General features: G+C 35.6%; 17 protein-coding genes and 2 long non-coding RNA genes across 35 annotated transcripts; 13 read left to right on the top strand and 6 right to left on the bottom strand.

Moving 5' to 3' along the window:
- The first annotated feature begins 1,921 nt into the window (after positions 1–1,921).
- On the top strand, positions 1,922–8,325 carry LOC128208920 (calmodulin-alpha-like). 2 transcript variants are annotated; one of them, XM_052912638.1, is made up of 6 exons: positions 1,922–2,261; positions 2,605–2,635; positions 4,144–4,284; positions 5,058–5,231; positions 5,843–5,953; positions 6,460–8,325. In XM_052912638.1, exons 1-6 carry the CDS (start codon positions 2,259–2,261, stop codon positions 6,585–6,587), a joined length of 588 nt encoding a protein of 195 aa, XP_052768598.1. In that variant the 5' UTR covers positions 1,922–2,258; the 3' UTR covers positions 6,588–8,325. The 2 variants fall into 2 exon arrangements, with proteins under 2 accessions (XP_052768598.1, XP_052768597.1); XM_052912637.1 differs by lacking the exon at positions 1,922–2,261 and adding an exon at positions 2,298–2,457.
- Positions 8,326–9,299: 974 nt separating this feature from the next.
- Positions 9,300–13,992, top strand: LOC128208921 (calmodulin-beta-like). Its single transcript, XM_052912639.1, has 6 exons — positions 9,300–9,526; positions 10,420–10,453; positions 11,579–11,722; positions 12,034–12,127; positions 12,374–12,522; positions 13,526–13,992. The coding sequence occupies exons 1-6, from the start codon at positions 9,524–9,526 to the stop codon at positions 13,555–13,557; spliced, it is 456 nt and encodes a 151-aa protein (XP_052768599.1). The 5' UTR covers positions 9,300–9,523; the 3' UTR covers positions 13,558–13,992.
- Positions 13,993–16,470: 2,478 nt separating this feature from the next.
- LOC128208490 (protein FAM98A-like) lies at positions 16,471–28,087 on the bottom strand. The gene is made up of 11 exons (XM_052912053.1): positions 27,989–28,087; positions 25,152–25,357; positions 24,708–24,785; positions 24,102–24,202; positions 23,207–23,317; positions 22,441–22,635; positions 22,001–22,100; positions 21,017–21,099; positions 18,586–18,688; positions 17,884–18,054; positions 16,471–16,682 (listed from the first exon to the last, which is right to left on the bottom strand). Exons 1-11 carry the CDS (start codon positions 28,030–28,032, stop codon positions 16,471–16,473), a joined length of 1,404 nt encoding a protein of 467 aa, XP_052768013.1. The 5' UTR covers positions 28,033–28,087.
- An 80-nt stretch (positions 28,088–28,167) lies between these two features.
- Positions 28,168–41,651, top strand: LOC128209155 (cytoplasmic dynein 2 light intermediate chain 1-like). Its single transcript, XM_052913055.1, has 15 exons — positions 28,168–28,227; positions 29,493–29,569; positions 30,104–30,159; positions 30,872–30,906; positions 31,502–31,571; positions 32,056–32,144; positions 32,779–33,034; positions 33,462–33,539; positions 35,927–36,006; positions 36,995–37,065; positions 37,757–37,802; positions 38,992–39,043; positions 39,628–39,720; positions 40,105–40,191; positions 40,812–41,651. The coding sequence occupies exons 2-14, from the start codon at positions 29,521–29,523 to the stop codon at positions 40,174–40,176; spliced, it is 1,047 nt and encodes a 348-aa protein (XP_052769015.1). The 5' UTR covers positions 28,168–28,227; positions 29,493–29,520; the 3' UTR covers positions 40,177–40,191; positions 40,812–41,651.
- Positions 41,652–42,008: 357 nt separating this feature from the next.
- Positions 42,009–45,159, top strand: LOC128209803 (ADP-ribosylation factor K-like). Its single transcript, XM_052914020.1, has 4 exons — positions 42,009–42,270; positions 42,694–42,864; positions 43,258–43,392; positions 44,433–45,159. Exons 1-4 carry the CDS (start codon positions 42,204–42,206, stop codon positions 44,582–44,584), a joined length of 525 nt encoding a protein of 174 aa, XP_052769980.1. The 5' UTR covers positions 42,009–42,203; the 3' UTR covers positions 44,585–45,159.
- A 2,638-nt stretch (positions 45,160–47,797) lies between these two features.
- On the bottom strand, positions 47,798–76,198 carry LOC128207191 (centrosomal protein kizuna-like). 8 transcript variants are annotated; one of them, XM_052909983.1, is made up of 19 exons: positions 76,096–76,156; positions 75,003–75,065; positions 74,379–74,462; positions 73,621–73,783; positions 72,551–72,715; positions 71,770–71,922; positions 71,175–71,351; positions 70,265–70,484; positions 69,663–69,828; positions 65,608–65,757; positions 65,195–65,353; positions 64,365–64,515; positions 63,769–63,910; positions 62,929–62,955; positions 61,263–61,376; positions 60,063–60,201; positions 55,557–55,730; positions 54,436–54,491; positions 47,798–48,438 (listed from the first exon to the last, which is right to left on the bottom strand). In XM_052909983.1, exons 3-19 carry the CDS (start codon positions 74,447–74,449, stop codon positions 48,332–48,334), a joined length of 2,334 nt encoding a protein of 777 aa, XP_052765943.1. In that variant the 5' UTR covers positions 74,450–74,462; positions 75,003–75,065; positions 76,096–76,156; the 3' UTR covers positions 47,798–48,331. The 8 variants fall into 8 exon arrangements, 7 of the variants coding, with proteins under 7 accessions (XP_052765943.1, XP_052765940.1, XP_052765941.1 ...); XM_052909980.1 differs by lacking the exon at positions 74,379–74,462 and having other exon boundaries at positions 76,096–76,198; XM_052909981.1 differs by lacking the exon at positions 74,379–74,462 and having other exon boundaries at positions 71,175–71,345; positions 76,096–76,198.
- Positions 76,199–79,043: 2,845 nt separating this feature from the next.
- LOC128208489 (uncharacterized) lies at positions 79,044–80,216 on the top strand. Its single transcript, XM_052912052.1, has one exon. It carries the CDS (start codon positions 79,044–79,046, stop codon positions 80,214–80,216), a length of 1,173 nt encoding a protein of 390 aa, XP_052768012.1.
- A 12,150-nt stretch (positions 80,217–92,366) lies between these two features.
- Positions 92,367–100,260, top strand: LOC128208488 (pinin-like). The gene is made up of 9 exons (XM_052912051.1): positions 92,367–92,523; positions 93,385–93,495; positions 94,321–94,380; positions 94,669–94,738; positions 95,283–95,383; positions 96,068–96,143; positions 96,490–96,645; positions 96,882–97,020; positions 97,450–100,260. The coding sequence occupies exons 1-9, from the start codon at positions 92,405–92,407 to the stop codon at positions 98,517–98,519; spliced, it is 1,902 nt and encodes a 633-aa protein (XP_052768011.1). The 5' UTR covers positions 92,367–92,404; the 3' UTR covers positions 98,520–100,260.
- Positions 100,261–102,254: 1,994 nt separating this feature from the next.
- LOC128209810 (UPF0692 protein C19orf54 homolog) lies at positions 102,255–112,489 on the bottom strand. Of its 3 annotated transcripts, none has more exons than XM_052914031.1 (6): positions 112,421–112,489; positions 111,291–111,522; positions 110,896–110,967; positions 110,458–110,576; positions 107,048–107,266; positions 102,255–106,408 (listed from the first exon to the last, which is right to left on the bottom strand). In XM_052914031.1, exons 2-6 carry the CDS (start codon positions 111,509–111,511, stop codon positions 105,834–105,836), a joined length of 1,206 nt encoding a protein of 401 aa, XP_052769991.1. In that variant the 5' UTR covers positions 111,512–111,522; positions 112,421–112,489; the 3' UTR covers positions 102,255–105,833. The 3 variants fall into 3 exon arrangements, with proteins under 3 accessions (XP_052769991.1, XP_052769990.1, XP_052769992.1); XM_052914030.1 differs by having other exon boundaries at positions 112,363–112,465; XM_052914032.1 differs by having other exon boundaries at positions 107,048–107,245; positions 112,363–112,465.
- Positions 112,490–112,779: 290 nt separating this feature from the next.
- Positions 112,780–133,903, top strand: LOC128207577 (isoleucine--tRNA ligase, mitochondrial-like). The gene is made up of 23 exons (XM_052910605.1): positions 112,780–113,046; positions 115,123–115,245; positions 116,400–116,553; positions 117,873–118,021; positions 118,346–118,395; positions 118,966–119,069; positions 119,649–119,733; positions 119,966–120,081; positions 120,267–120,433; positions 120,959–121,052; positions 121,634–121,779; positions 122,301–122,461; positions 124,031–124,133; positions 125,751–125,841; positions 127,614–127,722; positions 127,872–127,974; positions 128,432–128,557; positions 128,737–128,865; positions 130,236–130,342; positions 130,834–130,988; positions 131,342–131,529; positions 131,950–132,094; positions 132,704–133,903. The coding sequence occupies exons 1-23, from the start codon at positions 112,801–112,803 to the stop codon at positions 132,847–132,849; spliced, it is 2,997 nt and encodes a 998-aa protein (XP_052766565.1). The 5' UTR covers positions 112,780–112,800; the 3' UTR covers positions 132,850–133,903.
- Positions 133,904–135,419: 1,516 nt separating this feature from the next.
- On the bottom strand, positions 135,420–145,818 carry LOC128209766 (DNA repair protein XRCC3-like). Of its 2 annotated transcripts, XM_052913966.1 has the most exons (7): positions 145,719–145,818; positions 145,101–145,226; positions 144,482–144,559; positions 143,659–143,781; positions 142,986–143,131; positions 138,238–138,450; positions 135,420–137,584 (listed from the first exon to the last, which is right to left on the bottom strand). In XM_052913966.1, the coding sequence occupies exons 1-7, from the start codon at positions 145,774–145,776 to the stop codon at positions 137,339–137,341; spliced, it is 990 nt and encodes a 329-aa protein (XP_052769926.1). In that variant the 5' UTR covers positions 145,777–145,818; the 3' UTR covers positions 135,420–137,338. The 2 variants fall into 2 exon arrangements, with proteins under 2 accessions (XP_052769926.1, XP_052769927.1); XM_052913967.1 differs by lacking the exon at positions 144,482–144,559.
- Positions 145,819–145,884: 66 nt separating this feature from the next.
- Positions 145,885–175,569, top strand: LOC128209509 (rab3 GTPase-activating protein non-catalytic subunit-like). Of its 2 annotated transcripts, none has more exons than XM_052913560.1 (33): positions 145,885–145,905; positions 146,303–146,453; positions 147,432–147,635; positions 147,994–148,078; positions 148,479–148,602; positions 149,386–149,487; positions 150,029–150,128; positions 151,947–152,045; positions 152,601–152,746; positions 153,333–153,412; positions 154,423–154,512; positions 154,663–154,802; positions 155,248–155,372; positions 155,863–156,062; positions 156,791–156,873; positions 157,549–157,613; positions 159,025–159,115; positions 159,923–160,053; positions 160,315–160,561; positions 164,505–164,602; positions 165,204–165,300; positions 165,860–166,300; positions 167,289–167,426; positions 167,631–167,737; positions 168,102–168,168; positions 168,938–169,008; positions 169,261–169,296; positions 169,547–169,685; positions 170,055–170,203; positions 171,388–171,477; positions 171,829–172,074; positions 172,648–172,806; positions 173,501–175,569. In XM_052913560.1, the coding sequence occupies exons 2-33, from the start codon at positions 146,324–146,326 to the stop codon at positions 173,639–173,641; spliced, it is 4,221 nt and encodes a 1,406-aa protein (XP_052769520.1). In that variant the 5' UTR covers positions 145,885–145,905; positions 146,303–146,323; the 3' UTR covers positions 173,642–175,569. The 2 variants fall into 2 exon arrangements, with proteins under 2 accessions (XP_052769520.1, XP_052769519.1); XM_052913559.1 differs by lacking the exon at positions 145,885–145,905 and adding an exon at positions 145,928–146,059.
- A 3,146-nt stretch (positions 175,570–178,715) lies between these two features.
- LOC128207267 (carboxypeptidase M-like) lies at positions 178,716–219,204 on the bottom strand. Of its 3 annotated transcripts, none has more exons than XM_052910096.1 (9): positions 218,392–219,204; positions 196,427–196,786; positions 193,199–193,293; positions 186,257–186,429; positions 185,650–185,840; positions 185,311–185,487; positions 183,811–183,963; positions 183,428–183,573; positions 178,716–181,726 (listed from the first exon to the last, which is right to left on the bottom strand). In XM_052910096.1, the coding sequence occupies exons 2-9, from the start codon at positions 196,584–196,586 to the stop codon at positions 181,553–181,555; spliced, it is 1,269 nt and encodes a 422-aa protein (XP_052766056.1). In that variant the 5' UTR covers positions 196,587–196,786; positions 218,392–219,204; the 3' UTR covers positions 178,716–181,552. The 3 variants fall into 3 exon arrangements, with proteins under 3 accessions (XP_052766056.1, XP_052766055.1, XP_052766057.1); XM_052910095.1 differs by lacking the exon at positions 218,392–219,204 and adding an exon at positions 210,921–211,660; XM_052910097.1 differs by lacking the exon at positions 218,392–219,204 and adding an exon at positions 201,750–201,790.
- Positions 219,205–223,758: 4,554 nt separating this feature from the next.
- Positions 223,759–224,883, top strand: LOC128208487 (uncharacterized). The gene has a single exon (XM_052912050.1). The coding sequence runs from the start codon at positions 223,759–223,761 to the stop codon at positions 224,881–224,883; it is 1,125 nt and encodes a 374-aa protein (XP_052768010.1).
- An 882-nt stretch (positions 224,884–225,765) lies between these two features.
- LOC128208486 (uncharacterized protein F54H12.2-like) lies at positions 225,766–227,215 on the top strand. The gene is made up of 2 exons (XM_052912049.1): positions 225,766–226,228; positions 226,359–227,215. The coding sequence occupies exons 1-2, from the start codon at positions 225,766–225,768 to the stop codon at positions 227,213–227,215; spliced, it is 1,320 nt and encodes a 439-aa protein (XP_052768009.1).
- A 627-nt stretch (positions 227,216–227,842) lies between these two features.
- On the bottom strand, positions 227,843–232,683 carry LOC128207526 (uncharacterized). Of its 2 annotated transcripts, none has more exons than XR_008256723.1 (4): positions 229,225–232,683; positions 228,925–229,111; positions 228,693–228,785; positions 227,843–228,532 (listed from the first exon to the last, which is right to left on the bottom strand). XR_008256723.1 is itself a non-coding variant. In XM_052910481.1 (4 exons), exons 1-4 carry the CDS (start codon positions 229,375–229,377, stop codon positions 227,922–227,924), a joined length of 1,044 nt encoding a protein of 347 aa, XP_052766441.1. In that variant the 5' UTR covers positions 229,378–229,487; the 3' UTR covers positions 227,843–227,921. The 2 variants fall into 2 exon arrangements, 1 of the variants encoding a protein (XP_052766441.1); XM_052910481.1 differs by having other exon boundaries at positions 229,225–229,487.
- Positions 232,684–239,576: 6,893 nt separating this feature from the next.
- Positions 239,577–241,983, top strand: LOC128207147 (uncharacterized). The gene is made up of 3 exons (XR_008256658.1): positions 239,577–239,959; positions 240,252–240,369; positions 240,933–241,983. It is a non-coding gene; the product is annotated as an uncharacterized LOC128207147 (long non-coding RNA).
- Positions 241,984–264,779: 22,796 nt separating this feature from the next.
- Positions 264,780–271,919, top strand: LOC128207294 (uncharacterized). Of its 2 annotated transcripts, none has more exons than XM_052910135.1 (3): positions 264,780–264,894; positions 266,124–267,202; positions 267,801–271,919. In XM_052910135.1, the coding sequence occupies exons 2-3, from the start codon at positions 266,132–266,134 to the stop codon at positions 268,845–268,847; spliced, it is 2,118 nt and encodes a 705-aa protein (XP_052766095.1). In that variant the 5' UTR covers positions 264,780–264,894; positions 266,124–266,131; the 3' UTR covers positions 268,848–271,919. The 2 variants fall into 2 exon arrangements, with proteins under 2 accessions (XP_052766095.1, XP_052766094.1); XM_052910134.1 differs by having other exon boundaries at positions 264,833–265,284.
- Positions 271,920–272,219: 300 nt separating this feature from the next.
- On the top strand, positions 272,220–279,419 carry LOC128207295 (uncharacterized). The gene is made up of 3 exons (XR_008256674.1): positions 272,220–273,064; positions 273,578–273,742; positions 274,482–279,419. It is a non-coding gene; the product is annotated as an uncharacterized LOC128207295 (long non-coding RNA).
- Positions 279,420–279,651: the final 232 nt, after the last annotated feature.

Genomic DNA, 279,651 nt, shown 5'->3' with positions numbered 1-279,651 from the left:
CATGTGTTTGCGATTCCCCGTCTGACAGTTGAATGTCATCTTGTGACAATCCAGTGTTTGCGATTCCCCGACTGACAGTTGAATGTCATCTTGTGACAATCCAGTGTTTGCGATTCCCCGACTGACAGTTGAGTGTCGTCTTGTAACAGTCCTGTTATTTCTATCTTCCGACTGACAGTTGAATGTCGCCCTTTGACAGTCATGTGTTTGCGATTCCCCGTCTGACAGTTGAATGTCATCTTGTGACAATCCAGTGTTTGCGATTCCCCGTCTGACAGTTGAATGTCATCTTGTGACAATCCAGTGTTTGCAATTCCCCGACTGACAGTTTAATGTCATCTTGTGACAATCCAGTGTTTGCGATTCCCCGACTGACAGTTGAGTGTCGTCTTGTAACGGTCCTATTATTGCTATCTTCCGACTGACAGTTGAATGTCGCCTTTTGACAGTCATGTTTTTGCGATTCCCCGTCTGACAGTTGAATGTCATCTTGTGACAATCCAGTATTTGCGATTCCCCGACTGACAGTTGAATGTCATCTTGTGACAATCCAGTGTTTGCGATTCCCCGACTGACAGTTGAATGTCGTCTTGTAACAGTCCTGTTATTGCTATCTTCCGACTGACAGTTGATACTGTCGTCTTGTAACAGTCCTGTTATTGCTATCCCTCGACTGACAGTTGAGTGTCGTCTTGTAACAGTCCTGTTATTGCTATTCTCCGATTGACAGTTGAGTGTCGTCGTGTAACAGTCCTGATATTGCTTTCTTCCGACTGACAGTTGAATGTCGCCTTTTGACAGTCATGTGTTTGCGATTCCCCGTCTGACAGTTGAATGTCATCTTGTGACAATCCAGTGTTTGCGATTCTCCGACTGACAGTTGAATGTCATCTTGTGACAATCCAGTGTTTGCGATTCCCCGATTGACAGTTGAATGTCGTCTTGTGACAGTCCTGTTATTGCTATCTTCCGACTGACAGTTGAGTGTCGTCTTGTAACAGTCCTGTTATTGCTATATTCCGACTGACAGACGAGTGTCCTCTTGTGACAGTCCTGTTATTGCTATCTTCCGATTGACAGTTGAGTGTCGTCTTGTAACAGTCCTGTTATTGCTATCTTCCGACTGACAGTTGAGTGTCGTCTTGTAACAGTCCTGTTATTGCTATTCGCCGACTGACAGTTGCATATCTCCTTGTAACAATCCTTTATTTCGATCCCCCGACTGACAGTTGAATGTCGTCTTGTGACAGCCCCGTGTATGCGATTTCCCGACTGACAGTTGAATGTCATCTTGTGACAATCCTGCCACTGCGACCCCCCGACTGACAGTTGAATGTCGCCTTGAGACAGTCCTGTTATTGCGATTTCCAGACTGACAGTTGAATGTCGCCTTGAGACAGTCCTGTTATTGCGATTTCCCGACTGACAGTTGAATGTCGTCTTTTGACAGTCGTGTTACTGCGATTCCCCGGCTCACATTTGAATGTCGTCTTGTGACAGTCCTGTGTTTGCGATCCTCCGACTTACAGTTGAATTACGACTTATAGCAGTGCGCATTGTAAATGTGATCCCCCACTAGTTTGATTGCTATGATTCACTTTAACTTGTTTGTACGAGGTCGTTGACCGATATGGTTGAAGTGGTCTGGTCAAAGAGTAGCGGTGCTGCAGCGGGATAAGGTTCCGAAAATGAAAATCATCCATTGTTAAATAGTACATACTTGGAAATAATGGGTTTATTGCGAGTAATCTCAATGATATTTATTAAAATATCTCATCATTATCAAGCCATGAATGTCCATCATTTACCATTCAATCAACGTAAAACCTTTGAGTTTAACAAAATCATTTTCACAAACGATAAACTTTAAAATTTGGATGCTAATCACGGCTTCCATGGGATACAGATTACAGCATCAAAATATGCTCTACTTTATCACATTTTAATATATCGAGAGTAATGCGTTTACGTCGTATCAGGCATTCTATCTTTGTACTCACATGCTTTAAGCTATTAAACAGTCACATATCATCGTGCATGGCTGGCTGTGAGTTTTCTGAATCAGATATTAGGGAGAACAAAGTGTATAAATAGCAAACAAATGAAAAGCAGGTCATGATGAACTTTATTATGCCACAATAGGTCAAGGTTTGCTTTTGAAAAGTTAAAAGTGAAACAAAATGTGAGGTGGTATTGTTGTTCTGGGACTTACTTTAGATGCGCCACACAAGGATAGCTATAACAGCAGCTTGGTAAACATGGTAAGAGAGTTTTTATCTTCGTAAAGGTAACACGCTGCTTTAGTGTAATTTTATGTTAAAGTGACATGTGTTTTATCCAATGCCCACGTCATTGACGAAATTCCGATGTAATTCAATTGGAGAAAAGGGATGGTTACTTCTTCAGGTGTAAAGTGTAGACATGTCTACATCGCGTAAAACTCGTAGGAAAAATGGAGTACGTGCATTTTAATCGTTGGAATAACAGGATTTTAGTTTACTTTTCATAATTCGTTTTAAGCACTAGGATTTTCACATATTGATTTGATTGTTTAATACATGTAAAGCTTGAAAATATATAAAATATTTTATTTGTTTCGTGAAGGTCGACAGACTGACGGATAAAGATGTCAAAGGTAAGTAACTGAACCTCTAATTCTATTGATATTAGAAAAAAAATGGCATTTTCAAAGCATATTTCTGTACCGTCATTAATTTATGAATATGTATCAATACGCTTGTATGCCTAGTATATAAATAGGAATAAATACAAGGGAACATATGTTGAGGCCGAACAAACCAATAAGCTACTATTCACATACACGTCATGATGCAGGCCTTAAGGCAACATATGTATACATATATATACGCATGGTAACACGATAAAGCGACCCATTAGGTACAAAGTCAATGCGAATCTTTGCTACGTACGCACAAGATTACATTAAGTCTGGTTTTACAGCTTATACTTGAGCTGAAATGATTAATAGTATCAAATTAACCAGATCGGAGGTCGTTACATTTCCTTTTAACTAGAGTCATGGTTTTTAACGCCCAATGTTTTCCCCTAGCTTTTTAATATTGATCTCCGAATTACAAATACAATCATGCTATAACTCTTAGGGGATTGTCGGTGTATGTTACATAATTATGGCAAATCGATAAAAAAAATTTTGCAGGAACATTGTTTAAATGCGCTGTTATCGGAGAAAATATCAAACACCTACGTTTCGCATACATGGTTAGGTGTTTATTATCAAACCACATTTCAAGTTGAATTAACTCCAATAGAACTAGATTTAGTTGCTGTTTTAAAATTTATGTTGTGATAATTGCAAAACTAGTATTGGAATTTGACTGGAGTCAACGCAAACCTATGTCCCTTTGCCATTAAAATGCAGTAGCAGATCGAGAGGGCGCATTTGGCACCCCACCCCCCCTAAAATCATCCGAGTTTATTTTTTATTTCAATAATCTATAAGAAAAAAGTTAGAAAATACGCCCAAATTGCACCATTCCGGACTACATCCTGTAAAAATTGTCGTGGAGGATGACCCCCCGCCCCCCACCAACACTTAAAACCAAAACAATCGGTTCTGATGGAGAGCGCAAGTCAAAAGGTTACGCCCCCTAGTTACGCGCCGTCTAACTTTAAATCCTGGATCCGCCCCTGAAAAGGTGATGGGACACCTGGTGGGATCTCGCCGTAATTCGGCCAATGGTCGCGGACAGACTCTAAAACATTAGCACCACTGAACGGGTGCAACATTAGCTCACACAGGAAAACTGACTTAAGAATCATAGTCCTCCAGACTATTTGACACATAAATACAAACTTTCGGCCTTGATGCAAAATTAATAATCTCACCCAGAAATCATAAATTTTAAATCAACAATTATGTTGTTAACTGAGGATGCATCTGACTATTTGTATATACTTATATGCATGCTGATTTTGTTGATGATTACTCAAAATGTTTTATAAAAAAGGTTATATCCATCTATATAGTATCCCAATGTATTATTCATGTTCGTATATTTCATATCATCGGAGAGGGTATATATCCTTTGTACTCATCTGTATATATGTTCATCTCTTACCTTATGGAGGAATAAAAAGTATATCTATCTATCTATCTCTCAGAGTACAGGCGAGTGTTTGACGAGTACAAGGGCCGGACTGGGGAGGTGGAGTACAGGCACCTGGAGAAGATGCTGAACAAGCTGAGCCAACAGCCGGACGAGTTGGAGATGGAGTCCATCTACGAACACCTCGACATTTACTGTGAGTATATATAGTATGTTCATGGGGGCCAATTATATCAACACACATGACCGTACGATTGCTTTTTCGAGTAGCTATACCATCTATTAATAAAATACTAATGTCTTTTTGGTCTGTTAAGGCAGAGTGTAAAATTATGCTTTTGAAAGTTAAACTTTCAACTTAAATTGTGAAACTCAAAACGTAAATCTTTTTTTGCTTAATAAAAATGGTTGATCGTGATTATCATACAGACAATATTCCTTATAAAGTCCAAAAATTACATTAAACAGTGCACAAATTATACCGAAACAAAATTACTGAGCTTAGCCTAATCCTGCTATAACGGAATAAAGGTCTTTCGAGAAAAGAGAGCCAGGTTTCAGAGCCGAAGATACGTGGAAATCGTTCTAGAAGACAAGGCAAGGGCAGGGCTGAAACTTATGTTACTATAATTTGTATACAAACCCTTTTTTCATCTTTTCTCTTGTGGTTTCTTTGTGAATGTACTGTATGTATGATTTGAACGTTTTGATGTTTTCTAAAAAGAACACTATAATAATATTAATCATACACAAGCCTCGATTCCAAGCATTTGAACCATTACGGATCTCATTGCGGAAATTGTGCACGAGAACATATTAGGCTGTCCCTCGTCGGAAATCGAACAAATAACAAATCGGAATCCTCACGCGAGTCTTTGAACTTTTACACAAATAGATCTATGTACATGCATGTGTGTTTATCCACTGAAATTATTCAGATTTATTTATTAAGATTGCTTTTCTATGCAGGTAATGGTTCTATAAGTTTTCCGCACTTCCTTACGCTAATGGCGAACCGGTTTAGCGTTGAGGTACTGGACACTAAAGCGCGCAAGAAGCGGCAAGAAGCAGACGACTTGCTCAGCGAGATGAAAGAGGCTTTCAAGGTCTTTGACGGGGACGGCAACGGTTATATTAGCCAAGGTAGGCTGCGATTTGTTAAATACATGGCGTCCAACTATTATTTCGATTTTGAAGTATTTAGTATGGTCAACTTGTTCCTGATGTTCAGGAAACACGATCCACATTTAAAGATTTATTTTAAAAAAACACACACTTGCATAAGTGTTGGATGGACTTGCGGTTATCTGGTCTAGCTACGTAACATCTTTGGTTACTTGCCTTTTTCCTGACGTCGGTACATTTCATGTTTCATTTAAACGTGTAAGCATTTCATGTTTCGTTTAAACTTGTAAGCATTTTAGCTATTCAACATATGTCACTAGCGGATTTAGACGGGGCGTACCCGGCGCGCACCTCCTCTAAGTTTATCAATTTTTTTATGTCAATATCAGAGAATTGATATGAAAGGTATGCACTGCAATGCACGAAATTTTCTTTAGGAAGGGGCGTAATTTTAAGTTGGCATCCAAAAGTGCTTCCCCTTTAACGCCAAATCCTGAAACCGCCAATGCATGTGTAACACTTGTCCGCGCTATATTCACAATAGTATCATAATCAAATGCCATGGGCTATATTCGCCAATAAAGACATTCAAAAATGAAGTCCTTTTTGAACAACTTGGGCTCTTGCAGCGGAGCTAAAACACACGCTGTACAAGATGGGGGAGCGACTGATGGAGGAGGAGATCGAGGAGATGATGATGGAGGCGGACACGGACGGCGACGGGCAGATCAGCTTCCCAGGTACTGCAGTACTGGTCCCTATACCACACACATACTCAAGCCATGTTCGCACATCATGATTCAAAATAAGTTATCATCAAAATACTCCATGATAGAATGCGCTTCAAAAACGAATTAATTATTTAAAAAAATGTAATGGTGCTATGCGGTTATTTGGTAAAAAATGAGTTTTGCTTGAGAATTTACTTCAGTACTAGTATGATATTGGGGCCTGGGCTATTTTGAGTAGTTAACAAAGCATGTGTGTAACTTATAACTGTATACATGAACCTATTTGAAAAAGAAAGTATTTGGTATAAATTGGCATAAAATAGGTGGAATAAACTACGCCGTTGCTTGGCTTAGAAAATACCGTACAATATATACATACATCATGTTACAATTATTTTCTCCAAACGAAAGTACGCCAATCCTGTGTTGTATACCAAAATGGTGTTCAAACCATCATTAAGATGCTACCCCATTATTTTAATCGCATTACTGTACATTAAAGTACCTTGTTGCAGAGTTCTGCCGGCTGGTACGAATACAGGAAATGGAGGACAATCCCGGAAGTCAGATGAGTCAAAACATAAACGCCACCCCCAGCCAGATCGCCTCAGCCCTCTCAGGAATACAGGAAGTGGATGACTAGCACACATGCACGCGTGAGAGAACATATTTGGTATAAAAAAAAACATGTTTTAATGAAAAGTGGAATTTCACATGCGTGAATCTGCCGTTTTGGGTCAAAACGTGCGTTCATGCTGATTCAAATTTATGCTAAATCATTTCGTGCACGATATCTGTATAATACATCCATACATATGGAGTCGTTGGAATAAGGGTAAAGCCCGACATCATTCAATTTGGAGTATTGGGGCAACGATTAGTCATTTAGTTGCCCACAATGACCGGATGGGTTATGGGCTGCGGGTAAAGGGCGGTGGAATGTACGAAGCTCGGGCTTCAGGCCCCAACGCTTACCCGCACCCATGTAGGATGTTCATTTTAATGTACCATACTTTAGCTTTGAAGTATTATTGTGTTTTGAACTTGCTGTATTGAGGCTGACCCCTCCCGCCATTATTGGCACGATGTCGAATTTTTAATGAGTACTCAGGTTTCAAGATGGTGGAACTCAAACTCAGAAACTCAGAATTTGTCATTATCTGGCCCCGTTGGGGACCTCAATATAGATATATATGTTGTTTGTCAGGCATGATTCAGGTAGAAATTAAAGAGAGTATTTGGGAGAGCTATTTGTATTTCTAAAGGGGCCCCATCCACAATTTATAAAATTTACAATACTAATTTATGCCACCAACTGTGCAATCACGTTCTCATTCATCAGAGGTTTGATAATGATAAATCTAAATTATGTTTGCATAGCATCATCACTCGAGTGTATGCAGTGTATGTCGAGAATGCGCAATCAGTGTTTTAAATATTTTGATTCAGTTGTACTCCGACAACCATTCCACAGTAGTATGATACTAATAAGAGTGACACCTTGTTAACAAATAGTTGTGCTAGATCTGATTTCGTCAATATATTGATCAAGTCTTCGATATTGTTCAATGGTTGTCGGGTTAGCGCGTGGTTAGCGCACTCGCTTCTCACCAAGGCGACCCGGGTTCGATTACCGGCCGTGGCGCATGTGAGTTTGATGTGTGGTCACCCAAGCCGGACAAGTGGCTTTCCTCCGGGTATTCCGGTTTCCCCCCACAACACAAGACCCCACTTTCATGCAACATCGTCCAACGAGAGAGAGTGATTAATATAATATTGTAGTAACTTGTTTCACAATTGTCGTAAAATAAATAAGTTTAAACTTTAAGTCATGTTTAATAATATTGTCCTATATTGAACGCTTCAAGAACAAAATTATTTTAAAATGATCATAATTGCACCTTGTCGGGGAATGTCATTGTTATCATTACTCACTTGTGAAATATGATAAGAATATCGTTACTGAAGGATTATGATTCTGGTAAGATTACTTTTAAATAGTTCAAGCTAAGTTTATATGTATATAAGCTTTTATATTGTTTTCTTATTATGTTTGAAATACGGGATTATTTGTTGCGGCAATAAATCTACATATTTGTCTCATATGATTGTGTATTGTTCAAATGCCAGATATTTTAGCTGCCATTCGTTGATATTTATTATATTGTTACACCATTTAAGTGCGTACTGAAATGTTTATATGTGTCAAAATAATCGTTTTTTAAATTAATTGTTCTTTTTATGATGTAAGTATGTTACACTATAATTGTGTTTTCTGACTTTACATACAAACAGTTTATGTTCTGGTACCGGTGTTATTTTTCGACTTCTTTTGTTATGAGAAAAAAAAAATGGAAAAATAAAAAATGTCAATAGCCTGATACTGTGTTGTGTATGTTACTGAGGTGACCATATTTCCCTATATAGGTATAGACGGGTGATAATTGTCTATTCTCATGTTTCTTTCAAAGGTGCCTTACTACCTAAGTACCGTCAACGTATATTGATGTGCAGTTAAGGAATCAGATACATAATATTGTAAACTGTGGACGCCAGGTGACCGTGTATCATTTGAAGGATTTTGCGTAAAGAATAAAGAAAAAGAAAATCTTAAGGATGCACTCATTTTCCCAATTGTGATGCACCACACTTATAATAATTGTTTTAATTTATCGAAAATGATGAATAAATATCGAAAAAGCAATGGTTCTTATAAAGGATACCGTGTTTGATTTGAAAGAAATGTGCAGAAAACGCGGTATTTCTACCTTATGACACGATAGTTGATCACTGTAAATATTTGAGGATCAACCAGTCATTTAACATTTGTGCGTTTATAGCTATTAAATACACGTTTTCAATCTTGTTATCAGTAAGATTTTTTTCCATAAATACATAATTTGGTAAGTTCTTAAAGTTTATCACTCAAAATTTATGTTTGTTTAAAATACATGTGTATGTATTGATTTTAAATATGTGTATTACTTTAACCCTTTTTCAAAAAAGTTGTAAAAAACCCTTAGAAGATTGCGAAATTTCAATTTCGGCTGAAATGAAGAGCAAGCTACAAGCTGTATTAACTTTATCTATAACGAATATATTTCAAATTTAAGTTAATATCAGCAAGAAAATACCATTGAAAGGGATGCCAAAATAATATATGGTCACCATGCAGACATCAAAATTTACCGCACAGGTGAAAGGGGTTATCAGAGATCTAGGTTATTTATGGATCTAATACCTTAAAGGGATAAATAAAAATGCGTTTGTTTGCCTTTATCTTAAAGCAAAATGTTATTGCGTTTAAAGATTGGCTGTATATGTTGGGATATTAATAGACGAACGGCAGATTCAAGGTTAAGCCAATCAATGCAATAATCGCAGAGCGTTTCTTCAGGACTAGTCGTCTATTACTGAAATTAACGGCAATTTGGATAATGTAGCAAAAATTAGCCTCAACTTGACAAACCTTTCTTTATTTGTACCCGGCTCAGGTATATCGGTCGATACTAGGACGATTAGGCGGACATTTTCAAAGTTCTTCATCTGTGTGTTGCAACTAGGGGACTTATCACGACCATGGTAAGTTATTAAATGTTGTTTTAGTTTTACATCATATTGACATTGAGTCACAATAATGCCAGAACATAATGCATTACATTTTCAAGTTCTCTGCATCTTTAAATATAAAATGAATGTTACATAAACACTCGTACATGCGTGTAATTTTGGGGAAAAGGGTAAAATGACAACTGATTCGGTTTATTACAGTAACTGTACACCTTTTTGTGTTTAACTGTTTTCTTACTAAAATTTCTACAGCATCACGGTCGATTATAAGTATTTTACATCATGTCACGTAATACTCGTATAATAACAGTATAATACATCGTATATTTACGGTATTTAAGATATGCCAAAGCTATACTAGTCATCTTTCTTCTGTCAATTCTATTCGGTGTCAAATTATGAATTTTTTGAACGGGCGGATGTTTCCATGACATAGTCATTTCAGTCAAACATTACAATGCATTGAAATTAAAAAAAAAATGTTTGCATTAGCCCATTTAATATAGATCTGAATGTTAAAGTTTCATTTTTTATTATCATTTTATACGGTGTAAAATTATAAGTTTATAAGGGGGAAGAAAATATGTCCATGCCAAGCAAACATCATAGCATGTATGTAAATATTCCTGTAAAAGTTTCAGTCACTTTCAATTTCACTTTATTACGTGGTAAAACTATGAATTTTCAAATTGGAGGAAAATATTTCCATGACATGCATTCATCATTAGCAGGTACATGTAGATCTGCCTGTAGATATGTAGAGTCATTTTGTTTCAGACAATTTCAGTGTGATAAAATTCGGGGTTTTTTCCATAACATACATATATACATCTAAAACTGCCTATGTTTAATAGAGCACTATAAACTCGTCGATTTTCCCCAGTGTCTAGTTTTTCTTCTTGCAGGCTAAAGTTGAGATTACAGACGAGTTAAGGGACGGTAAGCAATTGTTTTACTTAAACATCCAAAAGTACAACTAAAAATAAAAATACTTAGCGAAGAATGCATAAATGGCAATAATAATTTTCAGACGACAATGGACACCATGGTCGTCGGTGTAAATTGATACACTTAGCTATGATGAGTTTGATTGTTTAAGGCTACCCAGATGATTTGATTAATATCAAGTGACGCAACCAAAATAAATAATTTACTTCCAATTCAAAAACGCAAATGTAAACAATACATTGGTATTCATCTCTGAGTTATTTATGGTCGAACATGAGTAGTTAAGATAGATATATGGAATAGCTATTAAATTGTGTCTGAAATTTCAGAACTGTTTATGGTCATGAGTATTTACATGCGTCATCAAAGTTTGTTTGTTTGAAGAGCACAGCCATGTATCCCTTTTGATTGCCAAAATATTTGCATGCCACGTTTGATCGGGACAATAGCTACAGGAGTTTTTTTTTATTCTGACAGACCTGTTTATTTTTGCCCAAATAAAGCGTATGAAAAATGATAATGATCAATATTCAAAGAGACATATATATATAGGACAAAGACAAAAAGAAATATTTTCGCATTATTTAGATGTCGGTGGGGATTCAGGACTAACGCAGTCTAACCCTAACCCTTTATTATTCCAAAATCGAATCCCCTAAATACTCGATTTCGTTTCCTATATAACACTTAACCACAGGGTGTTGGTGATATGGTTAATATATCGACTAAAATATAGCCGATACGTTTTTAATGTATAAAAGATATATGTTATTTTGTATGTGCTTTCTATGGAATATGTCACGCCATTCGGAATGTTTGTCACGCATCACTTCTAGACGCACGCACCAACAGCAAAACACAAGCAGGCACACACACAAACACACGCGCGCGCGCACGCACGCACACACGCGCACGCACGCACACGCACACGCACGCACGCACGCACGCACGCACGCACACACACACACACACACTAAAGCATCGATGGTGTTGGAGATGTGCGTCTGGCAGGAATGTCAATGAACACAAACAAGAGTTGGACTGGCTTGAGATACCTGGGTCACTCAGAACCCTTCCCTGACTAGATGTATAACTATTTCGTTCTATATTTCGCAGAGTATCGGTCGGCGTTCGACATGTTTGATAAGGACGGGGATGGGACAATCACGACCAAGGAGCTGGGCACCGTAATGAGGTCACTAGGACAGGACCCTAGCGAACAGGAACTCGTTGACATGATTAACGAGGTCGACATGGACGGTAAGCACGCCTGGGAATCGATAGCTTCATTTCAGTTTACTGAACTTAAAATGGAGAATAGTTAATAAAGTTTTCCGGTGTTTAAGTTGTTCAGGAGTGCTAAGGAGAAACTAGCCTACATATTTTATCCAAAATGATTTTAACAAAAACAGCTGCATCAGTAAGTTTACCAAACTATTGTAATTCTGCCGGCTGTCAAATCTTTTCTAAACTCCAACATAACACTTGTGTGGCAAAACACGAATATCATTCAGGCAAATGAAGAAAATTGTGTATACACGAGTACGTCAAATAAATGCAATCTTTTGCAGGCAACAAGACCATTGACTTTGACGAGTTCTGTTTGATGATGAAGAAGCGGTCGTCAGAACAAAATGCTGACGATGATCTCAGGGACGCCTTTAAGTAGGATACATAATAAAAAATGCTTTCTCTCGGATATAAGCAATGCACATTAAAGAAATGAATGTCATATAAATTTTAGAATTTTCACGGTTAATTGTCATGAGGTCTACTTTCTTGATGGTAGTGCATATTTTTAGGATTTGGGATTATTAAGTCCATCTGCCCGGCCGCCTTATAGAACATATAGGTTGTAGACAGCTGTCAGTACTTTAAAATGCATCCACCGCCCTTATTCTCTCCATACAGCGTATTTGACAACGACGGTAACGGCTACATTTCGATGTCGGAGCTGCGCCAGGTGATGATAAACCTCGGGGAGGAAATGACTGACGAGGAGGTGCTCGAGATGCTCAAGGAGGCCGACATCGACGGCGACGGGCAGATCAGTTATGATGGTTAGTTTGGGCCGATGGCAATGAGTGTATAATTATGTCGTCGGCGACGGACAGATCAGTTATGATGGTTAGTTTGGGCCGATGGCAATGAGTGTATGATTATGTCGTCGGCGACGGACAGATCAGTTATGATGGTTAGTTTGAGCCGATGGCAATGAGTGTATAATTATGTCGTCGGCGACGGACAGATCAGTTATAATGGTTAGTTTGGGCCGATTGCAATGAGTGTATAATTATGTCGTCGGCGACGGACAGATCAGTTATGATGGTAAGTTTGGGCCGATGGCAATGAGTGTATATTTATGTCGTCGGCGACGGACAGATCAGTTATAATGGTTAGTTTGGGCCGATTGCAATGAGTGTATAATTATGTCGTCGGCGACGGACAGATCAGTTATGATGGTTAGTTTGGGCCGATGGCAATGAGTGTATAATTATGTCGTCGGCGACGGACAGATCAGTTATGATGGTAAGTTTGGGCCGATGGCAATGAGTGTATAATTATGTCGTCGGCGACGGACAGATCAGTTATGGTGGTAATTTTGGGCCAACAGCAACAAGCATGTATATAAATGGCGACGGGCTTAACTGATGTGAAGGTGAGTTTGGGCCGATGGCGTCGAGTAAAGATGTCGTCGGCGACGGACAGACGGCGAACCTTGAAAATGAATAAGGGCCGACGTTGACGGTTAGATAACCCAAGGTGAGTTTGTATTACCTGGTTATGTATGCGACCAGTTCACTTAATTGTTAGTTTGTGAAGGACAGAGAAGCTACAACAGAAGTCAACGGACAGATAGCTATGTCGGTGAATTTTGGTCGACGGCGACAATCAGCTTTGAATGCGAGATGAGTAATTTGGCGAAGATGGGCATATTGTTTATGAAGAGGGTGTAGTTTTACTTAATAAGATTAGCTTTCACATTTAGTTAATAAATGGTAGATACATGTACAACGTAATGTTTGTAAATCTGTATACTTCTTTCACAATTTTATATTGCAGAGTTTGTGCGGATGATGACGAATAAAGACTGACCATATACCTGCTACAATGCCTTCTAGTGATACAGTACATGAACACTGAACATTTCAAGTGTTCCTTACATTTCACAAGTGCCATTGCCAGACATTCCCTGGGGTGCGGCTGTAGTTTTATTGACACTTGAACATGAACATGTTCATCATCATTTTCTGCAATAAGGATCTCGTATTTAAAGTTTTTAAATTGACTGTATGACCAATAAGTGTGTATCTGTGCTTGAAGGTTATGTTTTTCTTGTGATATGTCAAGTGCCGTGAAATTATATACACGTACATTGTTAATTGAGGTATTAGCCATGCAAAGGATTCTTTTAGTTTTTAGGTCGATTTATATTTAATATACGTGATCTGACCAAATCAACCGATTTGCTCTTTAACATTTTTTTAAATGTGTATATTATTGAAACAAAATAAATATACATGTACGTATTTTTGTGTGAATAAATACATTCAACAATTATTGCACCTCACTGAGATCGATATGGTGATTAATCGATCCGATGAAGCAATATCGACCTCCTTCAGTCCAACGTACTTGATGTCCTACATCTGTGTCTGTCCTTTACCTCAAGGATAGATATAATTATACTCTCCATGTTTGCCCTCCCGAGTCTCTGATTCAACAATTATACTTGATGCATGTAAATATGTTAAATAATGGGTAATATCAATTTGGAATATCACCGTTTCAAGCAGTTCAAATACCATTTTTTCAGCTAAATTACTTAAACACTTGAAACATTGATAATATATGTATACAGACATAGAGACATGCATTCATATAGAAACCACGCTATCTACCTGAGGCATTTATTTGTCTCGTGTTTTTCAGAGTTGCTTTCGAGAAAACTCCAGGTTTCATGGCAATGGCCTTTATGTAAAGAAAGATCACTATCAACATTAAACACTGCCCCATTTATATCGATGATGTATGCATTTAAATGCTCTACCATCAATGTGTTATATTTCTATGTGGGCTGTCAACATGTTCAGTCAGCTTGACCTTGACCTTAATGAATTTAACAAGAGTGCCGCGGAGCGGTGAGTCTGACCTTGACCTTAATGAATTTAACAATAGTGCCGCGGAGCGGTGAGTCTGACCTTGACCTTAATGAATTTAACAAGAGTGCCACGGAGCGAACACAAACGCTCGTCTGTTGTTGTTACAATGGAAATAGGCACTACACTAAAAAAGTATTAAAGTCAGAGGTATGGAAATTTGCCTCAATGTGATTATTGTCTCGTGCAGGATAAGCACCAAGGTTCATTTGAATATTTTGTAAGTTGTTTTTAAGACGTGAGCAAGAGTCAAGTGTTGTACACCGATGATGACGACGCCAAGGTGACGACGCCAAGGCTAAGACAGTTCCTTGACACTTTTCTCTTAAAAACAAACACATACGCTCTAAAATAATCGAACATATAAAATCTACATTCCGCCATAAACATCTTAGATGCGAGTGGTAAATTTTTGTCCGTCATGTACATGAATCTTTTGTGTACATCCGTCTTTGTCCTTAACCTCAAGGTCAACAACTCGCACATACTTGACATATATTAATTAGTTTTCAGTGACTTACCTTACTTTATTAGCCTCCCACCATTTTGAATACGGCTTTGCACATGTCGTTACGTGTGTCGGAAGACCAAACCTTGTCCAAATTACTACTGAATGCTTGTGCACAATGTCTTTCAATTTAGTAGAGGATGGTCATGCGAAGCAGATGACGCCTATTGAGATCAGTAAGTCAAAGGTTACAGTGACCCTGAACACAAAAAGCGTGTCCGATTGATTACCCGAGTATGATTGGGCCTTAGGTCCAAACCGGGTAGGAGGGTAAAGATAAACCCTATTGTTATGGTGGGCAGCATGTCAAAGTGAGTGACGCTGAACATCAAAACCTTTTCTGTTCAATATAAAGACAATGCTTGGACCTATGGTCCACAAACTTGGTGGGGAGGTTAGCCATGACCTATATAGCCCTATTGATGTTTGCATTAACAGATCAAAGGTCAAATTCACCAGACTGACCAGTCATTGCCATCATTCAAAACAGGTACATGTATTTTGTTGTGTTTACAATGTTTTAAAGTAAAATTTCGCCATTGTCATATTATCATGAATATTGATTACTACCTTATTTGACCTGCTAGCAGTTATCTGTATACATTGCATTGCCCATATTTGTAACTTCATATTTCCCATTTAACTGATTCACTGTTGTAAGGAGGATGCATTCATGTTTTTATGTAAACTATTACTCACTTATTCTTATAACAACATTTAGAACTGGTCAATGACTATATCAAATATCTTCATCCTTGGAAGCGATGTTGGTCATAAACCTAAACAACTCACAAACAATTAATGCAAAATGAATCATTGGCTGCCTCTTATAAGAGGGCATACATGTACATGTTTTACAAACATCTCATGTTGAATTTCGTTATTAAAACAACTTAAGGCGGTCATTTTTGCACAATTGCCCATTTTTCTACCAACTTTTTCTTTTCAAGAAGCTACCATCAATACTTCATACAACAAATGTAGGCAGAAGTTAAGAAAAAATAACAACACTGACTAGTAGATTTAGTCTAATGTAGACATGTTGAAATACTAGTAGCTAGTTTATTGCAAGATACTATAGATGTTATTACCAATATTAGTAAATACAGAGAGCCTTATTGGTTGCAACATCAACAGTTAAATCATTTAAAACAAGGTAATTAAAGCTACACAAAAGTGAAGCAGTTAACATAACAAGCATTTAAAAGGTAAGTCTTGTCGAACACTTCTTGAACTTAAATTGCCTTTTGCAATTCAAACACAAATGTTGTGAATCATTTACAAGTATTTCCAAACAAAGTACCCAGTTCATAATCATTTGCAGTGAAAAACTATTCCTGTCAGTTCCTGCCTCTGTCCCTACCCCCTCTCCCTCCCCGCCCCCCTCTTCCTCCTCTTGGGCCCCCTTGACCCCCTCCACCACGGCCATAACTGCCATCTTGTTGACCACCTCTCCCACCGCCTTGGTAACCACCACCTCCTCCTTGGTAACCACCACCACCTCCCTGGTAGCCACCGCCTTGGAAACTTGCATCACCTTGGTAGCCACCACCTATTAGATAAGGAAAGTAACAGGTAGGTATATCCTGAAAAATTTGACAATTTAAACAAGGCCAAAAAAATTAATGCCATATGACAGTGTTACCTAGTCATACCTAATTTATAAACTGTCATTGATTCAAAGCCTTCATTCCAAGCTCAAGCTGTATAGTAAAACTGAGATCATTCAAACAGGCTGTCATACGATCAACTGGATCAATCAAGCTCCGGGCTTAGTCCCAACCATTATTCCTTCTTTTTTTATATAAAATATGCTGGAGTGAAACATAAATAAGTCAAGGACTCAAGCACACTTGCCAGTCCCTAATATACAAATCATGTGCAAAACCTTATGATTACCTCAAGGTCATACATTCGCACATTTCTCAAATGCATGTTCCAAAATAAACAAACAATTGTCAGGCATTAAAATGTTCACAAGCTTTAAATATTGCAATGACAGATGAAAAGAATTTGATGAGATGTGAAAAAAAAATAACACCAATTACGCATGTTTGCTATTTACTTGACAACGGTATTTGAGACGGAAATTGTGAGAAGTTAATGATATGATTCTAATTGTGAGAAATGTAAATGAGAAATAAACAATTGAATAAACCCCTACTACACTGATCTATATTGATATTATGAATCAACAGTTCAGCTAGACAGACATGATGCGCAAATCATCCATCCTTGAATTTGCAAAACTTAAGTCTGACTTAAATATGCACGGTCATATTCCAATGACGCTTATCGAGAAAATGTGCTTTTTTGTAAAAATAAACCTTGCTATTTATTCACCATTGATTGCATTTTTTCATTTCACATTTGGGTCATTTGAAACATGGGATCACTCGGGGCTTTAGCTTGGGACTAGGCATTCTCGAGCGATCGCAGTTTTACTGTATTTTTTTAAAAACACCTAAATTAGTGCAAAATAATCTAGTCATGTCAAGATGTTTCCACCATACAAACTCAGTCAGTGCAAAATGTGCATGCTGAAAGGCCTTGCACTTAAAATATCTCTATTTGTCCTACGGAAATTCTTGTACTTTTTGGGCATTGTATAATAAAAATCTGTAACAGAATGGTCTTTCAATTTTTATTTTTGAATTCTCAGGCCAAAATGGCCTGTGATTTAAAACTCTTTTTTGGTCAGACTCTAAATCTAAAACTCACAATTATTTTTACTAAAAAGGGAGACAACCTACCTCCCTGGAACCCTCCAGTAGCAGACTGGGGACGGCCATATCCTCCACCCCCCTGGTTCCAGTTACCCCCCATTGTGTCCCCTCGGTTGTTGTCCCAGCCCCCCTGCACCTTGCCTCCCCGACCTCCAGAGTCAAAACCACCACCCCGACCACCGCGACCTCCTCGTGAACCTGTGGAAAATATACAAAGGAATTATTGAATATTTGTTAGAAATATTGATTAAAATGATCATCACTATGCCACAATTAATCAATAAATTTGTTTGGTCTTACCCAACTGACAAAAAAATAAAACAATCATAAATTTTTGGGGGGTTTCTTTTTGGCGAAAAAGGGGCATAACTCAACAATTATTAGAATAAGAGCATAAAGTTTCATTAAAAGTCAGAGTTATAGGCCTTGCTATGCATGTGAATATTGTCACAGGCAACATGTGAACAAAGTTTCATTTATATATCTTAAATGGATTGTGAGTTTTGGCAAAGCTTTTTGCACAACGTGGATGACAATTAGGCTATTACTATACCTCAATTTATTTTCTTAAAAAAACTGTTTTTGGGGTGCAAAACAAAGCTGACAAGGACAAAACCAAGGCTTTCACAATACCTTAAACACATGAGGTAATATTGGAATTCAATTCATATTACTTAACAACCTTTCAGAAAGACACACATGTAATATAGTAGAATTTAAGCAACTTACTTTGAGGCCTCTGGCCCTGGGGTGCGTCTTGTCTCTTCATGAAGGATGGCATTTCTGGTGGCGGTGGTTCAAGTTCCCAAGCGCGACCCCCACGGTCCGAGACCTGCATTTGTCAAATATAAAACATTAACTAAAACTCCAAGCAGAGCATCACAATTCTACACTGAGACTTCTGGTCCTTGGGAAAATCCTGTCATTTCATGAAGGACAGCAATTCTGCTGGCAATGTCTATAGCTTCGGAGGTGAACCTTCATCCATTTTTTTCATATATATACAGGGTATAACTCAAAATATATCATAGCATGAGTGAATTTTTATAATAATCCTACGTGCCTAGTCATTGTTTACATGTGAACCAATTTTGCTGGGAATATCCAAAGAGTTCACAGGTTTTTCTCAAAATTTAAGTTAAACTAGAGCTATCACTGAAGGTGATTAATACCCCCGAATGCCGCCTCTCATTATGATTTATCATTGTATGAAGTTTTATGAAATTCCATCTAGTAGTTTTCAAGTTACTGTGTGGACAAAAGTTTGACAAAAAAAAAACCACAGAAAAAGGCAATAACTCTGTAATTTGCTAAAATAGTGTAATGATTCATGTACACTGAACTCCTTCTCATTGTGCTGTACCATTGTATAAAGTTTTATTACATTCCATTCGGTAGTTTTCAAGTTATGCTCTGGACAAGAAATAAGTAACAAAGGGCAATAACTCTGTAATTGGATGAAATAGAATTGCGGTTCCTGTACACTGCACTTCCTCTCATTATGATCTATCACTGTATGAAGTTTTATTAAATTCCATCCAATAGTTTTCTAGTTATGCTCCGGACAAGAAAAAGTAACAAATGGCAGTAACTCTGTAATTGGCTGAAATAGAATTGCAGTTCCTGTACACTGCACTTCCTGTCATTATGATCTATCCCTGTATGAAGTTTTATTAAATTCCATCCAATAGTTTAAGTTATGCTCAGGACAAGAAAAAGTAACAAAGGGCAGTAACTCTGTAATTGGCTGAAATAGAATTGCAGTTCCTGTACACTGCACTTCCTCTCATTATGATCTATCACTGTATGAAGTTTTATTAAATTCCATCCAATAGTTTTCAAGTTATGCTCCGGACAAGAAAAAGTAACAAAGGGCAGCAACTCTGTAATTAGCTGAAATAGAGATATGGTTCTTGTGCACTGCACTTCCTCTCATTGTGCTTTACCATTGTATTAAGTTTTAATAAATTCCATCAAGTAGTTTGCAGGCAGTCAGAAAAATGGCCACTTCACTTGACCTCACAGAGCTGTCTGCTAGTACAGACTGCCAGTACATTTCTTTCAAATATTCAAATAATTTACAATCAAATATTGCTAAAATTTACAAGATGGTTTATTGAATGTATCATATCCATATCTTGTGAATTTCAAGTCTCACAAACACTTATAAATACTACTTTCAAATAAAAAAATTCATAACTGGCAAACAAATTCAAATTTCCCAGCAATGTTGATTGACAGATCTTGAAAGTTCATGACCCTCTAACAGCCAACTGAATTTCACTACCAATTCCTGTTTACTACAGGTTTACTATCATAGTATGAGGATGTAACTGCCATATGGTGGGAAACATCCATTATCTGGGGTGATATATACTATCAAATGGCTTATTATAACACATTTCGTGGAAGTATTGGTCGAAGTATATGAGACTTTATTTATCTAATCTCAAATGAGAAACAAATGGACAAATTCTTCTGAACCACTCTATCAGAATCATATAACACCCGGAGCCATGTGAATGTTTACAATCACAACTGCTGACCAGAGCAGACCTCATAAACCCGATTAACCACGCCTCCTCTGCCAAATAGGCTTAATTGCTGTCCGGAGGGATATTTGGGGTCATGCACCCAGGCCTTTAAGTTATGCTCCAGACAAGGTAAATTACAACGGACCGACCGACAAACCGACCGACCGATCGACCACAGGGTGACTCCAATATACCCCCTTCAAACTTCGTTTGTCGGGGGTATAAATGTTTCAATATTGTTCATAGTGACAAATTGAGTCTCAACTGTATTCATAACCTTAAATGTCTGAGTGCTATGGATTTATACATTGGGCAGGTATTTATGCCTTTACTAGCATGGATGAAGGATTTCTCAAGCTATATGGTCAGATAAAGGAACATTTAATCATCTTCATACTTTAAAATGTGAGAGGAAATGCATTACCTAGTTGCGCTCTTAAAAAATGAACATATTTTTTTTACTTACATTTTCAAAATTCAAGTAAAAAATGAGTTTCTGTAAGTTACTGTTTAGTGTTTACGGTACTCAATATTATATAGAATTAGTAAATTTGAAGGAAATTTTGATTGAAAAAATATATATAACCAACAAAATACCTGAAAGGGTTGCTTTAAGGGTAAATTACCTTTGGTATCAATATTTTGTTAAGAGCAGTTTTTGTTGCTTCCCTTGCAGTACCACTGCTAGTTTTCTCAATCCGCGTTAAGTCTGAAATAAGATTAAACGCCATGATAAAATGAATTTACTGGTAAACTTGTATTCTACAGGTGTAAGAAGGGTAGTTTCTCCGAAATATGCGACCCAAAAGCACAGGTGGAAACTGGCTATGAGCATTGCCAAGTAACCTGCAACTGATTGCAGTTGATTAATAGGGAGAAATTTAGAGAAAATTGCTGTCTATGATTCTGTTGAATGTTTTTTATACGTGTCCTAAATTTAAATATTAAAATTCAATATTGTGTAATATTTATTAAAATATGTTAACAAATGGCATATTGTGGCTATATTAGACACGCACAGCAGGTGTCTTTTTGAGGACTCTACACACTAAATTCGAGCCAATTCACCCAATTCAGGGAACTTCTTAAAGTCCATCAAATTTGATAATAAGTCATGTATAGAGTCATGAAATATTACAAGTTGACTATGCTTGTCACAATTACCCATCACCTAAATGATAGGCTGATTTGAATGTCTGCTACCGGCCAATCGGCTATCACTATCCACTAAAAGCGTGGGTGCATACACCGCCTTGTATGTAAATTAAGAAAATGGTCCACTGAACACTTGGTTTAACATCTCAATACAAAATTGTCATCAACTAGATTGAGAAATGTTTCACTCTGTTAACCATGTAGTTGGTATTTAACGTTCATTATACAATAGGGTATGGGTTTATATACATCACGTCAGCAGTATGGGAATGTGCACTAAGAACAACCAGCGTCAATGTTATGCTTTTCATGGAAACAAATTGCATTTTTTAGAGTAAAGGTAAGCATTTTTCAAGTTGCAGAATTTGAAAATTCAGACCAACGCAAAAGACCCCATGCACAGTAATAAGGGCATGCGCGTCTAATAAAACATTTTTGGTACATCAACTGCCTACCATCTCTTGCAGACAAAATTTGTGGAACTCCAACTTCTGTTGTAGGTTTTAACATTTTTCTTATTGGTTGATAGGCTTCCGCTATTTTGTTTTCTAATTGCTGAAATAAAAAAACCCATGTCTTTATTGTAAGTTAGAACTGCATTTTTCATTTAGATATTGAAATTAGTAAGGTACATAAAAAATATATTATAGCTTTACTATTCAACTACGAAGCTAGCAAGATTGACCTCTTGTTATTTTGTGATATTATATAATAAGCAGAAAATTGAAGCAGTACCTTTAATAGTTAAATGAAAACACAAACAAAAACATGCAATGAGCAATCTTTGACATATCAAAGACATGATCAACAATATGTTAATATATTTATCTTTATAAAGGAAAACAATATAATGTAATATTCAGAAATTATGGCCAACATATGACCTATAACAAACCTTTGCTTTATCTGACCACATGAAAGACTGTATAGTGACATCAAGCCGTTTTAACAACATGTCTCTTCGAATGCGATATTCGTCACTCAGGGCAGAGTTAATCTTATGGACCAGATCCCACTGATTGTCTGAAAGCCTCACTTTAAGAAGGGGTTTTCCAAGGGCATCTGGGTGCTGGCCCATAACTTCTTTGATCTAAAATAAAATAACTTATTTTCTGTTTGACAGCCTCACTTTGAGGTGGGGTTTTCCGATGATACATCACTTCCTTGATTTGAAGATGCAAATTCCAAAAAAAATAATGTTTTATTAACTTCACTTTAATAAGGGGATTCCCTATTTCATATGTGTGATAGCCTATGATATAGTGGCCTACTTATGTAAATGCCAAATCAAATAACAATATTTCCATAGTTTGACAACCTCAATTCAAGGAAGGGTTTCCAAACTGCATCTTGGTACCGTAGTTGCTTTGATTTGAAAAGGCCTCACTTTGAGGTGGGGGTTCCCAATTTAGGTCCTGGTGCATCACTTCCTTGCAGATGAATATGATAATAGTGTTTGATTTGTCTGACAACTTCACTTTGAGAAAGAGTTACCCAATTGCATCCTTGTACTGGCTCATGACCTCCAGGCTTGGCAAAATAACCCATTACAATGTACATGTATGACATAATTAAAAATTTGATTTGTTTGAGAGCCTCATTTTGAGAATGGGTTTTCTAATCATATCTGTGCATATGACTGCCTTAAAAGGCTTTCTCACCTTAGCTTCCAGTTTGCTGAAAAGCTGGAAAGCATTGATGTTGGCAGGAGGTTTTGGGAACCCAAGAGCAATCAGCATCAGTTTCATGTGCTGCGCAGTATCACTCTCATACTGTAACAAGGAACCACATCTCAAGATAAAATGGGACATTTTGAACCAGTTTTTGTTTTCTTGGTATTCAAATAGTTTACCTAAAAAATGTGGATAGGATGGGGCCACTTGCTCTAAATGACAGTTATTAAATGTTCAAGGTTATTGATATTAAAATGAAAAAATATAATGAGTTTTTAGGGGAGAAATGATCCTTTTTTGCTGTTTAAGCCATTATTTTTTTTAAATAACATTAGATATAATAATTATTAATAATATGCAAAAAATATATGTTTTGCCTACCCCAGGGGTTAAAGAATTTGACAAAATCAATCCATTCATTGTGAACCTTTTTTCAATGATGGCCCGTATATATACCTTATATACATGTAATGAGCAAACTTGAAAGTAATCAAACATGGATTAACAACTGACAATTGACTGGTGCATAACTTACAAAGATGCTGAAAAGAAACCTTATTTAATAAAATACTGTCATGCAAATATAAAGAGAAATAAATGATAACAAGGTCAAAAGCATGTTTCGTATTGTTCATAATTTACCCCAAGTCTTCCAATGAGTCTAGGATATCGGCATAGGTGTCCATCGAAATCTGCTTATTTCTTACACGTTTTTTTGACAGTTTGAGCTCGTCACATAAACCTATGCCCAATGGTTAGATTAATTAGGTAACAACAATAATAGGGTGCAGGGTTTTACCCACAATCCAAGGGGCATGAGCGAACTGGCTCCTTTTACAGAACATTTGGCTTTCACCCTACTACAATCATACATATATCTCACCTGGCTGGCTATTTCACTAGGTGTGGTAGGTTCAGAACTCAGGGCGGCAGGATTATTGCAGGCCAACATTCGTACAGCCTGGAGCTCCGTGACCAGGAAATCTAGGACAACACATGTGACAATGGATGAAGTTTTCTAGGACAGACAGTTTTTCTATAAATGACCCCTGCATATAAATGTAAAGTCATCACCCGCATATCACTCTCATTTTATATTATCGTCTTATTTATTCTACTTTTATATTGTTTGTCAAATAACATTGATAGTCAATGTAACAAAACAAAATTTTTGAGTTTGAAACTGATGATTAAATAAGTACTGAAAGTTTTAGCAATTTTGGTGAATGAAACCATGTGGTCAGTGCATGGTGTTCGAATTCTGATTAGTAATGCATTGAAAGGATATATATGGTCATCACTGCAATATAGATATATAAAAGTTTCAAAATAACAAATATTATGGTTACCTACTGTAGGAGTTTGTAGTAGACATGTTTTGTCACTAGTCCCTGTGTGTTTCATATTAATATAGTGTGCTAAGAGTTGGTAGTGGGCATGTTTTGTAGCTAGGCCCTATTTGTTTCAAAATCACTAATAGAATAGTTACCTAGGAGTTGGTAGCGAGCATGTTTTGTCACAAGTCTCTGTGCGACAGGTCCATCATTCAGTACGGGATAAGGACAGCCTAAAGTTACATGTGCAGGAATTAGTTACACAAAAACAGATACATGGGTCACCTTTTATCATTTGGTTTATAAACCTATATATATATAATTTAGGTGCAAACAAGAATTGTGACCACTTGTTTGTGTATTGAGTGTCTCTAGTATCACAAAAGAAGAAAAGCACTAAGCCAAGGCATTAAAATGTTTAAAAGTTTAAATCATTATTTTATAATAGTTGATTTTAAATGCATTCTTTATATCGCCATTGCTTCTTGGGGGGTGGAGGGGGGTATATAAGATATATATTCCAAGACCAATAAAAGACAACACAAAGAAGAATACAAACATCAATAGATGTATAACAATGAACCAATTGACAACATTACCATAAGCTCTTAGGAAACTGCTAATTTCCATCAGAAAGTAAGAGGCATCATTAGGGCCAGTTACTGGGTTGACAGTTTCCTGGAGTCCAACAAAGTCACGGAGCTCCTCACATAGCCAGGAGACAAGTGTTGTGTACTCCACAGACTCTGGACCACCTTCTAGAGCCTTTCCTAACAGGGCTTCTTGTAGCAATTCACCGTCATAACTGTAGTAAAAGGAAACTTTTGGTTACTGAGGTAAAAAAAATATAACAACATTATATTAATCTCACTGGCATTTAACACAATCTTGAGTGTTGTCTTATGTTGTGGAGGAAACAGGAGTTTGAAAGGAAAAACAAGTTTGGCTGAGTGATCACAAACCAAACTCATATAGATTTACTAAGATGCATTGTTGAGTCAGCCTTAGGCACTACAATGTAGGTAAATGTCATAAGTGAAATGAAATAGAAGTGACACCAATTCACTGTCAAATCCAGACATTTGAAGACTAGAAGTCTAATGTTCCCGGGATCATTAAGTCTGGAGCCAGGAAAATGAACTTCTTCTGTTTCAGTTATAAAGTATTTGGCTATTTCCAGGTTCCGCTGTTACAGCTTTAATTTCTTTAGGTTGATATTGTGTATAATTTAATATTAATGTTATGGTTTTAGTATTAAATGTCTAAACTTAGCTGGTAAATCATAAACTGATATGATAGAAGTAATATGCTTTATGGGTCACTTCCTTTTCTAAAGATTAATGAACTTGACACCCCTACTCTGTAATGTAATTTATATACATGTATAAGGTTCATCCATGAGAGTTGTTACAATGCATCATTTCATTTTCGTCATGTGATGTTAGTTTATAACTAGAAATGTGTCCATAGGACACGGATGCCCCCACTTCGATTTTTTGTCACAGAAAATAAGCCATAATGATTATTCAGGATAATCTGCACATATAGGATAAGTTGAGTTGAGTTGGGTTTTACGGCATTGCAAGACTGTATAGGTTATATGGCGCCATTCAGGCAGGAAAAAACTTGTTGGATCCACATTGGACACATACTTTTCAAGAATTAGATTGGAAACATATATTTTTGAAGTATTTTTGGCAAAAAAGGGCCTTAACTGCTAAATGACTAAAGCGATTTCCATGACTATCGAACTTGATCAAGATATTATGGTCACAAACATGTGTTTAAAGTGTGGTGAGGATTGGACAAACAGTTTTCAAGAATTAGATTGGAAACATATATTTTTGAAGTATTTTTGGCAAAAAAGGGCCGTAACTCCTAAATGACTAAAGCGATTTCCATGACTATCGAACTTGATCAAGATATTATGGTCACAAACATGTGTTTAAAGTTTGGTGAGGATTGGACAAACGGTTTTCAAGAATTAGATCGGAAACAATCTTCGGGACGTACGTACGTACAGACAGACCGACGTACGTACGGACAAGGGCAACCCTATATGCCGCCACTTTGTGGGGGCATAAAAAAGCAGTGAAAGGAATAGTAAGTGTGCTTCTAGAAGCTGATGAAAGAGCATCACATAAATATGAAGGGAAACTTTGAAGTTTCTTTTTGTACTGTTTAGAGCAGATTCTGAACTATTGGAGACTTGGAGAATTAATGTGGAGCATTGCAGTACAGCTTCTACTTTTCAGGTTCAGACACCCGTAAGCCTGGATCATTGCGATACAGATGGAACAGGGTCAATGGTTTGAACCCCTGTATGCATGCTTAACAATTAGGACTGTTGATTTCACTGATATATTGTGAGACTAGTTTATAAGCATTTTGTATGCTGGTCCTGTTGAAGATAAAGTATAGGTGTTGCAGTCTTCCTGTTGGTATGTTCCGAGTGAGGCTTTGGATAATTAAACCTTGATTCTTGAACCATAATAATCATTTCCAACCATTTTGTTTTGTCAGTAATCATTTTAATCAAGTGTATATATTTCTCATTACATACTACATTTCTGGGTCAAGGAAGTCTGAGAAAAGGTTTATGGTTTTATTTAAGGCCGAGCTACATGTAACTAGGGAAGAAACATTACCGAAGAAACAGAGTGAAATACAAGAGATCCTTGAATACTTGAGAAACAACCATTTAGGGAACATAAATAAAAAAGTTTCTACTGATAGCTTGTGCCTGAGACTGATTACCTTCAGCTTGCATCGAAATTTGTGTAAGGTAATCTTGGGTTAAGGAATAAAGAAGTATTCTTGCTAAATTAGTTTAGTGTATGTAATGTTGTCAGTGTAATGTATATAGCAGACCCAAAACGGGATGGTTTAATATAGCTTTATTTCATTCATACTCATACGCACACGATCTCGAATCTAATCAATAACTGAACTATCAACATACATGCAACTGTTAGCCAGAGGCGGGCTTATCATACACAGAGGCGGGCTTATCAATACTGGGCTCTGATTGGCCACTACAGTGTAATGCACCAGTCAATTGCAACCACGCCCCCCCCAGGTCTGGGGGTATATCGGGGAAAAGGGCCATATTTTTACCTTTCAGGCGTCCCCGCAGTGCCGGGTGAATGCGGTGGTTTTGCCTTACCTAGGGTCCCTGGGGTGCAAGGGCATTTGGCGGGGATTTTACCACCAGTTCGTCTCCGCAGGGCGGGCATTTCACCCGGGGTTGGCTGGACCGAAAGTCAAAGTCCCCGCTATTCCCCGGACCTGGTGGGGCCGTGGTTACAATTGACTGGTGCATAACTTACAAAGATGCTGAGAAGAAACCTTATTTAATAAAATACTGTCATGCAAATATAAAGAGAAATAAATTATAACAAGGTCAAAAGCATGTTTTGTATTGTTCATAATTTACCCCAAGTCTTCCAATGAGTCTAGGATATCGGCGTAGGTGTCCATCGAAATCTGCTTATTTCTTACACGTTTTTTGACAGTTTGAGCTCGTCACATAAACCTATGCCCAATAGTTAGATTAATTAGGTAACAACAATAATAGGGTGCAGGGTTTTACCTCAATGTATCATAAACGTATGCTAAAAAAGCGTTTAGGGAGGTAGATCAATTTGTAAACATTCCATTTCTCGAAATTATTTTGTAAGTCACTTGGTCTATTTTAACTGTTATATCCCTTAAATATGTACTAAGAACGTTTTTTTGTTACTTCCTTGAAAAACAAAACATGAACCCTGGGGTTAATGCTGTAAATTGGCATTTATTCATGATTTGGGCATGTTTTACTGACATAAAAAAATATCAGTTTCGAGAAATTCTAGATTTACTCATTGTATGGTCAACTGTATAGAGCACTTCCAACAGCTTCATTGTTGAACTAGCTGTTGTAAGGACGCTGATTTTGTCGTCTGCATATATTCAAAACTTTGTTCAGACATACACTCTTTCTTTCACTTAACATCATAATTTTAAAAACCTGCGTATAATCTGTAATTTATAGATACACTTTTAACTTTCTTTTCTTTAAAGTTGCTTTGTATTAAACTTTTGTGCATTTTGATATTCGGATTTGCTATGCAATCAATTACATTTCAGGTTGGCTTTCATACAAAATGTTGACTTTAAAATCAAAATCAATCATTTCAAATGATGTGTAAATTTATGTTTGACTAGTCACCTGATTATAGAAGAACCAAAAGATTCAAGAAATTAGGGTGGTATTATTGTTTTGTGTTATTATTTATCTTCAAATGAATGTGTCCAGTATTGTGACAGGTGTGTGATTTTAATGCCAATATTTTGGGCTGTAATTTTTCCAGTTAGTTCTGTCTGTGTTTGAAGGTTTGCTGTTGGAATGCAAATTCCCTGTATAAAAATGATACCAGCAGCCGCAGCACCTGGCTTCTGCTTAAAACTGTAGTTCTTGGAATCTTTGAGTTCTGGTTCTATGCTCTCTCATCTTCCGCTAATTTTTAAAATAGGCACTAGTAAAAGCCAAGGGTCTTTTAATAAAGGGCTAGAGTTTTGTATACCGATTACCCAGTCATTGAAATAAGTCTTTTGGATAAACAAGCTTGAATTTTAATTTCTAATACACAAGTGCCTGCATCAACATCAAGCCCTGCTACATAAAATAAGGAAATGAGAAATATTTTGCAATATACAGGTGTCATCTTGCACTTGTTCTATTTATCATCAGAGACCATACAGGACTTCAAAACTGAATGCAGATACTACCTTTCACGCCCAGATGAGACCACTATCTGGAAAATAGTGTTTTTTTATAACACAACATTTAAAAAAAAACATTTATGAATGCCAGTTTGATCTATTAGTGTAGATTATTGTGTGTTGTTAACTTGTGTGCTTGCCTTCCAACAATAGATTTTTTTTTTAACAAATTACAGAACCAACCACCTAGATTTATCCTAAAAGATGACAACCCTGTGGGATCTTGCTATTGAGCAAGCAGGCAAAGACCAAGGTATTTTGTTCTTTTGAACAAAAAGATGTGTTTAAGACAAGTCATGTAGGCCACAATTTCAATGGCGAGTTCATCATTGTTATGTAGTCATAGTATTATGCATAACTTTTAAGTTTCAAACATTTTCCTGGGACTAGAAAATCTTACCGGTAATGCAACACATCCAGTGGCATTGTTGTGTATATTTAAAATTAAATAATGCTTTTTTAATAATTCATGTCAGATGAAAATTTATACTTCTTTGTTCATCTTAATTATGAAATTATCATCTGCTTTTATTCAATATAATATGGTTATAGTTGAGGCGTTACATGTAAGGCCAATTTGCATTGACAGTATGTCCAAAATCATTATTGATCGTCAGCAATAGTCTCACAAGCCATTTCAATTAATGATCTATTTGTTTATTTATGAATTAAAAATAAAATATATAACAATGTTTAAAACTATTTGGCAAACTGCATTTACATGTTAACAGTACGTCTGTAGTAGCTAGTAATACCAGTAACCTATCTCCATTTTTTCCATGCACAGATGATGGAAAGAATGCCGAGGAGAAAAATCTCTTCATTGTTGGAGCAAAGAATTCTGTAAGTAAACAAATTCATGTACCAGAATAAAATAATATGATAGTTTAAATAGTTCACATACATTGTATATATGTATAACAGTATTTAACTACACATGTATTATAAATCGAAAAAATGCTTCAATTTTGCTGAGTTAAAGGGTTTCACTTGGTGAATGGCAAACATGTAGCAATTTTTGGGGGAAAATATATCCTTTGACCAAATGCAAGTATTGCCGATCGTTAGTTGTAGTAAAACTGAGTTACTAAAAGCTTGCTTCATGCATTTCTTTTAATGATCAAGTCTTTTGTTTAAAGCTTGGAACTGCTTTAGTAAAGTCATTGATTACAATTGATTATAGGTGCTTGTAAGAACAACAAGTATTTGTTCATTTTTTCTGAACACTTTTTTAGAAATAAGAAAAAAAGTTGAGTTATTGTCATAGTCTTAGCATCATTGTTTTCAGTGTGCAAAAACGTAACTTTATAAGAAACATTCAAAATATTAAAATAAAACTCTTAGTACACAAGTTGCCAGAGAAAATATGCATATCCAGCAAGACCCATGACTCTGGCCTTAATTATTCTTGAGTTATGCCCCTTTTTTCCACTAAAAAATAACAGATGAGCTCTTGGGTTGGCTTTGTTGCACTGTTGTAATTCAAGCATTGATTAAAGTCTCATTGTGTAGTTTGTAAGTACATTTTATGCAATCAATATTTGGTTATTTGCAGGGGAAGACTTCAATTATTCTCAGATTTTTAGAGAGGTAAGACTATTTTGAGAAAGCAAAGAAGACCTACATGTATACAGTAACACTATTGGATGCTGAGGGGGTAGGGGGAGGAGGGGATTGCACCTAACACACTTGGGTTGAGACCCAAAACCCATAACATGTTTACAGTCTCTTATTCATCTGTTCCTTGGGAAGAGGGTACAAAGTTACATGAGTGTCGGGCATCCCATCTAACCTCAAATCCTGGTGTGATAATCTTCTCAATATTAAAGCAGAAAGTCAAGATCAGTTACTCAACATGTCATTATAACTACATGTAGTAGGCGAAGAGCAAGACAGACTCGTTCATTTTAGTAGTTTTTGTTGTATACTTCTAAGTAATAATGTATTTCCTATTGCTTAAAAACACAAACATGATGATAATGATCATTATTATATATACAATTACAAAATGCTGGTATATCATAATGTAAAATATACATGTAGTATCTAAATTACTTTGAATCATTACTAATCCATAGTACAGCGATAAAATCAACTATCATTTAATAGTCAAAATATACATTGAAGGCAACAAAATGTAAATTATTATGCATTTATGTTAGATTTAAATTTATTGTATAAACAGAAATGAAGCACCAAAGCCCACAGTTGCCCTGGAATACACATACGCCAGAAGATCAAAGGGACATAATATGGTATGTACATCTATTTGGTCGTGTTTTATTACTGCCTTGTCATGTATAAATACCATTTTGCGATGTAGTTTGAAGTGTATTAATAGCTTAAATGTCGTATTTAAGTTAGGTTTTGTGATAAGGCAGCACTTATTGCATATCTTTATAAAGCAAAGACAAGGCAGCAGTATTTTTAGTTATCTTTGCTGCTACTTTGGTTTAAAAAATAATTTTTCATCCTCTTACCTAAAAATATCCCCTATTAACCAAACCAGATCTGCGCAACCTGCTAACAACCTGATTCAAATGGATTGAATAAGGTTGTTAGCAGGTTTCGCAGATCTGGCTTGGGTATTTTTTAAAGTTTATCCAACACTATGTTTATTAGTTGGTCATATTTATCCAATAATTTCTGTACACTAATGGCATTATTTGTAGGCCCAAACTAGCCAAAAGATGTGTATGGTTCAAGAATAATTTATGTTAAGTAAACTTCACTCCTCAGGCAAAGGACATTGGCCATATCTGGGAGCTGGGCGGGGGAACATGGCTGTCTAAACTCATGGATATTCCCCTCAATGCCGACACGCTGGAGTAAGTGTACAAAATAATGGGCTTAGTTTACTTTTTAGCTCATCTTCTGAACACAAAAAAATGTGGAGATATTTATAATTGCCATAACCTTGTTGTTGTTGTTGGTGGTGGTGGTGTTGTTGGTGTGCAACAATTTCTATTGACCATTACCTAAACACTGCTCAAGATAGTTACATGAAACTTTATATACAAAGAGTCATTGGCAATGAGTATATGTGTAGCAACTCAAATAACTTTAGTTAGACCAAGTGAGAAACGCAGACATGACTTCGGTAAGCTTTTGCTTGTGTGGTAACTGTATTATAAGTACATAAAGCACTTAGAACAAATGATTGCTTTTAAACATGGCTCCAAATAAGATGTTGTTGTAGAAGTAAAAAAATACCTTTATTGATGTGTTGATGTTGAGAGCAAAGTTGGAGAAATATGTGAGGAAACACATGCTGGTAAAGCAATATTGCTTCCCTTATTCCATAAAGGAACTTTTTTATAATTTGTAGACTAATCCATTTGCATTTTAATACAATATCTTTACAAAAAAGATATTGCTTACTTCGAGGTAAAGGCTTTTTTAGTGAATAAAAAGCATCCTTGATGAATAACCCTATTAATAATGATATACTTTGTATTTTAGGAATGGAGCGGTGATGATCTGTGTTGACCTATCTAAGCCAGAGGAGATTTGGTTCACCCTGGAGTCTCTCCTGGCCTCATCCCGGGCTCGTATAGAGGCAGCCATTGCAGATGCAAGACAAGACAACCCAGGTATCAGGGAGGCACTCCAGAAACGGGCTCTGGCTCGTGTGGGTGAAGATCATGCGGACAGAAACATGCTGGACCCTTTTCCGGTGCCCCTTGTCATTGTTGGCACTAAGTATGATCTCTTCCAGGTAAGATTTCTTTATTAACTAAAAATGTGAAATTTAAACCCTTTTTATATCCATTTAAAAATACATATAACTATTTTGGGTTATGTGTTCAAAAAAACCATTATTGTTTTATAACAACAACTTGATATTTAAAGAAAAAGTTTTCACTAGACACTAGATATAAAAAAGTCATTGTTTTCACTGCATGAAGCTTTATAAATAAAAGGGATAATCAAGAATGTCTGTTTTCTGACTAATGTATGGATACTTGTCGACTTCAAAATGTCAGCATTTGCACTTTCATGGAAATTTTACACCCCGAAAAATAGAAATTAAAGGTTAAATTTTAAGTTGTTGTTTGCCTGTTTAGTCAACAAGGTGATGTCAAAAACTTGATTCCGTTCTAAATTCTATTGTAAGGTAATTTCATCTTGGGTGTTTATTTCAGGATATGGATTCCGAAAAGAGGAAAGTGATCTGTAAATCCCTGAGATTCGTGGCTCACACAAATGGCGCAGTGTTACAGGTAATCAAAGTTTTATAGATAGTCTAGAAGCTTAAGTCTTACCAGGGATTTTTTTCTGGAATTTTGGGAGAATGACCAATACCCTTGGTATTGGGAATTGTTGATAAATAATTCTTGGGATGTTTTGAAATACATGTGTTAGCAATTTATTTGTGGTCTTTTATAACTGAAACAATGATTTTTCAAACAGTTATTTTTACAACTTTTTAATTGGGAATTTTAATTTTTGACCAGGCCTGGTCAAGTTTGGAATTTAAAATAGCAGGGCTAATGACAATTTAAAAGCTAAGTAATAGTGTAAGAATTTGGACTTGTTGATTCTTATTTTACATTATCATTGTTGACACATCTATAACTTACATAACTTAGCTCATCCCTTTTCATTTTATATAATTTGGAATTCTCTGTAGGGGAAAGTAGGAGCAGAAAGTGTGAAAATAATAGATTAACAGGTTTTACTAGTATGATAAAGGCAATTATTAAAACCCAGGCAGCTGTACAAGTGTACCGTACAGATGTTTTATGTGAAATAAAAGAGTTTAATGTTCTTGAGTATGAATGTATTTAATATTTAAGTATATATTTTACAATAAAAGCTTTTATTGTCTTCTGTACACAGTGCATACACCTGCCCTACATATGCCGTACCCATTGCTGTTCACCTAAAGTACACTTTGCCATACACATTGCCATAAACATTGCCTTACGTATTGCCTTACACATTGCCATACACATTACCTTACACATTGTTATACACATTACCATACACATGCCTTACACATTGTTATACACTTTGCCATACACATTGCCATACACATTGCCATACACATTACCATACACATGCCTTACACATTGCCATACACATGCCTTACACATTACCTTACATATTGCCATACACATTACCATACACATGCCTTACACATTGCCATACACATTACCATACACATGCCTTACATATTGCCATACACATTGCTTTACACATTACCTTACACATTACCATACACATTGCCATACACATTACCATACACATTGCTTTACACATTGCCATACACATGCCTTACACATTGCCATACACATTGCTTTACACATTACCATACACGTGCCTTACACATTGCCATACACATTGCTTTACACATTACCTTACACATTGCTCTACACATTACCATACACATTGCCATACACATTACCATACACATTGCCATACACATTGCTTTACACATTGCCATACACATGCCTTACACATTGCTCTACACATTACCTTACACATTGCCATACACATTACCATACACATGCCTTACACATTGCCTTACACATTACCTTACACATTACCTTACACATTGCCATACACATGCCTTACATATTACCTTACACATAACCTTACACGTTGCCTTACACATTGCCATACACATTACCATACACATTACCATACACATTGCTTTACACATTGCCATACACATTACCTTACACATTACCTTACACATTGCCATACACATGCCTTACATATTACCTTACACATAACCTTACACGTTGCCTTACACATTGCCATACACATTACCATACACATTACCATACACATTGCTTTACACATTGCCATACACATGCCTTACACATTTCCTTACTTATTGCCATACACATTACCATACACATTCCCTTACACATTGCCTTACACATTACCATACACATGCCATACACATGCTTTACACATTACCATACACATTACCATACACATTGCCTTACACATTACCATACACATTACCATGCACATGCCTTACACATTACCTTACACATTGCCTTACACATTACCGTACACATTACCATACAAATGCCTTACACGTTACCTTACACATTACTATATACATTGCCATACACATGCCTTACACATTACCATACACATTACCATACACATGCCTTACACATTACCATACACATTGCCATACACATGCCTTACACATTGCCTTACACATTACCGTACACATTACCATACAAATGCCTTACACATTACCTTACACATTACCGTATACATTGCCATACACATGCTTTTCATATTGCCATACACATTGCCTTACACATTACAATTCACATGCCTTTCATATTGCCATACACATTGCCGTACACATTGCCATACACATACACATTGCCATACACATGCCTTTCATATTACCATACACATGCCTTACACATTGCCATACACATTGCCGTACACATTACCATATACATTACCATACACATGCCATACATATGCCATATACATTTATTTCAGTACTATACTACTTAAAAGCAACAATTAATTTACAGTACTGTGGTACAGCAGACTAGGGGTTAGTAAAAGCCAATGGCACATGTGATTTTTATTTCCTACAAAAATAACACTGGGTTGGGTTGTTTAGTTTTTCAGCACGAAGATTGAACAACTTGTTCAGAAGGCGAGGGCTGTGATTACCAATCACCTGTTTGGAACCATTCCCAGGTAATTCTCTACCTTGTCAATTGTAAACACATGGGATGAGCATTGCACCTGTTAAAGTTGACACAAGCCTTAATTCTATATAGCAGGGATGAGAAATAGGGCTTGTTCATCAAAGTTTTGTTTTGATGACTGTCATTGCATAATAGGTTTTATATAATTTAAACTGTTTAAGGCAATGTGTAAGGCATTTATTGTACAATGATTGTGAAATATGTTACAACAATATTATATGTACATTGGCATGATGTTACATGAGAGCATGAGCATGTGGTATGGGGTAAACCTTGGTACCAAGAAGAAACCGGCATTCGCTCTGTAGTGCTCTTGTTTTAAAATAGATTGTGTATTCAGAACTGTGCTCTCATTAAGAATTGCTTAAAGCAACTCCAATATGAAAATGACATGACATCTTGAAAAAAATCCCTTCTTTTGGACCAAATTTGTTTTCACAGAAATGCATCTGAAAACACATAATTATTTTACTCTTTGATACTGAAATTGCAGGAAAAAAAAACAATTAAAGTATATAAAACACACCTAGTACAGTGAAGAAAAAGTTAGAAAAATGACAATAAAACCGCTCACCCACATGGACTCTTACATAAGCTAGGGGATAGTTTAACCTGTAAGACTTTAATTGAAAAGTGTTAGTAACGTTATTCAAAGCGTGTAATTAAAAGACAATATTTGAGCATATATCAACATATGTTGCAGGGTTCCAGCTGTCAGCATCTTATTTTTAACACTCCTAATGATTGTCAAACTTTATTGTGTCATAAAAAAGTGAATTTTACAAAACATGAGCTAGTCCCTTTAAGATTATTCAGAGAAAGAGACAAAATTAAATTAAGCTGAAATGTATTTAAGGGCCTGCAACATCTTCTATGGAGAACTTTGTACAGGTATTGAATAAATGCATCACTTGATGTTTATGTATGGTACATATCGGGAATACATGTGTCAAACATTGCTTTTGGTTTGTTTGCAGTAAGGTACTACAGACAGAATATAACAAACCCCTTATGGTTCCAGTCGGCCTTGACTCACTCCAGGCTATAGGTAAGAAGTACTCACCTTACAACAAATGATCAGTTAGGCTGCATCAATCTTAAATAAAATTGCAAAAAGATTTGAGCTTAAATATGTTGTACAAGGGAGCTAATTGAAAATAAAAAGCTTCCGAATTGTTTAAGACAGGATATATCAAAATCTTTTCTCTCCTAAATGATTTTTAATTTATCATTTAGAGTGATAATCCTGAATAATTATATCCTGTTTTAACTCCCATAGATTATTCACTGTAGATAACCGTTTTAGTCTTCTTGGAGATTTCAGAGACATTTGATAATGTTTAATAATACTTTCGCATTGTTTGATTCAACATGGTTTTACTAAGAACAGTGTTTTTAAGAACAGTTTTTAATGTAACTTTTTTATTTTAATTTGGTGATAATTGGAAGTAGTAAGTTTTTTTGTGGCCTTTAAGTTGTAAAAATTAAAGCAAACTTCTTTTACCATTTTGCACGGCTTAGATTTTGAGGATATTTTGTTTTAATAATTATAAAATCTAGCAAAAAATATAAATAAATACTTAACTACAATCTCATTAAAATCATAGCAACATCATGAAGCGAGTATTGTGGATCTGATTTGAATGAGATTGACTTGACTATATACATGTAATCTAACTCTATGAGCACCCTCTTGGAAGAATTCCATTGTACTTGTTAACCTTGCTGTCTTTTTGTAGGAAATGTTCCATTGTCAGATAAGGACGTTGGGCGGGTTAACGCCAGGTATGTCAGTATAGGATTGTGATTATTTGGAGTGTGTTGTCTTTGTTTTTTGTCCATGCTGTTGATATGGGAACGGTTACCAGCAGGTCGAGCATGCTTATGTTCAATAAGTTGGAAGTAAGATATAGTACAATGGTATTTTATATATCATGCCTCATTAAGAACGTTGCAACACTATTGGTTCAGAATTGGTCAGGAGGTGACCCTATATTTTTCCATGTTAGGTCAATAATTAATAACCTACCAAAATGGCATCTATTTCCCGATTCTAATGCAAAAATAAAACATTTCCCATAAGTTGATCACTGTAAACAGGTAATACATTAATTTATACATTAATTCTCATATCAGAATGGTAACCACTAGGTAGAGCTTAATAGAAAATCTTATAATTCAATAAGTAGTATGCTTATTAAAAGTTATGGGGTTAGAAGTTAAAAGTTATGGGGTTAGTAGGTGACCTGATATGGGATGTACAGGGCAAAGGAAACCATATTGGATGAAAGCTAACACCATAATGTATATATCATTTTGACAACCAGTTAACATTGATCAATTTATGGGAAATGCTTCATTTATTGATCAGAATAAAAAAATAAGACATTTTGGTACAATAAAATTTAGTGTCCCTGTATGGAAAAATATGGGGCTGCTAAGTGACCATCCAGGGCAAATGGCAATGCGTGATTCATGTTGGAGGCATGATATATGGAAATATTGTTATTATTTATTATCGGAAATAATCAGAGGCCATTTTGATTGATAAATTATCAGAAATAATCAGAGGCCATTTTGATCAATCATCAATTTCATTTTAAAAATGGAAAAAATATTGTTGCCAACACTTGCAAAATTATAATGAAAATATAAGATAAAAAAAATACCTTCCAGATCATTCAGCAATTACTAAATTTCTAGCCCACCGTAACTGTCGTGATGTAATACTTATTGTTACTATGTTTTTGATTAGTATTATTATATTTAAAACAAATCCATTAAATTCTAGAATGTCATTATTCAGATTTTAATGAAAGAGAGTGTTTTGTAATTGTTTAAAAACGATAATTGATATTCCAAAAATTCCTTATTGATTAACTCCTACTTAGGAGGCAAATGAACAATTTCGACAATACTCGTTCATCTTTTTATCGCTAGTGTCAATACAAAAAGTTTTGTTTGCTTCTTTCAGGAACCCTGTGGATTTATGGAAACATTGTTTTACAAGCTATTTTCCACAAACAGTAAGTTAAGGATGTTTTAAGTTCATATCATCAGCATAAGTGTTCTCTGACATGTTAAATGTTTAACGATTAAAGATGCACTCTAACTCCCAAATAAGCAGTACCACAGTTTACACAATTGATTTGATTTACCAAAAAGTATGAATGAATATCGAAAATAATGGTTCTTATGAAGGAAACTGAAAATTTGAAAGAAAGGTGCAGAAAACACGGTATTTCTACCTTTTTTTATCTCCGTAAATCTTAGGACCCACCAGTAATTTAATAATTGGGCATTTTCAGTTATTAAATTCAAGGTTACTATCTTGTTATCAGTAATTGTTTTTTTCCTAAAATGCATTATTTTGTAAGTAGTTCAACGTTTATCACTCAAAATTTATGTTTTTTATACATGTGTATGTATTGATTTTGAAAACAAGTACCACTTTAAAATGGGTCTGTACATGTTGGGAATGTTGTACATGTAAAAATGAAGAAAATTGCTCAAAATGATTATTAACTATTTTTACCATACCTGGTTCATTGATTTCGCATGTTTCTTTGGTATTGAAGGACTTCTAAGCTACAAGTAATACTTTTTACAGAACACTGATAACCCATCTAAGGTTGAAGACCCCTCCAAGGACCCAAAATATGCTGAGCCAGCAATAGACACGCTACGGGCACAGAAGGAAGAGGTTAGTTGATAAGGCTTTGCGACTTGGTACGTAAGTGTATAAGTTGACAAGCTTTTATAATCACTCAATTTTCATAATGGCTGACATTACTTTGGTTTAAGTTCCATTTCATGTGTCTGGCGTCTATAGATAGTGCTTATAGTAGCATTGGAATCGTTTTGACCTTTTCCCCTTATTAATATAGAAGTAAAAAAAAACAACCTCAGCTTTGTGCATGTACTCTATGTTTACATGCACATGTACATTTAAGTCAGATTTTCATAGTGATGTTAAGTTCTGGGGCTGTATTCAATATTATTCTCATACTTATCCTTAGGCATGCCTCAGTGCTTCCATGAAGTCTATTGGCAATGAAGTACAGTATGTGTATCTGTTTCTGTGTAGGAGTTGGAGCGATACCGGAGACAGTCTGAACGAAGATCGCAGAAGACTCGCTACGATGATGTGGCAGCTTAATGACTGTGATATCAAGTGGGTTTATATCTTAAGATGGAAAATTTACTATTTAATCTTTAGTTGTCTGACTTTTTTGTTTTATAAATGTATTTGGCGCTTCAGTGAATGTGTAAATACATCGTAAATTTATTCAAATGCTTTATGCACTCGATTTGAATATGAGTACAGGTTTCAATTTCTTGGAAAATCACATGCATCACAAGCTTAGGTAGTTTATTTCATGGAACTTAAGTTTGATTTTACTAAATAAAAATGAATTCATCGTGATTATCATAGAGAAACTTTTTTTTAAGTCCGAAAACTCATAAGAATGTAAATATAACACAAATTGTACACAAACGAAAATAGTGAGTTTAGCTTAATCCTGTAATAAGGATGTTTCGAGAAAATGAAACCTGGCCAATTTATGTTTCATGAATTCCTCTAGGTATGGACATGATTCTATGTTTTATGTTCAAGTGTTAAGCATTGTATGTACAATATAAAATAAACACTAGTTTCTTTTCCTTCTATATTTGGAACTACTATGAAAATCATAGTCTGATGTTTGTCTCAGACTCTCAGTTCAGTTTACATAACCCAATCCATGGGGTGTAAAAACACTGACATCGTGTGACTATTTTGTTTCATTTCAGGTACAGACCTCATGCAGAGAAGCATTCCCGTCCATGTTTGAGATTTATTATCAACGCAAAGATGAATAGTCATCTGTTTACTTTGAAACTTTAGAACATTCTTGAATCTTGGAACGTTTCTGTTCACGGAAGCTGGAATAAATTGTTCTTTCCGTTATTTCTGTTAAATTATTCTTATTAAATGATATTGTTTCAGTTTGAAAATAAATGAATTAATTCACTATGATTTTTGAGAAAAGGTGAAAAATTAAACTTTCGTCAGATCATGTATTTCAGCTACTGTAAGGCGTAAGAAAATGGCTTTGTAGAAAACCTCTTGAAGGTGTTTGCTCACAAAAATGGCAAGTCAACCAAACCTTTTACTAGTTTTCAACAAATGTGATAAACAGCAACTCAATTTGCTTCAATGTCAGATTTTTCTGTCCAGACCGGAAAAACATGATGGATAACTTTTCTTGGTCTAAATTTTTATTTTTAGGAGTTTTTCAGCAAACCCAATTTTATCAAAAATGCCTGCCTGGTGTGCAAAAAAATTGCGTCTGCAAGTAAAATTACTATCCCACATGTCACGTTACAAGATCCAACAACATACATCATTATTTCTGATTTGATAAAACACCTAAATTTTCTACCGTCAATGTATATTTCATTAGACTTATTGTGTACCACTTTTCATATGTATATGGTAAAATTCTGTGAACTTCAAGAACAACCCTCGTGCATTTTAATTGATTCAATATAAAATCATTTTATCTGTGATAAAACTGTACAAGTTGTCATGACTGTATTTCCATATACATGTATATTAAATTATTTATATCAATCTAAAATAAAAATGCAGAAAATTGATGTTGTTTTTTATTGACCTTTAATGAGCAGTTGAATAGTTAAATCTTTAAAAAGTGCTTCTATATTGATATATAAACCATATTTAGTATAATTTAGATAAGACCTTAAAAACCTCAAAGATCATAGCATCCATGTATGCCTTTGACTTCATTTTAGAACCATTATTCTTCTACTGGACAGAATAACTCTAAAACATGTACTGTTGAGCAATCCTAACTGATTTACCAGTTGTTTAAGCTATTCCACAGGATTTTGACCTCCAATACCATTTACCAATATGGCACTGGCTTGCCTCACAGGTGGATTTACCTCCCATGTTCACTCTTTCACAGTATCCAATGTATAACAAACAGTGTCATTATTATTCATTGTCAGTTCAATAACTTAGTGGCTGTAGGCCATCCTTGAAAATCACCCATGCTGAGGTCCAAAATATCTGGACATAGGAGTGTTTAAGAACTGTGTGGGGTAAATGTGGAGACTATAAATGAAGATGTTGGATTCTGTAATGGCCCAGTAGTATGCAAATGAGCAGATACAGTCATGGGTGGGGTATGTAGTGGTTATTCAGTTCCTAAGAAGGTACTTCTCATGGGACCGAAAGGATCAGGTAAATATTTTTATTATTTATTTTTGTGTATTAACTGAAAGATGATAATGATTTATGATGATGAATATTTATGTTATAATGATAATTGCTACAGACTAATATTTAATGGAAGCTGTGTTTTTAACCTTATTATAGTATAAAAGATTATTAACATTTTAATATTTCCTGGAAAATGATTTGAAATAAACTTTTATAAATAATTACATTGAGAAATAATTATTAACTTATTATTTTTGTATAAAAACTAATTTTCAAAAAAAACCAAACTTAGATATATTATTGAATTCAAAATCAATGTTGTAATGAATAAAATCATAAACTCAACTTAAAATGATAAAATACAATGTAACTTCTTAATTATTTTTAAAGCTTTTTTATTAATGTTTGAAACTTTAGTATAATAATTGCAATTTTTTATGAAAGGCAAGACCACCTTGCTGTATGGCTGGTGTTTGCCAGGTCAGGAGACTATGGCGGCGCCCACACAGAGTTTCAATGTTGAGATGGTGTACGGGGTGCGCAATGGGCAGATGCTTCTCATGTGGGACATCTCCGACATATCAAGACGTCGACAGTTCTACCATGGCACTGAAGGTGTGTACTTGTTGTTTCTTCCACAGGGTTTCTCATCATTTTTTTTCTTTTACCCTTTATATAATCTATAGATCATTAAAATATGGGGTTAAAAAATTGTGAGAACCCCCTGTGGTTTCTTGTAGTCATTTAAAGACATTTAAATGGACAAGCCTGAATTATGATGCAAATGTTTAGCTGAAAAAAAAATCAATTTTGTCCGAATTCTCATCACTTTCAATTTTTAAACATTTTTGAATTTTTCAATTTTAAATAAAAAACATTTGAATATCTATACTTTGCTGGCTAATATGGCAGTACATACTTTGACCTATTAGAAGTTACAAGACAACAGTACCAAAATGTTGTAGGATGTACACACCAGGAAACTAGTGTTATTTGTCATATTTTCAGCACTGGTTTACCTCCTCGATGCCAGTGAGCTCAGTAATCTGCAGGAAGTACAGGCCGACCTCCGAGTCCTGCTAAGGGACCGTGACATGAAGGGCCTCCCGCTGCTCTTTGTGCTCAGCAAGGCCGACCTTAACAGTGAGTAAATGCTTTGGTTTTACCGTATTTATTAGCTCTTCCGTTTTTTGAAGAAAAAAGTTCAGATATTTTGTTACCCTTGGTTTTGGTGTAGTCTACATTTTCAGTTTTGGGCTACAACTGATTTTTTTTTTAAATATTTAACTGAAACTTTGTACACATCTTACCAGGGAAAATATGCTCATGTACAGTAAGGCCAATAACTCTGGCTTCATTATTGTCAAGTTATACCCCTTGTTTGAATCAGAAAAACAGAGGAGCATTGGCATTTGCTCCTCAGTGCTCTTGTTTCATTGACTGTTAGGTTTTCAACATGTAATAATACAAACAATTAAGAAGAGACCATTCTTTTAAGCATATAGGATAGTGCAGTCAGTCGCCCTTGAATATGATTCAAATTATATGTGAGCTTTATAGATCATATTAAAGGTATTCGTTCATGTAGTATAGGGTCAGAAATCTAAACAAAATGCTTGTTTCAATGATAAAACATCACCAAAAGTTTAAATTAGAGCTGTATTTTTTTTTAAATATTTATAAAGAATTCATCATAAGGATAATACAAAAAAAAATCCTACTGGTCAAGTTTCAATTTAGATTGTTAAGTTTGAACATTTTGAAGTTTTTTTCATATTTTTTTTATATGTAAACATGTTATTTAAGAAACAAATTGATAAAATTCTACGTAAAAATAAAAAAAAATAGTAAAAAATTGTTTTGTAACCTTCCTTTTATATATCATATCATCGTAGCATCATTATGGTGTTATTTGAAAATGTAATCCATGCAAAACATTATAATGGTTAATCAATATGAATTAAACATAGAAACAATCTGATGTGAATATAAAAAATGCACAAACACAGCTTTGCGTCCTAATGATGGAGGCTTACCTGGTACCTTGAAAGTAATTTGAACATGGTAGCATTTCAAACTGCTGTAATGCATGGTTAAATATTGAAAGAAAATGTTTTGCACAAATAGTATAGCTATTATTACATCCGCTCAAATTTTCTATTTTACATTTATATGTTTTTCAGATATGTACTCAATACCAAGCATCGAGAAGGAGCTAGATTTGGAAAACATAGCGGCGGACAGAAAATACGACTGGGCAACAATACGACAAGATGAACCCACAACATTCCAGGTTGCCTTACAAAAACTATGCAGTCTTGTTTACTCAAAATGAGCACAACTTTCTCAAAGAAGAAACTATGCTCAACTTTTTTTTAAAAAGGCGGGTGACTTGATACAGAAGACTTATCTGTTGCTCTGAGCTGATATTAAAGCAATTTCTTGTTAAATCCGAAATTAGCCAAACTTTCTCAAAGAAGAAACAAGGCTTTACTTTTTATGAAGAAAGTTGGATGACTTGATATGGAGGGATTAAGTGTTGCTCTGAGCTAGCAAATTCTAGCAACAAAGTTGAATAGCAATGAACCAAGATTGGTTTGGTCTCAAACTCAATGTTCATGTTGACCAAATACGTAATTTGGTATGCAACTTTAGACCTGAAGCTAATATCCATGAAACATATTGCATCTGTCATCAATTCAATGGTCTCGTGTTTGTCATGAGTGGTTACACTAGTATGACTACGAAGAAAAGGCAAGAAACATTGTTAGATGACTTTGAGAATGGAAGCTCTGTAAATTATTTAAACATGTAGGTCATGTTCATTTATTGTCTTTTATACATTGTTTATTTATATTTTACAACATCCATGTTTTGTTCATGGTTTGAGAAAAGAACTGATGCAATAAATTCTTAAAAAAAATATATATGTTTCTCAAACTTTTACTTTGACTTATTACCGGTGCTATTTGAAAACTGAGTAAGCTCACACAAGGTGATAATGTGGAGCAGCCCCCAGCAGTGTAATGTACAGGAGTCATGCATGCAGGTGACCAATATCTCCAGCTGCCCGCGAGAGTCCAGGAGGCTTACTTGTGCTAATAGGTTGTTGGTAGCAAGCTTTTTTCTTTTAGCTTTTCATGATGTTTCCATTTGCATTCAATGTTCACTGATATTAATTTTCAATGTGTACTACAAAACCTGCAATGTGAAAAAAAAGGTTTTAAAAATCAGGGAATAATCGCAAATTAAGATTTAAGGTATCAAGAAATATGTACAACTTTGACCTTCATTTTGTTTTTACAAACTCGAAAAACAACTCGAATGTACATATGTGCAGGATCTCTAATTTAACTGAACTCCATCACTGTATGTCATTCTTAATTGCAGTTATTGAGCTAAAAAGTTGTTTTAAGGAACAAGGACCTTTTAACCTTATCGCTAAAAGTTCAATCCCAAGATGCATTTCCACATACCAAGTTTAATCACTTCGCATCATCAGCTCTAGTTATTGATAGTTATAAACTGTTTTCAGTATTTGTGACCTTGACTTAACCAGCCACAAAGTCATATCAGGGTATGTCTCCACCTGAGCTTGCTTTGTAGTAAGTTTCATCACTATACCCTATTCATAACTAAAGTCACAACAACTATGGACATTACAGCCAAAATTTTGAAAAACTTGATAATCGGCCAGAGCGCTTTAGACGACACAGAGCTATGGCCCTTTAATTGTGAAATAATATCCAAATTGACCATACTTAACCCTTTCTTATCCAATCTCTTTCAACCGCCATAATTATAATATTTTCAGACAAAATGTCTCGAACAAGTTCAAAGTGATACTCATATTTAAAATCAATACATATATATATGTATAACAAACATAAATTTTGAGTGATAAACCTTTAACTACTTGCTAAATAATGAACTTATGGCAAATACTAGTTACTGATAAAAAGATTGTGTGTAACATGTGATGTCAAACAAGGCCGACAGATCCATTCATAGAAAAGCATGCTCGACCTGAAGGGGTCCACTGGTCTCACATACACTCAAGTCTCTATTCACACAGAGCCCGGGCTTTGCTAATTTGCATATTACCTACCAAGTAAACATACATACTATGAACCTACTTCCATCTATAATGGAATGTTATACAGTAATACTTTGAACGCACATCCACCTACTACAGCAGACTGTTACGTGTGTATTTAAAAGCTAAAAATGCACAACTGGTGGGTCCTAAAGGATTTATAGTGATTAACTATAAGATAGAAATACAAGGTATATAAGTACCTCGTTTTCTGCACATTTCTTTCAAATTAAACAAGGTATCCTTCATAAGAACAATTGTTTTTGATATTTATTCATGCTTTTCAGTAAATTAAAACAATTGTATTAATTTAATTGTCACAGGTTCATCTATTTCGAGAGTAAGACTAAAATCAAATGTCCAATCTTTACAGAAATTGGTAACATATTGTGTACAGACATACCAAATATATCTCAAATTAGCTAAGTAATATCCATTTCCTTAGATTGTCTGTTATCGATCCTCCTATACTGATGACTCCATCAACTGGCAAATAAGATATCATTTGCTCCATTTGACTCCATCTTTTTTACATCCTATTCTCATTTAATCAACTGGAATTAAATTGTTGCCTTCCACACCAGAAATTTGCAAACAGAATTAGCAAGCACATGCCATGTCTTGACAAGTTGTAATGTTTCTTTGTAAAATTAGCAAGAACATAACATGTTCTTTGTAAAGAAGAAATATTTTTGTAAGCCAAGTCAATGACATGTACACTAAAAAAGATCAGTCTTTATGAATATGAGGCACATGGGCAGACACATTCTTAGGAGAAATTGATTACAGCTATCAGAGGAGTGATGATTACCTGGACACTCTGCCTCAGGACACAGGAATGTTAAATTCATCAATTTTGTGGTTGATGTTAATTGCAATAAAATTGTGGTTTTGTGTTGTTGTTCTACAGGTTTTCATCAGAACAAAGGGGCATAATTTCTCTACAAAACATGTTTGCAATCTTTTTATGTTATGACCAATTTTATATCAACAATTACTAACCATGACACCAGCATATTTTCATCAAAATATTTTTCTTCTCTTGTGCTTTCCATTGGCTTATCTCTTGGAAAGTTGTGAGGGAGGTCTGGTAAACATCTTTGTTCCTTATATAGGATTTGAAGACTATAAACAGAAATAATCAAAATAATAACCTTCCTAGCTGCTCTCCGAATTGGTCTTACACACAGGAAAAGGTGAAAAACATTTCCAATTAATGAGCAGTGAAAGAAGATAACAGCAACACCAAGTGGGGTTGTTTTGTCACAGATTTTAGCCACACAGGAGTGTTGGACAAGATGACCACTAGTATATTGTTTCAGTGTTCAAATATTCATCTCCAACTGCTGAGCTATTTGCTTGGAGGGTCAACTTGCATAACGATTAAAGCCAGTGCTACTTCCAGGATGTTTCTTTCCAATGTTATTTTTGTAACAAACAACATGATTTGATATTTTATATTTTAATACTACTACTCAGATCATATTTATAACACAACACTTATGTTTTTAAAAATAAAATAAAGTACAAGTATAAATAATGTGTATCACAGACATATATAAGATTTCATCAATGTTTTACTTTCCAAATTACATTAAACAATCTGAAATACATTAAACAATGTGTGAACATTATCTGGAGCCATATTCACCTTCAGTCTGAGAAAGAAGCTGAAAACTGATAATCTTAATTGCGTTGTTACACTGTTATGGGAAAAATAGTGGTCGAAAATTTTGAATATTTGTGATATAATCTTAATTCCATAGTAACATTGTTCTGAGAGGAGTATTGGTCGGAAAATATTTGAATACCTTATTACTGTTACTTTCTCATTTTTTGCTACAAAACTACAACATCAATATAACATGTTAAAAATATTATGTTTATTTTAGCATTGCTTTTCTGCTATTGAAACCAAGTGAAAATGGGCCAAGTATTCTATGATGAATAAATGCCAGGACACAGAAACAGCGAACTGATTTAAAATCAGCCGTAGAATTCATAAAAGTCATCATCATCTTCTTCTTTCTTCTGTGTCATTTGTCCAATATCCACCTCTGTGTCTGTATCGAGATCTGAGCTGATCATCCCCGCTGGAAAATAAAACAATACTAACATGCTAATTGTGATCCTTTAAAGTCAAATATCCCTGAAATACGTTTTTTTTTTCATTTTCACCTGCTGAAAGCAGTGTACCCGTATACATAGTTTTCACTGATGAATACAAAAGTTCCATGATGATAATTGCAGCACGTTACGTTATTTCCTGATATAAAAAAAATGTATATTAACTTGTTCAAAAGGCATTGGTAATAAGTTGTGATGATAAATTAATGAACAGGGGTCTTCATTGGAAGGGTCTTCATTGGATGTAGCTATTCAGATTACTCAAAATAAATAACAGATCTCTACAGTGAATAAAGTCAATGATGTATGACCATAAGATTGACTTAGGTCACATGTTGAATTCACCCCTGATATCTTGATAAATCAACTAAGAGGGCCTCTAATGTATGAATCAGTGATGCATGAAGTACAGCCAATCCATGTGACTCATAGTCCTCATTCCGAGTAACAACATTGCCGTTTTCCTTCAAGGGCGTTTCAAAAAAGGTGCAACCTGCTTAGTGGTTTTCCATGCGGTATTTTTCCACATTTTGTTATCATGGTTATAACAATACTGCCGGGGGGGGGGGGGGGGGGGGAATTCCAGGATGGTTTGAATTATAGGTTAATTCTGTCAATTGAGTAATGGTTTTCAATATAATACTGATGTTCTTTATTAATTTACACATGCCAATATACTTATGATTGATAAAAATCTTAACTTATATTAATAACTGATATTAAAAGGAGACTTGGTCAAATTTTAACATCCTATGAAATTATTTGATCTATCAGATCTTCTCAGACCACAAATGCTTTAAAAATGATTTTTTTGTAGTTTTCAATATTTTAACGTCAAGTAGAACAACGATCTAAATTCTGTAATTTGATTTCGTCAAATCAACGTTTGTTCAATAAACAAATTATTGAAAAAATACAAAAAAATGCTTTGCCCATGCTCATTTCCGTATCAGATTTTCAGGGTTTTGTTTGGTATAAAGCAATGACAACTTTGGAACTTTGATGAAGTTCTAATTTTCATTTATATTTCTTTGGCAAAAACAGCCAAAAAAAAGTCAGCAGTGTAAGGAAAATTTAATTTTACACCTAACTGCTCAAACTTGCAATGCCAAAAGATTATTCTTCAATCCAGGTGCACATAATTATAATTAAATCTATAAAAAAAATCTATGGAAATTAAGCACCAAAGACATTTTTTAGATGGCACTAACAGTTATTAGTACAAAAAGTTGTTGCCATTTGAGATCCACGCCAAGCCTACTCAAACACGAAAAATTTATGTAATAGTATTTAGCAACGTTATCGCTTCGACATTGAGTTTAAAATACCAGTCATGTTGACATGCTAACACTCTTTCTGCACTTATAGAGAGAACCATTACCAAGAATGAATACAAGAAATGCAACATTTCAGAAAAGCTATAAAAGAAGGTTTGTTTTTATTATTTCTCCAAAACTGAAATGCAGAAATTCCCTGTCTGATATTGAAAATCTTCATACATTTTTTCCCTGTCTGATATTGAATATCTTCATACATTTCTTCCTTGTCTGATATTGAATATCTTCATTCAGTTTTTTGCTGTCTGATATTGAATATCTTCATCAGTTTTTTGCTGTCTGATATTGAATATCTTCATTCAGTTTTTTCCTGTATGATATTGAATATCTTCATTCAGTTTTTTGCTGACTGATATTAAATATCTTCATTCAGTTTTTTTCTGTCTGATTATGAATATCTTCATTCAGTTTTCTGTCTGATATTGAATATCTTCATACATTTTCTCCCTGTCTGATATTGAATATCTTCATCAGTTTTTTTGCTGTCTGATTATAAATATCTTCATACATTTTCTCCCTGTCTGATATTGAATACCGTCATTCAGTTTTTTTGCTGTCTGATATTGAATATCTTCATACATTTTCTCCCTGTCTGATATTGAATATCTTCATCAGTTTTTTGCTGTCTGATTATGAATATCTTCATACATTTCTTCCCTGTCTGATATTGAATGTCTTCATCAGTTTTTTGGCTGTCTGATTATGAATATCTTCATACAATTCTTCCCTGTCTGATATTGAATGTCTTCATCAGTTTTTTTGCTGTCTGATTATGAATATCTTCATACATTTTCTCCCTGTCTGATATTGAATATCTTCATCAGTTTTTTTGCTGTCTGATTATGAATATCTTCATACATTTCTTCCCTGTCTGATATTGAATATCTTCATAAGTTTTTTTGCTGGCTGATTATGAATATCTTCATACATTTCTTCCCTGTCTGATTATGAATATCTTCATACATTTTCTCCCTGTCTGATATTGAATATCTTCATCAGTTTTTTTGCTGTCTGATTATGAATATCTTCATACATTTCTTCCCTGTCTGATATTGAATATCTTCATACATTTCTTCCCTGTCTGATATTGAATATCTTCATACAATTTTTCCCTGTCTGCTATTGAGTATCTTCATACATTTCTTCCCTGTCTGATTATGAATATCTTCATCAGTTTTTTTGCTGTCTGATTATGAATATCTTCATACATTTCTTCCCTGTCTGATATTGAATATCTTCATACATTTCTTCCCTGTCTGATATTGAATATCTTCATACAATTTTTCCCTGTCTGCTATTGAGTATCTTCATACATTTCTTCCCTGTCTGATTATGAATATCTTCATACAATTTGTCCCTGTCTGCTATTGAGTATCTTCATACATTTCTTCCCGGTCTGATTATGAATAACTTCATACAATTTTTCCCTGTCTGCTATTGAATATCTTCATACATTTCTTCCCTGTCTGATATTGAATATCTTCATACAATTTTTCCCTGTCTGCTATTGAGTATCTTCATAATGTTTTTCTTGTCTGATATTGAATATCTTCATACAGTTTAGTCCAAGCTTCTAAGAGCAGTTTCTTTATCATAAGGCACTTGTTGAGTCTACGACAGATGCTCCTTGAAACTCAACATATCCATAACCCAAATTGGGCCTAACTGGTTAATTTAGTATATAGCATATTTTTCTTGAAATCATCTCTATTGGAAAGATAGACATGAAATCTAACATAGTGATAGAAAAAATCATACATCTTAAACACCTGTTTTACCAGATAGCTTCAACACACTCTAAATGATTCTGGCAGCCATTTTAACTGCATTGTGTGTAGGTAACTACTCTTAGCAATTACTGCACCACTTTAAATGATGACCAGTCAGCATATCAAAAGCAACAATAGTCTGTTTACAGTATTACAATTTTTGGTAACTGAATTATTTTTTTAACTCAACAAGGGACCCTGGTAATTATATTACATTACAAGAGCACCACCTGCGCAGGCTGAACGTTTATCTGATTTTATCCTTTTACGCTTTATTTATTTCATATTGTACCTTTGATAGTGAACAGGTATTCCTCAGTTTGAAAGTGAAAGCTTTGGTAGTTTGCTTGTAAGTGACTCTAGCACAAAACTTAAAAAAAACAGACTAGCTTAAAATTACAAAGTCCAAAAATACTTAAATATCCCCCAACCTCCCCCTACCTTTCCAAATATGTGACTTAAAAACCTGTTTGATATATTGAAGTCAATATCCATTTATTGTCTGAGAAAAAAAATGAAATCAATCCAACAAAAATTGAAGAAGCTATGTCCAATTCTCAAAATCCATCAAAATTTATGTTTTTACCCAAAAACCCCAGGTGAGACTCAGCATCTTTAGGGTACAATGTGAAGAAGGGTATTAGATGAACAAGTTCCACAGTTTCAAAGTGATAGCTTTGATAGTTTCCATGTAGGTGACCTAAACCCAAAAGTTAACCAAAGCACCCGACGTTGACAATCAAGTGACAACAATAGTTCGTCATTTTTTTTCAAAAATCAGATGAGCTAAAAATGTATATATTCATAATTGATATGTTTGAGGATGATATTAATGACGTTTGTTGCTAACCAAATGACGGTAATAATGTGATATTGCTATGATGAGGATGATAAAAAGTTTGCCCATACCCAAAATACATTTATAAATAAAGTTATGAACCAATAAAAATATAGAGAAAGATTATGTGAAAGTAAAAAGTGCCTTGCATTTGTAAACAATGAATAATGCAATGTTATATCAATAAAATGACAACATGAAATGGATGATTGTGCAATTTCTTACTCTGTTTCACTACAAATATGAAAGAAAAAAATCATATCACAATAGTACAGATAAACAATTTCACAACTTTTAATAAACATGATGTTGTAGAGGGCCTAGAAAATGTTTAAAGTTTCTACATCTATATAAAAGAAAAAACATCACTGATTAATAAAGCCAGCAGCAAAATGTGTAAAACTGGTTAATTATTGGGTTGGGTCAAAGTTGGCTAAATGTTTAACGATTGCTCAATATTTATCCGAAACATATTAAAGCTGCACTCAAAGATTGACGTAAATGTCATGAAACCAGTTATACAAAACTGGTGACAAAATATCATATTGCAATGTTTGATATAAATGTTCAAAAATTTAATGTTTAATGGCTAAAAGCGTTACTAATGCTTTAAAAAACAAAAGGCCCAAAAGGGCCTATGCTCTACTGGCTGGGTTTGTGTGGTCAACATCACTGTTTTCGAAAAGAACCAACCTCTTATGGATATCTGAATACTGTATCAGTTTCATCGAGATACAATCAAAACTGAAGACTGTATCATGTTTGCAAGCATTTTTTACACAACAGCATTTTTTTTATACTATCAAGGCCCATAATCTAATCATTTCAAGGCCCATAATTTAGGCATGCTTGGGCAGATCTAGCTGGTTTTCGAAAGGAATAGAGATCTAATGGATATCCAAATACTGTATAGTTTCATCGAGATACAATCAAAACTGAAGACTGTATCGTATTAACAAGAATTGTTTACACAATAGCATTTTTTTATACTTTCAAGGCCCATAATCTAGGTATGCAAAGGCGGATCTGGCTGGTTTTTGAAAAGAACCAAGCTCTGTTGGATATCTAGATACTGTATGAGTTTCATCGAGATACAGTAAAAACTGAAGGCTGTATCGTGTTAACAAGGAATTGTTTACAGGCACACTGATTTTTTATACTATCAAGGCCCATAATCTATGCATGCATGGGCGGATCTGGCTGGTTTTCGAAAGGAACCGAGCTCTAATGGATATGTAGATACTGTACAAGTTTCATCAAGATACAATAAAAACCAAAGGCTGTATCGTGTTAACAAGGAATTGTTTACAGACACATGGACGCATGGACGCATATACTACGTACACATTACCATCGCATAAGCTCTTCTGGCCTTTGGCAAGTAGAGCTAAAAATGAAATTTTCGGCAGTTTTCCAAACTAATGACATCTGTTCAATTGTGAGTTATCTTTTATGACTGAATTGAAGCCATTGATACCAAAAACAGCTAATTCTGTGACAAAAAAAAATAAAAAAATGTCATTACTCCTAATCTGTGAGAGTGCAGCTTTAATAACCAATCAAATAATTCAAATGTGCAAACTAACTTAAAGACAACCTATGGACAATTTATACAAGTGGCTGCAGTCTGGATTTGGAAGAAATTGGTATTTACTTTAACCATTATATATTTTACAATTGTGAAGGAAGCTATGATAGCTTATACTAAGTCACTCTCGTTGGCATGATGTTGCGCGAGAGTGTGTTCTTCTGTTGTGGGGGAAACCGGAGTACCCGGTGAAAACCCACTTGTCCGGCTTGGTGACCACCAACAAAACTCACATGCGCCCAGGCCGGGAATCGAACCCAGGTCGCCTTGGTGAGAAGCGAGTGCGCTAACCACAGCGCTAACCAGACACCCTAATTGGGTATTTGGTAACTGTTATCGCCATTAGGGTATCATACTAAGAACTTTCCCTTTTTGCTTACGATTTTCCTAAAACAACAACAGACAAGATAGAAAACATATCCATTCCTTACCCAGTTTCCTTTGTTGGCTGGAGCCCCCTGTAGATCCCAGCACAGACTTCAAGGTGCTGAAACAAACATGTTTAAACATGGCCTAAAGTATTGTGTTTAAATATGAGGAAACTACATTCAAACATGGCCTAAAATATTGTTTTCAAATATAAGGAAACATTATATTCAAACATGGCCAAAAATATTGTGTTCAACACTAAGGAAACATTACATTCAAACATGGCCAAAAATATTGTTTCAAATTATTATCAGCAATTTCATTTTCTAGATGTCAGTATTGTGTAAAAACATACTTACATTAAATCATTAATTATTGCAAAATGCATTTCAAGATTACACTAGTAGTTTAAGAAAAAGGTTTTTTGTTGATAAAAAAATGTAACTGTTTACTATACATAAATCTATTTATTTAAACTCAAATTGATCCTACCGGCCTTTATATAAACATAGCTTTAGTATACATGTATCATGAAGGTTACATTTGAAATTTTAAAATTTAAAACATCCCATTATATAGTGAAACTGATAAGTAATCCTATTACCAGTAACTTACTATAGAGAAATAACTAACTAGAAAAAATGTACATTCGATATTAGTAATATTCATTAGCATGTTAAGCATGTATAGTGAGTAATATAGCACAATGCATTAGTCAAATACATCCACTGTTAATTTTAGTTAAAGACAATGAATAAACGTTTTGTGCTGAGTGATGGAAATCTTACTTAAATAATTATTCCATAATCCTCAAAAAATAGCAATTGAAAGCACTATGAATAAAAGTATTTGCAGGCAAGCAGTGACTAGCTAGATATCTCTGTGTATCAAGGTTATAAATGATAAAATAAAGAGAAATGATGATCAAAGAATTAAAACACAGGGGTAACGATAATATGTAAATGAATTGATGCAACACCATTTTTTTTCTAGAATTTTTATTTGATCAAATAGAAGTTCTGCTCACCATCTTTTAAAAGCGTAACCCATCCACTAAGCCTTACCCATCCACCAATAACTTTTAATAAACAACCAAATAAAACTACATTATGGGGTTATATGTGACCTTAACCAAAACAAGGACAGGGCTAAAATAACAGTGAAGCAACACATGCACCGGTACCTTTGTTGTTGCATCCCTGTGGGAGCCCCTGTTGGAACATACACAGGAGGCCCCAAAGGGGAACTCAAGTCAGACAGAGGCTCCTGCTCATGTGACTCATCATGTGACAGGTCATGTGACTCCTCTAGAGGGGCACTAGTGGGGACTTCTACTGGGGGGTCAGTACGGGGTTTACTGGAACAATTACAATGAGAGAAAGAACTGCAGTTAGTAAATGAAGTGCACACATCAGTCATGAATATATGATGAATTCTGAAACAAATATCAAAACATGACTTCTACATACATATTTTAATCACAAACTTACAAACTTTTGCAGTTCTCATCTGATTCTAAACTTTATGCGTAGAAGTCATATTCTGGTTAATGTGAAAGTTTAATTAGAATAAACATAGCCTGAATCAATATAGGTAGAGAAATATCGAAGCTCAATGAGAATTCACTCGAATAAAATACATATAAATGTTTGCAAACAGAAGTGATCAATTAATGTGCATGAAAATGACATATAAACACTAGCTGCCATATTTTCCGTAACATTTTTAAGTTGATTTATGAAAAAGTATATTTGAAGCAATTTTGATAGAGGAAGGAGTTATAGTTAGATTATGCTTTGAATGAATAAAGCAAAAGATCAAGTCTGATCAATGTAAAATGCTATCTAAATCCGTCCTATTTCATCAAATATAAAACTTTATGCTTGAACAGTGCTAAATTGCAACATTCAGATTTACTTCATCTGTCCTAATAAAACAAGAGCAATTTAAAGCCACAGCTCATCTTATTTTAGTCAAACTAGAGGCATAACTCAAAATTATTAAGGCCAGAGTTATGGATCTTGTTTTACATGGTTGGATCATATCTACCAACATGTGTACCAGTTTTTTTTGCATATCTTGAACAGGTATTGAAATATGCCCAAATGACAACAAAATCAAGGCTATCATAAAACCAAGACTGTTTTCCTTGACGGTTTTGAAAATCTGTTTTTGGAAAACTTGGGCAACTATACATGATATTTGGATAATTATTGAAAGTTGTCTCCTGATAAAAAAGGCTAAAACTTGAATAATCTGCCTTGGAAAGCAGGACATGAATGAAATGTCTCATTGAACTAGTGTTTGAAAATGAACTCAATATTTCAGTCTTATATAGCATTGAACTTTATATTCTCAATCCACCAATGGAAAGTGCAACATCTGTAGGTTGACTTCCCACATCAAAGGAACTGACTGTAGCCTTTATTATGTGGCATATATTTTGATGTAACACCAGGAACTAACTACTGAAGAGGCAGGCTCATACCCCCTCAAAGCATCACAACATGTACATTTTGCATTGGATTCATCACAACAGACCATTTCAATCGTAGATTTAAATTTTACAAGAATGGAGAGGTGACAAACGAAACTCTAGAAGTAGAAAAATGGCTGTTTGAATCGCTGTGAGGTTGTACAAATTTACTATCTCTTCAATGCATGATGGCATAAAATATGATCATGCTTTGTTTAACTGATTGACGAGTAAATTTCCATGCAAACAGTAGTAAATGGTTTCTTTAAACGTGAGTATAGCAACCATTTTTACTTTTACACCTCAGTTTGGACCTCCAAAACAAAAGCTATAGTAGCTTTGGGTACTTTTCTGAAACATACTTCACTATAAAAATCCTTTAAAATCAAATTGTTAATTATGATGTTACTATGGTAATGCTGTTTTTTGTCTATAATGCATAACTTAACAAAACTAGCCACACTCGATTCACTCTCGTTACAATAGCACTACAACACGATTAAAAATTCAATCATTGATAAATAAAAACATAATGGAAAAATGATGATGTTCCTGCAGTGATTTTTAGCATATATTATTCTATATGCAAAACTGCAATCCTATATTTTAGCAAAAAAAGATACATTTTATCTCACCCTCACTAAACATAGAAATATCTGTCAAAATAGTAATTGTAAAAATACCTATAATAAACCAAGGTATTTGGAAGGCACTCAATATATAACTAATCATATGTTATTACATAACAAATACTAAATAAATATTAAAGTTTTGAGGTGTCTGAAAAAAAATGTCCAAACTCGACATAATCCGACTGATGTGATTTTTGGCTTGGTAACTCCATATTGCTTTGGTATCATTCATTTGAAAGTGTTTTATGTATGAATAAAAACATGTAAAATTTATATCAAAATTGGTATTACAAACAAGCTGTTTTGAAAGATGGCCGTATGTTTTTTCGTCTCCGATTTCGGTTGAAATAAAAAGCAAAAATATACACTGGAATAACTTTATGTACAATGTATTTTCAATTATTTATTAACATATTAGAAATCAGCTAGCAATTCCCATTCAAATGATACCAAATTGTATTAAAATAACAGATAGTTAGTCAGTGATTCATTTTGAAATTTGCATGAATGTTTCCATGGGAACACATATTCTAGAACAAAGATTCCTGGACTCCATTTTAATAATGATCATAAGGCTTCAGACTATTCATTTCCAGGCATAACAATGTGTATGGTGAAAACTGCGCTTCAATGAAAATATAGTACATGTATGACATTTATCATGTAGATTCTGCCGGTTACTAAATAGATTTCCACAAGCATTCAGCATTGTAAGGTTTACGGTTAAGACATTTTATTGAAACAAGCCTCTGAGTAAAAACGAGAGATTCCAATGAATAGTTTAGTGAACAAATTACTTCCAAATAATGCATCTTGCTGTTGTAATGCATTTGTCAGAATAATGAGGAAAAAAAGTGTAGAAGACTTGGGATGGGCAGCAAAATGAATCACTGAGTTAGATGAGCATTGTGACAAGTCTCAAATTTCTTGTATCAAATAGAGAAAGTTGCTGAAAGATAAACTGTAAAACATTTCACAAAAATCATGCATGGAATGGCCTAAACTCAAATTCAAACAAGAGCACCCAAAGCCGATGCCAATGCTTGTTTTAAGTCGGTAAAGGGGAATAACTCCATATCATAAAATTAAGTTATGGTCTTACTTTACATGTGCATGACTTCATCGTTTATTGCAAAATGTGTCTTTGCTTCCATATCAATATTTTGAACTTGTTTTTAGCTAACATAACAATTATATTTTTATAAGCTGCTGGCTATGACAATACCTCATTTTTTTTTCCTTCAAAAAACAGACAAAATCAAAAGTTAATTAGAACTACATTGAAAGAGGTGTTAACAGAAAGGCCTGACTACTGGATTGGGAATCAGCTTGTACACTCTCATCAGGCATAGTCTAAGAAACTTGTATTATCTGAGACCCTCATAACTTACCGTAGAAATAATAAAAAATAAACTTACTAGATATTTACCGGTAACTAGACATAAGACGGCTGTTCAAGAAGTTCATTTACTTCTTCAATAACTTTTAGATTTAATTATATATGTGGATAGATAATGTTTGGACAGGAAAAATGCAAAATATACATTTTTTGCCTATCATGAAACAAATGCTATAATTACACTCATTTTTTTTTAAGAAAGACAATAAGTAAAGCCATTTAATGCTAAGGCGGTGCACACTATACCAGATTAGGTTCCACTAAATAAAACATTTATATTAAATGGCTATAGCCTAGTTGAACATCCCTCGTACTAGATATTTTGATGCATTTAATAAAAATTTGTTGTTGTTTTTTAAATTATTTCTCGGAAACTTAAACTTGCTTTTAAGCCATGTTACTTTCAGTGAGAGTGTACTAACTTGATTTAATGAGGCCATAGGAAATACACGGCTTACCTATTTTGACTTCGTGGAGAAAAGGCAAATACAAGATTGTCTTTCCCCGCTTTCCTATTAGATGTATCGAAACTAAAATATGGTGTAATATCTAATAATTGGATGCAGTTTAATTTGATTCAGCATTGTCCTATCCTTTAACCACGAAGGAACTCCATTACAAGTTTTCGATTACTGGGGTTGGCCCTGTAATTTCTATTGTATACCGTAATTACGGTAAACATATGCAAACTTAACCTTCATTTGTTAAGTTAAGTAACTGTTACAGCATAAGATCATTACAACAAATTCTAAAGTGACAACTATTTGCCCAGCGTGAGATGAGATGGCTAGAAGGGAACATTCTCTCAATCAAAGACACAAATCTCTGCCTTAACTAGGGAAACAATATAGAATAACACTGCCTCCTGTAAAAAACAACCTTATATCAAGCTAAGATATCATGCTTAAATAATCATCAGTATTAAGCTAGAAACTATAGGACTTTAAAACACCTATCAATATGTTATGTGTCTAGATGTTGGTTGAGAACTGGCAAGCCAAATTTCTAAACCAGCATGGTTATCACAGGCCCTGTGAAACCGCCACCTAGGAAACAGACGGTAAAACTCAACCTTTTTTGGCCACAAGTTTTGTTTTAATTCTAGAACACCTTCGATCATCTGAGACATAGAATTGATAGGCGCTTTAGTTACATCCTGATAAGCCATGTCGGCTTGCTCACCTGCCGGTACTGCGAGGAGAGAGGGTGGAGGCCACCTGTTTCTCTAGCTCGTTGTCCGAGTTGTCTGTGTCGTCATGTTGTGGCGCCACCTGCTGGCGGGGCAGTGTGCCACTCACTAGAGTCTTGTAAGCCTCTGTCTCTGTAAGGTATTCGAGTTTATGTGTAGGTTTTATTAAATGTAGAAGCATCAGTTCTATACATGCCATTTTTTAATTTTTGTGTTTTATAATTTATCAGTGTCAGTAAAGTATTAGTAAAGAATCAGTAAATTTACTTTTGCCACAAATGAAAATATCAATCATGTACTTGAATAAGAAAAGATATATTTTTTATAGAAAAAAACAAAAACATAAATGCATTTATCTAGATTTTTTTATATTTATTTACAGTGCACATGTGAAAATTAAGAAGGATCTAAGTAAGTCAAAACATAATATCATTTACGTATGTAAAAAATACATATTTATTGTAGATATATAATTCTTAAGTTTGTATGTGATAGAAATATGAATGACACATGCAAAAAATGGCATATGAGCAGACAGAAATTTATGTCTATGATTAAGTACCAGAAATCTATCAATAACTGATGTTCTGAGAGAGACAACTCATTTATTCAGTTTTGTCTATATAGAATACACACAAAAATCTGAAAAAAGTATCCAAGTATCTGTGATGAACAAAAGCATTAAACTAACTGGAAAAAGAAGGAACTTAAACAAGTAATTTTTATCAGCAATGTTTAGAAAACTCTATCAAGCAAGCGAAGCATAGGTTTTCTCCTTACTTAAAGAACACCTTACAAGAATACATCATTACTAAAATGTGTTGCATCAGGGAATTTTCAGCTCAAAGTTGGAAGCTTGTATTGAAAAAGAATAGGTATAATTTCATTGAATATGTTTACAAAGCATTTTTGCCATTAAAATTGCAATTAATTTTGAATTTTAGAACTTGTTTGACACATTTTTTATTAAATGTCCTAAAATAAAAAAAAATGTTTTCATTACAATTATTATCAACTGAATGTTTTAGCATTATATAGTATAATATCATAACATCAGCCTAAGCAAGTTGGAGCCACTAGGTTAGGTCTTAAGACGAGACCATGTTGATAAATTTCAGGTAAGTACAAGATTTCTACGGGAAAATATCGAGCACTACAACAGCTATTGGGGAGGGTTTCAACCTTATCCTTACCATTGAGTGGCACTTTAGGACCATTATCTGTGGCCATGCTTTGAGTGATCATGCTCGATTCATCGTCACTGAAGCGCTTGCTATCAACAAGACTGCCAAACTTGAGACGTGGAACTGTTACCAAGGGGAATCAGAAAAAACAAAACCACAACATTTAGTGACAAACAGCTAGTGTGAGGTCTACCGCTATTGTACATTCTATTGTACATTCTATTGTTATCTGAATACCACTTCAAAGTTGTTGCTTTTTTCTTTACATGATAAACATGCTGTTTAGTTTTGCTTACATCAAAAATGAAACTTGACAAAAGAGCAGATGAAATTAAAAAAGTCACAAAGAATTTTCAAATTTTGATTTGAATAAAAGATGAAAAATAATTAACTTGTTATATAGTTCAGAAAGGTAGATACCTGGCGAGTTAGGTTTTAAGCAAAACTGTTACGGCCACTGATGTACAATTATGTGAATTTTGGATGTCTGGCGACCCCATAGTGTTTTGATATCATTTGAAAAGGTTTATTGAGTAAAGAGGGAATAGAATTCATGAAAAAATATATTACAAACAATCCTTTTTACCAGTATGTGGAGAGATTACAAACTGCAATCACTTTATATATAATGCTTTTTTCAGTTATTTATTTTATATTAAGTACCATACTCAGCAAGCAATTTCCTTTCAAATAATACCAAAATTAAATGCAGTTACCAGGCATAAAAAGTTAACATCATTTATTTTTAACCAATGGCTGGATGAAATAATAAGCTTTCTGCACATCAGATATGTTATTGACCAAACAAAAACAGTAAAACTTAGGTTACTTTTTCCATGGTATTCAGGTTACAAATAATATACCATAAATTTCAACATTGATGCAAACATAACAGAATTATAAAGCATGCCTTAACAGAAGAGCAAATGAAAGTTTTTCTAAATAAATAAAATTTCAAAGCATTTGTGAAAATTTCAAAGCATATGTGAAAGTTTAAACGTGACTTTTTGCTGTGTAATTACATCAAAGCTAAAGCGCTCAGTTAATGTTACAGAAAGAAATGGACATTTTTTATGTGAAAATGAAGTTACTGGACTTAAAAAGAACATCTGAAAAAGTAAGTCACTACATAATATCTTATGTTATTAAGAGGAACATCAATTAGACTAAATCTAAATGAATACATTTTAAAGATCAGCTGTAAATTTCTGTCAATCATCATTCAGAAATGGAGCCTAACTCAGCAGTTATTGAAGCCAGAGTAATGGGCCTTGATGTGCATTTGTGTATTTTCTCTGCCAACATGTGTACCAAGCTTTATTTAAATATCTTGATCGATTTTTGAGTTATGGCCAAGGTTTAAGTTTTTGCATGATGTCGCTGACTTCGACACCAAACCATTGACAATACCTCCAAAAAATTCTTTCAAAAAAAATGCGCTAAAAAGTACATAAAAAGAAACAAATGAAATAGTAAATATGTTAATAAGAGGAAGTTTAAGCACTAAGCCTACATGTAAGCATTTTCTAGATCAGCCATTAATCTTATGAAACTTTCAATGAAACTCTCCATGAAACAATGTATGACCAAGGTCAAAAAATAATCATAAGAAAGACGACAACAAGAAAAGCAGTAAGGAGCATGCTAACTAATAGTTAACTATTATAAGCAATACCTGCATAGTTGAGGTTTTCATATACAACTGAAATTCATACACAACAATAGTGGAATATCTATCTATATATCTATTGATACGCAATGTTATATAACATGGAACTATTTCATGGGAAAAGTGGTTTCAATATTTTTGTATTCATTGGTTTATGCTTTTGTTTCCACCACATAGCTTTCTAACTATCAGATAAGAAGGAACTTGATTTCGGACACAAGGGGCCATGATTATATACAGTCTCAAGTCCACATCCAGACTCAGGAAATCACTTTTATTAATTTACAAAGAATCATCATTATTCCATTAATTTTACAAAAGTGAAAGTGAAAAATAGTACAATGTGGAATAATAATACAATTCAGGTTAATTAAGTTGGCCACAAAACTGATCTAGAAAAAAAGTTACAATGGAGTGCAGATTTGCAACTTGACTTGAGACTGTTCATAATCATGGCCCCAGGTATTTTGCAATATAGCACTAAGCTTTCATTAGCAAGCACTTCTCAATAAAGCTCTCAGATAAAATATATTTTGTAAAGCTTATCAAAAGCAGGACTCATATTCACTAATGTCGTGAATTAGAGTTTCAGACTCAGACTCGGTAAACTGAATTCTTAAATGTTTTAAAATATCTATAATCTAACTAGTTTTCACAAATGATATGAGCCTGATTGTAGAACAGGTTATTTGCTATAAGGTGTCAACCTTTGACTCAAAAGCTTGTGGCTTTCGATCCCCATTAAAAGTATTTTCTCATGGCTTCATAATGGACACAGTACTGGTTTATACTATCAAAGACATTACCTGCATTATAAACTAAACTAAAGCCCCCCTGTGCCCTCACCTTGTCCCTGCTGACTGGAGCGGGCGGTGTCCAGGGTAATGCTATCTCCTGGCCCAGGGGATGTCCGCCCCGCCCCGTTGTGTACTGGCCCAGTCCCTGAGCGGAGAAGGCCCTCGAGAATATCCTCTAGCAATCTTACTGCCTGGAATGTATGTATGGCATTTACATGTACTGGGATATGACTGACCTGGCAGCTAAAAGGCTGATACCAATTCAGCAATGGGTACCAAATGCATAAATTTGACTTTTTTTAATCAGTTTAAATTTTATTTTGTCCCTGGAGCCATTTCATCCATGGAAATCTGCGAATTCACCAACAAAATCACATCACTGATGTACCGGAAAACTACTTATTCTTCAATATATACTTTGAAACTACACAATGCATTTATTTTGTTTTCCCATTGAATATCTCTAGCCAACAACTTCATAAGTAATACATATATGATGAAACATTTCATCACCAGGGTTTTGGAAAAATATAGGTTATCAATATGCAATCCTCTATCATACCAAATGAACAGCTCCCAAAATATAATAGTTACTTAAATATACCAACTTCAACACTTTCACAATCCGAAATATGTGTTAGTTACCTGTTCTTGGTAGTGTGAGAGTTCATGGAGAAGACAGGGTACAAACACATGAGCAACTTCCCGTGTCCCCATTACACGGCCACGCACCAGCAGCAGGAAATGCTCAAGGAGGCGGGACCACAGGGACTTTGCATCACGATGCAAATTATCTCTGAATAGCGATGACGAAACAAAATTATTCATCTGTAAACATACTCTGATATGGGCAAATGAAGTAAAGTAAATAGTTAAATAATATACAGGACACACAGTAAAACTACAATCGTTCCAGGATGCTGTGGCCTGAGCTAAAACCTCGAGTGATCCGATGTTTCGTACAACCCAAGTTTCCATTTAAGTCTGTTATGAAATGTCTTACAATGTTTTATCAAAGTTTGAAGACATCATACCGGTTGTTTACTTCGGCACCATTTATGTTAATATGGCCTCATGTTAATCATGTAGTTTTGTGCATGAGCCGTGTATTTGGGACCGGCAATGGTGCTTGAGCCTACTTATTTAGGTTTCTATCCATCATCAGTATATTTTATATGAAAGAAGAAGGGATAACGATTGGGACTAAGCATTGAAATTGACCGATCTCCAGTTCTTAAATGATCGCCTGCTCAAACGATGGTAGTTTTACTATACATTCACTGTTATTAGAATTTTGATCAAGTCATGAGCCAGAAAATGTAAAATTTTAAAAATTCTGGCAACATTACTGGAAGTCTATTGCTGTATTTCAACTAAAGTTTGACAATTGTGTAAGTGAACTAATAAATTTGTCTTTTAATGAAAGCATAAAAAATTAAATTCGAACCATCACAACAAATGAGAACAACTAGTACCTGATGTTTGCCTCAGTAAGCCCAGGTTGCAGCAGGAGAGTGTCAGAAAGCATACATCCACCTGGAAGCCGGTGCCCAACTAGGGCTAACTGTTGTAGTATGACCATGCTTACCAATTCACCGTCAAGACTTGAAAGATCCCCATTACTGTTGGCCTTGCTGTTACACAAAATATACCAATCAATAAAATATATACAACATTTTAAGATCAGTACCAATAATTAAAGATCAGTACAAATAATTATGACCTATTTAAGCACCAACACAACAAACCACAACTGTGCCATCCTTGCTATGAAGTCAAGACAAGTACATCAATTACTTAAACTTTAATATTTCATACTAAACTAATTTTCAGTAAATGAATTTCGAACATGCAATAGATGTTGTTGTAAATGAGCATATTTACATACTGTATGACATGTTTGCGGTAGTTCTCATCTGGATTACGTGTCCGATAGTATCCTTCCAGTGCCAGTGCCTCCTGCAGATCTGTCTCTACGTAAGCCAGCAGCCCCATAAGGCCTGACATTGTGATTTCTGCATGGACTGGGCTTGGAGGCCTGTAAGAAAATAAACATTTACCATTAGATTAGTCTATAAACTAATGGCTCTTCCCTTTGAACCACATGTTGTAATTGAAAATGACAGCAACGTATTGTTTGCACAACAGCAACGAATATTATCAAAATTGGACAGTACTTAATTATTTTTCTTTCAAAGAAAGATAAGAATTGAGTACTTGTTTATTAGTTCTTTCAGATGTTTTTTGTTTGAGAAATATACCAGTAGGCTCAAGACCACAGTTATCTGCCCCCCGTTGACCAAGATCCGGATGTGAATACAGAAACAAAGAGTGCTTGTGTTCAAGTATCAATATTTTATTAAAATTGAATGAAAAAGAAGCAAAAAAATGTTCTTTTTGCAGAGAACTTGACTGAATTTGACACTCTATTGCAGAAATTGATAGTTTTCAATGTAAATATTGGAAAAATCATAGCTTGTGGAAGTCTGAAAATTAGTTGTTTGTAGCCGATTGACTCCCTGGCGGAAGGGTTATGTATTTGAACTCAATTTTGACAGTCGGGTCAATGGTCAACATGGTGTTTTCTTGTGATTATATTTTGTGTCTTGAATTTTTCTAGAGATGCCATGTCCTTGTTTTTCAATTGGGGTGTGTATAAAGTCAAAAGCCAGGTTAGTGTCTATATGAAACATATAGTAAAAATAACTGTGGTCTCTCGCCTGATATAGAGGAAGCTTTTGGAGGGGTGGCCTATTTTAAATTGTTATAAATTCTTAATTTATACAGCTATCTGGTTGAAATTTGGCCAGTTGACAGTGCTTAGCCATAGAATATTGGTGTTTGAGTATGAAATGTGAAAATCTTATATTACATAATATAAATTAATAATATATAATTTTCTTATATATTTTTGACATTTTTAAAAAAAACTACTTTCACTTTCAATTTAATGTTTGGAAATAGTTCCAAATGATGGTAACTAATGAATGAAAGCCTCACTTTCAATTCCAAAGTATAAATGGAGGGATTTTTTTAACATAGGAAGCAGACCCAGGAGGAACTGTCTGTTGAAGACCCCCCCCCCCCCCACCAAGCTGCCCACCAGAGGTCAAGCTGTACTTGGTGTTTGCCAACATGCTGTAATTTGTAAGTACTTCAAGATAATATATTAGAAAATGGTATCCAAACTGAAGTACAAAGTGAGACAGTTTGGTCATAAAAGCCCATTGAGACTGTTTGTTCCATTCCTAAATGAATTTCTTTCATGTTGTCAATCATTTCTGATGTGGCTTTGATAATAATATTATTTTCTAATGAAACTGCTGACTTGTATCAGTCTTTGGTCTGTATTGTGCATCTATTCACACATTTTGTTTGCTCTTTTAAGCAAACATTACACTAATTGCAAATTCTATAAGCAATTAAACAAAACTTACTGCACATAGGATGCAGAATGATGTTTTATTTAGTGTGCATATGATTTTCAGCTTATGGACAAGAAAACATATACTTTAACAATCACAGCAACACAATGAGATCCCAATTTTAAAGAAATAATGCCACCTTTCATTAATTCATTCTATCAATCATTCATATATATTCATTAATTCATTCATTTATTCAGTTTATTCATTGAAAAACTTGACATTTCTCAAGGCAAAATAAATAAAAAGTGAGCAGTTTTCATAAAGAATAGAGCCTTTTCCCTTAATGCATTAAAAAACACAACCTTAATACAGTATAAATGTTTTAAAACCCCTAATTTATTGCTTATTTTAATAGCCAGCCTGGTTGCTGTAGCCACAGAGGAATTTTCAAGGACAAGAACCAGTGCTGGTAAAACTGTGGTCTCGTGTGGTTTTCGATACCGGCTCTAGGCAAGGATTTTCAAGAAAGGAATACCATCTCCAAGTAAGAAGAAATTCTAAGCATGTCTGGTTTGAATGCTTGCAAAATGCATCTGGGTACTCAATAAGATGAGATTTACCTTTGAGTTGTTAAAAACTGATTGCAAAATGTCCAAAAGACTATATATTCTATTAAATTTGTCCTGAAAATCTTTGAATTCATGAACTTTTCTGCATATTTATCACATTTATGACTATATTAAAGGTTGTGTATGCCTCAAATGAGTGTTTACAGGCCTTTTTCAAACTTTAACAGTAGTGGCAGATAGTTTTATTTGTGTAAAACATTGCTTTTGTGTCTTGCTTGCAGTTCATGATGTGCCAATAAGCTCCAGTTAGCTGCGGCCTTTTCCCCAGGCGGTAGTCCTGCAATCTAAATCCAGGAGATGCAGCTCTGAATCCAATATTTCAGAAGAATGAAGATGTTAGTCAACTCTGTAGTACTTGTTTGTGTGTAAATGATTCCATTGAGTGAGATTTATAGCAAATCAGGTGTAAATAAGCATCTTATAGACAATAGTGAAGTGCTGTACTCTGAATTTAATGCCAAATCTAGCCTTCAAAACAGATTCTTAAAGTATTTTTTTTTTAAAAATGGGCATAATAATGCTACCTCTGCATTTTCTACATCATGTAGCCACCTCATACATGAAAACACTAGCAGTTGTCATGAATCTTTAAGTTTTGGTGTGTTTTTTGCCATTTCCTTTGTTGCGCCATTTGTCCCGGAAGCCAACAATTTGGCATATAGTGTTGTTTAGACTGTCTATTAACACATGATCACTAAATTTCTTGTGTTAAACTGGACAGTTCTGTTACCTTTGTATATAAGTGGACCAGAAAAGCAAAATTTTGACAAGTTGAGGCATTTCAGTTTGGCTCTATGTCATTTTTTATATAAAACACTAAGCCGATGAAGTGGAAAAACCTTATTTTGCTTAGAAAAAAATCTTAAAAGAGTAGGCAGGCCAGTTTTGTGGTGCTGTTCTATAGACACCATTAAAAGCTACAAGGAAAACTTTACTTGGTCAAATTATTCCAATGCATAAGGAAATAATGGCTCTTCAAAGGTTTGCGGCTTAACATTTGAGGGAAATGGCTGTTTCTGCTTTTTATGAAAATACCACAGGTGCTAATACTTGTCTCATTCATTTAGTGTTTGATATATCATTGCCAAACTTTCAGTATGTGTTGCATATAGCCTGAAGCTGAACTATAGGAGTTTTGAAGTCTGTTTCTGAAAAAATGTTGCTTAAATAGGCTCAAGACCACAGTTATCTGCCCCCCGTTGACCAAGATCCGGATGTGAATACAGAAACAAAGAGTGCTTGTGTTCAAGTATCAATATTTTATCAAAATTGAATGAAAAAGAAGCAAAAAATGTTCTTTTTGCAGAGAACTTGACTGAATTTGACACTCTATTGCAGAAATTGATAGTTTTCAATGTAAATATTGGAAAAATCATAGCTTGTGGAAGTCTGAAAATTAGTTGTTTGTAGCCGATTGACTCCCTGGCGGAAGGGTTATGTATTTGAACTCAATTTTGACAGTCGGGTCAATGGTCAACATGGTGTTTTCTTGTGATTATATTTTGTGTCTTGAATTGTTCTAGAGATGCCATGTCCTTGTTTTTCAATTGGGGTGTGTATAAAGTCAAAAGCCAGGTTAGTGTCTATATGAAACATATAGTAAAAATAACTGTGGTCTCACGCCAGTACTACTCGGAGTATTCAGGGGGAATAATCCAATCATAAGCAGATGGAAAATTTCTCATGTCATAAACATTAGCAGCCATATACTTACTTCAATCTGAAGGCAGTACTCTATGTATTTGTTTATATTTTTGAATAAAGGAATGAATAGCTTGTTGAATAATATATCTTAAAATCTTTTCATTACTTCACTAATTTCTGGTATCAATTTATCAACTAGTTTTTCAACGTTTTCATTTTTGATTTATATTTGATAATAATTTTGCCAATCAAATAATTTTACTTCCTTAACAACTCAGGTAAAAATTTTCAATTGATCTTACTGGTCTGAGATTTCATCCTCATCCTGTTCGGGGGTGGGTGAGGGAGGTTTGGCCCCACCCCTATTCTCCCCTGCCCCACTGGGTAAGTCAGGTTCTTCCTCAAAGTCGCTAACATCTTCATCTGACACCGGGTCCATTGACATTGCTGAGGGATTCTGGACTGGCTCTAAACAAAACAAATATGATTTGTGAGAGATATTCTGGAGTCTGATAAAGTTTTATAATCTCAAGGTCGAACCTTGGTTTTGCTACTAGTAACAGACAATGGTTATTGTCATTAAAGAGATGAACTCATCTTAGTATCATATTTTGCCATAAATAATATCATTTGTTAATGACACCATACATCCATTTTGGTGATAAATATGTACCAAAACTAATTTGTATTTTAATTCATTATACTTTCCTTGAAAATAATGTGTTCATTTTAAAAATATAGACACAGAAGCTGTTTAAATAAACATAAGTGTATTTTTTTTTCAATGTTTAAAATAAACATACAATATTGATAATTTCTAATTCAATCATCCATAACGGTTGTCCTTTTCAATTTGACATTGATTATGAAATTTGTCGGATTATCCAACACTATCATTACCTACCATTCTTCTGTCTCACAGTGACACTCTGTACTGGCTGGTTAATGGGCATGTCTACCTCCTCACTATAACTGACACTGTGTATGCTGTTGTCTCGCTCCGCACCCAGCCAGCTCCTTCCTGCACTGTCTGGGCGCCCACCTTTCACTGGGGAGCCCGCATCAGTTTGAACACTCGGCATATGGACGGTCACTGACTGAGGCATGGAGACATTGGTCTTTCGCTGAAAACGATGATTTAACAATGTTTGTATTTTTGTGATCTCTACTTGAACGCATGCAGCAATACATTATAGAATGTTACTAACTCAAAGAATGTAACATTTTTGAATAGATAAAAACATTTTATGTGCAAAAACATATAAACAGCTTTGAGAATTATGTTTATAAGAAAACAACAATTTTGTGTGACAAATTCTGAAAGAATTAAACAATTTCATTTTTTTGCTTGAAAAAATATAGAAATGTCTATTCATTGGTTTAGACCCGAGTGGTTGGTAGTGTTTTTTTGTGAAGAATGGGGGGTAAGGTGACCATACGAGGTAATTTTACTATGCCTCCTCAGCAAAAAATCTTTGCAATGTCGGAGAGTTGTTCCTCAGATGGTCTGTCCGTCAGTCAGTAGACCTTGTTTTGCTGCACAATAACCAAAGACCAATGATAGACAAAGAACAATGAAACTTCATTGTTAGCTTGCTCTTGACTAGTAGTTCACACGATTATATTTTAGGTCAATATGTAAAGGTCAAGGGCACAGCCAACAGTGTTATTAACTTTGTATGTATAAAAACTTGTTTGACCAAGATCCATAGAACTTTATTTGGAGGTTGCCCTCGACCGTTAGATGATCCCACATTTACTGATCAAACTCTTTGTGGTTTTATTCCACTTTAAAAGTCTATCCTCTTTCATACCTCAGGTTCTCTCCTTATATCCTTCAAGTTTGTATATTCCCTCTCAGGTGCCTCACGGGAGTAGTTCCCCTGTGGGGCCCCACCAAAGGCAGCAGGAGCAGGGGGAGGGGGAGAACTGGGGAGGGGCGGAGCATCCACATCAGACTCTCCATTCTCATCACCATAAGAAACCTGGAACTAGAAGTCTACCAGTTCCAATTCTTCAATGAGCATCTAGTAGCCATCTACCAATATGGAAATCAATTGCAAACACAGCCAAGTGAAAATTGTATCTACAGTATCTACAGAGTGTTAAAAGTGTATTCTCATCTTTTACAAAACCATGTTTTAAGTCTAAAGCAAAAGCAGTATCAATTTTATGAAAAAATAATTATAAATAATGTATTTTCAAAAATGTTGCATGTTTTTGCTCTGACTGACATGTTACTTGAACAATATTGTTTTAGAATCACTTTGACAACTGCAAAGATGTACAAGAAAAATGGTGGGTTAAGTATTGTCTACAAGTGGATAGATGTCATGTTTGACATAGGTAAACATCATTGACAGTGCTGGATAAGCTTACCGTTCCCTTTTGAAAACCAAGTCTCTGTACCTGTGTAAGGAAAGCCTCCTGGTGTTTGGGATTGGTCTGTGGGCTGTCCCTATGAGGATGGGTGGGCGTGGCCTGGTTTGACCCCTGGGGACTGGGGCGGGACTGCTGAGAGTAGACCTGCTGCTGTTGTTGTTGCTGTTGTTGTTGTTGCACCTTAATGTAAAAAATTGAGTGAGTATTGTATGTACTTCAGTTAGATAACACATTGAATGAACAATGATTGTTTCAAGTTATGCCTATGTTGAATGTTCAAAAAGTAATAAAATACAACAGTGACAATGTAGGTTAAAAAGCTGTTAAAATGTTTTCAAGTGAGTCCTTCGGACCAATCAAACACAAAATATCACCTTCAAAAACACTTAGAATATTTTTCCTTGACCATTTCTAAGGTCAACTGGACTGATACTCTGTTTCACATTAGTAAGACACAAAGTCTAATCAGTCTTAATTATCTTTAAATTCTAAAAAATAAGAATTATTTTTTCACCTTACATTAGTTTTATTCTCCTCCATGAAAGTTCCTTACAAACAGTGTTTGAATTCTAAATGTGATCTAATTGACTACTAGTAAATAATACAGTAGACTAAGTAACATACAAATTGTCACCCTAGTGCAATTCCTAAATAATTACATATAGAAAAAGAAGTAGTTACTGGGTTATTGCATTAAGGTGATGAAATCTTTAAATACAACAAGGGTTACAGTTACTGCTAATATATCCATCTGTATTAAAAAATTAAATTGTCTATACTTCAAAGCATTGTTTTAAACCATCCTAACCTGTTGCTGGTAGATCTGTTGCTCCCTCTGTTGTTGTTGTTGCTGATAGTGTTGTTGTTGCTGATATTGTTGTTGTTGGTGTTGTTGCATGTATTCCTGCTTCTTCTGATGAACAAGCTCCAGCCACTGGGGATAAGTTCTCTCTATGTAGTCAAAGTACTGTTGCTGAAATTGTCAAGATTGCGCCAAATATAAGTATGAGAAACATAAAACATGGTGTTGCTGAAATAGCCAGGAGCACAAAATGTGTAGAACATGTATGAGAGACTTGAAATATGGTGTTGCTCTAATAGCTGGGAATCCATCCAATTTAAGTGTAAGTACAAGAAACTTAAAACATAACGATGCAGAACAGCCCCGATTTTGTCACATATAAGTACCAGAAAATAAAAAATAAAAAGATTCTGAAAAAGCCTGGATTGTGTCAGGTATAAGTACAAGAAAATTAAAGCAATGTGGATGTAAGCATCATATGGTTCAACCATATTATAATAAATAAATTCTCTATTTACTTCAGATTCGGTATTGATCAAAATGGAAGGTTGAAAAATCATGAAATAGCTGATGACATTCTCAAGAATTACTCAATAATTGAAACACATAACAGCATACTATTTTTGCAGAGCTGAATCCAGTAATTAATAAGATATGACCTTTAGATATAATTCAGTGACATATTCAGATTAAAACCAATAAGTTTCACAACGAGTATAATCACTCATGTTCATGCAATTTAAACCTTGGTAAAGATGTTTATTGAATGATTCCCTAGACAGAATATTTTATGAAGTTATGCACATGAAATTGTGAAACTTGAAGCATTTTCAATATTTCAAGTTTACTGGGGTACTTTTGTAATTTTAAGAATATATGAGTAACTGCATCAAAATTTGGGAAAATTCAATGCAAGTGTGAATTACCCGGAATAGAACCTAGTCAAAATTGGGAATTCTGTATGCATTTTAAAGAAATTTGTCAAAGGGAATAGTTTGCAGTATCTGATCCATGAGCTATATAAAAAAAATGCCTGCTTTAACACCTATGACAGCTAATGATACAGGACCATGTACCTTCATATGTCTCAGTTTCTCCCTTCGTGCCTCGAGACTTGCCATGTTTGCTTCCATTCGGTCCATGTCTCTAAGCAGCTGGGCGTTACGGGCACGACTACGCTTCTCGTCCTCGCAAATACGCTTCCAGTAGCTCTGTAGCTTTACTGCACGCAGTTTTGACCTGAATTTGGGATGAATTTAATAAACATGGGCTGTAGACATGGATGCATAAAATAATGCAGTTTTTAGTTACTATCATGACTATTTTTCAAAACCAAGTTTTCAGATACAGCCTCTAGCATATATGTTGTATATACAAACAGAATAATTGCAGTGTTACCTACATATATATGTAGTTCTTGTGGTAAATATTTTTTGTAATCATACCAGGAAATATTTAGGCAATGCCTCATTTTAAACAAGATAATGACATAATTATTTTTAGAAAATCAAATGTAATATTATTATAATACACCAGTAACAAGTTATGATGTTATCTGAAAATAACCCTTTCTTTGACAATATATCAAATCAACGAGATCATCAATATAAATACCAATAACACCATTTGCAACTAGAATACAGGCACAGTAGGATTGCAAAGATTTAAACTACACAGGAATTGAATAAACATCCAAAAGCCAAGAAAAAATGCTCAGATCAGAGCACCAGTAAAAGAGATAGGAGTTGCAAGCAAGATTCATTTAGATGAAAAGAACTAGTAGAGATTATTTTTTAATTGCAACATCAATAAAACACTGCATTTGCCATATTACAAATTGTTGTTGGAGTAATGAATGCTCTCCTTCTGTGAAAAGCTTTGGGTGGATACATCTAATTCTTGCATTCTTGTTTAAAACCTTTCAATTGGATAAACAGTGGTTAAAATAAATAATAGCCCTGCATTGGTCAATTTTTTTTTCGGTAGTTCACAATATCTTAACTTTATGTAGCCAGGCTTGTTACAACTTTATCAGCCTAGTAGTTGCGCAAAAATTTCAGCTTATTTCATTTCATTAAAAGTCTTAAGTTAATGACTCAATGAATGCAACATGTTTCTAGTTAAACTGCAAGTTATCAATTTAGGAATATTCTAATACTGGACTTCTTTATACCGAGACAGTCATTGAAATTAGAGTTTTAATCAACAAGCCCATCTTACTTTGCTCTTGGGCTTTGAATACAAGTCTGGCTCCATGTACAATCTGAATTTTGAACAAGTCAAATCAAATACCATACTGCTTCTCAGTAGTGATAGATGTGTAAGCCTTTTGGTTAATACTGAGCAATAGCATAAAATATTTTTATTTTTTTTAACAGAGAAATAAATCAAATAAAAAAGCAATTAATTTCATATGTTTAAATAATTGATTATTAGTACTATACTAGAATGTACTTACATGTTTTCATCAGACTGGCAATAGGACTGGAGTTGTGCTTCAAGTCTTTTTCTTTTTTGTTCACTGAAAATGTATTGGTAAAGTATGATCATCACTTTCTGCCTGCAATGGCCTCAACATGTATAAATATGTTCAGAAACAAGTATTCTGACATACATTTTACGATAACAAGTAGTTCAAGTACACAGCAGTTAAAAATAAAAATTGGTTATAAGTGAGCGAATGGTGGTAAGGAGTTTAAACAGCTGGTAAATCCCAACAGGCAGGTTGAGAGCATACTTTGGGATATTAAAAGGTATTAAATCATGAGAGATGTTACATACATGTAGGACCCTAGGGATGTTAAAAAACCTGTCCGCAAAAGGAATCAAAGCTAAACAACAAACTTTGCCAGTTATCTACATTTCATGGGTGATGTGGACCCGTGGATTTGATTTAGGTTGTCTCCAGGTTTACTCTTCTGGGTCCATATTCAAAAAGCATCTTAGAGAATATTTTCAACTTAGTGAGAATTTCGTAATTTTTGACATCGTTTATTTTAAATACCCGCTACTTTTCATAAAATTTATTCATATGCATATAATGTTTAGACCATTTTCTTGCGTATTTTCATATTCTTGGTGTACATGTACTTACATTGTTTGTTTTCTTAAAATTAAAATTAGACAAAAGGCAATTTTTCACTAAGTTGAATTTTTTTTTATTAAGATGCTTATTGAATACATCCCCTGGTGTCAGGAGTAATAAAAGGTTTTGCTTAACACAGTTGGTAGTGAGTGTTTTGTTATTGGTGTGTAAATTCTGCTCGAAGAGCTTGTTATATTCAATAGATCTGTGCCCTGAATGATTTACAATACACAGACCTCTTGTGAAATGATATATGAGAAAAATGGGGACAAAACTATTGTTTATGTTTTCATCGAAATTGACGTATCTTCATAATTTTGGGATTTTTACATGTTTTATCTTGCAAAAAGTTGCAAACATTTGTCCATTGCAAACGACTAGTGGATTTGGACATTAAAATCGAACAGTAATGTAAAGAACAACATATAAAATATACAAATGCATTAAAAGCTTAACATATTTTTACTTTTCTTGAATAGAATCTTGCAAATCTTTCTGCTTTTGATAGTATTCAACGTTGGAGGACGCCATTTGTAAACAAAGTTTAAGAATCTCATGCCGAAATGTTGTCTGAGGTTACAATCAACTAATTTTAGACAATTGGACCAAACACCTCGCCGGGCTTATTCCTCTTAATATGTTTCCTGTGTTGATCGTAGCTATATAAATTGACGAATTTCATTATCAGTTGATTTACTCTTGTTGAGATAAAAGCGTAAACAAGAGAAAAGAAAACATATATAGAATAATTATGTACCTACATACTTATTTTTTCATAGTGAAAACAAGTTCGTTCATAGATGTCAGAAGAACCATTTGCTTTAAAAAAATATTAAAGCTTTTTTCTTTATTTCCAACCGTGATGATAACAATAATCAATCTGAAAAAAAGACTTGTCGTGAATACTATAGACTGTATGGTGGGAGTGCTATGAAGGTCCAGGCTATGTTAGATGATTTTTAAGATAAGGATTAAATATTACTTTTTCAAAAAAAAAAGCTTGCCAAATGGATGATAAGCCTTTAAAGAGAATCGTCTTTAATGAGACATGTTCCAGAGGCCATGATTACGAACAGCCTCAAGTCTGAGTTCGAACTCTTATTTTCATGGTAACTTTCCTTCTACATGTATATTAGAGTATTAATGATGGCATTTTGTGAAATTTATCACTTTTTAAATTTACCACTATTTTTGTTAAAATATGATTTTAAACACATTAAAATACTTTTTTGGGTGTGAGTCAGGACTCGGACTTGAGACTGTTTTAATCAAGACCAAAGATGCATACCTGCTGCATTTGGAATTGTATACGCAAGTACACATACGATATGAAAAGGTACTTTCATTACCGATAGTTTAGTCTCAATATGTTATACGGGGTGGGAGCGGAGGATTTTATTAAGAATAGATAATAAACGCATATATATATATATACACACACACACATATATAACGCCCGTGCGTACTGGAGTTAGACTGGTACCCTTGTTCTCATTTCTTCAAAAAGTAACGTAGGATACCAGTCTATACTGGAGTATGCCTAAGTGCATTGCCTTGTTTGTCTAAAATTTAATTATGTTTTCCTCAACCTTGGTCCGAAACATTTACATTCTAAATTCTTTTTAATACAACACCATGGTAAATGACAAACTTGAATGGAATCTTAGTGTTCGAAATTATTTTTGTCCAATGATATGGGTGTTGTTATGAATGAGTTTGAACGGTAAACCATTATATAAGGGACTTTGAAAAAAATATGATCGAGTTTAGAATATACGAGGATCGACTCATATTTATAACATACCAGGTACATGCAGCAGTTTAACGGGATATGATATGCATACATACTATGATTGTCTTACAATTTATTGCTTTTAAACAAATCATTTTGGTATGTTTACCATCAACCTGGTACATTTTTTTGTATTTATGATGCCTGTAAGCTTTCTGTATATTTTCAATTTATTCAGAAGAAGGGCAATATATTAAAAAAAGCAATGCTTCCGTATACGTTAAATTTATTAGATCACATTCCACTCAGTTGGGTATTAATCTAGGGGTGGAAACGAAATGAAACTAAGTGACATTAAACAACGATGCAGATAGAATCGTTTCGCATTCCCCACTCGAGATTTTCTGATTAAACAAACCGCTATCAATAAATTTCACTGACGATATGAAACTACCATGGAAATGCCATAAGTCAAGTGGAAAAATTAGTTTAACTGGTAAAAATTAATTTAACTTAAAGCTTGACGTATATGATATGACAAATTGTCATGTTTGGAGATGAGCGGTAATGCCAATACAAGTGTTACGACTGATAATTTGTTTAAAGGGATGTTCTTGTCTTTATATTTTCTATTTTTTTTTATATTCAGACACTAAAGAATAAATATCTTAACTTAACTAATAATGAAAGGGTCGACAAAAACGATAGCTAAAAAAAATCTCAAGAACGATAAATTGTCCTTAAAAAAAACATTCAAATGTTTGACAAATTTCACTGCAATTAATAAGCTCATGTTCCCACGCGATGCTCAAACTGACTTGCCAAATATTACCGACTTTTTTTTCGCTCTTCTTTTTTCATTATAAGGTTAACATTTATTGAACTTCTTTCATTTTTTGACCGTCTTACCTTTGAAAATTTAAAAACAACAACAAAAAAACCCATAAATATGTAACATTTCATTACAAACAAAATTGAAGCGTATGGGGCTTTAAGAAAATGAAAGGATGGGCAGAAACTCCGTGCCAATATATAACAATCAGCGACTCATAAAGCCGATCACCCACTTAGATCTCCTTGGATTTTGTCGGGTTCTTCCACATAAGTGAACGCCAAATTTGATAAATATTGAAAGTAATCTATTTCAACGTTTATTTAATGGCTTTCAATTAAAAGCGGTTTCCTTTGATATCTTATATTTTAATATATAAAAAAACGAAAAAATATGCATGCGCATAACTATCAAGTTTTTTTGTTTGAAGATTAATAAGGATTATTTTCAAGGATAAAGGAACTCTAACTATAAAAGAAGATTTAAAAACATAACTGATAAGAAGACACTTGAAAAAATAAGAATTAAGAAGAAAGTGTCCGAAACCTCCATCTTGAATTATCGAGCCTGGATTAAAATTACAAGGGGACAATTAATAAAAGCAATATTGCGTTTAGGTGTTGGAAAGTGATTTATTGTAGATTACAGTGGCATTAACTGGTGTTAGATTATAACGTTATCTGTAATAGTAAATGCATAATCTCATATATTATATAAACAACTACAGATGTTATGAACAAAAAATAAAGTACAAAATAAATATACACCAAAACAGAAAAGCTAAATTGTTTGGAAAACTAGCAAGAGAGTGTACATTAAACTGAATAACTCTGGATTTTACAAGCACATAATGAGTTTAAACCCTGACCTGGGGCACTTGTATCATGACAATAATATAAGCAGCGTTTTTACCAAACTTGATGTTCAGGAAAAACTTCGAACGCGTGAAATAAACGCCCGGGAGTCAAAATATCTGGAAAAGTATTCGAAGGTGATCGATCGCGCAAGTAAAGTGTGTCAACGCCGAACTGAGAAAGAGAAACGGGAAATAGAGACCCAACTGCGTGACATACGATGGAGAACGCCAAGACTCACAACAGCGTTACGTCAAGAGAGCGAACGTGAACGAGTAAAGAAACATGCTCATAGTTCGATACCAGAGGTAAATGCATCTCATGAAAAAAGACTTGTTCTTGTAAGTTCATGGTCTGTTTATTCCAGTTCAAGAGTAAAAAAATTCTCTGCTTTGGAATCGAATCGCTCGTCAGAAGTCAGACAAAGTTCCCGTCTTGGGAGTAGCGTGTCGGGGCGTACAGCCAACTTTACGAAACAGACAAAAAACGTGACCCGTGCTCTCCATCGGCTGTACAACCGAAGCTTTGAGAGGAGGTCTCAGCAACAGAATATGACCGTTCTAGACATCCTCGGCCGCGAATCGCGAGAGGAACTTGAGAAGGCGTTGTTTGCGTTACGGGGAACTCCAGCTGGCGATCTCATCGAGGACATATTGTGCAATAAAGAACTCGTGTCCAAGCAGGAATTTAAAACACAACCGTCTGAATCTGTGAAACAAGAAACGAATGGCACCATGTACGTTGCAGGAATCAGTGACGGCTCGAATTCGGACAGCGCTTATGGCAGTGGACATTTGCCAAAGATCCATAGTGCTAGTGAACCGGATATTACACTGGATTTTTTGAAAACCATGCCAGTGAAAGGTGTCGGAACATTACGCCCGAATTTGGGTTCCAGTGACATTCGCAATTGGTTGGATAAAAGTGGTAACCTTGTAACTAGCGTGTTCGAGCAAGAAGATGCGCATCAATTGTCCTCCGTGCTCGGTAATGCCTCAGACACACAGCCTGTCGCTGCGAACACTAAGTGGACGGAGATATTTAAGACACCAGAGCTATGGCGACAACGAGGCGGCAAAGTGACTCCAGCATCGGCCACCCGCCAGCCGAGAACAGTCAATCTCGTGACACTGACTGGCAAACGCCGACAAACAATGCTTAGACGTTAACAATGCTTATCATTTTATGTATGTAATATTTGATTTTTTTGTAGAAACAAAGTCTATTATTTTCGTATCAAAAAGTAAAAAATTAGAATGCTTTGTGTTTTCAATAATTCCACCGTATTAGGTTGATTTTCATTTTTAGTTTCATACATTCGGCACGATACATATAAGCAATTTATGTCTATCTCAATTCGATCACATCAAAAGAAATACTGAAAAGTCGCGTGTGTATTGTAACAACCCCAATATGTTCATTGAGTTGATTAATCATCGAAGCACCCGCGGATTTTATTACAAGAGATATCATTAATTATAATTTCGCTGAATATAAATATGAAATATTGAACACTTTCGTATTACAAAGGGGCATGTGTCAAGTGGACCCTATTGATAATGTGAACCACATAACCAGCCCATTGTTCAACTGTCTGTTCAATTTTAACTTATGAAAATATTTCTTCCATTTGTTTGCTTTCAACGCTCAATGGGAATCGGTCCGAAGTTTGCGAGATTAAACCATACAGGGTTCAATCAGAACAGCAAGAAAATCTCAGATTTCAGAAATCAGAAACGAAAACGTTAATATATTCAGAAAGAAAAGCGCATGCTAATCCATTAACAGTGCAACTTTTTATCAAATACTTAATCGCTAGGTTCAGCTTTGGGAAAACCGGCGAGTATTAACTTTGTGATTGTTATCAACGTTGTTAACTTCATCGTTGTTAACTTTCAAATCTGTATTGCTCTGGAAGTTTCACGGATACATTTAAGATCTCCAGTGCCACTATCAATATTTGGGACAATGCTTTAGATTTACTTGTTTTATTGAATTATCTTAAGGGATGCTTAATGATCTTTTTGACGTTGTTCCCGTTCAAGTTCAATGTTGATTATAAATATCCCCTTTCAGATTTTTAATTTCCTTTTTAAACTGGACGAGGGTGCGGTGGAGTTGGGCTATAATTATAGTTATACGCGCGGGCAGACCATACGGTGTGTTCCCACTTTTCCAACCGATAATTTTTCCTAAAGAAATTGTAGGTGGGGTTGGGGGATGTATTGTTTGTGGTAACAATAGAGTTGATAAGTGCTGATTGGTGAAAATAGTAGACTGGCCCCATTTTTTATTTAAAAAGTTTTAAAACAGTTTAGCATGTAAACAGCATTTTTGCTATCATATACAGTATCAGAATGCATAATAAATGAGTTTAAATCACAATGTCACAACGAGTGTTCATTCTTTATTTTTAAATAAACAATACTCAATACAATCAATAGTGGTATCAATATATAAGCACATAGCACATATTGAATATTTCATTCATTAAACATTTTATTTTTTATTCTTTTATAAACATTCTGAAAAACATCACAACATAATAAAACAACAGTATATACCTATGTACATGTCAGTAAGGAACATATTGTCCAAGGTATTATTACTAATATTTATACAGTTTTATACATAAAGCACATTCAATGTAATTTAACTAAGTGTGAGACAGCATCAACATAGGACATAGTGTCCATCTCACCCATACTAAGTTGATTTGTTTCCAGATAAGAAAATATTTTGGAGCTTCTTTAACTTGGGAATTTGCTGCGGAAAAAACAACATTAATAAAGGTTAATACTTGTTTTTGTCTGTAAACATATCATGGTCTGATCATTAAAGTCAAGTGAGTTAAACATGAGAATGCCTTAAAATAAGAATAAATATAAAAAATGCATCAACCGATTGCCCTTTAATGCTGCACTCTCACAGATTTACCGTTTTTATAACTTTTTATTTTTTTGTCTTGGAAAGAGCAAAATTTTGCGTAAATATCTGCAAACTTCTAACGGAAATATAAATATCTGCGATCTGATTTTTTGTCAGCAGTCTAATATCACTGGTTGTCATGGATTTCGCAAAAGTTGGCCCGTTCCAAGACAAAAAATAAAAAAAAGTTGTCAAAACGTTCAATCTGTGTGAGTGCAGCTTTGACATTTATGACACCTCATCATGGCTTTTTGTTCAGTTATCTTTAAAAAAAACACTTTCTTTCGGAGAAAGTTAATACTTATATACGATGTGTGCACCTTCTTGTGGACAAATCACAACTGAGTATTGCTGTTGCATTTTGTATCAAAAAATCACGTACGCATACATTGAGCTGAGAGTGTTTTGTTCAAAAAAGCGATGGCAGATATTCAGAATAATATGTCACATAAAGGAACAACAATTAGAGGAAAGTGGCATCGAACATTGTCATGGTTGAATTTCAGATCACTATAATTTTCCTTGCAGTTTCCATTCTCTAGAACTGTTCAGAAGTAAAAGAACACGGGAAAATAACAATAAAGGACATAATGCTGCTACGTATAAAGTAAGAAATAATTAATCTGATGTTTTGTAAAAGATTATTAAGAGTCAAAACCAATACTTGCCAGGCCAGTTTTATGGCGAATTAGCTAGATACCCGTTATATATACAACGATATGTGCGTATATTGTCATATTGGTTTAATGTTGCTACCACTGATAATATTATTATTAGATCTGAATATACTCAAGCTAAAGACTTGCATGATTGTGATAAAGGTTGTCGTAATTGGGTGTATAACATAAGAAAGATATTAAATGATCTTGGTATCAGTTATATTCATGATGATATTCACACTATTAATGTTGATACATAAATGCCAGTCTTTTGATGTAGAATAGACGATGTGTTTAAACAAGATATGAAAATAAAATCGAGCGTGGCGCCCTTCGACAAATTAAGCCATCCGATCGAATTGTATATGTACTGTACATTCATGTATAGTAAAATATTCGGTCCATTTAATCCAGTTCGAGCCAACGAGGAATTCGTGCCAAGCAATAATATGGAGCCCTGTATAAAAGACACTTACTGATATTGAAAATGCAATAATTGTTGATCAGTAATCCTATAAAATAACAAGAAAACAACATTTGATGATAAATTAATTTAAGAAAAATAATATTCCTATTGAAAGAACATGAACGCTATGATAATATAAGTTTAATATATTTTAAGGATTAGTAGCAAGACATTGTAAGTTCAACTAAACAAATCAGAAATTATAAAAGATACACGATGAGTTTTAGGACTAACCAGGGACACCTGTATCATGACAAACATTTAAGCAGTCTTTCTATTACGCTTGATGCTCAGGAAAAACTTCGAACGCGTGAAATCAACTCACGGGAGTCAAAACATCTGGAAAAGATCTCAAAGGCGCTCGATCGTGAAAGGAACATGTGTGAACGGAGGCACGAGAAAGAACACCGAAAGATAGAGACCCAATTGCGAGAGACTCGATGGAAAACGCCGAGACTTACATCGGCGTTACGCCAGGAAAATGAACGAGAACGTGTCAAGATGCAACGTTTACAAAATTGCCGTGTAAGCAATTTTTTACCCGGGATAAACCCACCTCAAAATGGCAGATTAGTCTTAGTTGGTTCGTCGTCTGTATGTTCGAATTCTATGGATATAAATCGGGAATTTAATCGTCCCTCGGATCCAAGACAATATGCGCTTAATAAGAGGAACGTTTATAATGCTGCGTCGACGCTCACATGCAACTGTTCCAAAAATACAATGAACGTGATCCGAGCTCTCCATCGGTTGTACAACCGCCGCGTTGAGCGGAAGTGGGAGGAACAGAATACGACCGTCCTGGATATTCTGAGCCACGAGTCGACAGAAAAACTGGAAGAAGCATTGTTTATGTTGCGAGGAACACCTACAGGCAACTTAATCGAGAACATCTTGTGCGGAAAAGAACTCGTATTCAAACAAACTATTGAAACCCAACCGCCTATCACCAAGAACTTAAAGAAACAAAAAGCTCTTGGCGAACCACACGTCTCGAAAAAAGGTGACAGAAAAAAATCAGATTTTTTTTGTGCATTTTTGCCAAGGATCTCCAGTGCAATGCAACCGGACAGAAGCTCGCATGTGAACCGAAAATCCACGAGGACGGAACACCAAATTGACGGTAACATTGCAAGTAACGTACTTGAAACACAACAGTTATCCGTCCTCGAAAAGGCATCAGTCCCGCAACCTGTCGCAACGATAGCTAAATGGACGGAAATTTTTAAACCACCACAAATGTGGCGACAACAAAGCCGCAAACTGGGTAAGGCCTTGGCCACCCATCAATCGAGTAGCGTCAGTCTCGTGACTTTGAGTGGCAAACGGCGGACATACATGCTAAAACGTTGATTATCTGTTCTATGTATTGCCATGTATATTGTGCGCGGAGTCAAATTAAAGCAGAAACGTTTCGCTACCTTTCAAACGTCTTTACTCATTCATATACATTAATAATTAGTTAATGTATATGTACATGATTGTTTCAGATAATGAGCTCTATTTGTACGTGTTTACAGTTAAAACATATTAGCCTTAATAAATGGGTTTCCAATTTATGGCTACGTGGCCACAACATCCCCAGTTAAAAATGTGCCAAATGTCGCTAAAATTTCTATATCTGTACACAAATCATATGCTTTTTTCTTTGATCAATTAAGTCAAATGAGCTATTATTAATACGTAATAATGCATTTAAATAAAATACTGTTTATATCTATCAAGCGTAACGTATATTGTGTCCCTTCAAAGTATTCGTGTATTTTGCATTTCTTTTTTTCGCATAAAGTGAAGGCAGTTAAAATTTGATGTTTTGAAATGTGAAACGAAAATCACATTAAGTTACACCAAATAAAAATAAAGTGCTTTCTGAATTTTCCTTGGTTAAATTTTCGGTAATTTTATATATTTTCCTTGTAGATTCCATTGTTTTATTAAGCTATTAAAAACAAACAAGGAAAACATGAAATGTTGTATGTTTATGATATTTACTGATTTTGAATACGGGGTAATTGTTATGCCACTATCTCATGAAATAATAAGAATTTAACCGACTGGAAAATAAACTAATTTAAAAAAAATCTAATTTTATCTGATCGTAAGTACAGAAATGTCTAGATATTATGTGTTTAATGTACTGAAATGATAAGAAGCATATCATTGAAAGTTAATCTATACACAACAGAAATTAATTATATTTAAGATGAGTTTAAACCGGGGACAACTAGAACTGGAACGCTATGATGATATAAGTTTAATATATTTTAAGGATTAGTAGCAAGACATTGTAAGTTCAACCAAACAAATCAGAAATTATAAAAGATACACGATGAGTTTTAGGCCTAATCAGGGACACCTACATGTATCATGGCAAACATTTAAGCAGACTTTTTACTACGCTTGATGCTCAGGAAGGAAAAGAACATGTGTGAACGGAGGCACGAGAAAGAACACCGAAAGATAGAGACCCAATTGCGAGAGACTCGATGGAAAACGCCGAGACTTACATCGGCGTTACGCCAGGAAAATGAACGAGAACGTGTCAAGATAGAACGTTTACAAAATTGCCGTGTAAGCAATTTTTACCCGAGATAAACGCACCTCGAAATGGCAGGTTAGTTTTAGTGCGTTCGCCGTCTGTCTTTTCGAATACAATGGATATAATCCGGAATTTAATCATCCCTTGGATCCAAGAAAATGTGCGCTTAATAAGAGGGACGTGTATAATGCTGCGTCGAGGCACACATGCAACTGTTCCAAAAATACAATGAACGTGATCCGAGCTCTCCATCGGTTGTACAACAGGCGCGTTGAGCGGAAGTGGGAGGAACAGAATACGACCGTCCTGGATATTCTGAGCCACAAGTCGACAGAAAAACTGGAAGAAGCCTTGTTTATGTTGCGAGGAACACCTACAGGCAACTTAATCGAGAACATCTTGTGCGGAAAAGAACTCGTATTCAAACAAACTATTGGAACCCAGCCGCCTATCACCAAGAACTTAAAGAAACAAAAAGCTTTTGGCGAACCACACGTCTCGAAAAAGGGTGACAGAAAAAAATCAGATTTTTTTGAGTGGATTTTTGCCAAGGATCTCCTATGCTATGCAACCGGACAGAAGCTCGCATGTGAACCGGGACTCCACGGGGACGGAACACCAAATTGACGGTAACATTGCAAGTAACATACTTGAAACACAACAGTTATCCGTCCTCGAAAAGGCATCAGTCCCGCAACCTGTCGCAATATAGCTAAATGGACAGTCGATGGAAAATTTTAAACCACCACAAATGTGGCGACAGCAAGGCCGCAAAGTGGGTAAGGCCTTGGCCACCCACCAATCGAGTAGCGTCAGTCACGTGACTTTGAGATGCAAACGGCGGACATCCATGCTAAAACGTTGATTATCTGTTCTATGTATTGCCATGTATTGTGCGTGGAATCAAATTAAAGCAGAAACGAAGCAGAAACGTTCTGATACCTTTCAAACGACTGTGCTGGTTAATTTCGATTTGCAGACTCCTCTAGCAGCTACAAGCTACCAACAGGCATAGACACATGTCATATCACTAATCTTTATATGTGCCCAAATCATATGTTTTTTTCTTGATAATTTAAGTCAAATGAGCTAAACAATAATGCATTAAAAAATAAAACAAATGTTTGCATCTGTAACGTATTTTGTGCCCCTTTAAGTTATTCGTGCATTTTGCTTTTCTGACCACGTATATAGTGAAGGTAGTTTAAGTTTTATGTTTTGAAATGTGAAAAGAAAACCAAAATTAAGGTACACGAAATAAGAAGAAAGTGCCTTTGGATTTTCACTTGGTTACATTTCCGTAATTGTAGATATTTTCCTTGTAGATTCCATTGTTTTATTAAGCTATTAAAGAAACAAGGAAAACATGAAATCTATGTAAATAATTTTTTTTCAACAGAATGGAAAATAAACTTTTTCTTTTTTTTAAATATCAATTTTATTCGCCCGTAAGCATAGACATGTTTAAATTACTGAAATGATAGGTAGCAGAAAATAGTTGAAAGTTCTACTACATTTTTTGTACACAATTTAGAAAATAGTTATATTTAAGATTAGTTTAAAGTTTAAACAGGGGACACCTGTATCACGACGAACATATAAGAATGTGTGAAATTAACTCTGGGAGTCACAATGTCTGGAAAAGTAGTCAAAAGCTCTCGATCGTACAAGAAACATGTATGGGCGGAGGCTAGAAAAAGAAGAAAAGAATGAGACTCATTTGCGAGAGACTTGATGGAAAACACCGAGACCAAAATCGACTGAACGTCAAGAGAGTAAACGTGTCCAGATAGTGTCCAGATAGTGTCCAGTGTCCAGATAGTGGTTTTGGGAGTGGATTTGTGCCAAAGATCTTTAGAGCTAGAGTGATTGTGATGCAGAACTGTTTGAAAGTAAATGTGCACATAAAGATGAAACCGGACAAAAGCTCCTGAGAGGAACTCAATTCCACTGACGTTCGCAGTTGGCTTCAAAGGGGTAGTGACGGCAGCCAAGTCGCGTATTCACTGCTCAGCATGTGTCGTCCTGTCTAGAAAAGGCATCGAACATGCAATCAATTGCACAGAGAGTTGAATTGACGGATTCCTTTACGCATCCTACGCTTTGACGATAACAAAGCATCAGTAAGGCTCAATGGAAATGAAAACGTATGTTTTCTGCCCGTTACGGATATTTGTGCGTGCCAAAGTAGCCACAAAATAAAAAATAAAATGTATTGACGCCACATCTGTTTTATTTCGTCACATCTTATGCTATTATGCCCAACTGATATACTATGAAAAATATTGTCTGACATGCTACTTTGTCTAACATACATGTTATAATGTCTTACATATATGCTATTATGTCTAAAACGTCGTATTAATACTGTGCCAATTTGCCAATGAACCTAGACACCTTGCTATTCTAACGCTCGCATCTAGACAGAAGGATGAAACTGGTTGAATTCTGCAGTCATACAGAGCAGGACAAACACACATGAACTAATTGCGTGTTGGTCGAATTGACATTTTATTCTTATCCAGTGAACCGATTTATGGAAAATAAAGTACACATTTTAGATTAACAATTTGACATTTACTTGCAAACAAACAACGCGTGTCAATATAGTCTTTAATCATTTAAAAACATACTGAATCATCACAAGTCAACGTAGCTATACTTAAAAACAGACAATTGATTTATATAATAACATCATCTATATATTGAGAACTTTGCAATACTCGTGTTTTTCTTTCGTCAGAAGCATGATACAAATAGGTTGCGAATTATTTGAGAGGTCTTTTATCATGGAAAGAAATATGTAAACTTTGTTTGACCAAATAAAATGCCACAATGATGGTCAATTTCACATTTAAATAAAACGTCAACATAGAACACAAGAGAGTAACATAAAATCCAAAAATCTTGGGTGAGTTGCTTAATGTATCCGATGTACATTTATTGAATTAAAGATGCCTGGTGACTTTAGTTTGGTATTATATTAAAATAGTTTTATAGGTAGAAAGGTGATATTTAAAAGGCATACCGAATGTAACATTGCAAACATATTTTTGGCTTTGAACGAGGGCAAAATACACCGCTACACGTCCGAATTTATTTGAATTACAGAACAAAATTACAAGCAATGCTGTTTGAAATAATACCACTATACCGGCTCACTGAAACAACATATCGACTCACCGAACCAACATATCGGCTCACTGAAACAACATATCGACTCACCGAACCAACGGTATCGACTGACCGAACCAACATATAGGCTCACCGAACCAACATATCGGTTCACTGAAACAACATATCGACTCACCGAACCAACATATAGGCTCACTGAAACAACATATCGACTGACCGAACCAACATATCGGCTAACTGAAACAACATATCGACTGACCGAACCAACATATCGGCTCACTGAAACAACATATCGACTCACCGAACCAACATATCGGCTCACTGAAACAACATAACATATCGGCTAACTGAAACAACATATCGACTCACCGAACCAACATATGGGCTCACTGAAACAACATATCGACTCACCGAACCAACATATCGGCTCACTGAAACAACATATCGACTGACCGAACCAGCATATATGCTCACTGAAACAACATATCGACTCACTAAACCAGTGTTTTCAAAGACGATATTTGAGCAAATATCAACATTTGCTAATGGATTCACGCTTTTGGTATTTTTGTTTAATGATTTGCAACACTGATCAAGTGCATTTTACAAAACATGAGCGAGTCACTTTAATTAAGAGAACTCTTTAACATCATTATTCAGATAGATATGAAATTTTTGACACAATGAATTAAATACGATATAAATCCGAATATAAATGTAACTCATTGTAAGCAACGTAAAAACAAAAGTGGGCTGATAGGGACCATGGCAAAAGGGGTACTGGGCCGAATCGATCCGACTTCCGGACACATTCCCTTGTAAAAAATCTCAAAACATGCTTGATATGTTGGATTTGCAAAATTTTTCAAATAGAACAGTACATTAGACCATTGTGTGTCACCTTTAAAAAAATTTGCTCCGGCTCCTAGCCTGTAAAAGTGACACTTACTCTCAATCAATAAATACACATGTATAACAAACCTGAGTTTTGACTGATAAACCTTTAACTACTCACTAAATAATGCATTCATGGGAAATATTAATTACTGATAACAAGATCGCAACCGTGCATTTAATAATTTAATAGTGGAAAGCGCAAAAATATTAAATGATTGGTGAATGCTAAGATTGACTGTGGTCTACTATAGTCCCATAAGGTAAAAATACCGTGTTTGGTGCTCATTTCTTTCATATTAAACTCGGATTTCCTTCATAAGAACTATTGTTTTCGACATTTATTTATCTTTTGGAATATTGAAACAATATTATTAATTGCGGTAAATCTTATTTGGGAAAAAGAGTGCATTTTTAACATTCATTTGAACACGTGGGTGTTAAGGCTTGAACACTTGTACGTTTAAATGTTTAAAACTGAAAGCGTCCGTACGCTTAAACCGCCCGGTACATTTGCAGTGTAGTCTTGAAACTGTATACATGTTCGTATAATCGGGCCTTTCACTCTGGTTAAAATCGTTACGGAGTTACGTTTCTTTATCAACTTGGGAAACAAGCTTTAATTCGATCTCTGTAATACACATAAGACTGTATATGCCATTCCGTATATGAATTTTAATACCATATATGCAAAAATTTCACGAAAATACATAAAGTTTTATTACAAAAAACACTTAGTACATGTATAATTATGGAGTATAATTCAAATATCTGCTTCCATGCATTGTATTTGATTATATTGTGTGTAGCGTACATGGATCTTCGCCAGGGGGACGTTCTCATGGCCTCCAAAAATGGACATCATTACTGATTTCTTCCCTAAGTCACGTACTCGACTAAAACGTAACTAAAGAATGCTTTTTGTAGCTGGTCATAAGCGACTTCAATGCGAAAATCGTTCGACACTCACGTCCGCTCTAGATACCTGGCTGGCTTTGGCACAATGGAATATAAGTATCTTCCATGGCCAAGAGTGTAAGATAGGTTCATTCCGACCCGAGCGTAGGGTGTTTTGCGGAAACGAGGTTAACCGAGTTTCCGCAAAACACCCTGCGCGAGGGTCGGGATGAACCTATCTTACACGAGCGGCTATAGTAGATGCCTTTTCTCCCACCTCAGTTAAACAAAATTAAGTAAAAATGTAGTTTTTGCTGGAACTCTTTTGTGCTGAGTGAAAATAATTGCGTATGGACATGCAATAAATCGTGGTTGTCATGGATATGCGCGCAATGATTCAGATTATGTTAATAGTCAAACCGGTCTTTAAATAGTTCTAAGGAGAGTGAAGCATTATTTCTTAAAAGTTGCATGAAAACTGTTTTATGGTGACATTTGAACCGAGAAATAATTTATTAGCGTTCTAAATATTGCCACAAGACAAGGTTTCCATGATGTTACAGACGACAGTCTTCAACAAGGGAGGTAATTTCAATGTGGTGACCATTAAAAAGGACTTTCATACGGGCATTTTATCTTCGCCCGTGGGCAAGATAAGAATTTCTAGCATGGTTAAATTATTGGATCTACTTATCTGAGGTGGGAGAATTAAATTTACAATGCCATCGAAGAAATGCCAACAATACTGATTATCTTTGCTAAAATTCCTCATACACTAACATTGCCACAATATGAATGTGGACTATTATTTTTTTAATCATGAACTAAATTTATGAGCTTGGCTTTGCTCGGGGTCCACATGGCCGCGCTGCCGCTACTTGCACTGTTACCCGAGCCGCCTACCGTCGCACTGGCATTGACCTTTTTGATTTTGATAAGCATTTTACTTCCGTTTTCGGAGACATCTAGGCTGACAGGTGACATACTGAAGGACCCAAAATTGGGCTCAAACCAAATATGTCGCGAAGTATCATACGTCGTGATGGCGTCACGGCGGATGGCGTCACGGCGGGGTCACGGCTACATGTATAATGCAATGCGGACAGACATTCGTAAGCTCAAACAAACAAGCAAAAGCGGTTATCAAGTTAGTTGCACTTATCATGAACCGCTCCTTTATATAACAGTGTCGGGGTAGGAATTCCAAAAGTCCACCACACTGTTGCTTAAGGAGTATTTAATGTTGTCTTGACATAAACCGTCATTTTTTGCTCGGGTTGCATCTGGATTTTAAATGTTTCATGAGTTTTATTTCGGCATCTAGCCATCTTTTAAACGTGTATGTCAGTATCATTGGAAAGATATGTAAAAAATCTATTTAAACACTGAATTACGTGAACGCCAAAACTTGTCATTTCTGAGTCGGTTTCTCATTGGGACATTCGGAGCTCCTCGGCCATTTTATCGAAAACAACCTCGGATGTATTTGGACGGTTTACATACTCGAAAAGTGGTACGTTTAAGTCCGCTGCAAGTAGATCGCGTAGTAATTTTATTTAGCAGTTAAACTTTGTGACTTAACTCTTGGGATTCTTAATTATGTTTGCAATAATACAATTCAATGGCAATCAATTTCGACTTTGATCAATAAATACAACTCTAAAACACTACATTTAATTTATGATATAATTCAAAATTTTACGAACTACTTCAACTGATGTACCTGCATACATCCAAGGTTGTTTTTGAAAAAAAAATGGCCGAGGAGTTCCGAATGTCATTGGGACAGATTATGTGATCGAATTTCGAAACGGAAGTAAATTTTAGACTGTACCAAAAATGGCAGCGGTGCGTGGTGTAAATCTGCTGCAAAGCGAGCTTGAAAAAGCTAAGGAGGGTTTGAGAGGGCTTGATGATAACATCAGAAAGCTAACAGGAAGAGATCCAGATGTACCAAGGTAATAATGATTTCATTATTGCATTTAAGATTGTACCGCTTTATGACATGAATTCATTCGGATATTGATATTCGGATAAAGTGTTTGTTTACATTATATTTGTAATGCGTCTTTATCACCAATCATAAATTGTTAACGATTTAAGGACACAAAGGCATAAGGTTTTACTGCCATGCTCATGATAGTTTTTTACTAAAGTATATACAGAGTTACAGATGAGGGCCATAATGGGCGTAAATACACCTTGAAAATCTTAAAATAAAAAAAAGCTGTTTGTACCGGAACGATTAAAAAAATGAAATAGGGTGTAACGTTCTCCTGAGTATTTTTTACTGTTCTAGCTATCCGCTTTGACTAAATGTTAAACCAGCTTGTTTAAATCGATTCACTATCCTAAGAGACTTGCGGAAGGCTATTAGCAAATAAAGCAAAGTAGTCAAGATGTTGAAATTAATCAGGACTTGTAATTTGCTGAGTAACATTTAATTTTTTTGTAAAATCTTAAATAATTATGTACTATAAAAGTTCATTAATTAAAATAAGACATTCAATTTTGTAATTAAATGTTCAGTACACTTTAGAAATCGCCATCACACTTTAATGAATGACCCAAGGGTGTACCGTTCTCTTTACTAGATTGCATAAGGCTGAAAAATACACTTTAAGTAAAAAAATGATCTGTAGCTCTATATATAAAAAAGTGAATTTAACATTGATGCATTTGTTGAAATAAAGAGGGAAACAAAATCAGGGCTTGCTAAATTCTGGATTTTATGTAGCACAGCTTTTTGATAATTTTTATTAAAAGCACTGGTGTTATAATGTAGGCTTGTCCTATATTACTTTTTGTTGATGTTGCAGGCCGCAGGGACCAGCTCGTAGAGTCTCAGTGGGGAATACATCAAGGGAATTTCAACCCAGGGGAGAAGGCAACACAAGGATGGCTGAGAATCGCTTATTCAACATTGCAAGGTTCACTTTATTTCTAGCATTTTATAATATTAGATATGAATAATATTTCTTTATTGAATAAAGGGAACTTAATTAGCATCACATTTATAAGCATTATCAAAAAACAAAGTTGTACTAAGATCTTCTTTTCCAATTTTATAACATTTGGTGTTTATTTATTTTTTAATTATCCCTCTGCTCATTGAAACTTAAGCCTATGGACCATTTGAAAAAAAAACAACTTAATTTGTAATCTTCCAGAAAACATCTTATTAAATAACACCAAACACTAGAGCATTATAAATGTATTGACAATTCAAACATATTCAAGTTCCTTATAAATCAAAGACAAATAAACTAGTAATTAATTTAAGTAGACATATCAGATTCCACAAAAACAAGCGAAGTGCAACAAACAAAAACTTAAACCTACAATCATTAATGCAATAAAATATTTCAGATAATACAGAAAGTAATGTCAGTTACTTATCACTTTTGACACCAAGAATTACATAAACAAGAAGAAAAAAAACTCCACCAAAATAAGTTCAACTAAATTAACCATGCTTTTTTTCCATTATTTATACCTTAAAAAAACACAGCATATATCAGAAAAAAGTTTCAACATAATGACTCCATACAATAATACTGCCGTAAATACAAATAGAAAGTCAACGTACATTACGTGGTAAATAATTATGTATTTTAAAGTTATGATACTGCCATCTTTAACAATTTGAAAACAGGTAAAAAAATAAATTAATAAGAGTTTGAAACTTTGAGATGATTTTTGACATTTGATCTGTACATATCGTCACATCTTTTAACAATACCATTATCATCCAGAAGAGGGATTCAACCAGGAGACCAGCGACCCAGACCAAGTAGAGGAGGAGCCTTTGCAAGGTATTTCACTATTTTACATAATTTGTAGTAGCTTTTAATTAGTATCTTGTAATTGTTGTTTTCATGTCCCCTGCAAAGAATGGCAGAGTAAGCTGCTAAGCACTGTTTAAATGAGAGAGAAATTTAAAGTGGTCATTAGAAGCTTTTTATAATATTTAATGAAAATTCATCTGGCGATCCCATTGCTGAAGACATCAATGTGTATGCTTTAATAATAGGTATTATAAATACTGTTGGAGTTTTTTTATGATTTATGTGAACAATGATAACTCTTTTGTGTGATTACAGACTGGGTCCAATGCGTCGAGGTCGAGCACGAGGACAGGACAGCGGGGATGAGGAGGACACCAGAAACAGAGTAGGGCTCTTCTCTTGTTATTACCTTGAAGTGTTTTCAGAAAAAAACCCATTTTACCAGTGGCAAATGCTTATGTATAGCAAGATCATAAAACATGAACTTTATAATTAACAAGTAATGCCCCTTGATTGACAAGGGAATGAGCATTTGTCATCTGTTTGCATTGGTCTTGTTTCTGACTTGGTCTAGGCCTGGTTGCTGATCATGGCTAGGTAAATTTAAACCTGTTTTTATGGAGCCCTACAAACTTAAGTACTGTATTCCAGTACTTGTAATAATGGTCATCTATTAAATGAATACTGAATTTAACAAGCATGATATCATATACAGTTAAATTGAGAAATCAATATTCGTAAACAAGAAGTATTTCAACATGAATTAACTTTGTAAAAAAGAGAAATACAGCATTATTTTTTGAAAAATAATTGTGTTAAATCAAAACCTGGAAAAGTTTAATTGAAATTTTCTCCTGCCATTTAAAGTAACTTTTTTGCATTTTGTCACATGTTGCCTTATCCTGAAATGACATGACTGTATGTTTTAGCCCGCTCTCCAGTCATCAGTGGTTGCCACTACCCCCCGGGAAGAACGTTCAAGAACAGTCTCAATTGAGGCACAAAATAAGGACAGCAGAGGACAGGCCAGGTTTGTTTTCCAATATCAATAATGACATGCAGGCTGTGTTGATGGTTTTTATGTCACGTGTGTAGCATGGTAGCATGCAGGGTTCATATTTTATGACAGCTGTGTCGGCATGGCTATCAGGCGCGGTGTAACACCAACATTTAGACCCACTCCCAATATGAAAACATGTACTTATTTCCTAAATGTAAAAAGAACATTCCCAAACTGCCATTTAAGGAAAATCTTTCAGAGTTGAAAAAGATAACTGCATGAAATTGAGATCCTGAAAAGGTTTTGGTGAGGAATGATTTAGGTTTTTCTTACAGGAACAAAAGTTACGACAGTCTTTCACTGTCAATTTCTTGTATCATTCCTGTTACATTTTTAGGAAAAATAGGAATTCCAAATTATGCCAGTAATACACATGATAAATTGTTTTCCAAACAGAAAGACCCAAACCCTTGTCCTAAAATGGTTGGAACAAAACATGGAATAGAAATTATTAATAAAATCTGTTTAAATGTAGGAGGGATATAATTTCAATTTCTGAAAAAAAAATTGCAATAACTGTCTGATTCAGTTTCTTTTTGTAAACATTCCTTTGAATGCCAGCTTGTTAGTTTATATCCTGATACAGAACATACCCGGTAATTATATGTAAAATATGAATTTGAACCTTGATGAGTTTTGTATTTTTCATTACAGAAACAGAAGAATGTTTGGCATGATACTAGGAACGCTTCAGAAGTTCAAAGATGAGTCGAAAGAATCTAAAGATAAGGTAATAAAGGACGTTGTTACAAATTTCCTTTTTATGGAAATCAAATTCTTCAGAAATGATACAATCTACTTTATACACATATATATGACCTTAAAACATGAGCCCATTAGCCCAAGGCAGGGCTATCAATTGCGCATGGGGCAAATTTTGACCCTTTAAATTGATATTGGAAAACAAACCTGGCCTGTCCTTTAAATTAGGAAATTCTTTTTTTGGCTCTGCAAATTCATGGGTGAGTGTCAAAATTAAATTACACTTAGAATAAAAAAAAATAGAAATTGAAAATACTCTTAAGTCTTATTTTCACTGTAATCATTAATTAAAACCCTGTGCTGGATGCTTTCAGGAAGAACAGAGGGTCAAGATAGAGAAGAAGCTAGAGGAGAAATTCCTGCAGGAGAAAGAAGAGATAATTCAGGAGAGAAGAGAACTCTTCCTGGAGAGGCGGCGCAAACAAGTCCGCATTCGTACCATCGAACAGAAGATGGAGATGGTTCATAATGTAGGTTGAATTTGATTGTATGCTTAGTTTAAACATTATATATTTTACAACGATTGTGAAGTAAGTTATGATAACTTATACAAAGTCACTCTTGCTTATTATTTTTTCAAAATTAAATAACTGCAAAACTGTTATGTTTATTCATTTATTATCTATCCTATCATATAATCTGGAGTAAAATCAAATAATCTCATTTCGAGAAATGAGATTACTTGATTATTCACTTAAATTTTCAGCATGAAAACTGGGAGCGAGAAACGAAGAAGTTACAGAACTTTATCCTGACTAAGGCCAAACCCTGCTTGTTTTACATGCCCAAAATCCTTACAGAAGATTCAGAATCTAAACTGGAGGACACCAAGTCAGCTGTTGATGGTAAGAATAATGCACTCACTCATTGTTCTTTGTATTCCCTAAGTCATATTCAATAAGGTTCATGTCCTTAGACATGCCTAAGTGATTCCATTCAGTTTAATGGCAAACTTATTTTACTGTCCTATGAAAAGTTGAAAACGCTTGAACTCTATCCTTAAAGTTAAGGTTAATCTAAGAAGCTTTTTGAATACAGCCCACTTTCAGGTCACATTGAGGGATTGATTTTGGGTAGTTTGATTTTGTCTCACTCTGTTTTTATGAAACATTTAAATGCTGCATCTTGTACATGTACATGCCTATCTGGCAGGAGACTTGGTTTACACATAAAATTATATAGGTTTATAAACCTGTAGTACCAAATGTGTAGTACCGGTAATCCAATCATGAAATATTTTCATAACCAATAAAATTCATTCCACTATGTTGCAGCTATGATAGAAAACCGCCGCAAAAAACTTGAAGAAGAGATCAATGAGATGATGAGCCATGTGGGAGGTGACAAAGACGATGAAGGGGAAGACGACGATGATGAAGACGATGAGGAGGAGGATGATGGTAGTGGAGAGGAGGAAAGTGGGGGAGAGGAGGGGGTGAAAAGAGATGGGAAGGAGAACAGGGAGAAAGGGGCTGGAGAGGGGGTGGAGGAGATGGAGGGGGTGAGTGTTAGTGAGCGTGAATTGAGGGATAAAGAGAGGGAGCAAAGGGATCGGGACAGGAGGATGAAGGAGAAACAAAGGGAGGAAAGGATCAGGGGAAGGCATGTGAGTAAGGAGGAGGTGGTGAGGGAGGATAGGAGTGGGGGAAGAGGGGATAGGAGTGGGGAAAGGGAGGATAAGAGTGGAGGGAGGGGGGAAAAGAGTGGGGAGAGGGAGGATAGGAGTGGGAGGAGAGGGGATAGGAGTGGGGAAAGGGAGGATAAGAGTGGAGGGAGGGAGGATAGGAGTGGGGGGAGGGGGAATAGAAGTGGGGAAAGGGAGGACAGGAGTGGAGAGAGGATTAGGAGCAAGAGTGGGGAACACAGGGAGAAACCTAGAGAAAGAGATAGGAGACATTCTAGGTCGAGGTCTAGAAGTAAGGGAAAACATAGGTCGGGGAGTAGAGATAGGCATAGGTCAGGCAGGAGAGAGAAGAGAGATAGACATCGTAGTGAGGATGGATCTAAGTTAAGAAGAAGGTCAAAGGGGGAGGGTTCTGGTAAGGCTGAGAAAACTTCAAAAGTGTGGGAACCAATGGAAGATGAAGAGGAGGAAGAGTTTGTGGGATCCAAAGAGCAGGACCCTATCAAAGAATCAGGTGATAGTATTCAGAGTCGAATGTTAAAAATTGCAGGTATTGAAAGAGTGCCAGGAATTTTGGGAAAGAATGATGCGAATGAGCGTGGGAAAATTGGGGAGAATGAAAAACAGAATATGTCCGCTGAAATCCCTCGATCAATAAAAACCAATTCTGAAGATGAGCAAAATTTTGTGGACTCTGAAATGAGCGAGGCTGTCAAGTGATGACAAGTACATAAGTATTGTTTTCGGGGCATGTATATTATTTCAAGTCTTTGCTGATGCAACTTTTCATTACAATATGATTTCCTCATTTATTTAAAACATTGAATTATTCACATTCATAAATTAAAACAATAAGCATGTTTCCCAGTCACTTTAAATGGGCAAAGTAATGCCATGATATCAAAATTTCAGAACTTAACCAAAGGATGATAGTAAATTGTTCAATCTAATTATTACTTAGGTTTTGTTTTACACCTGGTTGTAAATATTTCAAAAGCATGGTTTAACATGTACAAGCTTTCGCTATAAAAAACAACCTTAATTTTTGTAATAAATCAGATAGATGCTGAAATACCATCCCAGCCTAGGTTAAAATGAAAAATTTCTCTTTACACCTCAAGAGGTAAAAAATGTTAATCTTAAAAGTTTATTGATAAAAGGCTTTAAAGAATTGAAGTACCGGTACTGATAATAAAAACTTAAGAGCACTTACCTTTGGTTGATGCCATGGGCAAGATGATCATTAATTACAAATGAATTACAATAATTATGAATTTAACCAGAAACTGGTATTTCATGGGTTTTCACACACTGGGGCCCATACTAAGATTCTTGGGGTAAAAAGCTTTAAAAATAGTACTCCTGATTACAACAATCCTGCAGTAATGATATGAGGCCATTGGTGCACTTGAGGGTTTAAATTTTAGCTTTTAAGACTTTTCAATGGAAAATGTACTTCCGGAATAAGTAAAATAATTTCCATGCGAAACCTTTGAATTTGACGTTTTCATCTGACAAAAAAATAGATAAATATCCTTGATTTTGGCACCAAATTTGTAATACCTGCTGCACAAATGTACAGTCTAACCCTGTTGGCTAGAATTTGCCTGGCTTGATTTCCTTATTGACTTCGATTTTTGCGAAGCTTGATGTATTTTCGGCGGACCCTGGGAATTCGAGCCAACTGGGTTCAACTGTATATGATACAAATCATTAGCGCTTTAATATAAAAAAAGTAATCTATATTTAAACAGATGCTTTTTATTTTATATATATGAAATCTTCCCCCTTTATGTTTTTCAGCTATTTTCCAGCACTATTTCATTAATATACATGTATGTATGTATTGGTATGTCAGTTCTAGAAATTCAGAGCCTGAAATTTCTCCTTCTTTCAGCTAGGGTGATTTTAAATCGACAATATGTTTAACATGTGAACAGTCTTGTACTAATGTACTAGGAAATAATTACTGGTATGAGGAAATTATGCAAGTATATTGAACAGTGATTAAATGTCTGGTTGTAATCAACCGCACATCTCAGTTATATAAAACACAACTATGTCTGTTCTTTAATGTGTTTTTTTCTTGTTTCTGTAGAAAATCTTTGAATAAAGTCTGCTGCATTTCATCTTTTATTTCTGAAATTCTCAATGTTTTTTTGTTTTATTTTGATAAATAAACTGTCTGCTAAACTTGCAGTTGTTCAAATGATTATCATCTTAAAGCATTTTCAGATTTTATTTATAATACAAGGGAATGATATGAATTTATTTTGCATCATTTTATTTTTTAAAAATAAGCAACATAAAAAAACATACTAAAAAACTAACATTTAAAAAAATGCTGTCAAATTTTCTTTTCGTCATTTGCAACTGTTGTTATGTACTGTAGATATAAGATATATTTGTGTAAATATGTTCATTGTAAATAACTCTTCTTTTGAGCGTACATTTTAATAAATTTCAATTTGCATTTGTTTTGTTGTACATTTAGTAACCTCGGTCCAGTTATCCTTACAAGACTTGCTCTGATGACATTGCCAGATATTTTATTTCATCAAAATGGTTTCCTGCCAAGGCCATGTTGAATAGTTTACTTTATTGTGATCTTCAGATTCCTAATATATGAAGATATTATTGTCAGATTTCCCACTAATATTAGTTGTCTGTTTTTTTGGAAGAAAGAAAGTTGGGGTCGTGGCCTTAATGTTACTAAAATTACCACAAGGCAGAGTGGCCAAAGGGTCATTAAACAGAAGTTACTGAAGAAGTTCCTTGTTTGTTTCTGGACGTGATATACAAAGAAAAAAATATTGTGACCCAGTTTATTTCAGATTGCATGCATAAAGGTTCAGTAGAAGAAGGGATTGGTCAAATTTTGACAGTTGAAGAGCTATGACTTGAGTAACTGACAAATTATAAAACTATTCAAGACATTACTATTATCATATGGAAAATACAAGTTTAATTGGTTTAATATTGTCAGTTTAAGGGTCGTAATTTTAGAAGTAACTAATGCAGTCAGACTGGTTATTGAAATTGTGTGTTATTATGCCCATCAACATATTGAGCAAGGCATGTCAAGATTGGATGAAATTAACTATGTTCCCATAGTGCTGCCTTGTTAGAAACAGTGCTAGATTTAAAATGAATAAATTGGAAGATGACTTGTGACCTTGACCTGCTGACCCCAAACTCAATATGGCTCATACAACAATACAATCGACCCCTTTAAAGCTTTTTAACCAGGTTTGCACATAGTTATTAGAATGACAAACGTCATTGTTCAGGCAGACGGGCGTCAGGGCGGCCGGGCGGTGTCAAACTCACCTATGAAACAATATCTCCAGTTAGAGTTGACATATCTTGACCAAACTTGGTCTATACAAAGATTTTATGGATACCTTTCATGGGATTGCGTTTGGTGTCCCTAGGGTCAAGGTCAAGGTCACTGTTAGTAAAAACAGAAAAACGGTTGAAACTGAATAACTTTAGTTAGGGTTGACATATCTTGACCAAACTTGGTCTATAGGAAGAGTTTATGGATACCTTTCATGGGATTGCGTTTGGGGTCCCTAGGATCAAGGTCAAGGTCACTATTACTAAAAACAGAAAAACGGTTGAAACTGAATAACTTTAGTTAGGGTCCACATATCTAGACCAAACTTGGTATAAAGGAAGAGTTTATGGATATCTTTCATGGGAGTGCGTTTGGGGTCCATAGGGTCAAGGTCACTGTTACTAAAAATAGAAAAATGGTTGAAACTGAATAACTTAAGTTAGGGTTGACATATCTTGACCAAACTTGGTATAAAGGAAGAGTTTATGGATACCTTTCATGGGAATGCATTTGGGGTCCCTAGAGTCAAGATCAAGGTCACTGTTACTAAAAATAGAAAATGGTTGCAACTTAATAACTTTAGTTAGGGTCCACATACCGTGACCAAACTTGGTATAAAGGAAGAGTTTATGGATATCTTTCATGTGATTGCGTTTGGGGTCCCTATGGTCAAGGTCACTGTTACAAAAAATAGAAAAACAGACAAGGCTGAAGTTCTTCTGTCAATCATTGAAAACCTGGTTTCGTCGCATTGCGGCGTTTCTTGTTAAGTTATTGTGCTGACATTAGGGGTCAGTCTACTAGTCAAGATGATCCACCTCAGAAGTTTCATGGCCTTATGCCAAACTGCATTATAAGTTCCTATGCTGACTAAGTTTTTACACTGTTGATGGAGCCTTGCTTGACCTATTGACCCCCAAAAACAATTGGGGTCATACATAGGGAAAGTACAACCAACCACTAGTTTTCTCTTCATAGGTCAAACTATTCTCCAGGCAAGGTCTACTGCCCAATAAATCATATGACAAAACATCTAACCAACACTTAAACAGACCTATACATGAACAGGAGTCAAGAGGTTTGATTGTTAGCTTGGAAAAAGAGTACAAAACTGATACTGCCGAGATAGTTTATTACAAATAATTGGTTACATATATAAATATATCTATGAAAAACAATCTGTTAATACACTGAACAACATTCCGGAAATCAGAGAAATAAATAAATAAATAATGGTTAACAAACAGATTTAGAAATATGTACCGTAATGTATAGAAGTAAATCAAAATTTATATTGATATTAACAGTTATGGAAATTAGCACAAGCCATACACTGGTAAAATGCTTTACGGGCTTGCTGAAATCCTGGATTTCGTATAGCAGGGCTTGTTGATTTTTTTTGTTCCAAGCACTAGATTAAGATTTTGGGCTTGTTCATCCAAAGTCTAATTTCGATGACAGTATTAAAAGCATAGTTGATATAAAGATCTTGTCAAAAAGAAAAAGCTTACAACAAACATCAATTTCATGAGCAATTAAGATCAATCTCAATTTGATTATCCCCTTAGTAAATCTCATAGCAGTCATTTAATCTGTCTTACTGTCAAGCATACATAATATCAAAGTTGCTTGGTTCATTTCAAATAGCATAATACAAAGAGTGTGTTCTTTTTTTCGCAAATAATAACATGATTGAAATAAATAAAACATAAATCAGTTCAGAAAGCAAGTTGGCAATGATATTGTTACTGTAAACTTTCAGGATGAAAGCTTTAATTTATAATAAAATTGAGTTCAGTTGAATCATCTGTCAGAAATAAAATGTGACGGTTTTCTCAAATATACTTATGGACGGACATGAAAAAGCTAATAAAAACATATTACAGATAACTAAGTTGTTAACTAGATCCTTTAATATATTTCATTACCAAAACATGTGCATGGTACTTAAAACAAATTGAAGAGTCTATAAACTCAAAATCATGTAACTGAAAGCAACAATTCTAAGTCTTCTTAAATTAGTACACAAAATTATAGCCAGATTTAGTAGTTAAATGTATGTTTAACATCATATGATGTGAATAAAAAATGTAAGCCAACAACCATGAAAATATAAATAAATCTTAATATTCAACATAAAAACTCCTTTCTAAGAAGAATGACATAAAATCAACCATTAAACCAATTGAGTATCTGGAAATTGATGTCCCAAATCAGATTACAATAGATTTTGGAACAAAGATTTTTTTTTCTTTTAAATAATTCAAATCCACATCTGCAATTGTTTTTTCCAGAGTTGACATGTGACAAGTAAATCTCTTCATTGGTTGAACAATTATGAATATTTATAACCAGGTGGTGCATTGGCATACTAATTGTCAATGAAATAAGCACAATTTACATTAAAGTTTGAACATATAATTAGGAACACAGATATACAGTAATACACGTATAAGTAGACAACAGAAAATAAACCCAACAATTCTGATTGAAATAAAAAACAAAAATAATCTTTAACAAGTGTACGTATACAAGAACAAAGAAACGCCCATTACAGCCATTTGAATACATGAAATGCGATTTTACAGGATAATTTAGCATATATGTTTGGTTTACTAACAAGATGGTATGAATCACATGACTTCAGAGTATAATATGGAAGTCAGCACAATTGAAAGGTCATTTGTATATCAACATTCAACTGAAAAAATAACTTGTGTGAGAAAACAAAATATATATGTTTGTGAATACATAACATTTTAATCATTTCTGGGGTGATATTCATAAAACTTCTTAAAAGTAATTTCCCATCTTACAGCAAGTCATTACCCCAACATGTTTATAGTCAATATTTATACATGAATATTTATAGTCAAATTCAAAGAAAATTACTTGTCTTTAACATTTAACTATGTACTTTCAATGAAGTCAATGATAATAAAGTATTTCAGAAATCACTAAGTCACTATATTGATACTTAACTTAAAAATTGACTTTTATGAATATCGTCCCTGGATTGTTACCATGATAACATGTCCTGTTATGATGAATCAGAGTACAATTGCTCGAAAATGCATTCATTTGTACAGTCAAAGCTCACTATGTCGAAGTCATTGGGACCTTGGGCAAGACTTTTAGATAAGGAACATTCGATATAACTGCAATAAAAAGAATATAACTAAACCGAAAAATTTGAAAAAAGTTTGACATAACCAGAATGTCCCGATTACAGGGTTTGACATAGCGAGTTTCCACTGTATGGATAATATTGCACATCTATACTAAATAACAATTCCTTACGTGAATTAATAAGTGCAAGAACAACTACAACTGTTACTGTTAGTGTCAACACCCATTCCCAATCAGTGAATAGCAGGTTACATATGTATACTTCATAAATGATAATAAACAAAATGACTTGTACCCACACTCCAAATGAGAAGAAGAATATGAAAAAAAAAACTTTTCCAGAATTAAAAAAAGTGACGTTAGCGGAAATGAGTCCTGTGGAAGAAGTCTTGTAATCGAATTGAAAAAAGTTATTATGATTGGTTTAAATACTGCTTAGCAACCATTTACAATAATGTCAAAATAGCTTCAATAGTCTGCAAACAGGGGACAATATTTCACAAACAAGAGCATTGCAAATAAGATGCCTAAATTCATCTGCATTTTTCAGCCAAAAGAGGGCATAACTCAACAAATGGTAATGCCAGAGTTTTGGGTCATGGTACAAATATCTAGTCTGTCAATATGTGTACCAAGTTTCATAAGAATATCTTTTCCCTTTTTTGAAATATTGCCAAGGTTAAACGTTTTGCACCTTGCTGAATTTAACCAAAGCTATTACAGTATAATACCTAAACTTTTTCCTGCAAAAGCTGAAAAATTACCTCCACTGAACTCATTTTTACAACCCATGCCAAGTGAGAAAATGATGAAAAAACATTGAACACAAGTGTTACAAATTATCATAATCACTCAATAATATGAACGGTCAAATTTAATTTGTGTTCAGAAAGTAACATTGCATAATCAAATATGCAAGATTCAGCACCATAATCTTAACAGCAGTATAGATTGAGAAATAAAGCTCTTGACATGAAAACCAGAGAAAAAAAATCCTTTTAAAGCTCTATACCAGATACATCACACAAGATAAAAGACACCATTCTTAATAATATACTTTCAATTAACTTCGTACAAAGCAATTGAAAGTATGTGTTACAAAAATAAAATATATTATATATACGTACATGTATATGTTATTTTTGAATAGATTATATGGACATGACAAGAAACCATTACTTGAAACCATTTACAATGTTCAAGTAAAACAAAAGAAAAGAAAATCAAAATATCGATTCCTTAGATTTTAACAAACTCATCATATCTGATTATATGCAAACAGTCGCTTAAGTAGCAAAAATTTCACACTGTTTTTCTGTTTATGTTTATGAAAAGCTAACCAACCTTTGTAAATTCCAGTCTAACAGACAGCACTAGTATACAGACTACTAACATGGATAATGTGAGTCACTATCCTAAATCATTCTTCATTTCTTTACATGGGTAACGCGATTCGCTTCACTGAATCATTGTTCATTTCTTTGCATGGGTAACATGATTGGCTACACTGATTCATTGTTCATTTCTTTACATGGGTTTCGTGATCCAATACTCTGAAGCATTGTTCATTTCTTAACGTGTAAAACCACAACCTTCCCACACAGTTCCTCTTCAATACCTTTATCCGGAAAAGCATAGTTCTCTTCATCCCTGAGCCTCTGTGGGTCTATCTCGATCAAGTTACAACAGCTTTCAACTAACGTCTTGGCATTCCAGATTCCTGTGTATTTGCTTTTCCCTTGTTTAGCATACACTAGAATGTACGAGGCGGCTTCTAGGGGATTTCTACAGGCTGCTGAGTTTGAGGTAGTCACTGCGCCAGCTGTTTTCTGAGACGAAAGATTCCCCACACTGTGACACAACTTAGTGTTTTCCTTCCCATGAAGTTTGGGTGGCTCCGCAGGCAAAGTCCGGGCCGATATGGCTCTATTAGACACAACAGCACCTTGTGGACGGGCTGGAACAATGGCCGATAATGCCCGCGGGGTTATGTTGGGCTCTGCAGGCAGAACACGCCCGGTGTTGGAGGGAAGAGGCGGTATGGAGCAGTGGTATAGGTTGGAGAATTCAGAGTCCTTCTTAACACTGCCAGTCTGCAGTCTTGTTAAGATCTGGTCATCACTGATTGCAGCAAAAAAGCCTGAAAGACATTAATTATGAATTGAATGATAATCTTCTATTCTGGTTACCATCCAACTGATACTGCAAACAGTACTGATAGCAAAGAAATCAATCGATCCAATTTAGTCTTGGAGGACCAAGTTATACAAGTTTATATTCATGGAGTTTCATTTTATTGACAAGTGGCAATAGAATAAGAAATACAGACTTAAACAATATCAAATTGAATTCTAATAAAATACAAACTGTCTTTGCATAAAACGTTTGATATTATTTATTTGTATTATAAGTATACTTGTAATGACAGATCTGCAATATTCAATAAATTGGCGACAAAGTTGTCATTCCACAGGTTTTAGACAAAAAATAAAAATGTGTATAATACATCTTACCGTAAGTGTAAGTTTAAATAAAAGTATAATACATCTTAAGTGTAAGTTTAAATACAAGTATAATACATCTTAAGTGTAAGTTTAAATACAAGTATAATACATCTTAAGTGTAAATTTAAATACAAGTATAATACATCTTAAGTGTAAATTTAAATACAAGTATAATACATCTTAAGTGTAAATTCAAATACAATATAATACATCTTAAGTGTAAGTTTAAATACAAGTATAATACATCTTAAGTGTAAGTTTAAATACAAACTTGCCTGTAACAATTGCCCAATGTGCCTTATGACCCTTCTTTAATACAGGAACATAGTTCTTGTCTGGGTCATACGGCACCAACAAAATGTCGCCCCTGGCAAGACAGTTGAGAAACTCCCATTTCCCACTAACATCGCGAATGTCCAGTACCGAGGTTTTACATCCGAAGGCAAGTCGCGCCAACTGTTCCATATTGTTTGCTGAAAAATAATCATGATCTTCTAAAAGATCAAAATTGGATATTAGGCAAAATTCCATGCAATATGAATTAAAAACTTCAGATGTCAATTTTCAAGTAATGCACTATTGCGCATTATAGTATAAACCGACTGTAACTGTATTATAATTGGACACAAATTATATTTACACAACAGGGACACATAGAAAAAATCGGAATACTACACTCTTTTCACATTTGAAAAAGACAGGGACTTTGGCATTGAACTTGGAGAGCTTCTTCTTCAAAGACATAACAACTGTACCAGCTTTATGCTGTACAATTTCTAAGCTGACTGATTCATCTTTAGCAGAGAACTTAGTTGTGTAAGGATTAGTTTTGTAATGTCACATAAACTTGACAACAAGAGGCACATCAATGCCTGTGCTCCACTGGCCAAAAGGTTCAAGCAAAGACCACCTAACGAACATTTTCGTCAAGTTTCATAGAAATACAATCATCAATTTTTGAGGAGAAGTTATTTAAAAAATTTTTTTACTTTAATAGCTCTGGCTGCCATGTTGTGCAGTGGACCGAAATGATTTGGGCAATTTGAGTAAAGGAGCACCAAACAAACATTTCTGTCAAGTTTTATCGAAAAAAGGTCATCGGTTTCGACGACAAGTCGTATAAAGTTTTTTTTATTTTTTAGCTCTGGCAGCCATGGTGTGCAGTGGACTGGAACCATTTAACAAATTTTGGTTAATGACCATCCAAGGAACATTTCTGTTAAGTTTCATCAAAATCTGATCATCGGTTTCTGAGAAGATGTTCTTTAAAGGTTTTTCTATTTTTTTGCCCTGCCAGCCATGTTGTGCAGCGGACCGGAACCATTTGAGCAACTTTGGTTAAGGACCACCCAAGGAACAATTCTGTCAAGTTTCATCAAAATCTGCCTATCCGTTTCAGAGGAGATGTCGTTTAAAGATTTTGCTATTTTTAGCTGTGGCGGCCATATTGTGCAATGGACCAGAACCATTTGAGCAATTTTAATAAAGGACCACCCAAGGAACATTACTGTCAAGTTTCATCAAAATCTGCCGAACCGTTTCAGAGGAGATGTCGTTTAAAGATTTTGCTATTTTTAGCTCTGGCGGCCATATTGTGCAATGGACCGGAACCATTTGAGCAATTTTGGTAAAGGACCATCCAAGGAACATTTCTATTAAGTTTCATCAAAATCTGATCATCGGTTTCTGAGAAGATGTTCTTTAAAGGTTTTTCTATTTTTTTGCCCTGGCAGCCATGTTGTGCAGCGGACCGGAACCATTTGAGCAATTTTGGTTAAGGACCACCCAAGGAACAATTCTGTCAAGTTTCATCAAAATCTGCCTATCCGTTTCAGAGGAGATGTCGTTTAAAGATTTTGCTATTTTTAGCTGTGGCGGCCATATTGTGCAATGGACCAGAACCATTTGAGCAATTTTAATAAAGGACCACCCAAGGAACATTACTGTCAAGTTTCATCAAAATCTGCCGAACCGTTTCAGAGGAGATGTCGTTTAAAGATTTTGCTATTTTTAGCTCTGGCGGCCATATTGTGCAATGGACCGGAACCATTTGAGCAATTTTGGTAAAGGACCATCCAAGGAACATTTCTGTTAAGTTTCATCAAAATCTGATCATCGGTTTCTGAGAAGATGTTCTTTAAAGGTTTTTCTATTTTTTTGCCCTGCCAGCCATGTTGTGCAGCGGACCGGAACCATTTGAGCAATTTTGGTTAAGGACCACCCAAGGAACAATTCTGTCAAGTTTCATCAAAATCTGCCTATCCGTTTCAGAGGAGATGTCGTTTAAAGATTTTGCTATTTTTAGCTGTGGCGGCCATATTGTGCAATGGACCAGAACCATTTGAGCAATTTTAATAAAGGACCACCCAAGGAACATTACTGTCAAGTTTCATCAAAATCTGCCGAACCGTTTCAGAGGAGATGTCGTTTAAAGATTTTGCTATTTTTAGCTCTGGCGGCCATATTGTGCAATGGACCGGAACCATTTGAGCAATTTTGGTAAAGGACCATCCAAGGAACATTTCTGTTAAGTTTCATCAAAATCTGATCATCGGTTTCTGAGAAGATGTTCTTTAAAGGTTTTTCTATTTTTTTGCCCTGGCAGCCATGTTGTGCAGCGGACCGGAACCATTTGAGCAATTTTGGTTAAGGACCACCCAAGGAACAATTCTGTCAAGTTTCATCAAAATCTGCCTATCCGTTTCAGAGGAGATGTCGTTTAAAGATTTTGCTATTTTTAGCTGTGGCGGCCATATTGTGCAATGGACCAGAACTATTTGAGCAATTTTAATAAAGGACCACCCAAGGAACATTACTGTCAAGTTTCATCAAAATCTGCCGAACCGTTTCAGAGGAGATGTCGTTTAAAGATTTTGCTATTTTTAGCTCTGGCGGCCATATTGTGCAATGGACCGGAACCATTTGAGCAATTTTGGTAAAGGACCATCCAAGGAACATTTCTTTTAAGTTTCATCAAAATCTGATCATCGGTTTCTGAGAAGATGTTCTTTAAAGGTTTTTCTATTTTTTTGCCCTGGCAGCCATGTTGTGCAGCGGACCGGAACCATTTGAGCAATTTTGGTTAAGGACCACCCAAGGAACAATTCTGTCAAGTTTCATCAAAATCTGCCTATCCGTTTCAGAGGAGATGTCGTTTAAAGATTTTGCTATTTTTAGCTGTGGCGGCCATTTTGTGCAATGGACCAGAACCATTTGAGCAATTTTAATAAAGGACCACCCAAGGAACATTACTGTCAAGTTTCATCAAAATCTGCCGAACCGTTTCAGAGGAGATGTCGTTTAAAGATTTTGCTATTTTTAGCTCTGGCGGCCATATTGTGCAATGGACCGGAACCATTTGAGCAATTTTGGTAAAGGACCACCAAAGGAACATTCCTGTGAAGTTTTGTCAAAATCCGCTTATCAGTTTCAGAGGAGATGTCGCACGCACGCACGCACTCACGACGGACAATCTGTGACGACATAAGCTCCATGGCCTTCGGCCAGTGGAGCTAAAAACTAAATGTGCTCTACCCATCTGGTATTGTTTGGGCTTTTTAACCTTGTCAGTAATTTATGTAATATTGTGCGTTTTTTTCAGAATATATTGTACCAAGTATGATATAATTTTACATTTTAGACACACACAATGACCCCTTATGCTTCAATAAACTACATGTTATACCTGAGAACATTTCCCCCTGCTTGGAGAAGCCCTGGGCCTGACTGATGGTGGTCAGTTGGTCAAGGCTCACCTCCCGCTGCAGAATGGATTCCCCCATCGCCAGAGCAACCAGACCACATCTACACAAACAGAAACATTGTATGTTTGATACAAATATATATATAACTACAATTTCATTGTTTTAATTTAGCACATGTAGATTTAGTTATACATTTTGGGCATGTTTGACTTTGCAAGAAATTATGTTAGGGTCATATTTCATTATTTGGCTAAATATACTAGTGGGTTTTTGTAAATTTTGTCACTGGCTTTGGTTCTTATATTCTTACATGCGTTTTTTCTGTTGTTATGGATTTTTTTGCATACTTCACTGAATTACGGTATTTATGCATTTTTCATAATAGATAAAGAGTTTTCAATGTTCAGCTAGGTTCTTACTGTGGTCCACTTTGAATAATAGGTTCCACTTTCCTTTGATACGAAACACAAACATAGTTTTCTAAATTGTCTCTGAAATAAAATGGAAAAAAGTTGGAAGGCAGGTTTGACACAATGTTCAGACAGCCTAATAATCATCAATTTAAAACTGACTTTATAAAATTACATGTATGGTATTGCTATAAATGAATATGAATATATACTTATTATAGAGTAACAACTTAAACATTATTTGTTCTTATTATATAGTAAAAACTTTTATTGTTTAATCATTCATTTATTTGTTAAGTACAAGATGAGGAAAATATTTTGGCCTTAGAATAACAGGGTGTATACCATTTTACTATATTCTTTATAAGACTTATTGGTTACAAATGTGTATATAATATACTAACGGTATAGCACTGCAAGCATATGTATAGGCCCTTTGCCCTTCTGCTTCAGGTTCACAGCTGATGGCTGAGTTGTTGACATCTGTTTGTATGCCATTTGTGGTTGTGTGATAATGTGTGCGGGAGAAAGGTGGAGGAGGGGGGACTGGAGCCAGTGGGGGCGGGGTGAACAGGGTGGGCGAATACGTAGAATCCTCATCTAGCTCACTGGACAGCGAACTCATCTTGCTAGCTGCTGAAATGGTATACAAATTGTCAACATTTCTATTTATAGCTTTAAGACGAATAACTTCATCACTATTCAATTATGAAACTTTTGGGACTATCATGTATGACTAAAAAATAAGGAAGACATTAATAGCACCCTCCTTTTATAAGGAATCTTGTGACCCAGTCCTGTTACATGTTTGACAAAAGTAGAACTGTTGCCCAAGTCGGCTTTAAAAGCTCTCCAGAGCTTGTGTTCTATATGTTGTAAACCCGACTTTATAAATAAATATTCCTTAACTTGATTTGCACATTAAAACCGGTTCTGAATTGTGTGTTCACTCTCTGAGATCATCATTGGCATGTATGTATTTCTGACTATCAGCATTAAACACCTTATACAAGCACCTTAAGCACATGACTGTGTTGATCAAGAAAACAGATTTCAGGTTTTATTCTGCACTACCTGAGGCAACGACCAATGACGATGTATACAAGCACACTTTTGTCCCCTGTTTAAGTGAAATTTAACTGAAACTCCTTATTTGCCAACATTAGTAATTCTAAAATGCCGTCAAGGCTTTTTCTTTTTTTTAATGATGTTTAGCCTGAACATCATTAAAAACAGAAGCCTGGATGGCATTTTAAAATGACTAAAGCCAATATATGCCTCAATACTGATAATGATACAGTGAAGTATATACAGATGTTCGATGTTGGTCGCTGGTGGATGTATGATATTTAGAACTCAAAATATTTAGAATAAAAACCGTATACGTATATCTAAGGACGCTATCCATATTAACCCAAAGAAAATGAACACTGATGAAAAACCTATTTTGATGTAAAGACCAACATATTAACTAGCCTTTGAGCTACTGAGGACGACACATTTGTCATTAATATATCGACGAAACAAAGTTTACTGATTATAATTCTGTGTTTGTTATTTCTCCATTGGGACAGACTTCTTTAACAAGATTACTAAGGGGAGGATACTTCAATGAGTAGCAGACAATGCGTTCTATAAAAACTTCATGCAGCGGTTACTTCCTATTTCTACGGAGGATGAAGAATCTTGGTTGGCAGCCATGTTTTAACTTTACATAGAATTTGACCTCGTACAATTTAAAACTAATATTCGTATTTCTACTATGTGGCTGTGACGCGTAATATTTACGTCCACGTGGGTTGACGACAATAAATATGGAAATCGTTGACTGCCACATAGCATAATGGACGATCGAAGTACAGCATTCGATAAATAATTGTAGCATGCCCAAGATGTCTGCGCCCACTCCAAATCATGAATTTTGACAAGATACCATATTTTAATATGAAAATAGGTCTCAGTATGTTTTCAGCACTTGCGTTTGATTTTATTCATCCGTCTGCTCGTAATATTTATATGTTGCACGGACGCAGACTCTTTACAGGAAAGTCTGGTGCAGGGAAAAAATCTAAAAAGTACACAAGGACGCTGAATTTGCCCAAAACTCAGTTCCCAATATCATTGAAGGATGCATCAACGAGAGAAAAAGAACTCCAATCGGTCTGTGAATAAGTTTTGCCAATCAATAAATTGAATTAGTTTTTGAACTGCCATTGGATGTCATTGTCTCTGCAAGGAAATATATCCCGGAACAACGGGTTTTCGGCCGCCTAAGGATTATTTACAATTTAATCATAAATAAGTGATAATAAAAAATAAATGTTTGTGTGTACCATTTAAAGCAATCATTCATCTTTCAAAAAACAAAAAAAATAAGATCTGGCAAACCAAAACAACACGATTTTAAAGAAGTATTTTACATGTGAAATCATTTTAAACGAAGGGTCTAATTTGGCATTAATTAAAAATGACAAATTGGTGTTGTTTCAAGTATAACTGAAGTTTTTTTAACACTTCCATTCCCATTCTTTTTCAAATGAAGTTTTCTGACAGTTCTACTGTTATGGTTAACAATTGGAGCTTATTTTTACCGGAAGTGACGCAAAATAGAAGTGTTTTACACATTTTCAGGAGGCGGTCGAAAATAGGTTGTGGTCGAAAATAGGTTGTTCCGGGATACATCAATAGGAGCAACCACAGGGGCAGAGATGGTTGTTATGACACACCCAAATGACCACACACCCTCATGTTTTTTGAAACTGCTTTTCTATAATATTTGCTTTAAAATTGTTAGTTATAACTTGCTACAGTTCCCCCACCATTATTATTAAACCTGGGATTTATTTATTTTTCATGGGGGGGGGGGGGGTCATAGGGTGTGTCATAATAACACACCTGCCTCTGTGGGAGAAACAATATAGAGATAAATTACTATTAACATATAGATCTGTGATTGAATAGATAGATATATTGAATATATAGATAGATATATAAATAATAGCAATTCTCTGTGATTTACAATCAAACATATTTAGATAAAAACTTCATATCTTCAGTCAAAATGTCTCCATTTTTGTCAAAATTTCTTTAACGAGATTAACCCCATTTTTTTAACTAAATTAAGATATTGAGCAGTTTAAGTAACTTGTGAAGATGTTGCTTTGTCAAAACTGGGGACACATTTATAATTACCAACATCATCATCAGTTTATATGTGATTAGTCCAAATAATTGTACGTTGACGGATTTTTTTAGATTTTTGATATGGCAAATCCTTCACGTACAAATTGTTTAGTATCAAAAGTGGGTAGTTGTTCCGATCAGGATTCCGGGTTAAAGCATATAGCGTCTATAAAATATCATAAAAACAAGAAATATAACCAGATAATGTTATTTTATATTAGTTCCGTACACAAAAAAATAAATATCCAACTTATAATTATGAGTTTGACGGCTTTTTTTCATTTCATTCTGTCAAAACATAACGATATATACATGAAGGGCACCTGCAAGGCTTTAGGGCACAGTTTTAAATCACTCGGAACATTTCGGCCATGGCCGAGTTGTTACGATTGTATAACGAGGTCTATCTCGAAGCTTTGTCGGAGGAGGCCGAGCTATTACGATTGTATCGAGTTGTTCCCCTTCGCATAATTGTTGTCTGTGTCAGTCAGCTTTCGTTTTATTGGAAAGGTAAACAACTTGTTTTAATGCATAAAATGCTTGTTTAGTGCAAAATAACATTTCACTTACATGGTAAAATATGAATATAACTCTTTATGATCAATTTCAACCATAAAATACTTCCCTTTAAACAATTTCAATATTTTTAAAACACCCCCGTTTTTTGCACATTCCCGTTTAGACGTTAGGGATTGGAAGAATCCCGTATAACACGTCTATTATTTTAGACTAATATGTGATATGCCCTGTTGACCTACATGTGTTTGAAACAAACAAACTAAATATCATCATCATCATCATCATCATCATCATCATCATCATCATATTTATCATCATCATCATCATCAACTCCATCATCATCATCATCATCATCATCATCATCATCATATTCATCATCAACTCCATCATCATCAATTGTTGTATTTTAATAGCTTATGAGAGAACAGCATGATACATTTTTTACAATTTATCCATTTGGGCATCTGATTTGACATTATGCAATCCCACACAATCAATAATGTTATTACCTTTGTTTCTCAATCTTCCTTTTAGCTGTGTAGATTTGGAAGTTTGTATGAATGGCAGAGACGCCATAACAGAGGTCCTGAGTTTATCTTGCATGATGGGCCTCCATATGCCAATGGCAAACCCCATGTTGGCCATGCTCTTAACAAGGTGAGCATGTCTTTAATATTTTCTTATTACGGTAACATGTATATCAATGTTTGTGTATAACTTTTTGTGTATTTAAAGAAAAAACATTTGAAAAACATTCAGTTTTATTTTTGAACCTCACTTTGAACAATATATATTATATAACAAAAATATTGTGTTGATTTATTTGCATTTAACTGTTGCATTGAAGTGTTTTACTTGTCATCATATAAATATGACAATAAATGTTAAAATGCATTTAAAATCCCCAGAAAATACTGATAAGTTTGCATTTGTTGTGAAGTGTAATTATTGATTACACTATTAAGTTATTTTCAAGTGCCATTAATGATGTTTCAGAGTTGTTAACAGTAAATTTACCATGGACATGTTAATGGAACAGCTATAATAAAATAAGATATTGATAGTTGCATTTATTTTTTGGGGGGAAATAATTTTACTGATTTTGCTTTTGGGAAAATTACTGTTATAAGTTCCAAAGTTGGGAAAATAAGAAAATGGTTATTTTTCTTTTAAAGTTTGGATATACTTTTTCCTAATACCTGGCCCCTAGTCATCACAGATGTGAACTTTCAATGATTTTTGCTGAAGTGGTTTGTAGTGAACTTGACATAGCTTTTACAATTGTGGTTCTGTGTATGTGCGTGCGTAAGTGTGTACATCCTTTATCTTTGCCATGCATGATTGGATTTAAAATAAAAATGCCATTAAGGTTCAATATGATGAGGGGGTGTGTCATGCACAAGACCCAGATCTGTACATTAAAGGGCAAGGTCACACTTAGTTGAAATGAGTACTGTTGATAGGACTTTACCTCGTCCAGGCTGGAGTACTAAGCATTACAAAATTGCCAATAAATTTGACATGAATGTTTATGATGATGAAGTACCCAAAAGGATGATTTGGCGATGGGGGTGGTTGAATTCGACGATTTTTTTCCTAAGTTTGCTATATATATGTATACCACTTTTTATCTGTACACATATCGCATGCTTTTTTTTTATCCTTTATTTTATCAAAAATAAAAGAGTTTAACATAATAGTGCATCAAGTGTAATCTATATTGTACCCCTTGAATGTATTATTAAACAGAAATGAAGGAAACACTCTCCAATATGGTACAATTTGATATTCAAGCATTGTTGTTTCTTCAGGTCCTGAAGGACATTGTCAACCGTTACCATGTGATGCGGGGCCACAGAGTTCACTATGTCCCTGGCTGGGACTGCCATGGTCTGCCCATTGAGCTCAAAGCTCTACAGGGGAAGGCTCACCTTAAACTCACCCCCTTACAGATCAGAGATGAAGGTAAATAAAGTGTCCGGATGTTTTTATGTGTTAAAATAGGCCCTATTGTGGCCATAATCAGGTCTTTTTTAAGACATCACATTCGTCAGAAATTTCCAACCCATTCTCTTATGGCAAAATTTCGTAAAAATCATGAAGAATTCCAAATTTTGACATGTAACAATTCCTAGAAATTTCATTTCCAGTTCAATTAAATTAGCAATAATTTTCCCTGAGATAAAGCTTCTTCATAAAGTACCTAGAACAATACTTGATTTTATTGTTCTGATGTGCAGATGATTATACTCCCTTAACTAATGGTGTACTACTGTATTTCAACGATGAAGACAAGTAATGGCAGGTTCTCTGGGCTGACACTGAATGGAGTTGAATACCCTCCCTGAACTAACAGTTACCACTGCAGTTCAACTATGAATGCAAATTAGGGCAGGTTTTTCATTATTGTGGGTGTTATTCAGACTCAATATTAAATATGCACTCTTACTCCCAAATAAGATTAACCATAAATAATTATAATGTTTTGATATTCCAAAAAGGATGAAGAAATGTCGAAACCAAAGGTTCTTATAAAGGATTACGAGTTTAATTTGAAAGAAATGAGCATTAAACACAATATTTCTACCTCATAAGACTATAGTAGACTATAGTAGACCACAGTAAATCTTTTAGCATTTACCATTTTTGCACTTTCTGCTATTAAATACACAGTTACAATCTTGTTATCAGTTATTAATATTTTCCATAAATGCATTATTTAGTAAGTAAGGTTTATCAGTCAAAATTGATGTTTGTTATACATGTTTATATATTGATTTTGAATAAGAGTGGCACTTTAATACATGGTATAGTGAAAAGATGCCTGTACTGATATCATTGCCCATCAGGGCACACTGTACCCTCCATTACTCGTCAGTTTAGTTTATACTTAATTTCTTTAAGCTTAATTGTTATCAAATGTTAAAGAAGATAAGAAACCATTAATGATATCTGTTTTGGGACGTCATGAGAACCTCTTTGGTGGGATTTGAACACCTTTACCGCTAGTCGCTAAACCACTCTCATGTCCATAATAACAGTCTTACGAAAACTTCCTCCACATGTCAAATCTCTAATTACTTGTCCTCACATTCCTGAAAAACTTGTTGCAACTATTATTAATGCTCAGGTGACATAATGTTTGACGGACATCTTTTGGTCAGAAAAGTTTAAGCAAATGGTTTTAATACACTCACTTTTTCTTGTATAAGAACTTTTTAACACAAAAATATTCATTTAATATCATGCAGCTTTAATCATGTGTATATATTCTAAAATTTCAGCACAGAAGTTTGCTGAGAGTGCTATTGAAGTGCAGATGGAAGGATTCAAGCGTTGGGGCGTAATGGCTGATTGGGATAAACCTTACTTCACTTTCAACCCACAATACGAGGCAGCACAGATTGACATATTTTCAAGACTACATGAGAAAGTACTTATCTTCATTTTGTTCAGTGTTAGAATTTAGATTTACCTTTAATTTAAATAGATCTTTGATGTTTTCAATGAAGATGACTTCGCTTTGATGTTTAAAAAAAATAAAGTGGCCGCATGTGTTCCAGAAAATAAACCCAATATTGGTGCCATTTTTCAGATTTTTAGTGCATGTGGTGTTTGTAGTCTAAGGAAAGATGTTTAGTTATCAAATTGATCAGATTCTTAATTAGGATTGTTACTCAGTCAAACAACTCAAAGATCTGAAGCTTTTCATATGATGTATTACTAATAAATTGTTGATTATTTGGTACCATTTCAGGGTTATATTTATCAAGATGTAATGCCAGTTTATTGGTCACCATCCTCTAGGTATGTCAGTGTGTTAAGTATAGATCTTAAAGATTCCTGAAGCCCCATTTCATTAAAGGTAATTAGTCGTAACTTCATAAATCTTATATCTGTAGGAACATCCAAGATGGCAACTTGGTGGGGGTTTTCATTTCCTCAACGATGTTTTCTTTACTAGTGTCCAAGTATAGCTCTTATAAATATATAAAAAAATTAACCAAAATATGACACTTTGATATCATAATTGCACTCTTTGACTAAATTCTTTAATGAAACAGGCTAATGTAACATATAAAAAAGCTGCAGTAGTTTGTTGTGAGTCACACAAAAAAACAATTTATATGAAATATATCTAGATACTGGTCATTTGATGTTTTTGCCAATAAATTAAACAAAGGCTTGATTAATATTTACGATCAAAGACTTGATTAATATTTACGATCATAAGTTATGATTTGCTTAAAACTATCCTCATCAATTAAATGCATGAATTCAACTCAGAAAGTAAAGCTGCCACAAGTCTAGGCAGGTATTGATGTTCATCAATGAAAGCAGATTACTGCAGTTTACTGATGCTCCGGCATATTTCAGAACTGCGCTAGCCGAGTCAGAGTTGGAATACAATGAGAAACATGTTAGCACATCTGTGTATGTTCGCCTGCCTCTAGTCAGAAAACCTCCATTGCTTAGTACAGGTTAGTACCAATAACTAACTTTGATCAATACTGATTTAACCTTGTAACAATTTTACGTTGATATAGTTCTAGCGAAAACTGAAATTGAAACAGGTCTGCCTTTTCAGTACAACAGTTTATGACTGCAGTCAAGACAGCTTGGCAGCTATTGACACTAATGGGTTATTGAAGAATATTCAGTTGTAACATTTGAATTCATTGGAAAAAGAGTTGTCTCCCCTGCTTCATGCATATTCATTGAAACGAGATTTTCTCAGTGCATCTTCCATGACATACATGAAGTATAAAGAATGTAAACCGGTGCCGACGCTGCCCAAATTCTAAAAGCTTTATAAATATGTAAACACAAAATGTTGGAAAAGGTACCATCTACATAACAAAATTTGGTCATAACTGAGGTTATTGAACATTTTTTGATATACCGTACAAGATGTAGACATGTTGAGGAGTGAGGAAACAATTCATATTCTAACAATGATATAAGGTCACTGACCAATAGCATACTGGTCGGCCATTTTGCATGAATGCATGTAAACAAAAAACATGTGTTTATTTGAATAATCATTTTTGTTTGAATAGATAATAATGTGTATGCTGTCATATGGACTACAACGCCATGGACCTTACCAGCTAACCAGGCTCTAGCTTATGGAGAAAACATAAAGTAAGTTGTTGTTACACACATCATTTTGGTTTCATTCTTGTGATATACTTTGTGCCTCATAACAATCAACATTGAATCATTTATTTAAAAGATTGAAGTTATTAAAATGACTGCGTTTTGAAAACTAGAAGATTTATGAACAATTTTATTTAGATGTATACCTTTAGTTGCTTTAACACCAAGTTTTGAAATAATTTTGCTCTTTTTCATCAGTTTTACACACATATTTCAGCTATGTTTTACTTAAAGAGACTGGTACGTCAGATGTGTACATTTGTGAAGACAGCTTTGCTGAAAAACTAGCAACCATTACTGGAAAGGATTTTAAATTGATTGAAAAAGTACAAGGTGAGATGCTGTTGCTTAAAATCAATATGTTTTTGTTCATTGAACCAACCTTCTTTCTTTGATAAGATAATTGTTACTTTTGATATTAGGTGAAGGTCAAAAGGAAATCGTACTGATACTTGCATATGTCTCTTTGCTTCAAAACTGCTCAGGTTTATTCTCATACTCAGTTTGTTCCCATTCAGGAAGTGACCTGGAAGGTGCCACCTACATGCACCCATTGACCAATGAGGAGCTGCCGTTTCTGCCAGGAGGTCATGTGACTGCAAATAAAGGCACGGGATTGGTCCATACAGCCCCATCACATGGCCATGATGACTTCCACCTGGCTAAACAGCATGATATAGATGTTGTAAGTTGTAATCAATCAGTTGTAGCACAACCGTGGTCTAGTGGTAAGACACTTAACTGTCAACCCAGGACCTGCACCTTACCACTAAAAATACTAACCATCTGCAGAATTTGATGTAAAACCGGGCTCCATGTGAAAGTATTATACACTTATGTACACCAAAGAACAAGAGTAGCTTAAACCATGGTTAAATTCTGTCTGTCTGTCATATACTACAAGCTAACAAGACTGATACTCTTAAGGGCATCATAAAGTAACGTACATCCCCCACCTTCAATCAGAGACCAGTAAGGTTTTTGCTAATATTGTCATCCTTTCAGTACGGTCTTAACTGTTATGGTAACATGGTTTCAATAGATGTCCACCTCTCACCAAAGATTGTGGTTCAAAAAATAAAGTTGGAACTGCATGGTTTCAGAGAAGTTTTCAGAGGTCAAAACACCTATTAACACCTCTGCTATATGGAGTAAAAAATCCCTGTCTGAGATGAATGATTGTTGTATAAATGCCTCTATTCTCATTCAGCGTGTGCTGGTGGATGACAACAGTTGCTATACAGAGTCTGCTGGTTCCAAGCTGGAAGGGAAGCCAGTGCAGGGGGAGGCAACTGAGAACACAGGTATGTCATTGATTGGTTGGATACTGTCTGGTATTATGGTATTATGTAACTTGACCTATCACCTTTTGACCTCAACTGTTTCTTCTGGTTCCCAGCTTGCAGGGAAGCCAGTCAGGGTGCACAACTGCAAAGTGGTATTAAGCATAATTGCACCCAAAAGGGTATTTGGTTAAGAAATGTTTTGTTGTCAAAGGACAACATTCATTAACCAGCATGTGTATAAGTGAAAAGCGTTGTAATTTATCCACATGATAGTTATACCGCAGTTGAGCTCCGCCTTCTTGTTATCATTCAGATATGGGAGTTAATGAATTATAGACAACAACCAAGGAAACCTTATCAAACATGGTGCAAGCAGTAATATTAGTTTGTTAATATGAAGTAACAAAGACAAGTTCTTTTTTCAATAATTTTAAATGTTAATATATTGTATTAGCTGCAAGACTGTTTTCAGTTTAATTTATTAAATCATGTTATTAACAATTTGTATCTTTCAAAAAGTTAATGTTACAAAATGTGAAACATTCCGTATATCAGGTTTGGATGATTTCTTGTCCATTTATCTCTTCTTGTCATTTTAGTGTTAGAGTGCCTTGGGACAAGCCTGCTTCATAGAGAGCCTTTCACTCATAGTTACCCTTACGACTGGCGAACAAAACTACCTGTGATCATCCGCACCAGTCGGCAGTGGTTCATAGACACACGGGCACTTCATGACAAAGCCATGGTTTGTTTAGATGAATGTTTTGTGACTGAATCGTGCATGTTCATGAAGACACCTGATTCAAATTAATTCTGATATTTTGATCTTTAAGTTCTCAATGATGTAAAATCAGTACAGTTCGTTTTTGTCTTATTTTTTGCTGAAAATCTGCATGTGATATGATGAAACTGAAATACATAAAAACTTGAGAGAGTTTTAACTTCATAAAAAAGAATGCTTTTACTGTGCATTTTCTGCTCTTTTGTGTGTTTTATGCTGTTTTTTGGGGCTAATGAGCTGTTCTGAGAACACATTCAATAAACACCTTAGATTTAACTTAGTTTTATGAGTAAATAATGAGTGTTGTGGTTGGACTGTAACATAAATTACCCAATAGATTAAATGGAATTACTGAGGGATGTCTAAGGATGGGGATATTGGATATGTTCCATGATGTCCACAAGGTTTTAAAATTTGATGATGATAATGGAAAACAGAAACAAGTTTAAAAAATGACTCATCATTTTCTGTTTTTGTCTCCACAGAAGTGTTTGAAGTCAGTGAAGGTAGTTCCCTCCCACCTGGAGGCACGGATGGAGTCTATGCTGGGGGCCCGTACATACTGGTGCATCTCCAGACAGCGTGTTTGGGGTGTGCCTATCCCTGTATTCTATAACAGACACACGCATGAACCTCTAGTGGATAGGTGGGTGTAAAAGATTTTTAGTCTAATTTTGGGATGCAGGTGTACATTTTTATGACATCATCAGTCAATCTAAGGTCTTCGGCCTCAGTGAGAGTATAAGGGTTGTGTTAGGTGGTTGGTGAAAGTGCACTGACATAATGTCACTCTCATTCTTAAACATGTGTCTGTGTATAGCAATGTCAAATGGGACCCCTTTGAACCTTCCTCCAAAAAGACGGTTAATATTTCTGAATGGTGTGGCAAGGGATTGAACCTGCAACCCTCTGATGGACGGTCAGTTGTCTTCAACAGATCTGGTTTGTATGGATGTTATGGTATTTAATAATGGTTTCTGTTTTGACCAAAGGCATGTAAATAAATCAATGTTCACTACCTTGGGTGGACAGTCAAATGCCTTACAATTAGACCACGGATCGCCAATGGGGTAGAATGTATTGATGTAATGGTATTAAAGTATAGTACTGCTTTAACCAAAGACACCTGTAAATAATCAATGTTCACTATCCTGGGGTGTTTTACCATTAGACATTGGATTGCTAAGGGGGTAGTATCACTAGCAGACAACGCGAAAACTTTTTCTTCTTCACAGGACATTGCGACAGGTAAACACTGAAAGTTTACCTGTCGCACCAAATTTTTACCTGTCGCAATGTTACAAACAGTATTCAGTAACATCAGCCTAAACCTTGATTTTAAGCCTCTTTTTTAAATAAGTTTTGTAATTCCCCATTATAACAGGTTTAGATCTTTTTGGTTAGATTTGTCCTACAGTACTATAATAAATTACAAAAAAAAGCCAAACATAATGTAAAAAAATCAATATTCGGATCTTATAAATGTCATAATTTTTTTCTTCCCTAAAATGCCTCCTAAAATAAACTCATATCTGGTTCGTCTACCCATGAAACAGCTAGATCTTACTCTTTTAATTCATCTTTAAATTAAAGATACAATAGGGTTATAAAATGTAACGAATTGTACTACAAGTCAAACTCAGGCACAACATTTATGCAAAAACGAAAGTAGAGTTCTCGTTATTGACAATGTTAAACAGAGCAGAGAGAAAGTCAGCTCGGTATATTAATCATCATATTTAAATTAACACGATTGCCGGGAACCACTACATACGGAATTTTGTAATTTCCGAACATTTCCGTAAAATAAAAGTATAAGAGTACCAGCTGAAATCGGAACCTTACGCGTTTTATCGGCTTTTACGGAAACATGTCGAAACGGGGTTTACAAATAGTGAAACACGGATTAACACGCTGAATAATCATGATATAAAAATAACTCTGAACATTTATTTAGAAACTGAAAGTAAATTTTCCGAAAATTAAACGGTGCTGATTTTAATTTTTCACCGGAAATTGTGACCGACCAAAACAAAACTTTCGTCGGTCAAAATTGAAATATACCGGACATGTCGGACTGTCCGACGTCTGCACTAGTATGTATTGATGTTATGTTTATAAAGTATGGTTCTGCTTTTACCACAGACAATAATGTTTAAAGGTCCTTTTATACGAAATCATACCGTCTATACATACACTTTGTTTTACTTTCCAGAGCCATAATATCCCATATCGGTGAGCTGATAGCAAAACAAGGGTCTGGTATTTGGTGGTCTCTGCCTCATGAAGAACTCTTACCACAGTTGCTTCTTGACCAGGTATGCTCATACTATGTTTACTGTACAATTTAATTTGCATTATATTAAGTGAAGTTCAACTTGCTAAGATTTAAAATTCATAACATGATATTCATAACTGAATTGCTATCTATTGTTCAACAAACGATTGTGGGAAAAAAGCATTTTTCCTTCACAGATCTTGTCATTTTTAGCTTGTCTGTTCCAGAAAACAGTTGAGTTAAAATCATTTCATTGGTGTGGTCGACATTCAAAATTAGTTTATGAATACATACCGGGTACACACAATGACTACATGTGCAGAAAGTCCCATTAGTCTGTCTTAAATATTTTATGATATGGTTATGCTCCTTGACTGACTGCAAAAGCAAATGATAGTTTGCTTACATTTTGGTGCTCTCATTATTATTTCCACCAAAGGGTCAAATATTTGGCGGTGACCCAATACAATTTTTATTGATTTCTGATTACTTATATGTTATTAAAATGACCGAAAAACCATTGAAATTAAAGTTTTTCCGATTTGTTTTCTTTATTTCAACTGAATTGGGGTGTGAAAAGACCTATTTTGCAATCAATTTTTAAGACTGAAAAGCTTGTTTGTACTTTTTTCTTCTGGTATTATTTATACATATACTTTCACTAAACATCAAACACTTTCAAATGATACTAAAATACTATGGCATCTCTAGGCATCCAAATAATTGTACATCAGACACCTTAATGTAGCTCTCTGGAGTCCTACATGTGTGTTTAACTTGTAGGGAGGCCATGGCGGGTGTGGCAACTTTGAGAGATTCTTGCATGTGTGTTTAACTTGCAGGGAGGCCATGGCAAGTGTGGCAACTTTGAGAGAGTCTTACATGAGTGTTTAACTTGAAGGGAGGCCATGGCAAGTGTGGCAACTTTGAGGGAGTCTTTCACTTGTATGGAGGCCATGGCGAGTGTGGCAACTTTGAGAGAGTCTTACATGAGTGTTTCACTTGTAGGGAGGCCATGGCGAGTGTGGCAACTTTGAGGGAGTCTTGCATGTGTGTTTAACTTGTAGGGAGGCCATGGCGAGTGTGGCAACTTTGAGAGAGTCTTACATGTGTGTTTAACTTGCAGGGAGGCCATGGCGAGTGTGGCAACTTTGAGAGAGTCTTACATGTGTGTTTCACTTGTAGGGAGGCCATGGCGAGTGTGGCAACTTCGAGAGAGTCTTACATGAGTGTTTAACTTGTAGGGAGGCCATGGCGAGTGTGGCGACTTTGAGAGAGTCTTACATGTGTGTTTAACTTGTAGGGAGGCCATGGCGAGTGTGACAACTTTGAGAGATTCTTGCATGTGTGTTTAACTTGTAGGGAGGCCATGGCAAGTGTGGCAACTTTGAGGGAGTCTTACATGAGTGTTTCACTTGTAGGGAGGCCATGGCGAGTGTGGCAACTTTGAGAGATTCTTACAAGTGTGTTTAACTTGTAGGGAGGCCATGGCGAGTGTGGCAGCTTTGAGAGAGTCTTACATGAGTGTTTAACTTGTAGGGAGGCCATGGCGAGTGTGGCAACTTTGAGAGATTCTTACATGTGTGTTTAACTTGTAGGGAGGCCATGGCGAGTGTGGCAACTTTGAGGGAGTCTTACATGTGTGTTTAACTTGTAGGGAGGCCATGGCGAGTGTGGCAACTTTGAGAAAGGTGGGGACATCCTCGATATCTGGTTTGACAGCGGATCCTCGTGGGCAGCTGTTCTTGGTACGTGATATTTGTTGTTTGGGTCCATGAATGATATATCAACTGGTGTCATGCATAGCAACTAATATATACATGTACAACTGACTATAAACGGAGTAGAGACAGTCTCCATATCTGGTTTGACAATTGATCTTCATTAGCGACTGCACTCAGTATGTGATCATTGTTTTGTTACGCTGTTTATTATACCCCCACAAACGAAGTTTGAGGGGGTATATAGGAGTGAGCTTGTCGGTCTGTCTGTCGGTCTGTCGGTTTTCATGGTTTCCGGACGATAACTCATGAAAGGCTAGACAGATTTGAACAATTTTTGGTACACAGGTGTAACATCAGAAGATACAGGTCAAGTTCGGGGCTGGTTGGGCCAAGGTCAAGGTCACTGTTACTAAAAATAGAAAAACGGTTTCCGGACGATAACTCATGAAAGGCTGGACAGATTTGAAAAATTTTTGGTACACAGGTGTAACATCAGAAGATACAGGTCAAGTTCAATATTGGGGCTGGTGGGGCCATAGTCAAGGTCACTGTTACTAAAAATAGAAAAACGGTTTCCAGACGATAAATCATGAAAGGCTTGACAGATTTGAAAAATTTTTGGTACACAGGTGTAACATCAGAAGATACAGGGCAAGTTCGATATGGGGCTGGTGGGGCCAAGGTCATGGTCACTGTTACCAAAAATAGAAAAAACGGTTTACGGACGATAACTCATGAAAGGCTAGACAGATTTGAACAATTTTTGGTACACAGGTGTAACATCAGAAGATACAGGTCAAGTTCGATATTGGGGCTGGTTGGGCCGAGGTCAAGGTCACTGTTACTAGAAATAGAAAAACGGTTTCCAGACGATAACTCATGAAAGGCTAGTTTTTCTTGTCAGCAGTGTATCATCTAAGTTACCCAACAGATTTAAATAAAACAATACATGCATGATAAAAGAAGATGCAGTGTGCAGTAACCTTGGAGTTATGGCCTCTTTTCAAAGGAATGGTTTGCCATTCCTGTGTCCAGGCGGCATTTGGGGGTATTCGTCACTCCTGTGACAGCTCTAGTTTGTTTAGTGAATAAACATGAACATCAACATCTAGAATGTAGAACATAGTATGAGCCGGACAGAGACAACCTCAATATCTGGTTTATTTATTTCAGCCTATGGCTAACAGGCAGTTGTAAACATGGTTGGTACTGACCGGTTTGTGGGCTGGTTCCAGTCTTTTCTTCTATATCTGAACAGGGCACCACACAGGTTAATGTCAACTATTTATTCTAGCCCCTGGCCAGCAGGCAGATGTATACATTGATGATTGAGGGAACCGGCTAGTTTAGGGGCTGGTTCCAGTCATCATTTGTTTTTAACTGGAGTGATGAGGGCACCACACAGGTTAATGTCAGCTATTTATTCCAGGCTCTAGCTAGCAGGCAGATGAATACATTGAGGGAACTGACCATTTTGGGGGCTGAATCCAGTTTTCTTTTTTCTGTAACTGAATAGGGCATAACAGGTTAATGTCAACTATTTATTCCAGCCCGTGGCCACCAGGCAGATGTAATCATGGAGGGAACCGACCAGTTTGGGGGCTGGTTCCAGTCTTCAATCTTCTTTAACTGAACAGAGTATCACACAGGTTAATGTCAACTATTTATTCCAGCCCGTGGCCAGCAGGCAGATGTATACATGGAGGGAACCGACCAGTTTGGTGGCTGGTTCCAGTCTTCAATCTTCTTTAACTGAACAGAGTATCATACAGGTTAATGTCAACTATTTATTCCAGCCCGTGGCCAGCAGGCAGATGTATACATGGAGGGAACCGACCAGTTTGGTGGCTGGTTCCAGTCTTCTCTCCTTACATCTGTTGCTTTACATGACCGAGCACCATACAAGTGAGTTCGTACATGTATGCATTTTTTTCTGTCTCGGTACAAAATCACACTCTTGACATTGTTATTTAGCAGTCCCTGGTGCAGAGATTTTTCTTGCAACACCTTCTTTTTCTGGATGCTAACATATGTCACCTCCCCTTTTTCCACAGGAGTCTGGTTGTCCATGGGTTTACAATGGATGAGGAGGGGAGAAAGATGTCCAAGTCACTGGGAAATGTAATTGACCCAGACAAAGTCATACATGGGGGAAAGGTAGTGTATTTAACAGATTGTTTTTATTTAAATTTAGTTATTGTATCTTTAATGTGGTTTTATATAGAGCAAATCTCTCAATTCAAATTTTCAGAATTAAAGATTTCATGGTATTGTGCAAAACCATTTTGCTTAAGTTAAAAGAAACATGTAAGAGATTCAAATGCAATTTGGTGCATATGTTGTCGAGACAATACGCACATTTATAGGAAGGCGCATAGCTGTGACTTTAATAATGATTGAGTCATGCCCTTGTTTGCCTGAAGAAACAAGAACACATGAGATTGGCCTATGCTCCGCAGCTCTTAAAAGCCTTTTGTATGAAATTCATTTGATTTGAATGAACAACATGATTTTTTTAGAAAAATAAGGCGAATATTTATTTTTTTTAAATAATGTTGAACACATGCAAATGCATATAAGTAGCTAAATCTAATTTAAGTGTAATTTACAACAGGACCAAAAGAAAGAGCCAGGGTATGGGGCGGATGTTTTGCGCTGGTGGGCGGCAATCTCGAACCTACAGAGTATCAGTAACATTGGCTCCACCACGCTGGATAACATACGAGAGGAACTGTACGGGGTAAATTCACATATACCTGTGTGTAATTGGAAATAAGCTGAATATATTTAACCGGGAACCAGTTGTCAGTCAATGGCTTAGTCCATCAATAAAAGAATTGATAGGTCACTGGCCCAAATGACCTATCTGTATATGATGTTTTGTCAATTGCCCTACATTTGGTCATGTGTATTTTGTAGTTACGGGGAACATTGAGGTTTCTACTGGGAAATGTAAGCTGTCGGAATGATGGACCCGTGGTAGAGTATGGGTCTCTCTGGCCCCAGGACAAGCTACTTCTATACAGACTTTACCAGTATGCCAGCAAGGTATTTGGGGTGGTATGCATTGTAGATAAGAAATTTAAATATAAGAAAGATATTTGGAATTGTGAAATATTCAAAACCCTTTCAGGTTTTTCTTTTGAATTGTCAACTACAGACAGAACAGACCTACAAAATGCCAAACAAATACATATAGCCCGGAATTTCCATAACTGGGTTTTCCCATGGCGGTTCAAATAAATGGTGAATTTCGAGCTATTGAAATTCATGTTACAGACCAATGACTCCATTGTTTCCGAAGTAACGTGTGTATATTAAAACGGTATAATTTTGTTTGTACCGGAGGATTAGCTTGGGAAAACCAGAATATTTATAATTCCGGGCTTAAAGGGACTGTGTCACAGATTGGCACCAAAAAAAGTTTTTTTCTGTAACAAATCTCAGGACAATTATCTAATAGAATGTGTTACGCTTTGATATCATAATTGTAAAAAAAGTACCAAAATGTAAAAAAAAAAATTGTGTCGGAGACCGGGTTCGAACCCGCGTTGCCAAAATTGAAGACCAGCGTCTTACTCACTGCGCTACAAAGGCTTATTCTAATTGGGTGACATCATTAAGCTATACACCTGCCTCGGTAATATCACGTGATAACACTGACTAGCCAATCACGCATAAGGAATGAATTCTACCTGGTAGACATACCCAGTAATCTTTTTTAATGGAAAAATACGAAATAACTGCTAAACTATGTGGTACTTCAGTTAGTAAGTTTCAATGCATTGTACACATCGATGCCAAGTTTATGTCAGTTTTCGACAATTTTCTTTTTTTTTCACTATTTAATCAAACGTGAGACAGCCCTTTTAAACTATTGCCAGTTATCAATAAACTTTTCTTTATTGCACTGGTGATTATGATACCAAGGCCAACTGAAAGTTCATGTCCATGTATTCCTTTGGTATGCAGTTCTAAAAAAAGATTGGCCTGAAAAATCACAGATATTTATCAGGCTGGACGATAAGGCCCTACCGAATTTAATCTATGTTAAGCATCAGGGTCCAATTTAAAAACATATTTACCTGGTTGGAAAAAAACAGAGTGTCATAAAAAATACAAATCTTATTCCCATTACCAGAAATGCCCTTTGTAGTAGATTCTATCAATGTGAATCATAAAGAAAGCATCATAATTATTTTACATATGCAGGTCAATGTAACTTTCCCTGCATATAAAATCCTTCTTGACTCAAGTTATTGTTACCGTATTTTAATAACATAGTTCTAGAAAATCTACTTGAGTTATTTAGATTTTGGTTTATTTTATTTTGTAAGTTAGTAAAACTAAATATAGAATCAATTTGGCCTGGCCTATCTATGTGTTTTATGCATAAACAGCGTGTTTGGCTTTAACAGGTGGATGGCTTCTATGAGAACTATGAGTACTCCAAACTGCTGCAGACCACTGTACAGTTCTGTACAAATGAAGTGTCCAAGTTCTACTCCACACTAGTCAAAGACAGGTATATTTTTATTTTTTCAAGTATTCTTAACATGGGTAGTCCAAATAGGAGAACAGTTTACAGTTATTTCAAGGTTTTTTGGGTAACAGTCAAAACTGTTGTTTAAGGTGGAGGGGATTACATCTGAACTGTTGCCCGTGAATGATAACAAGTCTTTGACTGTTACCAAAATGACAATGAAAATATCTGATCATTATTTTAATTAAACTAAGTGTTAAAAACATTTAAAAATGTTATTGACACGCAGTCTAAATCTAAAATTTGGAAATTTCCATGATGTCATAGCGCGAGAGGGGAACAGTTCACGCTGATGACCAGCAAATAGTTCCGATCCAAGACAAATTGATAGCTTTCATGTAAAACAGCAAAAAATAACAGATTTGTACTTATATAACAAATCGGTTTATAAAAACCATTTCTTAGGAAACAAAATCCATGTGCTGATATAGGTGAATTACATTACTGTAATACCACTCTTTTCATGTACACAGGTGTTACTGTGATACCACCGACAGTGCAGGGAGACTTTCCAGCTTAACCGCTCAGTGGCACGTGCTGCATGTGATTACTCGTTGTCTAGCCCCTGTGTTACCCCACCTTGCTGAGGACCTTTATCACAATTTCCCTCCTGCAAGGCACAAACAGGGTATGGTACTCTAGTGCTTATACCTCAGACAAACAAAGTGTAAGACGGTATATTAAGATTCACCCTCTGGTTGGTTACTCGGTCTGTTGCAATTTTTCTTGTCCTGAGCATCACTTGAAATCTACGTGTTGAAATTCAGATAAACTTTATACAATGGTAAAGCACAATGAGTGGAAGTAAAGTTTACATGGACCATAACCCTGTTTCAGAATTACATAGTTATTGCCCTTTGTTACTTATCTTGTCCAGAACACTACTCAATATGTGATATGAACCATGTTTCTATAAGACAACTAAAATTACGGGGGCTTTTCTCAACATGTGTATGTACATGTAAATGCTTGTATATTTAGACGTTTGGAGCATCTTCCAGACCAGGTGGCTAAATTTACCCACAGAGTGGAACAACCTGGACATTGAGCACATAATGCAGCCTGCTCTAGACATCCGGGACCATCTACATGATATCATCAATGACGAGCCATCAGTTGAGTTTGATGTGTTTATCTACACCAGCCAATTGCTCCATTCCCAACTCAGTGTAAGGCAATGATAACTGCATTAAGTTGTCTGTTTTTCGAGAAGAAGAAATCTAGGTATTGTCTTAGCCTTGATGTTGTGGTTGCCTTTGGCCAACTATCATTAAGCATATTTTGCAAGGGTCATTACTCTGGTTAAAATAATTGTTTACAAGCATTTGATCTGGAGCATCCTTGTCTGGTTAGAATACTTGTTAGTAAGCACTGTTATCCGTTTGCTTCATCCTTGTCTGCTTAAAGAATAATTGTTTTATTATTATTTAATTGTTTGTTAATAAGCATTAACATCCATTTGCTGCATCCTTGTCTGGCTAGAAAAATTGTTTATATAGCATTTGCATTCATTTACCGCATCCTTGTTATATAGGTTATGATTGGTAATGTTTTCATCTTTATATTAAATACAGTTTTTACAACTGCAGGAGTTTCAGCAGGAGAAGACGTCTAGCTTCTCCCCTCTATGTGAACTCCTACAAACTGCTAGCACCGCGCTGACGGACGAGCCTCTAAATGTGATACCAGACAATATTCAACTTGTCAACGGCATCTGTAATGTCCATATGAAAGGTATTTTCCTTACCTTGGTCACTTATTAGAATGGTTATTAATTAACGAATCACCTTCCAAACAAAAGAAACTGAAACTAAATATTGCATTCATAATCTTTGATTCTTGTTATAAAAATATTTAGAGTTTAATGTAGCTTTTTTTATTTTCTAGCGCCTGTTACTCAAAGGAATATGTGAAGTTATTGTCTTAGCCCTTAAGTCATTGCTGTTAGCATCTGTGTTTTCAGCATGAACTACACATTTAACTAGGACACTACACATCTTTTTAGCATGTCCCATAACTCTGTCTCAAACCTTAGTTGAAATATGCTCCCATATCGACTGAAAATAAATGTAGTGGTCAAAATTAGCACAAGCCCTCAAGGCCTGTACTGGTAAAGTGCTTTCCAGGCTTGCTCAAAACTCTCGATTTAATAAAGCGGAGCTTGTTGAAATTTGTTGATGGCTAGCACTAGTTTGAGGTTTTTGGCCTGTTCATCCGACATTCCAATATAATTGCCTGTAAATGCGCTCAGGCATTGGTATCTGATTGCAATGCTCTTCAATGATTGCAATGCTCTTATTTCTTTATCCTTACCCATATCATAAAAATATAATATGTTTACAGATGGGTACCTGTGTCCGGAGAAGTATGTGATCATCCTGAAGGACACAGATAGGTACGTGTGTGAGCGATGTCGGAGATTTACTGCTGAGAAAGCGGGTACTCTGTGTGGACGATGTCTCAATGTTCTATCCACAGGATGGGACTGATTTAGACTGGCTACTATTAATGGTTATGTTGAAGATTTACCTCAAAGAAAGCAGCAAATCCATGTGGATGATTTCTTGATGTCCTATTTACAGGATGGGATGGATTTTGTCAGAATAACAAGTTTACTTATAAGCATCTTTTTATTTTCATATATATTTTTTTTTATACATGTTGACTTTAAATAGATCTTCACTTTGCATTTATTTTAACAAATTTCCCGATTAGTGAAAACGTGTTTTTGTTTTTGAATTTTAATAAAGTTCATTATTGAATACGTACGCAATTGAATGCATTTTGCGTTTAATTTCACTTGTTAATAAACTGAAGTTGTGAAAAATCAAAAGCTGTGAAATTGAATGGTGCTACAGCATTTTTTTCATCTTGTGGTCTGTGAATGCTACAATGGTTTAGTGAAGGAGACAGACTTAAGATGACACGACATCAGTTCTTCTCTCCCCCCTGTGCAATGTTCACATAGCTGCTCTATGTTCTGACCATTGATGAATTTAAAAAAGAAAAGCGTAAGTTTCGTGTATTATAATCGATAGCATTATCAAGAGTCGGATAATATGATCAGATATGTATAATTGATATGACATTTAATTGAGGTATGGCAAGACTTGTGGCCTCGAATGATACTGTTTTTATTTTTTAGCTTTTCTTTGTTGTTTTTAGGGAGTTGAAGTATTAGTCTGCGTTAGTTGTGTTATTTTCTTGTTGTCATCGGCAACAGTATTTTCCCGTTGGCTGTAACTTGAAAATTGTTTAAGATATTGAAATGAAACTCTGTACACCTGTAGGCATATATGAAGCAAGTCCCATTACTCTGACTAAAATATTTGCTGAGTTATGCCTCAAAGGGCTTGGACAAATTGACGAGCATTGGCATTTGCTCCTATGGCTTTTGGTTTAATTTTTTTTATACCTTGTCACTGCCATGATTCTTGTGCTTAATTTAACATTTTTGTTAATGGATTTTGTTTACATTTGTGTTAAATGCAATATTATTATGTTACTTTTTAAGTGTTTTTTCAATAAAGTTAGATTATTTTACCATTTTATCTTTGTTTATTTTTCATGTTAACCCAAATCATATATGTGTAGTAAGGAATTTTCTTTACACATTATTTTGTCATAACAAAGAAATGTATTCTTTGAAACGAAAGCCTTATTCTCAGTTGAAGTGGCAGAGTGGTTAGTGTCAGACTCTGGATTGGAAGGATCTTGGCTCATTCCCCTCTTTGGTTTTCATCGCTTTTTAAGTACTAAGTACCCAGGCCCTAATTTCTTGAAATATCTCAAGGCCCTTGTAACAGGATCAAGCATAGCACACAGGTTCTGCTTGGGTACAATTTAGGTTTTATTCTCAGAAATATTTTTGAGATTTCAAATAAAAATACAGTATGTTCAAGATAATTAAAATGAACGTTTTCAGTTTTCATTTCATACAAAAGTTTAAGTAATTAAATTGGCTTAATAAAATAAGACATTTAAGCCTGTAATACTAAAGATTTTTCAAGAATTTGGAGCCAGGAATGGTTAATGATAAGGGGTTTTTAACATCTGATAATTTTCAATCCTGAGATTTAGCGGGGGCTCTGTTCGAGCATGAGAGATTTATGCCCAAAGCAGAGTATAGGTACTAAAAACCTTCTTTTTAATGATTTCCAACCCCTTTATATTCATTTTAAGCATTCTCATTCACCAGAGTGATGATGCTATGCATACCATAAGATTTATCATGATCAAACCTCTGATGAGTGAGAATGATTTTCAGATACTTCCCATTTTTAATGCAAATATCCAAGCGAAAAACTATCTTGAAAACTATACAATAACAGTCTGAAGCTCTCAATCCTGATTTCAGGATAAAAGGAGCTGTACATCAAATTGGCATCAAAATTTTTTTTTTTCTGTAACAAATCTCAGGACAATTATCTAATAGAATGTGTTACGATTTGATATCATAATTGTAAAAAAAAGGACCCCCCCCCCAAAAAAAATTTGTGTCGGAGACCATGTTTGAACCTGTGTCGCCAAAATTGCAGTCCAGCATCGTATCCACTGAGCTAAGACGGCTTACTCCAATTGGGTGACATAATTAAGCTAAACACCTACCTCGGTAATATCACGTGATAACACCGACTAGCCAATCACGCATAAGGAATGAATTCTACCTGATAGACATACCCAGTAATCTTTTTTAATGGAAAAATACGAAATAACTGCTAAACTTAAATAAATTGTAAACTATGTGGTACTTCAGTTTAATAGTAAGTTTCAATGCATTGTACACATCGATGCCAAGTTTGTCAGTTTTCAACAATTTTCTTTTTTTCTGCTATTTTATCATACGGAGTACAGCCCCTTTACTCCTGAACTTGAGAACCCATGAATGGTTCTTTATCGCAGGCATATAGAATATTTCAAATTTTTGTCACTATAAAATCTCTGAAGTTTATGTTCCTTGCTCATCTTTGTGTTGTAAAATAAACCCTACCTTACCTACCCTACCTAGACTATAGTATGTTTGGTTAATTTCTTCATGCCAAACAGCACTATCTGAAAGGTGGTTTTATAGTTTATTCATGTCTCATATGTACACAACATGACAAAACATAAAATACAAATATTTAAGAGTTCAGTGCACATCCATTCATAAAATTGAATTACAGGAGACTAAAAACACATATCTCGACATTGTTGATAAAGGATAAAAACAATTACCGGTAAGTCTATTCTAAAAACTTAATCTTATCTACATGACTCATTTAAGCTAAGAAACTATTATACATATAAAAAGATTATCACTTAACTACTTGTACAAAGCAGGTTTTGGCGGTTAATTTATCAATATCTGTATCTGAGAGTAAAAAAAATACACTTATGTACATAATCCATGTTAACAAACTCAACATTGATATCCTTAGTAGCTTTATCATAAAGTGTATATAAGTGGTTGGTAAGCAGAGCATTTAGTGAACACATGTAATTCTGACTCAACATCTTGTTTACGTATAGGACAGAATCTATCGTTCACATATCTGCCAGTCTCCAGACGAAGAGGTGCTACTCCGCACCTAAACTTAGCAAGTGCTGTTCTATATTTTACAGGCATTGGAATTGATACATAGGACTCAGTTACAAATTAAGATTTTAATAATTGATATGTTCTCAACTCCTATCTGCCATGTCCACTAGGACCAGTTGCACTGGTTATACAGTTTTCCATGTATTAACATATAAATCCATGCTATTATTTTCAACAAAATCACAAAATCTTTTCAATGAGAACTGAGAATGTGTAATTAGCAGATTTAACAAATCTTTTTTTTTCTAACTGTTTATAAATATATTACCAGTTTTTGCATCTAGGACTTGCTTTTTTATTACAGCATTCATATATTTTATAGTTTAATCTAGTTCTTTTCATACTGTGTGTTAAATAACTTCACTTAGGAAAACTGAAATGCCATTATTCTTAGCCAAAAAAGGAAAAATAAAAACATACATAAACAAATTTATTTCATTTATTAAGCTGCCCTTGTTAGGAATGCATTTTACATATAAACAGTCAGTAACAAAATAATATTATTAAAAAAAAACATGAACATTATTCTTCATTTCATTTCAAGCTTAAAAAGAATTTCAAACAATAGTGGTATAATTGTATATCATTTAAGTTCATAAACAATTCTTTGATCATCTCAAAGCATGAGAACAAAATATGTTCAAGGCTGGTTTTCAAACTTACTGGGGATATTTTTTATCCGTAAATAGTGCAGCCATGGTTTGAATGGTTTGGAGAAAGAATGGTCAGTTGGAGAACAGACAAGGTCACTTAGGTCAACTTATGACCATTAAAGGGCAATAACTCCAAAAATTACCTAAGGGATCAGTTGGGCTATTACTGAATAATATTGGTAAAATTATGATTGAAAGTGGCCATCTTCGAAAGAAAGTAAATACAGTCAAATTGGTCAATTTTTTAATACTACAGGGCTATAACTCAATGCAATCAGGATGGTTATGAAACTTATGAGAAATATCTTGCCAATAAACATGTCCAAGTTTGGTAAAGATTCATGAAAAATGGTCAACCTTGGTGAGGCGCTTGCTATGGGTAAACAAAAGTTAACTAAAACAAGCCAATGTAGGTAGTCCCAAAAATGTGTGGATTTTGTTGTGTAATAGTAATGCTTACAATTAAATTACAATATCATTTGTGGATTACAGGGACATTCAATGATCATTGGTTGACCTGGTTAACACAAAAAGCCCATGACATTGTTTGTGATACTGTTATTGATCAGTTGACAAAGCAAGGAACAGAATATTTTGACTTCCTTAACAATAGGCAAAGGTATTACTTAATATTAATTCCGGAAATTGATTAATGCATTACTGAAGGTATTCTCAGCATGTTTCAAATTATGTCTATTCATTGAAAGATTTCACCATCCCATTTAACTCTTGTATTTTATAATATCACGCAAATCCTTTCATGCCCTCATGGTCAATAACATAAGGCACAGTCAACGGAGGTAGGTGTGGGGCGTAAACTATCTCCATCTCCCTGACAACGGTTTCCAAGGGGCCACGGGCACTTTCCTGCTGGATGGTCAGTGAGCGGTCAGTCCGGGTCAGCATGATGCGTGTGGTCACCTGGCTTGACCAGGACAGCCCCAGGGAGGGGATCAGCTGACGACCTTCAGGTTTCATGGAACTGGTCACCTAAGGGTTGAAGTATTACGGTAGTATTAGTTTCATTTATGAAGAAGATACAAAAACACCACAGGGACAAGCCTTTTTAGTATATATCTGTAACTATAAGTTATGGAAAGAAAACCTTTCCTGTAATCAAGAAATCAATTATCATAAATACTGATAAAAGGTGATTTTTTTTTTGAAGAACAATGCAGATTTATTTGTGTCCGCCCCTTGGAAAATCTCTGGTAAAATCTTCAATAAAGATTCCTATAGTTTCTGTTTGATGAACTTATCCCTAGCCTTTTTATGTACACTATAAATTCTGAACATTTATACACATAGATATTAAGCATGTCTGTTTGGTGATGGTATTTTGATAGCCTTGGTGTTGGCGTCTGTTTCAAAAACCAGTCTATTATCATGAAACAAAATATACATGTTACAAGTGACAACATGCACATGTGTAACAATCCAAAAATTGTTAAGGAGTTATGCCACATGACTGAAAAAAACATACAAGAGTTGTCATCAGCTTGCAAAGATGTGAGTTCACAAAAAAAGGGGTACCAGCAGGACTGTAATTAGTCCTATAAATTTAGATAGTTACAACAATTTTACAGTCGACTCTCAATTTAATTTCATAATTTTCATATGAATGTGTCAGCTATATCTCTTACCTGGTTAATACAGACAACAGGAATGTTGTATTCATGACTGTGAGTGTAAAGCAGGGTACCAAGAGCCCCGATGTGCTGGGCCCGCTTGTACATCTCGTGCCCCTCATAGTCACTACGGAAATGGGCCGCTATAGAGTCAACCACAATCAACTTGATGGCCCCAGATTTCAGCAACACTGGAGCTTTGTGGGTTAAGCAGTGCATCAAGCTATCCTGAATTATAAACAATATGAAAAACCACTGGAGCATTGTAGGTTAAGCAGTGCATCAAGCTATCCAGAATTATAAACAATATAAAAAAACACTAGAGCTTTGTGGATTAAGCCGTGCATCAAGCTATCCTGAAGTCTAAACAATGTAATAAAACACTGGAGCTTTGTGGGTTAAGCAGTGCATCAAACTATCCTGAATTAGTAACAATGTCATTAAACACTGGAGCTTTGTGGATTAAGCAGTGCATCAAGATATCTTGAATTATAAACAATGTAATAAAACACTGGAGCTTTGTGTGTTAAGCAGTGCATCAAGTTATCCAGAATTATAAACAATGTAATAAAACACTGGAGCTTTGTGGGTTAAACAGTGCATCAAGTTATCCAGAATTATTATAAACAATGTAATAAAACACTGGAGCTTTGTGGGTTAAACAGTGCATCAAGCTATCCTGAATTATTAACAATGTCATAAAACACTGGAGCTTTGTGTGTTAAGCAGTGCATCAAGTTATCCAGAATTATAAACAATGTAATAAAACACTGGAGCTTTGTGTGTTAAACAGTGCATCAAGCCATCCTGAATTATTATAAACAATGTAATAAAACACTGGAGTTTTGTGGGTTAAACAGTGCATCAAGCTATCCAGAATTATTATAAACAATGTAATTAAACACTAGAGCTTTGTGGGTTAAACAGTGCATCAAGCTATCCAGAATTATTATAAACAATGTAATAAAACACTGGAGCTTTGTGGGTTAAACAGTGCATCAAGCTATCCAGAATTATTATAAACAATGTAATTAAACACTGGAGCTTTGTGGGTTAAACAGTGCATCAAGCTATCCAGAATTATTATAAACAATGTAATAAAACACTGGAGCTTTGTGGGTTAAACAGTGCATCAAGCTATCCTGAATTATTATAAACAATGTAATTTAACGCTGGAGCTTTATGGGTTAAACAGTGCATCAAGCTATCCTGAATTATTATAAACAATGTAATTTAACGCTGGAGCTTTATGGGTTAAACAGTGCATCAAGCTATCCTGAATTATTATAAACAATGTAATAAAACACTGGAGCTTTGTGGGTTAAACAGTGCATCAAGCTATCCTGAATTATTATAAACAATGTAATAAAACATTGGAGCTTTGTGGGTTAAACAGTGCATCAAGCTATCCTGAATTATTATAAACAATGTAATAAAACACTGGAGCGTTGTGGGTTAAACAGTGCATCAAGCTATCCAGAATTATTATAAACAATGTAATAAAACACTGGAGCTTTGTGGGTTAAACAGTGCATCAAGCTATCCTGAATTATTATAAACAATGTAATAAAACACTGGAGCTTTGTGGGTTAAACAGTGCATCAAGCTATCCTGAATTATTATAAACAATGAATTAAACACAGGAGCTTTGTGGGTTAAACAGTGCATCAAGCTATCCTGAATTATTATAAACAATGTAATAAAACACTGGAGCTTTGTGGGTTAAACAGTGCATCAAGCTATCCTGAATTATTATAAACAATGTAATAAAACACTGGAGCTTTGTGGGTTAAACAGTGCATCAAGCTATCCTGAATTATTTTAAACAATGTAATTAAACACTGGAGCTTTGTGGGTTAAACAGTGCATCAAGCTATCCAGAATTATTATAAACGATGTAATAAAACACTGGAGCTTTGTGGGTTAAACAGTGCATCATGCTATCCTGAATTATTATAAACAATGTAATAAAACACTGGAGCTTTGTGGGTTAAACAGTGCATCATGCTATCCTGAATTATTATAAACAATGTAATAAAACACTGGAGCTTTGTGGGTTAAACAGTGCATCATGCTATCCTGAATTATTATAAACAATGTAATAAAACACTGGAGCTTTGTGGGTTAAACAGTGCATCAAGCTATCCTGAATTATTATAAACAATGTAATAAAACACTGGAGGTTTGCGGGTTAAACAGTGCATCAAGCTATCCTGAATTATTATAAACAATGTAATAAAACACTGGAGGTTTGCGGGTTAAACAGTGCATCAAGCTATCCTGAATTATTATAAACAATGTAATAAAATACTGGAGGTTTGCGGGTTAAACAGTGCATCAAGCTATCCTGAATTATTATAAACAATGTAATAAAACACTGGAGCTTTGCGGGTGAAACAGTGCATCAAGCTATCCTGAATTATTATAAACAATGTAATTAAACACTGGAGCTTTGCGGGTTAAACAGTGCATCAAGCTATCCTGAATTATTATAAACAATGTAATTAAACACTGGAGCTTTGTGGGTTAAACAGTGCATCAAGCTATCCTGAATTATTATAAACAATGTAATAAAACACTGGAGCTTTGTGGGTTAAACAGTGCATCAAGCTATCCAGAATTATTATAAACAATGAAATAAAACACTGGAGCTTTGTGGGTTAAACAGTGCATCAAGCTATCCTGAATTATTATAAACAATGTAATTAAATACTGGAGCTTTGTGGGTTAAACAGTGCATCAAGCTATCCAGAATTATTATAAACAATGTAATAAAACACTGGAGCTTTGTGGGTTAAACAGTGCATCAAGCTATCCTGAATTATTATTAACAATGTAATAAAACACTGGAGCTTTGTGGGTTAAACAGTGCATCAAGCTATCCTGAATTATTATAAACAATGTAATTTAACGCTGGAGCTTTGTGGGTTAAACAGTGCATCAAGCTATCCTGAATTATTATAAACAATGTAATAAAACACTGGAGCTTTGTGGGTTAAACAGTGCATCAAGCTATCCTGAATTATTTTAAACAATGTAATAAAACACTGGAGCTTTGTGGGTTAAACAGTGCATCAAGCTATCCTGAATTATTTTAAACAATGTAATTAAACACTGGAGCTTTGTGGGTTAAACAGTGCATCAAGCTATCCAGAATTTTTATAAACAATGAAATAAAACACTGGAGCTTTGTGGGTTAAACAGTGCATCAAGCTATCCAGAATTATTATAAACAATGTAATAAAACACTGGAGCTTTGTGGGTTAAACAGTGCATCAAGCTATCCTGAATTATTATAAACAATGTAATAAAACACTGGAGCTTTGTGGGTTAAACAGTGCATCAAGCAATCCTGAATTATTATAAACAATGTAATAAAACACTGGAGCTTTGCGGGTTAAACAGTGCATCAAGCTATCCTGAATTATTATAAACAATGTAATAAAACACTGGAGCTTTGCGGGTTAAACAGTGCATCAAGCTATCCAGAATTATTATAAACAATGTAATAAAACACTGGAGCTTTGCGGGTTAAACAGTGCATCAAGCTATCCTGAATTATTATAAACAATGTAATTAAACACTGGAGCTTTGCGGGTTAAACAGTGCATCAAGCTATCCTGAATTATTATAAACAATGTAATAAAACACTGGAGCTTTGCGGGTGAAACAGTGCATCAAGCTATCCTGAATTATTATAAACAATGTAATTAAACACTGGAGCTTTGTGGGTTAAACAGTGCATCAAGCTATCCTGAATTATTATAAACAATGTAATTTAACACTGGAGCTTTGTGGGTTAAACAGTGCATCAAGCTATCCAGAATTATTATAAACAATGTAATAAAACACTGGAGCTTTGTGGGTTAAACAGTGCATCAAGCTATCCTGAATTATTATAATCAATGTAATTAAACACTGGAGCTTTGTGGGTTAAACAGTGCATCAAGCTATCCTGAATTATTATTAACAATGTAATAAAACACTGGAGCTTTGTGGGTTAAACAGTGCATCAAGCTATCCTGAATTATTATAAACAATGTAATTTAAGGCTGGAGCTTTGTGGGTTAAACAGTGCATCAAGCTATCCTGAATTATTATAAACAATGTAATAAAACACTGGAGCTTTGTGGGTTAAACAGTGCATCAAGCTATCCTGAAGTAAAATGAAATAAAACACTGGAGCTTTGTGGGTTGAAATACAATTTCTGTGCCAGAATAAGACATGTTTTGTGGCAATTAAAAGGTGTCAGAGTGCTAGCCCAGATTTAAGAGATGTTAGCACAGTCTATCCAAACGGATCTTGGAGAAATCCTGAATATAAATAAAACTTGTCAAAGACTGTAGACCAAAATAATAGTAGTACTACAATGTATTATTATGGTCTACAACGATTGAACAGTAATAGTTAAATATTCAGAATTTGTCCTAGGTCCATTTTGGTCGACTGCTCAAATAAATTAACATTAACATGACTTTTGAATGGAAACTTTAAATATCTGAACAACATGTTGTTTTTGAAATAACATCAAACATATCAACATACTATAAGGAAACATGACATGGAGCCGCCACGATTGGAATATTTCTCACTTTTGAACCAAAGCAAACATGTAAGAGCCCTCTATAAACAAATTCTCAAGAGCTCAAGTTAAATTCATGGATTATTTCTGTAAAACAAACATGTTAATTACAGAGGGTGGACTCAATCAATCTTTAGTCTCATGCCAATTAATAGTAAAATATTTCAAAGAACAACATACAAAGTCTGGCACATGCTCTATGAAGATCTTGTCCCCTAGGTTACCATGGGTACACAGCTTCTTCCCATGCCGGCTTGTGAAGTTCTCGATCATCTGATACAGCCTCTTGCTTGGAAAGGCATCCTCGGTGCAGATGTACAGTGTACCTGGAGTAGACGATATGATTTATCATAAGTTTGAAATACATATGAAAAATATTTTTAAGACCTCAGCTAAGGCTTTATATTTCCTCATTTACATTTTTGTTACCTTGGGTCAGGGGCTGCTCCTGGTGGAACGTACAAAAAAATGTACCAATATTTTGTTAATAAAAATAAACTATTAATGATTGCATGCTTTAAACTTATTTTCTATCAAGACATAGTGTAGATAATGATAATAGTAAAACTGTAAAATTGTTATCAAGCCAGTAGGAAATGTCTAACTTTCAAAGATTTATTTTTCTTTAGGCTAATGCATATTTTCTTAAACTCCCCAGCACAGCACTATGTCAGCGAGTCTTACATAAATTAACAGACCTGCATTTAAACCCCCATAAAATGGAGCCAGTTGAACAGCAAGTGAGAGCTAAAGAGCAAACTGGGTATTCCCACTAACACTCTCTTTAGATATCTCTGTAATACCCAGGCACAGGAGACCCTTTTACCAGAGGGATAAATATACATGAACAAACCTGCATCAAGGCCCCCATAAAGTGGAGCCAGTTGTGCTGTGAGTGAGAGCTGCAGAGCAAACTGGGTCTTCCCACTAGAGCTCTCTCCAGATATCTCTGTAATACCCCTGCACAGGAGACCACCTGAGAAGTATCAGTGATTAAAAGTTAATTTATGTGTCAAAATATTGACTGGCAATATCAAATATAGAAGTAACAAGAACGCAGCTTATTGCTAGCAATATAATATGATAGTCCACTATGCCTACTGTTGCCATAGTGAAAATAATGCTGTTTCAAATTTCCTTTCCATTTTTTTTCCAGATTAATTACCTTTTAGCCCTCTATCTACATACCAAGTTGAATTCACCTAGCTCATACTTTTTGAGTTATGGTAACATCCAGTTTTTCTGGACAAACACAGAGGGATGGATGGAGGGTAAATCTATTTTGAAACTGGTAGGGGATGACATATATTAATCTTTATTAAGAACAATTATGTATGGAATTCATCCTGACTTAAGCAAGCTAAAATGTACAGTATAAGTTAAAATATTTCTTGCATGAATTTCAAATTACTCAGTAAATTACTCAGTATGGTAAAACAGCCAATTGACTTATGACTGAATGATGAAAAAGTATGAGATTAAGATCGAACATGTCATTCAAAAAGCAATAGCAGCTTGAGCAGATGCCTTGTTTATTTTAGTCTAACAACAGGTTTAACTGTACAATTATCAAAGCAAGAATTAAGGTCCTGCTACACAATAAAGGTTTTGCATGACAACAACAATCCCGAGGACACAAAAACAGACAAGCTAAAAACCCTTAAGTACAAAATAACCTCTCAATGCTTGATCAAGCACACCACATCCAGTTGTAAGTCTTTGATTTTCCCTTGGAGACTTGTGTAATTCTAGAGCTGAAAGAAAGGAGAAAAAAGTTACCTTACATAAAAACTTCACGTTCCTAATTTCTTGTGGCAGTCCTTAAAAATGTTTGTTGAATCGCATTGTCTCAGAAATATATTAGCTGCAGCATTCAAAATATGAAATAAAAGAGAGGTTGCAAAACATGACAGGCACTTGTACATGTACATATAGATACAAGATCATGCAAAATCTTCAGAAGAGTCTGAAAGCCATTTGCGAAATTACACATTGAACTTGTAGACATGAAATAATTTGATGTCTTTTCACAACAATAAGCACAATTATTTTTACATTATCTCATATTTGTATCAGTTCACTGGTCAATGTTTCACAGTTTTTAAATGGCCATGCATTTTACTAACCAGTAAGCTGATAAAACAGATTGTTTCCTGGTTGCTCTTTTTTTGTCATGTACATCATTATGTACATGTATTTGAGACACAAGATTTGATGAATTAACTTTTAACTTCATAACAAAAAGTAATAACATGTAAAGTGTAAACAAATACTTTATAAAAACACTTCCTTTACCTGTTACAGGTTTCAAAACACTCAGTTTTTTAGCAGCTGCAATCTTAATAGTTTGAATATCTTCTGCCCCTAGATTACCAACCGGTTCAGTTAAATACAGGATGGACTTTAAAGTTGTTAATCGACCTGCAAATACAATATGAAAGACAAAACTGACTTAGGATTGCATGAATTTTACTGTAGTCCAAAACAATGTCATTGTTTACATTTCAATATGATCGTGTATGTAAGAAAGCAACCTACATTTTAAGCCAATAAAATTGCAGATAGGCAATCATTAAGTACTAAGTTTAATCATTAAGAGTTTCAACTTTTGCGTGTATTTAAAGGTCCGCCTACTGTCACTCATCCGATACACACTGTATCATACTTGCGTTGACAATGTGTCAGCCAATGAGGTAGTATTCTATGACAATTGGATGACCTGAAGCCTCGCTAACTCCGCCCATTCTTTATCATTAAAATGTTACTTCATGTCATCTAATTATTAAGTTAGAGAGGCACAATAACCACTTTAGGCACAAACTAAGATTAAGAAACTATGTTTAAACTTTAAACAATTTTAGTCATTGTAATTTAAATCATATAATCGATAAGGTGGTAGAAAATGGTACTTGCTTCTTCTTAATGCATTCTTTAATCTTTGTTGTACATCTAAATCGTCAATTTCTGACATATTTCAATAATTTGATGTATCTTTATTTCCCGCCATGTGTCAACTATAAGATTTATATCGTTTGTGAATTTCGCAAATGCTTCCTTGGCGTTCAATTTTCTTTAGCTTGAAAAGGATTATATACTTCCGGTAACTTGTCAATTTTTACGACGAATTCTATTTTTCCACATTTTCTATTTAATTTGGGGTTTACACCAAAGATTTATCCTTTATTCTTAATATAATTAATTAAATTGTTGAAACACTCCATATTTTGTATGATGTTTGGGCATTTTACGATTTGGTAAATGTTTTATTGTAACTTGAGTTAACTTCGGATAAAACGAAGCACAATTTATTTTTAGCTCAGTAGCTGCCTTTAAATCAATGACACAACCAGATTAATATATTTTCTTCATCTGAACTGGAAGGATCTTTTTAAGTGCCTGCCTTTTACCTTTATTTGATGTGGTATTAACTGTTTGGTCTTAAATCATTATATTTTATAATATCTGAGTGAGTGCTAACTTGTATTTATCTATTTCAGATCGTCTACATAGCCAACATTATGTCATGTCATTTGCTTCCATGCATTCAGCTGATTGATGTTTGTGGACTCCAGGAATACTTATTTCCAGATCTTAGAGGCTCAATAAAATCAAATGTGAAACAGAAAAACAAAGATACTGCAGAAAAGGGTATGAAAATAAGCAATTTTTGTGGATTGGGTATAAAAGACTGGCCAGATCGGATGGATTCCAGACCATCGCAATTTCCAGTCCAGAAATTGTTGGGAAGTCTTCAGAATTTCGATTTGGTATAAAAGACTGGACAGACCGGACCATTTCCGTACCAAAGCATAATAATAACATTTAATAAATATAACAGCTTATTACATATTAGTATCAAATGCATAATACTTGATAATATTTGGATAGACACCATGTTAACAATATTTTCATTAAAAAGAAACCCCTACAGAGAAAGGTACATCAAAAATAGCTCAAATTAATCAGGGACCTATAACAAACCTTCTGCCAGAATAAATGTACAAGTCAAACAATAAGCAATTGTACTTTTGACGCTAATTACTTGGCTATATTTCACGGAACCTCTCCGTTAGAAATAGTAATAATTGTTTGAATTTGCCTCTTTTGTACAATATCAAGTATTTGTGATCATTATCTGAAACCTATGTTTGATCATTTGTAATTAGTTAACATGAAACAGACGACATTTAATTGTTGCACCATGTTAAAACGTATTGTAAAAATACAAATTGTATTGAAATTATAAATGCACCACAATACAATAAGCATATTTTCACATTTCAATACACCTTCCAGATAGGCCAGTCTTTTATACCCGACTTTTTTTTGGGGATAGATACGCAGATTTCGGTTGATTTCCATTGGTCCGGTATTTGTCAGGTCCGGCCAGTCTTTTATACCCAACCTTTTTGTGCATATGAAAAAGAGCATTATTTACCTACATTCAATGTACATACACAATAAAAATTAAAAAGGAATCCATGGATCTGTTCATTTTACTTATTGTCCTTTATTGTGGCTAGGAACTATAATGAGCCTTTAGTTGTCATGTATTTCATGGTGCATAGCAGTTTTTTTCACTGTCCAATTTTGGGTTGATTTTGCACCCCTTGTTTACGTCATAAGAAGAGGCAGATGGCTGGGATGAGGACTGGGAGGATTGGGGAGAGGATGCCGAAGAAGAGTCAAGGGAAACAACTCCGGACACTGATCAGGAAGGGGAGGCAACTTCAGAGGCCCACCGCTGGCTCCAGGAATGTCTTGTATCAGTTTCACCAGCAGCTGATCTCATAGCTGTCGCCAGGAAAGACAAATTGGTGCTTCTGTCACGTAGGTGTTTTTAATTGTTTAATTGTTTGTGTTGAATATAATTTTTTTACAAGACTTGTCAATGAAATTAGACTTATGGTGCAACAAACTCTAATTCTGCCATTAATTTTTTACTTTACATAAGAATAAGTAGTGTCACTGTTCTGTAAAATTCAGCTTTTGAACAGGCATGGCAAATGTGGGGATTGGGGATTTGTGCTTATCTAACACTCCTTTTCTAATATCAAGTCACTACCCAGTGGTAGTTTGTGTTATATAAAATAAAAGTTTTCAAGCAAAGAAACATGTGGTAAAAAAAAATGCTGTTTTGACAAGTACGAAAAAATGAAGTAATTAAGAATTTTTTCTCATTTCTCAGCAAAGTACAATGCTGACAGCAGAAATGAAGAGGTGATGTCACAGTACCATACTGTCTGGTCAGGCTCAGTGGTTCATAATTCAGAGTAAGTACTCACTTAAGAATACCTATATTCAGGCAATTTTTCAAACATGTTTAGCATATAAACACCTGTACAGATCATGTATATCTCTGAAATTGTCATTTTTGTGTCGATTTGAAATGCAAAATCAAATACTGTTTATTTCTCTTTTTTGAAACGCTGTGGTTTCATTTTGCAGCACATTTGCAGTATATGACTAATTGACAATGTATCAAATAAAGTACCCAAAATGTAGTCTTCAAGCCAAAAGAGAAGAATTTACAAGGAGCAGGTGATAGTAGTCATGGTCCTTTACATTGCCTTCCAGAAGTGAAGCACCCAGATGAGGCTAGACTGAATTTATTCATTTATATAAGCATGCTACAAAGTTGATCATTATCATTAAAGCAATAAATATTCTCAGGGAGCAGGTGACAGCAGTTATGTGCCTTCCTCTTGCCTCCCAGAAGAGAAGCACCCAGGGCGGGCCAGACTGGACATGTGTGCTGTTGGGCTTCTCCAGTGGTTTCCTCAGATTCTATACAGAGGTCAGTTGTTGAATAACTTGTTGAGGATATGATGTGATATCTTTCAACGTTTTCACTCAGTAAGCCATGAAAGGGTAGGAAATCACTTGGGTAATATTGAAATGATGTGGTATCATTTACTCAGTGGATTAATTTCAGGATTAATCAAAAAATCATTTGACATATGCATTTAAAATAGTAAAAAGTACCTTGAAATGGATGGCTTTGTAACAATCACAAATGGGGTATAAGCCCCTCTACCCTGCAGCTGCTTTAGGCCTATGTCCCTCATACTTTATTTTCAGGATTGGGATTTTTGATTGATTATTGTCCCTGCAATGATAACACCTTTATATATGATACTATAAACTGTCTGGCGTAATTTGATAAAAATTGTTATTATATAGATTCTTTGCTTAATTTCTAGTAGGTTTTGCAGAAACATACAAAGCTGTATGTTTGTGCTCAGATATTATTTCTATATTAATGCACATCCATTTTTAGCTTTATCTGTTTTTTGAAAAACAAATAGGGGGTATTGTGATAGCCTTGGAGTCATTGGTGTTTTTCATCATAGTACACATATTCTAATCATGGTCATAACTCAAAAACAGTTTAAGCTATTCAAATAAAACTTGGTACACATGTTGCCAAAGATAATACACATATATGTATAGCATGGCAAAAGAGTATTGTTTACAAATCACGACTAATTAAGTCATTATGTTGAATTTTATTAAAGTCTGTTGACTAGCATGATGTTGCATAGCAGATTGTTTCAATAATGCATATATATTTTTACAGACTGGAACCCTGCTTCTGTCCCAGAAATTGCATAATGAACCAGTCCAGAAGTTGAAATGTAACACATACACACCCAAACGATACCTCGGTATTGCTGAACAGGTAATTGATTTGTACTATATAATAAAATTATGGAGCATGTAAGCTCTGTCTGAGTTTAATAATATGCACAAGTTATGAGTTTGAATACTTGCAAAAAAACAGGCATGCATATGAACAGAACATAACAAAGCGCAAATGCAAAACTTGTCCATAGGTTCATACATATTTTGTCATATTCAGTAGTTAAGCAGGAAGCCAAAGTTTGGAATGAAAAAGTAAAGGTAACTTAAGATCCGGATGAAAAGAATTTGAAACAGACAGGTGCACATGTTGGTCTCCATTAGATTAGGAGGGTGCTACCAAAAAACAATAGGGTACAACACCCTTTCATAACTGTTCAGCTAAAACTCTATAGCAGTGTCAGTGTAAAAAACCTTAAATCTTGGCCATAACTCAATCCTCACTCAATAACCATTAATGATTTTCAAGGAAAAATTGTATAATGACAGTGATAGACAACTGTATGGTGAGTCTATCTCAACAAAAAGAGTGTTGCACATTATTGTGAATTGTCATGCTACTTTAATGTTTTACTTGACAGCATGAAGAGTTGGTGATTCTGTACAAGCGTGTGCTGGTCACCATAGACGGCTTCAGTCTCTACCAGGCATTGAAGGCCTGCAGGAACCAAGTCGCTAGAGGTTAGATTTTGAAAATGGATATTGAAATCCAACTTGTCTTTCTTAGGGTACCCCTTTGGCTACACATATGATTATTGTTACTGGATAAATAATTCATGGCATTTTCAATTGGTCTCAAACCATTTGTTGTGCGAACTCTCTGTAGTTTATGGCACCAGACATTTTTAGGTGTGGGTATATATTAAGATTAGAATTTCAAGTATTATGACCACAAGAGCAACTAAAATCTGTTCAGGTCACTGGTTTTGTGACATTCAGTGCTCCAGCTAGCCCGTTTTTCAATGGCGCAGCGCCCGTGCCCCTTTTCTTACCGCCCTGCCCCCTTTTTGAGTAGTGCCCTTTTCACAAATGCTCTATTAGCCCCAAATATCCCGTTAGTGCCCTTTTTACTATTGAAATCATTATAAAAGATTGACAGCCCTTAATCCGCTGTCATAATTGAGACAAATTACGTAATACTTATGATAATAGTGTTCCCGCTAGGTGTCACCATGCCCCCATTGATTGCTTAAAATATGCCGTACTGCCCTTTCATCTTTCCATGTGCCTTGACCAAGTCATATGACAGCTAATTGTGTATTTGTGTAGTGAGCAGACGACCTGTGTATTCATAATCGGTCATCTACTAATCCGATAATTAGGAAGAGCCAAATAGGGAAACATCGGCAGGAGGCGTGCCTATTGAATGTCAGCCAATCAGAATATACATTGAGAACTTGTTCAACCAATGATGAAAGTTCGTAAAATGCGATAGAAAATGCGAAGGGATGGTGAAAAATGTTGTGAAGCACAATTAAATCTTTTAAAATAATTGTTTATTGTATTGTACAGACGAGACTTGCCATTTTCAACATTGTTGATTTGAAGCAGACGACACTGCCGATATGTAAACATAAGAAAGGTGGCGCTAATACAATCAAATACATCACCTTTTCAGTAAATGTTTTGAAAGTTTATTTATAAAATATTCATGATGAAAATTTCTTTGTAATCCACAAAATTATGTTGATGCTTTATTTAGTATTTACTTATCATGTCCACGATCTTGTCAAAATTCGCCGAAACCGCCATTTTATCAGAACGATTTTCGGAGTTATTTTATCAATGTTCTATGTTTAATAAGTGATTTTTTAAACCAGGGTAGTGATTTTTATTGTCATTTTATTCTAAAACATCAGCATATTAAACATTATTTTACCAAAGACAATTAAATAACAAACAGGCTGAATGTAACATTCGTACCCAAACCCGATCGTACCAAACTAAGATTCGTCCCCTATATTTATTTTTTTGTGTGTATCTATTTATTTGATGTTTAACTGTGGTTGTTTTTGTCTTCATCTTACAAACTTTTAAAAGAAATATTTGACATTGCACTAAAGAAGATGCCAAACAAGTACAATCATACTACCACAGACAAAAAGACAAATTTTAATTTTGATATTAAAACACACCCTTCTCAATTTTGAGAAAAAACAACAACACCATTATGTATAAGTCTGAAAATCATGGAAAATGTTTTAAATTGAGTATAAAAACAAAACAAATTCTAGGGGGAGACCCCCCCCCCCCCACAAAAAAGCAAACACCTGGTGGAGACCCCCCCCCCCCCCCCCCCACAACCACCCCAACCTCTACACGACTCATGTAGCTTGCCCTTTTCAAAACTCCACCCTGCCCTTTTCAAATCCTGGCTGGAGCACTGGACATGGTTGGTAAACCCCCCAAAAAATCTTTATTGAATAACAATTGGGTATTCCTCTAAATTAGTTTAATTATGACTGTTAACATGTGAATTTGCTATTGTTATTGTTATAGCAACAGCAAGTGGTGAGACTAGCCTGCAGCCTCCACCCCTGGCGTACAAGAAGTGGGCCCCTCAAGACATGGAGTCTGTCAGTGATACACACACCACAGGTATACAAGTACATTTAATTGTTTTTGCTTCATCTTACAGTATTATAATAATGTGAGACATGTCATGTTTTCAATATCAGCCATCTGGTAAATCTTTCAAGATGCCTGGCAATTGTGTATGCATGGTTTGGCAAGATGAATGCATGCTTAAACTGATTCAGAATCAAGCTGTAAATTATTACAAACATGTACTTTCCATCTGGTCTACAAACACCCATTAGCTGGAGTTTTTATGTAATCAAATGTAAATTTAATAATTCTGTTTTTATTCTAAGAACATAAATGAGATAAGTTATAAGATGAACACTTTTATAAAAATATGTCAACAAAGAAAATTAATAGATAAAAAGAATTAAACAATGTGGTGCAGCAGGAATCGATCCTGTGTCTTCTTGGCTTGCATTCGGGGATTATATCCACTGCACCACAGTAGACATATATTCCATAGGGCTTTATGGAGGATATAAACACAATGTATAGTTGAAGCTAGAGTTGTCAACATTCAAATGTCTATGTTTATGTTAATATATAGGCTAGTATGTACTTTTCCACCAGGAATGCACACCCCAAACCCCTTTGACCAGATGGTTTTAGCATCATTGAACTCCCACACAAGTGCTATACGGACCAACCCTCCTGCTGCCTCCATCTACCTGATGGCCGGGGTCGGGCCTTACACAGGATTCTTTTATGCCATTGAGGTAGGCCACATATTTTTCTTTCCCTTTTATATTTATGGATTATTTAAAGTCTACTAATAATTTGGTTAAAAAAAAAATAGCTGAACAATTATGATTTTGATTGTGTCGCCTGCGAGGCATTCACATTGGGATTACTTTGTCTGGTGTCTTTGTTTGCGTCATAACATTTTCCTTTCTGATCAATGGAAAATTAAGGGCACTTTCATTTCTAATCGTTCACTTTTGAACAACTTGGTGTAGAGTCTTCAAACTTGGTATGCACACTCGACATGGTCAGTAGATGATTTGTGTTTTACTTTTTGGGACAATGTGACCCTAACTAGAAATATTATCAGTGCTTTCATTTAAGATCAATTGCTTTCGAATGACTAGGTATAGAGTCTTCAAACTTATTTTGGTCATTGTCAGCAGATGCCCCCTATGGGTCAAATTCAAGGGTCATGGTGACTGTTACTAGAAGAATTATGGGCAAAGGTGATACATTTGATTTTGAGAATATTCATAAACTGACAGTGTTAATCTCTTTTTAGACCCGTTTTATTGATCAACTACATGCTAATGTATCCTTTTGTGTCCTTTTTTTCAGGGTAGCAGTCAACCCATACTGTCTGAGGTGGCATTTGCAGTTGCCAGTAAACTCAAGTCTGCTATCATGTCGGCTGCCAGGTACTTCTTTATTTATAAAAGATAGTTTGTTTCAAATTCATAAAAGATATTTTGTTTCAAGTTATCAAACTTGGTTTTAGGAGTTCTGGATATGGTAGTCAAAATTTAATACTTAGTATGCCAAAATATCTGTAATTTATGTTTTAAAAGCACATTTTTGAAATTAACATGTACTCATCAAAATTGGGAGAGAGTGGTCTTGTTGTATTTATGCCTGCATTTCACCCAAGTATTTTATGGGTTTGAGCCCCTACAGGGAATTCCTCTCTAGTCCTTAAAAGGACAGTACTAAAGGCTTATGCCTAGGAAATGGACTTGAGACAGATTCATATCACTTTATAGTTGTCTTTGCAATTGATCAAAAGTATGTAATGTAAATTTTGGAAGCCTGGTGACCACGTATTGTTTTGCTATTATTTGATAAGGGTTTATTGAGAGGAAAGGAATATATAAAAATAAAAGCAAAATAAATATTTAAAAAATGCTTATTTTGTCATGGAATATTGAAAAATCGATCGTTTTATGTCAAATTTCAGTTGAAATAAAGAACAAAAATTCAAACTGATGTACCGTAACTTTATTAATAATGTTTTTTGGGCATGTATGTGAGGTGTATATGAGCGGTTTGCAATACACTTTCAAATGATACCAAATTATACGGTGTCTCCAGACATCATAATTTTACATTAATACCAATGGCTCAATGAAATGGCAAGGTGTTTTTATATCCAATACCTTAAACAGATGAGTACAAACTGATTGACAAAAGAGACCACACATGCTGAAGATTGTTTAAATTTTGCAATTTGAGTACCATTTCTTTTCATTAAGGCATAGTTTGTGAGGTTTTAAATTTGCAACAACATTATTATAACAAAGACAATCTTTGGTTAAGTAATTCTTCACTTAGGTTTATATTCATGACATGGTTGAAAAGCAAATTGACACAAACCCTTATAAAAACCCTGGGGAAATTTGTACACATAATGTCGTTGTTTTGTTACTTTCAGTGGCTGGTTGACATTTGGTTCAAAGAGCAAGGCTGAGGGTGCTGGGGAGAAGCAACCAAAGATCGAACCTGCCACTCCACTGCCCCTAAAGTAAGAGTCTTGTTCAAAAGCTATTGTCAATAAATTTTGGATGCAAAATATACCAAAGTATGAAATCAATAGCCTTGGTCTGATTCAGACATATTTCCTTTTTTATGATACATGTATAAAATTTGGTGGTCTATGGTGTATTTAATCCAGGTTCGGCTTGCCTGATCAGCGAAGGGCAGGACTATGTGTAAGTCTGTCTCCGAACAACACCTATGCTGCCACCACAGACAGTTTCGGTAGGGTAATACTCATAGATGTCGCTCAAGGTGTCGCTGCAAGGATGTGGAAAGGTTAGTGTTTCAGTATATCGTAGGCTTTAATATGCAGAATCAGTTTTTGACACTATGTAGATGTTGTAGCAGTATACAATTTATGAAAGGTTTTCTCAAAGAGACCATTGCTGCAAGGGTTAAAGTTGTTATTTTGAAAAAGTTATTCACATAGATTAAAAGTGGCTTGCTCAGCATGCCAGACACATAAAATCATTTTGACTAGTGTTATTGTTGTCTGCCGTGTCAAACTTGCATTTATATTCCCAAACTTAGACATTTCTTCTCAAACTAGGTAGTAATGCTTGGATGCATAATATCTGGACTGAATTCTAATTATACATTTACCTGAATGAAATGATGGACCTATTGAACCTTGTTTCATTACCAGTGCTAATCTTATAAAAAAGAAACAGCAATGAATACAATCTCTCATGTATTCCCAATTTTGTCACCATGGTTACAGGTTACCGTGATGCCCAGGTGGGGTGGGTGGAGGTGAGGGAGGAGGAAGGCCCCCATTCTGCCAGCAGACAGTCCCGTAGTGCTCAGTTCCTTGTTATTTATGCTGCTCGCAGGGGTATACTTGAGGTAATTAGCCTTACCATTGAATGCATAATACACATATTTAATTTTTAAATGATCAAAATTTAATGGTTTACTTTGTTATTCTGGTCACTTCCCCTAAATTATATTTTAAAAAATTAGGGCCATAGTCACTAATATCTTAAGACTGAATTTAAGACTCAGGCTCCGAAAACTGAATTTTTGATTGTTTCAAAATATCTTCTTGATATAACCATATTTTACAAAGGTGTCTGTTTGATTGTAGAACTGATTATTTGTAAAAGGTTCAAAAACTTATAGCATCGTTGCCTCTATAATTGCATTTTGACAACAAAACTAAGATAGTTCTTTTCTGAGCCTCAGTCTCAAACTCCAAACGTAAATGAATACCGGCCATGGTATTTTCTATTACTTTGCTTAGCATACTGCTATCAATGAACGATGTAAACCATAATTTTTAATTTGAAAAAATAATAGAAAAGGACACATGCATTATATCCATCATTTGTCCCAGATATGGTTGGCGGGGAACGGCCCACGTGTGGCAGCCTTCAATGTGAGCAAACACTGTCAGCTTGTGTCTATATCGCACGGGATTCTCGGGCTTAACAACGTCACATGCAAGGGCGTGCGTATCAAGGCTTTCCAGGTTGCCCTCATTGAGCCGAATGGTACACTGAAGACAGTACAGGTGCCCTTTCACCTGGCTCTAAGGTATGTTTCTTGTGTGCATTTGGGTTGTAATCAATATACTAGTAGTCCTTAGACATGCCTCAGTGATTCCATTAAATCTATTGACCAATTGATTTTACTGTTAAGACCAATCAAAACATTCAGATTAAATTGTTTAATTTAAGTCAAATTTTAAGTGGCTCTTCAATACTGCCCCATGTCTTTTTCAATTATTCTGGAGACACTTTCATGGGACTGATTAATATTATGGCTTAGTTCTTCCTGGTTGTTATATTCTGAAACTAGGAACTTTCTGCCGTGTCAAATATGCAAGGTTTAATAATGACTCCAAGTATACAAGAATTTTTCATAAGTCAATGCAATTTACAATCAGAAAGTTTACTTCAATGTTCAGTTTAACATAAGCACTTGACAATTATCATTTAAAGTGTGCAAATCTGAAGTCTGCAGTCAAATGAAAGCATGGATCTGTATTTTATGATATGGTTCATCTTTCACATGCAAGTTCATATAGTATGACCAAAAGGTAATTCACCAACCCCTGCTGTTGCCTGTATGTCATGCTTTGAACCTCGTGCCTGTAAACGGGATCATAGCTGATTTGTTGACTGCAGGGCTTGCCTCCGATGATTTCATGGTATAATTAATTAAGCAAAATGTTGGCAAATTGAACATTGATAATTCAATAGCACCAATTCCCAATATCTTGTTGTCAGATAGACATTTGTTCTTGGATCTTTTGTTTTCAGTGACAGAAACAATAAGAGGGTCAGGGACATGCATCTGCTCAAGAAACTAAAACAAGTACTCAAAGAGAACACTGAACAGTCAGGTATGACTTTATAAGGGGTAATCTTATCAATGAACATATCGTATATACTTTTCTTCGAATCCGTTACTCTTGGTAGCTTCGAGATATGTTTTAGGATTTGATTTGTCTACGGATTCGCGGATTTCCATGGATATACTGGTCCCTAAGGGACAAAAAAAGTAAATTGTTTTGGTTGTTACTTTTATTTGTTTTGGTTGTTACTTTTATTTGTTGTTAGTATTGACACTGTAGTTTGCTTCAAAGGATTACTCTCAATGGTGCTTCTAAAAAGCCAGTTTTGCTTCTGCGGTAGGGTGCTTCACCCCTTTTGACCCCCATAATGGGCCTAAAGTGCATTCTAAACTAGGTCAGTCACATTACAGAGTTTGAAATAAAAAAGAAATTGTGACTGCACATGTATTTCAGTTTGAAATTTAAATTTGATGACTTTAATAGTATTTCATTGAAGTTTCTTGATCTTTTATCTTATATTTTGTCAGATACTCGTTTATAAGTTGTCCCTGAATTATTGAGTTTAAGTGGTTAATCGCAATGTGTTTATTGTTTGAAAATCTTCATGTATTTGTTAACAGCAGGTTTCACGTGAACCAAATATTGTAACCTTTATGTTCATATATAAGGGAGTGGTATGATTGTCTTGTAAATGTATGTGATTATGGTCATATATCATTTTAGAATCGCTCAATGCGCAAGTAAGAGACCTTCTCCTGAACATCCGGATACCCAGTATTGCTCAACAGGTACGCTCTAGTTGTTGACATCAATATGTCTTAGATCATATACATTTACTCAACAAAGTTGAAGGGGAATATTAAAATGCCCTCCATGTTCCATGCAAGCGTCCCTTTATTATTCCCCTGTTTATTGTTTTTTTGTGTCTGCTTTATATCTCTTATTGGAGAATCTAATTAAAAATAATCACATGTTCTTCCTATCAAGGCGGTGTCTATAAATCTAGGTCAAGGTTACTATATAAGGTCTACCATTTCAAAAGTTTGAATCTTGATTTCATGTGTGCTTAATATCCCCTACTCCACTTCACTAAATATACCCCCCTTGGAAGAAGAGGGGGTATATTACTGTGCACTTGTCTGTCAGTTGATCAGTCATTTGGTAGACCAAAGCTTGTCAGATTGTTGACTTGAAAATGCTTGGATGTAAGGTCCTCAACCTTGACTAGGAGGTTGGGCATGACCAGTAGATGACCCGTATTGGTTTTGTGGTCAAAAGTCAAGACCAATGACCTTTAATGTTAAAAGCTTGTATAAGTGATGTCTTGAAAATGCCTGCACCCATGGCCCTCAAACTTCACATGATGGTTATGGGTGTGACCAGTAGATACCCTTTTGATTTTAAGGTCATCAGGTCAAAGGTCAAGGTCACAGTGACCTTGAATAAGTAATAAATTGCCAATGCCTGCAGCCATGGCCCTCAAATTTGACATGAAGGTTTTGAGTGTTACCAGTAGATGACCCTGTTGATTTTATTAATTTAAGGTCAGTAGGTCAAACATAGTGATATTGAATGTTAAAACTTTATGAGAATGCCATATTCATTTATTCCCTGATGCCATGATGATACATGTTTATCTGCAAGTATTAGTTATCATCTTAAAGTGATTAAAATCACCTGAAATGGCAAGCTTCAGAAACTGTCATGTCACCGACTGCTAGGTCATGGGGTTGAACATGCGTATTTCATCCTTCCTTACTTCCTACATATCGTGTTCAATATTGATGAAACTTGTCATATGTGTTTCACTCATCAATTTGATGTGCATCACCTAGCTTTGTATGGGGCTGGAAAAAATAGTTCATACTGCCTTTAAAAAAACTTCTTTGTGAATATTTAAGTAGCATTTTAAAAGAAAATACCCCGCTGATATTTTTGTCATTTTGTTGCTATTTTGTTAAACATGTATATTATATTTTGTGTAAAATATTTTTTTCATTGATAGTTAAAGTTTTAGCTAGCTTAAGCATGATTAATTTCAATATACAGTATTGATGCTTAGTGTTCATTGTCTTGAACATATTGTTAAATGTTCTGTTGTTGTAAAATTATGGGTTTTTTGGCATTCATGTACCCGGTATATGGTATATACATGTACATGTTTACTTTATTCAGAGATATATCATATGCTATTTGTAGGGTGTGGACAAAGTTCTAAACACCTCATATCTCGACCCAGATTTCATGGAAGGCATCGTAAAAGCCTGTACGAAAAGACTCAAAGTTGCAGGTAAGATGTTAATAATTCAGAAAAAACAGCATATTGCAAAAATTGATCAATTAAAGTTTGATCGCGTTTTGTGTGTGTTCATGCTATAATAACATATTAGGGGACACAAGCAAATTCTATGACACATACTAGCATTGATGCTGCAAAATCACATGATAAAATGTGATTAATCCTTAAATGGACTTTTTAATTTATTTTTCATCGAAATTAAACATTGTATTTATTGTTATCGACAACATACTTTTGTATAAAAGAAAAGCGGATATTTTAACATCATTGGTTAAATAACTTCAAGATAATCCAATCAGAGCACAATATTAACATAAACAATTATGTCATAACCCCTTGAAATTTATACAATACGATAACGGTATCAAGCTTTTCTATAAAAGACTAGCCGATTATAAATAATAATATTTATTGTAAAAGTAAAAGAACATGATATGTTTGCATACATGTCATATATCATAGTTGTGCATAACTTCTTCTAGATGGTCTTTGCTTGGGTCTGCAAAAATTCTTAACTGTAACCTTGGCGATAATTAAAAAACATGAAACTTGGTACCATCGTTGCTAGAAACCATACACACATGTTAAGTAAGAGCAATAACTCTTGCTTTAATAAGTGTTGATTTTTGCCCTTATTTTAACTGCAAAATAAAGGCAAGCATTGAAAACACTGTTTTAATAATTACATTGTGAATAAAGCAAATGGAATGGCTATGTTTTCACTGATTCTTATAGTGTCAACATATTTATTTAGTTCAAAGACAAACATAGTAAATGCCCATTGTACACTTATAACAGGAGAGGATGAGGGGAATATAGAGCGACGCCTGTTTCTGCAGTACTGCCACCTGCAGGAGACACTTATCCACACATATCGCGAGATCAGACATCTGAAGTCATCCAAAGCTGCACCTACAACTGACACACAGGTTAGTGACTTGTCCACAAAAACTGTGAGATAAGCCATCTGCAGGTCCTCACACCTGCACCTATACCTCACACACAGGTAATCAATGAATCATACACACTTACTGTAAAATCAGCCACCTGACACACAGGTAGGTGACTATTCCTCACATACCGCATAGATCAGCCACTTTCAGGCATCGGCGCCTGCATCTACACCTTTAAAAGTTTTTCTAGTGGGAAATGTATAACCTGTTACTGTTAATCCTTTTTATTCATTCCAGAGCCTAGCTGACTTGCTCGGCCTGCAGGAGAGTGAGGCAGAGCACCTGTCATCCCTGGTGGACCGTTACCTCGGTGTTGCTGGGGCCGGCAGGTCCGGTGCCCATGTCCATTTCCAGGATGATATGGTGACCAGTGCGGCAACGTTCCTTGCATGTTTTACATGTACACCCCATACAACAGATACAGGTTCTGCTGGGGCCATAAGCCTGTCTAAAGATCTTCCAGATGAGAAGAAGTTAGAACTAGGTGGGTGATTTTATGAAAGTTATTCCTTAATTGAACTAATCCTCTAGACTTAAGTCTTTTACATCCTTTGGCTGTTTTTAGCTCACCTGTCACGTAGTGACAAGGTGAGCTTTTGTGATCACTCTTCGTCCGTCGTCCGTCCGTCCGTCCGTCCGTCCGTCCGTTCACAATTGCTTGTGAACACAATAGAGGTCACAATTTTGACCTAATCTTTATGAAACTTGGTCAGACTGATCATCTCTATAAAATCTAGGTCAAGTTCGATATTGGGTCATCTGGGGTCAAAAACTAGGTCAATTAGTAGAAAAACCTTGTGAACACAATAGAGGTCACAATTTTAGCCTAATCTCAATGCAACTTGGTCAGAATGGTCATCTCTATAAAATCTAGGTCAAGTTCGATATTGGGTCATCCGCGGTCAATAATTAGGTCACTAGGTCAATTAGTAGAAAAACCTTGTGAACACAATAGAGGTCACAATTTTAGCCTAATCTCAATGCAACTTGGTCAGAATGATCATCTCTATAAAATGTAGGTCAGGTTCGATATTGGGTCATCCACGGTCAACAACTAGGTCACTAGGTCAATTAGTAGAAAAACCTTGTGAACACAATAGAGGTCACAATTTTAGCCTAATCTCAATGCAACTTGGTCAGAATAATCATCTCTATAAAATCTAGGTCAAGTTCGATATTGGGTCATCCGCAGTCAATAACTAGGTCACTAGGTCAATTATTAGAAAAACCTTGTGAACACAACAGAGGTCACAATTTTGACCTAATCTTTATGAAACTTGGTCAGACTGATCATCTCTATGAAATCTAGGTCAAGTTCGATATTGGGTCATCTGGGGTCAAAAACTAGGTCAGTAGGTCAATTAGTAGAAATACCTTGTGAACACATTAGAGGTCACAATTTTAGCCTAATCTTAATGCAACTTGGTCAGAATGATCATCTCTATAAAATCTAGGTCAAGTTCGATATTGGGTCATCCGCGGTCAATAACTAGGTCACTAGGTCAATTAGTAGAAAAACCTTGTGAACACAATAGAGGTCACAATTTTAGCCTAATCTCAATGCAAATTGGTCAGAATGATCATCGCTGTAAAATGTAGGTCAAGTTTGATATTGGGTCATTCACGGTCAATAACTAGGTCACTAGGTCAATTAGTACAAAAACCTTGTGAACACAATAGAGGTCACAATTTTAGCCTAATCTCAATGCAACTTGGTCAGAATGATCATCTCTATAAAATCTAGGTCAAGTTCGATATTGGGTCATCCGCGGTCAATAACTAGGTCACTAGGTCAATTAGTAGAAAAACCTTGTGAACACAATAGAGGTCACAATTTTAGCCTAATCTCAATGCAACTTGGTCAGAATGATCATCTCTATAAAATCTAGGTCAAGTTCGATATTGGGTCATCCGCAGTCAATAACTAGGTCACTATGTCAATTATTAGAAAAACCTTGTGAACACAACAGAGGTCACAATTTTGACCTAATCTTTATGAAACTTGGTCAGACTGATCATCTCTATGAAATCTAGGTCAAGTTCGATATTGGGTCATCTGGGGTCAAAAACTAGGTCAGTAGGTCAATTAGTAGAAATACCTTGTGAACACATTAGAGGTCACAATTTTAGCCTAATCTTAATGCAACTTGGTCAGAATGATCATCTCTATAAAATCTAGGTCAAGTTTGATATTGGGTCATCCGCGGTCAATAACTAGGTCACTAGGTCAATTAGTAGAAAAACCTTGTGAACACAATAGAGGTCACAATTTTAGCCTAATCTCAATGCAAATTGGTCAGAATGATCATCGCTGTAAAATGTAGGTCAAGTTTGATATTGGGTCATTCACGGTCAATAACTAGGTCACTAGGTCAATTAGTACAAAAACCTTGTGAACACAATAGAGGTCACAATTTTAGCCTAATCTCAATGCAACTTGGTCAGAATGATCATCTCTATAAAATCTAGGTCAAGTTCGATATTGGGTCATCCGCGGTCAATAATTAGGTCACTAGGTCAATTAGTAGAAAAACCTTGTGAACACAATAGAGGTCACAATTTTAGCCTAATCTCAATGCAACTTGGTCAGAATGATCATCTCTATAAAATGTAGGTCAGGTTTGATATTGGGTCATTCACGGTCAATAACTAGGTCACTAGGTCAATTAGTAGAAAAACCTTGTGAACACAATAGAGGTCACAATTTTAGCCTAATCTCAATGCAACTTGGTCAGAATGATCATCTCTATAAAATCTAGGTCAAGTTCGATATTGGGTCATCCGCGGTCAATAACTAGGTCACTAGGTCAATTAGTACAAAAACCTTGTGAACACAATAGAGGTCACAATTTTAGGCTAATCTTAATGCAACTTGGTCAGAATGATCATCTCTATAAAATCTGGGTCAAGTTCGATATTGGGTCATACACAGTCAATAACTAGGTCACTAGGTCAATTATTAGAAAAACCTTGTGAACAAAATAGAGGTCACAATTTTAGCCTTATCTTAATGAAACTTGGTCAGAATGATCATCTTAACATAAGCTAGGTCAAGTTCGATATTGGGTCAACCCAGGTCAAAAACTAGGTCACTAGGTCAATTAGTAGAAAAACCTTGTGAACACAATAGAGGTCACAATTTTAGCCTAATCTCAATGCAACTTGGTCAGAATGATCATCTCTATAAAATCTAGGTCAAGTTCGATATTGGGTCATCCGCGGTCAATAACTAGGTCACTAGGTCAATTAGTACAAAAACCTTGTGAACACAATAGAGGTCACAATTTTAGGCTAATCTTAATGCAACTTGGTCAGACTGATCATCTCTATGAAATCTAGGTCAAGTTCGATATTGGGTCATCTGGGGTCAAAAACTAGGTCAGTAGGTCAATTAGTAGAAATACCTTGTGAACACATTAGAGGTCACAATTTCAGCCTAATCTCAATGCAACTTGGTCAGAATGATCATCTCTATAAAATCTAGGTCAAGTTCGATATTGGGTCATCCGCGGTCAATAACTAGGTCACTAGGTCAATTAGTAGAAAAACCTTGTGAACACAATAGAGGTCACAATTTTAGCCTAATCTCAATGCAAATTGGTCAGAATGATCATCGCTGTAAAATGTAGGTCAAGTTTGATATTGGGTCATTCACGGTCAATAACTAGGTCACTAGGTCAATTAGTACAAAAACCTTGTGAACACAATAGAGGTCACAATTTTAGCCTAATCTCAATGCAACTTGGTCAGAATGATCATCTCTATAAAATCTAGGTCAAGTTCGATATTGGGTCATCCGCGGTCAATAACTAGGTCACTAGGTCAATTAGTACAAAAACCTTGTGAACACAATAGAGGTCACAATTTTAGGCTAATCTTAATGCAACTTGGTCAGAATGATCATCTCTATAAAATCTGGGTCAAGTTCGATATTGGGTCATCTGCGGTCTACAGGTGAGCGATACAGGGCCATCATGGCCCTCTTGTATACTGGTGAATACGGATAAAACAAATTTTTCTTCATAAACCTGCGGAATAGTTGAAAACAAAACCATATTTATGTTGATGGTGTCCAATAGATGTATACTGAAACTTACAAGTCAGCTTACCAACAATATACGAAGTTTGGTACAGCTATTGTGTTGCTTGCGAAGCAGGTGTATCGTCCGCAGAGCATAACTGACACATAGAGTTACTTTGTCGGTCGTCATTATTGTCAACACCAAACTTATGTATCGAATCAATAACTTACATCTTATTATTAAGTCTTCAAACTTGGTTTGCAGTTGAGGACCCCTTTTAAATTTGTGTTTAAAAGGTTAAAGGTCAAGGTGACCTTTACTAGAAAGGAAAAATTATGTGTGTTCATGACAAGCGACTTTTCCGATTCGCAGAATGCTATTTATAGTTACACTGTTGCCTTGCAGGTAGTTTCCTGTTTGAGAGCTGCGTCAAGTACCAGGGTTCCCCGAGTGATGTGTGTGCTGTGATAAAAAATAGCGGAGTCCCTCTCACAGATATAGGGGTAGTGTACATAGTTGTCTGTTATACATATCGGTGACTGGAGATTTCTTTACTTTTCTGAGGGTTTTATTTGCTAGTCTGTTTTTTGAAGAAAAAAAGCATTTACACTAGCCATACCTCAAAAACATTTCAAGAAATTCACATGAAACTTATACAAATGGAACATGAGACATTGTGCACAAGTGTTGCAATGCCCATCAATCCAACAAAAAACAACTCTAATAAACTAGAGTTAGCATCTGCTTGCATTGCGATCATAACTTAACAACAACAAAAAACACAAGAAAGGCCCTCAAGATTTAAGCGATCTACAACATCAAATAACATGGACATTTTATTGTTTTATTTTCTTCATTTTGATGTCACTTTTAGCAAATAGGTGTTTTACATGGGATATGCTTATTTTATTTAATGAGAACTAAGGACAGTGTAATTATTTGGAGAGTGAACAGATTTAAAAAACTGGTAGTTTTATTACTTATCAATTGACAGCATTCAGTAGCTTTGATGATAAATGCACAGCGTGAATACTACCTGAACCAACTTACTCCCAAACCAAGGTCATTTTGAAAGCCAATCTAAAGTTATTTTGACAATTTCAGCACCTGTTAATGTGGACCTGGGTGAGTGAAGCAGGCAGGACAGTTGACCAGCTGCCTGGACTTTACAATCTGCTCAAGATCATCTCTTCTAACATCGGTATAAAAAAATAAAAAATTGAGTATCCTTGTGTTTCTTGAAATATCATCATGTCATAATGTTAAAAGTAATTTCTGATTTGCCTCCTTTAACAGGGAAAGCATGCATAGTTGTTGTCTTTCTTCACTGTAATAGAGATAAAGAAAAAAACTAATGTTTTGGTTTGGCAGCTAAGGTTAACTCATTTAAATTCTTTATGTACAGTCACTACAGTCAGTACAGTGTATATGTATTTTTTTAATGTCCCTTGTATTAACCGCATGTTAAACTGAAAGATATATTAAGAATTTAAGATGATCAGGAAAATGCAGAAAATGCAATATTACCAATTTTACTTTAGATAATCATTCTAAACAGAATATGATTAAAATAATTAACTGTGTGCTAAAGATTATACAATTTATTCAAAGCCCATTTCAAATAGATCTTGAAATTTATTTTTTGAAAATGAAACCATATTTAACCTTTTTTTCTCACCATTTTTCCACTATCAATTGTAAAATGAAGTAAAGTTACAAAAAACAATATTGCATTTACCGTATGCTATCTTCTGCTTCAGATGCAGATGTAATGGCATCAAGCTCAGATCAAGAGTCCTCCTGGTGGCATGGTTTACGAGAAATGTGTAGCCATTCTTCCCTCTGCCTCTCATCCTATTTGGGCTCTATGGTTTCCAAGGCTGTTGCCATGGAAATGTTGGGACTGGCCCCTAAAACTGAGAATAGGGACCAGGATCTTGCGGCAAAGGACCCAGATGCTGACACTATAAGTATGTGTGAAACCCCTTCACCGGTTGTTGAGAAATCTCCAAGTCCTACTGAGGAAATGGCAGAAAGCACTCCGGTTGACATAGAGGCTTGGAATTTGCTTTGCAAGCAGCTGGAAGATCTGACTGATATAGACTGCTTCCTGAAGCTCAGTTCTTCAGAACATATGCAAGTTGTGAACCAGTCAGAAGAATTGAAAGTAAACGTGGCTGCTATGCTTGATGGAGGAAAAGGTAAACAAATATCCATAAAAATGGTTGATTTGATTGAATTTTGTTTGTTAGGCATGCTCATAGTTTAAATCATGAAACGTTACAAAAAACGATTAAAAAAACTGTACATTTTGGCAATACATTTTAATCTTGTTATCCAATTTGAAGTCAAAATTACCCCAGATATATCAAGCTGTAAAGGAGTTTCTGGTCCTGTCACAAAGCCATGTGATGCATGTAGCTCCATTGGACCCACACACATGAAACTTAATAGATATGCTGGTGAGCATTTGAAATGATAAACCATTAATAAGGGTGACGTTTCTTTTTGTCCAACAAGAGTTATAACCCTTGACTTAGTAAAAAGATTTTGAAAAATGTCACAAAATGTGTTACATGTACAAGTAGAACCCAAAGCATTGGACCTACACACATGAAACTTCAAACTTAGGAATGTTGCTCAGCATTAGAAATTGTGCATCTGCAATTTGTGTTACATTTCACATTGTTAAACAAGAGTTATGGCCCTTGACTTAATGAAAATTTGTCTGAAAAATAATGTGGTGCATGTAGCTACAAATGTAAAACTCTGAAGCACATAAAGCCTTATTGGTGAAAATAAAAAATTGTGCATCTACACTTTGTCTTACAATAGTTTGAGCCTTTGACTCGATGAAAAATGGTCTGAAAATTGTTATGATGCATGAAGCTTCAAATATATTGGATGTACAAACATGAAACTTCATAGGAATGTTGCTCAGAATGGGAAATCTCTGACATAACAATAACGCAACATTTAATCATTCCTATGTCCAGGTGGCATTTGGGGGTATTCATCACTTCTGTGATAGCTAAAATGTATGGTGTATTTATGAATAAGTTAATATAGTAGCACATATCGAAGGTTTGTTTCCAGTTTACCGATCCAGGAGGAGCATTCCTGACAAGTATTAGATCTATTTCATGATACATACATGTATATTCAGTGTATTTACATTGCTGGTTACAGGGTGTATCAGCGAGATAGTTGCCCGGCACATAGCGAGGGTTGGTTACCTGCCACAGGACCTCTACAAACCACTTCAAGAGGAACAAGCAGGTCAAGCCGGGGACAAGACCTACTCTGCCAGTGAACAAGCTGTCCTTGGTAATAATGATTTGTTACATGCAATGCTTGGTTTAGATTGGTGTTTTCCAAAGGCTTACATGAGTACTGCTTCAAGCAAAACTTTGCAAAACCATTCAACTGTATAGACTAAGTTCAATGAAGAATTTTTTTATCAATTCTTTTTGTATGATTTTTATTTGAAAAGAGCATATACATATAAACATTATGTTTAACTATCCCCAGATGCCATGGACAGTCTACGGCGGAGATTCCCTCATAGTTTGGAGAATGACACACTATTCAGTAACTGTTGTTGGGAGTATGCTGTCCTTTGGAATAAACTGCCGGAGGTATGATGGGTATTTTTGTGCCGCATTCCTTGTGATGTAACTGAAACAGATGTCTGAATTACATATCATGCATGTTGCATTAATTTTCTAAAATTTGTTCTCAACCTAGATGAGAAACAAATTAGTTTTGACTTTACAAAGTATAGTAAAATGAAATGTTTCAGTAAGAATTCACCATCTTGTAATATCAAGCCATCATGTTGTAATTAATATTTTCTGCAATTTCTGATAGCCCTATGCTTTGTGTGTTTTGTTTCTTTGTTAACTAAACTTAAATTTAATTGATGATGAAATGTGATCTCTAAGTTCTTAACTGATTACTGCATTGTATGATTCATTACTATTTGCTAATGTGCTTCTTCAGGAGGTTAATAATTTCAAAGTGGCCTTGGACTATCTTCGTCTAATCCAGAATGCCATGTTACGACAAGGTAAGCATTGAAGTGTACATGATAATTCATTTTTAGCTAAAAAAAAATCAAGACATTGCTGTAGTGTTGGTGTCGTCGGCAGCCGCCTTGTTGTGCTAAAAAAAATCAAGATATTCAAACGACACTTGGTATACACGATACTAGAGACAATACAAAATGGAGACTGCCAGGCCCATATTTTTAACTTACGTAAATATTGAGTTATGCCCCTTTTTAAACTGAAAAAAAATTCAACAACAGACAAACATTGGATGTTTGCTCCGTGACACACTTGTTGTTTAATGTTTTTAGTTTATATTTATATTATAAGTTGTTCATATATTTCACTGTCAAAACCTTTACATGTTTATTTCTTAATAGCTGTTTTGTTTCAAATTGTCATCATAGACAAGCTTCAAATGTTAAGACAGAATTTGAAAAGATAATTTATGAACGCTTGAACTTCTCAATTAGATAAACAATAATGAGGTTACACTGAATCGCATCAGTTACCATGTTAAAAAAAAGCAACAAGTATGATACTACTTTCAATCAAACGAAGAGATTTAAACGGTATTTACGTCTGTATAACTGGCTGTGAGTTTTTTTTAAGTGGTCACCAAAGCTGGACAAGTGGGTTTGGGTATTGGTACTTCGGTTACCCCCCACAACACAAGACCACACTCTAGCATAAAATATTGCCATGAGCGTGATTAATATAGTGTTGTAATAACTTGTTTCACAATCATTTGAACAAAAATTATAAGTTTACCTGCCTGTCTTTTTGTAGGTGTGTGTAGTTTGATGTGGCACATGTTTACGGGGAAAAAGTTCCAGGCTACTGCTCAACTCATGGAGAAAGTAAGATCTTATAGGCATTTCTCCTCTGCGATAATAAAATTGTTCGACCGATTCACTGAGAATTGCATAAAAGCCAAGTTAAAACTATGATGAAGGATAGGTAATTCTTTCATATTAAAGATTTCATTCCATAAAAGGGTTCAACTGATATTTATCTTATGACGTTTTAAATCTATCAAATATTTCTAATGTATTTGTTTTCCATGTTGCTTGCTTATTTCTTGAATAAAGAAATTCTTATATTATTTTCAGGTTGGAAAGGTCCCAAAGGATAGACTTTGTCGCAAGGTAAGCTCCTTGTGTAACATTTCCTGTATGGCATGTACAGTAATTATTACAGGTGAATGAAGTTTGCAAAGTAACTGAACACCAGCTCAATCTAGATATAAAGGAGGAGTATAAAATTACAATTTCATAGCCCGGAAAAAGCCCAGAATCATCCAAATATAATTTTTTTTTACTAGGGACAAGTAGAAATTGCATGGCTTTGTATTTGATGCTTTGATATTTGAAATTGATCACAACGCTCTTTTCCCAGGAGATAGGGATCAGTGAGGTGCGACTGGGCCTGTTTGTGGGCGGGGTAGTCGACTTCCTGTCCATTGTCATGGACGCCAACTGTGAGACGAATGAAGTGCCTGTCTTCAACCTGGAACAAATCTGGGCACAGGTGAAAGGTAGGAGTGGAATAGTTAACATTTCAAATACTTGTAAAACATCTTATAAATACATATACAAGGTTTCCTCTGGGTTCTGAGAAAGTTGTCGCCACTTTTCTACCAGGGATTAAGGCTCCTGGGAATTCAGCATTTTAAGAGCCTTAGATTGCTTTTAAACATACTTCAAATTCTTGTAAACATCCTATAAATACATATTATATGGCATATTGACAATGCTGTATTAAGCATGAGCTTGAGAATTATGATAATAAATTTCCATCTTTTCCATCACATGGCTATGGGTAAATTTGCGGTTCATTAATTATTAAGATATGGGTATGCAACATGTACATGATATATTCCACATCATCGCATTCCTATTTCCAGGCAGTGTATCCCTTGTGGAACTTGCCATTGACCAGAAGGGGACCAACTACGGCCTGCTGACTGTATTTCATCAGTTGGCAACGCTCATGCAAGCTGTGATAACATTCAACATGAAACCTGTCAAGGTTCTTTCTCTGTTCGACTCAAAGGTAGGCAATTAACTGTATGGATAACATTATGACTAACACTTGGACTAATTTGATATTGTGTAAATGACATTGCATAGCTTGTTTGTTATTTAAGATATAAAATATGTTTAAAGGTGCACTCTTACTCCCAAACAAGCACTTTTTAGCAGTACCACAATTAATACAATTGTTTTAATTTACCGAAAAGGATGAATAAATATTGAAAACAATGGTTATTATGAAGGATACTACCTTATGTTTAATTTGAAAGAAAGGCGCCGAAAACACGGTGTTTCTACATTATGAGATGATAGTAGATCACTGTAAATCTTTTAGGACCCACCAGTCATTTAATATTAATGTGTTTGCAGCTATTAATACATTGTTACAATCTTGTTATCGGTAATTAATAGTTTCCATAAATGCATTATTTAGTAAGTTGTTAAAGGTTTACTCAAGTATCACTCAAAACTTATGTTTGTTATACATGTGTATGTATTGATTTAAAATATGAGTGTCAATTTAAACGAAGACTATGTCTTGGATTCATACATTTTTCATGCAAACTCACGTTGTACATTGTATCATGCAAGCTGGGTTCACAGTCAACATTCAACCTGTACAGGTTCTTTCCCTGATTGACTCAAAGGTAATCAAGGTCATCCATCAAACATTGTTTGTTTGCAGTGGTTTGGCCGACTCATTGAGAATGGCGATACTTTTTTAGTAGTTGATGTAGTAAGTAGCTAGTTTGTTTTCCCACCCCAATTCACCCGTGTGCTGTTGGCGACCTCATTGACCTCCCTCCATATTTGTGGAAGTTTACTGTTATTAATGCCTGAACTGCCCATGAATTGAATTAATGATTAACCCCGGTGATACAGCGAGTAAAAATTCGAATTTGAATTAGGAAGCCCATATTCTTTACAATACCACATGTACATGTATTTCACTGAATATAATAGTGGCCAAACTACAATTTCATTGCCCGGAAAAAGCCCAGATTCATCAAAATTAGATTTTGAATAGGAAAGGCCTCAAAAGTCCACATTATTTACCATACTGCATGTACATGTATTTCACTCTACAAAATTGTAACAAAAGTACAACCCCTGGAAAAAGCAGAGAAACAAATTTCTCTTTATGGGCTTGCGTCAGTAGAACATTGACTGCCGGTTTTACACAATGCCTTGTTCCTATTTCAGGGTCGGCATTCCCTGAGCCAGGATCTGCACAACCACCCACTGTTACCTAACACCAACATCGACTCCTCTATCACCGTACAGAGAAAACAGGTGTGAAATATGGGGCAGAATTATGATGCAAAATGTTCAGAAATATTACATAAATTTAGCTTTTTCCACAATCATGAAATAATTGACATGATACTGTTTAAGAAATAAACGCCAGGACAAATAGTGTTTGTAATCTTAGATCAATAGCTTATTAATTGTTAGTTACATAAAGCACTGGTTTTTACCAGTATTATTTGACAATTATATTTGCTTATTTTTGACAAGATGTATGACTGTAGGGTGATAATGTTTAACCTTATTAAAAGTTTTAATAATGCAGCCACAATTCAATTAATAATGCAGCCACAATTCAATGAATTTCATTAATTTATCAAAATAAAATAATTTTAGTTCATGACCCGAGTGATAACCCAGGCTGTTATAAAGATGCGAGAGTCCTGTCCCCTGACTTTTTCTGCCATGGAATCTGGTTCCCCACCCAACACGACAACATCCAAACTCAGGCTGAGTGAAGCTGGGCGCTGGCCTGAGGTCATAATGACTCTGGCGGATCAGTTTGGACAAGATGTGGACTACTTCAAGAGGCATTATGTCTGTGAGCTCTACTCCGCTGGTTTTGACAGGCTAGCAGACGAGGTATGGTACTCAGAAAAAATAGGTATGACAAAAATGTACATTCATGTATTTGCTATTGACTTGTAAAAGTTCACAAATTAAAAAAAGTTTATAAGTTACTGTTGTGTTTGACATCAATTATTTTTTTCATTTGTCCAAATCTTGTCTTGTATGTTAAGTCTTGACAACATAAAATGTGAATTTATTTGTCTTAATCTTTTGTTGTATGTAATATGTCCTGCCAATTCACAATAAGTTTTAAATTACCTATCAAAGCGTGTCAGGTATTGGTGACAGTGAATGAGTGAGCCACTTGGCACACAACTGCTGACCATCGCCGGCTAGAGGGTGGCTTACAAATATATCTTGCCTATCTTATCTTGCGTCAGGTGTTGGTGACAGTGAAAAAGTGTGAGTAACTTGACACAAAACTGCTGAAGATTGCCTGTCAGAGGGTGGCATACACATTTATGTTACCTATCTTATATTAGCTGTTGGTGACTGTGAATAAGTGTAAGCCACTCAGCACACAACAGCTGACAATTGCCAGGCAGAGCGTGGTATACAAATCTTCCCTATGTTATCTTTTGTCAGGTGTTGGTGACAGTGAATGAACGTGAACCACTCGGGACACAACTGCTGACCATTGCCGGCCAGAGGGTGGCATACAAACTGTCAGTGATGGATGCCCAGATGGTCGTAGATCTCATGTCCAATGTTAACCCTGCCCTGTCCACTTGGCTCAAGTCTATGGTAATGTGAATTGCATGTTTTAACTTACATTTTAATTAATAACCCAGATTTTTTTTATAATTGTACATGTGTATTTTAAATCTATAGTTACTTTATTATTTAAAGCCAATGGTACCCAGTACTTTCACAGATTTATATATTAATGGTTATACACTGTAAACAAAATTCTTTCAAATAATTTGAAACTGGCTGATAAAACCTGTCCATGATCAAGTGCATTTAAGACTCATTTCTAGAATTGCACATTTTATAAACCATATTTTTTTTTTTTAGAAATTCAATGTTTGACAAATTTAAGCAAATAAGACAGGGACCACATATTTCACATATTTCTCTATAAAGCCAGGCAGCTCAATTCAAGGTCAGTGATGAACTATGAAATCTCTTCTTCAGTGTTACATAGTAGCAAAAAAATACACATAGTGCTGTCACTGCCGTGTACATTCAGATACTATAGCAAACAAATGCATATACACACCAAAAAAGGACAGACAGACAGACAGACAGACAGACAGACGCATGTTTCAATGCATAGATTTCATATAGAAAGGGCATTCTTGGCAACATAGGTACTTTTTATTAGTAAAAATGAAACCTTACACATGGCAACGATCTGCAAAAAACTGTGCTTTCTTGTTACTTTCAAAATACCCTTACTGGGTATTTAAATACAATTTTCTATTATTTGCTTCAGAACTGGGCGCTCCTGCTGCAAGCGGAAGTTGACAATGCTGACATTGCATCCTTGGTACGGCACAGTGTTTCCCTGCTACCGGAGGGACACCAGCAGTATGAGCTAGCTGCTGCATTGGACACCCTAACATGTGTTTTGTGATACCTCGGAAAATAGTGGTCTTGCTGCCTCTCGATGTGCTAGCTTGTTATGTGTACTCATAACCCTTGGCTTAGCGGATGTGACTTGAATGTACAGTTTATGCCTGGTGAAAATGAACTTGAGTTACATAAAACAGATCTGATTGGTTCATTTGATCTATAATACAGCTTACACTTCCTTTAGTAAATCAAGTACAGTTTACACTTGGTTAAGTTGAACATAAGTACAGCTTACCAAGCTTGGTCAAGTTGATTTTCAGACTTAAATACAGCTTACGCTTGGTTAAGATAATCTTATATATGGCTTACACTTCGTCAAGTTGATCTTACGTACAGCTAGTACTAGGTAAGGTTTACCTGGCTTAATCATGTTTAAGATTGCACTTATATTTGTGCATGTATTTTCTATGTTGACCATAAATGAATACTGAAATACTTGTACACATTCTTTAAACCTTTGTCTTTATGCTCTGCAAACTACCCTTCACCAAAAAATATGCATTTTACCAAAATGCGCTTATGTGAAATGTGCTTAAAATGCAGAAGAAATGGACTTTGAATGCAGAAAAATGCGCTTAAGTGCACAAATGTGCTTTTTGTCCGAAATAAATATGCTTTTAGTGAGTAAATGCGCTTCAGACACAAAAAGTGCACTTTTTTCTAGTTTTAAATTCACTTGATGGGAAAGAATACTCAATACAGTGCCAATACGGCTGTGTTTAATGCAGATAAATGTGCATTTGATGCGTTAAATATCGTTTCAGTGTGCAGAATACTATTATATGTATTGTTATTCCCAAAAATAGGTGGCATGTGGAACACACATAATCCATGTAAGCCACTTGACCTCTACATATATGACTTAGTCTTCTATACTTATAGCTTACACATAGCTATTCTGGAAATAATGTGATTTATGTTTTTTTTATGAGACAGGTTGTAAAGTTAAATGTAATACTCTGCCAGCCTTTGTGAACTTGGCTTTGGTGTGACATTGAATGCAAAACTACTCAACAGGTCAATATAATTACTTTTTCTATATCCAGAATTTGAGCGGTAGAAATGAACTAAGAAAGTTCCTCTCATTGTATGTAATACGTATGACATTAAAGTCAGCAACAGTAAGCATACAGAGAAAAATGACCAAATATTAAATTATCAGTCCGTATTTGGTTTGGCATCAGATGTTATATAAGGGAACCGTTAGCAGTCTTTTCATATCTAGCATGTCCTTACAAAGGAAAAAAATATTATTTGCGATGGAAATTCAAAGATAACTTGACGTCATTAGTATGTCATTAGTATCTCGTGAGCAATAAATTGTTGGTGTTTCAAAGCGTTGTTTTCATGGAAGAATAAATGTTAACATAATTTGTTTTATTATAGAAACATGTGGCTTTAGAGACATCTGCTAATTCTATACCTGTTTTCACAAAAGTACTCAAGTCGCAAAACTAATTAAACAAAGACCTTCCAGCTACCATGCCAATTGTATATTTGGTAATTGTTTTGTTTTGTTCTGTATTTTCTATGCAAAATTCTTGCCCTGCAATTTTCAACTTATTTTGACTTTTTTCATATGTTCATAAATAATAATTATATTGTAAAACATGACCAGAATTTACAGTATGAAACTGTTTTTTATATGCATACTGAATACAATTTCTTCTTCTTCTATGCAACGATATGATTGATGTACATTTTGCTTTGGAATTTGTTCAAGAATGCTTGTTTAAGATTATCTTATCTTATTATATTTAAGATTTAATGCTTGTTAAGATATAAGTTCATCGCATGCTAGGTGTTTATTTATTATCGCTTTAGGAATTGATTCTGTGCAATATTTTATGTTTTATTTTTGAGTCAAATATTAATGTGGACTATAATTGAAATAATGAAATTGTTCTGATTTTGAATAATAAAAATATAATGAAAATGTTTGTTGATTGAAATTGAAAATAGTAAAGAAAAACTACACAATTTCTTATGCCTTCTACTCTATATGAATACATAGAGACGACACATAAAGACATTTTCCGTTGTTTTCGATGGAAAATGGCCGAGGTGTTCCGAATGATTGCATGAACATTAAAATAAAAAAAATATCAAAATTGGTTGAGTCACCGTCTTTGAAGTAGTTGGCGCGAAAACGTTTGACCACACAACTGGCAATGTCCAATAAGTAATAGACACGGCACCGACAGCTCAATTAATTGAGATGGTACACAAGTGTGTGTGTGTGTGTGTGTGTCAGCTTATTATACTCGCACTTCTGCCTTATGTTCCGTTAAGATTGTTAGTCATTTTAGATTTTTGGAGTGCACATACAGAATTTAACCCTGGTTAGAGCTACCATGGTTCTTAAACGTATACCAGTGTATAACACTGTCACACGGGAACCCCCATTTAACGTCCCTCCCGGAAGACGATTAGTATTTTTAGTGATTCAACGGGTAAACGAACCTGCGACCCCTGAATTGATAGTCACGTGTGTTACCACTAGACCGCAGATCCGCCTAACAATCAGCGGCGTATTATTTAAATAGGAAGTTGTCAATGACAACTTTCAATAAATAACGTTCGGTTTAAGTGAATAGCGTTGTGCTGTATCAGCACGGTAGGTATAGAACGATTATGCCCATTATACGATTATATCCCCAGCAGAACTGTTAAAAACGTGTCTTTTGTAAGCGGACCACCGTGCACGGAATTTCGAGTAATCCAACTAGCCGATACATTGTCTTTAGAAAGGCAATGATAATAATCTGATGTTTATCTTTGGGATAAATATTTCTATTTATCTATTAATAAATCTGTATTTATTTATTTGTTTGTTAATGCATTTTTTGCAATACACTTATCGTAGTATAAGTCAGATACAGTCTCGTACTGTATCTATAACTTATACTTGTTGCCTTTCAGATATGGGACTGTACAATACTGTTTGCAAAACGATTTAGCGGCATAAACGGTACAATAGTTACTGGATAATAATTCTCAGTCCGTAGTTTGTTTGGCATCAGGTGTGATATAAGGGAACAGTTAGCAGTCTTTTCATATCTAGCATATCTTTACAAATATTATTCTTGATGGAAATTCAAAGAGAGCTCGACTTCATTGTTGACTCGTAATCAATAAATTGTTCAAATTCAAAGAGAACTTGACGTCATTAGTACCTCGTGAGCAATAAATTGTTGGTATTTCAAAGCGTTGTTTTAATTGAATAATAAATGTAAACATATTAAAGAAACTTATAGCTAAAGAGACGCCTGAGTATTCGTTACCTGGTTTCATCAAATGAGTCTTCTTCTTATAGCATTATAGCTTGATTCTGAAGGTCTAATCGCGCCCTAGAATTGCTGCATTATAGCTTGATTCTGAAGGTCTGGCCGCGCCCTAGAATTGCTGCATTAAAGCTTGATTCTGAAGGTCTGGCCGCGCCCTAGAATTGCTGCATTATAGCTTGATTCTGAAGGTCTGATCGCGCTCTATAATTGCTGCATTATTATTTATAGCTTGATTCTGAAGGTCTGACCGCGCTCTAGAATTGCTGCATTATAGCTTGATTCTGAAGGTCTGGCCGCGCCCTAGAATTGCTGCATTATAGCTTGATTCTAAAGGTCTGATCGCGCTCTATAATTGCTGCATTATTATTTATAGCTTGATTCTGAAGGTCTGACCGCGCTCTAGAATTGCTGCATTATACCTTGATTCTGAAGGTCTGGCCGCGCCCTAGAATTGCTGCATTATAGCTTGATTCTGAAGGTCTGACCGCGTTCTAGAATTGCTGCATTATAGCTTGATTCCGAAAGTCTGACCGCGTTCTAGAATTGCTGCATTATAGCTTGATTCCGAAGGTCTGGCCACGCCCTAGAATTGCTGCATTATAGCTTGATTCCGAAGGTCTAGCCGCGCCCTAGAATTGCTGCATTATAGCTTGATTCCGAAGGTCTGGCCGCGCTCTAGAATTGCTGCATTATAGCTTGATTCCGAAAGTCTGGCCGCGCTCTAGAATTGCTGCATTATAGCTTGATTCCGAAGGTCTGGCCGCGCTCTAGAATTGCTGCATTATAGCTTGATTCCGAAGGTCTGGCCGCGCCCTAAAATTGCTGCATTATAGCTTCATTCCGAAGGTCTGGCCGCGCCCTAAAATTGCTGCATTATAGCTTGATTCCGAAGGTCTGGCCGCGCCCTAGAATTGCTGCATTAGAGCTTGATTCCGAAGGTCTGACCGCGCCGTAGAATTGCTGCATTATAGCTTGATTCCGAAGGTCTGGCCACGCCCTAGAATTGCTGCATTATAGCTTGATTCCGAAGGTCTGGCCGCGCCCTAGAATTGCTGCATTATAGCTTGATTCTGAAGGACTGACCGCGCCCTAGAATTACTGCATTATAGCTTGACACTGTCACATCTCCAAGGGTGATTTAAATAAACTTTGAAGTCAACCCTACCGCTTGGTGGGGGTATTCGCCAAAGGAGTTTAACAAAGTTCTGAAAATCCGCTTGTTGATGTTGACAGTCGTGTTCAGTAAGAATGCAAGAATGTGCCAACGTTTTAACATACAATATATTTGTATCATTGGTCAAATGATGATCCAGAACAAGTTGCGTAGGTAGAGTAATTTTCGGGCGGATCACAGTGGAACCTTACTTAATTACCTAAGGAACGGACTGATTTTCAAAAGAGCTTCCCATTGGAAAAAGACTCAGTTTACCAATGGAAAAATAACTTTTCAAGTCAATATCATAGAACAAAATATGCGTAAGTTCCATCTAATCGCATTGGTTTAAACCACTATTATCCCAAGTTTTGTAGAAGGTGGACCCCCAAAGCAAATAAAAGGTAATTTAAAAGCATATTTTGAGGGTTCCTGGTAGTCGGGGCTCACGTAATAACTTATCCCCCCCCCATTTTCCAACCCCTAAAACGCAATCTCTCTAACGTCATATCATGGATATGCCCATTTACTTTGATTCTTGAGGAGATGAATGGAAAACAAATGGCATTGTACAAAATACATTTTATCTGAATACATAGAGACAACAAATCATATGTTCAAAAGACGAACACAGTCAAAGCATGTTTGCAGACGAATCCCAGGTATAACAAAAGCACCACGTAGAACATGTCAACGCCTATCTATTTTTTTTTCAGTATAGAACAACCGCTATGATTAAACTGAACTATTTTCAGTCAAATGTCACTCCCCATACACATGTGCATTGTCAAAACTTTACATGTACACCAAGTTCCATATACTATCTTGGACGGCTTCCGAAAATAATCAAAACTAAGGGTTTTGCATGACGCCAACTTCTACGACATCATGGCTATACCAGTATGTAATGCACCAGTCAATTGTAACCACGCCCCACCCCCAGGTCCGGGGAATAGCGTGGACTTTGACCTTCGGTCCAGCAAAGCCCGGGTAATATCCGGGGACGGGGACGACCTGATGGTAAAATCCCCACCAAATGCCCCGCACCCTAGGGACCCATTCTCCGCTATATTTGCGCGAAGACAAAGCCACCGCATTCACCCGGCACTGCGGGTCCACCTGAAAGGTACAAACACGGCCCATTTACCCGGCTATCCCCGGTATACCACCGGACCTTGGGGGGGAGGGGGGGGCGTGGTTACAATTGACTAGTGCATAAACATGCTGTTTTCTAATTCAGACGAGCTCACACACACATCGAACCATATGAATGTTTAATACTGACCGATAAATGGCATGAAAAGAGCACTACATGCAGATTGTACGTCACGCAATCATACAAAGATATGAGTATATGTATAAAAGTAAATTACTACCGTAACGACATAAAATTCGACAATCATAATTATTCAAACATTTCCATAAAACAAAATCATATATAATGCAGTTATGAAGAAAACACAACTACAATTCATGTACCATTCAGAACTCCTCAGCCATTTCCTATCGATAACAACCTCGAACGTATATGGACGGTTTACAATGTCAGGAATATTTACATTTAACTACGATGCATGTAGATCGAGTAGTAATTTCAATTTAGCAATTAAACTTAATGACTAAACTCTTGGGAATCTTAATAATGTTTGCTATGATACACGTTTATCGGCAATCAGTTTAAACTTGATATAAAAATACACGTTAAAAGACTATATTTAATAAATAATTTTAAACAAAATTTTACGAACTACTTATACTGTGTACCGGCATGAATCCGAGGTTGTTTTCGATGGAAAATGGCCGAGGAGTTCCGAATGTTCAAGTACATGTATCAGAGGACATCTAATGCTGATAACAATATTTTTCTTCTAGAGTATATAATACGGACCATTTTGTTTTGGGCTAACCCGTTGTCTATTTCCGCGTTTCATTGAAATGCTATGGTACATCATTATCTAGTTTTAGTAAGCATACTGTAAACAAAATACAGTCCATTAAAAAGTAAAAAAAACAAACAACAAAAACAACAACAATATATTTCGAGACTTTTCTTCCTATTTTTGCAAAATTCAAACAGTTTATGATAATCGTTTTTATTCATCTTCGATATCTCTGCTTACCAAAGTGAAGTTCCTTCTTAAGTGGGTTTGCTTCGGTTTTTGATATACATTTAACTGTAATTAATGCAGTAAAACTACACTAGAATAATCACCACTCTTTTTTTAATAAATTACTGATCAGCTTCATAAAACCAGTAAAAAGCTCCAAAAATAACCGCTGTCTAAGTTGTTGGGGGTTACATGTCTTCAGTAAAGGTTTGAGTTAAAACATGTCTTTTTCAAAAACTACTTTTTGTGTACTACGTCATCCAGGTTTGTGTACTTAGTACGCGTTTAAAGTGCGTAGTCGATATGCAGGATATAAAAAAGATATCAACGTCATACAGGTATTAGAAGAGCTGTGGGGCCAATCTAGATGTCATTCATCGCAGGTTTCGCGGCATTTTGGGTACAAAATTACTCCTTTGGCGAATATCCCATCAACCGATGGGGGTAAAACTCCCCCTTTGGATTCAAAATTCTGTTTAAGTCACACTTGGGGATGTGACGGGGTCAAGCCATAATGCAGCCATTATAGGGCGCGGGCAGACCTTTATAAACTCAACAACAACAACAACAACAACAACAGGTATTAGAAGGCTCGAGGAAGGTACACAGTAATGACATCTAAGTTACAATTCACTACATATATTTAAGAGTCTGTTCTTATAGCACAAATGTTAAAAAAATACCGTTTCAAATGCTCGAAGCATAACAATTCAGGGTAAGGTAAAAGTAACATTAAAAGGTAATTCCTCCAAATTGACGAGACAGCAATAACTGTTCAATACGGTCATAAAACAAAGCTCACATTTAGCAATGTTTAAAGTTACAAGTGACGTTGCGTAAGCAAACGCGGTTCATTGACGTAACGTTACAAGCCTCAGACTTCAACAAACGTGCTTTAGCAGATATGCTTCTTTGCTTCTGCTTTTTGCGTTAACACTGTATGTTAAAGCAGGCATGCATTTACTCCATTAAACGTACGAGTAGTATTTCGCAATCTCTCATATACCTTTAATATGAATACCTGTATAACATCTGTCTGAGATAGGTTGATGAAAAAATAAATGTTTTTTTTTTTTAATATTAAAACATTGTTATGTTTAACGAATTTAACTTAAATGATCAAAGCAAAACAAAATGATATGATTGTGTTCTGATTAAAAAAGTATTAGCTTTAATAATATGTATATATTTAATTAATAGCTACGTGACCACAAATCCACCCTTTTAAAATGCGCCAAAATATCGCTTAAACTTTTATCTGTACACAAATGATGTGCTTTTCTTTGTTTGAATCTATATTCAGCTCCTTTAATACGGTATAACATTGTAGATGACAAACAGTTGATCACAGTTCGTTTTGACAACTAGTCCAATAGCGTGGATATACTGGCGAACACAGCAAAAAGGAACGCTGCTACAGACGCCTGGAGAGAATTTCCGCTTCCGGTCGATCCATGGTTTATCTGTACGTCAAGTCGAGTCACAGATCCATCTATTACTTTGAAGGCTTTGCTTGTCGTGGTGTTGTTATAATGGACCTGAAAAATGAGAACCAATTGGCAGATAGTAACGTGAACAATGTACAGGACTTCAACAGTTTTACTGACATTTCTACGCTCAGCGCGTGAAAATCAATATAATTGGATAAGAGTATGTTAAAAATATGATATTATTATTTTTCACTATACTCTGGTATAAGAAGGTGTTAGACACTCTGACGACATACGCTGTAGGTAATAGTTACAACACCTAAGTCTCGAGTTATTGAAATTATACACGAACGTTTCAGCGCGAGTGTGTGGTTTCAACCACGACGCTACCGGGTGCTGTATTTGTTATGTTCCATATAGTCAAGGACGACGTTCAATCAATAGCCTTCGGTATAAGTGCATTCGGAACTCCTCGGCCATTTTTATTGAAAACAACTTCTGATGTATGCCGGTACATCAGTTGAAGTAGTTCGTAATATTTTGAATTATATCATATATTAAATGTAGTGTTTTAGAGTTGTATTTATTGATCTACGTTTAAATTAATTGCCAGTGAAGTGTATTATTGCAAACATAATTAAGAATCCCACAGATTCCCAAGAGTAATGTCATAAAGTTTAACTGCTAAAAAAATTACTACGCGATCTACTTGCAGCGGACTTAAACGTACCACTTTTTGAGTATGTAAACCGTCCAAATACATCCGAGGTTGTTTTCGATAAAATGGCCGAGGAGCTCCGAATATCAATAGCGTTCGGTATAATCGAAAAGCTTTGTTATTATTCTGTACGGTACTTATAAAACGGTTACCCCAAATATATATGTTATCGTTCCGATATGGGAGATCATGTGTAGACGAATACGCAAACAACACCCTCAAAGACACAATCATTTGATAGGAATGAACCCCTTCTTTCGTGTCATATGACCTGAACTACTTATTCATAATTTCAAATATAGAAAAATATATTTATTTTATGCTAGATCGTTGGTAGGAGTGACCCCCTTGACAAGTCTGAAGAAAAAATAAATATTTTTAGGTTAAATATCAGTAAACGTAGTTCAGGTATTCTAGCACACCGGATAGGCATTTCCGGTGAATTAAGCCGTGCTGGAAAACTCCATCTGGCATCCCCCCATGCCAGATGAGTCACGCGCTGTGACGTAATACTTTTCATTTCTTTTATTTTACATTTAATGTAACCATAATTATGACATATCAATAGATGAGTTCCAAAACTATTAACTTTACAAAAACACACCATCAAAACAAAACAAAATAACCCTTAAAAGACGTGATACTAAAGGAACTTCTTGACGTATGCAGTGAATAAATATTAATGCGCGTCATGACGTCAGCTAACATCATCGCACATTCTTTTTGGTGAAATTTACAAAACTGCGCTTTTCTATGCATTTTTTTTCACAAAAAAAGTGTAATTCAAGGTATGCTAGAAAAAATATCTATCATGTGTGTCCGTTCCGGATCGAAAAATCCGACCCTCGGGCACGCTGCGTAGCCGGTAACTCGGCAAGCCTCGTTACCTGGCAACGCAGGTGCCCTCGGGTCGGATTTTTCGATCCGGAACGAAAACACATGACAGATATTATAAATATGACACCAAAGCAGGAGTTCATTCCTTTCAAATGACTTTGCTCAAACATGGAACGCTTAGTTACTGAACGTTGTCAAAGTAAATAACCTTTATGACAACGCTTACAGTCAGTTTAGCCAAGTTCTGTGCTTACATTCAACGTGTATGATCCAGGCATCAAAAGACGGAAGTACTGTCCGCCATGTTTTGACATGAAGGGCACACCTTCTCGGCCTGAGATGGTCAACTCCGCCCCGTCAATAGCATTGTTATTTTCGTCCAATATGTAGCCCTTCACACCTGTAATGAAACATGCGAAAATGAGTGTGCGTTTTTTTCTAACAACCAAGGCAGTATACTGACGGCATGTAAAGTACAGAGTGAAAGTTTGCATTTCAATCTAGATCTATGTTAAAATTAACTTTAGCAACTAAACTATGCGTTTCTTACAGCTTTATATTTTGTTTCGACAATTGGCGGTTCAATGTGATGTTTGTCTTTGAAACTAAATTACCATAAGGTCGGCCCATTACAAACCTTTATGTGCCTCGAGGAGGTAGTTGACGAGGGCGTCCTTGTTGGCGGTCCAGAAACCCGGAAGTGTGTCCGCCTGGGGGAATTTGCAGCACGCGACCTCAAGCGTGATCTCGAAAATCCCCTCCTTTATATAGTTGTAGTCTTGCATACCTCCTGTAAGCAGAGTTGAGCAATCTGATTAAAATCGTGACGTCATAAGCGGTACGCAAGAGGATTTGATTACGACCAATATAAGGTAACCTTATCTCTTATAAGCTTGCATTCAAATCATTGGGCCAATTGTTCAGAACTTATTTTAAGTTGAAAACGTTGTTGAGGGCACCGTAGTTAAGTTTTAAACGTAAACTATTTGGCGATGGGTTCATATATTTATATAAAGTAAGTCTTGCTGAAGCACTTGTTCCAAATCTTGTTTGAAATACTGCTGTTCACAAGTGTTTCCGTGAAACTTCCAGAGCAGTAAAGATTTGAAAATTTACAACGATGATGTTAACAACTTAAGGCAAACTTAAATACGGCAAGTTGGCCATAATCATGTCAAGCATATCGCCTGCTCAAGAGGATTATTTATGTGAAATATCAAAACGATGAAGCATAAAACCGAAAAAGAAGCTTGCTCCGCAAAATGATGACAACATCAAATATGGCCACCAGTCAGCCATCATAAACGCGATTGAAATACGTTTCATGGAAAACACATCTAATCATAATGTTGAGTCACCGTGCGAATGTAGAATTAAATCCATGCACATACAAATTTCAAAGTTTCAATTCCCATACCATGTATTCACTCTTATTTAAAATCAATACATACACTTATATAACAACCATAAATTGTGAGAGATAAACCTTTAACTACTTACTAAATAATGCATTTATTGAAAATATTAATTACTGATAACAAAATTGTAACTGTATTTCATAGCTGAAAACGCAAAATATTAAATAATTGGTGAATGCTAAAAGATTTACTGCCATCTCCTATCATATCATTATAAGTTAGAAATACCGTGTTTCAGCACCTTTCTTTCCAACTAAACTAGGTATCCATCATAAGACCCATTGTTTTCGACATTTATTCATCCTTTCTAGTATATCTTTATATAGAAACAATTATATAAATTGTGGTAGATCTTAAGAGTGCATCTTAACGCAAACAAATAACGTGCATAAAAATCTTCTGAAAATTGGAATGGAACTAATGCACCAGTCAAGTGAAACTACGGCCCCTCCAGGTCCGGAAAAAAACGAGGACTTTGACTTTCGGTCTAGCCAAGCCCGGATAAAACCACCGCCCTGCGGGCACGAACTGATGGTAAAATCCCCACCAAATGCCCCCGCACCCCAGGGACCCTAAGTAAGGCACATTCCACTTGGCACTGCTGAGCCACCGGGATGGTAAAAACACGGCCTATTTCCCCGGCTATCCCCAGTATACCCCCGGACCTTGGGGGCCGTGGTTACAATTGACTGGTGCATAAATATACGTAATAACGTTACCTGCAATAGGGTACCAGTCCGCGCCGTTCGTTACGCCGTCCTGGAAGAAGTCCCCCGTACACTCCGTGCCGTTAAGGGCCGCCATTGTTTTGTGCGAACGGGCGTACGTGAGCGACAGGAAGCGGAAAGTGTCGTCATCCGGACACGGAGAAATACCCGATCCCGGAGGCGTATCACCTGCAATGGTTAAATCATATTGAGGAAAGGCTAAGATCTTAAAGAAATAACCCCAAAGATTATTTATAAAGTACAAAAATTATCATCATAAAGTAGTTTATAGTCGATTTCACTCTCATCAATAGTATATAACATATAAACTTAAGTAGTGCAAGACCGTACTGCTTTCGAGGTAGAGATCCCAAGGGTAGTTGGCGACCATGGCTCCACCGTGTAGGTTAGCGGACAGGACGAAGGAGTGTTCTGGCAGCCAATCCATGACCGCCTGTGTTTCTATTTGTACAGGTTTCACGGACTTGTCGAAGATGAGGTCAGGGAAGTTTCGGTTTAGATCCACGTTGTTCTTGTTCCCCCTGGAATAAGTCAACATCTGTGTCATAAATAAAGAATCTTTTTTTTTTCTAATACAACATTAGCTCGACAGGTTGTTGTGCGACATAACTGGTATCCACTACAAGAAACGTACATGTGTATACTTGTCTTGATACCAAGCGACATTTTATGTTACCATTCAATATTTTTAAAAAGCGATTTAGATGTGTTTTATTTAGCAAAGCTAATAGTATTTCCTTGCGACAATTTTTCGCCTTTATGAAAAAAGCAAGCCGTACTTACCACTTGAATGACGTCAGCGGCCCATATTATATTTTTGGCGAGGTCCGGACCAGCCAAAAATATGATATGGACCGCTGACGTCATATATAATTTAAATATATATTTATACTGTTGTGACGTGAACCACGCATATATTTTTTTAATTTAGCTTTACCTGCCGTCGTATCCCAAACACTTCCCGACGATACCATTCGAGTAGCCGTCTGGGTTCATTGTCGGCATGATGTGGACGGTGGTCGTGTTGAGGAACCTCGTCAGCGTCGCGTTTTGGCCATATGACGTCACAAACAGCTCTATCAGGTGGAGTAAAATCTCCCGACTGACAACCTGCGTCCATGAAAAGGGTGTTTTGTTATAATCATGCTCCTTTTACATATTAGAAGCATATAATAACGACTTAATAACGAAGGTAAGAAATCATATAGTCATCATCGGAATATATTACACAATCGGACATGTGTTTTTATTTCACCTCCCACTAGTTTCTGACCTTTTCATTGGCTAAGAGAAGTCACATGGTACCCACTCTTTTTCTATAGTGGGTCAGTAAAGTCATTAGTCGACAAAAACGCCTCGACCCCCATTAATTTCACAGACCCCCCCCCCACCCCAATTTTTCCGTAGTGGGTCAGTAACAGACCAAATAACTAATAATATCACGCCTCACACATAAATGACGCAACGCTATTGGTCCAGGACTGGTCACGTGGTGACCCCATATTTTTCCATATTGGGTCACCAATTTTATATCGTACCAATATCACGTCTTTTTTTCGATTCCGATGAATATTCCGATGAATAAATGAAACATTTAGACATGTTACAGGTTGTCGACGTGATATATAGGTTACAGGGTTAGTAGGGGACCGATATGGGATAAACGAGGCGCAGGATATGATTTCCTTTGCCCCGTATATCCCATATCGAGTCACCTACTAACCCAGTAACTTATACAATATTGAAGAAAAAACACACACAACAAAACATGTCAATGCAATGTTTTTATGGTCTATTAAAGCGATTGCAATAAAAATGTACACAATGTACATGGCAAAATAGGTTGTAGTTTAATCATGTGGAGATAACGTAATGCTGAATAAAGTAACAGTTCATGTATCAATAGATATACAAATTTATATGTATAGAAATTTAAATGTTATCGTTCAATAAATCAAGTGCGAATGTAAATATATATATTTTTTTCTTTTCTGAACGAAAATGTGCGTTCCTCTGTGGGTTGAGTTGTACCTGGGTTTTTCATTTGTAAAAAAAAATCTCGATAATTTTCTAAAAAAATCTTAAAACAAAGATAAACGCGAAATCTATTACAACCAAAACGTTTTTACCATGAAATTAAAGTAATGAAACGTAGAAAATATCATTCGGAGCACCTCAGCCATTTTCAATCGAAATCAACCTAGAATGTATATGGACGGTTTACAAGGTCAGAAATCTTTATATTTAACTACGCTGCAAGTAGATTGCGTAATTATTTCAATTTACAGTTTTACAAATTAAACATAATGTCTTTACTCTTGTGAATTTTAATTATTTATTCAATAATACTCTTTACTGGCAATACATTCAAATTTTGTTACACAAAATACATGTCAAAATACTACAATTAATTAATGACATTATTTAAAATTTTACGAACTACTTTTACTGATGTAATGGCATACACACGAGGCTGTTATTGATGGAAAATGGCGGAGGTGTTCCTATTGAGAAAATATATGGCCAGTCAAACAACAAGCTCTAATGCGCTTCATGAATGTGCAAAATCTGCATCTTATATCTATATCTTATATATGCATAATACCACGACAATTTTCTTTTTTTGTTTGGTTATTCGCGTTCTTAAACAATTGTAAAAAATAAACGTTTGAGCCAGTGGTGAATATAAATATAAATTTAAAATGAAATAAAGCGCAGCCTACGCCACTTACAGATCCCCACCTTCAGTCTTTTACCAGAATTTGATTGAGGGTTTACTTTCTTAAAACACTTAGACAAACCTTTTCACATATTACCGCCGCCTGATGACGCACTGTCAAAACATAAGTTTCATTTAAGTTTAATTTCATTTAAAATGGTGAAGAAAAGGAAAAGTTATTTTGGTTCAAAATCTTCATTTTAAGCAAAATATTGCCTTCCGACGTTGCATATATGACGTAATTTTTCACGTGGTATACACACACTGATATATATATATAATATAACTTATATTTTTTAGAATCCCCAAGGCGTTTAATTGGCCTACATAACGTATACTGCAACCCTCAAAAAAGTTTACAACGTACTTCGATATTATTCTCACTTATCATACATTATATAGCCAAATACACTGTTGTAAACACATAAAAGGATATCAAGTTTTCTATATTATTTACCAGGGCTGTACTTCAAACTGATGAGATATGGGAAGAATTCCATCTTTGAAGAGTTTTAGAACCCTTGACAAAATGTAAATAAATAAATGGATAACAAGTTACCTATAAAAAGAAACACAGCTGTACTGCGCACTGATAATATATGGAAACAATGCCTTTTTGAAGAGTTTTAGAACGCCTAACAATAAACACCATGGTCTTAAATTTATTTATGTTCTCTTATTCAACAATTTATGTTCCTATTCATTCACTGTTATAACCGTATTTAACCGTTTTATGGGGTGATCATTCATGAACATATAAAATAATAAATTATAGAAAACAAATTAAGTGTAAACTGTTGTTTAGAATGGTGTATCTGATGATCATAAAATTGCTTTCAGAATTCAAGCTGGAAATGCACTAATTGAGGCGAATGTGCTTGAAATGCTAAATGATTGTCTCAATGATATAATTGTGTGGATGACAAATTTTAAGTTGAAAATGAATAACTCAAAAACAGAAATTATCATGTATGGCACTAAACATCAGCTAGCAAAACTTAACATTTCAAGTGTGAGTGTTGGTGGATCATCAGTAAAATGTGTTAATAATGTCAGAGATTTGGGTGTACATATGGAAAGTACTCTTAATTTTGACATGCATATCAGAAAAAAATGTCAGATTGCGCATGCTCAGCTTAGAAATCTGAAAGAAATTCGTAAACACCTTTCACAAAAATCAACAGAGATAATGGTGAACGGGCTTATTCATTCTCATATTGACTTTTGCAATGGATTATTTACGGAAATCCCTGCCTATCAGATTAACAGACTTCAGAAAGTTGCGGTCATCCAACTACCGAAGTCCTCAAATCCCTTCACTGGCTACCTGTGAGGGCAAGAATTATGTTTAAAATTCTTGTCATTGTGTTCCGTATTGTGCAGGGAACAGCTCCATCTTATTTGAGGTCTTTGTTAAACCGTGTTCAGGGAAAATACAGACTAAGATCTTCTGATGACTTTCAATTTATTGTTCCAAGAACCAGAACCAGAATTGCTGACAGATCACTTGTTGTGGCTGGGCCAAAATGGTGGAATGCTCTTCCTAGAGACATAAAACACATTAAAAGTGAACTTACTCTTAGAAAGGAACTGAAAACTTATTTGTTTGGACTGTTTTATAATTAAGAGCCTACCAGATTTTATGTGTAAATGACTGTATATAGCCTTGTGTGAAATAGCCCATGAACTGTGTGAAGCGCAATCGAATATTGAACAATACTTTTTGCGCTATACAAATGTATTTGTATTTGTATGAATTTGTATTTGTATTCGGCCGTTGAAACCATTGTTTCGATTGATATTATTGAGACTGTTGTTTGGACTGGTGCAATTGGTTGTTGAAACTGTTCTTTTGACCAGTGTTATTGGTTATTGAAACTGTTTTGGACCAATATAATTGGTACGGTTGTTTGGACCGGTGATATTGGTTGGTGAAACAGTTCTTTTGACCAGTGTTATTGGTTATTGAAACTGTTTTGGACCAATATAATTGGTACGGTTGTTTGGACCGGTGATATTGGTTGGTGAAACAGTTCTTTTGACCAGTGTTATTGTTTATTGGAACTGTTTTGGACCATATTAATTGGTACGGTTGTTTGGACCGGTGATATTGGTTGGTCAACAGTTCTTTTGACCAGTGTTATTGGTTATTGAAACTGTATTGGACCGATATAATTGGTACGGTTGTTTGGACCGGTGATATTGGTTGGTGAAACTGTTGTTTTGACCAGTGTTATTGGTTATTGAAACTGTTTTGGACCGATATAATTGGTACGGTTGTTTGGACCGGTGATATTGGTTGGTGAAACAGTTCTTTTGACCAGTGTTATTGGTTATTGAAACTGTTTTGGACCGATATAATTGGTACGGTTGTTTGGACCGATGATATTGGTTGGTGAAACTGTTGTTTTGACCAGTGGTTGGTGAAACTGTATTGGAACGATATAATTGGTACGGTTGTTTGGACCGGTGATATTGGTTGGTGAAACTGTTGTTTTGACCAGTGGTTGGTGAAACTGTTTTGAACCGATGTAATTGGTATGGTTGTTTGTACCGGTGGTATTGGTTGGTGGAACTGTTGTTTTGACTGGTGGTTGGTGAAAATGTTGTTTGGACCAGTGGTTGGTGAAACTGTATTGTACCATTGTAAATTGGAATGGTTGTTTGAACCGGTGATATTGGATGGTGAAACTGTTGTTTTAACTGGTGCAATTGATTGCTGTTTGAACTGGTGTTTTTTGATAAAACTGCTGCTTGAACTGGTGAAATTGGTTTTTGAAACTGTTGTTTGGACTGGTTTTAGAAGTTTTTAAAACTGTTGTTTGGACTGGTTTAAGTAGTTGTTAAAACTGCTGTTTGGACAGGTTTAAGAAGTTGTTAAAACTGCTGTTTGGACTGGTGTCATTGGTTGTTGAAACTGTTGTTTGGACTGGTTTAAGTAGTTGTTAAAACTGCTGTTTGGACTGATTTAAGTAGTTGTTAAAACTGCTGTTTGGACTGGTGAAATTGGTTGTTGAAACTGATGTTTGGACTGGTTTAAGTAGTTGTTAAAACTGATGTTTGGACTGCTGTAATTAAACCTGTCGTTTAGACGGCTATCATTGGTTGATGAAACTGATGTTTGGACTGGTAAAATTGGTTGTTAAAACTGCTGTTTGGACTGGTTTAAGTAGTTGTTAAAACTGATGTTTGGACTGGTGAAATTGGTTGTTGAAACTGTTGTTTGGACTGGTTTAAGTAGTTGTTAAAACTGCTGTTTGGACTGATTTAAGTAGTTGTTAAAACTGCTGTTTGGACTGGTGAAATTGGTTGTTGAAACTGATGTTTGGACTGGTTTAAGTAGTTGTTAAAACTGATGTTTGGACTGCTGTAATTAAACCTGTCGTTTAGACGGCTATCATTGGTTGATGAAACTGATGTTTGGACTGGTAAAATTGGTTGTTAAAACTGCTGTTTGGACTGGTTTAAGTAGTTGTTAAAACTGATGTTTGGACTGGTGAAATTGGTTGTTGAAACTGCTGTTTGGACTGGTTTAAGTAGTTGTTGAAATTGATGTTTGGACTGGTGAAATTGGTTGTTAAAACTGCTGTTTGGACTGGTTTAAGTAGTTGTTGAAACTGATGTTTGGACTGGTGAAATTGGTTGTTAAAACTGCTGTTTGGACTGGTTTAAGTAGTTGTTAAAACTGATGTTTGGACTGGTGAAATTGGTTGTTGAAACTGCTGTTTGGACTGGTTTAAGTAGTTGTTAAAACTGATGTTTGGACTGGTGAAATTGGTTGTTAAAACTGCTGTTTGGACTGGTTTAAGTAGTTGTTAAAACTGCTGTTTGGACTGCTGTAATTAAACCTGTCGTTTAGACGGCTATCATTGGTTGATGAAACTGTTGTTTAGACCGGTGACATTCGTTGTTAAGACAGTTGTTTGGTCAGGTGTCACTGGTTGGCATAAGGAAATGTTAAGTTAAACAAAGATTGCGAATGACAAATGACATCTAGGGTCATTACATTTGAAACTGTAGTAAAAACTTAATTAGGATACAATAATATCTACAGCTGAATTTTGCACCAAGTTAGCTACATTTCCAGACAGTTCGAAACCGCGTTTCAGGAGCAGAACCATCAAAGCGAAACACTGCAGTGTAAAAGGCGGCAACGGACGGTTTCCGAGAGAAAGACTGTATAGCGCAAAACGGTGGTAAATTCTTGTGAACTCAACAGGGTGGATAAAACCATTCGAATTATGGTTACATACAATATTTTAAGTCTCGACAATATTTTATGAAAGGTCGTCGTATGTTACGACGTCACCAGCCAATGGACATTACGGTACATGTCGTTTACCCAAAATCCTAATCTTTGAAATCAATACATGCACCTTATATTAAAATGTTTGGATATTTTTTTCTTTATCCTTTATGTAATTTTGAAGCATATACAACTACTTTATGCGTACAGACCATTTTCGAGTTTCCCCATACTGTATAGCACGTACCAATCGGAATTAAGTTTCCAGTAAGGAACAGTTAAATATAAAATATGTAATCTTGTAGTATACTTATAATATAAACGTAGTACCGTTTTTTATGGTGAGTATAATACACTTATAATATAAACGTAGTACCGTTTTTTTTTATGGTGAGTATATTACACTTATAACATAAACGTAGTACCGTTTCTTTTAGGGTGAGTATAATACACTATAATATGTACTTTGTATCATCTCTTTTTTGGGTGAGTATATTACACTTATAATATGAACTTTGTATTATAATTGGGGGGGGGGGGTAGTATATTGCACTTATGATATGAATTTGGTGTCATCTCTTTTTGGGGTAAGTATATTACACTAGAAATATGGACTTGGTATCATCTCTTATTGGGGTTAGTTTATTACACTTAAAATATGAATTTGTTATCATCTCTTTTTGCGGTTAGTATATTACACTAAAAATATGAACTTGGTATCGTCTCTTTTTTGGGTTAGTTTATTAAAATTTTACTATGCATTTGGTAGTGTCTCCTTTTGTGGCGAGTTCATTTCACATATACTATGAACTTACTATCATCTCGTTTTGGGGTGAGTATATTGTACTTATACTATGAATTTGGTATCGTCTCTATGTGGTAAATATATATACATATTTAAGTTGGTATATTACCTCGTTGCCATGCATGTTCCCGATGTATTTCACGTGCGGACGGAGATCCGTGCTCTCCGTGGAGTTTCCAATAGCCAGAACCCACAGGGGCTTCCCTGCAAATAACCAGGAAATTCAATGGACGTTTTTAAATGAAGAAAATGTCAGGCATGGATCACATCTCACATTGTGTCAACACATACTTCTGTAAGGACTTTATCGCAAAATAATGAGCTCTGTTTGTATTTTGTTCATTTAAATGCAAACAGTTTTCATTTGAGTGGTCGAAATTATGCTTTGGTCGATTGGATGGCAGTATTTTTCAGAGCTGCCGCACATTTAATTCGGTGCATCAGCAGTCCGCCGTTGTTCGTGTTAATCAGGTGAATCGGTATATTTTTTTATCAGAGGCTGGGCCAAAAGACAAACTATAATCTCGACCAATAAGATGGTTAAAGGGTTGTTATTATTATGTTTTTACTAAAACGAAAACAATGTTTATGCGACATGTGTCAAATTTAACCGTTTAATTTGGTAAATACAGATAAACAATATGTCACTCTTAAGTAACTTAAACCGTATCAAAGTATCAGTAAGCAATTTCATGTCGAAAAAAGAATATCATACGTAATAAAATTTCAGATCTATCAATGTTTTGTCGAAATAAACAACACAAATTGTTATTTGCGACAACCTGTAGGCTAGAGATGTTCAGGTACACAATTTATTTTCCTAATGCAACGTTATACGTTATCATCAAAGTATCAATACATCCATCATTATTTCACAAAAGGCTCTCCTTTCAGAAGCTTTTAAACCACTAAGTATTAATCAAGTATCACAAACGTGATGACATAAGTACAATTTGGCTACGTGATAATTAGAAATGTGAGACTCGGGGAACGATTTATTACATTACGTTTCTTGTTTGGAATGAAATACAACCTTTTATGATATGCTTTCAAACGGTTATAGAGAATTATATGTGAAATAAAAAGGAAAGTTCACGGTTGAAACAGTGAAAATATCGATTTGATATTTCACTGTTTAAAATGTTAGCCCGCTCTCTTGCTCAAATCAGAAGTCAACGCACATAATGCTGGGACCCAATTTCAACAACGTAAGTTCCGGAATTATGTTACGCGCGCTTACATATAAGCTTACATTTTATATCATTTTTGAGCGAACAATAAAAAGGGGAAAAGCGTTTGTTCGTGAACACTTAAAGTGAATATTTAACTCAACAAAAATCGCTATATATCTTTTCCTAAACTCGTTTCAGATTTTTTTGTATTAAAGGGGCTTGCTTAAGTTTTTTTTAAAATAAATTTGATTTCACGGAAATGCATCTAAAACACTAACATTATGATTATTTATATTTATTTGATACTGACATTGCAAAAAAACAACAAAAACGAGTATATGAAAAAAACTTAAATATCAACGTTTGTTAAAGAGTTCCATCCGTCAGTATCTTAGTCTTACGGACACGTAAAATGAATTGCTACACTTTAATTTCGTCATAGGAAAAAGTGCATTTACTATAACATGAGAGAGTCCATTTAAATGGCAATTCATGTAAGATCGTAAACATCTACATCTTTGATAAAGATGAAAACAGACCTTAAAAACCACATCACTGTCACGTTTAATAATTGATAAAATAACAAATCAATCAGAATTTGAATTGTTTTCGGTTTATTTTTTAATGATGGATCCAGTAGCGTTGATGTTATAAGGGCGTGTATTTCAAAATACAATTTATTCCCACGCTGTTTAAAAAAAAAGATATAACATTAATTTAGTTTATGAAAACAGATTTTCATCAATAATTTAACCGCAAATGCTGAAAACATCGAAGTCCGTCTTACGATACGATCTTGTTATAACTCGATACATAAAAGCCTAGTAAATGCACTTTTCAAATCTCGTTATGTTTTTTCTTTAAAATATCGGATTCCATAAACTGAACTGACACTTCCGTCTCAACAGTCACATACACGTGTAAAGCAACAGGTTATTATGGTAACGATATAATTACTCATAATTGACGATATTGCACCATTTGTTTATATAATGGTGATTGAAAAGATACACTTCAGTTTGTTTGTGTCTGTTATGTGTATCGTTAATTGTATTCAAATAGGAATTATTTAGTAAGGCCTACTGTGTATGATGCAATTCATTGTTTTATGTATCTATGTATTAATTAATACTAACTTAACTATTAGAATTATGCACCAGTCAATTGTAACTACGGCCCCTCCAGGTCCGGGGAATAGCGGGGACTTTGACTGTCGGTCAAGCCAAGCCCGGGTAAAACCCCCGCCCTACGGAGACGAAATGATGGTAAAATCCCCGCCAAATGCCCCCGCACCCCAGGGACCCTAAGTAAGGCACATTCCCCGCTATATTTGGCATGACTATATTTGGCATGAATACAAAACCACCGCATTCATCCGGCACTTCGGGGCCACCTGCAAGGTAAAAACACGGCCCATTTCCCCGGATATCCCTGGTATACCCCCGGACCTTAGGGGGCCACGGTTACAATTGACTGGTGCATTACATTGAACCTTCTTTATTTTATTCTCGTTTCATTTTCATACATATCATGTTTATTATTGTATATATGCTTATGTTGTATAATAATGTTTTATCATGAGATGAGGAACAAATATTTATTACTTTTTTAAAAATGTTTTGAATGTTGAATCGAATTAAATGAACTCATTATTGGGAAACATAACACAATGAATTTGAATTTGCACTTTCGAGTGGACCAATAAAAATCGAGAATTGTTCAAATTGTCTGCCATTAATTTTACCTTGATCAATTCCGACGAATGCACTAAAACACGTGTCCTAGAGTAATTGCGGTCAGTCTGTGTTTCCACTAAGGCTTAAACTAGTGTCAGTTGCATATACTCGGTGTTTACATTTTTGTGTGGACCAATGACAATCGAGGATTTTTCAAATGTTCTGTTCATCTACAGATCGATTCTGACGAATGCACCAAACACAATAAATACGATAAAGTCAAATGTTGACGAACTATAGGAAATAGAGCAGACAACCTGGAATTGCGGCCAAAGTATGACTATTTCCTTTCGATCGCAAAAAAAATAAATAATTATAATGTGTACCGTTAAACGGAGTCGGAGGGAACATACTATACATGAACAGCTTTCCTCCCCGAAAACAGAGCGAAACTTTTCCCATTAAACTATTGAAATGAATGTCCCTTACCATTTCCAGTTGTCCCTATTTGATACAGATTTGTAATGTCGGGGTAGGTCTGGTTCACGGAGACGAGGTACGCTTCCAGGGCCGCGTTGTCATGGTGGTCGAAGCTCAGGGTCGCGTCGCTGCCAAGCAGGCTCGCCAACAACAGCAGGCATACCAGCATCGTTCTAGATCGAGTGAAGATATTTGAAGGTGAACGCCGTATGCTGATAAAGACTGGTCTCTACGAATGATGAAGGTACTTGCGGACAAAAAATGCCGACAGCGAAGTCCCGATCCTTATGCGTTTAAGATGAAGATAAAAGTCCGCTCACTATACGATGGATGGGCTATCTAACGTTGCTTGTGGTTGCTGGGCGAAGACTGAAATGGTATTTTATCATTGTTAGGTTTGTTTCAAAGCATTATGCGCAATGTTATCATATATTTGGACACCAAAACAGAAAACATACATCTCAATACATTACTGACCCCCTAAAATTGGGGGTACTTCATGATATGTGCAATATGTACCAAGGTGAGCCAGTAAAGATTCCTGGCCGGCTTCTTTTCACTATGTCTTGGGTATCGGATTTTTTTTTTCAAATTAATCGTTGATCTTTTCGTTCATTCATTTTACAAAAAGGAGTGTATAACTCTTTGGCCTCAAACTCGGACACCAGGCTTTAATGAATATGTACTCGGGTGATTCAGTCGATACGGACGAGAAGATTGACCTCAAGACTCAAACCTCAAAGATTGTCGGTCAATTATATTTAATTTCAAATATATGTTATTTCCTAAAGGTTATTGTTTTCTTTTGTGGACAAAATCGTGTACAAATAAGTGAATGAAAGGGTGAATACTTATTATCGTTGATCGTTGACAGTGAACAGACAAGATATGTTTATCTTGAACGAGCCAAATTGTTAAAGAAGAAAAGAAAACAACCGCGTTAAATTTCGTATTTCGTTTTCCTTGGCAAGAAACGCGTCGTTGAAAGAAACTCCGGTGATGCATAATTACAAAGTGCATCCCTTGGAATGTGCATATCATTAGTTTCTAAAAAGTATATCATCTTTTCATTATCTTAAAGAATGAAATAACTGTTGTTTTATAAATTGTTGTGTTTTATTGAGTGTCTGTCGGCGTGTACATGATGTTTATTGAAATAATTGGTATGTTAATTAAACATGATTTGTATAGAATAATTATATTCAAAACATCAAAAGTTCTTGTATAGAAATGTATAAGTGCGATGCAGATGTTTTATGATTTACCAAATGCATATTGTTTTTGTTTGTTTGTTTTTCTTCATAGAAGGCCACATTGTAATTATGATGTTGTTATGGTTGAACCTGTAATTATGTCATAATGTGTTTATGCCTTCTCTAAATAAAGATATTATTATTATTATTATTATTATTAGTAGTAGTAGTAGTAGTAGTAGCAGCAGCAGCAGCAGCAGCAGCAGCAGCAGCAGCAGCAGCAGCAGCAGCAGCAGCAGCAGCAGCAGCAGCAGCAGTAGCAGTAGCAGTAGCAGTAGTAGTAGTAGTAGTAGTAAGTAATAGTAGTAGTAGAAGTAGTAGTAGTAAATGTCAAAAACGTTGTCAACGTCATGGTTGTTATGTTTGAAATCTGTATTGCTGTGGAGGATTTCCGAATACACTTGTAATCTGCAGTATTGCTTACAAGATTTGAGACTACTGTTTTAGCTGTACTGGTTTTATTTGAATATATGAGGACATCATTAAAAATGCACCTTTAAAGACCTAGTTTTATCCTTCTATTCGTGACCCCCCCAACCCCCCCCCCCCCCCCCCCAAAAAAAAACACAAAAAAAACGTGTATTGTACACAGCCTCTGTGTATTGATCTAAATCTAATTGCCTAATTGTCTTATCAGATCTCCGATCTGAATATCCTGCTGTGCAGTTTTGGAGGTTTTATTATAGAAATGGACCCTAAATGGCTCTGAGCCAATAAACAAATAAACAGGACACTGGCCCCTACGGTGACATCAGTGCAATAGCAGGAGATGCACAGCAGGGGATTGTCATGCCAAACATTCCTCAAACTAGGCCTTTAAAAGTAAGCAACGGTGTCGTTAATCAAGTTGTAAACTTTTACAAAGAAGTTCTAACACGACATGTTACCAAAGTTATGTCGACTTGACGAGTTGTAACACGACATGTTACCAAAGTTATCTCGACTTGACGAGTTGTAACACGACATGTTAATAAAGTTACCTCGACTTGACGAGTTGTAACACGACATGTTACCAAAGTTATGTCGACATGACGAGTTGTAACACGACATGTTACCAAGTTATGTCGACATGACGAGTTGTAACACGACATGTTGCCAAAGTTATGTCGACATGACGAGTTGTAACACGACATGTTGCCAAAGTTATGTCGACTTGACGAGTTGTAACACGACAGGTTACCAAAGTTATGTCGACTTGACGAGTTGTAACACGACATGTTACCAAAGTTATGTCGACATGACGAGTTCTAACACGACATGTTGCCAAAGTTATGTCGACTTGACGAGTTGTAACACGACAGGTTACCAAAGTTATGTCGACTTGACGAGTTGTAACACGACAGGTTAGCAAAGTTATGACGAGTTGTAACACGACAGGTTAGCAAAGTAATGTCGACTTGACGAGTTGTAACACGACATGTTGTCAAAGTTATGTCGACTTGACGAGTTGTAACACGACATGTTGTCAAAGTTATGTCGACTTGGCGAGTTGTAACACGACATGTTGTTAAAGTTATGTCAACATGACGAGTTGTAACACGACAGGTTACCAAAGTTATGTCGACATGACGAGTTGTAACACGACAGGTTACCAAAGTTATGTCGACATGACGAGTTGTAACACGACAGGTTACCAAAGTTATGTCGACTTGACGAGTTCTAACACGACATGTTGTCAAAGTTATATCGACTTGACGATTTCTAACACGACATGTTATCAAAGTTATGTCGACATGACGAGTTCTAACACGACCCACGACATTTTGCCAAAGTTACGTCGACTTGACGAGTTCTAACACGACAGGTTAGCAAAGTAATGTCGGTTTGACGAGTTGTAACACGACATGTTGCCAAAGTTACGTCGACTTGACGAGTTCTAACACGACAGGTGAGCAAAGTAATGTCGATTTGACGAGTTGTAACACGACATGTTGTCAAAGTTATGTCGACTTGACGAGTTATAACACGACATTTTGTCAAAGTTACGTCGATATAACAAGTTATACGACTACATGTTGTCAAAGTTTTGTCGACTTAACGAGTTATACCACGACATGTTGTCAAAATTACGTCGACTTAACGAGTTATACCACGACATGTTGTCAAATGTATGTCGACTTAACGAGTTATACCACAACATGTGGTCAATTTTCTGTCGACTTAACGAGTTATACTACGACATGTGGTAAAGGATATGTCGACTTAACGTGTTATACCACGATATGTTTTCAAATTTCTGCCGACTTAACGTGTTATAACACGACATGTGGCCAAAGATATGTCACTTATTAAATTGATATGACGATTTTTTTTAATGGAACAATCAACTTGAACATGCTTTGTCGGTTTTTATTAAGGAATACGAAATTAATGTTTTCAGCATAATACCTGCGCTAGAATCTCTTTAATACCGTAGTAATGGTATGGTACCATCTAGTGTTTTGCCGATGATCGATTATAATCGACAATTGATCAAAAGGAGACAACGTGGGCCACAATCGATCGTGAAATTTTAACAATCGATTATAGAAACAAGGGACGTAACCGCTACCGATTATTATTTTTTTAGTGTTCTGAAAGAAAATGTTCTTGTAAAATAAACCGATTATCGATATTATTTTTTCTGTCCGATTCCCAACACTAGAACCATCTAATTTATAATATTTTCTTGTAGACTAGATGTAGCTGTATTGGATTAAAGGCTCATTTGCAACACTATTGAAGAACTCAAAATATTAAAAGATCCAACTTTTTTTTTAAATAGTACGAAGGTTAGAAATAATACGAATCCAATGAATTCAAACCTAACAAAAACAAGAGGGACAATATGGCCCCTGATATCGCTCACTTGAATTCCTGGAAAAACTAGGGAAGCAAGCTAGTGCCAAGGAAGTCATTGGATTCTAAGACAAAATTTGATTGCTAAGGAAGTACGTGACTTTTAATAGATAGGAGGCCGATGGTTGCTAACGAATGTGATGCGTAGCTAGGGAAGCAGCCTATGCTTACTAAGACAAATGTGATTGCTAAGGAATGTGATGGTTGCTAAGGAGATTCTTTGGTTATCATGGTTATTGAAGCAAACTACGGCTTTGTAATTCATAGGTTGCTGAGATAAAATATTGTTACAAACGAAATTTCTGTTTGCTAGGGGGTTCGGTAGATGCTGTGGTAAGTGATGTCTGCCAGGAAAGTATGGTTATACGATTATATCCCTAATAGAGCTATTGAAAAAGCGACGGTTGTATTAAAGCGGACCGTGCACGAGAATTTCGAGTAATCCTACTATCCAATATACTGTATTTAGAAAGGCCATGCTAATAATCTAATCTTTATTTTTCGGATTTTTTTTTTCTTTTTATAAATCTGTTTTTATTTATTTATTAATGCATTTTTTGCTCATTAATTTATTCTCGGTGCTAGGACAAACACTTTCGCCTCGGACAACATTTGTTTTTAATTGTTTTCATAATTTTAAGTCATATATAAATTAGTTTTATTTTATTTATTGATTTCAACATATAACTTCTTAAGTCAATTTTTAACTTTAAATGTTTTCATATGTTTAAGTCATATTAAAAGAAAAGTATAAATATTTTAAACATACAATTTTTTAAGTCTTCAATTGTTTTCATGTATTTAAGTCCTATTAAAAGAAAAGTCTAAATGTTTTTTTACATATAACTTGTAATTTCAATGAAATCAACGAACACGAAGTATTTCAGATATTATAAGGTTATTACAGAAAATACCCAGTGCGAAACTTAATTTAATAAATAGACTGAAGTTAAAAAAATGACTCAAGATGTTTTAAGAAGACCGACCCAGTCCGCTATCTCTAAACCTATTAACTTTTTGAATATGAGCAGTGTTATTTAACCTAATAAATACAAAACATCATAACGGAGTTTGTCAACATATGTTTATTGTTGTTTTATGTGAATTGAACATTCTTTAAAACAACGCTATTATTCATGTAGACACTTTCCGCTTTCATAAAAGAGTTTAAAATTCATATTTTATGCAATCGTTTTTGTTTCCTTTACTCGCGATTATTAACAAAATTAGTATAAACTTACCGCTAAATATGGTCTACAGCTGTTATTCCGTAATGCAAAACTATACGAATGCAATATTTAGTATCAAAGACGAACCTTTATCTCAGCGAACAGCCAATGACAAAGCTCCATCAAATATCCGTTTCATTTCATTATCTTTACACTCTATGCTTACAGTATCATAACGTATGCATTGTGTTTACTCTCATGAGGGTGGTGGAAAATGACAATCAACATGTTAAATGGACTAGACACAAGATGGTTCCAAAATCGGCAAATACTGTATTTCTTAAAACAAAGCTAGACTTGTTAATACGAGCTAATATAAGGCCGATAACACATCACTTTACGTGATTAAAAGAATATTTTGACCCGTTTTAAAATAGCGCATAATTGTTTCAAAGTTTATAATGTGTATTTTTGGCATGTGAAAGTCACGTGATAAGTATAAATATATATATGGACGCTATTTTTAAATTAAATGGTATTAACGTGGTAGACAGACCCAGTAAGTTTGTGAATTGGAGAAATACGCCAAAAACTTCTAAAGATACATGCGAAGTAAGCGATGTGGTACGCCAGTAAGTAAGATTCAATGATATGTACACAGCGATATCAATGTTATGTTAGTTTTTGACATTTGTTTTGCTGTTGTATCATCTAGTGTCAAGTCCCATTAAGGAATCCGACACACAAATAAGCTGGCTCTCTGATAATTCCATTAACCTTGATGTTAAATTTGAAAAGGTGTTTGCTTTCTGATTACATGTCGAGGGTGAATGCGAAAAGGTTCTAAGTGACATTTAATAAAGAAGCAGTTAGAACTTTTTCGCTTTCACCCGTCGATATTGTACTTCAATTAGGTTACTAAAGTGATGTTAAGCATAGAGATTTTATACGTGCTTTTGACATTAACTGGAAGCAGGCGTAAAATGATCTAGTTAGCAAACTTTAAAGGCCAAAAAAACCTGTTTATATTATATTGTCATAATAATTATCGTCAATTTTTAACATTTTCTTTTTCTTCTCATGACGCACTTTGAAATGGTATCCAAAACATTATTTGAGGGCTAAGGGCAAAACTGCGATTTTTGTGTCGGATTCATTAAATAAGGCCAACTGCCGTAAAAAAATAATATCAAGAAAAACCTATAAAAAGTTCTAAAATAAATAATTCAAGTGGTTAAATCGTTAGCATTAAAGTTGCTGTTTCCTTTTTCTTACTTTAATATCGCCAGCCAATTATTTTTACAAAAATGAACGCATATAGGAAGAGGAGGCCGATTATTATGGTGGTGATGATGATGATGATGATGATGATGATGATGATGATGATGATGGTAATGATAATGGTGGTGGTGGTGGTTGTGGTGGTGATGGTGGTGTGATGTTGATGATGTTGTCGTTGTTGTTGCTACTGCTGCTGCTGCTGCTGCTGCTGCTGCTGATGATGATGATGATGATGATGATGATGATGATGATGATGATGATGATGATGATGACGATGGTAGTGGTGGTGATGATGTTCTTGATGATGATGATGATAATGATAATGATGATGATGATGATTTTTAAAAACATTCTCCAAGCGACAAAGCCAATACATACGATATTTGGTAACCAACATTGTCTTAAGAGCCTCTACAAAACAAAGATGGTAATGACATTGATGAAGGAAGGCGGCAATAAAAGGTATTAAAAGGAAGGATATACATGGGAGCCACCGCGGCTACCGCGTGCACATCAATATGTCAACTTCACGAACAGTCTTAGGTGATGGCAGCGACAACGAGTAACGCTCGTCTGTTAAGAGAAATAAGTGTAGCATTCACATCGCTTTCAGTGTGAAATAATCAGAGGATGTATGAATACCGTTATATATGTGAACTAATTGACGACGGTTGTCCTCAGTTTGAATAGGTCTTTCAGAAATCGTATGCGAGTTCAAACGGTAAGTGTGATATTATCTTCAACCTACCATAGCTAAGTGGGTATTTATCGCAGTCTTGCAGTGAATGAAAGGTTGTCCGCCCGGTTAGCTCAATCGGTAGAGCGTTGGACTCTAAATCGGACAACCCGGGTTCGATTCCCGGGCGGACCAGGTCACCTCTGTTGTGATTGGTTATGAAATCCTTTCTACGACCATTCGCACTGTACCACTGCCCCTGGCATGTACGGAAGTTGTCGGTTCCTTGCAGAGGTGAAGGCACCTAGTACTGGTTCTACCCAGGATAGGTGTACGGTGGTTGAACTGTCACTCTGGGACCCTTCAATGTGCTAACGCCGGGACCCGGAGTATAAACTACTAACACCACCACCAATGAAAGGTTAAAGGTTGACAACAGCCTGACTCCGCAACAGAGACGAGCTCCATCGCACGCCTGAGGTCAGAGAACAAATCGATTTTTTTTATTATGAAAATTTAGCTTGATTTTTCAGCTATACCAAAACTTGGGACATTTCGTGCCCAGATATTTCGGACATATTTTACCGATTTCCCTATTTTGAGTTTACATTTCAGGCCTTTTTCTGCCAATCTCACGGATTAGAATATCTTACTTATTTTCAATGCCAAATATGTATATATTTTTTCCCAATTTCCAGAAGAAAATCCAAATGAGAAGAAATCACTGTCACGAAAGCCTGTCTTCTTGACTTACACCTAGCCCCTTAGCCAGGGTTTTGGCGCGGGAACAATTCATTCGGAACATTTGTGTATTTACAATTATAAATGCATATATTAGTCCTTTTGGGTGACATTCAAGGTTCTATACATTAATTTCACAGAGAAATGTTGTCCAAAATGATGATTTTGTTGAGTATCTTTATTCCATATATTGCCAATTATTACACGACTTGATATATTAGCAAGTACTTTGTCTAAATTGACAATAAAGTCCTAAAATCTCTTCCCGCTTCTGTAACTTTTACGTCGCAAAATTTCCCATTTTGTCTAAGGTGTTTTCCCCAAAATGGATAGAAAGAGCCCTGCATTTGGTACCTTTTGGACTTCCCCGATCTACTGGGATGTTTACCTTGATCGTTTACAACTCTTTAGTCGTAAACACACTGACAATATGTAATTCAATGTGTTGAATGTGAATTCTTTACTAAAAGCTATTCATGTAATTTGTCATTTGCATATCTTTAAAAAAAACTAAAAATAATTATAGGGTATCGCGGATATCAATCTAGTTATTTCAATGTAGACCACATTGCAAACGCATTGCATGTATATTAGGATCATTTTTCCATTAGATATCTACTGCATGCATCAGATCGACAACCTCGCCCCGATATCTGTGAGTGGCATGCTGATAGCTTAGAGCTTCGGTGATAATGACTGTACACAGTGATAAGGCTCACAGTGATTATGACTGTATGCAATGATAATGCTCACAGTGACAATGACTGTACACAATGATAAGGCTCACAGTGACAATGACTGTATGCAATGATAATGCTCACAGTGACAATGACTGTACACAATGATAAGGCTCACAGTGACAATGACTGTACACAATGATAATGCTCACAGTGACAATGACTGCACACAATGATAATGCTCACAGTGAAAATGACTGTACACAATGATAATGCTCACAGTGACAATGACTGCACACAATGATAATGCTCACAGTGACAATGACTGTACACAATGATAATGCTCACAGTGACAATGACTGCACACAATGATAATGCTCACAGTGACAATGACTGCACACAATGATAATGCTCACAGTGACAATGACTGTACACAATGATAAATGCTCACAGTGACAATGACTGTACACAATGATAATGCTCACAGTGACAATGACTGTACACAATGATAATGCTCACAGTGACAATGACCGTACACAGTGATAAGGCTCACAATGACAATGACTGTATGCAATGATAATGCGCACAGTGATTATGATTATGTTTACACTGATAATGGCTGTTCACAGTGATAATTACCGTTTATAGTGATAATATTCACACTGGAAATGGCTGTTCACAGTGATAATTGCAGTTCATAGTGATAATGTTCACAGTGACAATGGCTGTTCACAGTGGTAATTACCGTTCATAATAATAACGTTCACAGTGAAAATGTTCGCATTGGTAATGGCTGTTCACAGTGATAATTACCGTTCATAATAATAACGTTCATAGTGATAATGTTCACAGTGGTAATGGCTGTTCACAATGATAATTACCGTTCATAATAATAACGTTCACAGTGATAATGGCTGTTCATAATAATAACGTTCACGGTGATAATGACTGTTAACAGTAAAAAATACCGCCCATAATGATAATTTTCGCAGTGATAATTACCGTTCCTTATGATAACGTTCACAGTGATTTTAAATGTTCACAGTGATAATAACCGTTCCTAGTGATACTGTTCACAGTGTGACTGACTATCCACTGTGATGATATTCACAGTTATAATGACTGTTCGCAGTGATAAAGGAATTAATATCAGAATGATCACTCAAGTTACTAGTTTGTATTGAGTCCTCAATATTGTAAATAATATATCATGATGACAATGGCAAGTTTAATTATATTCTTCATATGAGGTCCTGTACTGTACTGTAGTATAAGGTCGATTGATGCCCTGTACTGTACTGTATTGTACTGTACTGTACTGTAGTATAAGGTCGGATTATGCCCTGTACTGTACTGTACTGTACTGTACTGAACTGTACTGCACTGCACTGCACTGCACTGTACTGCACTGTACTGTACTGTACTGTACTGTAGTATAAGGTCGGATGGTGCCCTGTACTGTACTGTACTGTACTGTACTGCACTGTAGTATAAGGTCGGATGATGCCCTGTACTGTACTGTACTGTACTGTACTGTACTGTACTGTACTGTACTGTACTGTACGTACTGTATTGTACTGTACTGTGGTATTAAGTCGGATGATGCCCTGTAATGTACTGTACTGTACTGCAGTATAAGGTCGGATGATGCCCTGTACTGTACTGTACTGTAGTATAAGGTCGGATGATGCCCTGTACTGTACTGTACTGTACTGTAAGGTCGGATGATGCCATGTGCTGTACTGTATTGTACTGTACTGTACTGTAGTATTAGGTCGGATGATGCCCTGTAATGTACTGTACTGTACTGCAGTATAATGTCGGATGATGCCCTGTACTGTACTGTACTGTACTGTACTGTACTGTACTGTACTGTACTGTACTGTACTGTACTGTACTGTACTGTACTGTACTGTACTGTACTGTACTGTACTGTACTGTAAGAGCCGATAATGCCATGTTATGTACTGTATTGTGCTGTCACATGATTAGCTGTTTTACTCTGCGTTGTACTGAACTGTACTGAAGTGTTGGATCATACAATGGCCTGTACTGTAGTGTATTCGCAGGAGCTATGTTGTACCGTACTGTACTGCAGTGTGTGGTCTTATGATTGCCTGTACTGTAGCGTACTGTCACGTGCTATGTTGTACCGTACTGTACTGCAGTGTGTGGTCATATGATTGTCTGTACTGTAGTGTACTGTCACGTGCTATGTTGTACCGTACTGTACTACAGTGTGCGGTTATATGATGGCCTGTACTGTAGTGTACTGTCACGTGCTATGTTGAACCGTACTGTACTGAGTACTGTACTGCAGTGTGGGGTCATTTGATGGATTGTACTGTAGAGTAATGTCACGTGCTATGTTGTACCGTACTGTACTGCAGTTTTGGGTCATATGATGGTCTGTACTGTAGTGTACTGTCACGTGCTATGTTGTACCGTACTGTACTGCAGTGTGCGGTTATATGATGGCCTGTACTGTAGTGTACTAGCATGTGCTAAGTTGTACCGTACTGTGCTGCAGGGGTGGTCTTATGATGTCCATTACTGTAGTGTACTGTCACGAGCTATTTTGTACCGTGCTGTACTGTAGTGTGTTGTCCTATACCTGTACCTGTACTGTAGTGTATTCGCAGGAGCTATGTTGTGCCGTACTGTACTGCAGTGTGGGGTCTTATGATGGCCTGTACTGTTTGGGGTCATAATTATGATGGTCTGTACTGTAGTATACTGTCACGTGCTATGTTGAACCGTACTGAACTGCAGTTAGGGATCATATGATGGCCTGTACTGTAGTGTACTATCACGTGCTATGTTGAACCTTACTGTACTGCAGGGAGGGGTCATATGATGTCCAGTACTAAGGTGTACTGTCACGTGTTATGTTGTAGCGTACTATATTGTAGTGTGGGGTCATTAATGTCCAGTACTGAGGTGTACTGTCACGTTCTATGTTGAGCCGTACTGTACTGCAGTGTGGGGTCATATGGTGGCCTGTTCAGTAGTGTACTGTCACGTGCTATGTTGTGCCGTACTGTACTGCAGTGTGGGGTCATATGATGTCCTGTACTGTAGTGTACTGTCATGTGCTGTGTTGTACCGTATTGTACTGCAGTGTTGGGTCATGTGATGTCCAGTACTGTAGTGTACTGTCGCGTGCTATGTTGAACCGTACTGTACTGAGTACTGTACTGCAGTGTGGGATCATATGATGGCTTGTTCTGTAGAGTTGTGTCACCTGCTATGTTGTACCGTACTGTACTGCAGGGGGTGGCCAAATGATGTCCTGTATTGTAGTGGACTGCCACGTGCTATGTTGTACCGTACTGTACTGCAGTGTTGGGTCATATGATAGTCTGTACTGTAGTGTACTGTTATGTGCTATGTTGTACCGTACTGTACTGCAGTGTGGGGTCATATGATGTCCAGTACTATAGTGTACTGTCACGTGCTATGTTGTACCGTACTGTACTGCAGTGTGGGGTTATATGATGGCTTGTACTGTAGTGTACTGTCACGTGCTATGTTGTACCGTACTGTACTGCAGTGTGGGGTCATATGATGGCTTGTACTGTAGTGTACTGTCACGTGCTATGTTGTACCGTACTGTACTACAGTGTGGGGTCATATGATGTCCAGTACTATAGTGTACTGTCACGTGCTATGTTGTACCGTACTGTACTGCAGTGTGGGGTTATATGATGGCTTGTACTGTAGTGTACTGTCACGTGCTATGTTGTACCGTACTGTACTGCAGTGTGGGGTCATATGATGGCTTGTACTGTAGTGTACTGTCACGTGCTATGTTGTACCGTACTGTACTGCAGTGTGGGGTCATATGATGGCTTGTACTGTAGTGTACTGTCACGTGCTATGTTGTACCGTACTGTACTGCAGTGTGGGGTCATATGATGGCTTGTACTGTAGTGTACTGTCACGTGCTATGTTGTACCGTACTGTACTGCAGTGTGGGGTCATATGATGTCCAGTACTATAGTGTACTGTCACGTGCTATGTTGTACCGTACTGTACTGCAGTGTGGGGTCATATGATGGCTTGTACTGTAGGGTAGTGTCACGTTCTATGTTGTACCGTACTGTACTACAGTGTGGGGTCATATGATGGCTTGTACTGTAGGGTAGTGTCACGTTCTATGTTGTACCGTACTGTACTACAGTGTGGGGTCATATGATGGCTTGTACTGTAGGGTAGTGTCACGTTCTATGTTGTACCGTACTGTACTGCAGTGTGGGGTCATATGATGGCTTGTACTGTAGGGTAGTGTCACGTTCTATGTTGTACCGTACTGTACTGCAGTGTGGGGTCATATGATGTCCAGTACTATAGTGTACTGTCACGTGCTATGTTGTACCGTACTGTACTGCAGTGTGGGGTCATATGATGTCCAGTACTATAGTGTACTGTCACGTGCTATGTTGTACCGTACTGTACTGCAGTGTGGGGTTATATGGTGGCCTGTACAGTAGTGTACTGTCATGTGCCGTGTTGTACCGTATTGTACTGCAGTGTGGGGTCATATGATGGCTTGTACTGTAGTGTACTGTCACGTGCTATGTTGTACCGTACTGTACTACAGTGTGGGTCATATGATGTCCAGTACTATAGTGTACTGTCACGTGCTATGTTGTACCGTACTGTACTGCAGTGTGGGGTCATATGATGGCTTGTACTGTAGTGTACTGTCACGTGCTATGTTGTACCGTACTGTACTGCAGTGTGGGGTCATATGATGGCTTGTACTGTAGGGTAGTGTCACCTGCTATGTTGTACCGTACTGTAATGCAGTGTGAGGTCAAATGATGTCCTGTACTGTAGTGTACTGCCACGTGCTATGTTGTACTGTGCTGTGCTGTGCTATGTTGTACTGTACTGTACTACAGTGTGGGTCATATGATGTCCAGTACTATAGTGTACTGTCACGTGCTATGTTGTACCGTACTGTACTGCAGTGTGGGGTCATATGATGGCTTTTACTGTAGGGTAGTGTCACCTGCTATGTTGTACCGTACTGTAATGCAGTGTGAGGTCAAATGATGTCCTGTACTGTAGTGTACTGCCACGTGCTATGTTGTACTGTGCTGTGCTGTGCTATGTTGTACTGTACTGTACTGTACTGTACTGTACTGTACTGTACTGTACTGTACTGTACTGTACTACACTGTACTGTACTGTACTGTACTGTACTGTACTGTACTGTACTGTACTGTACTGTACTGTACTGTACTGTACTGTACTGTACTGTACTGTACTGTACTGTACTGTACTTCAGTGATGGGTCTTATGATGCAGTTTAAGGTCACATGCTACCCTGTACTATAAAGTATTGCCATAAATACGGTATAAACCGGTCCTGTCATATACTGTTCTGTATTGTGCTGCTGTGTAAGGTCACATGCTGCCCTGTTCTATAATGTACTGCTTTTTATGACGGTATAAACCGGTCCTGTCATATACTGTGCTGTATTGTAAGGTCACATGCTGTTCCGTACTAGAATGTACTGCCATCATCACGGTATAAACCGGTCCTGTCATTTATACTGTCCTATATTGTCCTGGTTGTCCTTCACATTCCTATACATCAGTATTCATTGACAGCTGTGCATTATTCTGTATATTTAAACGAGGACCCAGTTGTAAAACTCATTGATTTCTCTATAGGGGTGAAGTGATTGTTTCACAAGTATACTGATATATCATATTAATAATTATCACTTGCCGCCTTGTAATCGATATCAGACACAATTATATTGATGTATGTTTTATATTATGGTTACAGAAGCTAATGGGTTATCTAGCGATATTGGATTTGTTATGAATCATATAAAAATCTAAAGAAATTACCTTTTTCAATATTTTTCTCGAAATATTGTCTTTATTTCAGATAACAAAGATGGTTGTTGTTGATAGCCACGCTTATCGCTTCCACGGTCATATGCACGAGTCAGCACCGCACTCCGCACGTGCTATCCAATGAATGCACCACAATTCCGCTCACTCATTTATCGAAAGACATTCGGCAGAACTCACACAATGTTTTAGCTTAATCCAAGTAAATTCACCACATTTTTTTCTACACCTGCTTACTTTCCAATAAATACGAAAGTCTGTTTTCAACCCACCTTCAATTCAGATTAACATCTAGGAATTATCCAGTAATCGAGAAGAGTATGGATAAACCGTGAATTTTATACATGCACATTTAACGTGCATGATTATTACCCTGTGTTGGCCATGTGTTTCAGGCGGATCGCGCGGTTGAATCCCGGGGGTAATATGAGTTCAGCGATCACTGCTGTAGGATTCACCTGCCTCTATCATCTCAATATTGATTGAATTCTCAAGGTATTTTGAACTTGACCTACTTAAATATCACTGTTAAGATTTTCATACTCCAGCACTAACCTCCGGCTACTGTTTTATTCGTCTAAAGAGCTCAGTCTCCGCGTCAATACATATCTTGGTCACTCACACTAATGCTAATTAATTACGATAATGCATAGCAATTAACTACGATAATACTGCTCATGATACCAGAATACTGATATACTTAGTATATACGAAGTATAATATACAATTAATGACAGGCCACAACCTGTCCGGTTTATTTTTGTCGTAAAAAATGACCTCATAACCAGACAGAAGCTTTTTATCAACGATTATCGAGTTAAGGTATGAACTAAACATGAAAGTACCTGCACTTCAACTTAAGTGGTTTATTTAACGTTGGTTATAGGATAATTAGATAATTACGCCCATCATCGTGTTTGCTGACAGCTGATTTGTTTTTCTTCCTTGTTGTTTATAAATGATGATGCCCGAGGTGATAGAGTTGATACTGAGTTTTATATAATGTTGGTGTAAACATATTAAATGAAACGGTTTAAAGTGGTAATAAAAATCAAAACGTACACATTTATAACACACATAAATACACATTAGTTGTCAGTGATAAACCTTTAACTACTAAAAAATGCATTTATGGAAAATATTAATTACTGATAACAAGATTGTCGTGAACCGTGTATTTCATAGCCGAAAACCATTAAAAGGTTCACAATGAGCCACTATCGTCTCATAAGGTAGAAATACCGTGTTTTGTGCACCTTTCGTTCAAATTAAACACGATATCCTTCATAAGAACCATTGTTTTCGATGTCGATTTATCCTTTTCGGTAAATTAACACGACTGTATGAAATGTGAACTGCTGATTAAGGAGTAAGTCAGTGCATGTTTAAATGACTATAGTACGTTTATTTCAATACCAATATGCCTACTATGTATTGACTTCAATGAAAACCGTGATGTTTATTAGCAGGATCGACTTCACTTTTACAAATAGAATTTCGTTCGCACATAGTCAGACAATATTTAATACAACTATGTATATTATATGGTATACCAGTGGCGTAGCTATCCCTCTATCCATGTGGATTCAAAACTGTGCGATGGCGCCGGGGACATGCCTCCTCGGAAAGTTTTGAAAACCATGGTGCAATCTGGTTCATTCTGAGGTGCCGCATTGACGTCGCGTGTAATCTTTGTCTTATACCGTTATTACAAACATTTGGGCACTTTAAATGAGTATTTAATAACCCGTCCTCAAATTCGTAGGCTACGTTTGTTTGTATCTTGTTAAATACTGGAAAATGGACAGTTTTAGGACCATGTAGTCAAGTACGAATACGGCACCTTTGGCTAATATTATTTTATTTCTTTGCCATAATCATATGGATTCAGCCACGTACTCGGCGTATACGCAGCTACGCGCATGTATACATATAAAAAACATCCGTATCAAGTATGATCGGAACTACCTTCTTCACGGATTAAAGCTGCACTCTCACTGATTTACCGTTTTGACTACTTTTTTATTTTTTGTCTCGGAATGAACCAATTTTTGAATAAATATCAGCAAACCAATGATATAACAATGCTGACAAAAGGTTAGATCACAGTTTTCATAATATTTTCGTTCGAAAATTTAGGTTTTATGGCTAAAAGCGTTACCAACGGTTTAAGAAAAATGAATAAAACATCTTTTTTTAAATTAAGTATCAGAATCCGCAATCTAATTTTTTGTCAGCAGTTTTAAATCACTGACTGGTTTCCATGCATTGTCGCATAATTTGGCTCGTTCTAAGACAAAACATAAAAAAGTCAAATTGTTCCATCCGTGAGAGTGCAGCTCTAAGATCGAACATTTGAAATGACGAAAAACGTATTTATTTTAGAATTTTTAATTTTCAACAACTAGCGAGCTCAGTATACATCATTTCATACAAGTCAGTCTGTTTGAAGAGGATTGCTTGAGGTTGAACAGAAATCGGTTCAAATTACATTTGCATTCAAAAGCAGAAGATCTAAAAAAAATAATGCCCTTTTTTGTTGTTTCGTGTTGATTGATTTTAATTTACGAACTAAGATATTTACGTATTTGTGAACTTAAGTCTCTAGTTTTCAATATTTAATTTATTTGCAAATATATTATCAAGAAGCCATCTGATATTGTTGGCTTAAAAATCTGCAACATTTTGGCCCAATAGTGTACTCAAATTGTGGAAAGACTTTTCTGTTTTAATGTGAACGGAATTTCAACAAATCTTCGGCTAAAGATTTCTTTGTTCTATTTACTCACCAACTCCTTAAAGCTACACTCTCATTAGCTATACCATTTTAACAACTTTTTTTTATTTTTGTCTTGGAAAGAATTTTTTGCGTACATATCTGTAAACCAATGATAAAAGGTTGCTGACAAAGATCAGATCGTATATTTTCATATTCCCGTTCGAAAATTAATGTTTTATGGCTTAAACCGTTACTAACGGTTTACGAAAATTCCATAAACATCAATTTTTTAACTTAATTATAAAAATCAGCGATCTAATTTTTGTCAGCAGTCTTATATAACTGGTTTCAATGGATTTTCGCAATTTTGGCTCTTTCTAAGACAAAAAATAAATCAAAGTTGTCAAAACGTTCACTCTGTGAGAGTTCAGCTTTAACACACCAAAACTTTTGAAATGGACCACCCCACTCTGTCGATATTAAATGGAATATTAAGTTTTGAAACGTGTTAGTTTTTGTCTTTTGCGAACGCACTTTGTAAAGTCGAAGTCTTCAATGACAAGGCTCTTAAATGTTCTAAATCGACGGTTTTAAAGATAATCATTACGAAACATTTGTAGACACGGATAAATAATTACAACTATGTGATTTACAGCAACAATATATAACAATGTAATTAAATTGTGCATCTCTATGGCTTATACATTTAATTGCAATTCATTAATATAAATATTGCATATTTGCATTCTTTTAACGCGTTTTTTTATAAGTTTTAAGTGTGTGTGTGTGGGGGTGGGGGGGGGGGGCATTTTAAAAATCGCCATGTTTGGAATTTTAGTTGATCATATACAACATGTGAGCATACACTTTTGTTCTGCAATTTTAATCTTCAAGAAGCAATTTATAGTCGGCTTAACATTTATACTGTTCTTAGAGTAATAACCCCAAATTCATATTTCTTCTAAATATGAAAATATTCTTAATGCAGCTTGGGACAATATACACACAATCGGCATAATCCAAAGTCTGCAACTTTGCTGACCAGTGAAGCAACATATACCATTGAGATTGAGTATTACTTCATGCAGAAAATTGAAAATAGTTTGATAGAAAACATACATGGATGCAAGCGTTTGTTAACATTCCATTGATTATAAATCGAAGGGAGTTAATCCAGTACCCATGAGAAACTATGCCTTCATTTTCATCACCAGTAATAGTATGATGCAACCTACAATGAAGTTGACAAAAAGTCGGACAAAAGCATATTTACCAATTTTGCAGAGAACAATGCGAGTCTGCATTTTACCTGACTCAAAATGGTCAAGTTTTTTGCATAAAAAAACTTGTTCACCGCTGTAGATGAAAACCGTTGTGTATACGCTCCTAAAACTTAAATCGACGAGCGTTTGATGAGAATGAAAATTTAGCATGATTTTTCAGCTATATTAAAACTTAGGACATTTCGTGTCCAGATATTTGGGAAATATTTTACCGATTTTCCTATTTTTTGTTTACATTTAAGGCCTTTTTCTGCCCATCTCACGGGTCAGAATATCTGACCCATTCTCCATGCCAAATATGTATATTATTCCCAATTTCCATAAAAAAAATCCCAAATGAGATGAAATCACTTTCACGAAAGCCGGTCTTCTAGACTTACTCCTAGCGCGGGGACAATTCATTCGGAACAATTGTTAATTTACAATTATAAATGCATTTATTAGCACTTTTGGGGGAAATTCATGGCTATATACACTAATATAAGAGAAATGTTGCCCATAATGATGATTTTGTTGGGTATCCTTATTCCCTATAATGCCAAATATTACACGACTTGATTTTTTCTCAAGTATTTGTCCCAAATTGACAAAAGGCCTCAATTTTCTTCCCGCTTCTGTTAATTTTACGTCGCAAAATTTCCCAATTTGTCTATGGTGTTTTCCCCCAAAATGGATAGAAAGAGCCCTGCATTTGGTACCGTTTGAACTTCCTCTATCCACTTAGATGTTTACCTTGATCGTTTACTACTCTTTAGTCGTAAATACACTGACAATATGTAATTCGATGTGTTGAATGTGAATTCTAAAAGCTATTCATGTAATTTGTCATTTGCATATCTTAATTATTTTTTTAAATAATTATAGGGTTATAGGGTATCGCGGATATTAAAACCGGTTATTTCAATGTAGACCACATTGCTCACGCATTGCAAGTATATTAGGATCTTTTTTTCCGTTAGATATCCACTGCATGCATCAGATCGACAACCTCCTCAACATATCTGTGAGTGACATGTCGATAGTTTATAACTTTGGTGATAGTGAGGGTTCACAAGGATACGGTTCAAAGCGATAATGCCTGTACACAGTGATAAGGTTCTCAGTGATAATGACTGTATGCACTGATAATGCTCACAGTGATAATGATAACATTCACAGTGATAATGATTATGTTCACACTGATAATGACTGTTCACAGTGATAATTACCGTTCAAAATGATACGTTTACAGTGATAATGGCTGTTCACAGTGATAATTAACGTTCCTAGTGATACGTTTTCAGTGATAATTACCGTTCCTAGTGATAAGTTCACAGTGATAATGCCTGTTCACAGTGATAATTACCGTTCAAAATGATACCTTCACAGTAATAATGGCAGTATACAGTGATAATGACTGTTCACAGTGATAATTAACGTTCATAGTGATACGTTCACAGTGATAATTACCGTTCCTAGTGATAAGTTCACAGTGATAATTGCTGTTCACATTCATAACTACCGTTCAAAGTGATACGTTCACAGTGATAATGGCTGTTAACAGTGATAATTACCATTGATAGTGATACGCTCATAGTGATAATCGTTTTTCACATTGATAATTAACGTTCAAAATGATACGTTCACAGTGATAACGGTTGTTCCCAGTGATAATGGCTGTTCACAGTAATAATTACCGTTCTAAGTGATACGTTCACAGTGATAATGGCTGTTCACAGTGAAAAATTACCGTTCCTATTGAAACGTTCACAGTGATAATTACCGTTCCTAGTGATACGTTCACAGTGATAATGGCTGTTCACAGTGATAATTACCGTTCCTAGTGATACGTTCACAGTGATAATTACCGTTCCTAGTGATACATTCACAGTGATAATTCCCGTTCCTAGTGATACGTTCACAGTGATAATGGCTGTTCACAGTGATAATTACCGTTCCTAGTGATACGTTCACGGTGATTATCACCGTTCATAGTGATAAGTTCACAGTGATAATTACCGTTCATAGTGATAAGTTCACAGTGATAATAGCTGTTCACAGTGATAATTACCGTTCCTAATGATACGCTCACGATGATAATGGCTGTTGACAGTGATAATTACCGTTCCTAGTGATACGTTATTCAGTCTAGTGTCATAGATCGTTCTGTACTGTTGGGTACTGTCATGTTCTTTATTTTACCGTACTGTACTGCAGTGTGGGGCCATGTGTGGTCTAGGGTCATATGATGTCATGATCTGTAGAGTGACTTCATGTGCTATCACTTTGCTGCACTGCACTGTACTGTAGTGTAAGGTCACATGCTGCCCGGTACTAGAATGTACTGCCATCAGCACGGTATACACCGGTCCTGTCATATACTGTACTGCACTGTACTGTAGTGTAAGGTCATATACTGCCCGGTACTAGAATGTACTGCCATCATCACGGTATACACCGGTCCTGTCGTATACTGTCCTGTATTGTACTGTAGTGTAAGGTCACATGCTGCCCTGTACCAGAATGTACTGCCATCAGCACGGTATACGCCGGTCCTGTCATATACTGTACTGTATGGTATGGTACTGTAGTGCAAGGTCACATGCTGCCCTGTACTAGAATGTACTGCCAGTAGCACGGTATAAACCGGTCCTGTCATATACTGTACTGTATTTTACTGTAGTGTAAGGTCACATGCTGTCCCGTACTAGAATGTACTGCCATCATCACGGTATACACCGGTCCTGTCATATACTGTACTGTATGGTACTGTAGTGCAAGGTCACATGCTGCCCTGTACTAGAATGTACTGCCAGTAGCACGGTATACACCGTTCTGTCATATACTGTACTGTATTAGAATGTACTGCCATCATCACGGTATAAACCGGTCCTGTCGTATACTGTCCTGTATTGTACTGTAGTGTAAGGTCACATGCTGCCCTGTACTAGAATGTACTGCCATCATCACGGTATAAACCGGTCCTGTCATATACTGTACTGTAACGTTCTGTAGTGTAAGGTCACATGCTGCCCCGTACTAGAATGTACTGCCATCAGCACGGTATACACCGGTCCTGTCATATACTGTACTGTACTGTACTGTAGTGTAAGGTCGGATGCTGCCCTGTACTAGAATGTACTGCGAGCATCACGGTATAAACCGGTCCTGTCATATATGCTGTCCTGTATTGTGCTGGTTGTCCTTCACATTCCTATACATCAGTATTTATTGGCAGCTGTATATTGTTCTGTATATTTCAACGAGGACCCATCTGTTAAACTAATTGATTTCTCTATAGGGGTGAAGTGATTGTTTCACAAGTATACTAATATATCATATTTATAATTATCACTTGCCGCCTTGTAATCGATATCAGACACAATTATATTGATGTATGTTTTATATTATGGTTACAGAAGCTAATGGGTTATCTAGCGATATTGGATTTGTTATGAATCATATAAAAATCTAAAGAAATTACCTTTTTCAATACTTTTCTCGAAATATTGTCTTTTTTTCCGGATAACAAAGATGTTTGTTCTTGATAGTCACGCTTATCGCTCCCACGGTCATATGCACGAGTCAGCACCGCACTCCGCACGTGCTATCCAATGAATGCACCACAATTCCGTTCACTTATTTATCGAAAGACATTCGGCAGAACTCACACAATGTTTTAGCTTAATCCAAGTAAATTCACCACATTTTTTTCTACACTTGCTTACTTTCCAATAAATACGAAAGTCTGTTTTCAACCCACCTTCAATTCAGATTAACATCTCGGAATGATCCAGTACTCGAGAAGAGTATGGATAAACCGTGAATTTTATACATGCACATTTAACGTGCATGATCATTCCCTGTGTTGGCCATGTGTTTCAGGCGGATCGCGCGGTTGAATCCCGGGGGTAATATGAGTTCAGCGATCACTGCTGTAGGATTCACCTGCCTCTATCATCTCAATATTGATTGAATTCTCAAGGTATTTTGAACTTGAACTACTTAAATATCACTGTTAAGATTTTCATACTCCAGCACTAACATCCGGTTACTGTTATATTCGTCTAAAGAGCTCAGTCTCCGCGTCAATACATATCTTGGTCACTCACACTCATGTTAATTAATCACGATAATGCATAGCAATTAACTACGATAATACTGCTCATGATACCAGGATACTGATATACTTAGTATATACGAAGTATAATATACAATTAATGACAGGCCACAACCTGTCCGGTTTGTTTTGTCGTAAAAAGACCTCATAAACAGACAGAAGCTTTTTATCAACGATAATCGAGTTTAGGTATGAACTAAACATGAAAGTACCTGCACTTTAACTTAAGCGGTTTATTTAACGTTGGTTATAGGATAATTAGATAATTACGCCCATCATCGTGTTTGCTGACAGCTGATTTGTTTGTCTTCCTTGTTGTTTATAAATGATGATGCCCGAGGTGATTGAGTTGATATGGAGTTTTATATAATGTTGGTGTAAACATATTAAATGAAACGGTTTAAAGTGGTAATAAAAATCAAAACGTACACATTTATAACACACATAAATACACATTAGTTGTGAGTGATAAACCTTTAACTACTAAAAAATGCATTGATGGAAAATATTAATTACTGATAACAAGATTGTCGTGAACCGTGTATTTCATAGCCGAAAACCATTAAAAGGTTCACAATGAGCCACTATCGTCTCATAAGGTAGAAATACCGTGTTTTGTACACCTTTCGTTCAAATTAAACACGATATCCTTCATAAGAACCATTGTTTTCGATGTCGATTTATCCTTTTCGGTAAATTAACACGACTGTATTAAATGTGAACTGCTGATTAAGGAGTAAGTCAGTGCATGTTTAAATGACTATAGTACGTTTATTTCAATACCAATGTGCCTACTATGTATTGACTTCAATAACCGTGATGTTTATTAGCAGGATCGACTTCACTTTTACAAATAGAATTTCGTTCGCACATAGTCAGACAATATTTAATACAACTATGTATATTATATGGTATACCAGTGGCGCAGCTATCCCTCTATCCATGTGGATTCAAAACTGTGCGATGGCGCCGGGGACATGCCTCCTCGGAAAGTTTTGAAAACCATGGTGCAATCTGGTTCACTCTGAAGTGCCGCATTGACGTCGCGTGTAATCTTTGTCTTATACCGTTATTACAAACCTTTGGGCACTTTTAATGAGTATTTAATAACTCGTCCTCAAATTCGTAGGCTACGTTTGTTTGTATCTTGTTAAATACTGGAAAATGGACAGTTTTAGGACCATGTAGTCAAGTACGAATACGGCACCTTTGGCTAATATTATTTTATTTCTTTGCCATAATCATGTGGATTCATACGCGTACTCGGCGTATACGCAGCTACGCGCCTGTATACATATAAAAAAACAACAACAAATTCATATCAAGTATGATCGGAACTACCTTCTTGGCTGATTAAAGCTGCACTCTCACTGATATACCGTTTTGACTACTTTTTTATTTTTTTGTCTCGGAATGAACCAATTTATGCGTAAATATCAGCAAACCAGTGATATAACAATGCTGACAAAAGATTAGATCACAGATTTTCATAATATTTTCGTTCGAAAATTTATGTTTTATGGCTAAAAGCGTTACTAACGGTTTAAGAAAAATGAATAAAACATTTTTTTTTAAATTAAGTATGAGAATCTGCAATCAATTTTTTTTGTCAGCAGTTTTAAATCACTGACATGGTTTCCATGCATTGTCGCATAATTTGGCTCGTTCTAAGACGTGAGGTTGTGAAAGAGGAGTTGAACAGAATTTGGTTCAAATTACATTTGCATTCAAAAGCAGAAGATCTAAAAAATAATGCCATTTTTGTTGTTTCGTGTTGATTGATTTTAATTTACGAACTAAGATATTTACGTATTTGTGAACTTAAGTCTATAGTTTTCAATATTTCATTTATTTGCAAATATATTATCAAGAAACCATCTGATATTGTTGGCTTAAAAATCTGCAACATTTTGGCCCAATAGTGTATTCAAATTGTGGAAAGACTTTTCTGTTTTAATGTGAACGGAATTTCAACAAATCATCGACTAAAGATTTCTTTGTTCTATTTACTCACCAACTCCTTAAAGCTACACTCTCATTAGCTATACCATTTTAACAACATTTTTTATTTTTGTCTTGGAAAGAATTTTTTTGCGTACATATCTGTAAACCAATGATAAAAGGTTGCTAACAAAAATCAGATCGTATATTTTCATATTCCCGTTCGAAAATTAATGTTTTATGGCTTAAACCGTTACTAACGGTTTACGAAAATTCCATAAACATCAATTTTTTAACTTAAATATAAAAATCAGCGATCTAATTTTTTGTCAGCAGACTAAAATAACTGGTTTCAATGGATTTTCGCAATTTTGGCTCTTCTAAGACAAAAAATAAATCAAAGTTGTCAAAACGTTCACTCTGTGAGAGTTCAGCTTTAACACACCAAAACTTTTGAAATGGACCACCCCACTCTGTCGATATTAAATGGAATAGTAAGTTTTGAAACGTGTTAGTTTTTGTCTTTTGCGTACGGACTTTGTAAAGTCGAAGTCTTCAATGACAAGGCTCTTAAATGTTCGAAATCGACGGTTTTAAAGATAACCATTACGAAACATTTTTAGACACGGATAAATAATTACAACTATGTGATTTAAAGCAACAATATATAACAATGTAACTAAATTGTGCATCTCTATGGCTTATACATTTAATTGCAATTCATTTATATAAATATTGCATATTTGCATTCTTTTAACGCGTTTTTTTTTATAATTTTTAAGTGGGGGCGGGGGCATTTTAAAAATAGCCACGTTTGGAATTTTAGTTGATCATATACAACTTGTGAGCATACACTTTTGTTCTGCAATTTTAATCTTCAAGAAGCAATTTATAGTCGGCTTAACATTTATACTGTTCTTAGAGTAATAACCCCAAATTCATATTTCTTCTAAATATGAAAATATTCTTAATGCAGCTTGGGACAATATACACACAATCGGCATAATCCAAAGTCTGCAACTTTGCTGACCAGTGAAGCAACATATACCATTGAGATTGAGTATTACTTCATGCAGAAAATTGAAAATAGTTTGATAGAAAACATACATGGATGCAAGCGTTTGTTAACATTCCATTGATTATAAATCGAAGGGAGTTAATCCAGTACCCATGAGAAACTATGCCTTCATTTTCATCACCAGTAATAGTATGATGCAACCTACAATGAAGTTGACAAAAAGTCGGACAAAAGCATATTTACCAATTTTGCAGAGAACAATGCGAGTCTGCATTTTACCTGACTCAAAATGGTCAAGTTTTTTGCATAAAAAAACTTGTTCACCGCTGTAGATGAAAACCGTTGTGTATACGCTCCTAAAACTTAAATCGACGAGCGTTTGATGAGAATGAAAATTTAGCATGATTTTTCAGCTATATTAAAACTTAGGACATTTCGTGTCCAGATATTTGGGAAATATTTTACCGATTTTCCTATTTTTTGTTTACATTTAAGGCCTTTTTCTGCCCATCTCACGGGTCAGAATATCTGACCCATTCTCCATGCCAAATATGTATATTATTCCCAATTTCCATAAAAAATCCCAAATGAGATGAAATCACTTTCACGAAAGCCGGTCTTCTAGACTTACTCCTAGCGCGGGGACAATTCATTCGAAACAATTGTTAATTTACAATTATAAATGCATTTATTAGCACTTTTGGGGGAAATTCATGGCTATATACACTAATATAAGAGAAATGTTGCCCATAATGATGATTTTGTTGGGTATCCTTATTCCCTATAATGCCAAATATTACACGACTTGATTTTTTCTCAAGTATTTGTCCCAAATTGAGAAAAGGCCTCAATTTTCTTCCCGCTTCTGTTAATTTTACGTCGCAAAATTTCCCAATTTGTCTATGGTGTTTTCCCCCAAAATGGATAGAAAGAGCCCTGCATTTGGTACCGTTTGAACTTCCTCTATCCACTTAGATGTTTACCTTGATCGTTTACTACTCTTTAGTCGTAAATACACTGACAATATGTAATTCGATGTGTTGAATGTGAATTCTAAAAGCTATTCATGTAATTTGTCATTTGCATATCTTAATTATTTTTTTAAATAATTATAGGGTTATAGGTTATCGCGGATATTAAAACCGGTTATTTCAATGTAGACCACATTGCTAACGCATTGCAAGTATATTAGGATCTTTTTTCCGTTAGATATCCACTGCATGCATCAGATCGACAACCTCCTCAACATATCTGTGAGTGACATGTCGATAGTTTATAACTTTGGTGATAGTGAGGGTTCACAAGGATACGGTAGTAGTTAGAAATTGATGGGAGTAGGATTCCCCAGGGGAAGTTTTACTCATAGAAATTGATGGGAGTAGGATTCCCCAGGGGAAGTTTTGCTCTTCAACGAAAATTGTGTCCTTGGAAGCGGGAAGACTCGTATTGTATACTGTGATGGTCCTTTACGATATAAGTAAAAGAATTGACAATAATGCCAGTGTGTATAAGTAAACGTGAATGAAAATTGTTGTAGAACGATAATGTTCTTTATAGTATAAGGGAAACAACTGCTATACTACACGTCGTGGAAATACGGAGAAGCGTTATTCTTCTTAATCACCGTTGCTGGGTTGCGTTAATACTTTAAATTAGTACTTGGTGTCGCTAATTACTGATCGTTTGTTTATATTTAAAGGCCAGGATTATAAAGACACTTTTTGTAGCTAAATGCTCATTCGATGTCAGACCAGTACCCTAATAACATTATCATGGATAATAAAGAGAAAGAAGACATTTTAGAGAGATATTATTTTGATGAGAAAAATCCCGCTGCTTACGCGGGTGCGCAAAAACTGTTTCGTGTTCTTGATGATAAATATCCTGGAATATTTTCTGTTTCCTACGTAAAGCAATGGTTAAACGATCAGGACGCTTACTCGCTTCAGAAACCGAGACGACACAAATTTAAGAAAGCGAATGTGCGAGTGACGGCTATCGGCGAGCAGCTGGACATTGATCTTTTGTCGATGTTTAACATAGCTGATGAGAATGATGGTGTACGTTATTTGCTTTGCGCCATCGACATTCTGTCCAGGAAACTGTGGGTGAAACCATTGAAAAACAAAACGGCAAAGGAAGTTTTAAACGCTACCAAGGACATGATGATTGACATTTCTCCGATAGAAATCCGCAAGGTTCGAGCGGATAAAGGTAGCGAGTTTTCTAATCAATGGTTTAGGAAATACATGAAGAATTTGAACATACATTTTTTCACCACAAACAACTCCCCGAAAAGTAATTTTGTAGAGCGAGTTCAAAGGACTCTAAAAGAGAGATTGTATAGAATGATGAGACACAAGAGAACTTATCGATATATCGATGATCTTCAAAATGTGGTCGTGAGTTACAATACAACTCCTCATCGAGGTTTGCACGGTTTAGCCCCTAATGATGTCAACAAAAGCAACGAAGCCGATGTGTGGGCGAAAATGTATTTGAAGAAGTCAAACAAGCCAATCGCCAAACCTAATTTTCACTTTAAAAACGGTGATCTCGTTCGCATTAGCTTCACTAAACAGCCCTTTCAGCGTGCCTATCAGGAACAGTACACCACGGAGGTGTTTAAAGTGTCAGGTCGAATTCTTAAGCAAGCCATTCCCATGTACAAACTGAAAGATTTAAAAGGTGATCGCATTCAAGGTTTGTTTTATACCGCTGAACTGCAGAAGGTGAACAAAGACGAAAACAGTTTATGGTTTATCGAGAGTATACTGAAGAAACGAAAAAGGAACAGAAGACGTGAATATTTTGTTAAATGGCAAGGGTTCCCCAAAACGTTCAATAGTTGGGTAGATGCTGATGATGTTGAGGACGTTGCGTGGAACACCAAATAATCATCATGGATAGGTATTTGTACATTAGAAGCGACGAAAGTAACGCTTATTTTTCGGATAACCAAGTGTATCGATTTAAAGTGCATCTGAGTGTACCATTGAGCTTGCACGGCAATTGGAAAGTGGCACTGACTGAGTTGTTTGCTTCCGAGGAATCTAAATTGAAAACGGCGAATGAAGCTTTATACGTTTACTCAGACCTTTGTAAAGAAAGCATAGTCCACGGATCTGAACAACCGCTGTTACGACGGTTGGAGAAAAACAATAAAAGAGGCTGGGACTATATTTTGGATACGCCTTATTACGTACCAGTAAAAAGGACAGAGGTGAGAGAATTTCTGATTTATATTAAATCGGAGAGCGGCACCTTCGCGACAGAGTTGAAACAGCCGGTGTACCTGACGCTTCATTTAAAGCAGTATCCATTCTTGTGAGAAGAAAAAATGACATTATATGTTCCTAATCCACAAAAGTGGGTTGATTTCTTTGATCGCGTTAGCAGCGGTAAAACGTCTTTGAATCAATCCGGAGGTGGGCGGCGTTTATCAGTCATACCAGTGGACTACTTAAAAGCGGTAGACGATAAAACTTATCCTATAAAAGCTGTCTTACCGGCGGAGCAAACGACAGCGCAAGCGAAGTCGGAGCTTGAAAGACAGGATATAAATCCGGCTAGTGTCGTGGATATGCTTCAGTCTAGCACAGGACAGCAACGACGCGGGACTAAACGCAAAAACAGCAACAAAAAGTCTCACAAAGGAACCAAGCGTCATCGCGGAGGTGGTAAGAAAAAAACGTATAAAACGAAGAAAACCTCGAGAAAGGGGTGTAAAAAGTTGAAAGGCAGCCGAAAAAAGGATATATTTGAAATTAGTTAAAAATATGTCGGTGTTGAATGAAAGTAAATTTAAAGAAGGACTCGTGTCGGAGCTGGCTTTATTCGATCTTCCGAGCACACAAACGAGTGTAACTAACATTTATGATGAGGAAATTCGACCTATGTCGCAGGCCTCTAGCGACGGTCCTTTTGAGTTCAGAATTAGCGGTCAGAACTCCATGGACTATTTGGATTTGAAAAATTCAAGGATATTTGTGAAGGTAAAAGTTACAAAGGCGGATGGAAGTGCCATCGGAGAGAAGGCGGACAATAAGGTCGCGCCTGCCAATATGTTTCTTCAGGCGTTGTTTTCCACCGTGGAAGTCACGCTTCAAAACAAGGCCACCATTACGTGCAACTACAACCCATACAGAGCCTACATACCAACTATACTGAAGTATGGGCGGGATGCTGCTGATAGCCAGCTTACCACACAGTGCTTTATCATGGACGATGCAGACTCTCCTGGTAATTTTGTTTATATCATAATGCCTTGACAAATAAATACTACGTTGTTTTTATTTGTTTGTTTTAAAATTATATCCTTTTCGATATCTCGCATTAAAATGTTATCTTTTTTTTTGTTTTGTTTTTGCAGGAGTTGTCGATCCTAATGGTACTAACAACGGACTTTTTCTGAGGAACAAATTAATAGCCCAGTCCGCGTCGCTAGATATGCAAGGATGTATATTCCACGATCTGTTCGATATGAATAGATTCCTGTTGAACGAGGTTGACCTGAAAATCAAGCTTTATAGGAGTCCAATAGAGTTTTGTCTGTGTGCGGCAGATGCGGTACCCTATCAGTTGGTCATTGAAGACATTTACATTCTCGCGCGAAAGATCCGGGTGAATCCCGCTGTCATTTTCGGTCATTCCAAGATACTAGAGAAGCAAAATGCTCTTTACCCCTACAATAAGGTGGAGGTGAAATCAGTCAGTATTGCATCAGGTTCCACCACGTACAGTTGGGATAATATGTACCAAGGCAGACGTCCCAACAAGTTAATCGTGGGGTTCGTGAAAAGTAAGGCAGTGAGCGGGGATATTAGTACTAACCCGTTTAATTTTGAGAACTGCTCCATTCAGCAAATCACTGTGTATTGCGACGGTCTTCCCGTCGGATCTAACCCGCTTAAGCTGGACTTTAGTGCTTCTGGCACCTCCACCATACGTGCCTACACCAACTTGCTTTTATCTAGCGGGAAGTGGAGGCAAGATGAAGGCAACCAGTTAGATAGAACTCACTTTATTGGCGGTTCTACGTTGTTCGTGTTTGAACTAGAGCCTGATTTCTCCCATCACGGAGAGTATTTGTCACTAACAAAATCTGGGAATGTACGACTAGACGTCGTCTTTAAGAATCCGTTATCAGAGCCTATGAGCTGCATCGTGTACAGCGAGGGTCCCGGCTATTTCGAAGTGAACAAGGAGCGAGATATAATTTTGTCGTAATGGAAACATCCCAACTGACATGTATGATCGATTGTGACCCCGTGTTAACAAAACGAGTGATTGGCGTTTTTCCTGCCGATAGACTACCGCTTGAACTTCCAAAGACTCCTTTCGGATTTATTGCCAATACGGACATTCACAGCAAACATGGTCAACATTGGTGCGGATTTTTTTGCGACGGTTTCGGGCATGTGGACTTTTTGGATACCTATGGTAGAACGCCCGGTCAGAATAGTTCGTATTTTCAACATTGGCTACGTATCAAAGCTAGCAAAGTACACACCAACCGTATTCAATTACAAAGTGATCATTCTAATGTGTGCGGACTATACTGTATCTTGTTTTTGCGTCAAAGACTACTCGGATACACCTATCAAACATTTTTAAACATGTTTGATGTTTCGGCTGTAGATTGCAATGATACATTTATAGCTGATACCATGTTTAACGCTTATCCATTATGTCTAGTGAATGAGTGGAATAATCATAATCAGATATGCGCTTCTTTATTGCCATGCTTGTAAAACTCATACGTTATGCATATTGTAATCAATAAATGAATAAAATATATGTTATTGTTTGCGTTTTTACTTCATTCATGAGACATGTAATAAAAACAAAACTATATGTTGTATATATTTATTTCACTTTGTATAAATGAAGAATGGCATACACATATACTATATTTTACATAAAACATTATAGGTCACAATTTTCTGCAAGGAGTGATTTTAAAGTCATTAATGTTAAAACTGTGTTCAACACCAATCGAGTATCTTTTTGAAAGATCCTTTTCAGATACGATTGTAAATGTCATTGCCTCCTGCGTTTCCATCGCATCTTTTGCATTAGGTTCAGTAGCGACTTTGTAATGTCCGTAAGCATAACTTTCTACTGCGTTTTTTAGAAATCTTTTATCATCGAATGCAGAGAGCCCCGTTTTTTGAATCGTTTCACCGAGTAATGCATGTCTGTGACTTCTAAGAGAGGACATGGACGAGATCCTGCTAGTTTCATCGAATAAAGTATTTTTGTAACAGTCATGTTTTAACTCTTTTTTTACCGTTACCTTAGTAATGCCTTTGGCTCTCTTAAAATCTTTATCGTTACATCGAAAGCTATACATTTTTGATCTAAGTCCCACAAATTCAGTAATGGGGCTTCCGTTGGTTTCGTCTTTCATTTTTCCTAGCACTTTTTTATTGAGATCACTTTGAAGAAAATGCCCCTCCGGGTAGTCAGAGGTGTCGAAGTACTCCATTGAAGCGTTCATGTCTTCGTATATATCGTCTGTATCGCAAGAAAACAGGAGGCTATCTAAAAAAACAACAAAAAAACACCAATCAGTTGAATTATTGAATGAGTTAGTTATCCGACATGTAGTACTTTCCACACTTGTTTTTACGCTTTACTTGTTTTGGTGTAGTTAAAAGATAACAACTATAGATCGGTTTATAACAAAGAGTATACGTTTTACCTGTATCCGTCATTTGTAGTTGTGTCGAGGCGTTGTTGTACTTCGTTTTGATATAATTGTACCAAAAGTCGTACATCAGACATTTGCTCAGATCTGAAGCGGAGAATCATAATACAGATAGAAGTAGTAATGATAAAATTGAAAGACAAAGCGCGACATTGTATGTTTTTAAGATAGTAATCTTCAACAATGACAACAAAAGAAAAATGTATTCATAAACGAAACACCATACCTAATACACTCATGCCACAAAAAATAGGTTTACATAAGCTGACTTTTGTCCTGTACAGTTCCACCGCAACCAAGTCTTCATTGAAGATGGTAGTATTTTTGTAGGCCGGTTTGGCAGTGACTTTTTGAAGTCTACCTTCTGTATGTACCAATTCAATATTCTTGTGGAGTCTCACGTTTTCCATGGTCTGAAAGGGTTTGAAAATAGTTATAGATTCTTCATTCACGCGGAATGTTTAACAGAAAAATAGCATAGCAGAGATGATTATAAAAAGTAAAATATATCTAATGAAAGACTTACCTTTCCAAACACGGATACATTCATCAGTTTGTAGAAATTTTTCTGGAATGCGGACGTGGCTATCTTACGCATTTCCGTGTTTTGATCAATGTAGGTCTTCATCCACGGTTCTTGTTTGAATTTGAGAATTCTATGAACGGCTTTGAGTTCCATGCCTAGTCTGATGTATAACTGTAGGTTTCTGTAATGCAAGACGTAATGATCTTTGTCTTCTAATGTGGTCAACAATTTCTCCACTTTACCGCGGTTTGGTAGAGGGTCCTTCTCAGATAATCCGTGCAGCTTTCTGAGCAGTTGTCTCGCATACGGAGAGCTCTTCGTTCGAAATAGCTCTTCGCACGGGGGCTAAAGGTAGGCAGTTATGACTATCGTGAAGACTTTCAGGGTAATGTAACGACACCTCTAGAATGTAACCCGTGTCACCTGCTTCCGGAATAGACATGACATCAAATGCCTCAATGTATTTCTGGTTCATGAACACAAAGTCACGTAGTGGAAGAGGTTGCACCATAGCCCAACCGTAGAGATTGTTTGCGTCTAGGTACTGTAGAAATGTCGTAGGTTGTAAAGGGTCGTACTCTCGCACATATTTGTTGTTTGCCTTTTTATAGCGATTTGATATCTGAGACACACCTCCGCGAATGCCGGCCTCTATCATCAATATTTTATCGATGTCCGTCAGCAACTCTAACTTAACGTCTGTCATTTTCAGACAAGCTGACCAAGATAGACCGGGTGAAGTGTAGAAATGACATGGATCTAGCTCGTACTGTTGTAAACACAGCTTTCTAAATGACTCAAATACATCGCTCAGTAACACCACATCAGTTTTCAGATACAGATCATGATACTCTCCTAACGAACGCATGTTGAACGTCTGAAACACGGTGCGCGCGTGTTCATAATCTTCATTCGAAATATGTTCTTTTTTGATTGTTGAATAGAATTGATCTTTAGACGGTAATTCTGACTCATCAAATTTATCGAAGGAGTCCATGTATTCGTACGGATAAACGCCCTTTCGAAGGAGTAGGTGAGCATGTGTTTCGCTTTCAGACAGCAAATGTGTGAAGGCTGGCAATCCATCTTGAGCTAGATTTTCGACCAAACTTTCTAATGAAGCGGGAAGGAACTGGAAACTGTCTATAAATCTCAGTCTATCTAGTGAAAAACTGACATATCGCTCGGTATTTTGAGCGATACATTTCAATGGATAGTCTTTGAAAAGACCGAGATTTTCGCAGAGAATGTGGGCATCAAAATTTTTCAGGTTATGAAATACGACGGGGATAAACTTTGCTTGTTTACAACTGAGATTACAGCTGTTACAGGCTGGTCCAATGATCTCCCCAGTGAGATGGTTATGATGTCTCACTATCCTATTGTAGGTCTTGTCGTAAGACGTGAATCGTGTTTTGCAGATACAACAATGAGTAGCATTTTCAATAAGATCATTATGTTCTTCAGTAATCTGCATGGGTTCAATAGTGGAAAGAATCTCTTGTATATCTTCTTGCTCTTTTAATAACGATTCGATGAATTTCTTACCAGCGTCTTCACCCCTATAAATCACAGAAGGTTTGGTGTATTGTTTATCTTCGCACACAACTTTATAACCGAAACCGCAGACCTCGAGTTTGCTCGTCGCTGTGGTAGCAGACTGTTCAGGATTTGGTGAGCAAGTGTGTAGTTTTCTGTTGATGGTTTCAAAATCGGCGTATATCACGAAAGGGACTGTCAATGTCTTTTCATAATCTTTAAATTCAAGAATATCGTTCTGACCGGCAATGGGAAGTTCTACCCTTTGGGCTTCATGCGTTGAACAATACTGCTCATGTTCTTGTAGTGACCTTTCCTTGCTAAATCCGTGTAGGCAGTAAGAGCAAAAATATAGTTGGTTGTTATGCGTCTTTGTGCGAGACAGAAAGCGGTTTAGATTGGTAATCAAACAATAGTGCGATTTTTCCTCGTGCATCAGCCACAATAAATTGACATGGTGCAAGCGATGGCGTTGCTCGGTGATTCTTAATGGAACGATTGACTCGTCCTCATAGGCAAAGACATTGATCGATATATGTTCATTTTGGCGTTCCACTTTCCGTATTTGCGATAAGGTGACGGGAAAGCTGATGCCAGACATATTTACTTCGTATTCGTATTGATAGTAATGTTCCACGCGTTCCGGTTCAATCGCTGTCGGATGTAATGACGCTATTAGGCAGTATAGAAAACACTTATCATCCTGGTTTTGAATATTTAATAGACTTCGACTCTTTGACAGCGATCTCGGTAAGGGTATATATGCGGAGCCCTTGACGGGTTTGTACACCACAGTATGGATTTCTAGTTTCAACACTTTTTTGATATACCACCCCGAGCCTTCACGAATGAATTTTTCCAGACTCTCAAACATTTTCTGCATCGCCTCATTTAAATCGTGTTCGTCTATATCATCCGCCGACAATGTTCTATAAGTTCGACTTCTAAAATATGGCGCTGTCACTACAATGTCTGAACCATCGTCGCGCTGCATTTCTACTTGCACGCATAGATTCCATTTAATACCTCCTAATGCGCGCGCGCGAGACTGTAGATAGGCCATGACTCTGTCTCTGTTATTAGCGAAAAATGTCAACACATCGTATCTTTCGTTTCCTCTGGGTTGCAAATATCTGTTTATCACTCCATTTCTTAAAGCCGATTCCTCATTTTGTTGATTCAAATCAACGTCATTGTCCTCATTATCATTTTCTTTTTCATCGTCATTATTGCGTTCACCATTATCTTCTTTCTCTATACTAGCATCAGACCCATCGACAAGTTGCTTTACACTTTGCTGATCGTATGGTTCGTCAACATTTAATGCAGCGGGGGTTGTCGCTCTTCGACCGCCTTGTTGATTTAAAGGATGGTTCTGACTTACATGATGAAATAATTCATCATAATTTTGAAATTCTCGTTCGCAATGTCGACACGAAAACTGAGTTGTGCACCTTCTCGGAGTTCGTTGATGTACCTTTGCCTTATGTCGATTGAGATTATATTCTCTCCCGAACGTTTTATTGCATAATGTACATGAAAACGAGGCAGATGTTTGTCTTTGTGGACGGTGTAATCCGTGAACCTTTTTCTGATGATTGCGCAGTTTTTCTAAGCGCGCATACGATTTATCGCATTGTTCACACTTGCGTTTGATCATATGACTCTGCATATGCTGTCGCCGTGCTCTTATAGTTTTGTAGTGTTTAGAACATATAACACATTTGAATCCTTTGTCTTTCTTTTTAAAATTCTGACTCTCTCTACGATTTAATTCCTTGTCACTATCATCCGATAAAGTATCACTCTGTTTCTTTTCCATTTTTGTTTACTTTTTCAACGAAATATTCAAAAAAAAAATATCCAAAATGTTTGAAGGTAAAGTAAAGTGTTTTAAGCTTTCACAACGAAACTGTCTTCTTCGACTGCCTCCATCGTACTGAAATATTCGTAATTTAAAACCGAGTATAATATAAAAACATCAACAATTTTTATAATTAACATCACCGGGAGGTGTGTCACGTCCTCGATATAATCAACACTTTTAATTAAAATCACCGAGATGTGCTTTTCATGACTGAAAGTTGAGAATTAAATGTCAGTTTTATGTGATGGATCATTAAATATGTATGAGAAAATTCGTAACCACACCTAGAGCTATTCAACATTTTATTTTTTTAATTAAAATCACCGGGAGTTGTGTCTTGTATTTCTTTTCATGATGGAAGCTCGATAATTAAACCTGTCAGTTTTATTTGAAAGATCATTTATTATGTATGAGAACATTCGTAACCACACCTAGAGCTATTCAACATTTTTAATTTTTAGATTAAAAATCACCGAGAGGTACGTCTCCTATTTCTTTTTCATGTCATTAAACCTATTCAACGAATCTGAAATGGCATTTATAATTCATAAGATCATGCACCGAATAAAAGTACCTTTAAATGGTGTAGTTAATCCAACGTTGTTTGACATTCTTTCCATCTCCCTTTGATTGTATACGCCTTCTCTCGTTCAAGCGCTTCTTGGCACCCTTTTCCTTTTTAACATTCGAATGTGTTAACCTCCTCCTATCGAAATGCATTTCTGAGAATGGTTTACGCACATATAGATTTGGTTTTTCTACATCGGCGTTTTCTTCGTGTTTAACTTCGCTATCATCCGTAGATGTTTTTTCTAAGCCAGACACGGACGAATGTTCGTCTCTTTTATCCGCGTTTTTATCACTGACAATATCATTAGCAACCGAGGATGTTTCGTTTCTATCTCGCAGACTGCCACCTCTTTGTTCAGATTCAAGCTTAAGTAAATGATCGTATTTACTTTTCGGCACCACAACCATTTCACGAGCCATCCTTCTTTCACAACAACTTGCTTTTGATGGTGTTGATAAATGGTAAAATATATTTGAAATACTTTAAAAGCAATTCCTTTCTCTTTTTCAACGAAATGCTTTTGCTTATAAACTGCCGAATAACAGTTTTATGTTTTGCCAACTGTTTTTTGTCTTTATCTGCCAGAGGATGATAACCTAGCATCAAATTATACACAATTTGTACAATAGCGTTTAACTGCGACTTGTCTATCGCTCTTAATAACACCTTTTTCTGTTTGATAGAAGTATTGAGAAGTAGACGTAAAAAATCCTTTTCCTTTTTAATTAACTGACTCATGTTGTCATACTCTCAGGTTGATACACTATCATTAACTGGCCGGGTAAAACGTTCGTTCGAAGTTTATATAATGAGTCGGAATGCGGAGAAAGATCGACCAGAAGATACCTGTATTTCTCGGCAGTGGCTTTCTTGTACGCATCCATAAAGTATTTGATCTGACCGGGAAAGATTTGTCGACCTAGCGTCTGTATTTGTAATTCATCTCGATTGTTTTTAAATAAAAAGAAATAGTGCGTGTTTAGACTAATGGTACGAAATTCGCGTCCAGGACAAAACGCATTTTGGCAAATGAGAAAGCAAAAGAACTTGAAATGATGCGCATATTTGCAATAGATGTCTACGACGGCTTTAGATTTCGCGCTTTCAATCATCAAGTCGTCAATCACCAAGATCTTTTCTCTCGGTTCATTCATGTGCCAGGTTTCAAGTTCAGTCTTTGTGGGTAGACCCTCGTAAAAGGTCATGTGCGGTATAGCCTTTTTCATGTCCGCAAACAAAGGTTGATAAACACTATAGCAATAGTAAATGGCTTTTATCGGTTTAGTAAAAGCTCCGTCAGTATGTTTTAAGAGTTGATACACGAAAGTACTCTTTCCCACATTGCTCGGACCTAAAAAATTAAGTCATAAAAGCTTAGCTAAAAGCTTTATTGGAAGCCTTCCATCGAAATCTAGTGCCTACTTCAATGAAATCTAGATCATATACTTTTAAAAAATGAAAAGTAAATCGATTCATAACTTCTTTAATTTAATAAATGTCATAATGTAATAACCCGCATACACGACTAACCTATTACTTGAGCCGTAGAGTTCGCTTCTAGCTTAACCGTACTCTCCATGTCTAACGAGATATCCAAATGAAACCAAACCACATTCAACGGGCTAATTTATACTTTTTTTCAAAAAGTTTTTTCCAATTCAAAAACAGACTCAGATGTTCTATATACTCTTTTATTGATTATATTTTTTCCTAACACCAATGAAAATATAGATATATACATAGCATTCATAGTTCATATAAATGATCAAGACACATACAGTAAAATCATCAAACAACGAGCACATATAAGCATCAAAGAACGTACACATACAACAAGATATAACATCATTTATCAACCTTTGCAAATGCCAGTTAGTATGCAACATTTATTATTTTTTTTGGTTAGTTTGCAAAGTTAACCGAATCTGTGATTTAACATGAGCAATTGAACAGTCATTTGTATCATTTTAGATTTCCACTGCTCACTTTTCATATCAGTTTCGCGCCAATCGTTACAATACACTTTAATTTGAACATGTTCAACACTTGAACAGACACGTCGAGAAGAGATGTTGCTTCGTTCCATTTCAATACAATATCGGATTCATCCACTTCAGCGAGAATGTCATCGAAATATAACTCTAGCTGCTGTTTATCCGTTAAGTTAAACACGTATGATCACTTTGCGATAAACAAGCATTTTGACAGCCGAAACACTTCTTTCTGAAAACAAGGTACATATTTTTGCTAATTTCTTTAGCATAGAAAAAGTCAAAATACGATTCTAGTAATGACACTTGACTGAGCTCCATATTTCTTTACTAATTTTTAAAATTTTAAAAATCAAAATTCACACTCGCAAATGCTGCAACGTCGTATGTGTCTCTAGAACAAGTCAGCTTTATATACGCACACTCGGGCGACCATTTCTTGTGTTCAAGATCGGGAATGTCATTGACTGCCCACTGGCTCACTTTAACGCCGCACGCGAAACATTCTACAATATCTCCTTCTTTCGAATAAATAAATCCCGATTTAGCTAGAGCGTATTTATCTTGATTCATCTGCTGAGGCCATGTTTGATAGGAAGATAAACGATCCTCATACTTCGCATAACTATTTCGTTTTAACCTGTTCCCAAAAAGTACAGTTTCACTAGAATTCATCTTGGTATATGAAATCGAATTACTCAAAGTTTTTACCAGCTTTCGTAGTCTTTATAGGTGGTTGGATTACACAGGTGACATTTGAAGTACGATATTTGATTGTGATGAGGATCGTCACATACGCGCTCTGGAAACACGCCACTTAACACGTCAATTGGGAACTCTGTGGATGCGACTGAACCGTCTGGACACGCACCACTTAACACTTCAGATGAAAACTCTGTCCATGGATTCAAACCATTGTGGTGTCGTATATTGTACTGATCGTGGCTGAACGTCAACTCCATTGATACCATTGTCGGTGGTGATACCATTTTCAGTGGCATGTTCGTCGTTCATTAATGTGCTTTCAAAGTCCCACGTATCATCAAGTCCGGAAAGACCAAGCACATTCTGCGGAAGTTCTTGAAACGCTTCAGATCCCCATGTCATTACCTTTTCACCTTGTATTGTATAATGCGTTACTGCATCACCTTGTACCGTGCAATGTGTAGCTTCCTGTTGCTTGTCAGACACTTTGTCTTTACATTTTTCATTACATGTGTAGAACTGATCGATCCACTGTCCATTGCCGATTTTAGTTTTGGTTTCCGCGGATGCAACTCATGATTCTGATTCTTCATAAAATGTGTCTTACTTTGCACATGACGACCAACGAAACAATCCGTGATCCATTTCTTACACGTGGAACAATATATATTCTTAACACCGCTCTTTCTGACTTTCATCTTGGCGTTCGCAACTTTGAATACTCTTTAGAGAACACCTTCATTTTATTCAACGCTAAGCTCCTCTCAATTTACTATCACGCATAGCTCCTCCCAGGAACGAGAGTCGTTGTTTTCTCATTGGCTCACAAAATGTCAGCAATATCAATAAAGCATCTCATAACAAAGCAAAAGAATCGTGTAAATTACTACCACAAACTATACATTTCCTACTTACAGTTACTCTATCAGACAAACGTTCTTCTACTAAATAGGTAGTTTGTCTCTTCATACATATGACACAACATCTCGTGTCATCATCTACGTAAAAGGATATTACTGCTGGCAAAAATAAGGATGGCGTTTTTGTTTTGTTTTCTAAATATTGTTGTAAAAGTTTAAGGGTTTATAGGAGCGCTAATTATTTCTCTGAAAACTGAACGGCCATGCTGGGCATTTCTTATAGGTAAATATATAACCGCATCAACAAGTCCTTGATCATCGATAAGTTCAATACATGTAAGAATAGCGATATAGTATTTTCGACACGAAATACAACGACACAGTTTTACAGCTTTTCTAGCTGTTGAAATATATGCAGAACGTCTCAAAACAGATATTCTTTCACTGTTACATATACACTGATCCATTTTCTATTAAAGTTAATATAGTTTAGCGCGTTGGTCTCTCGTCAATCATCTATCATTTACAGTCTAAAGTTGTTGCATCTAATAGGGATAATGACGTTTTACGCTTGTCTTAGCCGTATCTGTTTTTTGAGCAGCAGCAGCGGACGCAGCACTAGTCGTATCTGTTTTTTGAACAGCGACGTGTGTAACTCCTTTAGCATCCCCAGTTGTATCGCTAGAGAACCCCTAAAAAAATTAAAAATGGTTGGTTAATTAATACTTTACCGTTGATGAGATCATAAAATCAAACCTATTTAACAAAATTTAGGTGTGAAATAAATTTTATAATAAAAGCAAACAATGTTAATGCCTATAAACATATAGTCTACAGCTTCTAAAATAAATTTATTTCTATAAAATAGTCAACTACAAATAATGAAATACCAATACATATCAAAGAACAAACTAGTTCTACAGTTATTTACTTTAAAATTAATGAAAGCAAACTTACTTCGATCATCAACACTTCTTCTTCTATAGCTTGGATCGCTTCTTTCAGCTGTATAGTTTCCTTCCACGTCAACCATACGGATCTGGATTTCTCCTTTACCAGTTCGCCGTTTTCATAGACAGTATGATTCACATATACATTTAAGTATTCTCCATTTTTCTTAACCGTTACATTCTTATTAAAACCAAACTGTTTTCTAATCGGTTTGTCCATGTTCTTAAGAAAATAAATCTTTACAAGTGTTACTTTGTTATAAGTTTTTCGAAAAGTTATGGAAAAGCTTTAGTTCAAACAGTTGTCGAAAGCGATTTGAAAATGCTGTAAATTGCGCTGGACTTATATACGTTGGCTTAAGAGGTGGGTCTGATGTTGCTCACGTTTTTAATTTAAATGCAAATAAAGTCTTCAATGACTCCTTTGAAACAGGTAATGGATTCTATTTAAGATGTTATTTTTCATACATAAATATTTTGAATTGAAGGCGTCTCCTCTTTTATAGAAATTAGTTCTTTTCAAGACACGAAAATTCAATTTAACATCTCGACAGGTGTCATTGGGTTGATGACATTTTGATGAGGTTGTTGGCTATAGAGGTTCATATATATATATAAATGTAATAAAGATTACAGGCGTCTCCTCGTTTTTTAAATTAGTTCTTTTCAAGACATACAATTTCAATAGTACAACTTGGTGGGACTTCTATTCAATTGATAGCATTTTAACGAGATGATTAACTGTAAACGGTTATACCCTATATGTAAATGAAGTGTTAAATACACGGTTATAATCTATATGCAAATAAAGAGTAAAAATATGTGGTAATATATATGCAAATGAGCTGTTATTACATTTTATTTTGTACAGCAAAATATGTATCATCTAAACACTCCATTTAATAGGATGTTATTACACAGTTATTTTAATTAAAACGTAAAATGGATGATGAACAAAAAATGTTAAACTGAAAGAAATGTACTCTGCTAGAATATGTAAACGCCTAACTATTCACCTATATACAACTTTTAAAAAGCACCATACACGTTATTTAGTTTATATAAAACAAACTTTGCGAACTTTACGTTATAACAACTTTATGTTTATACCAACAGTTATGTTTCAAGAACTTTGGATGGAAGAATGCGGGGTATGCTATGAAGAGGCTGAAATTTACTTTAGAAACGTATGTCAATGTACATCTGTAGTGTGTAAAAACTGTTTTGAAAGGCTAGACAATTGTCCATTTTGTACAACAACAGATATGTTTCAAAAACTTTGGATGGAAGAATTTGACATTTGTAATGATGACAAAGAGATTTATTTTAAAAATACGTGCAATTGCAAATCTTTAGTATGACAAGACTGCTTTAAACATATAAGTAAATGTCCATTTTGTAGAGCTCTTATTTTAAAATTAAGTAAAATGAATGTGCGTCATTTCAACCAGCGTCTACTGAAACCATCATTTTATTCTCGGAACCAGCTATACCCGAAATCAGAGCATTACCCGGATTTTTTCCTTCAACATTTTTACCGCAAACAGAATCTAGATTAGCTAAAAACAATTGGAATTTTTGGTTTCATAGATTAAATGGATTACAAATTATAAGACCGACACAGCTTTTCAATCAAGTCACGTCCATATACTATTAAATACTGGTAGATTTGATATTCTTACTCAAGGGGGACGTTGTGTTAACAGAACAGAGGAATATCATTTTGTTGGAAGACAATTACATACATTTCAATCCTCTGTTCAATTTTAATAAGAAAGGAAGGACAACCCTGTCTAGGTAAAAACAAACGCGTATAGAAAACGCCAATTAGTTGTGTGTAACCTTAAAATCGATCTGAACGGGAAATAGCATTACCCGTTTACGACAACCATATACCGTTCTGGAAGGACTTTGTTTCCGGGTTTTTGCACAAAATAAATATTCTTAATTTTTGTTTCATTGTTTTGCTGCTTTCATAAAAGAACAAAGGTAGTGTCTGTACATATAAAAAAGAGTTGTGTCATCACGACCAAAACTCAGTGATAGGTGAATTGAACTATATGAGGACATTAAAAATAGTCAATATTGAGATGTAAAGAGACAGTTTCAGAGTAATCACATACATGAACATTTCAAGACTCAACTAAATTGACGAGATAGAAACCCAACCCCCCTAAACGTCGACTGATGGAGGTTCCGTCCACTGTTTGTGATGTCAACAACAGACAATTCTGTTAAAATGTGCTGCAAAAGTAATTTGCCATTTACTAGTTGTACCATAAACACTTTTCAATTGTTCAATTACAATTTTTATGTTCTATTAATCTTAAATGCTGTTTTCTATATAGAGTAGTTGTTGATCGGCTTACAACAAATTATATAAATGGTGGTATTTACAATAATAGTTCCGTTGTTGTATACAACCATACAAAATGTAAATAGTTTATAGATGTTTCTTTTAAAACGTAAAAATTTGTTTTATAATAACAAGTACATTTTTGCAGACATGTTCATGACATTCACCATGCTTTTGAACCTATCCAGGGTTAGAGAAACTACAAAGACAGTCAGCACACCTTCGGTCAAGACTAGCATAAAACTTAGTGCTTTGATCATGGAGTTTATGCATAAAATCTCCCCAGGTCAGCATAAAACACAACACGTAAGTTTTTGATGGGCATTTTAACTTTGAGCATTATAATTAACTATTATTGCATTCTGTATCATTTAATGAAACCATTCAGTTGCACTAAAACAACTAAGAAAATTTTGATGGAAACCAAGGTGTATATATTAACAAAAACAAATCTTTCTTCTGCTAGAAGATTAGAGCATACTTGTATAATAATAAGAGATAGTCCAACACATCAAACTCCACAAACACCACTGTCCAATCTGTTATTTCAAAATGTATATTCCAAATGATGTATATCAAACAACCACAGAACCCATACATGTATAACCCACCATATAAGCTGAGTTTTTTTTTTTATAAAGTTTTGTAAGCTAGACATATTTAAAGATAAACTAAGAAAAGTCTAGTATTCCCATGAAAGTGCTGCTGCTGTTTGTTTATCTAGAGTTAAAATGTAATAAATTATATCCAAGAAATTCCTAAATATGTGTAAAAATAGCTTATAAATTTATTATTATGCATGGCTTATTACATGTAATACATGCTATGTTTTCCTTGCCTTGTTACATTATCCCTCTTTATCATTTCAGCTCAGTCTCATCAACTCGCTGGAGGGGGTAGCTGCCATAATCATCATACTTTAAAATCTCATAATGCTGCACAAATGGAACATAATTGCATTAAACCAGACAAAAGTTGGAGGTTGCTGCTTTGATGTGGCACTGTGGTCCAGGATGGTTGACAATAAGGACTGATTGTGATACTGCATGGATGGTTTAAAATAAACACATTCTGTGTTCAGTTTTGTTTGACAATAATTAGAAAACTGTAAAGTTTGTTTATGCATCTGGGTAAGGCTCGCTTTTGTAGACTGTGGTCAGCTTTGGTTCCTAGCTCACATGTTATGGCTCATCCTTCATCAGATAGGTAAACATTGTTTTCCTGGAGGACATATGGTTGACTAACCTGTAAAAGAAAGGATCTTTAAATGTTTTATATACTGTTGTATGTTGTTCCTACTGAAAATTTATGTATTTACAATACAGAAGACAGAACAATCAGTTAATTACCTAATACTTATTAAAGCATTGAATGGCTTATAAAAAAATGGGTGTATCTAAAGGTCAGTTTTTTTTTAAAATAATGTATACAATTCCATTTACCTGTAGTAGTCATATTGTATATCATATTGCGTTTGTTGGCAGTCTATAGTTCCCTAGTTTCATGTATTTGATTGCAAAAATTGTAAGCTTCTTGTTTTTTTTATATTTGTTAAAAGCAGTATGTGTATTTGTTCTTTAGTAAATATGTCATTGATAATACAATAAAAAGTATAGAGACTTGATCAGAGGCCAAACATTTAACATATACCCCGTTAAGTGGCATAGGGGCATAGCCACACATTTGACAATATGAACACATGAACTAGTAACAACAACAAACAGAGCAAACAAAGAAAATGTATTTCATCATAAATATTTCATTCCATATTATGTTATATGGTTGTTTTGTATTTTAATTAACTATTCATTATAAAGTTTGTTTATATTTGTTGTTACAAAGTTGTGTGACTATTTCATATGTTTGACAAAGTTTCATGGTTGTTAATATTTTAAAAAATAAAATTCATAATAAAACATACCATTGTTTGTTGTTGTTTGCAACTCATCCAGCTGCTGTTTAATTTCCATTTGCTAAAACCCAAAAACACTCATTCTAAATATGGTTGCAGTTTATTAAGATAAACAAACAAAACAGTTCAACAATTATAGGACTAGGAGACAGGGTAGTCTTAGCATTATGCTAATGTTAACGTTTTTATGTAAGCTCCATATACGTTGACAAAGGTTCCTGAAACTTAAATTGATAACTTGACATTACAACCAAAATCAGGACTGACTCTTGGCTGACTCTGTAATTAAAGTGACTTTTTATCATTAAATAATGTGTCAACATGGTACTGGTTTTTTAACAGAATGTTATAAAATATGTAGCCCATTATGTCTTCATATGAACTCAAAATATGAAAAACAAAACACAATTAAAAAAATGAAGAAAAAAAATCAACTTATCTGGCAATTATTATTTTGGATCAACAAAGTCTTCTGCTTTCAAGATGTGGTTCTGAAAACAAACAAAAAACAACATAATCTTGCAAACATCGCTAGTTTAAAAAGGTGATGCAAACAAAAAGTGATTTCAATAAGAGTGTTTTAAACAATAGGTTAATGCAATACATAAAATGCAAAACAAAATACCTGTTGTTCTATAAAACTTCCCAATCCTGGCATAGGCAGGCATTTACTACATAAAACACAATTGTTGTATCATTTTTATATATATATTTTTATGATTTTATTCCAATCAGCTTTGAGAATGATTTCAATGTGAAAGTTAAATCATAAAAATGAAACCCACTGATAATGCTTCCCTCGACAGCTTTTAGTTAATATTTTAACAGTTGACACTCAATTTTTACATCATTTTTTTTTATTTAATTTTAGGGTTGGATACTTTTTTTAATTAAATGTGTAGGATACCAATTTATTTTTGAATACAGGGCGGAAATATCTCAAGAGTTATATCATTTTCTTCAAAGCAATTCAAAAGAAGTTAATTATATAAGTTTACATCATTTACATAATTTACAAAAAAAGGTAATTTTAAAGTTATAAACACCGCCCTTCAGGAATGCGTACTTACAAATATATGTGTTACTATTACAAATTCCTCCTTTATAAAAACTGAAGCTTATCTTGCAACTAAATAGCTCAATGGATCCAGCTGTTTAAAAGAGAACTAACTATTTAAAACAAAGCATAAATATATAGAGAAGTTGCTTCCCAATGTCAGTATTGATGGGTGATACAAACTACAACTTTAGCCGCATTATTTTAATGCGCTAGCACTTTCATCAAACATTTTAGCAATGACTTTTAAAACCAAAATAACAACGACTTACCTCAATTATACATATCATCGTGCTATGTAAGGCGTCTTAAGCCGATGTTTACTGGTGAGAGTAATTAGTAATTCATACAAATCTGCATGTACAGACTGTAAAAATGTGACCAATAACCCTCACCATAATCCGATAACTTTTCGTTGTGTCCTATTGCACAATACACACCGTTTAAAGGGTTTTCAAAGCGTTCACGATATTTGTCTTAGATTTAATTTTAATACTGTGTTAGTTTATGGTATGTACCTGTGTTTACCTGTATAGCTATTCTCACAACATATTATTTTTGCGTTGTCCTAGATAAAGTCCGTACATGACTGTACCTTGTTTTCAAGATGAAATTAACTTATTTAGTGCTAACATTAAAATTACTTGCGAGGTACAAGCTTAAAATCAAACATTGAAAGAGCATTTAGCTATACAAAGGGTCTTTATAATCCTCGCTTTTAAATATAAAGAAACGATCTGGAATTAGCGACAGCAAGTACTAATTTAGAGTATTAACGCAACCCAGCAACGGTGATTAAGAAGAATAACGCTTCTCCGTATTTCCACGACGTGTAGTATAGCAGTTGTTTCCCTTATACTATAAAGAACAATATCGTTCTACAACAATTTTCATTCACGTTTACTTATACACACTGGCATTATTGTCAATTCTTTTACTTATATCGTAAAGGACCATCACAGTATACAATACGAGTCTTCCCGCTTCCAAGGACACAATTTTCGTTGAAGAGCAAAACTTCCCCTGGGGAATCCTACTCCCATCAATTTCTATGAGTAAAACTTCCCCTGGGGAATCCTACTCCCATCAATTTCTAACTACTTACGGTTCAAAGCGATAATGCCTGTACACAGTGATAAGGTTCTCAGTGATAATGACTGTATGCACTGATAATGCTCACAGTGATAATGATAACATTCACAGTGATAATGATTATGTTCACACTGATAATGACTGTTCACAGTGATAATTACCGTTCAAAATGATACGTTCACAGTGATAATGGCTGTTCACAGTGATAATTAACGTTCCTAGTGATACGTTTTCAGTGATAATTACCGTTCCTAGTGATAAGTTCACAGTGATAATGCCTGTTCACAGTGATAATTACCGTTCAAAATGATACCTTCACAGTAATAATGGCAGTATACAGTGATAATGACTGTTCACAGTGATAATTAACGTTCATAGTGATACGTTCACAGTGATAATTACCGTTCCTAGTGATAAGTTCACAGTGATAATTGCTGTTCACATTCATAACTACCGTTCAAAGTGATACGTTCACAGTGATAATGGCTGTTAACAGTGATAATTACCATTGATAGTGATACGCTCATAGTGATAATCGTTTTTCACATTGATAATTAACGTTCAAAATGATACGTTCACAGTGATAACGGTTGTTCCCAGTGATAATGGCTGTTCACAGTAATAATTACCGTTCTAAGTGATACGTTCACAGTGATAATGGCTGTTCACAGTGAAAAATTACCGTTCCTAATGAAACGTTCACAGTGATAATTACCGTTCCTAGTGATACGTTCACAGTGATAATGGCTGTTCACAGTGATAATTACCGTTCCTAGTGATACGTTCACAGTGATAATTACCGTTCCTAGTGATACATTCACAGTGATAATTCCCGTTCCTAGTGATACGTTCACAGTGATAATGGCTGTTCACAGTGATAATTACCGTTCCTAGTGATACGTTCACGGTGATAATCACCGTTCATAGTGATAAGTTCACAGTGATAATTACCGTTCATAGTGATAAGTTCACAGTGATAATAGCTGTTCACAGTGATAATTACCGTTCCTAATGATACGCTCACGATGATAATGGCTGTTGACAGTGATAATTACCGTTCCTAGTGATACGTTATTCAGTCTAGTGTCATAGATCGTTCTGTACTGTTGGGTACTGTCATGTTCTTTATTTTACCGTACTGTACTGCAGTGTGGGGCCATGTGTGGTCTAGGGTCATATGATGTCATGATCTGTAGAGTGACTTCATGTGCTATCACTTTGCTGCACTGCACTGTACTGTAGTGTAAGGTCACATGCTGCCCGGTACTAGAATGTACTGCCATCAGCACGGTATACACCGGTCCTGTCATATACTGTACTGCACTGTACTGTAGTGTAAGGTCATATACTGCCCGGTACTAGAATGTACTGCCATCATCACGGTATACACCGGTCCTGTCGTATACTGTCCTGTATTGTACTGTAGTGTAAGGTCACATGCTGCCCTGTACCAGAATGTACTGCCATCAGCACGGTATACGCCGGTCCTGTCATATACTGTACTGTATGGTATGGTACTGTAGTGCAAGGTCACATGCTGCCCTGTACTAGAAAGTACTGCCAGTAGCACGGTATAAACCGGTCCTGTCATATACTGTACTGTATTTTACTGTAGTGTAAGGTCACATGCTGTCCCGTACTAGAATGTACTGCCATCATCACGGTATACACCGGTCCTGTCATATACTGTACTGTATGGTACTGTAGTGCAAGGTCACATGCTGCCCTGTACTAGAATGTACTGCCAGTAGCACGGTATACACCGTTCTGTCATATACTGTACTGTATTGTACTGTAGTGTAAGGTCACATGCTGCCCTGTACTAGAATGTACTGCCATCATCACGGTATAAACCGGTCCTGTCGTATACTGTCCTGTATTGTACTGTAGTGTAAGGTCACATGCTGCCCTGTACTAGAATGTACTGCCATCATCACGGTATAAACCGGTCCTGTCATATACTGTACTGTAACGTACTGTAGTGTAAGGTCACATGCTGCCCCGTACTAGAATGTACTGCCATCAGCACGGTATACACCGGTCCTGTCATATACTGTACTGTACTGTACTGTAGTGTAAGGTCGGATGCTGCCCTGTACTAGAATGTACTGCGAGCATCACGGTATAAACCGGTCCTGTCATATATGCTGTCCTGTATTGTGCTGGTTGTCCTTCACATTCCTATACATCAGTATTTATTGGCAGCTGTATATTGTTCTGTATATTTCAACGAGGACCCATCTGTTAAACTAATTGATTTCTCTATAGGGGTGAAGTGATTGTTTCACAAGTATACTAATATATCATATTTATAATTATCACTTGCCGCCTTGTAATCGATATCAGACACAATTATATTGATGTATGTTTTATATTATGGTTACAGAAGCTAATGGGTTATCTAGCGATATTGGATTTGTTATGAATCATATAAAAATCTAAAGAAATTACCTTTTTCAATACTTTTCTCGAAATATTGTCTTTTTTTCCGGATAACAAAGATGTTTGTTCTTGATAGTCACGCTTATCGCTCCCACGGTCATATGCACGAGTCAGCACCGCACTCCGCACGTGCTATCCAATGAATGCACCACAATTCCGTTCACTTATTTATCGAAAGACATTCGGCAGAACTCACACAATGTTTTAGCTTAATCCAAGTAAATTCACCACATTTTTTTCTACACTTGCTTACTTTCCAATAAATACGAAAGTCTGTTTTCAACCCACCTTCAATTCAGATTAACATCTCGGAATGATCCAGTACTCGAGAAGAGTATGGATAAACCGTGAATTTTATACATGCACATTCAACGTGCATGATCATTACCCTGTGTTGGCCATGTGTTTCAGGCGGATCGCGCGGTTGAATCCCGAGGGTAATATGAGTTCAGCGATCACTGCTCTAGGATTCACCTGCCTCTATCATCTTAATATTGATTGAATTCTCAAGGTATTTTGAACTTGACCTACTTAAATATCACTGTTAAGATTTTCATACTCCAGCACTAACATCCGGTTACTGTTTTATTCGTCTTAAGAGCTCAGTCTCCGCGTCAATACATATCTTGGTCACTCACACTCATGTTAATTAATCACGATAATGCATAGCAATTAACTACGATAATACTGCTCATGATACCAGGATACTGATATACTTAGTATATACGAAGTATAATATACAATTAATGACAGGCCACAACCTGTCCGGTTTATTTTTGTCGTAAAAAATGACCTCATAACCAGACAGATGCTGTTTTATCAACGATAATCAAAGGTATGAACTAAACATGAAAGTACCTGCACTTTAACTTAAGTGGTTTATTTAACGTTGGTTATAGGATAATTAGATAATTACGCCCATCATCGTGTTTGCTGACAGCTGATTTGTTTGTCTTCCTTGTTGTTTATAAATGATGATGCCCGAGGTGATTGAGTTGATACTGAGTTTTATATAATGTTGGTGTACACATATTAAATGAAACGGTTTAAAGTGGTAATAAAAATCAAAACGTACACATTTATAACACACATAAATACACATTAGTTGTGAGTGATAAACCTTTAACTACTAAAAAATGCATTGATGGAAAATATTAATTACTGATAACAAGATTGTCGTGAACCGTGTATTTCATAGCCGAAAACCATTAAAAGGTTCACAATGAGCCACTATCGTCTCATAAGGTAGAAATACCGTGTTTTGTACACCTTTCGTTCAAATTAAACACGATATCCTTCATAAGAACCATTGTTTTCGATGTCGATTTATCCTTTTCGGTAAATTAACACGACTGTATGAAATGTGAACTACTGATTAAGGAGTAAGTCAGTGCATGTTTAAATGACTATAGTACGTTTATTTCAATACCAATGTGCCTACTATGTATTGACTTCAATGAAAACCGTGATGTTTATTAGCAGGATCGACTTCACTTTTACAAATAGAATTTCGTTCGCACATAGTCAGACAATATTTAATACAACTATGTATATTATATGGTATACCAGTGGCGTAGCTATCCCTCTATCCATGTGGATTCAAAACTGTGCGATGGCGCCGGGGACATGCCTCCTCGGAAAGTTTTGAAAACCATGGTGCAATCTGGTTCATTCTGAGGTGCCGCATTGACGTCGCGTGTAATCTTTGTCTTATACCGTTATTACAAACATTTGGGCACTTTAAATGAGTATTTAATAACCCGTCCTCAAATTCGTAGGCTACGTTTGTTTGTATCTTGTTAAATACTGGAAAATGGACAGTTTTAGGACCATGTAGTCAAGTACGAATACGGCACCTTTGGCTAATATTATTTTATTTCTTTGCCATAATCATGTGGATTCATACGCGTACTCGGCGTATACGCAGCTACGCGCCTATATACATATAAAAAACAACAACAAATTCATATCAAGTATGATCGGAACTACCTTCTTGGCTGATTAAAGCTGCACTCTCACAGATATACCGTTTTGACTACTTTTTTATTTTTTGTCTCGGAATGAACTAATTTATGCGTAAATATCAGCAAACCAGTGATATAATAATGCTGACAAAAGATTAGATCACAGATTTTCATAATATTTTCGTTCGAAAATTTATGTTTTATGGCTAAAAGCGTTACTAACGGTTTAAGAAAAATGAATAAAACATCTTTTTTAAAATTAAGTATGAGAATCTGCAATCTAATTTTTTGTCAGCAGTTTTAAATCACTGACATGGTCTCCATGAATTGTCGCATAATTTGGCTCGTTCTAAGACAAAAAATAAAAAAGTCAAATTGTTCAATCTGTGAGAGTGCAGCTCTAAGATCGAACATTTGAAAAGACGAAAAACGTATTTATTTTAGAATTTTTAATTTTCAACAACTAGCGAGTTCAGTATACATAATTTCATACAAGTCAGTCTGTTTGAAGAGGATTGCGTGTGGTTGTGAAAGAGGAGTTGAACAGAATTCGGTTCAAATTACATTTGCATTCAAAAGCAGAAGATCTAAAAACATAATGCCCTTTTTGTTGTTTCGTGTTGAATGATTTTAATTTACAAACTAAGATATTTACGTATTTGTGAACTTAAGTCTCTAGTTTTCAATATTTCATTTATTTGCAAATATATTATCAAGAAGCCATCTGATATTGTTGGCTTAAAAATCTGCCACATTTTTGCCCAATAGTGTATTCAAATTGTGGAAAGACTTTTCTGTTTTAATGTGAACGGAATTTCAACAAATCTTCGACTAAAGATTTCTTTGTTCTATTCACTCACCAACTCCTTAAAGCTACACTCTCATTAGCTATACCATTTTAACAACTTTTTTATTTTTGTCTTGGAAAGATTTTTTTTGCGTACATATCTGTAAACCAATGATAAAAGGTTGCTGACAAAAATCAGATCCTATATTTTTTATATTCCCGTTCGAAAATTAATGTTTTATGGCTTAAACCGTTACTAACGGTTTATGAAAATTCCATAAACATCAATTTTTTAACTTAAATATAAAAATCAGCGATCTAATTTTTTTGTCAGCAGTCTTATATAACTGGTTTCAATGGATTTTCGCAATTTTGGCTCTTTCTAAGACAAAAAATAAATCAAAGTTGTCAAAACATTCACACTGTGAGAGTTCAGCTTTAACACACCAAAACTTTTGAAATGGACCACCCCACTCTGTCGATATTAAATGGAATATTAAGTTTTGAAACGTGTTAGTTTTTGTCTTTTGCGTACGGACTTTGTAAAGTCGAAGTCTTCAATGACAAGGCTCTTACATGTTCTAAATCGACGGTTTTAAAGATAACCATTACGAAACATTTTTAGACACGGATAAATAATTACAACTATGTGATTTAAAGCAACAATATATAACAATGTAACTAAATTGTGCATCTCTATGACTTATACATTTAATTGCAATTCATTAATATAAATATTGCATATTTGCACTCTTGTTACAACGTTTTTTGTTGTTGTTGTTTTTTGTGGTGGTGGGGGGGGGGATTTTCAAATCGCCATGTTTGGAATTTTAGTTGATCATATACAACTTGTGAGCATACTCGTTTGCTCTGCAATTATAATCTTCATATTTCTCATGAATATGAAAATATTCTCAATGCAGCTTGGGACAATATTTACACATTCGGCATAATCCAAAGTAATGGATAAATAATTACAACTATGTGATTTAAAGCAACAATATATAACAATGTAACTAAATTGTGCATCTCTATGACTTATACATTTAATTGCAATTCATTAATATAAATATTGCATATTTGCATTCTTTTAACGCGTTTTTTTATAATTTTTAAGTGGGGGGGGGCATTTTGAAAATAGCCACGTTTGGAATTTTAGTTTATCATATACAACATGTGAGCATACACTTTTGTTCTGCAATTTTAATCTTCAAGAAGCAATTTATAGTCGGCTTAACATTTATACTGTTCTTAGAGTAATAACCCCAAATTCATATTTCTTCTAAATATGAAAATATTCTTAATGCAGCTTGGGACAATATACACACAATCGGCATAATCCAAAGTCTGAAACTTTGCTGACCAGTGAAGTAACATATACCATTTAGCTTGAGTATTACTTCATACAGAAAATTGAAAATACATTGTAGTTTGATAGAAAACATACATGGATGCAAGCGTTTGTTAACATTCCATTGATTATAAATCGAAGGGAGTTAATCCAGTACCCATGAGAAACTATGCCTTCATTTTCATCACCAGTAATAGTATGATGCAACCTACAATGAAGTTGACAAAAAGTCGGACAAAAGCATATTTACCAATTTTGCAGAGAACAATGCGAGTCTGCATTTTACCTGACTCAAAATGGTCAAGTTTTTTGCATAAAAAAGTTGTTCACCGCTGTAGATGAAAACCGTTGTGTATACGCTCCTAAAACTTAAATCGACGAGCGTTTGATGAGAATGAAAATTTAGCATGATTTTTCAGCTATATTAAAACTTAGGACATTTCGTGTCCAGATATTTGCGAAATATTTTACCGATTTTCCTATTTTTTGTTTACATTTAAGGCATTTTTCTGCCCATCTCACGGGTCAGAATATCTGACCCATTCTCCATGCCAAATATGTATATTATTCCCAATTTCCATAAAAAATTCCCAAATGAGATGAAATCACTTTCACGAAAGCCGGTCTTCTAGACTTAGTCCTAGCGCGGGGACAATTCATTCGGAACAATTGTTCACTTACAGTTATAAATGCATTTATTAGCACTTTGGGGGAAAAATCATGGCTATATACACTAATATAAGAGAAATGTTGCCCATAATGATGATTTTGTTGGGTATCCTTATTCCCTATAATGCCAATTATTACACGACTTGATTTTTTTCTCAAGTATTTGTCCCAAATTGACAAAAAGGCCTCAAATTTCTTCCCGCTTCTGTTAATTTTACGTCGCAAAATTTCCCAATTTGTCTAAGGTGTTTTCCCCAAAATGGATAGAAAGAGCCCTGCATTTGGTACCGTTTGAACTTCCTCTATCCACTTAGATGTTTACCTTGATCGTTTACTACTCTTTAGTCGTAAATACACTGACAATATGTAATTCGATGTGTTGAATGTGAATTCTTTACTAAAAGCTATTCATGTAATTTGTCATTTGCATATCTTAATTATTTTTTTTAAATAATTATAGGGTTATAGGGTATCGCGGATATTAAAACCGGTTATTTCAATGTAGACCACATTGCTAACGCATTGCAAGTATATTAGGATCTTTTTTCCGTTAGATATCCACTGCATGCATCAGATCGACAACCTCCTCACGATATCTGTGAGTGACATGCCGATAGTTTATAACTTTGGTGATAGTGAGGGTTCACAAGGATACGGTTCAAAGCGATAATGCCTGTACACAGTGATAAGGTTCTCAGTGATAATGCCTGTATGCACTGATAATGCTCACAGTGATAATGATAACATTCGCAGTGATAATGATTATGTTCACACTGATAATGACTGTTCACAGTGATAATTACCGTTCAAAATGATACGTTCACAGTGATAATGGCTGTTCACAGTGATAATTAACGTTCCTAGTGATACGTTTACAGTGATAATTACCGTTCCTAGTGATAAGTTCACAGTGATAATTGCTGTTCACAGTGATAATTACCGTTCATAGTGATACGTTCACAGTGATAATGGCTGTTCACAGTGATAATTACCATTTATAGTAATACGTTCACAGTGATAATGCCTGTTCACAGTGATAAAAATACCGTTCAAAATGATACGTTCACAGTGATAATGGCAGTATACAGTGATAATGACTGTTCACAGTGATAATTAACGTTCATAGTGATACGTTCACAGTGATAATTACCGTTCCTAGTGATAAGTTCACAGTGATAATTGCTGTTCACATTGATAACTGCCGTTCAAAGTGATACGTTCACATTGATAATGGCTGTTAACAGTGACAATTACCATTGATAGTGATACGCTCACAGTGATAATCGTTTTTTCACATTGATAATTAACGTTCAAAAGGATACGTTCACAGTTATAACGGTTGTTCCCAGTGATAATGGCTGTTCACAGTAATAATGACCGTTCTAAGTGATACGTTCACAGTGATAATGGCTGTTCACAGTGAAAATTACCGTTCCTATTGATACGTTCACAGTGATAATTACCGTTCCTAGTAAAACGTTCACAGTGATAATGGCTGTTCACAGTGATAATTACCGTTCCTAGTGATACGTTCACAGTGATAATTACCGTTCCTAGTGATACATTCACAGTGATAATTCCCGTTCCTAGTGATACGTTCACAGTGATAATGGCTATTCACAGTGATAATTACCGTTCCTAATGATACGTTCACGGTGATAATCACCGTTCATAGTGATAAGTTTACAGTGATAATTACCGTTCATAGTGATAAGTTCACAGTGATAATAGCTGTTCACAGTGATAATTACCGTTCCTAGTGAAACGCTCACGATGATAATGGCTGTTCACAGTGACAATTACCGTTCCTAGTGATACGTTATTCAGTCTAGTGTCATAGATCGTTCTGTACTGTTGGGTACTGTCATGTTCTTTATTTTACCGTACTGTACTGCAGTGTGGAGCCATATGGTGTCCTGTGGTGTAGTGTACTGTCATGTGCTATGTTGAACTGTACTGTACGGTCTAGGGTCATATGATGTCATGATCTGTAGAGTGACATCATGTGCTATCACTTTGCTGAACTGCACTATACTGTAGTGTAAGGTCACATGCTGCCCGGTACTAGAATGTACTGCCGTCATCACGGTATACACCGGTCCTGCCGTATACTGTACTGCACTGTACTGTAGTGTAAGGTCACATGCTGCCCGGTATTAGAATGTACTGCCATCATCACGGTATACACCGGTCCTGTCGTATACTGTCCTGTATTGTACTGTAGTGTAAGGTCACATGCTGCCCGGTACTAGAATGTACTGCCATCATCACGGTATACACCGGTCCTGTCGTATACTGTCCTGTATTGTACTGTAGTGCAAGGTCACATGCTGCCCGGTACTAGAATGTACTGCCATCATCACGGTATACACCGGTCCTGTCGTATACTGTCCTGTATTGTACTGTAGTGCAAGGTCACATGCTGCCCTGTACTAGAATGTATTGCCATCATCACGGTATACACCGGTCCTGTCGTATTCTGTCCTGTATGGTACTGTAGTGTAAGGTCACATGCTGCCCGGTACTAGAATGGTCTGCCATCATCACGGTATACACCGGTCCTGTCATATACTGTACTGTAGTGTAAGGTCACATGCTGCCCGGCACTAGAATGAACTGCCATCATCACGGTATACACCGGTCCTGTCGTATACTGTCCTGTATTGTACTGTAGTGTAAGGTCACATGCTGCCCGGTACATTTAGTAATTTTCATCTGTGCACACACTACAAGTACAAACGCATTGGAACAAACCAAATTTCAAATGTTGAAGAGTGAAGAATTATTGTGAAAAATTCTAAATGTTAGAATACCATTGACTAAATAAAACAAATAGACATCGATTACCAACAGAGACTGTTTACATCTTATAATATTAAAAAGACATTACTTGAGAACTATCACTCTGACATTTTTGGAGGGGCATTACCGCCTACTTAGTGTTCTTGTTTCTTTACATATTTTAATTTAAAAGTACATTCATTGTTTTTAAATCTGAATTCTGAGTTAGTATCACAAGTAAAATTCATTTATTTGAATGATTACATTTTATGAATAAGTCCAATTAAGTTTTTTACAAAAAAAGGTTGATTTTTAAGCATTTTATTAGTTATAAAAATGTATAGTTACATGGCATTATGTATATTGCCTTTAAAACTGAACGGTAAACTATCATAAATTGTCTTTTAATATTTAAAATGATTTCAGCAGGTTGTCTTGTTATTAACTATTTTTTATGAATTTATACAACTGCTATATATTTTCAAACATCGAAATACTGCTCTGTTCCGAAGACTGACAAGATCAATCAAAATGATTTTTTCCATGTGTATCAATAATATGTTCGGTTTAACTTAATTTTTCTGTTAACTGAAGTTTATTTTACCAGAAACTGTTGTGTTTATTTCATAATCTCTGATAATGTGAAAAAAAAATCAAATATAGACAAAGTATTTTTAATTCACAGTAAAAAATCTTCAAAATTTGGATAAAAGTCCCATAGTGTACCATGATAATAACTATGTTGTCGGTAAAAGCTTTATAAAAGTGTGTATTACTTATACCTTAATTCAGTTTAAATAATTATGGCCTTTAAGAATTTGTGTTTTCATATAGATTTCCTGTTATATTGAGCTTTGTCAATTTGTGTTGTTGTTTTGTATTATGTACAATTATTACTTCTATTTCCTAACTTTTGTCTCATTTGAATTGTTACATACATGAAAAAAACACACACACTATTTTTAAAGATGCACTCTTACTCCCAAATAAGACTTATGATAATTAATATTATTGTTTTCATTTTTCAAAATGGGTTGATAGATGTCAACAACAATGCTTCTAATGAAGGATCTTGAGTTCAATTTGCTAATTAATAAGAATGAACATAAAACATGGTATTTCTGCCTTGTGATACTATAGTAGACCACAGTAAATCTTTTAGCAATCACCAATCATTTAATATTTGTCATGCTTTCTGCTATTATAAACAGGGTGACAAGCTTGTTATCAGTAAACGATATTTCAGTAAATGCATTATTTAGTAAGTAGTTATTGTTTTTCATTCAATTTGATGTGTGTTATACATACAATTATATGTATTGATTTCAAATAAGAGTTTCACTTTAAAGATGCTCATTTAAAGGTAATGAACAGACACACAAAAACTAGACACATTTGATACTAATTGTATGATTGATTATTGTTTTATATATAGGTGACCTCTGATTTGTTTTGGAGATATTCATAAATGGGTGTTATTCTTTATTGTCTTCAGTTTCTTATACATTTAAGGATTTTTATAATTGCTTTTCTGGTATATATTACAATGTAATTTAATGCAAATGAAAACACACTTTAAACTAGACACATTTGATACTAATGATATAAATGATTACTGTTTACATGTACTCTGATTTGTTATGAAGATATTCATAAAAGGGTGTTCTTCATGTTATTATACATTTTGGACTTGATTTAGTATTGCTTTTCTGGTATATATTCATTTAATGCACAAAGAAATTGTTTTAAGTGTTCAGTATCACTTTCACACATTGTTTACTATTATTTTTTTCATATTTGGCCTATTTATGCTTATATGTGCATTGTTGTATTTCAAAACCTTTGTGAAAAATAGCAACAGTATTATTTCTTTCATACATAGTCTGATACATATTCAGTTTGAATGCGTTATTGTTATCATATTTGAAAAAAATTGCCATTGTCCAATAAGACACATGCTGTTTTTGTGTTAATATCAACTAAAAACATCCATTTTCAACTCTTCTTTACTATGCAAATGAAGAAGTTAACATAATAACTCTATTGACTAGATTTTTATGCAATTTTACATTACATTTTAGTATTATTAAACAGCTAAAAACAAGGCATGTTATGTTATAAATGCATTTCATCTAGTAAACAATGTTCACTTTTTATATAACAGTTCAATAAATATGTTCTATTTATGTTTGCAACTTTACAGTTCAATAATTATGTTCTATTTATGTTTGCAACTTTCGGACGAAATGATAATGTTTATTAAAGTACTACACAAATTGTTATTTCATATCACTTATTCTTCCCTACAAGTTGTCATTCCAGCATGGTGACGTTGCCCCTCCTCCTATATGATTAGAACTGCAGTGTACATGAACAATAACTCTATTTCAGCGTATTGCAAGAGTTATTCCCTTTGTATCTTTTCCTGTCCGGAACATAACTAGAAAACTACTTTTTTGGAATTTCATTAAACATCATTCAATGGTTTTTAGCACAACGAGAGGAAGTGCAGTGCACAATGATTATAGCTGTTTTTAAGCTAATTACATAATTATTGCCCTTCGCCGCTTTTTCTTGACCAGAGCATTACTTTAAAACTACCTATGGTATTGAAATAAAACTTGGTATATGGGTATGTGGCAATGATAAAAAGTTTAGTGCACAAGCACCCTAATTCTGTCGTGTTCATTAATGTACCCCACCCCTAATGATTTGTTCAACTTGAAAATCTTCAATTTTAATGCTTTTGCCTATGTTGTCATGCAGAATACTACAAATATTTTGAGAATTTCATAGATGCGGTTCAATGCATCATAATATGCTTGTTGGCCTTGACATTCCTTGTTTTTCGACATATAACAAGTGCATAAACTATTAAACGGCGCCCTTTGATGCTTTGCATCAATGGTCTTTCTTGTATCTCTTAGAGTGATAGTCTGATACAATAAATGGATATGGATGGTTAAATGAACTTGTCCAAGATATAATGGCAAAACACGTTTTGACCTAACTTGTAGATAAGACCTAGATAAATTTGTTTGGTTATGGTTACATCCATTTCCGAAATAGGTAGGGTAGGTTTTCTTTTTATTAGGCTTTATAAATGTCATTTTCATCATTAGATAATGGTGTTAAAGTTATCTTTCCTGTATAAGCATTTAGGTTTTAACTACAAAGTCAAAAGCGATTAAACTTTTTTGGTTTTTCAAACTGACTATAAAACAGTAGTGTCGGCGCCTATTCTGTCGGTAGGGTCGGGTAACCCAAAGCAAATGTATTTTTATTGGCCTTAAAATTGGAAAAAGGGCTTCTAGTTTAATTGAGCTGAGAACTTATGCACCAGTCAATTGTAACCACGGGGATTTTACCATCAGTTTGTCCCCCAGTGCAGGCATTTTACCAGGGGTTGGCTGGACCGAAAGTCAAACCCCGACCTGGTGGTGGGGGGGGGGAAGAGCATAACTAGTCACAATTTCATCTTTTTAATACTTTCTGCACTGTGACATCCATTTTCCACTTTATGTAGGTTGAAAGTTCAAACATGTTTGGCGAGCTTTATATTCTGTATCTATGGTGAAAGCTTACACACCCAGAAAGAAAACTCTTACGACAAATGGAAATAAACTGACACACTTGTCAATAAGAATGTTTAAATCAGATGATGTAAGTCATTGTACAGCAAACTTCTTCCAACATCAGAACTGGGAAATCTGAAACATAAAACATTTAATCTTTATGCAACCAAACAAATCATGCAATTAATACAGTGTTGAAATTATATTTTAATTTACTTGTTCCACTATTCATTTAAAATTCTCATTTTAATCATCAGTAATAATAACAGAAGGTGAAGTCATATAAGGCATTCATATACACTTGACAATCATCCGAAAATACACAACGTCCGAATTACGTTAACTTCACTCAAGTCAAAATATTTCTTTCCAGGCAAGTGATCACCGAAACTCGAGTGTACCATTATATTATACATATAAATAGTGCTCAAATGCCGTTGTTATATTAACTTGATCAACAAAAGTAAAATAAATGGTAACCTTATAGCGTCCACTGGGCGCCGCCATCATTGGCCTTTGCCTGACGTACTGTATGAAATATCAGTAAGCAGGGAACCAGACTACTCGGCCATGGCAAAAAGGCTCCGATTGTTGTAAATCTAGCACTATACATGTACTAGTAGCATCTTTTCTCACATGTTTACTTTAGAACCCATCATCCAGGGGTTGTCAATTATTTTTTTATTAAATATTACAGGCCATGCTCTTTTGTAAACTTTCAGATTGAGAAGTGCCTGGATACAAGGCTAATATTGTTAACATCATCCGATACAATCAACTGGAACAAAGCTGAAATGGCTGCCTGACCTGACTTTAAAATCGGATGGCAATACATCAGACTAGAAGATTATAAGTATTGAGATGGACAAAATGAAACCTGAGCCTACCAAAGCTGACATATTGCACAAGAAACACATAAATGCAGGTATATGCTGAGATATTGAAATTATTTGTTGAAACTTCTCATTCATTTAGGAAGTTCAGTTGAAACAGAGTTGGCAAAAAATGAACAAAGGTATATACATTTTGAATTCTAATTCAGATGAGAACTTTACTGGCCAGCACAGAATGGTAAAATGCTAGTCTACCAACATAAATGTGCCTGGTTCGAATCAGTAAAGCTGATGAATGTACTGGTTGTGTAGCCAGGATGTGAATAGGTCTGCACTTGGCTGATAATGCATATCACTTTAAATGTTTAAGCTGCACTCTCACAGATTGTCTGTTTTACCAACTATTTTATTTTTATTTCTTGGTCTTGTAATGAATTATTTTATGCGAATTTCTGAACACTGGTCATAACAGACAACTGGAAAAAGTGGATCGCTGCTTTCTTATATTAATTCAGTCAAAAAAAGAAACTGAAAATTGGAACGCTGTTTTCTTATTTTAATATGGTCAAAAGATGATGTTCTATGCCAAAACTTTCATTATTAGGAGCCTTAATAGTGCTTTTAACCATAAAACCAATAGTTACAAATGTAAATGTAAAAAACATTATCTTATCTTTTGTCAGCAGTCTTATATCATCAGTTTTCATACTGCTTTTCATTAGCTTATTCCAAGCCAAAAAGTAAAAGAAGTTGTCAAAACCTTCAATCTGTGACTGAGAGTGCAACACTCTCACAGATTGAACGTTTTGACTACTTTATTTATTTTTTGTCTTGGAACGGGCCAATTTATGTGAAAATGCATGTTAACCATTCATATAATGTTTATATTTAAGTTCAAAATGTTTTATGCATTTTTCTTAAACCGTTAGTAACGCTTTAAGCCATAAAACCTTAGTTTTCGACCTGAAATATGAAAGTCTGCAATCTAATATTTTGTCAGTAGTCTTATATCACTGGTTTGCAGATATTTACACAAAAAATAGGTCATTCCAATACAAAAAATACAAAACTTGTAAAAACGGTAAATCTGTGAGAGTGCAGCTTTAAATGACTAAATGTTTTGATTTGACTCAATTATCACCTAAAATCTTTTAGTTTTGTGGCACCTAAATGGTTTGTTTTTAACAACATTACACTTGCATATGTATAAACTTTTGTATTAAAATTGAAAAAAAAATTGTATTTTAGATTGGAAGATTCATTCTCTGGAAAGTAGAAAAGGGCATGTTACATACTGTTATCACCGCCATGACAGAAACCATATTGAGGAGCTGGTTAACCTGTAGGAAGAATTGCGCTATTGGTTGGAGCAGCACTATTCTCCAGCCATACACCAGCACTTAGTTTGTCATAGGGAGCATGTTTTGAGCAGTTATAGAACTAACTATGCAGGTATGTCATAATCAAAATCTTCGTTTATACATTTTTTTTATAATTTAGCATCTGTTGAGAAGAAATTTATTTCTAGATTGAAGGCACACACTATAGATTGATGCCCCAAAATATATTTCTTATTTTAATGCGTTATCATGTCTAACTCATTTGACTTAAATGATCAAAGCAAAAGAAATACAAATGATTAATCTGCAGATATACAAATGTAAGCTTTTTAACTGGGGAAATTGTTGCCGCTTGGCTATTAATTAAAGAACATATTTTTAATTAATAATGTTTAATCTGTACACAAATCATATGCCTTCTTTGTTTTAACCATCAATGTCAAAGAGTCCAGCATGATAATGCATTAAATTGAAAAAAAAAAATGCATTAATTTATATGAACCCTTTAAAACAAAGACATTTCCTAAATCCAATAAAAAAATAATTAAATATTGATGCAGAGTTCAGTTAGAATATAATATAACTTTTTTTTGCAGTTGTTGCAGTGAAACTTGCACCAGTGTGTTTTCTGTGGAGATAAAGAGATAGTGTTCAGCAATGAAGACCCAACTCAAGATCTGACCTTGTAAGGCCAATATGAAATAACTGTGTGGGAAAATGGGAAAACCTGCAGTCAGGAATGCACGGAAATCATAAAAAAAACAGTGTTAAATTAATCTTGAATAACTTGACATTTATTTTGTTTGACATATTTATTAATGGTGCTGTGAAAACATGCTTTTTCTCATGGTTATTTAAATTTAGAATTGATAGGAGGGAACATCACTATATAGTTTCATGTTCATAGTCAGATTAAAACCCATGTACATGCCCAAATGGGCATTCCAAAATATCAAAATGGTCCTTGTTGTATGTGGTGTAAGTTAATTAACATAATAAACAAAAATATTTATTCCATTTCAATTTATTATGCCCCCTTCAAAGAAGAGGAGTATATTGCTTTGCACATGTTGGCCGCTACGCCCGTCTGATAGTAGACTAAAGCTTTTCCAGGTGATAACTCTACAATTCCTAGACCTATTGTCAAACTTGACATGAAAGTTTGGTTTAACCAGTAGATGACCCCTTTTGATTTTAGGGGTAATATGGTCAAAGGTCACAGTGACCTTGAACAGGAAGGTGTCAAACCATGTCTGACTGATAAGTTGACAATACCTGCACCTATGGCCCTCAAACTCAATATGGAGGCTAAGCCTGACTATTGGATGATCCTATTGATTTAAGGGGTCATTGGGTCAAAAGACAAGGTCACAGTGACCTTGAATGCTTAAAGGTTGTACTAATAATGACTGGACAAAGCCTGCACCCATGGCCCTTCAACAACTTGACTTTGGGGTTGGGCCTGACCAGTAGGTGGGCCCTATTGATTTGTCACAGAGACATTGAACGCAAAAAGCTTGCCTGTGTGAAAACTCGACAAAGTCTGCACCCATGGCCTTCAAACTTGAAATTTAGGTTTTGGGTGACCAGCAGAATACACCTTTGGATTTGGAGGTCAAGGTCACAACTCCAATATTGGTCATTAAAACTATGTTATTTACTTAGTCCCTGCTGCTAAGAGGATACATGTCTATCAGCCATCATCTGACTATAATTGAAAATTGTACCAACTACCAGATATTCTTGACAACATGCTAATTAATGCTGCAGGTTTGAAATTGATGACATTAGTTTTTTTCTTCAGCACCATGCAGATTTATTAACACTTTTATAATAAAAAGAAACTAGAAAACAAATTTTAAAGATATTAGTTTATTTCATGGTATGATGCCACAGCACCATGCATATTTGTTTTCACTTTTATATCAAAGAAAGTAACTCGAGCATAAATTTTGTAGATATGTTGACTCTGTTGATAGAAGTTCTAGGAGGCATTTTTAGGCTTAAAAGAGCATCATTTTAAAGTTATATTTTTATTATGTCCCTTGAATCTTGGGTATAGTTTGTATTGCATTTGCATTTTAAAGACATTGGCTTCATTCAACAGACCCTAATGAAATGAAGGAATGTAATTGCTTACTGAAACTGTTATAAGCGATGTCATAAATTGAAACAATTTTAACATAATGAATATGCATTTAACTAATTTAAAGCGGTTCAAACTTAGGGAACTTGAATTTGGAATTTTGTAGGGCATTGGATACATGATTAAGTAGGGCCAATATATTTGTGCTTATTATAATCACATTTATCCTTCTTCATCTACCTTAAAGAGTGTTCATCATTTGTATGAAATCATTTGATCACGTTTCATTTGAAAGAACTTTGCGGTAGTGTTTGCTTGCTTCAGTTACATCACCGACAGTCTTGCAGCGCTTTCAGCGCTTTGATTAGCACCAGTAATAGTATGATGCAACCTACAATGAAGTTGACAAAAAGTTGGACAAAAGCATCTGTACTAATTTTGCAGAGAACAAAGCGAATCTGCATTTTACACTCAAAATGGTCAAGTTTTTGCAATTTAAAATAAGTTGGAAGTCACTATGGTAGATGAAAACCGTTGGGTATACGCTCCTATAACTTAAATGGATGAGCGATTAAGCCATCGTCGGCAACCATATGCTGTCAAAAGTATTGAACTGAAAAGTCGGACCCAGTTTCAAATGCGTCTTTTGCCACCATTTTTTTTCTACGGGAAAGCATCTGTAACGTGCTTTCTGGCGTAATGAAACAAACACCATTCGACCCCTTCAGGGTCAGGCATGCTTTTCCCTGAAGGGATCTGTTGGTGTTTGTTTCATTACGCCAGAAAGCTCTTTGAGGTCGCACGTTACAAATGGTGGCAGCGGTGGGATAATCACAACTGCCGGAACGAAGTTGCCTTACCCTTAAGAGTCCCAGACAAAGACTCGGGACGAGTCTTCTCGGAGGGGAAAGTAATGTAACGGTCCGCTGTAGGCGGCGGATTAGTGAAATGGTCCGCTGTAGGCGGCGGATGTGCGTTCATAATAACGTTCCGTTAAAACGGAAGTACGTTCATACCGGATGTAAACTTGGTTGGTAATATGCAAATTAGCAAAGCCCGGGATCTGTGAGAATAGAGAAGTTAGTGTATATAAAGACCAGTGGACCCCTTCAGGGTCGAGCTTGCTTTTCCCTGAAGGGATCTGTCGGTGATTGTTTGGCTCGCACGTTACACATCTAGTATCTTGCGGGACCAATGGAACTTTTTTCATTTATTATTCTTAATTACGAGATGTTCCTAGCCAAAATCGCCAAAGGTAAACAACGTAGCATATGTAGCACATTATAGTCTGGAGTTCCTTCTCCTAACATTATCGGTACTGTAAGGAGTAGAAGTAAGCAGGGAACCAGACAAAGCGTAGTAGTGTATCCCAACACGCCAAAATGCCGCAATGCCAAATCATTTTAAAGCTCACCTTATATGACAAAGATATAGACCGGACACAAGATATCATCAGTCAGACTGCTGAAGCAAAATATATTAAGTTCAGAAGGAAATTGTGATCGTGACCTTGAAGGCTAAGGATCACAGGTCTTGTGTGCAACACCTCTTCATAGACATACTATGGTGGTCACTTCTGCCAAATAATATACAATCCGCCATTGTATGACAAAGATATAAACCAGACATATACTAGAATCAGTATGCCTTATATAGCAATACACTGTTGCTGTGACATTGACATCAAAGGTACACCGGTTTTAAGGGCGGCACTTCCTCTAACTGGTCACTCCTGCAAAACATTTTTTTCAAATCCGACCATGAAAATGTGGACTTGACAAAAACGGTACAGACTAACGGACACATACTTAGTTACGAAGGTTGCTGTGAACTTGACCATGAAGTTAGGGACACGGGTCTAGAGCGAGACACACCTCATGCTAATGGTGGTCACTTCTGTCTAAAATAATCAGATCGTAAATGAGAAAGATATAGTCAACAAAAATGGGGAGATGGGATCGACTCTGGTACAGACGGATGTAATAACACTTACTTGTGAAGCAGAAATATAATGAATACATTGAAGGTAAACAAATCAGGTACAAAGGTTGTTAAAAAAGTGCAAACAAACTTTCAGCAAAGTTATCCATGTTCTACCATTTATCAACACAAGCACCCAAAAGAAAACTTTGTCATTTCATTTTTAAACTTTAAACTTTTAATACTTAAACTTGGGTATGCGATGGGGGGGGGGGAGGTCGTTACGTGATTGTGTATATTCTTTTTGTATGCAAACATTCTCCCCCTTTTCATTTTCTTACAATGCTCACATACTGCAATATTGGTCAGAACAAGGAACATCTTGGAATAGGAACACACAGTAAATACATGTATTCCTAAAACTTCAATACGTGAACATTCTGAATAAATCCCGATAATATTTATGGCATTTTAATAAATGCCCGTTTTTCATTCAAACGGTGTTTGTTTTCCTTCAATCCATACTAGTTCGACTTCCCTGTTACATAACATAACTTTGACCTTGGACAATTACATAAATAGTTATCACGGCCTTTCTAAATACAATATTTCGGCTAGTGGAATTACTCGAAATTCTTGTGCACGGTCCGCTTACAACACTTCAATAGCCCTGCTGGGGTTATCGTTGTATAATTGTGTGAGTCGGAAGAGAAAGGCCAAATACACTACTTGTTGAAATTGATTGTGGCCCCGAGATAAGTACACTTACTCATCGTTCGGTATAACCCATCGAAATATCATGTGGCAATAACATTCCTTTTACATCGCGACCGAAATTTGACCCAATAATGCGTTCAGCCGCAGCGCGAGTCTAGTATTACCGTGTGTATTCGAGGAAGTGATAACGAAAGTAAACCATTTTCTGAAATTGGTCGTTGATTTTTCCAGTGAGTCATATTTATACGCACACATACAGTCCTGAGCGACATTGTTTATCACACTGTGGACTCTACCTGACCGTGGTAAGATTAAGCTTATATGATATACTCAATATAGAATAATTTATGAATTATATACGTATACATGTTATATATAAATACCCTGTTTTTAAAACTGTCTATCTATAAATAAATGTCAATCTGCGCATGTGCTTTCATTTATATAGAAGAATATTGTTTAATTCATTATACGACTTTATATACATTTATAAATTTCACTCAGTAGTGAGCAGAATAAGTTGTATAATTCACGATCGCCGGTTACGGAGCTACTCATATAATTCACGATCGCCGGTTACGGAGCTACTCATATAATTCACGATCGCCGGTTACGGAGCTACTCATATAATTCACGATCGCCGGTTACGGAGCTACTCATATAATTCACGATCGCCGGTTACGGAGCTACTCTAGGTATACTAGGAACTAGTTAGTACTGTTTTTCTGGATGACAAGGAGAACTATATCTTATCAGGAGAGACCTTATAAGTGGGAACACTGCATTTTAAAAAGAATATTTTTACAATTTTTTATTTAATTTTTAGTTGGTTAGTTGGTCTTTATTCATTTATTAATATTAATTTTAAATAATTATAATTAATTTATTAATATTATTTATTTATTTTGTTTTTTTATAGTTTTTTTTATATATATTTTTTGGTATTTTTTTTTTTTTTTTGGGGGGGGGGGGGGGTGTCCCTGCAAATTGGTCGACTTACCATAATTGTTTCTCTTAAATGTTGCATAAGGAGGTGAAATCTATGTATAATTTAGGGGGGGGGGGGGGTGCAGTCACAGTGGCTTGATTGCTTGATTACAAAGACTTAACAAAGTCTCATTAAAGTCATAATAATATTTCCAGTTTTGGGTATTTTTGAATTTTGTCAAATCTCATTTTATGTTTTAGGCAATGTTATATTTTTGATGATATCCATGTTCAAGTATGAGTAAAATATAATTTTGGCTAGTTGAACAGATTTTTATGACTTTAATGAGCTTTTGTCATCAAGCCACTGTGGTTGCAGGTATTGAACCTTGTAGCACTGTCCACGTTCTTGTGTGGAATCGTTTAGTAATATGGACTTACATTTTTTGTTCAAGTTAACGACTGCCGACTATATATACAACAGCGTGAGCATCAAAAGAGTGCCCAACTGTGTTTTAGGGACAAGTAATACTGGTTTAAATAAGGTATGTCCTTATGCTTACACTGTCGCTTTTAAGTTTTAATCATTAATGAACTCTTTCTTCAGGAAGCAGCATGCCTCGTTCGTACGTGGACAACGCGTATAACCGCAGCGTTGGGCGCGTTGGGATGCCTGTTGGCAGTATGGTTATTTCCAGGAGCAGCGGCGGAGGTGGTGGCGGATTCAGCAGCGGAGGTGGTAGCGGATTTAGCAGCGGAGGTGGTAACGGATATAGTTATGGCGGTGGTGATTATAGCGGCTATTCAGGGTCGTCCACCAAAGCGTATGTTGATAACTCGTACAACCGAAGTGTCGGACGAGTGGGTTTGCCTGTTGGCAGTATGCCAATTTCTAAAAGCGGAAGCGGAGGTGGAAGTTACGGCTCGGCGGACTGCTACGTAGACAATGCATACAATCGCGCAGCAGGTCGTGTAGGTATGCCGATGGGGAGCATGCCAATACACAAAGGAGAATCGGCGTCCGGAAGTCGCCGATCCTATGAGAGTTCGATCCCGGAGCTAGGTGTACGCTCGAACACCTACGTCGACAACGCGTATAATCGTTCTGCAGGCCGTGTAGGTATGCCGATGGGGAGCATGCCAATACACAAAGGAGAATCGGCGTCCGGAAACCATCGATCCTATGAGAGTTCGAGTCTGGAGCTAATTGTACGCTCGAAAACCTACGTCGATAACGCGTATAATCGGTCCCATGACCGTGTCGGAATGGAACGCGGTACAGCTGTGGTTAGCAAATCCGACAGGCGAAGCCCGGATACTGCCAGGTACTCCCGACCAACATCATCTACATCGGGCTTGTACACGGACAACGCCCAAAACCAGAAATTAGGTCGGGTTGGTCTGCCTAAGGGGAGTGCACCCGTCTCTAGAAAAGACCCTGGTAGTACTAAGGTGTACGTGGATAACTACATGAACCGGAAGCTGGGTCGCGTTGGTAAGATTGTTGGAACGGCCGTGTACCACAAGAAAACGGGAAAAGTTAGCAAGGAGTTTTACGCGAACAGCCCGCAGAATCAGAAGTTGGACAGGGCGGGGAAACCAAGAGGGTGCCGCCCGGTGTCCCGGAAATGCGGAATCACCAAGGGCATACCGAAGATGCTGGAGAAACTCCAGAATGGAGAAGAGGTACAGAAATAGCTTTTCCGTATAGCACGTTTTTAATTTAATATAAATGTTACATGTTTAGGTAGTGTCTGATGTTAAAATAAGTTTATACCATACCACTAGTAAGTTAATTAAGAATATCGCATATATGTATATGTTTTTGTTATAATGTTTTATAAGGTTTTCCGACGGGGTTTAAAGCTGCACTTTCACAGATTGAACGTTTTGAATTTTTGACAACTTTTTTTTATTTTATTTTTTTGTCTTGGAACGAGCAAATTTTTGTGTATATATCTGCAAACCAGTGATAAAAGACTGATGGCAAAAGATGAGTTCGCAGATTTTCATATTTCCGCTCCAAAATTGATGTGTTATGCATTTTTCTTATACCGGTAGTAACAGTTTAAGCCATAAAACATTAAATTTGGAATGGAAATATGAAAATCTGCGATGTCATCTTTTGTCATCAGTCTTTCATTACTGGTTTGCAGATATTTACGCAAACATATGCTAATTCAAAGACAAAAAAATATAAAAAAAATATGGAAAAACGGTAAATCTGTTAGAGTGCAGCTTTTATTAAAAAAAAGAGTTTTAAACGTGGAATTTGTCATTTCAGTTGGTGGATTTTGGGGACTATCGTGGTATTGACGACGACTTCTACACCGGTATATCCGAAAACGGATACCTGGAGCTGTTTGATCAGGCCGTATACCGCCTGAACAGACAGAATGAAGAGATGGAATGGAAAAAGGCCCACGGGGCCAAGCCAAAAACAAGGGCGTCCCTTTTGACGAATTTCCAAGAGAGTATACCGTTCTCGGAGCTTAGTCTAAGTCCTGAAAAGAAGATTGGCGAAGGCACGTTCGGGGAGGTGTTTCTGACGGAATGGAATGGAAGCGCCGTTGCCGTGAAGAAACTGAAAGTCACACAGTTCAGCAAGCGACTTGAGGATGATTTTAAGCGCGAAATTCTGACCTTCAGCGCTCTTGATCATCCAAGCATCGTTAAGTTCCTTGGCGCATGCGTAGAACGTCCGAATTTTTGCATCGTCATGGAGTACATGCAGATGAGTCTCTATGACGCCCTGCATACCGTGCCCGATATCACGTTCACTGAGACGGAACGTCTAGACATTATAACTGACGTCTGCAAAGGCATTCAATACTTACATTGTGAACGAATCGCACACTGCGACTTGAAAACCCTAAACATTCTGATCAATTACACGGAAGGGAAAACGTGCATCGCAAAAATCACAGATTTTGGCCTCAGTCTCGTAAAGAACAGCACGCAGTCAGGAACATCTTCAAGGGGCGGCGCGATCGTCTGTTATGCAGGCACGCCCCGTTATTCTGCACCGGAGGTTCTGCGAGGAGAAATGTTGAAGGCTTCGGACATGATGAAGGCCGATATCTGGTCGCTAGGTCTTGTCATTTTTGAGACTATTTTTGATGAAGAGCCATTCTACAATCTGAGCTTGATACAGCTAAAAAAGCAGGTTGGTGAAAAACGACTGAAACCGGAAATAAATGATGACATCATCGTTAATCCTGACGTCATGGCGGCATTGTTTCAGACATGGAGAAACGCACCGAGAGACCGCATTGACATCGGAGAACTTACTGAAGTAGTTGAGTTAGCACAGTATTTGTATGTTCAGTAGATACATGTATGCTCAAAAGGGATCATGATCATATGAGCATGACGAAACGAAGAAAGGGACCTCTATCACATGAAGATATTTACATGTATACATACACATGTGTAATCACGACAACATTTAACAGCACATATACATACTGAGCCTCGGAGGTCACAAAAGGGACATTATATCACATGATTTAGTGCACTGGATTTAATACATTTCAACATACACATACTGAAATCAAACGACAAATTGAGCAACGAGTGACGATCACTTAAACGTTTCCAGTGAAACATGAAAATACATAATGATTTTAATAGACAATTAGTATACATGTATACGGGCGTGTTGATGCTCTTACATTTCGTTTAAGGAAGTATTTCTTTTAGTTCCGTTTTATTCACGGTAACTTTATTCTGCCTGCATTAAGGCTACTTACTTTCTTAAAGCCGCACTCCCACAGATTGACAGTTTTGACATTTTGTTAAGTCTTTGTCTCAGACAAGATAACTCACGATGAAACAGATCTCAATTGTTTGGGAAAATGAATAAAAACTTCATATTTCTTAAGCGTAAATAACGCTTTTAGCCGCAAAATATTAATTTTTGTAAATAAGAAAAAATGCGATCTGATCTTTTGTCAGCAGTCATATATCACTGGTTTCTAGACAAAAACATTGGCTCATTACAAGACAAAAAATAAAAGTTGTCAAAACGGTCAATATAAGAGTGCACGTGTAAGATAGTTAATGATATTGTGTTCAAAGCGTTGTCATTGTACATGTATGTGTCATTATTATGGCTTTTCTTGCTTTTATTTTTATTGTTTGATTGTTTTTGTTGTCTTAAGAAAGTTTTGTTAAATGCTTTGTAATTTAATGTACCCCCTTGAGGTCCTAAATTTGTTTGTTTATAGTAACAACCCCATAAAAACTAGGCAGGGGAGAAATGGATGTTATTTCAATACTTTATGTCAAGATCTTTTTCCTGCAAATAGCGCTATTTCTTGCACTGTCAAAACATAATGACAGTTTATGCTGGGAAGACCGTTTTTGTGTTTTTGTTTTTAAATTACTAGGGTCTGCGACCCGAAACTCTTTTGATGGCCCGAAATTGTTTTAATGGCAAATAAGTGAAGCCGAATTCATTCAATCATATTGACGGTTTCTTGTGCATGCTCTTACATTTCGTTTAAGGAAGTATATCTTTTCTTTCCTTTTTATTCATGGGTATTTTTCTACCTGAATGAATGTTGGATGCTTTGTTAAAGCTGCACTCCCACAGATTGACAGTTTTGACATTTTGTAAAGTTTTTGTCCCAGAATCACCTGCTTTTGGTTTCAATGCCTTCATTTCAGTCATATGAGATAATTCACAATATAACAGATCTCAATTGTTAGGGGAACTGCATAAATACTTCACCTTTCATAAGCGTTAATTACGCATTTAGCCGCAAAATATCAATTTTCGAATGTAAATATGAAAAAAATGCGATCTGATCTTTTGTCAGCAGTCATATATCACTGGTTTCCAGACAAAAACGCAAAAATGGCTCATTCCAAGACAAAAAATTGTCAAAACGGTCAATATGAGAGTACAGCTTTAAGATGGTTAATGATATTTTGTTGAAAGCGTTGTCATTGTACATGTATGTGTCATTATTATGGCTTTTATTGCTTTTATTCTTATTGTTAATGATTGTGTTGTTGTCTTAAGATGCTTTGTTAGAGAGTTTTGTTAAATGCTTTGTAATTGAATGTACCCCCTTTATGCTTATAAGGCCTACAATTGTTTGTTTATAGTAACAACCCCATAATAACTAGGCAGGGAAGAAATGGATGTTATTTCAATACATTATGTCAAGATCTTTTTCTTGCAAATAGCGCTATTTCTTACACTGTCGAAACATAATGACACTTTATGCTGGGAAGACCGTTTTTGTGTTTTTTGTTTTTAAATTACTAGGGCCGGCGGCCCGAAACTCTTTTGATGGCCCGAAACTGTTTTGATGGCCCGAAACTCTTTTAATGGCAAATAAGTGAAGCAGAATCCATTCAATCATATTGACGGTTTCTTGCGCATGCTCTTACATTTCGTTTAAGGAAGTATATCTTTTCTTTCCTTTTTATTCATGGGTATTTTTCTACCTGAATGAATGTTGGATGCTTTGTTAAAGCTGCACTCCCACAGATTGACAGTTTTGACATTTTGTAAAGTTTTTGTCCCAGAATCACCTGCTTTTGGTTTCAATGCCTTCATTTCAGTCATATGAGATAATTCACAATATAACAGATCTCAATTGTTAGGGGAACTGCACAAATACTTCACATTTCATAAGCGTTAATTACGCATTTAGCCGCAAAATATCAATTTTCGAATGTAAATATGAAAAAAAATGCGATCTGATCTTTTGTCAGCAGTCATATATCACTGGTTTCCAGACAAAAACGCAAAAATGGCTCATTCCAAGACAAAAAATTGTCAAAACGGTCAATATGAGAGTACAGCTTTAAGATGGTTAATGATATTTTGTTGAAAGCGTTGTCATTGTACATGTATGTGTCATTATTATGTCTTTTATTGCTTTTATTCTTATTGTTAATGATTGTGTTGTTGTCTTAAGATGCTTTGTTAGAGAGTTTTGTTAAATGCTTTGTAATTGAATGTACCCCCTTTATGCTTATAAGGCCTAAAATTGTTTGTTTATAGTAACAACCCCATAATAACTAGGCAGGGAAGAAATGGATGTTATTTCAATACTTTATGTCAAGATCTTTTTCCTGCAAATAGCGCTATTTCTTACACTGTCAAAACATAATGACAGTTAATGGTGTGTTGACCGTTTTTTGTGTTTTAGTTTTTAAATTACTAGGGCCGGCGGCTTTTTAAGGGCGCTCCCGACAGGCGACACATCCGATTCGCGGAATTCTTGTTTTTTTAGGGAAATGTATATTTCTGGCAATAGCAATCTGAATTTTGTGCGCTATATTTTATGTTTTAATCTTAGCTATGTAATCAAACATGTATGTTTATTTGTATCTATTGTATTAAAAACTATTTTATATTGAAAAAGATGTTGTTATAAATTCAGAGCCCGGGAAAAAATTGCTAGAAAAGGCAGAAAAGTATTAAAAAGTACCTTGTCTGAAAATCCTATATAAAGCCCAGACTGATAAATGATTTTGTTTGATCAACGATCTTGCCGAATATTTTCCCTTTTACTATAATTCCAACTATAGAACACCCGTGTAAACTACATCCTTCATTCTATATAAATGTATATTGAGAATACTAGGTTAGTGCCGTGGATGGAGGAAGTTTATCTGGCAAGGCGGAGGAATATAAAATCTACAGCCGAGCCAAATAAACTTTCTCCATCCACGGCACTTACCTAGTATTCTATTTATTGCGCGGGCGCATCGGCGCCCGGCGCATATATTGATTGTTTTAGAAGTGTCCCTGGTGCAATGGGCTTGCGCATGCGGCGTTTTCATTGTTTTGATCGCGCATGCGCCGTTTCTTACCGTCCGCTCTCGGATAATTCCGAAGCAGTTCGCCATTAGACTGGTTCCTGTTCGATTTTGCAATAGAAGATTGGTAATCTTCTAATATGTGAAGCTTTGAAAATATAAGGCAAATTAAAACCAGAGATTTTTTTAAATAACTCTTTGAGAGAAAAAATATCATAAATGCACAGTTGTTGAGAAAACTTCTCTTTTTTTATTTAAATATTTCTACATAAAAGAATAAACCACGAATGCGCAGAATGTATCTTACAATAATCTTAGAAAATCGGTGAACCAGTCTGTTATCTGATTACCCGGTTATGACACGTACGGGTCAGATGCAAGCGTCCAGTAGACTAGGGATATCGAGGTCAACACGCTGGCGGTTGGGGAAAGGTATTTTCATTTTCTTGTTACGATGTGAACTGAAAAACTATTGTTATTTTATATATATCATTTTAAAAACAGGTTTCGTGTCTTTCGATTTAAACAGTAGCACGGTTTTTTTGCGGTATTCCTACTTTCATTTTGGACAACATTTGAAGGCTTTTCCAAATTGCGTCATTAAAACCTGGAATGATAGCCGTCCAATGAAAACGCTTCTTGCATTTCAGATATAGGCGAGTGTGCGGTCAAGGTCAAAATTGCGAGAGGGTGATTCGAAGAGAAATACCGCAACAAAAACGTTCGATTTGGACATTAACGCGTCTAACTGAATGAGTCACAATGGTAGGGATGATATTTCAAGCCCTTCTTTGTAATGCGTGCGCAAAGTTTGCATGTCAGTCTGTATGTAACGAGTTTAAGGTGATTTGTTCGTAGTCATTAAATTTTTGCATCGTTTTCATTATTCACCAGTTATTATTTTAGACTAATGCATCAGTCAATTGAAACCACGCCCCCCCCCCCCCCGGTCAGGGGAATGGTGAGGACCCTGACCATAGGTCCAGCCAATCTTGACTAAAATCACGTCCTGCGGGGATGAACAGATGGTTTAATCTCGCCAAATGCCCCCGCACCCCAGGGGCCCTAGGTAAGGCCCATTCCCTGCTATATTTAAAGCGAGACATAACCATCCCATTCACCCTGCAATGCAGGGCCACCCGGCTATCCCTGGTATACCCCCGGACCTTGGGGGTCGTGGTTACAATTGACTGGTGCATTAGTTTAAAATAATAAACATGTTTTACGGGATTCTGTCTCAATAAAATGTATATTTATGTTTATCATCCTACATTCCAGTTTCTACCACAAGAGTTGTAAATATTGAACAGAAAGGGCTTCATCTTCAAGATGAAAACTGCAAAAAATGTTGGCCCAACAATAATGGGCCAGGACTGAGGAGTTCCAAGAAATGAGTATTCTTCAGCCCACAAATATCAGTGCTGCCCCGCTGCCCAAAACCAGGTTTGTTCTCTTTCTTAGTTTCCTGTTAACTTTATGGTTTCAGAACAATAGCCAGCATTCATATTAAAAATGAAATCCCAAACCTTCTGCATTTTGTGTTGTTATGTAACACAACTAAAGCTAGGCAAATATTTTGTTAAGTTTTTAACTGCAACTTTAAATAGCATTGCTTTTGGTATTAACATTCAACCTTTAATAAAACAAAAACATATGGATGTTTCAATGCATTTCAATAAATATTTGAATGTATTTACAATTATTCACAATTTCATATAATGTTTAAAAAAATTAACTCTACAAGCTTACATTATTTCACAATATAATCTTTTTTTAGACATCATTTTGATATTTATTTCGCACAAAATACATGACCTATAAACAAGCCTTCCTAAAAATTAATAACATTTTTTCACTTTTTCTAACAAAATTGCTTAACTCAATAGCTGAATAAAGGAATGAAATCATTACTTGTATATAAATACTTAATCTTAATTATTATTCTGCAATTCATGCATCAATGTTTGATTTGTAAAACCTGATTCAGAATTGACATCAAATTGCAAATTACCTGTCAATTCACATTTCGAATAAAGCTTATGAAATCAACCTTGAAACCTAACAAATTCACCTCAGTTTAATGTTAAGAGTTATTTTATTTCTCATGTTTCATGTTATCAGGTCTTCAGTGCTACATTCACTTATCATGATATCATAACAAACTCCTTTCATATCTTTTTAGAGTGTGGCAACAAGTAAATGGACCTTGACAAATGTCCTCCATGTTAGAGCCAGTCCCTTACACAAGTGACCTACTTTTGCACAGCTGAGGTTGTTATCAAACGCAGCAGTAGGTATGAAATGCGGAAACTGTTCCAACTTGATCTTCAACAGTTGAGTTACTCCTCATCACAATACCTGAACTGAAAACAATCGGTGAAGATCCTGCACTTCACTTCTACCTCACAGTGCTCTTCCCTATAAACGCTAGAGGAAAGTTTGAAAATGAAAAACTTGTCATTGCAAGAAAGGACCAATTGATTCTTAACGAAACAACCTGCCTCAATGCTTTAGCTGACACTACATCAAGTCAACACAAGGCAATTTGTTTTTCTCGCAACCTGACCGGTATGTTGAATCTGATCAAAATTGTACACAACCACTGGTCAAGAATATAGAAATACAAGTTGTATGATCAGTAACCTAAAATATTCTTGAATATTTGAACATAATAAAAGAGTATTTTTTAAAGTTATACATATTGTGTGTAGTGTAGGTAAGATCAATGTCAAGGTTATTTTGGCTAAAAAAAAGGAAAATGAGTCTTGATTCATAACATCGATGAAATAGCAAGCCTTAAGTATTTTCGATAAAGTGATACATATATTTTGTGGTGATGTCATAACCTTGTTTCACTGTTTTTGAAGAGAAAACACATGTTATAAATATATTATCACATTTGTGTTTTTTTAGCTCGACTATTTTAAGAATAAGGTGGGCTATACTATTCGCTCTGGTGTCGGTGTCCGGTTCAAGTTTTAGGGCAAGTTGGGATTTTCACTTATAAGTCCAATACCCTTCATTCAATTGACTTAATACCTCACACAGTTGTTCAGGGCCATCATATAATGGGAATAGATAACTCCTTTATACAAGTTATGGCCCCTGATTGACTATCAAACTTAGGTTAAAGTTTTAGGGCAGGTTGGGATATTTATTAATAACTTCTCTACCATTCGTTCATTTAACTTAATACTTGACACATTTGTTCAGGATCATCACACAATGAGGTTACATAACTCTGTATTATCCTCAATACAAGTTATAGCCCCTGATTGACTTAGGTTAAAGGTTTAGGGCAGGTTAAAGTTTTAGAACAAGTTGGGATTTTCACTAATAAGTCCAATACCCTTCATTCAATTGACTTAATACTTTACACAGTTGTTCAGTGCCATCACATAATTAGGTATGATAACTCCATATCATATTTTATTCACATAATGGCCCCTGATTGACTATGGAACTTAGGTTAAAATTTTAGGGCAGGTTGATATATTTATTGATAACTTCTATACCCTTCATTCATATTATCCTTAATACAAGTTATGGCCCCTGATTGACTTAGGTTAAAGTTTTAGGGCAAGTTGGGATTTTAATAAAAAAAACTTCTATACCTTCATTCAATGCACTTAATACTTCGCATAATTATTGACGACCATCTTACACTTAGGAACATAACTTCATGTTAACCCTAAATACAAATTATTGCCCTTGAATGTTTTTTTTTCTTTTTAACTCTTCTTTTAATTTCTTTTGAAAGGCACATTTTTATATTCCTAACCACATTTTCATAAAGGGAAAACAAGATATTTGAATGACCTGTGTCATTGTTCGGGCGGGCTGGTGTTAGAGCAGCGTCAAAGTCACCTTATGTATCGAATAATTTTAGCTAGGTTTGACATAAAGAGACCAAACTTGGTATATGCAAAGAGTTTATGGAGACCTTTTATGGGAATGCGTTTGAGGCCCCTATGATCAAGGTCAAGGTTACTATTAATAGAAAAAGGGTTGGTTTTGAATAACTTAAGTAAGGATCTTCTAATTGGTACCAAATTTGGTATATAGGAAGAGTTTATAGAGACCTTTCTTGAGATTGTGTTTTTGGCCCCGAGAGTTATGGTCTAGGTCAAGGTCAAAATAGAAATATGGTAAGTACTGAATAACTCAAGGAAGGGTTGACATAGTGTGACCAAACTTGGTATATAGGACAAGTTTATGCAGAGCTTTAATGGATGCTTTTTGGCCCCCTAGGGTCGTTGTCACTGTTACTAAAAATAGATTACTGTTTCAGTTAAGGCTCACATACTGTGACCAAACTTGATATTTGTAGGAAGAGTTTATAGCGCGGACACGAGTATGTGTACTCTGACATTTAAATATCTCGTGTGACTTTGATCTTTATGGACCCTGGTCAATGTCACTGCTCATCGTCTCAATGAGGACAACATTTGTACCAAGCAATATATGGTAATCCATCAATGCATAAGTAAGCTATAGCACAGACACGAAATGTTACAGCCAGATGGACAGACAGACTGATGAAGTGTTTCTGTAATCCCCTCCCCACTCTGTGGCGGGAGATTTGAAATTTGATATTTATAAAATAGTGTACTTCCATTTTTGCCTATGTTGTGTTTTACCATTCTGTCAATATGTTAAGTGACAGTTGTGCCAATATCTTACATTATTTAATAACCTCATCATAATGATTACTTATCTTCCTATTGTTTTCTTAAATGTTCTGCAATTTCAATAATTATTTACAAAACATGTTCCTAAAATCAGAGACATTTGACAGTATTATAAGACTTCTCATTCAAGGTTTTGTCTATCTGAACACTGATGTTTGCATAATGCTCTGTAGATATCACTATGCTTTTGCTAAGTTTAATTCCCATTAATGTTTAAATTAATTTCTCATATGTACATATATTTAACAATGTTCTGTTTTTCAACATCTCACTTAAACAGTTACAAAATGTTAATTTACAAGAAATACTTGTATTTATATCACTATGTCATTTTGCCATGTCACCATTCTTTACTACCTGTTATGCTTAAAGCTGCATTCTCACAGATTTACCATTTGTACAACTTTTTTTATTGTTTGTCTTGGAAAGCGCAAATTTTGTGTTAATATCCGCAAACAAATGATTTAAGATTACTGACAAAAGATCAAATCACAGATTTTCATATTTCCATTTGAAAATTAATGTCTTATGGCTTAAGCTGTTACTAACAGTTTAAGAAAATTGCATAAAACATCAATTTTTGAACTTAAGTATAAAAATCTGCAATCTTTTTTTGTCAACAGTCTTATATAACTGGTTTCAATGGATTTTCGCAAAATATGGCTCGTTCTAACTCAAAAAATGAAAAAGTTGTCAAAACGTTCAATCTGTGAGAGTGCAGCTTTAACTCTGATGAATATATCATTCAATGTCTCTTTTATAGGCACTGACTCTCCATTTACAAACATTAGAATTCATAATGCTTAAAAAAGTATGCCTGTTTCAACTTCTCAACTTACCCTGCTTTTTTTTGCATGACCCTTAACCATTCTATTGTGTGTTGTTGTTTTTCATTTTCGTGATTTATGACTTTTCAAACTTTAAAAAATAATGGCCTTTTGGCTATCAACCATATTAGCAATGCTTATACTGATAATATAAAACTCCAGGCATATCATTTATAGTTTTGGGTTTGACAACTTTCAAATTTTAAGTTAGTACATCATTTAACAAATATACCTATATTCAACCCAATTCATTCCAACATTACAACTGAAACTGAGTCTTTTTAAGCCCCCCCCCCATGTAAAAGATATTTATCACCCTATAAATAGTTTCATTCAAATACTGTGCATTTGCATACTAGGTACATATTACTAGGTTTTCATGCATTTTCATTTATATTCTTTTCTTTCATACCTGTTCTATTTCATTGCTTATGAAATAGTGGCGGCATGTATTTTAGTATTGTATTAATTTGTCTGTGTGCATTCTTATTCCAAGTATTGGTCATAATGTATATGTCGCACTTACACCAAATTATAACAAATATTCTTTCTATTGTTTATTACATTTCAGTACAACTCTGCCATTCCCAGCATACATACTAACTCTGTATATTTTGTTATCATGCTTATTACTCTTTGTTGTATACAAAATGTATATAAAATGTCATATTGCTCATGTTCTTTCTTGTTTGTACATATGTTCACATTTCAGTAATACTCAATGCAGTATTTATTCTTATATTTCAATGTCATATTTTAAAGAATTGAGAAGTTTTACAGGCAAAATAACATTAACACATTTCCACCAAACTTTGTACAAATGCTTCACTTTTCATGTATTAAAACATATTCCTCACTTCATTTCATTGTAACCTATAATTTTCAGCACATTCTTCATAAATCTTTGGTGTCATTATATTTCCATACACATTAAGTGATCAACTTCCTAGTCATACCACTATCAACCTGCATCACATTCTGCTCATCATTCTTATATCTTATGCCTTAAAAGTGCATAATGCATGATGATTACATAATGTTTATTACCTATAAGTGTCAGTATATGCTTAACTTGTTTCCTTTGTTTAAAACAGACTGCATGCCTATAAATCATCTACGCCACAGAACAAGGAAAATGACATTAATAATGATGATCAGACTTCTTTCTTTCAGCTCATGTATAACCAACTTTTAGTTTATGTTAAATGTATTTTTTTTTTAATTGTGTTAAAATCTGTTACATAAGCAAACAGTTGTATGTGTTTTTCAGTTAGAAACAATGGATTTGTAACACTAAATTATAACGGTCAACTTGTTTGGCGAATTATTAGCAAAAAGTAAACATTGTTTTAAGCAGATGTCCTTAATTAGTTTTTTGAATAAACCTTTGGTGCTACTCCTGTTTAAAGTCAACATTTCACCAAAGTACTTCAAATTCTCAACGTTTCGAACTTTGCCCAGAATTTACCAAATCATGTTGGCATATTTAACATTTCAGCTATCATATCAGCCACTCCAAAAGAAAACCACCACTGTGGCCATGTTGTCTTTTATAAATGTGTGTATATTGATACAGTTCATGAATAAAGTTATTTGATACAATTATGGTTTCTGTCATAGATATACCATCAGTTGTACAATTGTTATTGTGTTAAGTTTCATTTTCATTTCAAAACAACAGCCCAATTCTGTCATCTTTTAAGTAACTTCATTTCACTGACATCTACAATCAATGTTAGTCCTTACCTCATTTACTTCGTTCTGACCCTACATATAGACTTGCATAACCAATAGTTGGCCCGCGCTAACATCCAATTGCTGCATCTTGCAGCAA

Source organism: Mya arenaria, chromosome 11, assembly GCF_026914265.1.
Source record: "Mya arenaria isolate MELC-2E11 chromosome 11, ASM2691426v1".
In the NCBI taxonomy this organism is placed as follows: Eukaryota; Metazoa; Mollusca; class Bivalvia; order Myida; family Myidae; genus Mya; species Mya arenaria.
The sequence above is the reverse complement of the archived record's forward strand: the minus strand, read 5'-3'. Positions and strand labels throughout refer to the sequence as shown.

Coding starts and splice junctions, on each gene's coding strand:
- LOC128208920 (XM_052912637.1), top strand. CDS start 2,422: ATGTCTACATCGCGTAAAACTCGTAGGAAAAATGGA. Junction 2,458..2,604: donor AAACTCGTAGGAAAAATGGA/GTACGTGCATTT, acceptor TGTTTCGTGAAG/GTCGACAGACTGACGGATAA. Junction 2,636..4,143: donor GACGGATAAAGATGTCAAAG/GTAAGTAACTGA, acceptor TCTATCTCTCAG/AGTACAGGCGAGTGTTTGAC.
- LOC128208921 (XM_052912639.1), top strand. Junction 11,723..12,033: donor TAACGAGGTCGACATGGACG/GTAAGCACGCCT, acceptor AATCTTTTGCAG/GCAACAAGACCATTGACTTT. Junction 12,128..12,373: donor GATCTCAGGGACGCCTTTAA/GTAGGATACATA, acceptor CTCTCCATACAG/CGTATTTGACAACGACGGTA.
- LOC128208490 (XM_052912053.1), bottom strand. CDS start 28,032: ATGGACACCTACGCCGATATCCTAGACTCATTGGAAGACTTGGG. Junction 22,101..22,440: donor TGTGGTCAGATAAAGCAAAG/GTTTGTTATAGG, acceptor TTTTTATTTCAG/CAATTAGAAAACAAAATAGC. Junction 18,055..18,585: donor CCAGGGCCAGAGGCCTCAAA/GTAAGTTGCTTA, acceptor TATTTTCCACAG/GTTCACGAGGAGGTCGCGGT.
- LOC128209155 (XM_052913055.1), top strand. CDS start 29,521: ATGACAACCCTGTGGGATCTTGCTATTGAGCAAGCAGGCAAAGACCAA. Junction 29,570..30,103: donor GCAAGCAGGCAAAGACCAAG/GTATTTTGTTCT, acceptor TTCCATGCACAG/ATGATGGAAAGAATGCCGAG. Junction 31,572..32,055: donor GATCAAAGGGACATAATATG/GTATGTACATCT, acceptor TTCACTCCTCAG/GCAAAGGACATTGGCCATAT.
- LOC128209803 (XM_052914020.1), top strand. CDS start 42,204: ATGGGTGGGGTATGTAGTGGTTATTCAGTTCCTAAGAAGGTACTTCTC. Junction 42,271..42,693: donor CATGGGACCGAAAGGATCAG/GTAAATATTTTT, acceptor TTTTTATGAAAG/GCAAGACCACCTTGCTGTAT. Junction 43,393..44,432: donor CAGCAAGGCCGACCTTAACA/GTGAGTAAATGC, acceptor TATGTTTTTCAG/ATATGTACTCAATACCAAGC.
- LOC128207191 (XM_052909980.1), bottom strand. CDS start 76,160: ATGGCGTCCTCCAACGTTGAATACTATCAAAAGCAGAAAGATTTGCAA. Junction 69,829..70,264: donor CACTGTGAGACAGAAGAATG/GTAGGTAATGAT, acceptor TGTTTTGTTTAG/AGCCAGTCCAGAATCCCTCA. Junction 60,202..61,262: donor TCCTAAAGTGCCACTCAATG/GTAAGGATAAGG, acceptor AATACCTTACAG/AGACAGAGGCTTACAAGACT.
- LOC128208489 (XM_052912052.1), top strand. CDS start 79,044: ATGAGTTTAAACCCTGACCTGGGGCACTTGTATCATGACAATAATATA.
- LOC128208488 (XM_052912051.1), top strand. CDS start 92,405: ATGGCAGCGGTGCGTGGTGTAAATCTGCTGCAAAGCGAGCTTGAAAAA. Junction 94,739..95,282: donor AGGAGGACACCAGAAACAGA/GTAGGGCTCTTC, acceptor TGTATGTTTTAG/CCCGCTCTCCAGTCATCAGT. Junction 95,384..96,067: donor GACAGCAGAGGACAGGCCAG/GTTTGTTTTCCA, acceptor TTTTCATTACAG/AAACAGAAGAATGTTTGGCA.
- LOC128209810 (XM_052914031.1), bottom strand. CDS start 111,511: ATGAGTTCGCTGTCCAGTGAGCTAGATGAGGATTCTACGTATTCGCCC. Junction 107,267..110,457: donor GCAGGGGGAAATGTTCTCAG/GTATAACATGTA, acceptor TTGATCTTTTAG/AAGATCATGATTATTTTTCA. Junction 106,409..107,047: donor ACATTGGGCAATTGTTACAG/GCAAGTTTGTAT, acceptor AATGTCTTTCAG/GCTTTTTTGCTGCAATCAGT.
- LOC128207577 (XM_052910605.1), top strand. CDS start 112,801: ATGAATTTTGACAAGATACCATATTTTAATATGAAAATAGGTCTCAGT. Junction 121,780..122,300: donor CACTTCATGACAAAGCCATG/GTTTGTTTAGAT, acceptor TTGTCTCCACAG/AAGTGTTTGAAGTCAGTGAA. Junction 125,842..127,613: donor CTCGTGGGCAGCTGTTCTTG/GTACGTGATATT, acceptor TATTTATTCCAG/CCCGTGGCCAGCAGGCAGAT.
- LOC128209766 (XM_052913966.1), bottom strand. CDS start 145,776: ATGTCAGAAATTGACGATTTAGATGTACAACAAAGATTAAAGAATGCA. Junction 145,227..145,718: donor AAAGAATGCATTAAGAAGAA/GCAAGTACCATT, acceptor TTGTATTTGCAG/GTCGATTAACAACTTTAAAG. Junction 138,451..142,985: donor TAGAGCATGTGCCAGACTTT/GTATGTTGTTCT, acceptor TTTATAATTCAG/GATAGCTTGATGCACTGCTT.
- LOC128209509 (XM_052913560.1), top strand. CDS start 146,324: ATGTCATGTCATTTGCTTCCATGCATTCAGCTGATTGATGTTTGTGGA. Junction 155,373..155,862: donor CTCGCAGGGGTATACTTGAG/GTAATTAGCCTT, acceptor CATTTGTCCCAG/ATATGGTTGGCGGGGAACGG. Junction 169,686..170,054: donor AATCTGGGCACAGGTGAAAG/GTAGGAGTGGAA, acceptor TCCTATTTCCAG/GCAGTGTATCCCTTGTGGAA.
- LOC128207267 (XM_052910096.1), bottom strand. CDS start 196,586: ATGCTGGTATGCCTGCTGTTGTTGGCGAGCCTGCTTGGCAGCGACGCG. Junction 193,294..196,426: donor AATAGGGACAACTGGAAATG/GTAAGGGACATT, acceptor GGTTATTTGCAG/GGAAGCCCCTGTGGGTTCTG. Junction 183,964..185,310: donor GGACTGGTACCCTATTGCAG/GTAACGTTATTA, acceptor CTCTGCTTACAG/GAGGTATGCAAGACTACAAC.
- LOC128208487 (XM_052912050.1), top strand. CDS start 223,759: ATGGATAATAAAGAGAAAGAAGACATTTTAGAGAGATATTATTTTGAT.
- LOC128208486 (XM_052912049.1), top strand. CDS start 225,766: ATGTCGGTGTTGAATGAAAGTAAATTTAAAGAAGGACTCGTGTCGGAG. Junction 226,229..226,358: donor GGACGATGCAGACTCTCCTG/GTAATTTTGTTT, acceptor TTGTTTTTGCAG/GAGTTGTCGATCCTAATGGT.
- LOC128207526 (XM_052910481.1), bottom strand. CDS start 229,377: ATGGAACTCAAAGCCGTTCATAGAATTCTCAAATTCAAACAAGAACCG. Junction 229,112..229,224: donor ATGTATCCGTGTTTGGAAAG/GTAAGTCTTTCA, acceptor AAACCCTTTCAG/ACCATGGAAAACGTGAGACT. Junction 228,786..228,924: donor TTGTGGCATGAGTGTATTAG/GTATGGTGTTTC, acceptor TCTCCGCTTCAG/ATCTGAGCAAATGTCTGATG.
- LOC128207294 (XM_052910135.1), top strand. CDS start 266,132: ATGCCTCGTTCGTACGTGGACAACGCGTATAACCGCAGCGTTGGGCGC. Junction 267,203..267,800: donor AACTCCAGAATGGAGAAGAG/GTACAGAAATAG, acceptor TTGTCATTTCAG/TTGGTGGATTTTGGGGACTA.